Here is a 286,669-nt window from a genome sequence, read left to right on the forward strand (position 1 = left end):
TTTGACCTGCTCATATTTAATTCCAAACACAGTTACCTTATGAAATGGTTCTGACGGTCACAAGAATCTTAGTTACCACTAAGTGAGCTCTTCCTGTGCTTTTGGTGTATTACCATGTGTAATTGTTGCCACAACCCAGGGGATAGATGTTGCTACTGGGAGAGGGGAGTAATGTGCCCACATCACACCTGGTGAATGCTGGAATTCCAGTCTTAAAGCCTGCATGAGTGCGTAATGGTCAGTGTTTGCTGGCCAAGCACGACCTACTCTTCTCATTATGTTAGTGATTCAGATACTTCAGGAGCTGTATCAGAAGAATTCTAGTCACATGATCTAAGATCAGAAACACTGATGGGAATAGATAGCATTTATTGAGTATTTTCCATGAGTGGGCCATTTATTGTTCTGAGCACATTACCACAACCTGTTTTAGGTAGCTTCTGTGGCTTCTACTTGATAGACAATGGAACAGTCTCCATTTCTAGACCTGTTTCTCTCTGTGGGAGTAAAGATTCCAACCATTTGCCTTTCCAAAGCATTCTCCTCACCATCACCACCACCATCACCATCATCACCACCACCGTCATCACTACCACCGTGCTCACCACCACCCGTCACTGTAACTACCACCATCCTCATCATCACCATCACTATCATGATGGCTAACACTGTTGAATGCTCACCATGTGACAGGCATTCACCAGCACCTTAATGCATTGTAACATTTAATCTCCACGGCAACTTAAGTTATAGGTGACGTCACCTCCATTTTTCAGATGAGGGACCTGGAGCTCAGAGTAGTTCACTTACCGGTTACACAGCTAATAAATGACACAGCTGGGAATCTGGTATAGGTAGGAGCTCTGTTCTTACACACTCCCACACATTGCAGGACATTAATTCCCCTTCACCTGCAACCCCAATTCCTCCCCAGTGTGGGATCCCAGCTTGGGCCATCGCAGACATAGTTAACCCTGAACCAGGAGGGCTGAGGAGCCCGTGTGTGGGAGAAGCATGTTACCTGTATGTGCAGGCTAGAATTCTTTGGTGGCCTGAAGGTGATTCGTTCATAAGGACAGTACAACACTAACAGCCCTACATTTTTGTGATAACACCCAGTGGGGCCTCTTTTGGGTCAGTATCCTGACTTTTCAGAGGAGCTGCAAGGTTGCCCTGTCCCTGAGCAAGTTCCAGAGTCATCCAGGGTGGTGGTCAGGCCATGAAGCCGACAGCAGCTATCACGGCATTCCTCAAGTGTCCGGTGTCACGGGAGCCGTCGGAGCCTCTGCTCTGCGTGGTTCAGCTGGAGTGTGCGGTCGGCGTTTCCGGGCCCCAAGTGTGCCTGTTCTTCACCCGGCTTTCCTGAGCCAGGTTCACGTCTGCTTGTTGTCTGACTTAATTAGCTGAGCTGGGTCTGTGCAGTGTGACTCTGTGTTGGATCTAATATGTGAACAGAGATAAAAACCAGAAAAGACCCAGGGAAGCTCCTCCACCCCTGGGAAAATTCTTCAGGTTAAATATACTACAGTGAAAATTTCTGACCATTTGACTTTATGTAGATCAGGAGTTTTTAGTCAAGAATTTGCTACATGTACCCTCTCTTTACTCTCATCTTTCCTTAGATTCGTCTGGCTATGACCATCCTCAATAAGCATTTCGAAAAGTTCTGACCTTGTCATGTCCCATCTACTTGCCTTTCTTAACCTGCAGTGGGAGGCAGTGCATGGCAGTACATCATGGAGTTGATGGAGTTGAGTCAGTGGTGGTCATTGCTAAAAATGAAAAATGAGTTCTCTTCCACCTTCCCTTTATCCTTCCTGTCATACACATGGGCTGTGGCCTAGCCAGCAGTGTCAGTGTTTTATTAAGGCTGTAATCAGCTACATTGCTTAGTGGCCATGAGAAAGGACTGTGGCATCTGTCAGATTTGAGTCTGAATCCTGCCCTTGTCATTTATTAGGTGACCCTGAGAAAAGTATTTAACTCATAAAAATGATGGGATTAAGTGAGATAATGGGCCGTGTGTGGGCATCCTGTTAGTAAGAGTCACGGCTGTTAGCATGACCTCATTGGATATCCTGGCAAGACTGAAATCCGTCAGTAGGAGGCTCTGCTGCTGCAAATACTGGAAATCGTGGGTCCACCTCTCCTGCCCTCAGAGCAACTTGGGGGTAAATGGGCTCCTCCACCTCGCTTCAGATTCTCTCCTGCTGATTTGTGTTATTCTGTTCCCCACTTGCCACTGGCTTTGAGACACACTTTTTGCTGCCAGTTCCATCACTTGTAGTCCCATCCCTGCTCGCACAGAAAGGTCTCAACAGCCACTTTTCCTGACTTCGCAGACACTATTGATTACTCGGAATCTAGTTGAAAATCAAGGCCAGCAGTTTCCTGGGAGAACATGGGGTTGAGTCATCTTTGGAAAAGTGGACAAAGAACCTTTGTTTTCACAAAACTTAGGACCTTTGTTTGGGACCCCTTACCACATGGACTTCGTCCCGCTTGAAGGGCCCCAGTCAGTGTCACCTGTCAGAGTGACTCAGGAAAGGGTCGAGCACGCATTTAGATTGATGGCCTATTGGAGTGACCATTTGTGACTGACCTGTTCCGAGGCCAGTCATCTCCCCAGCTTACTGTTCTAGGAAGAAACGCATTTCTCTGCATACCTGCAAGGTAGGCAACCAGCCCTACAAGAGTTCATCTACAGATTCATTGCTTTTCATGTGTTGGATGAGAGACACACTTTTTTTTATTATTATTTACTGTTTAAAGTAATACATCACTATGGAGTTCAGATTCAGTGAGAATCTCCGAATTCACTATTATGGTAATATCGATAGTGGCTTCCATTTATGGGCCATCTAGTGTGTTCTGAGCAAGGTATAAAATGCTTTAATTTCAAAATACCAATTCTAAGAAAGCTCTAGCAAACATTTCAGCCAGCCTCAAAGCTTTAGGATAAAGTAGTTTATATCAAGCTACTAAGCTATCATAAATAAATGTCTATAGAATTGTTTGCTTTCCCTTTTTACCTTCAGCATTATAGTATATAATAAAGATAATAAAATTACCAAAGAATATAATAAGAATTATAGTTGGAGTATTACTTTATTATAACGTCCTGAAAAATTAATGTCAAAAGTAGAAGTTTTGTTTCTCAAAAACCCTCACTTGCTGAATTTGTTAACGTCAGTGTCACATAACAGTTCAGATAACAGGTTGAAAAGAAAGAGGACTACCATTCACAGATCACTTAGAGTGTGCCCCCAGTACTCTGTGTGCCAAGCTAGCCCTACAAGACAGGTGTCACTGTCCTTATTTTGCACCAGTCTGCAAGTTCTTAGGAGGTGGGAACTGCTTACCTTTGATCTCCCAGTACCCAGCACACTGCCTGACATAGTTAGTGTTCAATGAATACTTTTGAGTGAAACTGCTTTGTATAGAAGAGAAGGGGTCAGGGAGATTAAATCCCATCCCTAGGGTTATGCAGTTTGTAAACAGCTGGACCAGTTTTCAAACCCTGAAGCCTCTGCTCTTTCTAGTATATGAATAGGCCTTTCCTCAGATGCCAACTTGTTGTTAGATCTTTGAAATTTTCTTGAATAATAGTTCCTTTGGTAAAGAAACCCCTTATCTTGTCACTGAATCACCATAGGGTCTTCCAGTAACGAAGTCTGAAAGGGTTTCCTGGAAGGGGGAAACCGGGAGTCCTGATTGTAAAGATACTACATGTATCCATGAATTTGTCTTTGGATCTGAAGATTGATTTCTTTAAATCTTAAATTTTCAAATGCCTGCAGATGTACAAGGCAACCCGCACAGGGAAGTGCCCCCTTCCTTGCTGTGGGTTTAACAACAGGTTTCTGTGACTGGCCTTTATGGTGTTCTGAGGCTATGCGGGATTCCACCCAATTCCACGTCTTTGTGACCATTGTCATTGCAAGAGAGTATTTTCTTTCCTCCAAGAGATTAGAAGCAACACTGAATTGTCAGAGGACAAACTTGGGAGCCCATCAGTCCTGGGCTCAAATCCATGAACAAGCTGTAGAACTTTGGATGCAGTACACAAGCCTTTGGAGCCTCTATTTTCTCCAGTGCAAAATGGGTAGAATGTGCTCATTAAATATTTCATTAATTCCAAGCAGCCCCTGGGCCAGGTGCTAAAGAAACAAGGATGAATTAGCAGTCCCGCACTCTTGGAGCTTGGAGTGACCTGGGACTACGTGCTCGAAGAGAAGTGAGTGGGATGCTCGGGTAGAAAAGGAAGGCAGCTGCCTTCGTGTGGTCAGGGAAGGCTTTTATGAGCAGATAGTAGTAAAGCTAGGGAGGAGCAGTGCCAGTGGCGGGATGACAGGAGTCCCCACTCCTGAGCCCAGAAAGCACGTTCAGGGAACCCAGGAGAAGCCAGTGTGGGTGGAAATGGTATCAGTTTCCTTACCCTGCTTGAAGAGTCTTTTGCAGGCTTAAATAACACATTCTTTGAAAACTATTGCTATCTGTATTTTCTAGGTGCTAAAAAAAAAAAAAGCATTCAAGGAGGAACTTAAAAACCACTTTATGGTTGATATAACAGAAGTTCCAATTAAGCAAGAACCATTTAAAAAAAAAACATACCGACATCCTGAACCACTATTACTGTAATTCTCTCTTTGAGTTGCTCTCTCCCCCACTTGGCTGATAGTTCTGTTTTATGTCTCCTCCATCAGCTTCAGGTGGTGCCATTTTCGTCACCTGATCAGCCAGTTCCTCACCCCCCTGTCCTTGTGACAGGGCACCCTCACTCTTCCTTTTCTTTACAGACCAGAGCTGACTTATATAAATTAAGTTCAAAATGCAGCTGCAGGTCCCATCAGCACTGGTGTTGAGTCCTAACAATCATGGTCACCCGCAGAAGAATCCCAGTTGTTCCAGTGCAGACAGTGTTATATGGACATATAAAATAAGCACCACCATTTCCGAAACTTAGGGGGTCACCATGGAATATCTCTGTGGGCTCCTGCCACATTACAGATGCAGAACCAAAGACATCAAACACTGTATTAGAGGACTTCCCAAATCCAAGTTCCATGAAATGTATGTTTAGAAATGTATTTGGTTATGTCTTACAGGTTATTTATAATGCAATACATTGAACAGGAATTTTTACTGTATTTGAATCCCAAGAAGATATATTAGCTGCAACCATGTGGAGTTTATTTCAGATGTAAATTGCTATGACTTGTATCAGAATGAATTTGGAAGAGGCTGCAGTTGGCTAAAGGAACCCAGTGGTTCTCAGTCCCGACAGCACAGAAGAGCCATCAGGTTCCACCCCCAAAGGCTCTAGCTTCATTGGTCTAGAGATGAAGCCCAAGATTACTTCCCGGTTGAAGAACCACTGAGTCCATCCCTCATTAGCCAGTGTTACAAATCAGAGGGACCAGGGGGCAGGTTCTTACATAGAGGTCAGTAGACATCTGCAGCAAATTGCAAGGAATTTGCAAAGTGTGTGAGCTGGCTTGTGGACCTCATTTGTAACTCAGCCAGTGTGAAGTCTGATTGTCACCACATCCTTCTTTATCCTAGCCGAGGGTCCTGTTCATGAACTATGCAGTAAAATCAACAGAAAGGGCAGGTTTCCACGGCCTGAGTCCCAGGTGTTCTGGAAGCAGCTCTGACCCCCTGCTCGGGTTGATCTGTGTCTGCCTGGAGTCCCCTCAGGCCCGCTCTGTTTGCATGCTCTGTGTCTTCACAGTTCCCTGGGCTCTCTCTGTTCCCCGCCCATGGCCGACAGTCCCCAGTTCACCCAGTGAGACCTTCTTGTCAGATAGGATTTGCTGTTTGAACCTGAGTGATTTTAATGGGTAGCTCTCCCAGAAAGGCTCTCATTTTAACAGGAAATGCTGCTTTACCCTAGAGAGAAGTTGGTGACAGTAGGAGTTTATGTATCAGCCACGTGGACACCAGTAGAAGAAATATCTTGGAAATCATTAGTAAGCACAGATACAGTAGCTAACATTTATTGAGCATATACTACATGCTAGGTACATTAGGTAGGTTTTCCCACCATGCGCCGTAAACCAATGAGATTGTACCCCACTCACTTCTCTGCTGGAATTCCAGTCACACTGCAAGCACAGAGAATGACCCTAAGGGCTGCCTGTGTAGGCTCAGCCCTCACAAGCTGCCGACTGGCGCTGGGATCTGTAACCTCTTTTACATTTGAGTTCAGTGTCACCCCATCGTCTTCATCTATGAAGCCAGGTCCTCGGAGGAGCTCCCTCCCAACTCCTCACAACATGAAGCAGATTTACTTGGGAGGTCCTCAAACCCTAGATAGCATCAGCACCGTGAGGCCGTTGTACCTTCAACATTCACCAGAAGGAATCAAAGGCCTGGTGCTCGCGGTCTTGGAGGCCATGATGACAGGCGGCCCCCAATACCTCTGGCTCTCAAGGGGTGCCCAGGGGCTCAGTCGGTTAAGCGTCTGACGCTTCATTTTGGTTCAGGTTATGATCTCAGAATCCTGAGATCAAGCCCCATCTTGGGCTCCGCAGGGGCGTGGAGCCTGCTTGGGATTCTCTCCCTCTGCACTCTTCTAACCCCCATTCCCAGCTCCTATGCACACTCTCTGGAATAAAAAATAAGTACCTGGCTTTCATGAAGCCCCACTCTGGAGAAGTGAGGCTCCTGCCCACTTGTCTGGAGCAATGCAATATTTTGTTAATTTACAAAGGCAATTTATTCATATGATGAGGTAAATGGTGGAACGGAGGAACATTCTGTACTTCTGGAGACAATCTGATCTGGCTTTGGGTCTTGGCCCAGATGTCTGCTAACAGCCACAAGTGATAGCTTCAGCCTCCTGAGTTTGAGTCTTCTCATCACAAAGAAGGAAAATGATGCTGCTTTGCTGTGATAGTGAACAGTGTCTGCTGGCAGGGAGTACAGGCTCTGGAGTTCAACTTCTTGGGTTCAAATCTGGCTCCAGCACCTGGTGGTTAGGGGACTTCCAAGTTTTTGCCCCTTTAAATGGAGGTAACAGCAGCTACCTTGGAAGGGGGTCATTCTCTGTGCTTCCCGTGTGATTGGAATTCCAGCAGAGAAGTGAGTGGGGTACAGTCTCATCGATTCACGGTCCGCAGATTCAGACAGTGAGCCCCTTTGGTTGCAGTGTATGCGACTGGTTCTTAAAAGGTAAAAGGACTAAAGAAAGTTCTGGTCTTAACAAATTTGAAGGTATAAAAGGGCCTATGGTCCGAAATTAGTCAGTTACATGTTACTCCCCACCCCGCCCTCCCCAAGATAAGAAACAAGGAAGTCCTTACAAACGTTTTACCATCCCCTCACATTCTGTTAGCCATGACCTTAAGGCAAAGCTACTTCACCTTTCTGTGCCTTGGTTTAGCCATCTGTCTAGTGGGGGTGCTAGTAAGTGGTACTTACTTTAGGGTGGTTGTGCAGATTAAAGATGTAAATATATGTAAAAACACTTGAAACAGTACCTGGCATGAGTTCTGCGTAGTTGTCAAGACGCTGATACTGCCGTCATTTTAATTGCCAGCCGTTTGTATGCGGGGCAGTAGAGATCTGTTCTAAATGTTTGCCTCAGCTCCTCACTGCCTGTTGTGTTGTTTTTTTTTTTATAAAAAGTAGTGGGAATACTTTTTTAAAAATATAGCTTATATTTTAAAATATAAAAATATAGCTTAACAGATATTTTTTCACCAAGTCACTGTATTTTGTAGAATTATTTTTAAAGGTTTTTGGTTTACGAGCTCTGGTTGGTTAGCAAGGCATGGATTACAGTGGTTACTATGGCTGCATAGGAAATAAGAGCTGCAAAGTTCTTGTGCTTGCCCATGGGGCGCCTGGGTGGCTCAGTCGGTTGAACATCCAGCTTGATTTCAGCTCAGGTCGTGATCTCGGGGTTGTGAGGTGGAGCCTCAAGTCAGGTTCCATGCTTAGTGGGGAGTGTGTTTGAGATTCTCCCTCTCCCTCCGCCCTTCCCCCCCATAATTAATAAAATCTTTGAAAACTAATAAAAATATAAAAAAATTAAAGTTTTATGCTGGCCCAAACTCTGTATCTGGCAATTAGGAGACACTTGTAGAAATTAGTATATGGAGTAATGTCTAGAAGGTTCATCAGTTGTAGTAACAACATCAGCCCCACTTCCTACCAGAAACCCTGCTAAACTCTTTTTTTTTTTTTTTCCTATTTACATTGTAGCACATACTCTCTGAAGTGATGAGTTCCTTATGCTTTTCCTTACAGATTTTCAAGGATATCTGTATATCCCATGGGGGGGCCTGGGTGGTTCAGCTGGCTAAGCAGTTAAGCTTCTGCCTTTGGCTCAGGTCATGAATCTAGAGATCGAGCCCCACATTGGGCTCCCTGCTCAGTGGGGAGTCTGCTTCTTCCTCTCCTTCTCTCCCTCTCCCTGCCTGTTCTCTCTCTCAAATAAATAAATAAAATCTTTGGGGAGGAAAAAAAGAATACTTCATATTCAGATATATCTTTCTCACACATACGTTCCACCAACTGGAAATGAGTACTGTGGGGTAAATGGTTGGGAGGGTTAAGGGATTCCATAGTCATGCACACTCTAGAATGAATTACTTCAGTAATTACTAGTTAAATGATTACTTCCTCCCCTAAACTCTCTGAAGGACCGCTAAAGAAGAGGAGAGCTTTCATTATAGCCACAAGAGTAATTCTGGAATGTGGAGCACGTCCAGAATGGGTGGGATTTCTCAGTAGAAGTATTAAGTGATTTGGAGGGAAATAAGAGCTAACTGGCCATTCCAGGGTAGGAAGAACAAAAAAAAGGAAAAGCAGGAAAGATGTTTTTACTTGCTATGCAAATGTCCCAAGGGCTTGCCTTGGCAAAGGAACAGTTTGATAAATTGGAAAAGCTCTGGGAAGGAATTTGTTCACATCTCAGCTTTGCTTTTTACTTTGTGTAAAACACTGGTCAATTTACTCCCGCCCTCCTGACCCTCGGTTTCCTCATCCATGAAGTAGGTACACACCAGTACCCAGCTATTGGGGTTATTGCAAGATTACATAATAAAATTTACTAAAGTACCTAGCAATTTATGAGGTACCCAAATAAACCAAAATACTTTCCAAAAAGCGGTAGTTTTAATGTACTAAAATTGTAGAGATAAGATCTCTCTGCGGTAGTAGGTATTCAGTATGTACCTAACATCTAGCCAGAGGGTGATTGTGGTTATCAACTGCATGCCAATAGAGGTGTCCCTGTAGGGCAGAGTAGGTGTCCAAATAAATACTTACTGAACAAAAGTTTGAAATGACTGTAATGATCAGAACAGCCCTGCTACCAAGTATTAGCATAGAAAGTGAAGGGAATTTATTATTTTTACTTCTTTCCACACAGTGGCCTCAGCCAGGCGGGGTCAGGCTTATCCCCCAAGTAATTAATGATGTTCACTTCTTGTTTGTGAAGCAGAGCAATTCAATAGGAGGATAGAGGGAAATAATTTCATTCCTGGATACTAATTCCAGTAGCAGCTGTTTCCTGCTAACAGGGAAATATGCCTGCGCTAACGGCTTCACACTTCCAGCAAAAACATTTCACCGTGGTACACACTAAGCTGTTTGAGGACAAATGTGTGGTGTTTGTTTTCTTCCCGGAGACACAGAGACGTTAATGAGAGTTGACTCATTCCATTTCTACATGCATTTCTCCTTCCATGTCTGATGATTTTCCTGGCTGAACAGCATTTTCTATTTTGAGTGGCAGGCAGAGCATTATGTCAGAGGGATAATATCTTCATCACTTCTCCTCATGGAACGTGTCCAGAGCTTCCCTAGTAAGAACATTTTCCAAAAATGAAAAACTCGAGGGTGATCTTGCCGTGTGTGTGCGCGCGTGTGTAAAATGAACACATCTGTGTTTGTTGTTAATCGGGGGGAGCAGTCTGCAATACAACATACACAACTTGAACCAACCTATGATTTTTTAAAACAGACATCTCCCCACCCTTCTCTCTCTCTCTCTCTCTCTCTCTCTCTCTCTCTCTCTCTCACACACACACACACACATACACACCGATCTTTTTTAACAGTGGTGTCTGGGTATAAAAGTGAGATTAACAGGTAGTGTTCAGTTTCTTCTTTGGGGGACACAGCCAAAGAAGAAAGTTAGTATCGTTCTTGTAATGAAGAGTGAAATCTGTAAGAGGACAAGCCTCAGAGTTTCAGGGAACAGAGCCGTAAAATCTTCAGTTTTGAAGCCTGTCAGACCTGTGTTTGAATAGAAGCACCTGCCGCTGTTGGAAGACCCTCAGGTGCAGTGCAGCCTCCCTTCCGCTCACCATCCAGATGCCTGGACTGAGTGGTGCACACACTGTAGAGAGGTCACTTTGGGAATCATTGATTAAAAGTCTCACATTTTGGGCAGTTACTTGAGTCCCCAGCCCCCCGTACCATGGCTATAGCTTTGATTCAGGCCCCCATCATTGCCCACCAGTCTTGCAGTCTCAGTCGCCTCCCCCAGACACGCCCCTGAATGCACGTATAGGAGTTCGCTGCTCGGATGGACCCTTGACTAGACTGCCTGAGCCACTGGGGCGGGGATGTGAGCTCCTGAGCACGACAGGCAGTTCCCCCTCCACACACACAACTTCCCCATGGGCATCACTGCTGCCCTGCTCTCCTCTTACCCCCCTGGGGCCTGCACCTGCTCCTCCTTCCCACCCCTCTGCCTTGTTCAGACCCCGCATCCACGCATCCACGCCCTCGCCAGAGCTGAGGCTGCCTCTGTGGGGCACACCCCAGTCAGCAGCGCACATTCTAGGTCCCCGCCTCCGTCTGTTTCCCATAGCTGCTTGAGGGCACCGAGTGCTTTCCGTATGTGCTCGGAATGTCGCAGAGGCTTACTGTTGAGCCAAATAAATAAGCAAAAAAGTATTTCAAATGGGCTTCTAAAATTTCTCATCAGTTATAGAAGTAACTGGGGGGAGATCAAATGACCTGAGAAGACATGAAAGAATAAATGAATCTTGTGCACCCCGGCTCTCTGTTTCTAACCCTTACCCTTCTCAGAAGCAGATGTTCTGTCCTGTGCTAGGGCTTCCAGCGGCTTCCTGATCCGCGCCACATGGTGCAAGTAGGAGGAGGACTCGGGCTTTGGTCCCCTCAGACCTGGGTTCCGCTCCAGGCTCTGTCATCTTCTTACTGGGAGATTTTAGGAAAATTAGCAAATCTCTCTGTGCCTCTCCATCATCTCACTTAGGATAAGAAACGAAAGTGACTTCCCTCACAGGCGCTGGTACATCAGGTGGTGTATGTACGGCAACTGAAATGCTTTCATTCATTTCATAAAACACTTATATTGAGTGCCTGCTGTAAAGCAGGCCCATTTTAGTGTACAGAAAAGTGTGTCCCCTTAGCGTGAAGAAAGAGAAGGAGATAAGAGCCAGGAAGACAGTAGAGCGGGTGTAAAGGGGATGGGAAGTCGCTGGAGGGTGGTTAGGCCAGGAAGGTGGTCTCTGAGGAGGTGCTGATTTTGAGAGACCTGAAGGGAAGGAGGCGGAAGAGAACTGCATCTGTAGGGTTTAGGGATGGGAGGTGTGAACCATGGTAGGGAGGCCTGGGCTTGTCACCTCCCAGCAGAGGGAGCTGCAGGCCTGGTGGCAGGAGCTGGTCCGAAGGAGCCTGGAAGCAGTATTTGGGGTCGTGGTACAGACCCAGGTTTTTATCCTGAGCCTGGGAGGAATCATCAACAGTAAGGACTCAATAAATCCATGCTTTCTTTGTTTTTTTCTTTCCTGTCCTTAAATAATATGAAAGCATTTCCTCAGCTGTACACAGTGATGTAGCCCAGGGCAAGTCACTCAGTCTTTGATTTTAGTCTGCCCAAATGCCAGAAGATTATACCTTCTTTAATCAATATACCTATAAATTAGTACTAAATGTTGAGAAACTGGTTTGAAATTTTGGGGAGTTATACAAACCCGGGATTCTAGTAAATACTTTGGTGATTCCTGAGCCTTCTGGGGCCTTGGTCCGAGGACTTCGGTTGAGCGTACCACCCTTCCTGGCGTTTGTGGGCTCAGTACTGGCTACGTTGGTGGCTTCAACAGTCAAAAATTGTGTTTTCTGCTCCTTAAATTCACACGTGGGGTGATAGGTCATTTGTCAGGTGTCTCATTGGCATTTGGGGGAGGAACACTGTATGCAGGCAAGATGTCCTGTGTCACACACAGTGTGTGTTAATGGGGCAAATGTCAGGCCAGTAGTATTGGCAAAACTCCAAGGGAATAAATATTGTGTGTCATCATGATAGGAGGAGTTATGGGCCAGCTGTTTAGAATCCTTCCCATCAGAAGCTTTCTGGTAATGTATACTCTGAGGTAGTCCATGCTTAGGAAAGAGATGAATGATGGTCTTTAACTTTTCTGAATACGGTTAATATTAACTTTTTTCTTTCTGAAAATGTTGTGTTTGTTCCTTGATTGTATTTGTTGGTGAGGTTGTTCAGAAACACTGGAGTAACATGGATTTGGGGACAAAAAAATCATCCAGTTAATCCTCTGCTACATTAATCGTGAACGGTGCCTAAAAAATTCTTAAGTTTTTCCAAGAGATTCCTGGACTTAGGGTAAGAAACCTGAAACCTCTTATTATGCGGAATCATCTGAAGCAGGCAAGGGAAGTTCTTCCTTCTGTCTGGCTCAGATATTCTACGATTTGGGCGCATTTCTTCTTCATTTGTACAAATGAAAAACAGCTGTCCTGCCTTCCCCATAACCACCTTTCATGTTCTCGAGGATGGTTATTAAATCACTCCCTAGCTTTCTTTCCTCAGAACTAAATAGTGCCTTCAGCCGGTCTTCAAAGTGCCCATTTTCCACTCCTTTAATCATCTCCTGATCTTTCCTAAACTTTTCTCTGTCCTTTAAATGTGGATGCCAAATTGGAACACAGCATTCTGGGGAGAGTCTCATGGTGACCTGGGATCTCTAGCTGTGGTGATTGTCATTCTTATGGAAACGCAGCCATCTCACCAGCATCCAGAAGGATGAGGTGTAAGACAGTTCCCTTTCCAGAGGGGCAGGGGGGCACCTCCTTGTGGCTGCAGCTGCAGGTTTCGGAGCCTGACGCCCGTAGCAAACCAAACTCCAGGTCTACTCTGAGAAAAATCTTGCAAGGCCTGCAAACTCCCACCTCCTCCCCGCTTCTGGGCTTGCCAGCCAGTTGTGTAACACAGGACCCCGCTCCCAGGAGCTCGTTCCTCTTAGAACTGTCCCGCGAGGGACTTCATGGCCAGTGTCCATGCCCGAGTCAAACGTCCTTGCCGTAAACATGAAGTCCCTTGGCGTCTCTCACTTCCTACCCCCCTCCCCCACAGCTTGCTCTGGAACGGATTCAGGACAAGGAGCATTGTTTTCTGGATCTAATCTCATTGAAATCACAAAGGAGGGTAGGATCTCAAAAACAGTTTAGGGAGTGGAGGAAGGTAAACAATTTAATTGCCTGATGTCCAGTTGTGGAGAATGAGAGGTGCAGTGCGTCCTTGAAATTGTCTTGATCATGTGCCATCTCTGTTGACCTTTTACTCCCTCTTCTCCCTCTGTTTTCCCTCAGAGCACAAGTGCTTTGGGTATAAATGGTCATGGCATGGGGATTTTCAGAATCGCACCTGTCTGTTGAGGCAGGAGTACAGGATTGGGAAATTACATGGCTTCCTTCAGCAGGCTTTTGTTCAAGTGAAGCCCAGCCTGGGCACACAGAGATGTCACTCCTCGGTCAGCTCCTGCACGAAACAGGCATGCTGGCATCAGCCGTTGACCAGCCTGTGACCTTGGACGAATACAGGCAGGCCACAAGAAAGAGTCTGACCAGAGTGATTCTATGGCAAGACTCCACGTAGGAAAGCCTAAAATAGCATGACTGTCTAAATCCTGTAGGATCTGAATGAATTATATGTGTAACTGAGAGATTTGCTGATAAATGATATGAAATCCTTATTGTATTTTTCCTCTCTCCCGATTTTGGGGCTCATTAAGTAATGTCTCATTAAGCAGCGTCTCACTGATCAATTATCTTCGTACGTTTGAGCAAAGAACTAAATTTTGCATTACAACCAAAATCTGTGGAACCTGAGACATCACATTTGGGCGAGTGATTACTGGGGTCATTTTGAGTCGGCTGTATTTCACAGTACGGCGCAGAACCGAGAGCATCAGCTGTCCGTGCTTGGGGCTGTGAAGTGGAGAGCTGCGTTTCCATTGCACACGCCCACTCTGCAGGGCCGGTGAGGTGGACTATCTTGGTTCCATTCTGATTGATCACACAGGCTTATGCACAGTTAAAAAGCATGTGTAAGAACGAGCTGCAGATTCTCCTAGGGTAGATGAGACTCCCTCACAGGAACCGCGTGAGACTGACCCTGCAGGTGAGGGGACAGTGCGCTGGGTGTAACTCCCTCACTTTCTCTTCTAGTCTAACAGGCAGCCCGCCAAGTTGAACCTTCTCACCTGCCAGGTGAAACCCAATGCCGAGGACAAGAAGTCTTTTGACCTGATATCACGTGAGTCCTCTTTCTCTCTCGGTCGGTTGCTGTGGCTTCCGATCCTTCGCATCTCCCTCTCTGGGCGCGCAAACAGCAGCTGGCCCAGGCCGGGCCCCTGGCGCACATCTCTTCATTTACAGTGAGCCCACCTGCAGGAGAAAGGCAGGACAGGAGCCCACCTGCAGGGGGAAGTCAGATCCGACCCACAGTAGAATCGAATTGAGATGCATACATTAAACTAGACCAGTTCGTGACTAGGAGCCCACAGCTTTATCTTCTTGGAGAGATTTTTGTACATGTATCCCTATTTCTCTCTTAGATTTCTCTTAGATCTGCTGAATCACAGTCTTTGCTGTGAAGCCCAAACATTTTTAAGAAGCCCCAGGTGATTCTGCTGTGTACCTGAGGTTAAGAACCTCTGGCATAGACTTGAGAGTGCAGGTGTGTCAGTGTAACCATACAGGAGTGGTAACTGTGGCCGGAGTTGTGGCCTTACAAAACAGGGCTCTTAAAAATCATCTTACTTCCAGGTAGAACTGCCCTCCCACTTCACAAATGGAAGATACACATCCCATCACTCTCTTAATCCATGGGTCCTTGTGTGCTTTTCTCTTGTGAAGAAAGATTGCTTTCTTCTAGACTGACTGCTGTGCTTACACTGGGCACTTCAAGAAAGAGGATGGTAGTGCCCCTGAAGTGGCTCACCTGTATTCTGAAATCCTGCACATTAACCTGCAGTATCCCTCCTTTCTAGAGCTCCGTGGGGATGTCCGACAGCCTAAGTGCATGATCTCTGTGCAGAACACAGATGTACTCTCCTGCCCTGTGCAGTCCTTCTGATGTAGTTGGATGAATGGAAGTCCCAAAACAGTTTCACCCAAAGGACTGAATCTTAGTGAGACCTTTTGGATGGAGTCCAACCTGGATTAGGCAGCATCTATTAAAGTTCAGAGTCCCCATGATTTTTATGACCAAGAAATTTCCCAGGTTACTGATGAAATGTTGGAGTTGTGACTCCAAAAAGCTGAAACTCCTGGAAGAGAGAGCGCAGAGGTTATTGATAACAGTCACCAGTCATTGAGCATCTAATATGTCTTAGGTGCTTTATATACATTATGGCCATTCCTCACAAAAGCCCTATCAGTTTCCTATTTTGTGGAAGAGAAAACTGAGGCTCAGAGACATGTAGTGACTTACCCACGGTCACACAGCAGTAAACCAACGACTGGATCCAACCAAGTTTCTTGGGCTCTACTATGTATGGCCGGTTCTTGGACAGACACATTCATGAGGGTAAGAGCATCTGACCTGGAGTAGTTGTGTAGTGAGTGACTGATTAGTTTGACCAGAATATGTCGAAACATTCTAGCAAATCCTAAAGTTTAAGAAAGAGCCTCCCTTAGTTACAGCTGCCCCAACTCTCCACATCAGGCTGTTCCCTCCTGACCTGGGCAGCACCTTGAAGGTGAACCTTGAGCAGGGTGGAAGCCCTTCCTCCCTGAAGCCTGATTGAGCCACAGAGCAGCCTGGGGCAGCATATACCTGCTTGGCGGAGCTGCTCTGTGAGCTACGGATTATTTCAGAAAAGTAATTTTTTTAAAGGAAACCCAGTAAAAGGCACACTGAAAATGAAACAAATAATATACCAAACGCAGCTGGCAGTCTCCAGTTGGTAGAGACATCCACTTTGATCCCATAGGCTCTATCTCCCTTTCCGTCTTGTTTTCAGGAGAAGTGCCAAATGTTTGGTATTTGCCGTTATTTTACTGTACTTCTCTTGCACTTCAGAAAAGCAATATTGACAAAGTGAACTGTGTGACTGCTAAGTCAAACTGGTATAAAAACCAGATAATATTAAAATCTTCCTTTTACTGTGTTTTTTTTCCCAGAAACTTTCATAGCTTACATTATAGCTGAAGGTATTCTGCTTTCTAAAGTTCCCCTTATTTTCCTTTTTGTATTTTAGATAACAGGACGTACCACTTCCAGGCAGAAGACGAGCAGGATTATGTAGCGTAAGTAGTTTGTGATCTAATGGCACAGTGTCCGGCACTGAAAAGGCACTCTGTCGTATAGCATACCTTTGTTCCTGAGAACCTGTCCTGCGGGTTCTGGGTTCTGCGTGCTTCTGTCTCACTGCTGCACCTTCACATGTTGCTCCTCTCTCTGTCCGGCGCTTGGTAAACTCTGATACCTCCTTCAAAGTTCAGCTCAGGCCTCACCGTTCAGGGGCTCTAATGCTTCCTCTCACCCCCAGGCCTCCTCCCACTCCCTAATGATCCCCCAGTTCGGGCTGAGCCCTCTTAAGCCTGAGAGCTCTTGAGGGCAGGGACTGTGCCCACACTTTTAATCACGTCACCTGATCTTAGGAGGGGCTCGCCTGGTGCTGAACCCGTCTGCCTGGATGCTTGGCGGCTTTTAACTGCGAGGGGAGAGGAGAGGCTGGCCCTAAAGAACAGTAGATCAGGTGCCTCCGTGGGTGTGTGGGGCTCAGGAGCCCAGAGTAGGAGGGGAGAACTGGCTTTGGTGTCACACACTCCTGGGGGGGACGCCTACCTCCCCTGACCAGGCACGCGACCTCAGGCGGCTCCCCACCCCCTTTCTTCATATTACCCCAGTCCTGGGCTGTCTTCATCGCCTCTTCCTTCCTGTAGCCTGCCAGGCAGTGTCGACCATTACATCCTCAGCTGTCTGTGGAGGAGGATGTTTGTGTTAAAGCTGGCAGTTTAACCTTTTTGTAGCATTCACATTTGCAAATCCCTGTCCCGTTGGTGACACACAGCAAAAGTTATTTTCTTTCCTTACTGAATTCTGCCCCCCCTTTCACCTTACACGCACCTCTTTTCTCTCTCTCTCTCTCTCTCTCTCCTCCTCCTCTGGAGAATTCCACTCTTCCCCATTTCAGGAGAAATGATAAAGGGTCAAAAAGAGAATAAAGAAAGGGTCGAAAAGATGCACAGCTGGGAGACACAGCAAAAAGAGTGGAGGGGGTTGCTGAGAGAGAAGGTGAGAGAGGTGAAGGAAAAGGAGAAGAGTCTTTGACCCATTCATTCATCTGAAGGTTTAGTGAACACCAGTTCCAGGCTGAGAACTGTGCGAAGCATGGAGAATACAAGGCTAAGTTAGATGGAGCCCCTACCCTGAAGAAACTCTGTCTGTGCTAGAGGAGAAGACGGGGGTGGAGTGTAGGGGCAGAGGAGGCGGTGTGCTGTGGGAGCACATGTGGGAGCACCATGCATCCACATGCCTGGTTCTTGGGAGTGGTACTCAGGGATGACTTCCAAGGGAAAGGGAAGTGGCCCAAGGCGGCTCAGGAAGGTGCGGGAAGGTTATAAATACTCTGTACTCTGGTTGCAGGTCCCACTGGCCTAGAAGCAGCAGGGAGGACTAGAAGGGAAGCAGCTGATGGCTCGATGTCACTGATCTGGGGTTGGCCAACTGGGGAGTGGCTTGAAAAGAGAGAGCAGAAGAGAAGTCAGGAGGACTGGCCTTCCATCCTCAGACTCAGGGTAGTATTTAGTGAGCTCATATGATGCTTCATGCGCATCAGACCTTGTGAATCCTCACAACCCCAGAAAGCAGAGGCTCTTATCCCTAGTTCAGAAATGAGGGCACTGAGAGGCAGTGGGCCACGGTCACAGTCCCAGGAGCCTCAGGGTCTTGCAGTCGAGTTGGGGAAGGAGGTTCTCAGGGTACAGTGGGTGTCTTATTGCCCACAGTGTAGGTGCTGGCTGTGAGCCCGCAGGGGCCCATTATCATGTCAGTCACAGAGTTGGCTTACTTGTGCCAGTTCTGCTGATGATTAAACAGACTAAGTGAGGTTAAGGGGCTTCTTTTGACCTCAACACAAAATCGTAGATGTGTGGTTGGAATAGTGGCCCTAATGCTCACGTGGTTACGCCGCTTCCAATTCATCACACCGATGCCATAAAGTGTTCAGCTGCGTGATGAGAGTCCACCAGTTGCAGGACCGGAACTCGGAGGGGACGGTTGAAGGGTCCAGACCATTACGTTTGCCTTGACTTGTTTCACATCACTTGGTTTACTTTTAGGAACTTCAGGCCCTCCTTTGTAAGACATGGGAACAGCAGTGGGCCCTTGATTTAGGCCCCTTCTGGAAGGTAGCCTGGAAAGGTGATGCGAGCAGACAAGCATCCCTGGGGGCGATGGGGCTTACTGGGTGCTGCTAGAGAAGGCCCAGCAGGCAGTCACGTATGTGGGCATGTGTGGTCTCCGGACATGTGTCCCATCAAGAATCTCCTGGTCAGAATTCCAGAATCACCTTGGAATATTGCTTCCCCTTGTATTTCACTCTTTCCTCCCTTTTTTTTTTTTCTTTTCCCTTCCCTAAACCCCTACATGGGAGAACAGGTAAGAGATCTGTGTGAGGCAGGGAATGCGTCCACTTCTTTTTTGCTCATATCTCAAACCCAAGTTGTTAGTATTGTATTTACCCTGACTCACAGAACTCAGTCCCAGTTTGGTTGAAGAGGGATAGGCTTCTTGCCTGTGGACATAGCACCCTTTAGTAAAGGGCTTGCTTGGCCCAGCCAGCAACTGCAACACACCTGCACTTGGCCTTCTCTGGGGCTGGTGGTGGCAACAAGGGGCTTCATTTTGAGTGATATCGGAGGGAATGGCGTTCTGCAGAGAAAACACACACACACACACACACACACACATACACCACCCCTCACCCCAGACGAGGCTTTGGTTCCTCACTGATTTCTGGGCTACGCAGAGAACATAAAGTTTCTTTCTCCTATGAAGGTGTCCGGTAGAATTAAATGTAGAAGACACTCTATAGGAGGAGGCGGGTCCCAGACAATGGGCAGCTGCGTGTCTTGTTAGTAACAAGGAGACTATAGGGGCGCCTGGTGGCTCGATTAAGTGGCTACCTTCAGTTCAGGTCGTGCTTCCAGAATCCTGGGATCGATACCGCATCGGGCTCCCTGCTTAGCAAAGAGCCTGCTTCTCTCTCTCCCTCTGCCTGCTGCTCTGCTGACTTACGCACTCTCTCTGTCAAATAAATAAATAAGATCTTAAAAAAAAAAAAAAAAGAAAAAGAAGAAGGAGATTATAGGCCTTGCTTGCAGGGCTTTGGGACTGAAGATAAAGTGTATAAAGTTCCTAGTCCAGTGCCAATGTTACTAATCCTGTAAACTCACAGAAACTTTAGAGTCTTAAAATACAATGGTGATTTTTTTCTTTCTTATACTTTGTGGTATGCCTGTTACTTTAAAATAATTTAAAAGTATATTTTTTAATTGTCAGAAGTAGTTGCTTTGGTTCTTGATCTTTGAAATAGACAGTCCATTGCACCAAATTTGAATTATCCCTGCAGAAACTTAGTTGCCCTTAAAATATGTACTTTATAATTATCAGTACCAAGTCCTTATTTCTTTGTTTGTCCTGATCTCTTGAGTGAGGTGGTAGATTTGGCTAATAAAGGAACCCCAGAAAGGGATGTGGGGAGGGGGGTGTCAGCAGCATGTCTCCGTCCAGTGTGACACCCGTCCTGCTAGAGGACCTCAGGAGTCACAAACCTCTCTAGGCTTATGCTTTTTCATCTGTAAGGACTGTCAGCCCCAATTCAGAGGTTTGCTGGAGGATTATATCTCAAAAATTATAAGGGGGGGCCCACCTGGCTGGCACAGTTGGTTAAGTATCTAACTCTTGATTTTGACTCAGGCATAATCCCAGGGTCGTGAGATTGAGCCCCAAGTCAGGCCCTGTGCTGGGCCCGTAGCCTGCTTGGGAGTCTCTCTCTTTTTCTCCCTCTGAGACCCCCACCCTAACTCTACCACTCATGCTATTGCTCGTGAAAAAAAAAAATTAAGTCCTTGGCATGCAGTAGATGCTGGTATATTAGATAGCCAGAATATCATAATGCTTAAGAAAACAAAGCAGAGACTCTGCACACAGAGTGAAAACTCCAGTAACACAATGCCACTGATTAAATACACTGTTGAGCCCAGTGTTTTTAAATTATTTTTAAGAAACCAATTTCTGGTATTTAACTTGAGACTAAATGATAGAAAAAATATTCTCTAATTTAGAAGGTATTAAATCACACACACACACACACACACACACACACACACACACACGCCACGCCACCCCATTCCTCGGCTGTTGGTTTTACGGTGTTGCGTTCTAGGCAGCGCAGTGGAATGCTGAGCTGTGTTGAGTGCATTTACAACACGCACGAGCTTTGCGCCTCCTGCCTTCACAGGCGTGCCTTGCAGTTCATGTACCCCAGGTAATTTGGTTTGGTTGGTAATTCTCATTGCTGGGACTCTTATTCTAAACCTTTTGTGGAGAGCCCTTTGTGTCGTATCTGTGTCATCCTACAAGACACACAGAAAACCGAGACTCTGTTCTGAACCTCTGTGCTCTCGGTGGGGGCAGTTACTAGCTGTCTGCACGGTAGGCGAGAACAGACTGTGGTTTGGAAATGTTTTTCATTTTCTTCTTTAAAAAAGAAACTGGAGTGCTGGGGTGGCTCAGTCAGAGAAGTGTCTGCCTTCAGCTCAGGTCATGATTGCAGGGTCCTGGGATCGAGTCCCACATCGGGCTCCCTGCTCCATGGGGAGCCTGCTTCTCCCTCGCCCTCTGCCTGCCACTTCCCTGCTTGTGCTCTTGCTCACTCTTTCTCTCTGTCAAATAAATAAAGTTTTTTTTTTATTAACGTTTTTTTTTTTCTCATTCATGAAAGTAATACAGGCCCATTATAGGTTTGGAAAATTATAGAAAGGCAGAGTCAAGCAATCCATCTATCCATTATTCCTACAGAAAATTACTCAGAAAAAGCCAGTATTAACATTTTGGTGAATTTCCTTCTAGACTTTTTCTTCCCCAAACAGAAGTACCTAAAACCCTATATATCTCTAAATTTGGGATTATACCACATAAACAGTTTTTTCTTGTTTATATCACAAAACATTATATTGTGAGCATTTCCCCAGTGTCATCCAAAACTCAGCTGAAAACTTTGTCAACTATACTTCAATTCTAAAAGATCAATCTAGAAAAATTGGTTGAAAATTTAAATTTTAATACCTGATTAACTATTCCACTCTCTGGTTATTTCCTGCTTCATTAATGAATCCTTGTGTGTATTTAGGTGGTTTTATGCTGCAGTGGTGGCAGACGGTTGTTTTGTTCAGTTCATACTGTGATCATGCTGCGCATGTGATTTCATAGTCTGTACTTTTTTTTTTTAAGATTTTATTTATTTATTTGACAGACATGGAGAGAGAGGGAACAAAAGCGGGGGAGTGGGAGAGGGAGAAGCAGGCTTCCCACTGAGTTAGGGAGCCTGATACGGACTCAGTCCCAGGACTCCGAGATCATGACCTGAGCCGAAGGCAGACGCTTAGCAGCTGAGCCACCCAGGCGCCCCACAGTCTGTACTTTCTATTTCAGATTATTAACATCGGCATGTTTGTTACTGTACCTTTGCCACAAGCATAAATTCTCGAAGCTGCTCATGAAATAAATACTCCTTCATTTTCACTTCCAAGCCCACCTCCCCCACACAGTGGACTGCCAGAGAACAGATGCCTTCTGCTAAACTCTTACTTGCCTTCTGTCCATTTTTCACCAGTTCGTTCGCATCCTTTCATTGGGTTGGTCCCGCAGCAAGTCCTCTCCATTCTGACGTTTGCTCTCTTCCATCCAAATGGACGTTCACGCACCTTGTCACCCCTGCAGGCCCTCAGTGATGTGGACTTCATCTCTCCTCTGTCCCTCTCCCAGCTCTCATTTTCTCCAACATGTTACTTTGCATTCTTTTAACTTTCTCTTTGGATTTAATGTCTTTCATTTTTTTCCTCACTTTATTGCTAGGCAGGATGGGGGGGGTCTTTCTTGGAAGTTCTTAACAAAAACAGCATTTTTTTGCAGTGGAAGGAGAAAGCAGTGGCCTTGCTTTTACATCTTCCTCTTGTTTTTAACAACAGATGGATATCCGTATTGACAAATAGCAAAGAAGAGGCCCTCACCATGGCCTTCCGTGGAGAGCAGAGCACAGGGGAGAACAGTCTGGAAGACTTGACGAAAGCCATCATTGAGGATGTCCAGCGGCTCCCTGGGAACGATGTCTGCTGCGATTGTGGCTCATCAGGTATTTGCCCCCACACAGGAGCTGGCTTCTTCCACAGCCTTTCTCCTCCCACAGAGTAAACACGAGCTGTGCATTTAAATCCTTATCTCCGTATGGACATAGACACATACTCACCACTGCTTCCAACTTGAACGGTCCCACCCCTGAGCTGCTTTTACACGTGCTGTTCGCTCAGCCTGGAAAACTCCCACCTGCTCTCCTCAAGTGCCCCACATGGCCACCGGCCCAAATGCTGCTAGTTCAGTGAGCACCAGGGGCATACGGAGAGAGCCCTGGATGCAGAGTCCATCGTCCTGGTTTTGAATCACCAGCCTGCCGCTCACGGCCTGGACGACCTCATGCCAAGTCCCTTTACCAGTCTCATCTTCTGTTTCCGGGGCTAAAATGGGATAATAGACCTCTGCTATTAATGAGGACTCAGTGAAATGCTATATCTGAAATCGTCTCAACCCATTGTATTTTACTTTCCTTCCTTTCTGCTCAGTGAAAATTGCCCCCCAGCCTCTGTGTCACATAGGTGTCACCTTCCCCCAAACTTCTGTTTTCAGGTAGCGTCTGTATTACGTAGGTATGGACAGTAAGTAACGTGTGTTCAGTGCTTACATTGTAATATGGACTCTGCTAGTTGTTTTAGCTTTTCTTACTGAATCCTCGCAGATGCTCTGTGAGCAAGCTACTAATATCCTTAACATTTTACAGATGAGAAAACTAGGGGACTCTGAGAAGTTAAGTGAGTTCCCAGAGTCATACATCTAGGAGGGATCAGAGCATGGATGCAAACCTGTGGTTCTTAAGCATCATGATATCCTTCCTAATTGTTTTCCTTGTGGAAATGGACTTCTCCATACCCCATGCCTTGAGCAACTCAGAGACAGGCCTCCCAGTTTCTGCCGTGCTCGTGTCCCTGTGAGATAGTGACTCACACACCACATAGGATGTGGCAGAGGAGTCAGAACTCCTCGGGTACTGATCCCTCCAAAAGAAGCTTGCCACAGGGAGTGAACCCTGAAGGTTTTGGTGACAGGGGAATACTCATTCCCCCGTTGTGGAGTCCAAATAGTTTAGGTCTGTGAAAGAAGCCTTTGACGTTCAGTATTTACAGCTGTCTCATTACCAGAAGGTGCTTGTGGAGAAGCCGTGACCAGGATGGTGGGTCAGTGCGGGTTGTAACTGGGAGGTTAATGGCAGCTTATGAACCGTGTCCCCTGAGCCGCACATCAGTTTGTCACTGCTGAGGATGATAACGGGCTGAGGGAGTATTTCTCACAAGGATGTTTCATGGACCCTCACAGGAAAAGTCATCACATTTTCACAAAAATAAAGAACTTAATTTTGTTTTTATTCAGTACTGAAAGAAAATTTTTTTAAATTTCTTTTAGCACCCATATTGCCCTCTGAGAAGCTGGTAAGCTTCATATGCGCCCCTAGGCTGAGCTGCAAGCTTCCATGTCTAACATTTAAATCTTCCCCTTTTAATTCTTAACAAGTTTTGCTACTCTTGTTTTAGCTTCCTTTATAGTTAGCACACTAAAATTAGGGGGTGTTTGTTTCATTGTCTTCAAAATCTTCTTTCCACACAGAACCCACCTGGCTTTCAACCAACTTGGGTATTTTGACCTGTATAGAATGTTCTGGCATCCATAGGGAAATGGGGGTTCACATTTCTCGCATTCAGTCTTTGGAACTAGACAAATTAGGAACTTCTGAACTCTTGGTGAGTAGTGACCTGTACTCGGAAATGTATATTGTCATAGATATATGTAATACGTGGCTTTGGAGTGTCCTGTTTGTGCTGAGTACAAAGAATTACAGTTCCTGAATTTTGTGAATTTGCATGAATATTTAAAATGTAAATTTTGTGGTATGTAATGTTGACTATTTCTATTTCCTTTCTAAAGAACTGGTGAGTCATATATTTCTATAATTAGTTCACCTAAACTGGCTTTTCTTCTGGGATGGGATTTTCAGAGCCGCCTTCTTCTTTCAGAATTAGTTTTTGTGTGATTCACTGAAGAGCAGTGAAGGGAATTAGGTATTAAACTCATGTGATCACTTTACTTAGTGGCCTGTGTTACTAAAAATAGCTACTAAAGAGTCTGTCTCTGTTTTCACTGTTTGTAAGTTTGTAGAAGCCCCCATGATTCGAGAGTGGTCTGTTAGGTACCGCCTTAAAGCCCATCACTCTTTAACCCATAACTTCTTCTAAGCAATGATGGTCTATGTTTGCGTGAGCCCCTGATTTTAGGAAGTAGGAAATTCAGGAAGTATCATACTAATGCTTAACTCCCTGATTCATATCAGGATTAGAGGAAGAAAAGGCTCTGAGCTTACAGCGGACACATTCTTCTTGAGTGTGGAAGTGGAGCCACGCCCTCTCCTTGACTTAAGCTAATGACACCCAGTTGACAACTAGAAACGGGGAGAGCAAATCCTGAACACTTGCCGGGTGATAAACCCAAGATTTCCCTGCAGAGACCTGATAGCGTGAATATTTCCTAAGCCTTGCATTGCTCCCCAAATGATCTGAGTGACCAGAGGCCCTTCAGGACAAATTTTCCTGGAAGGGTCTTGAACCCAAAAGCAGAATGCTTCCTGTAGCATTTTTACGTGTATCCCAGATACAAAGGAATCCCACCTCCTTCTCTGCTCAGTCTAAAAATGAGATATGATAGAGATTGAAAAACAGTTGTTGCCTTTAAGCATTTAACCTGGATTCACGTGTGTAACCTGCTGTCTCATCTCAGGGTATGTGGGGGGAGGGCATATCCTATGCTATTCTAGCATTTATTACATGTTATTTGTTAAAATGATTGGTTTTTCTGATCAGAGCCCCCCCCCCCGAGTCTGTTGCTTCTGCAGGAAGGAATGTGGTTTACCCCTTTATTGCCAGCACCCTGAAGTTCGTGCCTGGCACATAGTAGGTGCTCGGTGAATATTTGCTGACCAGATGTATGGATGGTTTATATCCTGAGTCAAATGAGGGAGAGATACATATTCCGAAATCTCAAAAGCAGGTAATAGGAAACTTTTAAACTCATAGTAAAGAGTGGCTGTATTGTGTTTTGTTTATGTTACAGCTGGCCAAGAATGTAGGAAACAATAGTTTTAATGATATTATGGAAGCAAATTTACCCAGCCCCTCAACAAAACCCACCCCTTCAAGTGATATGTAAGTACTTCTCATATACTGAATTCTTGACCATTCTGTAATTGTTTTTTTGTCCGCACAGTGTCTTAATGGTTATGGTATTTTTTTCCCAGAGGAAACCCCAATAGGAGGAAAACACAGAGCAAAGAAAAGTATTTTGGAATGCACTTCTGGAGTGCACAAATTACGCTCACTGACATGGTTCCCTAGGTAGTTGCTGCTCTCTATGGATGTGGTTCTCTCTAAGTCATGCCGTATTGTGATAAACAGGACACAGACAGAAGCGATGGCCCGTTCCAGTTAGATGGGGAAAGTCCAGACTCTTACCAGTGAGGCTGTAGGGAGCAGTCTATCCCAGGTGTTGCTGGGGGGTGTGCTAGTGGCCCCTTGCCCAGGAGGAGCAAAATACCCATATTTATCACAGTCATTGATGTATTTACTTTCTGACTTTGCTGAGCCACTTCTGGGAATTGACTCCTGATCTGTAATAGGAAAGGATGAGGAACAAAACGAACATGTATCTGTAGGTCTCTGATAAATTAGTTTACGGTACAGCCACACAGCAGAACGCGGTACAGATGTAAAAAGAATAAGGAGGCTGCTTACATCCGGGTGGGACGATCTCCATTAGGAATTACCATTAGGTAGAAAAGCAAGGTGTGGAGCCCTGCACCTCATATCCTGCCTTCAGGTCAGAAGGGTGGGTCAGAACCACATCAAAGTGCATTATTTGTGGGTGCCTGGGTGGCTCAGTGGGTTGGGCCGCTGCCTTCGGCTCGGGTCATGATCTCAGGGTCCTGGGATCGAGTCCCGCATCGGGCTCTCTGCTCAGCCAGGAGCCTGCTTCCCTCTCTCTCTCTCTCTCTCTCTCTCTCTCTCTGTCTGCCTCTCTGCCTACTTGTGATCTCTGTCAAATAAATAAATAAAATATTTAAAAAAAAAAAAGAAAAAAAAAGTGCATTATTTGTGTTTGCATGAAGAAACACGGACACAGGAGACTAAGAAAAGTGCAAGAGACCTTCTCAGTAAACAGTTTTTGGTATCATTTTTATTTTGGAGTCCTGTGAATCTAAACCTATTTAAAAATTTTTCACATTGAATTTACACTTAAAATTTTTAAATACTGTGCATGAATAGGGAGACAGCTCCTATTAATTCCAGCTCGATGGAGCAGGGGCGCTTCTGGGACATAGACACCCACCTGAATGTCCACCAAGCCCCTCCTTGGTCGTTCCTCGGGCACCACATCTGCCGAGCACTGAAACTGTTACGAGCCACATTGAAGAAATGTGGTGTTTTCACTCTGAAATCATGAGATACTGTCTCCCAGCAGGCCTCTCCGCAGTGGTCTTCCCTTGAATTCCGCAAATGCGTGCTGTCTACTCACTGCTTGCTTCGTGGTCGGTCACGTGCTGGGGGAACTAGCTGTAGCTCTGTCCTTGTGGTGCCTGCTATCTGGAGAGGACGGTGGCTGCAAACCAAGAAGTTAGTCCATTCCTGATGCACAGCTGTGAAAGGGTCACCGAAGAAAAGTCAGGGAGGCTGGATGCATATTTAATATCCTAACCTAACCTCAGGGCGTCGGGCTTAACAACAGTATTTAAGCTCTGTTCTGGCGCAGAAACTCCTTGGATTCCTTTCACGCTCATGAGCACAAATTACACTGAGAAGTAAGGCTTTTTAGAAGTGAACGTGATAACAGAACAGCCACACAGAGACACGATCTGAAGGCACGCCGCAGACCCGGTGGCCGTAAGCGTGCAGATACCCAGCGCAGTCACGCCCCCGCCAGCAGTCTTACGTATTTGTGGGCCCACACCTCAGAGGCATCATTTTAGGACAAACGTCATCACAGCAAGGATTTGTATTTCCTCTTGCTCACAAGCGAGGTGGCCCGCTCTTGCCCGTCTGTTTTGCGACCTCACATGGTCGTCTGGCCTCTGTCAGGCCTTCCCTTCAAAATGCTTGTGATTCTGCAGAATCTCTAATGGAGTGATTAAGGTTCCAAACTACTGGAGCCCAGATCCTGGCTCTGTCAATTCTGAACCGTGATCTGGGGCAAGTGACCCCACCTATCTGTGGCAACTTCCTAGGGTGTGGTAAGAACGGAAGGGGTTAAGTTAAAAGTGTTTCGAGCAGGTCCCAGCCTAGAGTGAGAACCACGTAAGGATTCACCATGACTGTCTCCACCACCAAGACCACAGTCTTCATCACCGTCCTCTTATTTGGCCAGCAACCTTGAGGAACAAAGCAGGTCCCCTATGACACACAGTTCACTCACTCACTATTACTAAGCAACTTCTGTGTTCCTAGCACACATTAAGTGCCGATGATGCAGTAGTGAACATGACAGCTCCTGTCCTGCATTCTGACTGTGGAGAGGAGGACATGGAGAATGGTAATGGACACTCTGAAGAAAACCCAACAGGATAAGGGGGTGAAGCTTAGAAGGCATTGTCCTCGGGATGGTCAGGGAATATCTCTGAGGACTTGACATTGGATGAAGATCTAGAGATACGAAGGACACGCATGGGGTGTAGGGTGAAGGGAGCGGGCCTGGCAGGGGGAACAGTAGTTGTGAGCACATTCACACAGTAACAAGAAGGTAGGTGTGGCTGGAGGGGACTGAGGACAGTGGTAGCCAATGCCACGCAAAATGGAGGTGGGACCCGGTCTCAGAGGGCCTTGTAAGTCATGAATGTTTGGGGATTTTATTCTCTGTGTGATTAGAAGGCTTTAAACAGAGGGAGTGACCAGAATGCTGCTAAACACCTTACAATGCATAGGACAGCACCGTGACAGAGAATCATCCAGCCATAGTGTCATTAGGGCTGAGGATGAGAAAGCCAGCAGTGGCTGTACGTGAAGGGCAGGTGGACGAGGGGTGGAAACAGAAACCAAGGCGAAACTTGCACCAGGCCCACTGAGAGCCAGAGATGATGTGAACTAAGAGTAGCAGGGAAGGGGTGGAAAGTAGTTGAATTCTCCATATGTTTTGAAGAGAGAGCCAACAGGATTTGCTAATCACTTCAAACACAGAACATTTAATTAAATTGTCTAAATGACACCTAAGGTTTGGGCCTGAGCATCTAGGTAAATAGGTAGTACCAGTATCTGCACCAGGGTGAGTGGGAAGGACCAGGTGTAGTGGGGACACAGGGCGAGCCTTTGTCAGCCATCGGGTAGAGCTGTGGTGTCAAATTTCAGACAAGTCTGTTTCCCACCTCCCTGCCGCCCTGCCCTGTATCAGAAAGTCCTCTGTGCCTGGACTGCAGCGGAGTGCCCAGAAAGAGTTAAACATCACACGTATGAAGAGAGCAGGGACTTCCTGCAGCTGCAGAAGTAGAGACCCAGGGCTGGAGGTGCTCGTCGAAGTGTTCTGGGGCATCCCCCAGGTACTCCCATGATACCTGAATGTCCTTAGCATCATTTCTGCCAAATTATTTTGCAACATCTGCATGACACTTCAGTGCCAGGAAGCCTCCACAGACACCGTTGTCTCAGATTTACCTCCCATAGCTTCCTGCTGTTGATCCTCACTCTGCCATCTTGGATGATACTAGAAAGGAAGCTTATGTATGAACCCATAGCCATGTGTCATTCGTTCATACCTACTCTTGCTTCCCTGGAAGGCAGAGGACTGGTACAATTACTAATATTTCACAGATGAGGAAACAGGCATGGCTTTACCCAAAGTCATATGGATAGCATCTGAAATCGGAATTGAATCAAGCCATTTCATTCTTAAATCCAATACTCTGTCCATCACACAGTGGCTGCCTTTCAAACTTTTTAAAGTTGTGTGCAGTGGGAGACCAGAAGCCGGGCTTAGGCCAGTCTCTCAGGTGTTTGGAAGTCCTCCAACTCGTCATGCCATGGCCATCTTAAAAGGACTTTGACCTAAGTGTAAAGGACACCCATGAAAATAAGATCTCGGTCACTGAGCAGAATCTGCAAGTCACCAAAGGCGGTGTGCTGCCATCAACCAGCTCCCACCTTCACTGCAGACCCAGAATGAAAGGAGGAGGCATCAGCTTGATTTTTTTTTTTTACGATTTTATTTATTTATTTGACAGAGATCACAAGTAGGCAGAGAGGCAGGCAGAGAGAGAGAAGGGGGAAGCAGACTCCCTGCTGAGCAGAGAGCCCAATTCGGGTCTCGATCCCAGGACCCGGGATCATGACCTGAGCCTAAGGCAGAGGCTTTAACCCACTGAGCCGCCCAGGCGCCACATCAGCTCGATTTTAAACAGTGGTGTCAGGCTGTGGGATTGGGGCAGGAGAGGGGACAGCCTCAACCTCCGTAGGTGCAGTAGGTTTTTCTGAACAAGAAATCTTGTGTCCCATGAGTTAGAGCTTTCTCAGAAAGAAGAAGGCACCTTGTAAGTGCTGTATATTCTTTAATTCAAAATATGCCAATGAGTTATTCTCCACATTTTCAGATGAGAAAGCTGAAGCTTATGAAGATGAAGATGTTTGCCCAAGGTCACGCAGCCGGTGTGCTGTTAGAACTAGGATTTGAATCCACAGTCCATTTACTGCTTTTGAGCAGTGGCTAATATAACTGAGAAAATCGTGGGATAAGCTCAGGGATGGCTGGCTCCAGGATGTCAGACAGTATCATCTGGACCCTAGCTCGCTCGCCCAACTCTCCTTTCCTCTGAGTGGACTTCTGTCTCAGCCTTTTTGCCAAAAGTGTCAGAAGTAACCATCAGGCCACTTAGGTCAGACACTCACACCTGCAGCTGGGAGGTGGACCCAGTCCCAGAACTTGGGACAGAACTGCAAGTAGAGAAAGGACAAGTTCTTAAGAAGAGAAATGCACACACCCACTCAGACTTTGGGAGTGTTACCCATGACAGTCTCCTGCTCCCAGCTGAACCTGCAGGAAAGACAACTCCCCTTTATTCTGGAGTTCAGTTGTTGGCCCTTGGGAACGAATTTAAAGACAACCTTCATGAGCCTCGGAGTCCTTACTTGTTAAAATAGGGAGTTGTGCCAGATGACTAAAATTTTTTCAATGAAGCTCTGGAAACGTCATTGGTCTTTTAGAATTGTTGTTTTAAAATTTCTTAATTTCTTTGTATGCTTCTGGGCATCTGAATTTGAAGTAGTACACAGCTGATTTCTCAAGCTGTTGCTCAAGGTGGAAAAGAATGTCTTCTATGATCTGGGTGCCCATTAATTTTGTAACTATATATTGCTTGCACATATACTAGCAAATGTATGAATCAGTTTCTTCATCCTGTCTGTGAGGAGATAACTTGGTCTAAAACCTGGTTTGTTTAAATCCTGAAAGGAGCCTAGGAGAACGTATTTCACTTCAAAGAGAATTGTTTTTCAGGAAAATGTCAGTTTTTCTTAGCTTGTAGAAAAGAAATCTTTGTTCATATTGCTCTGCTCTGTTTCAGGACCGTGCGGAAAGAATATATCACTGCGAAGTATGTAGATCATAGGTTTTCCAGGAAGGCCTGTTCGTCTTCGTCAGCTAAGCTGAATGAATTGCTTGAGGCCATCAAATCCAGGGATTTACTTGCACTAATTCAAGTCTATGCAGAGGGAGTAGAGCTCATGGAACCACTGCTGGAACCCGGACAGGTAAGGCTCCACTGAAATCATACAATAAAAAAGGAATGTGGAGAATGAGTTTAAAAAATAATGAGATTCAGGGCACCTGGGTGGCTCAGTTGTTAAGACTCTGCCTTCCTGCCTTCTTTCAGCTCAGGTCATATCCCAGGGTGGTCCTGGGATCGAGCCCCGCATCGGCCTCCCTGCTCAGCAGGAAGCCTGCTTCTCCCTCTCCCACTCCCCCTGCTTGTCCCCCCTGCCATCAAATAAATAAATAAATAAATCTTTTTTTTTTTTTTTTTATGAAATTCTGATACATTGAGTGACCATGTCTAAATCAGGACAATTTGAGAGTAAAGGAGTACTATTAATAATTACTTCCAGGTAACTGATGTGAATAAAGCTGCTGTAGGTAAAGTAGGACATGCGATTACCCTACTTATCCTCATCCTGTCCTTTTCAGGAGCATGGGGAGACAGCCCTGCATCTTGCCGTCCGAACTGCAGACCAGACATCTCTTCACTTGGTTGACTTCCTTGTACAAAACTGGTATGGTTTTCATTTTTCTCTGAATACGCCTTGTAAGTTAACACAAACCAGTCTTCTCAGGGACCCAGATCAGGAATCGACAAGATTTTTATAAAGAGCTCGGTACTATTTAGGCTTTGCAGACCATGAGGTCTCTGTCACAGCTATTCAGCTGTACCGTTGTAGTGTGAAAGCAGCCATAGACCATATGAAGATGAGCGAGCATGGCCATATTCCAATAAAGCTTTATTTATAAAAACAAATGTAGGGCCAGACATGGCCTATGGGCTATAGTTTGGCAACCCTTGGCCTAGAAGGATGTAAAATCCTGTCTCTGTCAAAACTTGCTGGATTAGAAAAGATTGAAAGAGGGAAGACTTAACAGCACAGGTCAACAGGATCTGTGAGTTTTCATTGATCATAAGTTCATTATAAAACTACAGTGTCAGGGTGCTTGGGTGGCTCAGTTAGTTAAGTATCTGTCTTTAGCTCAGGTTATGATCCTGAGGTCCTGGGATCGAGCTCCATGTTGGACTCCCTGCTCAGCAGGTAGTCTGCTTCTCCACCTCCCTTTACCCTTCCCCATCCCCACTGATGCTCTCACTTTCTCTCAAATAAATAAAATCTTAAAAAAAAAAAAAAAGAAAGAAAAAACTGCTGTGTGTGTGGCTGACTCAATAGGTAATTCAGATTTGGGACATACTAATAAGACTACAATAGTGAACACAGGAAGTTTGGACTTGGCTCTGTTCTTCAGTGGGTAGTTCTGTAAGCCACAGATTATTAGGAGGAACTGTAGCTCATCCAAAGGCGAATGGTCAAAATAACAAGGGGATTTGAACCCACATATGAAGTATGGTGCCTGGACGCAAGCCATGTATAAATGTCCACACATCCTCCTTAGAGGTATTACAGTGTGGTAGTTAAGCGTTGGCTCCAGGACAGACTGCCTTTTTTCAAATCCCTGCTCTGTCTTCCATGCCCTGATGGTGTCGAAAGCAGGTACTTCATCCTTTTTGTGCCGTGGTATTTTCATCTGTAAAACAAAGGTGCTCATAAGCTACCCCACTGGGTGGTCATGAAGATTTAAAGAACCAAGGTACATAAAAGCTGAGAGTGTCCCATATGGAGGCACTCGAGCAACGCTGGCTCGTGCTGTCGTTCGTTGGCTTATGAACGTGGGTGCAATGTTAGCATCCTAGTTTGCCCTGCTTCTAAGTAGGTCTCAAGCTTGACTCCATTGTTTACACAGAAATAAGTGGTTAATCTGTAGCCTTAAGTTATTTATGTCCTATTTAAATCATATTTTAAGTTATACTTTTTTCTGATCATATTTTAATTTTTCAGTGGGAACCTGGATAAGCAGACAGCCCTGGGCAACACGGCTCTGCACTACTGCAGTATGTACAGTAAACCCGAGTGTTTAAAGCTGCTGCTCAGGAGCAAGCCCACCGTGGGTGTCGGTAAGAGTGTGACCCGGTATCTTAATAACAGGGGTCAGCATCCGGTTGGCTAACACCGAGACAATAATCATTTGATTATTGTCCATAGTCTTTTCAAGATATATCTTAGATAGGGGCGACTGTGTGGCTCAGTGGATTAAGCCTCTGCCTTCAGCTCAGGTCATGATCTCAGGGTCCTGGGATGGAGCCCTGAATCAGGCTCTCTGCTCAGCAGGGAGCCTGCTTCCTTCTCTCTCTGCCTGCCTCTCTGTTCTATCTCTGTCTGTCAAATAAATAAATAAAATCTTTAAAAAAAAAAAAAAAGATATATCTTAGATAATTATGCAGATTTCTTTTCTCTCTGTTTTAGTGAACCAGGCTGGGGAGACTGCCCTGGACATAGCAAAGAGATTAAAAGCTACCCAGTGTGAAGATCTGGTAAGCAAAACGGAGGTGGGGCATCCGTTAGACACCATCTGACTTAGAATGTCATACTCAGAAACTGGAATTGGGATAAAAGAAACAGATTCATCTTTCTGAACATCGACTAAAGGAATTCAGACAAGCACTAGGTCTCCATTTGAAAAAGTGGTAGAATGATGGATTTGTCATTCCTGTGTCTTTTCGGTACACTTATGACATAGGAGCTAAAAGGCATTTGAGAGATATGATTATCAGACAGGCTTGTGAATTAAGGTCATGCTTTTTATATGCCAGACCCTTAGGCTTTCTCTGCAGCTCAGTAGTAAAGAAGAATTATTTGGAAGCCAATTCCAAAAATTGGGCAAGTCAAGTTCAGAGTATAATGATTTTCAAAATGTTAAATGCATGGCTTCCCCCACCAGCCCCATACTTCTGGTCCCATTGGTTCTCTCCTATCCCTCTGGGCCTTGGCATAGCATGGTTCTCTTACTGGTGGGGAAGGATGAGGCAGGAAAGGTAAGTTCTATCCCCTTGAGTTTCTGCCCAGCACTGGCTGCAGGCCAGCAGTTGTAGGTTTCTGTTCTTACAAGAACCCTGTGAAAAAGCTACAGTGCTCCCTGCCCCCATCTCGTGGAGAAGAAAAGTGGGCCACGGATCGAACTGGGACTGTCTGACTTAAAGGGCTTACATCTCGTACTTCACTAACTCTGATTTTGCCTTCCAGCCAGGAATTTTCACACTGAGTGAGGCTCATTCTTAATATTTAAGAAAGCTTTTAATTTGCAAGAGAAGCCATGTTCTCAAAATAAGAAAGCCTCTGCCTGTAATTCTGGGCAACTCCTCCGAGCCAGTCCCACAGCAGCCCAGCCCTATATAATCAGAGTTTTACCCTACAAGCAGCTGCTGGTGATTCATTTGAAACCAAGACTGAGGGGGGATTTGCTCAGTGGTTATATAATAGTGGGATGTTTAACGCTTAAATGAACATGGTTATACCTGCTGTTCCTTTCAGCTTTCCCAGGCTAAATCTGGGAAGTTCAACCCCCACGTCCATGTGGAATATGAATGGAACCTGCGACAGGAGGAGATGGATGAGAGTGATGATGACCTGGACGATAAAGTGAGTTCCAACAGTGCCTCTGAGTCCCTGCTGCTGGTTCCAGGTCTCCTGGACTGTGTGGCCGAGATCATTCTTCATGAGACTGTGTCTGGTCTTGTGACCTGGGGCCAGTTTCTTTGCTCGGTCTTTGATTCTTGTTGGGTACCACCGCTATATTAGGGTTCTCTGGTAAACCAGCCCCCATAGGAGGTGGTTGAAGACAGAGGGATAGAGATGGGAATTTATTTTTAGGAAGCTGCTCACGTGATTGTGGGAGCCAGTGAGTCCCCAGGGTATCGGGCAAAGCTGGCAGGCTGGAGATTCCAGCGGGAATTAATGGTGTGGTCTTGAGTCTGGAGGTGCCGAGTCTCTTTGCAAAAGCCCTTCAACTGGGGCACCTGGGTGGCTCAGTGGGTTAAGCCTCTGCCTTTGGCTCAGGTCGTGATCTCAGGGTCCTGGGATTGAGCCTCACATCGGGCTCTCTGCTTGGCAGGGAGCCTGCTTCCCCCTCCCCTCTGCCTGCCGCTCTGCCCACTTGTGATCTCTGTCAAATAAATAAATACAATCTTGGGAAAAAAAAAAAAAAAAACAAAGCCCTTCAACTAACTGAATAAAGCCCACCCCCATGATGGAGGGTAATCCTTTTTACTCAAAATCTAATTTAAACGTTGCAGCATCTAGACTGGTATTTGACCAAATAAATATCTGGGCACCATAGCCCAGCCAAGTGAACACATAAAATCAGCCATCAGAACAGTCCTTAATAAATAAAAAGTTGTGAGGTATTGTATAAGTATGGACTAGGCAGTTGGAAGCAAGTTGCCTGTGCTACCTCAGATCTTCTTCACCAAAAGCAAACTATGGCATTGTTATTGCCCCATTTTACAGAAGAGAAAACTGACACACACAGATTTTGCAACCTGAAATCTCAGAGTTAGTAAAGACAGTTTTGGGATTAAACCTAGTTTTCTCTGACTCTCATAGGTAGTTCATGACTACCTCTGAAAGTTCGTTCTTGCAGTTTTCCTCAGATATGTGGGTTGTTTTTTTTTTTTTTTTTTTAAGATTTATTTCAGAGAGAGAGAGAATGGGGCTGGGGGAGCAGAAGGAGAGAAAGAGAGAATCTCAAGCAGACTCCGCATTGAGGACGGAGCCCTGAGATCGTGACCTGAGCCAAATCCAAGAGTAGTAGGACACCCAACCGACTGCTTCACCGAGGCACCCCGCAGCAAATATGTATGGAGCGTTTCTTCTTTCCTAGGTCGCATGTAAGGAGTAGTCCCACAAGGTGTCTTAAAGACATTCCCCACTTCGAGAAGAGATGAAGTACAACGGATAACTATTATATATAAGAGCCTGGGGGAATATTCAGAGAACAGAAAAATTGTCTCAGCCTTGGAAAATGGTCAAGACCTTACCAAGGAAGTACCACTGGAGATGGGTTTCTGAGGGTAGGGAGGAGCTTGCCAGGCAGAAAGTGGAGAGGAGAACACATCCTTCCAGGGAAGGAGAACAGCAGGTGTGAAGGCCAGGGGGTCGTGATAGAGCTGGAAGTCTGAGGACTGGTTAGAAGCACAGGGTGTGAGGTGCCTTCGGATGGTTGGGTGGGAGAGGCAGGAGGTTGCCCTGCAGAGTCAGGCAGCCCAGATCGGGAAGCACAGTCTGGGCCACATTTGGCCTCTGGGCTTTCTCCAAGCCGTCAGAAGCCAGTTAATCAACAGAGATTAATTGTCAGAGGAGCAGGTTTCCCCACCAGCTCTGGCCGCAGTGTGGGAAACATGCCGGGGCTGAAGGCAGCTGCAGCCGAGGGCCGCTCACGAGGTCTGTGCTTCCGTGGGGGCTGGTGGGCACCTACAGCAGGCAGAGGTCCCAGCTGTCCACGCAGGCCTCGTGGCTCTGGGTGAACTTGAGTCTTCGGGAGTTACACAGATGCCACTGCTGTCACCAGGAGTGCAAACACGAGGGACACCTTAGAGGCCATTGACGACAGTTTTGAATCTGAAAGGTCAGGATTGGACCCACAGGTGTGAATCATCAGGACCACAATGTGGAGGCGAGGACTCAACTCTGACTGGAAAGGGTTGAGCAGGAAAGGAGCACACTGTAGAGCTCACACATGGGAGGGAAAGCAGTTCAGTGCTGGTGACATGCCTTACAGACGGCAGGTGACTGTTCAGTTAAAGGATACCGTTGACTATGCCCTTCGGCTTCTGAATACTTCGATTGTGTGTGACTGTGTATCTGATAAAGGTGAACTGAGAATCAGGAGGGCAAGAACCACATCCCTCCTCTTGGAATGGGTCATGGCGGACCTCAGAGCATGCGAGAGCCACAGGAGCCCCTTGTCCCGATGGAGCCTGAAGCGTAGGCCTCAGTGAATACCTCACCCCCTGCACTGTTCTGTCTCCCGCAGCCGAGCCCCATCAAGAAAGAGCGCTCCCCGAGGCCTCAGAGCTTCTGCCACTCCTCCAGCATCTCTCCCCAAGACAAGCTGTCACTGCCGGGATTCAGCACTCCGAGGGACAAACAGCGGCTCTCCTATGGCGCCTTCACCAACCAGATCTTCGTCTCCACAAGCACAGACTCGCCCACGTCACCAACCACAGAGGCGCCTCCGCTGCCTCCTAGAAACGCCGGGAAAGGTATGGACTTTGAGAAGGGCTCTGCGGCTCCCTCCTCAAAGTGCGCGGTCTGCGCAACTTTGAGGTAAAAATCGCAAGATGCATCCCAGTGGCAGAGCATGGAATGTGATGTCAAGGACAGCTTGAAATAGGGGCCTTGCCATCTGCTACCGACAGTAGGATGGTGTTATGGGCACTCCTCATGTGTCATGCTGCGCTCTCCTCACAACAGTCCTGTGAGGTGTATACTTTAGTGCCCATTTTACAGATGAGGAAACTAAGGCTTATGGAGGTAGAGTGACTTGCCCAAGGTCACACAGCCTATAAGTGGGAGTGCTGCAATTCATTCCAAGGTCCACCGGGCGCCAAACCTCTGTTGTTTCTTGTGTGATGTAGTGTGCAATTGCAGTTCTTCAAAAAGTTAACTTTTCTCTACACTAAGCCGTCTGTCTGCTGGAGATGTTAGTAGTAATAGCAGTAGTTAGTGGTTGCGAAGCAGTTGCTTTATGACAGACCCTAAGGCCAGTACTTCTCATTCTGTACTCAGAAAATGAGGTGGGTCCTACGGTTGCCGGGATCGTGCAGACAAGGAGACTGTGGTTCAGAGATATTGAGTGATTGGCCTCATATTTCCAGATCTCTGGGATTCTAACCCAGGCCTGTATGACCTGAGTCTACTCTCCTGACCTTTCTGATGAGGATTGTTTTTCCATGAGATGCTACCTGGGAAGACTTCTGCCCACAAGAGGGGCATCGTGTAGTGCACTGTCCAAAGCCTTCGCCAGGCTTGCACTGAGGGCTGATGGTCCACCACCCTGGCCTGTAGCAACGACGTGCTTGTCCCGTATCCCACATCCACAGAGAGTGTCCCAACTCTGAACGTCCGTGTGTTCCCACCAGTACGGCGACAAGTCGAGATGCAGAAATGGCAACATTCAAGAGTCACCCCAGCCAGGGGGAAGCTTGGGGTTTGGTCTTGGCCAGCGAATGCAAGTGCAGGCTTCTCCCTGTGTGCTCAGCCCGTGCTCACACAGGTTCCGAGGGCCCCTCCGTGCACAATGCCATGCCTATTTGAATCACACTGGGCCTATATTCTGAGAAATGTGAGCTTTATTCAGAACAGTGTTTTTTCAGAGCTCATTCTCCATTGAAAAGTGTTATAAATGGGAGCTGTGTTCTTAGAGGGACCCCAAATGGCCTCATAGATCATAAAATAGTGGAGAAAATGCTAAAATAAGGTTTTGGCTTGAACAGTACTCATCAAAGATAACTAGCGACCATAGGGGAAGAGTAACAGACAGCACACATGAGCCAGTGGTTTGACCCGCCAGTGTTTCTCTTACCCTTCCAGTACATTACACACTAGAATGTACATAAATAGGGTTTCAGATTCCTTACTCAAACACGAGTCTCTTATGTTACAGATGTGGGCAGCACGGTGAGAGTGCTGTGTTGCTGCCCCCCTCTGCATAATCCTGTTCCCCTATTAGAATAGCAGTCGGATAAGACCAGAGATTTCCCTTTGTGGACCCCAGAGAGGACCACAGAGAACCTCCAGACCAGGTAAAATAATCGAAGAAAACTCTGGAAGGGTCCATATCCTCTGACCCTGGTTACCAACATAATAGTGATCACCTGTCTAGACAGGGTGGGCCTATACCTGTCAGAGAACCTCCAGGTGATTGAGAATCTTGGAGGAGGTTTTCAGGAGAGAAGGAACCAGTGTCCTGGTGACCAAGAGGCTGCCTCACCTTCCTACACCCCTTTCTGGAATTGTATCTCAAGGGGCCACAGAAACCCATAAAATATTCTGTCTGACTCGATGCCAAGCATCTGTCTCCTGCCTTGAATAAATTCTAACTAGCGCTTTACCAGAGGCCCAGAAAACAAAGACCAAATGTATTAAGTGATCCAGCTGCTGAAACAAGTGCTCAGAGACTTGGCCATGGCCACTGTGGTCAGCCCCAGACAAGCTACTTCCCCCAAGGCCCACCCCCCAAAATCCCTACACTGAGAATAGAAACTCCTCTCTGCTAGAAACCTAGCGCTCTTGCAGGCTGCTCGTAGTGGGACATCAGATGTGGGGACACAGAAGCAGCACAGGCTTCCCCTGGACTTTCTAAGGGGCCTGAGAGGGTCCTGTGCCCTGCAGCTAGCCTGGCTCGCGTGCCCTTCCATTTGGAAAAGTGGTAATGTTTAGAATGGAGATCTTAGAAGACATTGTTGTAAATCAGCTGACACTCTGTGCAGAGATAATCCTCCTCTGTCTTGTGGCCCTTATGTGTTTTCATTTCACTCTGTTGAGCTAGTAGAACCATTTGCATGAAAACAAGGACGTCTTGACTGTCATTTGGTTGCTCATTTTCCATGGAAGTGATGTCGCGGTCTCTGCTTGCAGCCGTGGTCATTTCCACACTCTGGATTTAGGGCTTGGATGGAGGGTGGCTTCTGGCAAGGCATAGCAGACACTCAGGATAAAGTCCCACTAATAAGAGGAGTATAGAGGGGAAAGGGGGAAGGGATTATTCTAGTCAGCACAGGAATATTTTCAAGAATCTCCAGCTGCCTCATCAGAACGCAGGGAAGTTTGACCTAAATTGCCATCAAGCAAAGCCCCCTTGTGCTTACGCAGGGCTCCGTCGGTGTGGGGAGACAGCAGCTCAGCACCCCAATCTCATCACCCTTGAGCCCTAGACACGTTTTCCTGCCTGACCTCTTAGGATGTGAAGTCCAGTGAGAGTTCGTGAAAGCTCTAAGATAAGCATGCAGACGTTTCTCCCTCGTGATCAGCACTTGTCCCCCATCCCCCCCCCACTGTACAGTATGTTTGTTTAGACTTGAAATTCTTCAAGCTTGCCAAGATTGGTTTGTTTTTCATCTTTGAACAAAAAATTAATGTCCTAGAACTTGGATTTTAGAGAGCTGGAAGGATGCTGAAAGGTGATCACAGTCTGCTGCCCATTGTACAGCTAAGGAAACTGAGCTGGGGAAAGGGTGAGGAACTGATTTCCGGCCACACAGTGGCTATTAGTGGATGGAAAGTAAAAATGGCCCTTAAGACTCGTCAGACCAGTTTGACCTTCTGGTTTCTTCTTCCCCATGTCTAGGAAGGTGCTTGATCTCTGTCTTGTCTTCCTCGTGATCTTGTCCTCAGAATCCAGTGAGCCAATATGGGGAGAAAGCATTCTATAACAGGCAAAGCCCTGAAGTCCTGCGCAAGGCCCCCCTGAGACTGTCGGGCTGTGGCCACAGACGTCTCTAGAACACGGAGGATCACGGGGAGCAGTATGGTTCCGCACAACCCATCCCCCAGGGCAGGGGCTGGAGACAGACACTGCATGCTTGTGGTTGGCTGGTTTGATTTAACTCTGTTTGTAAGTGACTCTAAGCTGGAGAGCTGCGATTTTCTCCTGTCGTCCGCTTGCACATCTGTACCCCACAGCAACGCAGACTTGGGGCGACATGAAAGGTTATATAGGTTAATGGGGTATATGGGCAGCATCTAGCCGAGCACCTAACAGAGTGGGCGCCCAGGGAGGGGCCCACTGCTGACACTGTAGCCAGCATTGCTCCTTGGCTCCAAAAGAAGCTGTTTGAGGAGAAAAGGCGCCAGGGTGATGTCCCCCCAGTCTCATGAGCAAGGGCTCTGGCGCCAGCTGTATAACACAGGCATCATGTACTCAAGGAAAGCAGTCGTTAGGTGAATGAATGATGAGTCTGGCCTCGGGAAGCTTACTTGACTTACTTACAAGAGCTGACTTTCCAAGCTTTAAGAAACACAAAGTGCTGATACGTTGCTGTTTCCTCCATTTGGTGGAGTCAGGACCGCGGAATCTGACATTAAGCAGCGCCTGTGAATATCAGGGAGCGCCTGTATGACCTCTGGGTGCTCTTCAGATGCGTTTTCAGTAACATGGATTCCTGCTTCGGACAGGCTGCAGCCTTGGTCTGAGCCCCCAACAGCCAGTCGATGGCTCCGGGCCGTGTTCAGGTCACAGAGTGGGAACCACGTGCCGCCCCCCATCCGCTGAGGTGAGGAGACGAAGTACCTCGTGATCCCAGAGCAAAGCTGGAGAGCACCACGCCATTTGAGCCACATCCGTCTGTGAGCCACGCTGCGGGGCCAACCTCCCTTCCCCCTCCTCCAGGAAGCCTCCTGCCCTGGCCCTCCCTGAGAGACGGGGCTCCTGCGAGCACGCTCGTCCTCTCCCTGCCCTGGGCTCTTCAGCGTGGAGCTGAGCTTGCCGAGCTTCAGGGTCTTGGTGTGGGAACCACACTTGGGCCTGTGCCGTGCTGGCGCGCTGCTCGGAGACCGTGAAGTCGCGTCTGTGGTGACCAGCACGTGCGAGCTGGGAACGTGTTCGATCCTCCTGGATGCATTCGGTTTAACAAATGGGCTGGGCCGGGGCATGCAGTGAAGGAGGGAGAGAAAGCAGCGAGATGTGCGGTGATCCGAGGCCCTGGGTGCCCCTGGGGGACCCTGAGGGGAGCAGGAGGGGCGAGGGAGTCTTCCTTTTGCTCTCCTGTGGCACAGGGGCTGCGAGTGAGCTGGCCTTTCACCCCTGGCATGGAGAGGGGGCGCCGTGTCTGTGCTTGCTGAGTGAATGCACAACAGCAGGTCCGTGAAAAGCATGACCCGGAAATGTGTGGCCAATCGGGGGGACTCTCCTAAAACGACTCCAGTATCTTGGGGGTGTGATGGTGGACTTGCCGAAAGTCTTTCTACAGAACGTGTGCAGCATTATGGCCAAACAGTCACGTGAGCATCTTAGACAACATTTCTGCGGCTATCATGCGAGGCCCATGGCGGTCAGCAGAGAGGGCGGGGAGGGGGCAGGAAGAAGGTGTCCTCCAGACACAAAGCTGCCGCCGTCAGGGTGTGTTGCGGGATGATGACAGCTGGCCTCAGAACGGTTTTCCTAGTAGCAGCGTTATTCCTACGCTCATGACTTTACACTTTGAAAGGATTTTTTTTTAACCTCATAGGAAGATAACCATTTGAGTGGCTCTATATCGAAGCATCCCATGGGCTGTTATCACTGATCCATGTCGATTTTTTGTGGGTTGTTTGGCCTACTTTTATCAGTTTCCCCGATCCCTTTTAAAGCATGGCACATCTGTCCTCTTGCACTGGCCACTTGCAGGCCAAGAGCATGTCTGGGATTCTGGCCCTCAGGGGTGGCCAGTTGGCACAGGCTAACTAAAAAGTCACCGACGGCCATGTGTGGACAGGGAAGCGGAAGGAGTGTGTTGTGCTGCTTGTATGCGAGACGTCTGAGAAGTTATGAAAGAACCACCCTTGGGCCCCTGAGTCCAGGCACTGTGCTTTTAGTTACTGGGGTCCTGGAAGGAGAGGGAAGGATGGGGAACAGCCCGTGCCGCACGTTACGCAGCGCAGTATCACTCCTGCATCACCCGCCGTGCCAGAGCCCTGCCCAGCCTGCTCCTGACTATGCGCGGCCTCCCTGCCTCTACTGCACCTTGCCGTGCCTCTGTTTCCCCACCCGAGTGCAGTGATCATGGTGCCTTCCTGCTACACACAGGGCCCTTCTCAACAGAAATACACTGTGTCTTTATCTACTTTTTTTTTAAGATCTTACTTATTTTTAAGTAATCTCTGTACCCAGTGTGGGATTCAGACTCAACCCCGAGATCAAGAGTCTCACGTTCCACTGACAGAGCCAGCTGGGTGCCCCATCCATAACTCTCTAAAGTAACAAACCTTTCAGGCCCACACTGTGAAAAGCATTTGTCTTGCCCCGAGTTGTTTGTAGATAGAATTTCTGCTGTTGTCACTTACTATCTGTGGCATGGTGTGTTTAGAACATGTACATTGTATTTCCGTGTTTTCAGAGATCGTCAAGATAGTTTTTAAAGCCGTCTTCTGGGTCTTGTTTTTTTTTTTTTTTTACTTAAAATTTTAAAGACGTACTTTAATTTGGCCTCCCAGCTTGGCAGACCCTCTGAGTGATTTGTTTCACTAAAAACCAAATGTACAAGGACAATGAGAAAGCATCCTCCTGAGTTACGCCATGAATGAGTTCCATAGACTTGTATTGTGTTCAGAATGTGCCAGGCACTGAGCGACATGAAGACTACATGAATCCTTCCCTGAGGGAGCTTTCAGCCTGGGAAGGAAGAGAAAATTGAGCTATAACGCAACACAGAGAATACTGAGAGCCATTTCGCTTTGTGGTGGATAGGTCACAGATAAGAGTCGTTGCCCCAGGGCAAAGGGGATGGGTTAGAGAAGGCTCTGGATGAGGTTCCAGCTGGGCTGACCCTTCACCGATGAGGCACAGAGGTGAGGAGGGAACACAGTCAGGCACGAGTGTTCTGGTCAGGGACATGTAGGGCCATTCGCAGGGGGACAGCAGGGTACCATCAAGGATCAGTGCCTGGCTTGGAGTCACAGAGAGCTGGACTCATGCATGTGAGTGGCTGATTTCCTAAACTCTGAGCCTTGCGTCTCACTGCCTGCTGGTGGGTCATCACAACAGCAGTGCTGCTTTACAAGAGCAGTTCTAGATCACATGCATAAACCTCAGTGTTAGGTCAGGCGCACAATACTCAGTAAATGACAGGTCTACAGAATTTAGGGGATGTAGGGGGAGATTTGAAAAGCATGCCGATGGTGATTTCAGTTAGGAATGGATTTTTTAAAAATACGTATTTTGGCATACATGCATGGCTTTTCAGAAGGACAGTTTTTCCGGGCTCGGTAGATACATTTCCTTGTTGTTGACGATCGAGTCCTATCTGATGAGGTTTTGTGTAAACCACCTCTATAGTCCATGAATATATTACTGTCCCGTGAGGTGGCTTTGGTGAAGAGAGGAAACAGCAGTTCCTGGGCTGGTCTGAGGAAATAGCCACAGACTTTTGTGAGTCCCAATGGTTGGACCCAGGGGTGTAGAGCAAGGGCTTTGCAAACTGTCCAGAGGGAGCATAGCGGGTTCGAGATGGACAGTGACCTCATGTGCGGGCTTCCTGAGCCCCAGCCACGCGCTGGGCACACGTCTGAGCTATAGACCTCAGTTAGGGCCTCCCCGAGCTGACGACATGGAGGTGCTCATGGCAGGGCAGCCCCCAGGAAGCCAGTGGACATCTCTGGAGCTAGAACATCCAAACAGAGTGACCGGGAGGGCTCATGGGATTGCAAACGAGACGCACCATCTGGGGAAGAGCAGAGGCTCACTGTCTCCTCTGAGAAGACCTTCTAATAATTTCATTCCCCTCAGAGTTATTTATAGAAGCTCTGGAACCTTTTTAGAGCCATATTTTTAAGAAAGAAGATAATTTGACATAATAGTATTAGTGGCAAATGAGGAGTGGGACACTTTCTCTTAATTCCATGGGCCCTGGCAGGCCCTCCAAGAGTCCCCTCCAATCCTCCGCACCCTGTTAATCTTGCCTCCCACCGTTTTTGTGTTTGATGTTGTATTCTATTTTGTTTTGTTTTAGCTTTCTTTAGCCTGTCAAAATTGCTTCCTTCCTAAGCCAGGACTTAGATTATTTTGCATAAAACATCCCCTTTAGTGGTTGAGACTAATTATTAATTTTAAAAGTTTTCTGAGATCTTTACATCTTTTTTGTTTTGTTAAGATTTTATTTATTTGACAGAGAGAGCACAAGCAGGGGAGCAGCAGAGGGAGAGGGAGAAGCGGGCTCCCCACTGAGCAGGGAGCCTGACATAGGGCTTGATCCCAGGACCCTAAGATCAAGACCTGAGCCAAAGGCAGAAGTCACTGACTTCTTCACTGACTGAGGCATCCAGCTGTCCCTGAGATCTTTAAATCTTAAGAAAGTTTAAGTCTGCTTTCTGGGACCTCATATAGTGTCTTTCAGCCTTTTTTTTTTTTAACTCGTTGCCTACCAGCCGGATTTTATAGCTCCCTTTCTGTAGCTGCAATTACAGAACAGTGGGTGGGTCTGGGGCGCCTGAGTGACTCAGTGGGTTAAAGCCTCTGCTTTCGGCTCAGGTCATGATCCCAGGGTCTTGGGATGGAGCCCCGCATCGGGCTCTCTGCTCGGCAAGGAACCTGCTTCCTCCTCTCTCTCTCTGCCTGCCTCTCTGCCTACCTGTGATCTCTGTCTGTCAAATGAAATGAATAAAATCTTAAAAAAAAAAAAAAAGAAAAGAAAAAAAAACAGTGGGTGGGTCTGAGGTGTGTGTGTTTTCTGGGTATGAAATTACAATATTAAATATTTCTTTTCAAACTTAACATGTCGGGGCGCCTGGGTGTCTCAGTGGGTTAAAGCCGCTGCCTTCGGCTCAGGTCATGATCCCAGGGTCCTGGGATCGAGCCCCACATCGGGCTCTCTGCTCAGCAGGGAGTCTGCTTCCCTTCCTTTCTCTCTGCCTGCCTCTCTGCCTACTTGTGATCTGTCTGTCAAATAAATAAATAAAATCTTAAAAACAAAAACAAAAACAAAAACAAACTTAACATGTCCCTGCTATTTCCCCCTATTTCTAGTCTTTGGTTGTGCACCCTAAGTGAAACCCTTGTCTTCCTTAAAAAGATAGAAATAACAGTTCATCTGTCCGTTTACCCAATACTAACATTCCTAAATGCAGCTTACTCTAGACTAGACCAGAAAAAACCCTGGCCCTGATAGAATTACAGTCTGGTTGGGGAGACAGTCAGTAAACAAGGAAACAATATCTGATTACAGATAAAGAAAAACAAAGGATAGGGGCGCCTGGGTGGCTCAGTGGGTTAAAGCCTCTGCCTTCGGCTCAGGTCATGATCTCAGGGTCCTGGGATTGAGCCCCACATCGGGCTCTCTGCTGAGCAGGGAGCCTGTTTCCTCCTCTCTCTCTCTCTGCCTGCCTCTCTGCCTGCTTGTGATTTCTCTCTCTGTGTGTCAAATAAATAAAATCTTTAAAAAAAGAAAAAAGAAAAACAAAGGATATAATCTTGCAAAGAACACTGATCCCTTCATTTCTGAAATGCTAGCTCAGGAGGCTGGATTTTGCTTGGTTCCTGGTTACAGGATGACTCTGTGGTCGAATCACTTTTGATCAAGTACACATTCAGCTTTGCTCAGAGACACAACCCCATTAGTGCCTTATCTTTGGCAATTTTTGTTTCCAGGTAGGATTTGGGCCGGATGCAGTGAGTTTTAGATGCACTGCATCAGAGGACCCCTAGGTGGCGATAAAGATGAAGATGCTGGGGAATTTCATCATCGCTAGTCTCTGTTCTCCATGAAAGTTAACACTTCGTAATACTGAGCATTGGCTGCTGTTGTCGGTGTTGGTTTCCTCCTGTGCCCAGCACACAGAGCCCAGTCCTGGCTTTCATGAACAGCAGCGTGAGATGGGCGAGCACTGCGCCAGTCCCAGAGACCTGCACTGGCAGCTCCGCACCCTATGGCAGTGAAACCTTACACACTCCAAATTCCTGCTTCCTGGACTGCAAAAGCGGGCAATAATGAGAAATCAAGGGAACTAGCCCAAATGAACACATTTTTTTTTTAACATCTTATTCACTTATTTTAGAGAGAGCACATGCGCGTGGGGAGCAGGGGGAGGAGTTAAAGGAGGGGGGATAATCTACAGCAGATCCCGCACTACAATCCCACAATCCTGAGATCACAACCTGAGCCGAAAGCAAGAGTCAGATGCTCAGTCGAATGAGCCACCCAGGCAACACATAGACACATTTTGAAAAGTGCAAATCGGGGGCGCCTGGGTGGCTCAGTGGGTTAAGCCGCTGCCTTCGGCTCAGGTCATGATCTCAGGGTCCTGGGATCGAGTCCCGCATCGGGCTCTCTGCTCGGCGGGGAGCCTGCTTCCCTTCCTCTCTCTCTGCCTGCCTCTCTGCCTACTTGTGATCTCTGTCTGTCAGGTAAATGAATAAAATCTTTAAAAAAATAAATAATAAATAAATAAAGTGCAAATCGTTAGAAGGCTGTAGTAGCGGTCACTTTATTGTTATGAAATGGCTTCTGAAACTGCAGGACTGGTACCCTAGCCTGGCGCTAATTTGGAGTTAACAGTAAGGTTCCATCAGGTATCACATTAGTAGGACAGAGTGGGTAACCAAAGAGCTCAGCCCGTCGTATCCGGAAACAGATGATGATCTTACTGAGATTGTTGGTTCTGACCTCCAAGGCGAGACTAACTCTGAGAATCACTGGTCTAAGTCAGTGCTGGTGCTAACTGGCAGTCAGTAAGGGGAATAAAAGGCTTATTTTACCAAGGAAGGAAGCCAGATTATTACTATTAATCTTTTCTTTTAATACACAGAATGTAAAAAGCTCTTTGGAGCCTTTCTGGATCACCAGGTTTCTACTCTCCTGTGTTAAACATTTGGTGTGGCAGTATTCTTAGCTTTTTTTGTTTTTTTTTTCCTTTTTTGATTTTTGGGTTTTGTTTTTGTTTTGTGGTTCTTATTGGTTTTTTGAATTTGTTTGTTTTTTGGTTTTTGTTTTTTTTTTTTTTTTTCATCTTAACTGCTTGCAGAAACAGTTGTCCATGAACACAGTTAAACTGTGCACCTGGGAATGCTCCAGAAGGAGATGCTTGCCACGGTGCCCAGCATACAGTGCTTGGTGCCCACCAGCCACCTAGTGTCACTTTGAATAAACAAAACTAATACCATAATACTAGTTCCAGAACCGCTCTTAAAAACAAACTCCCATTTTTTTTTCTTAAAACATTAGGTCAAAAAACTCAGGTTTTTGCAGTAGTGGTTTTGTGTGTGTATGTGTGGAATATTAGTCATTACTGCCATCCCGTCTTTACCTCTGGAGAAAGTTGAGTCTTTTTTTAAATTATAGAAATCATGGTCTGCTCTATGTAACTTATTCAGGCTTCCAATAGGTGGTTTGTGATTCCTAGAACAACTCAGAATTGAAGGATAAAAGAGTTTTTGAATTTCTCTTTTTCCCAGATAATCTTTACATTGGATCATTCTTCATTCTTTTTTTTTTTTAAGGTTTTTTATTTATTTATTAGAGAGAGAGAGGGAGAGAGAGCACAGGCAGACAGAGTGACAGGCAGAGGCAGAGAGACAAGCAGGCTCCCTGCTGAGTAAGGAGCCTGATGTGGGACTCAATCCCAGGACGCTGGGATCATGACCCCAGGTGAAGGCAGCCACTTAACCAACTGAGCCACCCAGGCGTCCCGGATCATTCTTCATTCTTGATAAAAGTTATTTAAAAAAAAAAAAAAAAACTTTAGGGCGCCTGGGTGGCTCAGTGGGTTAAGCCGCTGCCTTCGGCTCAGGTCATGATCTCAGGGTCCTGGGATCGAGTCCCGCATCGGGCTCTCTGCTCAGCAGGGAGCCTGCTTCCCTCTCTCTCTCTCTGCCTGCCTCTCCATCTACTTGTGATCTCTCTGTCAAATAAATAAATAAAATCTTTTAAAAAAAAAAAAAAAACTTTAGGCAAAGATTAGTGACTAAAAGAAAAAGTTGTAATGGAAAGAAAAATCCTCTTTTGTGAACATTTTTAGGTCCCACCCTGTGGCCCCCTGAAGGGTTAGCCTATACTCTGTTCTTTCTCCATTGATTTTGCTGATAGTGTTATGTGCCTTCTTCCTCAGTAGATGTTGTGATGGTCCCACTAAATTATTCATTTAAAATGTATGTTTTTTTTTTCCTGTGGTACCTAAATGAGGATCTTAACCCCATTAGTCTTCCATGAGATTGGCATTACCTTAAAAGCACACACTTCCCTTTCTTTTCTTGTGATTTTTTTTTTTAAATTTTACCAGCAATTTTGAAACCCCTGTTTGTGAGTTACCGAGTTGATGGAATTGGCCATATCTAGCTTTGCGCTTTGTCTGTGTACGGTACCACATTTGGTGTGTGGAAGTAACTGCATACAGGCTCTTCTGTCTGTGAGACTGGGATTAACCTTCCTGCCCCATTCGATTCCTTTCTAGGTCCAACTGGCCCACCTTCAACACTCCCTCTAAGCACCCAGACCTCTAGTGGCAGCTCCACCCTGTCCAAGAAGAGGCCTCCTCCCCCACCACCCGGACACAAGAGAACCCTATCCGACCCTCCCAGCCCACTACCTCACGGCCCCCCAAACAAAGGCGCAGTTCCTTGGGGTAAGTCATCCTAAAGTCAGGGCCAGCAGCGTGTGGGGCACAGCGGGCATTGGACACCTAGCACATTCGGCAAACGGGCCAGACTGCACACACGCCGGATGAGGGCTTGGATACACACGGGTGTGATTGTACTCGAGGCCAAGAAACATCCTGGAAGATCTCTAGGATCATTTAAAAACCAGGGCAATACTAATCTGAGCACTCCCTGAGCACCAGATATGGTGCTCGTAAACCTCTTCCAGTCGCAGCCGTGTGGCGGCTTATTGTCAGCCTCATTTACAGACGAGGAAACGGAGGCTCAGAAAAGCGAAGTCATCCATTCTCACAACAGCCAGAGTATCATTCAGAAGGTTTGCTCAACATATAAATCAGACACAGTCACTTCTCGCCTGTAAAGCTTTCCTGGTGTGCTTCAGGGTGAATGCCAGCCGCTTGACCCAGGACCTAGAGGGCCCTGCAGGGGCGGGGCGGGGGGGGCTGACCATCCAGCACTCGCCCTCTGCTCATGCCACACGGCCTCCTCACTGCTCAGGCACACCGGGCTCTCCCTCCTGGGCCGCTCCACTCCCTGCCGCTGCGTCCTGCGCTCTGAGAGGCTGGCTCCCTTCCATCCTTCTCCACTGCGGCCTTTGTCTCCTGACTCCCCCTCTTTAAAGGAGCTTCCTTCCCCCACATCTCCTTCAGAGCACCTAATCACCATGGATTAGTACTCTGTGTTTGCTTCTCAGTCTCTCTAGAATGTAAGCTCCCTGAGAGCAGGGACTCCATCCGTCTCTCGTGTCTGCAGGGCCTAGCGTCGAACCCGCATGTGGTAGGTCCTCCATAATCACTGACGGTGAATAAATGTGCACAACTGACCACAGACAAAATTACACCCACAAGGCACGTAGTTTCCATCTTTCCTAACTTTCTAGTTCCCCAGAACTCCTTACTAGCCCAACAGCAATTCAAGTCAAGAACCAAGAGTCTCCACAGAGCCCAATGGCGCCAGGTCCCAGAGAGGCCTGGAGAGAAAGAGCAGCTTTCCAGAGGACCGCGCTCCTTCACATGGGTCGCCTTCTGTTTGTTCTTTTTTTTTTTTTTTTTTTTTTTAAGATTTTATTTATTTATTTGACAGACAAAGATCACAAGTAGGCAGAGAGAGAAGGGGAAGCAGGCTCCCTGCTGAGCAGAGAGCCTGACGCAGGGCTCAGTCCCAGGACCCGGGGATCATGACCTGAGCCAAAGGCAGAGGCTTTAACCCACTGAGCCACCCAGGCGCCCCTGCCCCTGAGTTTCGTCGTGGCTTCTTTTTCCATGGGTTTCGGGTTTTAACTGACAGGTAATTCAGCTGAATGCATTAGAGGGCCTCTTCAAAAGCCTGCGTGAAGGTGTTGCAATTCTTTTGGGTTTTTGGAAAAAGCCGCACTGGGCCCAGGGAATGGATACCGGCACGAGGGGATGGTATAGGTACATCTGTTATCCGACCGTGGCACCACAGTGAGTGCGCGAACATGTCTGTGTGGCTGGCCATTCCCTCCGTATGCATGCGTGCCTGTCATGTGGGCCTTCTCGACCCATCTGCTCAGGAAGCCCATGGCCTCGTGAGGAAGACAGGCGAGCCAGTGAGTGAGTGTTCTTGACCATTAGGGCTGACATGTTAACGGAATGCTGCGGAAATGCTGAGAAATGGCGTCAAGCCGCAGGGGAAGGCTGCGCAGAGGAGGAGACATTTGTGGAGGGGCGGTGACAGCTCAGATCCCCAGTGAGACAAGCCAGGGAAGAGCAGTGCAGTCTCCCGAACACACACACACTGGCATGTCGTGTGGATCTTGACCTGTCCACAGTTGCTATCCCTGCTCTTCAGGCGTCCCCAGGTTTCATCCAAGAGGACTTTCCAAACCCAATAACATTCAGCTGAAGGTCAGACCCGTGCAGATTTTCATACCACAAATCATAAACTCACCTTCTTTTCCCAATTCCACTAAACGTCAGTCCTGTCGTTCATCAGTTTTTCTGTGTAAAGTCGCCCTATAGGCTCAGTCAGTCTACAATTAATTTTACAGAATTTCTGTTTTCTGGCTTAGAAATCATCTCTTTCTTAGATTTCTTACTCATCACTCAGTAGCAGACCTAGTAGCTGCTGGGCTTTTGTATTTGTGGGAAAGCAGCATTTTTCAGTAGGAAACACAGTCACCACTAGCCTTTCGAGGACGGGGCCCTGAGCCATCTGCTGGCAGCTCTCCGCAGCCGGAGTCTCCCACCTATGACCAGCCATGAGGGAGGAAAACCAGAATATGTCTGTGGCATAGTGACAGTGCTCCACACACAGACTTTGGTGGTCACTCACAAACAACTCTAAATAGTAATTCTGAGACTGTCAGGGTCATTCTTTCTAAGGTGATGCGTGTGCATGTATGTGAGATATACTTCAAGGCCTGGTCTGTCCCTACCTATGTCCCGCTGACATGATGTTCCAGAAACTGGAAGTGGGATCCAGACTGCTGATGAAATGGGGATCAGTCTCCTCGACAACATTGATGATGCCTACGGCTTCCCTCTGTGGACCTGCCGTTAGGATCTGGGCCCAGGGAATGGATACCGGCACGAGGGGATGGTATAGGTACAGCCTCTGCTGTCCCCAGGTCTCACCTCCCCACAACATTCCCATCATATAAATACACCAGGTTCCCAAACCACATGCTTTCCTCTAAGATCTGAGCCTTCGCTCATAAAGTGCCTCAGCCTGGAATATTCTGCTCATTTGTGTTAATACTTTGTCATCCTTCAAGATCTGCTCTCGAGGGACCTGTTCAAAGGGCCTCCCCAGTCTAGCCACCACCGCACTCCCAGCCTGGCCCCTCTGGCACAGGGTTGCCCCGGTGGTTCTGTGCGCAGCTCTTTCCCAGGCATTCTGAACTCCATTCAAGGGCATGTGCTCTTTCTGTCACAGGGCAGAGTGCTCCAGTGTGAACCCTGTGCCACACCCAGATTCTGAGCATCCTTACCACTTGGTAGCCCAGCCGCTTCCAGTGATTATTTTGAGTTGTTCCATACCTTAGTTTCTCCAACTATAAAATGGGGCTAGGCTAGTTAAATAGTACTTACCTATTTTTTTTTTTTAAGTTTTATTTAAGTAATCTCTACAACCAATGGGCTCAGACTCACAACCTCCAAGATCAAGAGCCACATGCATCCCCGACCGAGCCAGCCAGGTGCCCCAGTCCTTAATCTAATTCTTAACCACAGTTCCACAAAGTAGGAAGTGCTGGGACCTCAACGTTCAGGACACTGAGACATGGAAAGATTAGATCACCTGCCCAAGTTCCCACGGCTGGGACTCGGGAAGCCAGGATCTGTCCCCAGCCTGTGTGGCTGGAGAGCCTGTACTCCTCCTCTCTGTGCTCTGCTGTGTTCTGCACATGATCGCTTTGTGAGTCTTGACCGTTCCCCATGTCCACAGTTGTTTTTTCGCCCATGAAGCGAGGAGGGGAGAAGGTAGTCGGGCAGGAAGGTCCCCTCTGCCCGGCTCTGCCTCCTCATCCATCTGCAGCACGGAGCCCCTGGTGCATGGGGAAGGCCACTCTGGGCTTTCTCCCTGCCAGCACCATGTTCGCGGCACCCGAAATAGTCCTGGCCTTGCATTACTCCTGTCCCGCTATTGTGATGAAGTCAGCCATCTGTCTCAGGAGACTGCTAAGGTAGGCTTTGGATGAGAAGACAAATAGGCTTATGGGCAGATTTCAGTTCTATGGGGACTTTGATTTTTCAAGTGGCATGTCATTAAATCTCACTTCTGGAAATATAGAATTTGTTTATAACCTACTTTTATAATAGGCCAACACATATTTTAACACAATTTAAGTAAAATTAATTTAAAAATGAGGACAAAGAGAGAATAAAGGTAATGAAGTAGAAGTCCAGGAGTGTGATCTCTTCACAAAATGTGTAATATAAGATCACATACAGTGGCTGGAAATAGACCACAGATTTGACACTGAGGTTCTTATAGGCAAGAGCAAAGGAAAAAATACATCTAATTACCGAGTTTGTGGTGACCCTAAGATTTACCCTCTTCTCACACTTGAGAGTCTTATAATTAATATCTTAGAGTAGCTCAGTTTTCTGAGCTACTCTTGGATATTTCAGAGAACTGGCAACAGCACAGCACAGGCCACTATAACATGCACTAAAAGAACATTCTGGAAGCCCAGGTTCTGATCTGGGTTCTACCAATCCCAGGCTACATGACCTCTGGAAATCACTTTCCTTATCTTTGGTCACTGGGACTTAAAATTGTATAAGCTTTTTTTTTTTTTTTTTTAATTGTAGAGCAAATAATAGATGAAAAACTATATCACAGATTGGTTCACTTCTCTTTCAAGGCCAGAACTTAAGGTGAAGGACTCAGCATTTGAAATGTCTGATCCAAGGCACACACGTCCACTCATGGAACAGTATTGGTTTGTAAAAGAGCCTCTGGACAGAAGTGTCTTGCTCTTCCCTTTTCTTGGATTTCCCAATAAATTTTCATATCCGCTCTCTGCTTCCCACCCACCCCGCCCCACTGTGCATGCTTATCTAGAAAGTAGTGATGGTTACTACCATTTGCAGAGTATTTCCCATGTATCAGGCCCAGACACTCATTCATCCGTCATCGTATTCAGCCATCACAGCCGTCATGTACAATAGAGACTGTCACTGTCTGCAGTTTGTCAGTGAGGAAACTGAAGCACAGAGCAGTCAAATGCTTGTTCAGAATCCCATTCCGCTCACTTCAGAGCTGGTGTATGAACCCACTTCAGACTCCAACGCTCCTGTATCGATCCACTATTCCAGATCAGTCCTGAAGCCTGTGTGTCATTCGCTGCTGAGCGAGTGTCCTCCTGTCTGTCCACAAACTCTTGGCCCAATGTTTGACCCCAAGTCTTAGCCACGGCTTCCTCACCTGCTGGCCCAGCATCCTGCTAACACACACCTTTTGTACACAGGAGTTCTTTTCCAAGTTGCATGAAGAGAGAAAAGGGGATTGAACTGCTTCCATGTTTTTACTCCTCTCTTGAATACTGTCCTTTTTTCAGATATGTGTCCAAGTCACACTTTTCTTCCCAGGCATGGCAGGTGGGCTTTGCCTAGCCATGAGCTTGATGGCATTCCTGTCTGCCAACCACAGAGGCCTTCCCCCAGGTGTGGGGGAAAGGAATCTGTGGGCAGAGAAGCAGATGAGTGAGTGCTGTGGCCCTTGACTTCATTCCTCAGGAGCGCAGTGGCTGCTGTGTGCCAGAGACTGGGCTAGCAAGTGAGGTTATAAAGATGACCAGGGCACAGCACCTGCTTTTGAGATGCTCGCTCAGTGAGTAGATCATCATCATTTTGTTGCATTCCATCGGAGAGCTGTGAATAATAGTTTCCATTTGTGTCATGCTCCTTGCGGCCCAGCACCGTGGTCTGCACTCCATAGTTTATCTTTTGTATGCTTGTACCCATCTGGTGGAGTCGATCCTGTTTTGTTCCCATTTTCTAGGTGAGGGGACTGAGGCTTAGTAGAAAAAGCATTTTAGTCCAAACTCGTACCCACTGAGTGATGGCAGGGTTGGAGTTCAAACCCAGGCTTGTCTGGCTCCAGAATCTGGACTCTTGACCACTGCTCTGTGATGAGTGGTGGTAGGCTGACAGGGAGGAGGGGGTGCTCAAGTCTGGCTAGAACCTGGCTTTGGAGAGGCCCCTTGCAGGTTGCCTAGGAGTTCACCGCAAGTGGGAGGGGTTTGCTGTTGCAGAGAGAGTGGACAGAGGGCCAAAGTTATGGAGGCAGAGAAACACAGTGTCTTTGGAGAGAAATAGTCACCTCGAGTGGCCAGAGAGCAGGGTTAAAGGAGGACCCAGACATCTGGGCTGCGGGGTCAGACCACAGCCCCTGGGGTGATGGCTCATCTGTGTGACACTAGAGTGGGTGGCCAGAAACTGAGCAAGGGGCCTTCTGCAGCCCAAGTGGTGTCATAATCCGTCCTGCACGTAAGAGGGTTAAGAATCACTGGTTTGGAATGTTTTCTACCTGGAAAGGGAATTAACAGGTGCAGTGGTTTACCCTAACATAGAATTTTCTTTGACATGTTCATTGTCACGGCTCATTGAAGTTTCAAAGTATGAGATCTGAGAGCCAATCCCCAAGACTCACACTAAACACCATGCTGAAAAGAAACGCCCCCGTGAGTGGCATTCATAGCGGGGAGGATCCCTGAGAGGCTGCGGGAGGAGTCGTCAGTACCAGTGATGGCTCATGGAAATGTACCAGTGGTTGGAGGAGGGTCTTATTAAAATAAAGCTATATTTGAAAATCACCGGCCGGAATAACACCAGTGTAGCTGGTTTCTTCCTGCGGTGTGTCCTAGAGTTACAGAAAGCTCTGTCCAGGAGCCCCACCTTAGCCCTCCGCCAGCCTCTCCCTGTCCGGGAGGGTCAGTGGGGCGAGCAGTGAGAAGGCTGGTTAGTACAGATCCTGGAGGCCGGCTCCTCGGCTCCGTATCCCAGCTCTCACCCCTACCAGCTACGTGACCCTGGGCTTAGCTGTACCGCTTTGTGTGTTTCTTCAAAAACAGCAGGGAGGGGTCTTGGATTCAGTACCTCGTGGACCTGATCCCAGTGACATACTTACCCTGTACCTCACTCCGAGTAAACACTCAGGGAACGGTGGTTGCTGCTATTGACGTCACCATCGGGGCGACAGGACAGGTAGCGACAAGCCTGTAGACCCGCGGTCAGGACTTCCCGGTAGATCAGTAGCCATGTGACCTGCAGCCACCAGTGTCCTTCACCTCGTTTCTTCATCTTTAAAATGAGGATAATGACGCCAGTCCTTCCTGTTGTGAGGAGAGGCGCTTGGGCAGCCGTGGGTGCTGTGGGGCAGACATACCACGTAGGGTACAGAGCTCGGTGCTTCAGCCGCTCCTGTCCTCTGCACCTACCCTCCTGTTTCTGGTTCTCGTCAGCAAGCCCCTTCCCCATGGCACCCAGGGGATCCTGTGGGGGTCTAGGCCGGGGAGGAAGGGGCGCACCTGGACTTTGCACGGCAGTCTTTTGAAGGGCGGGGAAGGACATGAGCTGAGCCCCAGAGACAGCTGTGCCCCTGCAGGGCCCAGGGAGTCGTCCTGAGCGCCCAGCAGCTTGGGGCTCTGTGCTTCTCCCACCGTGGGATGGGTCACACAGGAGTTACCCTCACCAGTCTTCCTGCCTTCTCCTGGACAGAGAGCACGTTTGCGGTTTTGCTCCCCGCCCTCCCCGTTAGAAAGTGCTTTGCCGTTCAGGTGCTCTGTTGGGCAAAGAGGACGTTCCCTGCACCTCTTACCAGTGGGGTTTGACGCTGTTTCCTTTCCGTAGCACCCAGCCCTATTCACCGGTGACCTCATTCCGTACTATCAGTCTTGCTAGTGCACACACATTGCCTGGGCCAGGTCAGAAACTCGGCGAGAACAGTGACATTTGATTTGCTTTGGTGCCTCCTGCTCTCCATCCAAGCCTTCTACCTAGTTGGTGCTTAATAAATGCTAACATCTGAGTGAGTGATGACAAGAGTACCTAAGAGTCTTGCCCCGCAGACGGCCCGCTATTGCCACCCTGCTGAAGAGCGTCCGCGCACACAGTTTCCGGTTGTGTATTCTGAGTCTGGCTCCCAGGCTAGTCTCCCAGCATGTGGCCTCTGGGTGAATTTGAGGTTTTGCTCTTCCTTCCCTGCACCCAAGCTAAGGACAAGTTCCTGAGCCAATGGGACATCCCCAAAGTCATCTTTGTGATCTTATAGGCCTTGCCCGGGGGCGGGCTGCTCACCTTTTCGACATAGTCGTTGAATAGCTAAAAAAATAAAATTAAAAAAAAAAATAAGTAAACACTGTCAGAGCCCACACCGGTGCTTAGTTTTGTTTTAAAGTTACAAATGCATACTGTTGTAGCTCGAAACTTTCCAGTTCCTTTTTGGAACCAGCGGGTGCCTGTCTGCCTCGTCTTAAGTCCCGTTACTCCACTTCCCTGTCTGAAGATGCAACATGATGTGTGATTTTTCCCTGTAGGTAACGATGTGGGTCCGTCATCATCAAGTAAGACCGCAAACAAGTTTGAGGGACTGTCTCAGCAATCGAGGTAAGCCGCCTTCACCTTTCTCTCTCAGTAGGGATCACAGCTCACTGTTCGAAATTCTAGAAATGGGTGTTATAGCAGTATATTCCAATTGTGGCCTGCCAGCTGGTGCTGATGGGGAGAAGAAACGAAACGCATACTGTCTGTGCACCTGGCCCTCGGGGCCAGCCGGGACAAGCCACTGTGTCCAGGCACATCAGCAGGCTGGGGTGTCCAGTGCCAGGCTCTGCTCCCTCCAGGTTCCTGGTGGGGACAGGCCTCGCTTCCCTCATGTCAGAGTCTACCAGAATGAGGCTGTATTTTTAATTTTTAATTAAGTAGCTTTGTTTTGTTTCTCTTGACTCGTTTTTGCAGACTTGGGAGTTAAAACAGTCCTCAGGGAAATCTGACGGCCCAGAGATTTTCAGACATAAAAATAGGACTCTCCAAGTGCCCCATTTGTAAGATTTGCTTAAGCTAGGCTAAAAGCAGCATCCCTTCCTTCCCTCCTTTCATGGAAACCGGGTACTTTGGAAGAACTTCTGTGGGCAACATCTGTCCAATCCCAATGCAAAGAGTTTTCTCCAGGGGCCTGATCTGAGATAAAGACACAAAGAGCCACTTCCAGTCCGAAAACCTCGGGGAGAAGGAGTCAGCTGGTAGAGGGGGATTGCTTTCTGGAATTTATCAAAGAGCAAAACAAAGTCTCCATTTATGTTAATGCCACTGTCCTACTTAGTCTTTACGTCTTTGTCAGAAAGACCGATTACTATTCCTTCCGTTGTATAGTTGAGGGAAGGGCCTAAGAGCTTGAGAGGTTAAGTGGTGGCAGATGTCAGAGCTGGACTCAACCCAATGGTCCTCCAGATGCCACGTCCCATCATCCCTTCCCCTCACATCCCGCCTGTCGTTCCTGCTCCATCCCCCTTCCACCCAGCTCGGGGCGGGGGGCGGGGGGGGGGGACTCAGACTGCAGTTCTGGGGTCTTCTTCCAGAGGGAGAGAGTGTATGATACATGGAGAGTGCCTTCAGAACGCTTTTTAAAGAGAATCAAGCCACCCATGCACGCACACACATGTGCACACAGTGGCAGCCTCGTGTTCGTTTGTGCAGGAAGCGGCCCAGGCCCACAGGCGTTCGCTGTTGATCCAGGGCCTCGGTCCGGAATCACCGTCTCACTCACGTCAGTAGTCGACAGGTGTGCTTCCCTGAGAACCTGCGCCAAAGGGGTTCAGCTTTGGGTTTTCAGATTCACAGGGACGTTACGTCCATAGTCTGGGGGCAGTAGGATTTCACGAGAGCTGAGGAGAGAGCGGCTAGGAGGTGACAGCACGTGCATTTCATCTTCTTTGACTCTGTTTTGGTTGGTTGGTTTGGCTTTCCCTGTTCCTTTAAATGCAGTTAGGAGACAAAGAGGGGAAAGCCAAACCTTGGGACATCCTAGGGCAGAAGAGGACAAATAGGAGATTCAGAGGCGCTCTTGGCACAGAGGACTCTGGTGCTCGGCTTCTCTGCGCCCTTGGGGCTGCCGGGCCCTGGCATCCTCTGAGAATAGCTCCAGCCTCTTAATGAAGGAGCATCGTGGCAGCCGGCTCGCATGTGCCCTCCGCAGCCTTTGGCATATCGGTGGTGGCAGGGGCATGGGGAGGGGCATTGGATCATTCAGACCCCACGGGGTGGACTTTTGTTCCCGAGACTTGGGTGTTTTTCCCCACTCATTTTGTAAGTGCTCCAAGAGGAGGGAAAGCTCAGGGAGAGTCTGGAGGTCTGAGACCCACGCTGTCTGCTCTCGTACCCCCAAGGACACCTGCGCTCTGGTGATGAACAGAACGAGGTCTCCATTTATAAGCTCCTCCCCTGGCCAGCCTTGGGACCCTCTGCTGAAAGTCCCCAGACATCAATGTCCTCACCTGGGGCGGGGGGGGAGGGGGGGTGGCAAGAGTTAGGGTGGCAGATAGTGTCCTGTGTGGAGACAGACTTCAGTGTGGCCCCCTGCGGTCATGCTCCGCCGGACACTCAGTCATTACCTGAGGAGTGGAGATGGTGACTTTGTCATTCCTAGAGCTGCCTTGTTCACCCTTTCCTGGGTCCTCCCCAGCCAAATTTTGAATTATGGGAAACAGACCATAATCTTTTCTTGAAGAAATTTTGAAAGGGTTTTTAGAGAATTCAGCATAACTCTGTGATTTCCTTGAATATTGGATTACTAGCGATATTATAACATTTTGAGATGCTAAATGATTTTTATTTATTAATTAGCACCGGCTCTGCAAAGACTGCCCTTGGTCCAAGAGTTCTTCCTAAACTACCTCAGAAAGGTAAGATTTCTTTCTCGTGTTCACATAATTAGACTGTCACGGTGCCCTCCAAGGGGACAGCAGTCTCTGTCTCTTAAGCTCATGGCTTAATCCCAGATGCCTAAAGTAGCATCTGGCATGTGGTAGGTGCCCAATAAGTATCTATTCAACAAAGAAAGATATTTATAAACTCAGTTTTTATGACTAGCAAAACACTATACTTTTCCCAAAAAATTACAGTCCTTTTCTAGAAGATATGCTATCATCCCTGGGTCTGGAGATACCATCCCTTCTCTTGCAAAGCACAGTGTGAGTCCTGGGAACCAGGACCAGCTTTGCCACTCACCGTGTGGCCTGGGCCAGGGACTCAGAAGCTTCCTGAAGCCTGATTCCTCACCTGTAAACACGAGCAGGAATACCGGCTTCGTGAGGTTTTGTGAGGACGAAATGAGGTCGTGCTTCAGAAAGCCCCTCACTTTCCATGGCACAGAAATCCTTTGCTGGGATGACGTCCATCATGCAAAGTAGAGATACTCGCGCTCTGAGAAGCACAAGAAAGCAGTGTCTGTAAATGCTGCTTCCCTGCCGAGCAAAGACACTTGGTTCTTTGACCAGATCTTCCTCAATCCAGATCGAGCTTTTCATCCGTAAGACCAGCATGTCCGTTGTCTTATCTGCTCCTTCTTCTTTGTTGCCAGCTCCAGCTTGGGAGCTGAGAACACCCACAGACGCCTTTGGTTCATCTTGTCCATCCTCACTTAGGGCTGCAAGGCCACAGGGCAGATGGAGGCTCAAAGGACTCGTGGCCATCCCATGGGTTTCCATGTCTACATAAGACTTTTGTCCCCAGAAGTCAAAGTTAGGGATTCACGATGGGAAGCTGGGATCCACCCCTCCCCCGGGTCTTTGGGAAAGTGGCATATTTGGCAGTGCACTGACCGGGCTCCTGTGTAGTATAATGAGAGAGTCCCAGGTGGCTGTCAGTTCATTCTCCGTGGAACACAGAGGAAGCTTTCCCTGGATTTACTGAGTCTTTATCTCAAGTCATTGTTTTCCTCTTCTAACCTCTGCCCAAAGGGCTGTCCTGATCCCAAGAGAAGTTGGAGGTGTTTTCAGGGCACTGTGCCCCCGAAATCTGTCAGCAGTCTGCCCCCGAGTCAGCCCTGTGCTCTTCCCCCACTGATCACACGTTACGCCTGATTCCTTCCACCTTCCTGTCCAGCTCCCTTCATCTTGCTCCCAAACCACACCAGTTCTTAGCCCAACTGCTCAACCCCCATGGCTGCTGCCATTTTCTCACTGTCCCACATTGGTTCGTAAGTAGGCGTCTCTCCTAACACTCTCTGTCCTCTTCCTCATGCCTCCTGTGCCGGTTCTGCTCTCTTGATCAGCTCTGGGCTGGAGAACCAGAGTCCGGACAGCAGCTCCGCTCTGCTTCCTGACTCCTGAGCTCACGCAGCCTCTGAGGCTGCCTGGTGCCCTCCCTCTGCTGGGTCCTCTGACTCGCCCTTCCGCTACCCCTCGTCTCCTTCACACCTTCTCTGTTGTCCTCAAAATGACTTGGCTTCTGTGTTCTCAGTGAACAGGACATGAGCCTCCCACCACCCTACCCTCACGGCCACATGCCCCTGCCGGCCTGCACATGACACCCAGGAAATAGTCCCTGCCCCAGCATCTCTTTCTTATTCCTAATGAGTCTCACTCCAGCAGTGACACTGTGATCCAGTTTGGGGGGAAGTTTGCCTGTCATTCCTTCAGAGTTAAAAGGGTAGTTCAGAAAGGACTTTTTTTTTTTTTTTAGTTAATTATTTTTATTAACATATAATGTATTATTTGCCCCACGGGTACAGGTCTGTGGGTCATCAGGCTTACACACTTCACAGCACTTACCACAGCACATACCCTCCCCAATGTCCATCACCCAGCCACCCTATCCCACCCCAACCCCCAGCAACCCTCAGTTTATTTTATAAGATTAAGAGTATCTTATGGTTTATCTCCCTCCTGATCCCATCTTGTTTCACTTTTTCCTTCCCTATCCTCCAAGCCCCCCACTCTGCCTCTCAAATGCCTCATATCAGAGAGATCATATGGTAATTATCTTTCTCTGATTGACTTATTTCGCTCAGCATAATACCCTCTAGTTCCACCACGTTGTTGCAAATGGCAAGATTTCATTTCTTTTGATGGCTGCATAGTATTCCATTGTATCTGTACACCACATCTTCTTTATCCATTCATCTGTTAATGGACATCTAGGTTCTTCCCATTGTTTGGTTATTGTGGACATTGCTGCTATAAACATTCGGGTGCACATGCCCCTTCGGATCACTATGTTTGTATCTTTAGGGTAAATACCCAGTAGTGCAGTTGCTGGGTCATAGGGTAGCTCTAGTTTCAACTTTTTGAAGAACCTCCATGCTGTTTCCCAGAGCGGCTGCACCAGTTTACATTCCCACCAGCAGGAGTAGGAGGGTAGGAGGGTCAGAAAGGACTTTTAACTGGAAAGGGGAAAACATAAACCAGATTGGAAAAGGAACAGCCAAAGGCTGGGCAAGCTTCCCTAGAGGAGAAATTCTCTTATTTTGTTTCTCCCTATTATAAAAGCACATGTATTCATTGTAGAAGATTTTAAAAAATAACAGACAATCAAAGAGAAGAAAAATACAAACCACCTGTCATCTTATATCACCCAACATACACAATTAGTTTGTATCTTTTTTACTGTACTTTTTTTGTTTTAGGTTTCGATTTAAGTGGGGGGTGTTTTTTGTTCACATAATACATCAGAAACATTTTCCATCACAAACAACTTTTACTGGCTGCACGGTATTCTGCTGTCTGGTGCCGTGAAGTGTTAGGTGGACCCTGTCATCCCGCAGCCACACGGAGCACAGCTTGTCTGCTATGAACGACGCCATGCCACACGTTCGGCCACAAGCATCGCATTGCTTGGCTCCCATCCCTCCTAAAGAACCAGTTCCTCGAACCAGACTCAAATGTCTTGGGGTTGCATCCGCCTGGCGCTTAAAGTTTCTGTTCCTCCATGAGTGGTGCACAGCAAGGCTGGCCAGCCCTGCTGCCTCGGGAAGCTCCCCAGCCCCACTTACTGCTGCCTCAGACTTGCCTTTACACGGTGTGTGACTTGCAAGAGAGGACTCTGGCTTGTTTGAACTCCTTGAGCTGAGCCCTATCAGCTGAAGGTCAAGGGCCAGCCGGTGACCTGGGACGTGGCTGAGCAGGCCATGAGCAGAAGCAGCCACGGTGCAGCTTCTGATGGTTGGCAGCCCTGGGGTTCATCTTTTCTCTTTGTTTTGTTTTGTTTTGTTTTGTTGTTGTTCATAGTAAACTGTAAGAGTATCCTTCTGAATGTATTGTACTTCCAGAATACAATTCTTAGTGTGACTTACTCAGTGTGCCTCAGTCAGCTGTTTCCTTGCTGAATACAGACGATATGCTTGGCCTCTATACATACCAGGAGCCAGCGTTCCAAAGATAAGTAAAAATATGAATCCTGGCCTCAAAGAACCCTGCCTTACAGTAGTGATAATACCCTTAGAGGATACTTAGAGCCTCCTATTGACAAATTCTTTACCTGTATTAACTCCTGTTTTAGAAATAAGGAAGGTGAGGCACAGGGAGGTTGTGTCATTTACCCAAGATCACACAGCAAGTCAAGTACATGGTGGAGCTGGGCTTGGAGACATGTCTTCAGTGTCCTAGGTCCCACCAATAGAGCTGTGCCAAGAGCTGTGGGAATGGTTCCACAAACTAGAATCGTGACATGGTGGTATACAGGGAATAGGGAGGACCTGCCTAGCACATTCTCTGGAACATAGTAAGTGGGCAAGAAACAAAGTTACAAAGTCTGTGCTGTAATCTGGTGTAGGGTTTCCTAAGTAGGTGTGGCTGTATCACCAAAGTGGAGCAGAGATTCAGAGGGGTGGCGGAGGTGGCGAGAGGAGAGACCTTTGACCTCGTATGTAGTATGGGAATCCTAGAGACATGGGGAATTTAAATTCTGATACAGCTATGGAATGGGACAGAATGCAACATTAAAAATTATGTACTGCTGGCTGCCTGGGTGGCTCAGTCGGTCAAGCGTCTGCCTTTGGCTCAGGTCATGATCTCAGGGTCCTGGGATCGAGCCCCACATTGGGCTCCCTGCTCAGTGGGGAGCCTGCTTCTCCTTCTCCCTCTGCCCCTCCCCCTGCTCATGCTGTCTTATGAATAAATAAAATCTTTTAAAAAATTATCTATTGCCATTAGAGGAATTTTATTGACCTGGCAAATAACGCTTTCTAAAGCAGTATATAGATAAAAGCAGATCACAGTTCTATCTATGGAAAATGTGTGGAAGAGTCCAGAAGGAAGTACGGGACATTACTGTAAGTGGCTATGTTTAGGTGGTAGTTTTGTGGAAAACCTAACTCTATATGTCTAATTTTCTATAACCTGTTTGTATTCCAGTCTTTTTTTTTCTTTTTCTTTTTTAGTTCTGGATTAGTTTGGACATCCCGTTCTTAGGTAACTGAGGCATGAAATCACATATGGTCATGTGGACACCTTCCAGGCTTCCAGCTTTTTTCCTCTAAGAACGGGCACTGCACACCTGTGCACTTGGGTCTTGCCCTGGAGCAGGCACACACTACACACACACCCCCACCGCCACCAGTCCCCGTCCTCGCGGTGACCAAAGGAGAGGGCAGCACTTCCCTGCCTTGGGGCCCCTCTGGAGACCTCCCTCTCTGTGCTTGCTTCCCACAGTGGCACTAAGAAAAACAGAAACCAGCCATCACCTCTCCCTGGACAAAGGCAACATCCCAGCCGAGATCTTCCAGAAGTCATCGCAGTTGGCAGAGTTACCACAAAAGCCACCACCCGGAGACCTGCCACCGAAGCCCACAGAACTGGCTCCCAAACCCCAAATCGGAGATTTGCCACCGAAGCCAGGAGAACTGCCCCCCAAGCCCCAGCTGGGCGACCTGCCCCCCAAGCCCCAGCTGGCAGACTTACCTCCCAAGCCACAGATGAAGGACCTGCCTCCCAAACCGCAGCTGGGAGACCTGCTGGCGAAGTCCCAGACTGGAGAGGTGTCCCCCAAGGCCCAGCAGCCCCCCGACGCCACCCAGAAGTCACAGCCGGCAGATCTCTCCCCAAACGTGCAGTCCCGAGATGCCATCCAAAAGCAAGCGTCCGAAGATGCCAATGACCTCGCGCCCGCCCTGCCTGAGACGCCTGTACCACTGCCCAGGAAAATCAACACGGTGGGTAGAGGCCAGTTCTGAGGCTGTGGCAGACTCTGCCACACTCCGAGACCTGGGGGAGGGCCTGTGCCCCAGCTGGGGTTCCGTGGTGCGGCAGAGCCGAGCCCCGTGGCGAGGGACGTGGGTGCTGGACTCCAGCCGGCGGGCTTCACGACCTGCACTCGCTGCGGCACCTGGGCCCATTACTTACTTCTCTGAGCCAGAGGATTCAGTGGTCGTTGGTCCTGCCGTCTTCTGCACCCCAGCAGGGGCCCTGGTGTCCCAGGCTGAAGAGCACAGTCAGTGAGAACCAAAAGGCCCCCCACTCCACACAACGGTTCTGCCGTGGCTCATTATAAGAACAGCATTGTCGGGGCACCTGGGTGGCTCAGTGGGTTAAGCCGCTGCCTTCGGCTCAGGTCATGATCTCAGGGTCCTAGGATCGAGTCCCACATCGGGCTCTCTGCTCAGCAAGAAGCCTGCTTCCCTCTCTCTCTCTCTCTGCCTGCCTCTCCGTCTACTTGTGATCTCTCTCTGTCAAATAAATAAATAAAATCTTTAAAAAAAAAAAAAAAAAGAACAGCATTGCCATGAGAGAGTGGAGTCCTGGCGCCCCAGATGGGCTTGTGCAAGATGCCGCCTCAGGCTCTGCACTTGACGGTGGTTTTATGCCCTCATCAAATCCTCCCATGATCAAGGAGCCCCTGTGGGCCTTGGAGCTGAGACCACTAAGCCGTGCACAGCTGTGGTCCCTCCAGCCAGCACTGCCCAGGACAGGCTGCAGAAAGGAGAAGGGGACTGAGGGAGACACCGGGGCGCAGAGAACTCACTTGACCCAAGACACAGAGAGACACAGCTTGCTTTTTTTTAATACTGATTACTGAATGAGCTAAGCTCCAGAAACGTTTAGAAGAGGATTTCTCTATTTCCATCTTCCTATTTGCAAAGAACCAGCAGTCCCAACAGATAAAAGCATAAGTGAAAACTGATCACAAATTAGAACATTTCAGGGAACTGCCTGGGATCCTCCCGCCCAGGGCCACCGCCCTGTTTAACCAGCATGTGCTGACTTAGTACTTCCACGAGGGGATTGAGAAATTTGTTTATGCTGTGCATTCAGTATGCAGAAGCTGCACATTTCTCTTTACATCATGTTTCCCAAATCCATTTTTAGACTCTGCTGTCATCTCTGCAAGCTGCTCTTGGGGGTGGGGAGGGCAGGGAGCCTCGGGGGTTTTGGTGAGGCTGGATGTCAGTCACCACCCACAGTTTGCCTGTGAACATGATGGGCAGCGGGCCCTCCCGAACGCCAGGCTCCATCCTAGTGCTCGGGAAGAGAGAGGGAGCACACAGCTCCTGGGCTCCTGGCGGACAGGCCTCCCCCTTGACAGAGGAGAAATTGAGGCTCAGTGAGGTTAAATCACGCGCTCAAGGTCAGTGTGTCCTTTTCTCCCACTAAAGCCCCGTTTCTGTCTTGAAGGGGAAAAACAAGGTGAGACGAGTGAAGACCATCTACGACTGCCAGGCGGACAACGACGATGAGCTCACCTTCATGGAGGGGGAAGTGATTGTCGTCACAGGGGAGGAGGACCAGGAGTGGTGGGTACGTACCCGGCCGGGCGCCCGCTGCCCCTCCAGCGTCCTCGCCGGCTGTCTTCCCTTACCTCGGTCATGCTAGACACACAGCCGCGGGGCTTTGAAATGGGGTCGGGAGAATTAACGTGTGCATGTGATGGACCCTCGCGTTCACACAGCCTGTGAGCCACAGGCATTTCCGGCCATTTCAGATGTGAGACAGGAGCTCGGGAGGGCTAAGCACGTGACACAGCTGGGAGCAGGCAGTCAAGGCTCCGAATCCTCTCAGAGCCTGAGTGCTCTCCCCCTTCCATGCCGGCCTCAGGCTCCTTCATCCAGCCTGTGGTTCTGTCTTTGTCAAGTGGGGCGTGACCCCTTCCTCTTGATTTTAGAAGAGTAAGTGAAAAATACCTGTGACAATCCCTTTTACATTAAAACCTGCTGCCCAGGTGTCTGGAAGGAAAGACCTCATTGTCCTCACGCAGTGGCCATTTGCAAATTCTCAGTGATGTGAAGCACGGCCCCATGGGTCTGTCTGAGTGAGGCTCCTGGGACACCCGGCAGGCCAGAGGCATCGTGGGTGCTGGTCTGACTTCTCTCCCGGCGGAGTGCCTCCCAGCATCGGTGTGGAGACACGGCTTCCTTGGCAGCCTGTGTGCCGCCAGCCCAAAGGGGCCTGTGGTTCATAGCTCAGCCCACAGAGCCCGCGCTGGCCCAGAAACACACATGCGTGTACTTACACGTACACGTACACACACGTACACACATGTACAGGTGTGCATGCACCTTTGGGCCTGGAGAATGTCTCCAGACTCTTGGTCACAGCCATAGGGATTCTGCTTGGACCAGAGGCAGGGGCAGTTTTGCCCTCCAGGGACCTTTGGCTGTGTGGGAGGAATTTCACTTGTCAGGACCGGAGGGCGCTGCCCTGAGCCTCTGGTCGGTGGAAGCCAGGGATGCTTGGGAGAACAGAATTACTGGCCCTGAATTTGCAGGGTGCTGAAGCAGGGGTGCCCCAGAGGAAGCGATGAGGCCTCTTTCTCTCTCTGTCTCGGGGAGGGACGTGCTGGGGATGGCCCCGTGGCCTTTCCTGCCTCTTCCGTTAGGGTTGGGCCTGCTCCTGGCCTGGAGCCTGCTCAAGAGCCACCTTGGTTGGAGTCATGACAAGGAGATGGGCCCCGAAGACCCTGGCGCAAGTCCCTGAGTCGTTCTATGGCCTTGGCTAAGGCATGTTCCTTCCATGAGCCTGTTTCCTGCTCAGAAACGGGACAGGAGTAACCCTGCCTCACAAAGATGTCCCAAGAACTCATCTGGGGATACGTTGATATTATCATAAGCAGGTAGTGATCAGATCCTTTGCTAAGAAACCGGTGACGACAGCAGAGGACCCAGAGGGAGTAAGTGGAAAGTTCTCACCGGTGCCTCTAGCATCGTCCTCAGTGGGAGTTCTGTGTGCTGTCAGCACATCTGCCAAGCCAGACATAAAACAGTGCTGCCCCTGCCACCACTGACTGCCGAGTCACAAAACCCGCTCACGTGCAGGACACCAACTGAGTGAGGCCCCCTGAGCCGGGGAAGCCAGGTCTGCAGTCCGTTCCACCCTCAAGAAGAGCGAGCCCAGTAGCCCAGTGGTGGCCCAAGGTCCCAGACCTGGGAGACGGAGGAAGCAGCCCAGGCTAGCCCGCAGCTCCTGCTCCAGCCGCCGTGGGCGCCGCCGGTGCTTTGTGGATGGAGATGAGAGCTGGCCTGGCCCACCTCTTACAGCCGCCCTCCTCTCTCTGCGTTTGTCATTTGAAGCCAGCGTGCACGTCCTGCTCATTCTGTGGAAGGCTCGCAATGGGATTCTCTTTCCTGCAATGAGTGTTGGTCTAACTGAGATCACTGGCAAGTTCTCGCGGGTGACTGTGGCACAGGCTTGGGCAGCAGACGGTAGAGTTGCCTTCACCGTCTCCTTCCCGCACGGCAACCAGAAAACAAGCTCTGTCCAGAGCAGCCCTTCCCACCTGGGTGACTGGTGACTGTGTGATCTCACCACAGGCCTGAGAGGAAAGGGTATTTTAGCCCCGTCTTCCAGACAAGAGGCCCGCAAGGCCTGTCTGAGGTCGCTCAGCAGAGAGGCAGTTGTGCCCTGGGTGAAGAGCACGGACTCGAGTCTGCAGCCTGTGGGAGACCACGGGCAGGCTCTCTACCTGGTTTGGGGGGGTGGGCCATGGACACCCCGGGTATAAGACGAGGGTCCCAGGAAGGGCGCCCTCACGGGAAGGCCGCGTGTGCACGGTGTGGGCCGCACCTTCACCTTCTGTGGTTAGTTGTTCTGCTGCGATTGTGTGGTCCCCCAGAGGGCGGGGGAGGGTCCGCGCCTTCCACCCCGAGTCCACGGGGACTGTGACCCACGGGGCTTGTCACTGGGCCGCTGCCAGCTGCCTCCAGCCTGACAACTTTCTCTTCTCCCTACAGATTGGGCACATTGAAGGACAGCCTGAAAGGAAGGGGGTCTTTCCAGTGTCCTTTGTTCACATCCTATCCGACTAGCAAAAAGCAGAACCTTAATTAAGATTGTCCACATCGTCATGCGAGACCGCTGCCTCCACGTAACCCCGTGCACACGTGTGTATATAGCTGCTGTTACAGAATGAGAGACTCCCGGAAGGGCCACCTCAGGAGGGCTGTGGTGTGTGCTGTAAATACCCAGGGGGTGTCTGCCCTCGCCAGTGTTAGGGGGCCCTGGGACCCGGCGCGCCTTACTGGTCTGCCATCCTGGCCATCTAGCACTCCCACCTCTGTGCTGCTTTCCCAGCAGACAGACAAAACCAGGAATCTAGGAACTGCTGGCTTTGCAAATGAGAGTGTCTCCAGCAACCGTGGAGAGGCAGGGGATCGACTCTGTGTTCCTAACGCAACAGTGTTCTCAGCTGTGTTACTGCAAACGCAACATTAGCAAAGCGGTGGGTTCTGTTCTCCAGGCGAGACTTCTAGCTCCAGGACAGACCAGCCTGTAGTTTATCTGTGTACACAGTTTACAGCTACAAAAACCGGCGCTGGTGTTTATTGCAGAGAAGTGTTCGGTTCAATGTAAGTGTTATTCCCTCAGCAAAATATTCGCCGACCCGACACCTTTGGTGGCATTTTCCGGTCCCCGCTGCCTCATGCAGGTTAGGCCAGGTGGGTGTACATGGTCTTCTGGTGAGGAGTGCCCGCCCCTGAGATATTACCTCATTATGCAAAAATAACATATCCTTCACGACTATTTTGACAAAAGCTTAGAACACACCTGAAGAAGCTCAACTTTCAGGAACTGAGGACCGCCAGGAAGCACTAGCCTCTACATTATGCATGCATTTAGAAGCTTACCCGAAATCTGCCTTTTATAAAGGAATAGTATGGACAAGTGGAACTGTACGTTTTTTAACCTGATCGCCATTAAAGCAGAAATTATAAGATTGCAACAATATCTGTTTCTAACCAGTCATTCGGCTTTCTCAGAGCGTGAAGTTCCATCTCCTCTTCTGATTAGCGTCCTTCGCCTGTGTTAAAGCCCCGAACACATCAACTTAAATTATTTTCTTAGTTTTTTCCTTGATCAGTTCAAATGCGTGACAAGATGGTTCACGAAGATGACGGAATTTGAAAGTCGGCCCTTCACGCCGTTCCGCTGCCGCAGAATCCCGGTGCTGACGCCACCTCTCCTTGCTCCGCGCTCCCGGTTCTGCCCCCGTCGGCGGCGAGCCTGCCAGTCTCACACTCGGTGCCGTGGACACGTTATGGTCAGGCCAGTTCTCAGCCAGGCGCTGTGAGCGGGTGTCCCTCCGTGTCCGCCTGTCCGGGCCCCATCCGTCTGTCTGACCGCTAGAACGCCAGCCCCGGACTTTGCCAAGAACACGGTAGCTGCCCTCCCTGGTCAGCAGGGCTGCCCTCTTGATTCCAAGACCCCTGGGGCCTTCTGGCATCACATTTGCTTACACGGCTCTGTGGGCCGCCACACAGAAAGCTAATCCTACTAAGCCCATGACCTCGGCAGTAAGAGAGGAAGGTTCATTTCACAGAAGCACAACATCCCACCGAACCCCTAGGAAAAGCCGTCCTTAATAGAGTCTCCGTGCTCAGTGAGTATCCATTTAGTTCTGCTTAAGTGAGTACTACGAAAACTCGGAATAACCACCTAATAAGTAAACCTTGCATGACAGACCTGCAACACAACTTCTCAGCTGTTCCTGGAAAGTGAGTTTAAGCAGTTGCCGCCCAGGGTGGGGTGGTTGGGCAGGGGGGTACCCCATGAGCCCCACACAGAAGGCGAGAGTGGTGGTGGCAGGCGGCTGGGCGACTGCAGCCCCGCTTACTGGCCTCACTGGTGGCAGGACAGGAAGTCGCCATCCGAAGTGACCTAGAGTCCTGGTTCATTCAAGTACACATTTTTAGTTGCATTAAAGAACTATTTGTTTCTGTGGCCTACAGTATTTTCAGCTGATCTCAAAATAAACTGGTTTTCTAAAAAACTCAAAACCTCGATGTCTAAAATTACATGGAGTCATTGTCTGTCCTTTTTCTTCTTTTGAAACCACTTACACAAATGCATTTTTTAATACCTTCTCCCCCAGCTCTGGTTTTGTTTTTGTTTTCCGTGAGGAATTTGAGTTCCCTCTAATCCAGCTTCCTGTGGGACATAGGAAAGCCAGGTAGGAATGCCTTTGGGGATCTTGGTCAAGTGTGAGTCTGATACTGTTCTTCAACTCAGTGAGCCACTGCAAATCTGCAGTTTTGTACTTGATATAGTATTTTGAAGGTATGGAACCTTACCAAAAAAAAAAAGTTAATTAGTTCTTTTTTCCCCCAGAAGGGAAAGTTACATTCTGCAAATAGTCTGTGTCTTACTTTACTGTGGAACAGCAACTGCTATTTATTTTTTTATTGCCCAGAACCTCTGTGCGTCGTGTAGGAAGCCCGCAGTGCCACGAGGCAAATTCCAAACTCTCATCGGGATGTTACCAGCAGACATCAGTACGCTTGTCGTTTCACATGTATTTAATGTGACCATTTCTCAGTACTGTATGTGTTAATTTCTACTTTTTTTAATATTTAAATTGCTTTTAAATAAACATATTCTCAGTTGATCCCAAACATCTGAAATCAAGCCATTTTGTGAGTTGTCCACTCTATTCCCCTTGGAGAGAGTCAAGACTCCACTTGGCTGGGCTTTGTGGGGCGTGGGGGTAGATAACAGGTCAGTCCAGCTCCTCTGTCCCAGCTTGCTCTGGATACATAAATGTCCATCACTTCCCTCAGCTTACAAAACATAAGAGCTCAGCATTTGGGGGTCCCCCCATTCCCACTCCCACCTCCATGCACCCACTCCACATGAAGAGGGAGGACGATGCCCAGCCCTTGGGCTGCTGGGCGTTTCCTTCTTTTCCTGTAGCTGCTGCTCCCAGCACTGCCATGTGGGGAGGAGACCCAGGGCCAGGCACTGGGCCTACATGATCTCTTCTCGCCCTCAAGACAGCAAGAAATATGCATGCACCTCTCTGCTTTACAGAGCCCAAAAACGGGGCTCAGGGGTGTTCACTGTCATGTAGGAGGTGCCATGGGCTGGTATGACCAAGTCCGGAGCCCACACGAGTGGTTCTGGCCCCCAAGGCTGTGCTAGGATGGTTCCTTGTTGCACTGCAAAGTTCCACCCAGAGGAGTGGAGGTAGAAAGCCACCTGAAGCGACAGCATGGAAGACTCTGGAGTGTTCGGCTTTCCTTCTGTTTCCTTTCGAGAACTCTGGGAGATTTTAGTGCTTGTTCATACACCTAGACCAGATAAACTTACAGAGCACGCTGCCAGGGAAAACGGGCTTTGGCATGGAAACCAGTGACTCTCGGGATAGTTCTGGGACAGGCTAATGGAATCACCTGGATAATTCAGGCAAAGGGACAGCCAGCTTTCTCTAATCACAGTGTTACAATGGTTACATTGGTTCTCCGTTATTTTAAACCTGGACAGTGTCTGTCTGAAATGAACAGACTTGCCCCGCTTCAGAAGCAGCCCCTCCAGAATGTGGAGAGCCCCGGACGGCCCTCCCCCAGTGATGGTAGAAACCAGAGGAACGTCTGACCTCCCTGCCTTCAGTCCTTCGAATGCTAGACGGTTGATAAGCCCGTTTCCTGTATGTGCACTCAGTCCCCTCTTGAGGCCCATGCCCTCACAGAGCTGAGGTGCCTTACTCAAGGTCACTCATGGAGCACTATGAGCCCATGTCCCTGTGGCCTCAGCAAGAGCCTTCCCTCCCCTGTCCCACTCCCTTGCTTCTCCTCTAACCCAGCACCCTGTCCTCTCCCGGAATACGTGTGTGTGGGGGGGGGCAGGGGTGGGTGGTAGAGAAATTCTAATTCGACCTCTCCTACTCCCCTCCCCCCACCATGTGTTCTCATCCCTGCCAGAAGGAATCTTACTTCCCCGGGTCTGCAGGACTTCAGAATTCCCAGCTGGTGGGCTCACCTCTCTGCAGTGAGCCTCAGCTGACGCTGTGCCCCCTCCCACAGCGGGGCACATTCAGCCCGGCCTCCCCAGCCCCAGCCTGGGCTGCACAGGAGGTCCCCTTACCCTTAAACATCAGAGCGTGTAAGTTCCCCCAACATGCTCTTTGCATCAAGAGGATACCAGGCCCGTGGTTGCAGGGAGGAACCCCGTGCTCTGTCCCTGAGGAACCTGTGGGGAGGGGGGCTGAAGAAGCACCAATCACTTTGCCCCCCGGCCCCCACCGGTGGGAAGCGTCCCCAGGGACAGCTGCAGCAGGGCCCCCCAGAGTCCTGGGAGCCCCCACCTGCACAGGGACGGCTCACCCGCGCCGGGGCCCTGGCAGCAGGATAGTCCTCCGCTCCGCAGCACCTAGGAAGCTGCTCTAGTCTCTCCCCATTTTACCGTCCAGCAGGCTGTGGCTTGGGCAGATCCCATCGTAACTTGCCAAAAGTCAAGTTGCCGGTGAAGGCCAGGGTCAGACTCAAACCCAGAGGATAGGGCCCATGTGGCCGCCAGCCATGACCCGCGCTGCCTCTGTATTGCTCTTGTGTTCCCTGGCTGCCCTTTTTGAAGGGAAACTGGAGCCCTGCCAGCCTGCCCCAGCCTTCCGTGGAGAGGTTAGCCCATCAGGGAAGGTGTGAACCATGAAATGCAATGAAGTTTGCCATTCAGAGGGTCCCCCAGGGAGTGTTCCTTGAGCTGCTCTGCCACGAGAGCCAGAGGTCCGACGGCACGCAGAGGTCCCGATGCATGTACGGAGTGTCCAGTGCAACAGCCATGAGCGAGCCACTGTGTATCTGTGAGCACAGCAGCCCCGTGTGCTAACACTGAAACACCAGCTCCTGAAAACAGGAATTAAAGTTCAGATAAACACAGCTGTTTTGCAAAAATCTTACCCCACAGCAAACCCTAGTCTGAGGCTCAGAGGCCAAAACTTTGACCTTCTGCAAAACCGCCCGGGGAGCAGGCTAATGGGACTGCCATTACCGCCGGGGGAGAAGACTTGCTGGGCCTCACGCTTCTGTGGACAGAATCTTGGCTTTTTCTTTATAGGTCCAAGCAGATCGCAAATGTGCCATCTGCCCACTGGCCTGGAAACCCACGAGGGCCAGGTTTTCAGGTTTGTGCTGGCATCATCGGGGGCCTCAGCACGGAAGTCAGACTCCAGGGCCCTGACCTCGGAGGTTCAGAGTCTGTTGTTCTACATCTCCAGGGAGCCCAGGAGTCTACAACCAGCCAGCATCCCCCGAGGATTCCCATGCACCGCCGGGGGGGGGGGCGACACCAGGCCCTCTCAGCCCCTCAAAAACAACAACTTGAAACCTCACTTTTGGGGCTTCTGGGTGGCTCAGTGAATAAGCCTCTGCCTTCAGCTCAGGTCCTGATGTCGGGGTCCTGGAATCGAGCCCCACATCGGGCTCCCTGCTCAGCAGAGAGTCTGCTCCTCCCCCTGCTTATGCTCTCTCTCTGGGTCACTCTCTCTCAAATAAGTAAAATCTTTAAAAAGAGAGAGAAAGAAACCTCAGTTTCCCCAGTGACAGGTGAGAAATCAGAAACACGGATTTGTGCCGTGCTTGACATGCTGTTGGTGACTGCTGAGTATTCCTTGAATGAGTGAACACAGGAAACCCAGCAAAAGCACCTGCTGTGGAAGGAGGCGGGTCTTGTGAGCACGGGGAGCACCTTGCGTTTAAAGGCATGGGGAGCACCCGCCCCAGCCAGCCCAGGCCAGGGAGCCTCTGAGCCACATTCGCTCCGCCCACTTGCCCTGCATATTCCTGACTCCCACCCAGTAAACAGGCGGCTTGACAATGGCCCTCTTTCTACAGTGCACTAAGCTGTGGAACAAAGATTCACAAGAATGCATTGTCCGAATGTGCAAGCTTAGCTCCTGCTCAGCTGGGACCACTCAGCGAGCTCAGACACCAGGACTCCCCGGCGGCTCCACCTCCGGATACCAGCCGACGGCTGCCCAATCTGGACCTCGGTGTACAGGGCTACAAAGCAAGCCCTAGAGGTAATAGAGCAGCCAACACACCCAGGCTTTCCCACTTGCCCTTGCGGACTGGAGCCCGGGGCCTGGGGTTCGCTTTCCCACCAAAAGCCAAGGCCTTGTCTGGTCCGTGCCCAAGTGGAAGATGCCGGGGTGGGGAGCCAGCTTGCAAGGAGAGGGGAAGACAAGGGAAGTTGGCTGAGAATCTGTCTGCGGAAGCTGAACGTGCCACCACGGGGACCCGTAGATGCCCTGGGAGAAATGGGTGCACGTGCTGGCCTAAAGAACAGTCCATAGCAGGACTAGTTATCATAGTAGAAACCTAGAACCTGCCCATCAACAGTACAATGCATGTGTTAACTAAGGGTCCGCCGCAAGGCGGGATGAGGACGATCACAGGCCAAACAGCAGATGAGTGTCCCGTGCTGAGGGCAAGAAGCCAAACACTGAAAGGATCCAACTTCGGGTCTATCTAACATACAAAACGATACCAGCTGTGGGGGGTGCGAGTCCGAATCAGCGCGGCCCGAGGGGGAGCCTGAAGAACCCAGCGGACTTCGGGGTGCAGATCCCATTCTGTTCCTTCCTCGGGTGCTGTTCACACATGTTTTCTCAGTTGGTGAAATTCACTGAGCTGTTGGCTTCCCATACGTGCGCCTCCCTGCACGTGTTACGCTAAGTGGCGTGCTGACAAAGGTGTAGCCAGCCCTCAAAAAATATATCTTTAAAAGCCCTTATCTTACCATTTCCCCATCCCTGTGTTGTAAATATTATTTTTATTTTTTATTGCTTTTCAGCGTAACAGTATTCATTGTTTTTGCACCACACCCAGTGCTCCATGCAATCCGTGCCCTCTCCAATACCCACCACCTGGCTCCCCCAACCCCCCACCCCCCGCCCCTTCGGACCCCTCAGATTGTTTTTCAGAGTCCATAGTCTCTCATGGTTCACCTCCCCAAGATGCCCTTCAACGGACGAATGGATAAGGAAGATGTGGTCCATATACACTATGGAGTATGATGCCTCCATCAGAAAGGATGAATACGCGACTTTTGTAGCAACATGGACGGGACTGGAAGAGATGATGCTGAGTGAACTAAGTCAAGCAGAGAGAGTCAATTATCACATGGTGTAAGTATTTCTAACACGGCTGATCACTGACTACTAACATGTTGTCGCTAAGTGCCACATTGGGAAAAGAGGCCAACAGTCCATCCTTGCGAGCCGGATTGAGTCCGCGCCAGCAGCCCACGGCTCATACTTCAACAAAAGTTTAAAAAAAAAAAAAAAGGTCTGGGGCACTGGGGTGGCTCTGTCGGTTAAGCGTCAACTCTTAATGTCGCGTCAGGTCGTGGTCTCATGGTTGTGGGATCAAGCTCCGCATCGGGCTCTGCGCTCACTGGGGATCTGCTTGAGGTTCTCCCTCTCCTTCTGCCTCTGCCCCTCCTCCTGCACGCTCTCCCTCTTTCTTTCCCTCTCCAGTAAGTAAATCAATGAATCTTTAGAAAACAGTAGAGTAAAAAGTAAAGTCTCCTAGAAAGCAGAGGTGAGCCTAAGGACTGATCAGGGCAAGCCCCTTATGAGCCAGCTGCCTCCTTGGCACTCTGCCCGTGACACCTGTCTCCTACCTCCCCACTTCCCTACTCTTTTTTTTTTTTAAACATGTAATAGCTTTATTTCAGTATAATTCACAGACCATATAATTCACCCATTTAAAGTATACATTTCAGGGGGTTTTAGTGTATTCTCGGAGTTGTACAACCACCCCCACACTCGACTCTAGAACTTTTTCCTCACCCCAGAAAGAAACCCCGTACCCATTAGTCACCCCTCATTTCCCTCCAGCCCTTGACAATCACTAACGTACTTCCCCATCTTTGTAGATGTGTCTCTTGTAGACGTTTCCTATAAACGGAATCGCAGTGTGTGGTCCTCTCAGACTGGCATCTTTTTTTTTTAATTTTATTTTTTTTTTAATTTGACAGAGAGATCACAAGCAGGCAGAGAAGCAGGCAGAGAGAGAGGAGGAAGCAGGCTCCCCAAGAGAGCAGAGAACCCGATGCAGGGCTCGATCCCAGGACTCCGAGATCATGACCCGAGCCGAAGGCAGCGGCTTAACCCACTGAACCACCCAGGCACCCCTCGGACTGGCATCTTTTACTCAGCGTAGTGTCTTCTGGGTTCGCCCACGTCGTCACATACATCAGCATTTTCTTTGTCTTTAGCGCCAGGCCAGACTCCCCTGCGGATAGGCTTCGTTGTGTTCATCCAGTGAGGAGCACTTGGGCTGTTTCCCCTGGTGTGACTCCTACAAGTCAGGCCTCTGTGAACATCTGTGTCAGGGCTTGTGTACACGTGCGCCCTCCTGCCTCTCGTACGTCCACCGGGAGCTGAATCGCCGGGGCCTGGGTCACGCGGTGGGTGACCGACCGTCCGAGGAGGTGCCAGACCTTTCCACGGTGGCGGCGCCATTTCACGTCCCCGCCAGCAGGGCACGCCGGTTCCGGTTTCTCCACATCCTTGACAACACTGTTCATTATCTGCCTTTTGTATCACGGCCCGCCACGCAGCTGTGGAGCGGCATCTCGCTGTGGTGTTGACCTGCGTTTCTCTGATGCCCAACGCCATGGGACATCTCTTCACGGACTTACTGGCCACGGGTGACTCTTCTATAGAAATGGTTATGGAGAACCTTTGCCCGTTTTAGAATGTGGTTGTTACTGAGTTGTAGTGCTTCATATGTCCTAGAGACAAAGCCCTTCCAAATAGATCACTTGCAAAAATCTTCTCCCATTCTGTGGGTGGTCTTTTCCGTCCACTCTTAGAAACGAACAGGTCTTCAAGAAGATGGGACCTTCTGGAACCGTAAACTCTTAAAGCCTTCCAAGCCGGCCAAAGTAGTTGAACGTGTGAGGTGACCTTTGGTGTTTCTCTGGTAAGACTTGTTCAGGCTAAACAAAGCATTTCCATGGCCTCTGGAAGCAGAGATGTGGGCTATGGAACCTCTGGCCCTGGGTTTGAGGCCACGTGTCTCCCTCACAGCTGAGCGAATGTGGGCCCGTGAGCCCGCCCTCAGCCCTCCGTTTGTCCATGAAGCGTGGACACCACTGCTGTCCTCGAAATGGACAGAGAACAGACAACTTGGGACATCGCACAGTAGGCCCTCCTGAATAACTCCGGGATGTGTACCTTTCACTTTGATAAATACTTTTTTTTAATAAAACGTAAGACCGGCACCTGGTCTGGCACCAGTGAGGGGCTCCAGAAGCGAGAATCCCTCCCTCCCAGGCTGTTTATGCCGGAAAGCCCGGCTCAGCGGCCTCACCCTCTGCTTCCTGGTCATTCCTCATGGCTCCTACTGCTTTGCGGAGAGGAAGCTTGAACCTGCTATGTCGTGGGGTTGCGGGGGGCAAGGAAAGCTAAATGTCCCTGCCTTTGCTTTGTCTTCTTACTACATCAGGGCAAACAGGAGAGTTTCCCAGCTTTGTGGGCCCCTAAGAACTGACCAACAACGGAAAACAAAGAAAGTGTCTTCTGTTCTCCTTTCATGACGAAACCCTCTGGCCCCAGTAAGGGTTTCCCAGTCTCCCCCACAGCACCAGTTCCACCCCATATTAGGGGACCCCCGAGCCCCCACCCCACCCTGCACCCGGGAGCCTCGGTCCTGGCTTCTGCGCTCTGCCGCCCTGCCGGTGCCCTCAGCCAAGGCACCCAAGAAGCCAGGTGGCCTGGTGGCCTGGCGGAGCCAGGCAGGTGGTTCTGGAGCCAGACTTCCTTTCCCAAACAGCTCTCCTTCGGGGTGACTGACCCACCGCTGAAGGTCAGGCGGTGAGTTTAAAAATAAAAATGAAACTCGTAGCAGTTCCTCATCGGGGCCCCCTCGGGCCCTGCCCAGCACAGTCACTCCCTTCTGTGAGTCAGGCTGGGAAATGCTGAGCTCACGAGCACACATCACCTCTGCTGGAGAAGCTTTCACGCGGGGCAGACTTCCTGAGAGACTCAGACCTGCTCCCCGGCCCCCTGCGACGCCCCAGCAGACAAGAGGCCATCCAGGAACCAAGCAGAGAGCAGGTCCCGTGATGCTCCCCTTGCCTCTGCCGCTGCACCCCTGCCTCCTGCGTGCCTGCTTTCCCCGCACCCTCCCCTGCAGGTCTCAGGCTTGCACTGTAGAAAGGTGGGGCCTGCACCCCAGCCTCGGGCTGCTGTGTCCGTGGGGCCAGGGTGGAGCTGGCGGGTACCGGATTCTGCACTTGGAGTAGATCCACCCAGGTGATGTGACTATGGAAGCGTGGTGGAAGTGTCCTGGGGCCTGGCCTCTACCTCGGAATCCAGCCCGAGCAGGTCCCCCGCCCTGGTCTGCTCGCCAGGACCTGGGGTTGCCCAGTGGCTCCAGGGTGCAGGCCGCTGCCCGGGCAGGAAGGTCCTGCGAGGCTCGGGCTGTATCTACCCTCTTCATGCTCCCCGTTGCAGTGAGCACATCACGGGCCCCCTCTTTAAAACTAAAAACCTGACCCGGGAGACAAACCATAAGTGACTCTTAATCTCACAAAACAAACTGAGGGTTGATGGGGGGAGGGGGTGGGGAGGGGGGTGGGGTTATGGACATTGGGGAGCGTATGTGCTATGGTGAGTGCTGTGAAGTGTGTAAACCTGGCGATTCGCAGACCTGTACCCCTGGGGATAAAAATATATGTTCATAAAAAATAAAATTAAAAAAATAAATAAATAAAAATAAAAATAAAAACCTGACCCATCCCACCAAAACGATGCTGAGAAACGAATGACAAGAAGGGGTGGTCTTTCCCTCTGGCATGGTAGAAGATACTCAAACAGCCGAGCCCGACTCTAGAAATCCAATCCGCTAACCAAATGGCACTATGATGAAAGTAATTCTGCTCAAGCCTGTGTGGAATGAGGAGGGGCAGCAGGGGCCAGGGGAGAATAGGAAGCACTCCCATCACCACTGCCCCCCAGCACTAGGCTGGAGCACGGGTCCTGTCCTTGCTTGGCTCCACCCAGTGGGATGGACCATGAAGGAGCAAGCCTTTTCCCTTCTACATTTTAGCTTCTTTTTTTTTTTTTTAAGATTTTATTTATTTATTTGACAGACAGAGAGGCAGGCAGAGGTGGAGGGGGAAGCAGGCTCCCTGCTGAGCAGAGAACCCGATGTGGGGCTCGATCCCAGGGTGTGGGGCTTGATCCCAGGACCCTGGGATCATGATCCGAGCCAAAAGCAGAGGCTTTAACCCACTGAGCCACCAGGCGCCCCTACATTTTAGCTCCTTCATCTCAAAAGCAGGGAGTAGGAGGCGCCTGGGTGGCTCAGTGGGTTAAAGCTCAGGTCATGATCTCAGGGTCCTGGGATGGAGCCCCACATTGGGCTCTCTGCTCAGCGGGGAGCCTGCTTCCCCCTCTCTCTCTGCCTACTTGTGATCTCTCTCTCTCTCTCTGTCTCTGCCTGTCTGCCTACTTGTGATCTCTGTCTGTCAAATAAACAAATAAAATCTTAAAAAAAAAAAACAGGGAGTAACATAGCGTTGCCTCTCCTGGCACTACGGGGAGCAGGTTTGTGTGTGTGCTTGTCTGTGTGTGTGCGTATGTGGCCATCTGTGTTCTTGCTACGACGGTGTCCCTTCAAAATTCATATACTGAGGGGCACCTGGGTGGCTCAGTGGGTTAAGCCACTGCCTTTGGCTCAGGTCATGATATCAGGTCCCTGGGATCGAGTCCTGCATTGGGCTCTCTGCTCAGCAGGGAGCCTGCTTCCCTCCCTCTCTCTCTCTCTGCCTGCCTCTCCGTCTCTCTCTGTCAAATAAATAAATAAAATCTTTAAAAAAAAAATTCATATACTGAGATCCTACCCTCCAGTGTAACGGTATGTGGAGGGAGGGCCTTTGGGAGATGATGAGGTCATGAGGGTGAAGCCTTCCTGAATGAGGTCAGGGCCCCTCACTCCCTCACCCCTTCTGCTCCCTGAGGACACAGCAAGCAGAAAGCCCTCTCCTCAAGCAGACCCTCCACCAGACAGCAAATTTGCTGGTGTCTTGATCTTGGAATGCCCAGCCCCTAGGGGAATATAAGTAAAGAGAAATAAATTTCCAAGACAGTTCTTGTGTGTGTGCATGTGTGTGAGTGTGTGTGTGTACGTGTGTGCATGTGTATGGGCTTGTGCGATAAGCTTTGAGCCCAGTTGATCCCTGTTCTGGTAGATGAGATGATTTTCCCCCTTGCCTTCCAGCTGCTCTGCTGTGAGGATGTATGGCGGGGACCCCGAGGCTGGGCCTCAACTCCCACGAACCCCAGCTAGCTTCCCCTCTGGTGCCCTGGGCACGTGGGCCAGAGCTTCAGGATGCTGAGCTCCCCCAGCTGCAGAGAAGTACCTGTCCTGGCCCCTTCCAGGGACTGTCTGACCTCCGAGCCTTCAGGCACCTGCCAAGGAGGGGGAGGCAGTGGGATCCCACATGCGCCCTCAGGAGGAGCCCTCCCTGTGCCTGGGTATCTCTGGCCCCGGGAGGTCAGGCCACTTGCCCCTGGGTTCATTCAGAACGTCCTCTTTGCCACACAGCCTTCTAAACACTTAAAATATCGTAGTGTGTTTTAGCCTCAAAGAAAGTATATAACATAAGTTCTATTATTATTTCCACTTTACAGATGAGGCCACTGGGTCTTAGCGGGCCTAATTTCCTATTGCTGCCAAAACAAATGACCAGACTCATAGTTTTCAACAACGCAAACTTAATCCCCCACTGCTCTGGATGTCAGGAGTCTCAGGAGTCTGAACTCAAGGTGCTGGCGGGGCTGCGTCCCTTCTGGAGACCAAGTGAAGCTCCCCCTCCTTGGTTTTTCTGGTGAGTAGAGGCTGCCCGCCCTTCTCTGACTGGGGGCCCTCCTCCATCTTCCAAGTGTGCAGTTCAGATGGCACATCTCCATCTTCTCACTCAATTTTCTTGTGTAATTACATCGTGATGACATTGGGCCTGCGCCTATTATCCAGGACCATCTCCTGATCTCAAAAAACGTAATGACATCTGCAACGTCCCTTTGGCCACATGAGGTCACCTACTTACACATCCCAGGAATACGGGCACGGACACCTCTCAGGTGATGGTGTGGGGCGGGGGAGGTGCTGTATTCCATCACCAAGAGCTCAAACAATGTCTCCCAAGTCACACAGCTGGAGCATAGCCGGTCTAGGTGAGGTGGCACCCCGGGGCAGGTCAGGGGGAGGGTGAGGGGGCTTCCTCCAACCACTGTCATTGCGTGTTTGCGATCCGTTCCCATACCCAGCAGCTTTCTCACGTGAGGCCAGTGGGCCGGGCCCTCCATTGGCTCTGCGCTTGGCAGGTTCCCCACCCACACTCCCCAGCCAGGAATGGACGGGGACAGAGGCCACCAGGAATCCCAGCTTACTCCTTTCAGTAACAGGCAACCTCTCCTAGTGCCTGTGTGCCCATCTTCCCGGAATGGCATCGAGGTCTCTTCCTGATGGCCGTCCTTTCTCTCAACGAGCATTTACTGTGTAACCTACTGTGTGCCAGGGCCCTGGGACGCAGAACAAAATCACCACCAATCACGCCCACGTGGACACTCAGGATGGAGTCAACGAAACAAATGCCGACTGTACTTACATAAAGTCGTTTCGGGGAGGGCGGCGGCCTAAATTATAATTATCCCGTTGGCGATACAGAAAAGGCACCAAAAATACTAATGCGCTGGCCAAAATTCCAACTCTTGGGAATCTTCCCCAAGAAAAATACAAGAAGTATACCATTCTGTGATCACAAAAACACACGTGACTAGTTAATTCTGGTACATCCACCCAATAAAACACGGAGCCACAGGAAGAACTGCAGAACGTGCAAACATGGTTAATACATGACGTTTTCCGAGCGGAAGCTAACACCCACCAGCAGGAGACTAATTCACAAAGTTAAGGTGCGACCTAACAACAGAGCTCTAACAGCTGTCAAAAAGCGGGTGGAAATTGTCCCACATGTCAGAAGACAAAGATCTCCATACGTACACGGTTTACACGTGGAAAAATCCTGGAGAGATTTGAGTGCCGTCATTCTAACGTCAGAACTATAAGTCTGTAGCTTTTTATATGTATAATACAGGGGTGCCTGGCTGGCTCCGTCAGAAAAACGTGCAACTTTTGATCTCGGGATTGTGAGTTGGAGCCCCACACTGGGTATAGAGATTACTTAAATACAAAAAATAAATAAATAAACTTCAAAAATAAAAAATAAAATCTATATTCTATATATTACATATAAAATATATAATAAGCTTTTGGGGACGAGTCTTGGCATAACCCCCTTGCAAGGCCTGTCGTAGTTTTAATAGGTTTGAAGGTAGGCGTATCTACCTATGACCCAGCCGCTTCGCTCTCGGGAACAAATGAGATTCTCTCCTACGTGAGCACAAGGAGACAGGGCAGAGAAAATCCTGCAAAAGCCCTGTCTGAAAGAGCAAAATATTGGAATAATGCAGATGTCACCTGCAGAAGAATAGACAAAACGATTGTGGTCACTTTACACAGTGGAACAGTTAGGACGTCTTGATAAATGCTTGGAATGAATTACCCGGATTTTCTAGGTGCTCTTCTCATGCCTAGAAAACACCCATTCTCCTGAAGCTCGCAGGGCAACGGAGGAGGGAGGGGAAGAGAGGGAGAGACTCTCTGGTTTTCATGTGGTGGTAATGAACCTCTGTGAATCACCCCATGAACACACCAGGGCTACATGTAGCCACATGAATAGCGCTGAGCAAAAAAGAAAGGTGCGGAAGGAGTCATACAACATGAGTATGTCCTTTTAAAAATCTACAAAATTCTGGGGTGCCTGGGTGGCTCAGTGGGTCAAAGCCTCTGCCTTCAGCTCAGGTCATGATCCCAGGGTCCTGGGATCGAGCCCTGCATCAGACTCTCTGCTCGGCAGGGATCCTGCTTCCTCCTCTCTCTCTCTGCCTCTCTGCCTACTTGTGATCTCTCTGTCAAATAAATAAAATCTTTAAAAAATTAAAAATCCACAAAATTCTATATATTGTCCATAGATAGGCAAGGAGTAAGGGCAGACTCGGGGTAATGGTCATCTCACAGAAGGGAGGGGGCCATAGCTCAGTAGGTGGCACAGGGTTTCCCTGTCCAATCTCCTCCTCCCAAGAAAAGGAAAGAAGGAAGGAAGGAAGAAGAGAAAGAAGCAAGGAAGAGAGAGATCCAATGGAATCATGGCAAAATACGGAGATACGACAGAGCATGTGGGAAGGTTGGCCGTGGAAGGAAGGGCGTGACATGCCCCCCGACTGGTGGCAAGAAGAGGGAAGGGCATCTCTGGAGGGAGGAGCTGCCGGAACAGACCGGCGATCTCTGCCTCTTCAGGCTGAAGCTCGTTCACCCCTGTAAAGAAATGAACACCCAAATGTTTTCCTTCCTGGACAGAAGTGGTGGTCAGGAGGGCCTCCCCTCTGCCCTGCCCCACATCGTGCTCAACTTTATTTGGCCACTTTGCTTGGCTTTCTCCTTCATTTGCCCTTCTTCTTCTTCTTCTTCTTCTTCTTCTTCTTCTTCTTCTTCTTCTTCCTTCTTCCTTCTTTCTTCTTCTTCTTTCTTCTTCTTCTTCTTCTTCTTCTTCTTCTTTTCTTCTTCTTCTTTCTTCTTTCTTTCTTCTTCTTTCTTCTTCTTCTTCTTCTCTTCTTCTTCTTCTTCTTCTTCTTCTTCTTCTTCTTCTTCTCTTCTTTAATGAAATTCCATCAGAGGTTGCTCAAGAAAGTATATGGGATTCTCGTTGAAAAGCCCAGCTGCCCAGCCTCACAGCCCGGGGCTTGAGGCAGGTCTTCTGCTTTCTGAGTCCTTCAGAGGAATAGTAACGGTGCACCTGCTAGGGCCGGGCCCCGTTCTGATGCTCAGGAATACGATAAACAAGATCCCCAGCTCTGGAAGTTTTCGTTCAGTGGGAGGGAAACGGAAATTCATGAGTAAAGTAGCATCTGATAGGGGCCATGTAGAGCATCTAACAAAATCATCTGATCGTGACTAGTGTCACTTGGTAATCCCAGGGTCTGTTAGAGACTTGCTCTGTTTCCCTCAATGAGGTTTAAAGTGAACTTTTGTCTATCCGAAAAATAAAAATCTGTTTTAGGCTTATGATTCTCTTTCATGAAAAAAGAATGGATGCAGGGTAGAGCAGTGTCATTTTCCCAACCGGTAGTCATTGGGAAGAAGCGCTTTACTCTCCGTCCCTCCAAAATTCCTTCGGTTGACATCAAGCTCCATGGGCCTCCCTTACGAATTTGAGAGAGAAAAGAGAGCGATCGGGGAGAGAGAGCATGAGCAGGGGAGGGGAGGGGCGAGCGGGAAAGAGAGCATGAGCAGGGGGAGGGGCGATGGGAGAGCGTGTGAAGCAGGCTCCCTGCTGAGCTCAGAGCCTGATGATGAGGAGGACAAGGGGATCAATCCCAGAATCACAAGATCATGACCTGAGCTGAACCCAGAGGCAGAGCCTTGACCAAACTGAGCCACCCAGGCACCCCAAACAGTATTTTTTCCTGTATGCTTTTTCTTTACGCCCCCCCCCCCCCGCTAGGTATTTTAAAGCTGGAGAATAAATCCAGTCCTTACCCCCATTTGGTGAGCCGTTTCCCCCAAATCTGTTTTTATCTGTAAAGTCTCTTCCTCCTGGTGATACCTACTATCAAGTCCATGTGGTCACCCAGTGACTTGGTGACTAGGTATCCAAGGGTGAATTTTTGAGAGTGACTTTTGGTAACAGCAGTGGGGTTAACCATGGGCTTACAGCCTGGTCACCAGGTTCAAGTCCAGCTTCTGCTACTAAATCCACGACTTTGGGTGTGCCACTTTGACTCTGGCTTCCATTTTGTTTTCTGTCAGATGGCAGTCATGGCGCCTGCCTCACCTTGGTAGTCAGGGGCTTGAGGCACAACGGAGGACCATGGGGCCGTGACGTCAACAGTCTGAGAGAAACCATCTCATCCATGAGCTCTGTACTCAGCCAACTGTCCATCTAGAACTGTGTTCTGGACAATGCTCTTAGCTCTGCAGTCACCAACCCCAATTCTGTGGCTTTGGGGGAAATCCTGGGAGCCCCATAATATCCCTCAATAAATACCTTGTCTGATAAACTAAAAGAAAAAAAGGAAAATACGTGTAAAGTCCCTCCGTAAGCTCTGAAACTCTGGGGAATGGTAAGATCTTCTTAGCAGCCATTGGAACAGTGCTCTACCACCGCGGCCCTCACAGGTGACGTGCCCACCTCAGCGCCGCACCTGCGGTGGACCTCGCCAGCTGCTGGGAGCTGCCTGCCGCAGGGGGGGGGGGGGGGGGGGGGGCGGGGCTTGTGGTGGAGCCGTGTTTCTCAAACTGCGCATGCCTCAGATCCCACTCAGCAAAGGTCATCGACACGCAGGTTCCAGGGCCCAACCCGTCCTAGCAACTAGAATATGTGGGGGGTGAGGTCAAGAATCTATATTTTCAGCAAACTCCTCCAGAAGCTCCTGATTCGAGGAGCTCTAGGACCATGCTATAAGGAAATCTTAATTTGTCATCTCTAGAATAGGATTACTGGTTAAAACTCCAGTGTCATGAACTTATGTGAAATTAATTTTATAATAAAAAATTTTAAAGATTTTATTTGAAAGAGAGAGAGAGAGAGAGCAAGGGATGGATGGGGAAGGGCAGGAAGAAAGGGACGAAAGCAGGTTCTCCGCTGAGCAGAGAGCCGGATGCAGGACTCCATCCTAGTACTCGGAGATTATGACCCCAGCCAAAGGTAGATGCTTAACCAACTTAGCCACCGAGGCGCCCCTATAATAATAATAATAATAATAATATATTTACGATTTATTTATTCATTATTGAGGAGGTGGGGTAGAGCATAAGCAGAGGAGCGAAAGACAGCGAGGGAGAGGCCAGGCTCCAAACTGAGCAGAGGGCCCATGAGGGGGCTTGATCCCAGGACTCCAAGACCATGACCAGAGCCGAAGGCAGATGCCCAAACCGACCGACAACACCAGGGCACCCCTGTAATAAAAATTTTTAAGAAGAACATGAAATTGAGAGTCTGGAGAGCTGGGCTTTCATAGTGATTTCAATCTCTAATGCTGCTTGTGTGACCTTCTACAAGTCACTCAACCTCTCTGTGAGTACATTTTCCTCATGTGTGAAGGGCACATGTCTTACCTTCATCCCAGGATTGTTAAGTGACATTCACAGGAGACCATGGCTATGGAAATCCTTTCAAATGTAGGAAGTGCTGAGCCCTCTGAAATACAGTCCCATGGAAAACGGAAATAGAGCTGGCCAGCATGCCGGCAGACGTGAAAGGCATCCCAGACACAGCCAGGGCTTCAGGAGGAGCCAGAGGTGGGGTGGGGCTTGACCTGGTGCAGGCCAAAGGGGGGATCCTTGGGAGGAAGAGAATGTCTTAGACCCGGGTCCCAAGAGGCCTGGGCGAGGAAGGGAGCTTTCCAGGTGAGGCAGAAGCCTTCCACACCACATGGAAGGTAGAGAAACCAGAGGAGCCAGAGAATCCTAGCTTCCATACGGAGACATCTCGAAAATGCCATAGGAACTAAAACAAACAAACAAAAAATCCCACATTATAGGAGGCTTTGTACAAGGTTACCATTTACATAAAGTTTAAAAACATGGAAAACACTATTTCACATCTATTTTATAAGTGCATATGTATGTGGATGTGGTAAAAGTAAGATACATTTAGCCAGCACTTGGACAGCCTTTTAATGCATCAGACACTATCTAGGTGCTTCTTTGTTTTTTTTTTTTTTTTTTTAAGAAAGAATGACGAGCGAGCATGGGTGAGTAGTGGGGGAGGGGCAAAGGGAGACGAAGAGAATCTGAGTAGGCTCCACGCTCAGCACGCAGTCTGACAACGGGACTCAGTCCCAGGGACTCTGAGATCATGCATGACCTGAGCCAAAACCAGGGGTCAGATTGCATAACCGACTGAGCCACCAGGCACAATTCTAGGTGTTTAAAAACAGTTCATTTAACCCTAAAAACATGACAAGATGGAATGCTCTTCATGCTCCCAGTCTGCAGGTGAGGACCTGAGGCCCAAGAGGGTATGAGTTGGTGAAAGTCACAGAGCTGGTGGTGGCAGAAGCGGTTTCCATCCGGTTGCTGTGGCCTCCCGAATCCACGATAGGAACCGCCTTGCGGCTCTCTGTGACAGAGGCAGAGACTAACATTAGGACAGCAGCACCCCTGGAGGAGGAGGGACACAAGAGCTCTAACTCTGTGATGTTTGGGGCGTTTTTTGTGTGTGTGTGTTTTTTTTTTTTTTAAAGAATCTGAGTCTGACTATATCTGTTTGCTGGGGGCCACCGTAACAAAGGACCAAACGCGATGGCCTAAAGAACAGAAAGTTATTTTCTCACAATTGCAGAGGCTGGACGTCCAAGATCATGGTGTCGGTAGGGCTGGTTCTTCCTCTAGCTTCCCTCCCTGACGCAGAGACGAGGATGTCCACACACAGCTGCCCTGCGTCCATGTCTGCGTCCTCATCTCCTCTTGTTAGAACACCGTGCGCCGTGGATTGGAGCCCATTGCCTGTGACTTCATCTAATGTCATTCCCTCCTTAAGAGCCTGTCTCCAAATACGATCACATTCTCAGGTACGAGAGGTTAAGGCTTCAATATATGAATTTGGGTTGGGGGTGTAGACAAAATTCAGCTCATAAATAATGGTCAATAAGAAGATATGACCGAGCCGGAGGTGGGTACTTGGGTACAGCGGCTCTACACCGCTTTGTATGCATAAGCTATTCCGTAATAAAAAAATCAGCATGATCGATTGCGATGCCGTACTCAGTAACGATGAGGCACACTTGCTGGGAAGGTAGAAGGGCCCAGGAACAATCCAGTGGCCACGTGCACCCTCTCTGCAGTCAGAGCAGGCTTCTCGGGCTGTGCCCGTCAAAGCACTGGAGAACTCCGAGCATTACGAAGTCGAGCCCCACCCCACACTCAATTAAATCAAAATCTTGGGCTGAACTGAAGCTACAGGCATCAGAGGACAAACAGGTTCCCCGGGGCATCTAATATCCACCAGGGCTGAGAATCACCGATCCAAGCCCGTGGCTGTCGAGCCAGCTTCGGCGGAATCCCCTGGAGGGCTCGTTAAACCCAGGGTGCTGGGCCCCACCTACCAATCTGAGGTCAGTCGGTCTGGGGCAGGGCTGAGAACTGGACTCTTCCAGTCTGTTCGGGGTGCGCTGTTGCTGAGGCTCCAAGGAATCAGCCCTGGAGAGCGGCTCGGCAAGTCGGGCGCACCCACTGGCAGCACGCAGACTGGCACCTGTTGTTTGAGTGAGCATGCGGTTTGGGGAAAATGGGAACATGAATCCCGGGAGGTAGGGACCATGCTGTCCCCACCCTCAGTCTCCACTGCTCCCCATTGCTTGCTTGGGTGGATTTCTCTGCCTGGGGGTGAGGACTCTGCAGAGAAGCTCCACTCAGGCATGGACCTGTCGGTGCAAGGCCAGTGGCCCTTTACTCAATGACATCACTATCTTTTCCCACTTGTCCATCAGCACTCCTTTGTTCAGCACTACTAGGTTTTGGGCACTGTGCTAAGGGCTGGGGCCCCCAGTGCTGCACAAGACATGGTACCTGGCCTGGAGGAAACAGCACTGAAGGAGAAACCGTCGTTTCGGCCTCCTTCCCTTCACTCCTGTGTGGGTTTCAGGCTGTCAGCCTGTGCCAGGCAGATTGTTTAAACCTCTGTGGGATTGGCATCCTTGCACCCAAGTGAATTAAAAAGCAAGATTCAACAAGGTGGATAGAGTGTGATTGCAACCTTATTTAAAATGCATTTTAAAAAGAGGAAGGGGTGTCTGGGTAGCTCAGTTGGTGGAGCGTCTGCCTTTGGCTCAGCTCATGATCCCAGGGTCCTGGGATCAAGGCCAAAGTCAGGCTCTGCACTTAGCGGGAGTCTGCTCTCCCTCTCACTCTTGCCCCTCCCACCCCTGCTTGTGCCCTCTATCTCAAATAATAAATAAAATCTTAAAAAAATAAAATAAAAAGAGAGGTAATACACGAATTTGAGAAAGAGCAGTTGACCCTGGAAGGGACATTACGGATGGGTTTTGTTTGCTTTCTTATACTTTTCTCCTGCGATGTTTCTAGAATTAACATCATTACTTCATAATCAGACAGAATAACTCCTGTCAACACTGTCTGCTCCCTGTGTGTTTCTGCACGTGTGTGTGTGTGTGTGTGTGTGAGCATCAGCACATCTGCACTTGTGGTCCAGGTGGAGAGACGTCGTATGCTTAAGAGACATGGCTCGTATTAATTGAGTGAATGTTTTTTTTTTCAGTGTAATCAGATGGGGGACATTTGATTCCCCGATTCCCCACCAACCATCTCGCTCATACAAGATCACCCCTCCACATGGCTAACTTTTCTGGACAACGAAAGTTAACCCATTTCCATGGCAGTTCCTCTGAAGGTAACTGCTTCTCAGGATGCCTCCTCGCCAAATCACGCTCCCCAGCTTTTCGTGAGGACGTAGGCTCTGGGAGAGTGGAAAGGCCACCTGCCTCCTGAACTAAATGATCCAGGAAATTTGCTATGTTTTGACTCTGCTCTCTTGCTCTCGGTGGTAACTGTCCCTTTCTAAGGTACAGGGACAGGTGGCCATGCAACCTCTCCTCTCACCTCCTTATTGTCGTCAAGGGAGTGAGAGGGAGGGGGGCTGGCTCTGCCTGCTTTGGTCCTCTCCCTGCTGTCGGCCATACACTGTGGACCAGGCGTGTGTGAAATTCATGTGTGTAGTTCCAAGTCACTGGAGTAGTGTTTCCCAGAGCTCCACTGAGAATGTCTTTGGCTTGTTTCCCCTCCGCAGACCCATGTTTTGGGAGATTTTGTGTATCATATAGTGACACAGCAAACAGCCACCTGTCCTGCATTCCTGACCTTACCCCACTCGGTCCACACAGCGATACTATCTACGGTCTATGGTGGAGATGTCATCGTCACTATAATTCATGGAAGCAGGAAACAAACAGAAGGCAAGGGGAGGCTAACATTTCCCCCCAGGACCCTGCAGCGGCTCAGAGCAAGGATTTGAATTCAGGCCTCTCAGACTCAACCCAGAGCTTTTCCACTCTGCCATGCTCTTTTCTGCAGAAACAGAAATTGAGCTATAATGATAATAATAAAAAATAATATCAAAAACTGCATGATTCAATACTAATTCCTTTTACTTTCAACTGTGAAAGAAATCACTATGTAAAGTGGCTGTCTCAGAAGGACTTCCAGCCTCCAGTCACTATGACTCTGACACTCGGTTCATCGGTGCCAGCCTGATCACGGATGTCAAAATGCAGAACATATGTTAAAGGTCTTGCTCACCAGCCCCCCAGGACCCCCAGTTTTTCTTCCTTCCTTCCTTTTTTTATTTCAGGTGAAAATCTCGGAACCTGTAGATAACCATGTTAAAGTGAACCGTTAGGTGGCATTTACTACATTCACTGACATTGTGCAACCTGCACCTCGATCTAGTTCCAGAATTTTCATCACCCCAAAAGGAAAACCCTGGTGTCCATTAAGCAATTACCGCCCATTGTCCCAGTCCCTGGAAACCATCACTCTCCCTTCTGACGCCTGGGCTCTGGGTGTCCCGGTTAAGATCCCTGCTCCAGCCTGGGGACCAGCTCTCTGTCTACCTTTCTGAGTGGAATCCCCCAACCCGAAGGGGCTGCCCGAGCCACCCGCAAGCCCCCTTCCACAGGCGCTCACACTATTCCAAGACAGGAGCCCCTAGTGGCTTTGGGTGGTGAGGTCTCCTCCTGTAAGTCCATTGGGCCCTGAATGGCCCAGAGATGCAGGAACCCTGACAAACAGGGTCAGTAAAATGTCACTGAGTTTGCTCTACCCCATAGGATGTGGAACCTACTTAATTGCAAAATACTAACCAGGGGGACACAGAGTTCCCGTGTCTCCTAATTCTACCTTCTGTTACCTTCCACAAGTGAGAGCCTTCACTCACACGAAAAAGCACGTGCTCAGCGGGGGAAGGCATGCTGCTGAAGGGCTTTTTGCATATACGAGGGAAAGGGCCAGCTACTTGCTTTAAATGACATGTGGATGGCCTGTGCTATGGGAGAATAGAATTCTGAGCTTGTAAGGAAAATGTGTATGCTGCTTTACATCCTAGAAAGCATTAAACATACATCATCTCACATACTCTTCTCAACACTGAAGTAACAGTATTATTCCCATTTTACAGATGAAGAAATGAAAGGAGTCCGAAGTTAAATGACTTGCCCTAAAGCTGAACAGCTGGAAATTCCAGGCAAGACATCCTGACCCCCAAATTAATGCTCTTTCAGGACACCAAATATTACGGACTGAATGTTTGTGTTCCCTGTCCCCCCTGCCACCCCAGATTCATATGCTGAAACCCATCCCCAGTGGGGGTGGTGTTGGGAGTTGGGGCCTTTGGGAGCAAGCCTTATATATGGGATGAGTGCATTGTCACCAGAGACCCCAGAGAGCTCCCTTTCTTCTTCTTTCAGTGAGGACACATTGAATGAAGACTGTAAACCAGAGAGGGGGCCCACCCTGACCAGCCACCCACTCTGTAGGGGCCTTGATCTTGGACTTCCCAGCCTCCAGAACCATCAGAAATAAATGCTTGTCGCGTAAGGCCCCCAGGCTCTGTGTTTCTGCTGCAGCAGCCCAAACAGTCCCAGGCATTCGGCTTCTGTCACTGCCTGGGTTGATACCCCAGGGGAACAGAGCAGGTCATTGTAGGGGTGAATGGCCATAGGGTGTTCCAGGCACTATCCGCAGGTTCCATTTGCTTGACTGATGTCCCCATCTATCAGGACCTGACTGGGTGAGCAAGATCAGAGGCCAGAATCATCCGCTTAGCCTCACAGTATCCAGTGAGTGCAGATCATACACACGAGTCGGACTCTTCATCTCAGAACATCTCTGATTCAGTGGAGTGCAGGGTAAGTGTGATCCAGCCCCTGCACACACGTCCTCCTATTCTTCCCTGCTTCCCAACCCCCTACATTTACACTCTGTTACATTCACTCCAAACTGTTTGCAGTTCCAAGCGTGCCAGAAAGGTCTTTACCCCAATGCCTTTTACAATTATTGTGATGATAATTACAATCTGAGAGCGCTCTCCTGAGTCTTCCTAATGGGCTAGGTTCTACAACATGTGTTGTTTCATTTACCACCACCGCCCATCCCCCACCTAATGAAGCAGTTATTGTCAATCCCATTTAATAAATGAAAACTGAGGCACATAGTGAAGAGCCTGGCTTTGGAGCCAGACAATCTATCTAATTAGTCTGACCTTGGGCAAATTCCATCTCTGTCTCTGCTCCGGTATCTTGCACAACACTGAGTATGATGAACCTGCCTCATGGGGCTGTTCTGAGAATTAAATTAGATGGGCACAGTGTTTGGCAACCGGGTAGAACTTCAGAAATGTTCGGAATTATTAATGTCCACTCTGTAAGTGGCCAAGAAAGAGACGGACTCAGCTCAGCTCTGATTTCAACCCCCTTTGCTACTCAGTTCCTAGTTTAAGACCCAGCTGGGGTCACCTCCTCTCCACCTTGGCGAGGTGGGCCTCAGTTCCTCTCTTTAGAGATGAAGGCACTGACGCTCTGGCAAGCTTCCAGATGATGCTTTTTCACTTTGCCCAACTGTCTCTCGGAACTTCTAGGAAGAGTTTTATGATCTTCTGCCCTCTCCGGGGCTCCCTCCTTTCCAAGTTGAGTAGAAACCCTTCCCCCTCTCTCCTCTATGAGCTGGCATCTGGGCTGCTTTCCTGCAGATACAGGGCCGGGAGCCCCTTGCAAGTCCTGTTGGAATCGGATCTTCTCCGGGGTCCCAGCTCCTAGCACTGGGCCTGTAAAAGAAAGGCTTAGACATCTTTGTAAAAGAAATGGACGGGTTATAATCAGGTAACTCAGCACTTGATATGATTTGGGCACATCCCAGCCCCCAACTCATGTGGGAGAACTGGAGGAGGGGGTGGGGCTGGGGGGGGTGGAAAGACACTGAATGCATTTGATGTAATTCTTGACACCCTGCTAGAGGTCAGTGGAAAGATACTTCAAAGAACATTGTCTATATTCCTAAGAAATGTGGCTGAATTTCAAGACTATGATAGGATGGGCTTGAGGGCCCAGGGACCAAGGCAGAGGGAAGAGTATCCGATCAGTTCCCTAGCATTGTGTTTGTTACATGGAGGAAAATGCATTCTTTGCCATAACAGACAAGGGGAAAGATGGGGTCTCTGCAATGCCCGACGCTATTGCTATAGAGAGGAGCTGTCTGGGAATTTCTGTACTAAAAGTCCGTGGGGAGCCACCTCATGATGGCACCCGTACCCCATTCTCTCTCCCCCTGTCCTGCTTTATTTCCCTCATAGCATTTAGTCCCATCAGACACATCAAGACATTTGCTTAGTGATTGCCCCCTTTCCCACCTCCCAGGTCAGCGTTCTGTTTGGGTTCCCAGCTGTGTCCCCAGGGCCTAGAACACTGCCGGCACTTAGTAGGCTCTCCATAAATATTGTTGACGGCCGAAAGTTGTGAATGTCCATGCTGTCACACCGACCCCGCCGCGAAGTGGGCCAGCCGGGAGTTGGCATCATTCCGTAGCACGGGGGATGGGGGAAGCAGACCCAGGGCAGGACCCTACTGGCCTGGAGGGTGGGAGGCTGCGGCTGAAGCTGGGAGACCGGTTCTCCAGGCTGTGACCTTGGGCCAGCCCTGCGCCTCCTGGGGGCTGGGGTTTCCTGGTCTGGGTCAGGGTGGCGTCGAGCACCGCCCCCACCGGCCCCAGCCTCGGCAGCGCGCCCCACCACCGGCTCACCGGGCTGCGGTGACTCGCCCACGGTCACCCCCTCCGCGGCCCCCCCGACCCCCGGCCCCCGCAGCGGCGTTTTGGGGTGGGGGCCGGCGCGGGGCGGTCCCGGGCGCCCGCGCGCGCTGACGCTGGGCCCCGCGATGCGCGCGGGGACGGGGCGCGGGGGGAGGCGGCGTCGGCGAGCGTCCTCCTTTTGTGCGAGCGCCCGCTGCAGCTCGGCTTCTCGAAGGTAAACAGCGTTTCCTCTTCCTCCTCGAGGCGTCTCTTTCCTTTTATAGTTATTTCTCGCCTGGCACTGGCCGGGGCCGCTGCTGCCGCTGCTACTGCTGCCGGCCGCGGCGGGGGCCCGCTCGCCGAACCTGTGGCGGTGACGTGAGGACCGGCCAACCCGGAAACGGCGGCGGCGGCACCCGAGGCTCCGAGGCTCCTGCGCTCCAGCGCCCGCGGACGCGCTCCCCTCGCCGCTCGCCGGGCCGCCAGGTACGTGCCCGGGGCCCCGCCGCGCCGCCGCCCGGGCAATCCAGGCTCGCCCGCGCGCCACCGGAGCCGCCTGCGCCCGGCGCGGGTGCGGGTGCGGGCGCGGGGCGCGCGCGACGGGTGCGGGGATGGGGGTGCGGGCCGGGCGGGCGGCGGTGCGAGAGGGGGCGCCGCAGGGGCGGGGGCGGCGCGGGGTGCACCCGAGGACGCGGCGCGGGTTGGGGGGAGGGCGGCGGGGCGCGGGGGGGCGCACACGCCGCGGGGTCCGCCGCCCGGGTCCACGCAGCGGCGGGGAGCGCGCGGGGGGGCCCGCGCCAGGAGAGAGTGGGCGGCTCGTGGTGGCTCCCCACCCTCCCCGAGACCCCTCCTGCGGGCCAGGTGAGGGCGCTGGTCCAGCCCCGGCGCAGGTGCAGCCCCCAGCTCACTTGCATGGGGGCTGGGAAGGCCAGTAGCTTCGAATAGAGGGAACTACAGGGGGTGAGCAAAATCTCCATTGGCCTTAAGACTTCCTCCTGGGGGTAAACCACCCGCTGTGTGTTAAAGAGCACCTTCCTCCTTTGCCCTTATTTTTCACATCATCTTTTTTTTTTTTTTTTTTTTTTTTTTTATGGACAGTTCAGTGCAACCGGGGTGGACGGCTCCTTGCAGCCTGCAGGGCTTCCTGGGGCTACGGTCACACACGCGGGTCTCGAACCTGTGTGTCCGTGTTGAGGGTAGGAAGAAGAGGAACCCGGACTTCTCCTCGTGGGAGTCCGGGGCGGGGTGTGGGTGGGGGGGCGGCATTTGATCCCCGCCCTGCTGCAGAAATGGAGCCGATGGGGGAGGGGTTGAGCGGGCAGGAGGCCCCAGCTGGGGAGGATCACGTGGTCTTTGCCACCTAGTTTAATCCTGGCCCTGCCACCTTACTAGCTGTGTGACCTTGGACAATCGCTTACCCTCTCTGAGTCTTAGCTGGCTGGCTGGGAAATGGTGTGCTTTGAGTAGGGCCTAGAGAAAGTCAGCGTGGACGTCCTGGCCTGGAGGGGGCGCAGTCATGGGAAGGGTCATTGCCACTCTCCTCCCCTCCAATTCCTGCCCCCCCCCCCCCCCAAGGTGTCCCCTGGGCACATGGGAGCTACCGGTAGATATTTGTGAAATGAAGAGCTGGGTCGTGAATTTTAAGACGTGAGTGGGGGTGGGTCTGCATATTGGCATACTTGCCAGTAAACAGCCGTCACGCAATCCCCAGAGAGCCACATTTTGCCACCTGGGATCTGTGTAATCCATCCCTTCCCCCCGAGGAGGATTATCTTGTGAAAATATTGATTCCTTGTGAAAAGGAGCTTAAACTCTGACTTTGAGCCTCTCCTATTCTTGAAAGATTGCGTTCTGTGGAAATGAAAGGGAAGCATCATTTTGATTGTCACTGCCAGATGACTGTCCGAGGAGGGTTGCCAGAGCTAACAGCTGGGCTGTTTTCCCAGGCTTGGGGGTTCCTGGTAAACATGGAGGAAGCCGTTGAGAGGTGGTTTTCTTCCTTGGTGGGGTATGTGGCAGTGGTCGGCTGGCCTGAGTTTTCTTCCCGGGGAGGCACGTTGGAATTTGCATTTTGCAGATCTTGCTAGACTTTTGGCGTGGGGAGGAGCAGTGCGTGCGCTGAAGGAGACCAGGAAGGGTTAGGGTACAGGGGGACCTGGAAATGACCTGGAAATGACCAATAAAGGCTGGGTATGGGTTTCTGCACCCTCACTTTGGGAGATTGTTTTTCTCGGGTAATTTTGCATCTTCCTTTGACAGCCTGCCCTCTCCCTCAGCTTCCCAGAGCCTTCGCGCTCCTCTCCTTAGGATCTTAGCTATGCTTTTTTCGCATCCGGAGGACAGGAGGTGGAGCGGGGTGCGTACTATTGCATTGTAATAGGCAGGAGCAGGCCCCTTTTATGCCGCAGCCTGGTGCCGTTTGAACCACGGGCAGATTCATTTTAAGACGTGGGGTGCTCACGGTTACCTGTCACAGAGAGGTTTTATTCTTATTGCAAGACTTCACGAGTGTGGTGGGACTTGGGCCTAGACTTCTCATCCAGGAGGCAGCTGACTCAGGATCCTTGCACCGTCTTCCATCAACAAGCACACTCTCCTCTTTTTTCTGTGGGCCCTCTGCCCTCCCCTTTCTGAAATGGCCTTTGTGGTTCCACTGGCACCTGGCAGGCTGTCCTGGCATGTGCTTGGGTACACGGTACACGTTTTGTGACAGACGAACAAAAAGGGGTGGTTTCCTCCTTGCTCTTCTACGGAGGTACATTTGGTCTCCACCTCAAGGGTCAGGGCCTGGCCTGTCGGTGACCTTGAGTTGTTCTCTGGCAGTTCCTCCCAAGTGCATTTTGATTCCCTGTTCTGGAATCGCCAGCTCTGACAGCTCTTGCTTCAGGATACAGACTGTGGCAAGGGGGGACTCTAGAGGGACGCCGTGGCCTTGTGCTGAGCCACCTCCTTGTTTGAGGAGACCCCCGTCTCGTGGCTTCGGCAGCCTAGGACCTGGCCATCTTCAGGGAAAGCATGTCCCAGCGAGCGCTGTGGAGGCAGTGTTGTGTCAGTGACGAATCAGATTTAAAACGGGTCCGCTGTAGCTACACACTGGTCCGGCAGCCTTAGGGAGGTTGCTACACTCCTGGGACCCCCCTTCCTCATCCTGGAATGGGTAAAATCATCCCTGCTGCAGCCAGTCCACTTCCACAGGCTCCTGAGTAAGAGGGCAAGACCCAAAACCACACGTGCACTTTTGCCTCTTACTGCCCCGTCGGCCGGTCACCAAGGGTCAGAGCCTCAGTGTTCTCACCTGTTAAATGGGACCGTTCAGCTGGATGGCAATTCTCATCTGTTTCCTCAGCTGGAGCCTCTCAAAGGGCAGACCCATTTCTCTGTTTCAACTTGACTTGGAGCTTCTCCAGAGAAGTAAGTTGAGGCGAGGTAGGGGGGTGGGGGGCGGACTGGCTGATTTTATTCTTTTTCACCTTCTCTGTCTGGGACACTTGATACAGGCCCGATGATTGTTAAGATGGTGTTTCTCATCCATTTCCGAGGGCAAAGGTCTTTTTCTCCCCGACTCGCTCATAAAGTTAACTCTTGATGTGCTCCTGGCCCTCACTTCCTGTGTTCTCACCACCTTCGCACGGACGCCTTGCAGCTCTCACAGCAACACCCGAGTCCCTCTGATTCTCAGAGGGGCAAAGGTCCTGTTGCTTGGGAATGAAGTGTTTGATGGTCTGAAAAGGAGTAGCCAGCCTCACCAGGTTGAAAGAAAGAGTAACTTTGTAGCCAAGAGCGCATGAAGTTAAGGGCAATTCTACTTTTCCCGTCCTTTTCTGCTTGTGGCGGCTAGTGGGTATGGCCTTAGGGCCCAGGCTGCCTGGGTTCACATCCTGGTTCTGCTGCTTACTAGCTCTGCAATTTTGAGCGAGAATTGTCCTCTCTCTCTGGGCCTCCTTCAGCTTGGACATGAGGGTTGTCGTGAAGAACAACTGTGACATCTCGCGCACCTCCCAGCTCCGGGCATGGCACATAGGGGGTGCTCCGCCAGTGTGGGTTCCTCTCTCCCCCTCCCTAGGGGTCTTTCCATCCCCACCCCTGTCCCATTGTCCCGTCCCTCTACTGTTCCCCTGGGAGTTGAGCCCTGGGCTCGCAGCAACTTCCCAGATTCCAGTTCAAGGCTCCATGCTTTCCAGAACCCATGTTGACTGGCCGTCATATGGTGCTTCCACTGAATGGGAAGATAATTGTACCAGAGCTTGTCAAGAAGAGTAAATCGGGGAGTCACTGAGTTTACGTTCGTCCCATTGATTTTTTTTTTTCTCCTTTCCAAAGACTTACTAGCTGCCATCTGCTCCGAGGGAAGGAGACATCATGTTCATAAATATATAAATAATCGAAGTCAACGAGGAGATTTGTTTAAAGAAGTGTGGCTGAGAGTGATTTTAATAAATATTTAAGATGATCTGATACCATTAGAGGAACTGCAGGGTTTATTAAAAAACTGGAAACGTGTTTTGGAAAAGTTTCTTTTCTTTCCAAGTTGAATAAATGTCAAGAGTAGGGAATGAAGGAGAAGCACTTTCTGAGCATGGACTCAGGGCCTATGAGGGGCAGGTGGCCTGCCGATCTGCTTGTCTCTGTTGGGGACATTGGCAGCTGGGCAGTCATCCGTTCATAGGGGCTGATGGGTGAGGAGGATGGCGGTAGCCATCCACGGAGCCGAGGGTAAGGGACCTCAACATTTTGGAGAGCTGCTGGAGCTTCCTTGAGACTCGGGGTGGGGGTGGGGGTGGGGATCCATCAGGTAGCACATGCCTGGAATCACCCTAGGGCCTGTACATTTCAGATCCTGTTTTGAGAATCTGTGGCAGTCTTCTAGAAGGTTCCTAAGACAAATCTCTTTTGGTTAATGACAGGCTTCATTTTAGGGAGTCCTCCTAAGGCCCATAAGTTGGGAGGCTTCTAGGTGGTCAAAGCAAGGGATGTGGGGTGGGGAGCCAGGGAGCATCTTGGAACAGTGCTCCCCAAACTGGAGTGTGCCCCCAAATCACTTGGGGTTCCTTTGCAGATTCTGAGTCAGAAGTTGGGGTCCACTGAGATTCTGCATTCCTTGTGCTTTCCCATGGGAAGCTCTGGTCTGTGGACCGCATTTTGAGTCGGGAGGGCATGAAGGCCCCCACCCCCTCATTCCCTCAGGACCTGGACTGACCTGGGTGTGCATCTGAGTATGACACCCAAGGGCCCGAAGGCCACCGACGGTTCAGTTAGTGGAAGAGGCATCCATGCCCATAAGACATACAATTAGTAAGATGGAGGCCTAGAACAAAGGCCAGTGAGAACACAGAGGGGTGGCAAGACGAGAGCCCTCCTTTATCTACCGCAAGACCTGTGTCCTCAGAACAGTTGAGGCGGGGAGGGAAGCAGTGCGAGTGCAACAGGTCTTCACACGTGGTTTGGGCTGGGAGGATTGAGCAGGAAGCTCATGCTCAGAGCATTGGGGTTTAGGCCTCCAGTATTCTGAATTTAGCAGATGAGGGAACTGGGACCCAGAAGGGGAAGCATCTTGCCCAAGAGGCCAGATCAGGCCTGGAACCCAGGTCCTAGCTGGGCCTCTCCACATGGCTCCCCAATGGCTGCCCATGGGTGTCTTGGGGTGGTCCCCAGTGCAAAGCAGCCCCAACCCAGGGGCTGGTGCCCGCTGGGTGTCCTGTTCCACCCTGAGTGATCAGGGTATCAGTGCTGGTCACCTTTCTTCAGCAGAGGACTAAGCATGTAAACCCTCAGTGGAAAAGAAGGCCTGAGGCAGGAAAAGTGACAGTGTCAAGTTCACAAGTGCTCAGAGGTTGATGGCCCGCGTGCCCCCCTCCAGCATCTTCAGGTGTGGGGAGTACAGTGGGGTGCATTGACGTGGAGGAATCCAGGACGGGAGGGGGCTTGGGCAGCGGGTGCCTTTGCTCCTCGATTCAGAGAGTTCCTGGGACAGGCTCTGTCTGGCCACTTGGAGCTCTTTGGAATTTAAACCCAGTGCCCACTCAGCAGACCCCGTTGCCCCATGGAGCTCCAGGAGCCCCAGCCCTGCTGCTCAGCATTGGCGTGACCTTGGGCCAGACCCGCCCCTTGGTGGGCCAGGGCTGTTAGGGCTGAAGCTGGACTGACAACGGCCAGCTCTCTGGGTGGTTTGAATGACTCAGTAGGGCAGTGTGCAGGAGAGCTGCTAGCCAGCCCCTGGCAGAAACCCTCCCCGAAGATCCCCCTCCCCCAGGACCTCATCACAGGTGAGCGAGGACTGATCTGTCCAGTGCAAGTCGCGGGCCAGGGCCGTCCTCTTGGCAGAGGTGCGAGGTATGGATTTGATGGGAGGCGGGTGTTTCTTCAAGATAACATCGCATTGCTGCGGTGGCTTTACGGAAAACCAGAGGCTATGGTTGGCCCCTCTTGGAGTCTCCCTTGACAGGGGACACTGGCAGGGTGCAGAACAGGACAGCTGGGGCCAGCCATGTCTCGGGTCGCCCCCGGCACCTGTGCCGTGCAGTCTGGCAGGTTGCACAACCCCCTCGGGCATCCCCGTGCCTGCTTTGCCGCTTCGTTGTGGCTCTTGCATCAGAAGAGGTCTGAGTGTGGCTGGCTCAGGGCCTGACGGCTGAGAGGTGCTCTAGAGTTCAAGGCCGCGATCCACACAGCCTCGGGGACTGGGGCTCTGGGAGAGGAGCCGGCCCACCAGTGGAGGCTTTTCCTGCGAGTCCCTGCAGGGCCCCAGCTTTGCTCAAAACCAGAGTTGAAGTCGAATGCAGAAGACAATGTGGAAGTGAAACTCGTCAGTAACATCCTAAAATGTCTGCTCTGGTCCCCGGAACTCTGGCTTTGTGTACTGCTCTGAGCCCCGAGGCACCAGACGACAGGCCGTGTGCCAAGATCACAGGGGCCTGTGAGTGGAAGCTGAGTGATCTTTTCCGGTCCTTTCTGAGCGTGTCTTCACTATCGGTGTTCAGCTTGTCACGGAGAAGCTGGGTGTATCCTGTTCTTCAGTGACTCTCACTAAGTGAGCACCTACTATGTGCTGGGCCTGGTGAGGGGTCTGTGTGGGGATATACAGTGTGGGTCCCTCTGCCACCCACACAAGGCCCTAAGGGTCTGTGCAGTTTGAGAAGGAAGGTTTTATTCCCTCCGGCTACCCCAGGCCCAGCCTCCTGCCTCACCCCTCCCTAGGCCCATTCTTGTAACCCAGGAACTGGAGATGCTCTCTGGCTGGGTTTGGGGACAGGATAGCAGGGAGAGTCCTTTGCAACCCTTTGTGCAGGCTTTTATGGCCCAGGCCAAAGCCTCCCAGATCATAGGGCTCTCATGAGCACCATGTGGTAGGTTTTGTAATTTTGTTTTGTGTCCGTCTCCCCTGGAATGATAACAGCTTCCCCTGTTGAGCGTGGACAACGTGTATTTGCATATTTTATTTCTTACGGTCACAGGATCTGTGTGAGGCAGGTCGTGTTGTCCCCATCTCACAGGCGAGGACGGTGAGAAACTCAGAGCTAGAAGGAAAACGTAGCGCGCCAGCTGGAGTGCCCCCCTGCTATTCTGACTACCTCCTTCAAGTGAACCTTGGCCGTAACTCCAAAAATGTCCGAAGGGAGCTGTCTGCAAAGAGTAGCCATGCAGCTGCTCGGTGCTGCTTTGGAAGGGGGAAGTTTCCGTGGGAGGCATCTCGGCCACCACCGTGGCCAGAACCGCCAGCCGGTCAAGGAAGGTCAGAATTCATAGAGTACTCTTGCACATAGAGGGGTGACTTGGGCTAATTTGAGTGGTGAGGGGTTTTTTCTTTGGTAAATTCAGTGTGAAACTGACTCACACTATTAATACTCCTCCTGATGCATTTGGTGTCAGGATTTGCAGCACATCGCACGGTCTGCGGGCACCCCCACAAGAGAGAGATTTGGCGGGGAGATAGGTGCTGTGGGTTCATCCTTTGGCAGGGGGTTGAATTTGAAAGGAAAATCTCTGTTTTTGGACACTGGTCATTGTAGCCTTGAGAAAATAAGTGACATAGTTTTAAAACGTCTGCTGGCTCCTCCCATCCATTTTCAGTATGTGAACTTGCCAGAACATTCTGTGTGCGCGTTCCCGCTTCCCCAGTCCTCCTTTCATCTGACACAGTGTGGGGTGCTTAAGCTTCCTGGGTGGAAGGGCCAAGAAGCCGCGTTGTTAACGAGCCCTTTCAGGTGATTGTAGTACAGAGGATCCTGTTAGAGACTCAGCTGGAGAAGCCTCAGGCACTGTCATGTCTTACCCCCGTACCGTCTGTTTCTAACTTGGGGTGTGCTGCGGGAGGGGTGGCTGGTGTTCAGAAGGAAAGGACATTGAAGATCACCTAGTCCCATCCTTCCCAGGCCTTTTCAGGCATGGCTCACCTAGGAAAGAGACTCTGTAAGGCGTGGGTCAGGAGATGGGCGGTAAAAGAGGACACGTCTCCTAGCTAGAGGTGACTAGTTCCAGGGCCACCTGCCTGGAGTGCTGAGGAGGTCAGCATGTCAACACAGGGGGCTGTTGTCTGGAAATCCCAGTTGGGCAGCGCTGATTCTGTTCAGACAGCCAGCGGAGGCCCAGGGAGGTGATGGGAGTGGCAGGACTTTGAGGGTCATCCAGGCCAGTCTTGGAAAGGATGAGGGAGCAGGCCAGGGAGGGAAAAGGCCGGCTGAGGGCTGCACAGCTGGCTTGGGGCCCAGCGCGAGCCTGTCCTTGGTAGGCAGCGTATAAAGCTGGGGCCCTCCTCCCGGCCCTGGCTGGCCTGGGAGGCCTGGTTTCCTGTTGTGATCTGAGCCTGATTCTCTGTCACTACCTAACTGACGATACACCCTCACGACCTCAAAGCACCGAAGGAGAGGAGAGCTTACGTAGCAGAGTCACGTCTTAGTCAGGTCTTCCAGAAGTCAGTGCACCACGGTGAAATGATGTCGGATGGTCTCCCGGTTTGTCCCCGAGGGACAGTTTGCATCCGTGTGGTTTCCTGTGTGTGACGCTGTGCAGTAACAGGTAGGAGTAAATGGAAGGTACAAACGGTAGTGTGTGATGTACAACCCAGTACCGTATCCAAAAAATAAAGCGAATCCAAACTAAGCACAACCAGGCAGAACACATTTTTACATTATTTAAAGTTTTGTTATTATTTTATGAGATTTACTCATTTATTTGATAGAGAAAGAGAGAGAGGAGGCAAGTGTGCATGGGGGGAGGGGCAGGGGCAGAGGGAGAGATTGTCAGGCCGACTCCCCGCGGAGTATGGAGACCGATGTGGGGCGAGATCACGACCTGAGCCAGAACCAAGAGTCCGACGCTGAACTAACTGCAACACTAGGCACCCTTTATTTAAACTTAAAAAAGAAAGAAAGAAAGAAAGAAAAGCGTTTGGCTGTTTGAGTAGAGCTGGATATGGCTGAGTTTAAGCAGGACGCGACAGGATTCCACTCGTGTTGTGGCACATCGGGGACCTCCTCAGAACACGCAGCCGTCCTGACACGGTGGTGGGCTGCGTCTGTTACGTGGGTGTGCGGGAGTAGTCCAGGGCTCTCTTCGGCTTGAGTGTGATTAACTTGGGAGAGAATTTTGGGGGGGACCAGCCATCCTGTGTTGTGTGTCAGACCCAGAGGACAGACAGAGGCAGCCTCTCTCAGTCTAGTGAAGCCTCAGTCTTTCTTTCTTTTTTTTTTTTTTTTAATAAAAGCAAAGTCTCGGGTCCCAGCAACCCCTAGAGTAGGACCTTTATGACTGCCATTGATGCTGCAGTCTTGAGGAGGGGGTCCAATGCCCCAATCTGGAGTTGATCTGAAAGGGCTCCTGGGCCCCTGAGGGACCCCAGCCTTGGGAGATGACCCCGCTCCCCGAGGCACTGCCTCCCAGTGGGACCTTCTCTTTCCCAAGAAGTGTTTCTCAAAGTTTCAGTGGTGAAATGCAGGGGAAGTGTAGAAAAACACATTTGCATACTTGTGACTTTACCCTAGACCTCCCCTTGCGGAAATAGATGAGGATAAACGAGGTATGACTTTTGGAGCGGCTCCACCCCCCCTTCCGCCAGCCACTCCCTTCACGACCAGGAATGTGGTTGGAAAATGCCTCTCTCAGGTAAATTGATCTTTGGCTCAAGACCTTGGACACTTAAAACCGAAAGAAAGGGAACCTGATCTTCCCTGCCCCATCACATTAAGTAGCTGTTGGGGTAGGAGGGAGGGAGTATTTGATTCCACTTCGGAGCTCATTTGTATGTGTATTAGGGAGCTCCCGCTCAGCAGGGGAGAGCTGAAATGCCCCTGAGAGTGCATGTGCTGATACACAGAGATTGGAATGTTCTGGAAGAGCTCGCTGCAGAGAAAACTCAGCGGGCGTCCCTGTCCCCACCCCATGATGCCTGTGAACAGTGTCTCTGTCCCATGAAGGCACCTGTATCTTTTTGCTCGTGGCCAACTGGGTCTTCCAGAGACCTTCTGGAAACCAGGGCAATTCATGTCAGGAGCCATGAAGATATTTGTAACCTTTGACACAGTGAATCTATTTCTTGGAAGCTTTCCTAAAGGAGCAATTAAAGATATGGACAGAATGTTGCGGAAAAATCACCAGCTCAGGGGGCACCTGGGTGGCTCAGTCGGTTGAGCATCTGACTCTTGGTTTCAGCTCAGGTAGCGATCCCCAGGTCCTGGGATCGAACACCCCATCGGGCTCTGTGCTTAGCAGGAAGCCTGCTTGTGATTCTCTCTCTTCCTCTCCCTCTGCCCCTCCCCCTGCTCCTCCCCCTGCTCCTGCCCTCTCTCTCCCCCTCTCTCTAAAATAAATAAATAAAACTTAAAAAAAAAAAAAGATTGTCCATTCAGCCCCTTTTACAGTAATGCAATAAATTAGAAGTAACCTAAGTGTCTGAAATGTACCAAGTACTTGGATCAGTTTTCCTGCAGCCACTCAAATGAGGGCTCCAGAGTCTGGGAGGAAACTGAGAAAGCAGTTATTTGTAGGAAAAACGTTAGAAGGAAATATACACCAAGATGGCGTCCGAGGCTGTGCTACGGAGATATGAATATGGATAAATTTCCTTTCTCTCTTTTATGCATATTCTGCAACGTGGTTATGATATTACTTTGGAAGGAAACCTTCTCTCCCCTCTTCTGTGTTCCTGTCTTGTCTCTTCTAAGAAACCTAGAACTCTACTGTTTGCAGGGAAAGAAGGAAAACCCATGTCTAGATCATTTTATAAATAGTATACGACAGAACAGAGCATTCACTAGAACCGAGGCCCAGGCATCCCTGAGGTTAAAATATGAACAGGCCTGGTGGGAGACTGGAAGACAGTTGGAGAAAGACACAGCCACTGGTAGTTCTTGAAGGTGCAGACCACCCTGAGCAGAGCCTCCTCGACCCTGGGGAAGGAGCCACTGTCGCCCTTTGACAGAGATCCTGTGACTTTTCAACTCTCCCCCCCCCACACTCTCCCCAACACCTCCCTGCCCCCGTTGGCAACTGATGGCGTGAAGGGCATCTGGGGACACTACAATGCCAGCGACTCTTGTCAAGGCCCATGGAAGCTACTTTCAGGGAGAAGTGAGGTGATTGACAGCTTCCCGTGAAGAGTACCAAATGTTTTCTGTTTAAGTGGCGCAGGGTCTGTAAGGGCCACAGTGAGCTTCTGGTTCAGATGGAGGGAGCACTTGTCCAGCGCGTTCTTAGTGGCTTCTGTGCACAAGCACAAGGTCCCCTCCATCCACCCCTGCCCCCGCATGGGGGGGCGTGCCTTGACCTCTCAGGGAGTGGGATGGCTCTTCAGAAGCTACAGCCTGTGCTCTGTGGCAGGACGCATGGGGCACGGAAAGGATGCATCAGCCTTCTTCTGAGAAACCCAGAAGGAGCAGCCCCAGGCTCCTCAGCGGGGGGCTGAGCTATGCCCGTGGATGGGATTGCAAATTACCAGACAGTCTCTATGGTACTTAAAATGCCGTTTTCGCTCAAGTTTTGTGTCTGTCATGCAGCCCGCTTGTCATCTCTGCCTGCATTTTGGAGAGGTTCTAGTTAAAAACCCCTTAGCCTTTTTTTAAGGAAGGCACTGAGCATCCAAAGGCGCCTGGTGCACAGGTGCCCAGTGGATAGTGATGAATAAGGATATGAATTAATGTTCTGCTTTGGGTGGCAAATTGAAATTGGAGTGTTTTTTTAAACGCTCATTTAAAACCCCAAGGTGCATCATCTTTATGTGTGTGTGTGTGTGTTTCTGTGTTCAAATACGAAGGGGGACACGGTTTAGCATCTCACATAGACACTGATTGTCCCGAGCATCCCTCGTTTCCCCCAGTCCCGTTGCCCTCTGGCCTCCTGTGGGCACCTGGGCTGTGCCCCCAGCAGCTGGCGGAGGCAGGGGTGTGGAGATCAGGCAGATGTGCCGCTGTGGGTGAGTGAGTGAGCTGCAGCGCGCAGGGTCAGAGGAAGAAAGCGAAGGACCAGGGCACGGAGTGAGAAGCTGGCGACAGTAGGGTGCCTGGCAGCAACCCCCTTCCCTGTCGGCACCCGAGCTCCCCTTCAGCTCAGCAAATGGGAGGTTTAGTGTGAGATGGAGCCCTTGGGAAAGGGTGAAGCCTCTGGCCCTCCAAGGTTGCATTTCCCTGGGGTCTCGGTTTCGGGGGCTCCTGAGGGGTCCACTGCTGGGCACACAGGCCAGCTGTGCCACTCTCTCTGGCTGCCACTTCGCTTCTCTGAGCTTCCCCCTCTTCACCTGTGGAGCAGCCATCAGGAAGCACGCATTACTCAGGAGTGAGTTGGGTAATATGGCTGTCACCTCCCCACGTCCCCATCCTAATGACCGTACCCGGAGCACGTCGTCACCTTGCACCCTTCCAGAGGGCATGCTGCTTTCTGCAGGGCAGAGGAGTCTATTTTAGGTCTGCCCTGCTCTCCTCTCCCCTACCTTCCCTGTCCCCCCGGCCCCCTCCCTCCTGCCCTCCTGCGCGCCTTTCTCAGAGCATGGGACAACTCCTCTGTTAGACTGAATAATTGCGAGCTAACTCTAGGAACAGACGTCTATGAATAGATGTGCTGGGAGAAAGCATTTTTGCCAAGTTTGAGCTGAGCTGAGTATTGTCAGCACTGAATTAAAGATGAGCTTCCTGGCTCTCTCTGTTCTACTTAGCATTGACCAAACACTATGTCTTGAATCTTTAAAAAAAAAAAAAAAGGGGGGGGGGAAGAAGAAAAAGTCAGAAAGTGGCTTATGTGACAGCAAATAAAGTCTAATCATAACACTTTGCATCTGTACATGCTCTGTGTTTATGCTGTGGCCTTTTCCATTAAACATCGCCAGGTCCTGGGGCTAGGCCTTTTTCTGGTTCAGGTCCACGCAACAGGCTCACAGCAGGCCTTGCTCCAAGAGTGTTTGCAGAACTACTGTGTCCTATTTTCAGAAAATTGAAGCCCAGAGAGGTTGAGTGATCTGTCTAAGGCTACACAGCTGGTCAGGGCCAGAGTTGGGCCTTAAGTTCTTAGTCCTGGTTAAACTCCACTTGGTGGTCTCCTCACAGATGCCCCTCAGGCCGACAGGGAGCTCGGAGAGTCGGAGACACAGTGTAGCTGAGGGAAGGAGCACCCCTCCTTTATCCTGGAGGCTGGTACTCCTCGTTCTCTCACAATTAGCCTCTTCTCACGGTAGACACGTAACCGTCCTCCCCTCTCCATTGCCTCCCCCACTCCTTGCGTGTTTAAGTGTCTTCTCATTTGTATGACCCTCTCTGGGATTCCTGCAGAGTTCCCGAGGCCACCTGAGGTTGTGTTGTGCGGTGAACAGCAAGTTAGTGCGTAGCCCGGCGCTTCTGCTGTGGAACTGAGCGCAGGAAGACATTGGTCGTCCATGAGTGAGGACTGTCCTCTCTGTTGGATGATCCCAGAGCTGGCTGTCCTCCAGACCAGCCATGGTGTCTTGTTCCAGGCTTTCCGATGTCTTATCTGTAGCTGTGGGCTTTCATTCACCCGACGCATCCAGAGCCCCTACTGTATGCTGGGTACAGTACTGTGGGCTCTGTTCCTCCCAGCAAATGCTGCCCTGTCCCCTCAGCCAGCTCTGGGCCCCGTCGTACTCGGGTCCCTGTGCCTTTGGAGTCTACAGACCGCAGGAGGCTTTTGGAAGGCTGTGCCACAGGTAGCCACGGGGAAGCCTCCCGTTCCTCTTCCTGCTCCTGTTTTGGTTCCAGTGAGCAAATACCCTGTCCTCACTGTTTTCTTGCCTTCATCCTCTTCTTCCCTTCCCACTTTCACTAAGCAGGCATTTAGCATGCCTGTGTGCTGGGATTTGGGGCAGGTCCCCCAAGACAGAGATGAGCAGGGTGCGGGCTCTGCTCACAGAGTCCCAGACTGTGGGAGGAGATGGACATAAAAACAAGTCAGTGTATTAATATGCGAAGTATTAAGGACATAAAGATTTTAAGACTTGGAAAACAATGACACACGTTGTTTAGGGGATATAATCCTGTGGGGTAAGAGTAGAAAGAGGCACAGTGGTAATAAGTGTCCAGTTAGGATAGTGCTTACCTCCGGGGAGCTGGGGTGATGAATATGTTTGGGGTGGGGGTACCCAGGGGACTTTGTATTCATTGTATTTTATTCCTTAAGCTGGGTGGTGGGTACAAGGGATAGTTTGATTACTCTTTACATATTTTTTTTGTCCATTCTAAATATTGCACAATAAAATTTTTAAAATAGAATTTCAAGTAAGAAGTTGTTTGGAGACGCTAGCCTGGGAGGGTCTTAAGCGACATTTAAAAATTTCTCCTCTCCTGGGCGCCTGGGTGGCTCAGCTGGTTAAGTAACTGCCCTTTGTTCAGGTCTTGATTCTGGAGTCCCGAGATCAAGTCTTCATCGGGCTCCCCGCTCATCGGGGGCTCTGCTTCCCCCTCTGACCTCTCCCTTCTCATGCTGTCTCTCAAATAAATAAATAAATCTTAAAAAGAATAATTTCTCCTCTCCGTACATCTGGCTAAGCCCTGTGCCTGGCCACGCTCACATACTCAGGATGCATTAAAGTGAACTCTGCTGGAGGGGCTGGGGAAAGCTTTACAGAGAAGGTGATAGTTAGTGCTGAATTTTGAAGTCCTGTGCTGGGAATAGCATTTCAGACAAAGGGAACAGCATGTGAAAAAGCAGACAGGCCAGCATTCAGGGAGCTACAAGGTGTGAATGGGTGGATCAGCTCAGCTTTGGGGCCGTCCTGCAGTGCGCGTGCGGGGCTCGTGAGCAGTCCTGCGCAGAATGCTCAGAATCCAGGTATGCTTGGCGTCGACTCAGGACGGACTCCACTCTGCTGCTAGAACACGTCCGTTTTCTGAGCGTGCTTCAGTGTTATCTGGGCCTTGGCTCGGTCAGAGCTGGTATCAGTCCAGGGAGATGGACTTCAGTTTCAGGTGCTGGCAGCCGCCGGTACACTGAGGCTCCGGTGAAGGAATTGGACCTGCAGAGCGCAAAAGCTGGTGATAAATTTCATCTCCGACAGAGAAGAGCCCAGGCTGCCAATATGGGACACAAAGGACTCATCTGGGAAGCTGTTCCAAAGAGGGGGAGGAGGCAGGAGGGCCGCGTCTCGTGTGGGGGGTAGCTGGGGGAATAACGTGTATTCAAGATCGTTTTCTTTGGAAACATTGCGAAGCCAGCGGAACCTCTGGGGAGTCAGATTAAAGCAGTGATGGGGAATTTCATCAGTGCTTAATCAAAGACATCGACTGTTTTCCGGGCCTCACTCATCCCCTCCCCGCTGATATCTTTAATTGTGGAAACTTGTTCTTCACGGTTTCCTTAAGGCTGGCCCTGGGCCTCACCCCTCATTTGCCCCCTTTGATCTCCGGGAGGTCATCCACTTCCTGGGGACTCCTGGGGGCTCCCGGGCGGCTCTCCATTTTGGCCCCTTGTTTTCAAATTCGGGCCAGACTCTCATCCATACTTCCGAAGAGAGGTGCTTCTCCTCACCCCAGGTTCCTGCCTGGACGGAGGAAGAACATGGTGTGCGGGCAGGTGTCGCTTACGTGTCTGGTGCAGTGACCCCATGAGCTAGGTGCCTTGGGAGGTGAGGAGACAGGGAATGTTCTGGAAGAGGGCAGCCTCAGCTTCTGACATTTCATGAGGCACGTAGGTTCCTCTGCTGAAGGTTGTCCTCAGCTGACCTGCCGGTCCACAGATTTTTAAATGCTGTCTTGACAAGCTCTGTGACAGTCTGGTGGCAGGAGCCGGGCGGGAAAGCCACATTGGCTGCATGGTCCTGGGGAACCTAGCACGGATCTCCCACCGGGGACTAATTAATTCTGCAGGAAGTGACGGTTTACATGTTCCCTGGGAACACGGGCGCCGCGCACATCCCTGGGCCTCGGCCTCGGCCTCCAAGCTTCCTCCCTGCCGGACTTGGTTAATTACGGCCATGGTTGAAACCTCACAGCATCTTCCCCTGATTTTATTCGTCTTTCCCCGCGTTTCATCTGCTTTCTCTTAAACCCTTTATTTGGGTGTGTGTTTATAGACCCTGAGTGAACACAAATCCTTGACTTTGGTTAGGAAGCCAGCAGGGGCCGGGCTCATTCCATCCATGCACTGTGGATGTGGGCAGGAGGGTAGATGGAGGCTGGGGTACGCTGATGGTTACAGAGGGACCTGGGGGTGAAGACCACGTGGTCTTCCCCTGACCATAGACCGCGTGCCCAATTCAGCTCAGATTACCTCCTGACGTCATCTGCTGTGATCACTTGATGTCCCCTGCAGTCCGTTCACTCATTCATTCGCCAGAGGGACACCACTTGGCATCACACCACTTCGTGGTCAGACCTCTGCGGGCAGGTAGTGGTTCTGGTGCATTTGCTCTGCTTCTCTGCCCCCAGGATAGAGCCTAGCGTGGGTGCTCAGTAAATATTTGCTTAATGAATAAACGAGTGCCTGACATTCCATCATTAGGCATCCATGTTTTTTCCTTTAATCACAGGCTCTATCTCCTTGTATCTTAAAAAATGCCCAGAAGGAGGGTGTAGAATTCCCAACAGTAAACTGATCACAGGAGGGCAGATGGGGTTCTGTGGCTCGTGGGAAGAGGGAGAGCCAGAGCTGACTGGGGTATCAAGTCGGTGCAGAATTTGGTATGAAGAGTGCGATTAGAGGCCCCGCTTCTCAGACACAAACTTCCTGATCTAGATACGAGGTGGGTGGGGCTCATTCCACTCCCCAGGGGCTGTGTGTGGGGCTCATTCCCCTCTGCTCTGAGTAGCCCTCGGGATACAGTGGTGCCTGAGGTGGGAGAGTCCCTGCTTCCACTAAGCCAGGGAGTTTTGATTGAAAGACATTGATGATACAGGGAGCTGTGTATGGGGTGGGAGACATCAGAGTCAGCCCGAGAGACCAAGGAAGGCTTCCCAGGGGAAGAGGCTTCCAAGACGGTGGGGGCTGTGTTTTATCACTCTTCACATTCCGGCTCTAAGCAAAGTGCCTCACGTGTAAACAGGTGTTCAGTCAATGGTGAATGAGGGAGTGTGCAAAAGGGCTTAATAAACCAGAAGGTGATGCAAATGGCAGGTGTTGATATCCCGATTTGTGGAGGATAGAGCAGAGGCACCTCAGACTAATATTACCTGTTTCCTGAGGCCCGACTGTTGGCAAGAGCTAGGGTGTGTGCTGGGACACCTCAGGCATCCACGTCTGCCTTTTGTCTCCCCACTCAGGGAAGCAGACTGCCCAAGGCTTGACATTTTTAAACAACTCAGTAGGATCCAGATTGGACACGCAGCCCTGGTCCTCTGGACCGTGGTCCTGGGGCTGGTGGCTGACTAAGGAAGTAGCTCAGTGTGTGTGTGTGTGTGTGTGTTTGGACATGGAGTGAGGCCCCGCACATGCTGAAAGAGGTCTACAGCTTACATTCAGACCTCCTCTAACCCTCCGCCGCAGCTGCCATCCCCAGAGTAAAAGGCACTTTGTTTCTTTCTTCTCCGCTAGTTGACTGGACTTCTGGAAGTCAAGGACGGCAGCATATTCATCTTTGTAACCCAGATACCCAGCGCAGGACTTGACACATCTGGGTCTTAGGACAGTTTGCGGAGTGAATGAATGCATGAAGGAACAAATGAGTGAATGAATTCCGGATAATGGCCGCGAAGCTGTCCAGAATGTATCTGCAGCCTCGTGTCTTTATGTGGTAGAGGGAGAGGGATGTTTCTGGAAATGACCTTTTGCTACTGCTTTAGATGTTTTGCAATAGCAGATACTTGAAATTCTGCTTGACACTTGCTCTCTGTGGTGAGAGATGAAGAAACACTTCCTTTGTTCACACTTGGCTCTGGCGCTGTGTAGACACAGGCAGGGGCCTCACTTCTGCCACCCTGGGAGTTCCTGAGTCCACTCTAGGGACCAGTTATGGAGAGAAAGGGCTCAGGGATCTACCATTACTTAATTTCTGCAGTTCGCTGCATTGGTGTGTCCCATGAACACTTGCTGTATTTGGGGTACTTAGCATCCTTTCCGCCCTCCTGTTTGGGGGAACCTCCAGTGTGTAGGTCTTTGAAGGGGGCAGAGCTCAGCCTCTCAATACAGAGGCTGAGGTAGACCAGACATTCTTTGTCCCTGCCTTTGCTGGGCCACGTGGTGTGGGTCCTGGCCGAGGGCCATGACGGAGCGGCGGCAGTGAGCAGTCCTTCGGAATCGGGAGTCCGGTTGAGAACAGCGAGTGTCCTAAGCTGACATCCTGTGGCATGGCCTTGGTCACATGTCTCCTCTGCCCAGTCTCCCTCGCTGCTTTATCCCAGCCTAGCTCTCTAGCCTGCCTGCTACTTCTGGGGCTTTTCATTATTTTCTCATCAAATTCCCATTCTCCATAAAATAGTCATCACCGACTTCTCTTGTCTGTAATCAGTAACCCCAACTGAGCTGCATGGCCAAGGCCACAGCGAGGCCCTCCTCTGTCATGCAGACCTTGGAAACATGGTGAGATGGGCACCCTTGCCTTGGGTGCTCTCCTGTCTTCTGCTGCCTCCCTCTTTGCGGTGGAGACACTAGCCAGCCCACTCAGGCTTTGGAGACTCCATGCCTGACAGTTCAGGTCTCTAAACATCGGTCCACCTACTGTGTGACATGTGGCACTGTGCGCATAAGCACAGGGGTGCAGAGATAACGCATCTGTGATCCTGGGCAGTAAGGGGCTTGGGGTCCAGCTGTGGAGACATGTACATTGTTGGATGATTCTGCTCAGCAAGGTGGGAGGAAAGAGCCAGACAAAGGTGCTATGTTTGCACAAGGGGACCCCTTGTGCAAACAAGGGGGGACGTGCAAAGAAGAGGCACTGCCTGAGCTGAGGGTGGGAGGATGCAGGGCATTAACGAGACCACATGTGTGGATGGGAGGAATTTTACAAAAAGGCTCCATACAACCAAACCAGGGAGGTGACAGGTATTCCGGTGGGTGGGGGGTGGAGGGTGGTGGTGGCTGGTCGGTCTGGAAGGAAGGCAGAAGCCTGAATGCAGGTGACCTGTATTCCCTGGGGCCAGCAGAAATTTTCTGTAAGGAACCAGATGGTAAAATTTTAGCACCTGTGAGCTGTACGGTCACAGCTGATCTACTCTGCCACGGTTGCAGCTGAGCCATCACAGGCAATCCATAAATGATGCGTTATGGCTGTATTCCCATAAAACTTTATTTTTTTTATTTATTTATTTTTAAAGATTTTATTTATTTATTTGACAGAGAGAAATCACAAGTAAGCAGAGAGGCAGGCAGAGAGAGAGGAGGAAGCAGGCTCCCTGCTGAGCAGAAAGCCCGATGTGGGGCTCGAACCCAGGACCTGGGATCATGACCTGAGCCGAAGGCAGCGGCTTAACCCACTGAGCCACCCAGGCGCCCCTCCCATAAAACTTTATTGACAAAAACAGATGGTTGCCTGACTTGGCCCATGAGCTGTCGTTTGCTGACCTCTGTTCAATACCATACTAAGGAGTTTGTACTTTCTGAGATTATGGAGAATAAAGGTGCTTCTACTTGCTGATAACAGTAAACTCAAGTCAAGGTGGTTTGGCGAGGAAAGGAAATTAATGAGCACGTGATGTGTAACTGAAACATTAGGTAAGCAGGCATTGGACCTGGGCCCTGGCTTATTTCTCTGTTCCCTCAGCTCTGCCCTCCCTTGTAAACTTCATCCTCGGGCTGCTTTCCTCATGGTGCTAACATAGCTTCAGCAGTTCCAGCCTTCACACCTACTTCTCTTCCCTAATTCTTAGGTTATATGTGTAGCCTGAAGCCAATCTCCATGGCTACGAGAATGCTGTGTGCTGTGTGCTGATGGGCTAAGGGTCTGGCCAGGGCCGCCTGGACAGGAGACATGGTCAGCCCTGCCCAAGCCACATGGCTGCTGCCCAATGGGCAAGGGTGGATTGGGTCCACTCATGAGAGTACTGTAAGCAGAAGAGTGATGCAACCCAGACATGATTTCTAGAAAAGTCTCTGGTGAAATTGTAGAAAAGAGCCAGGCTAGAGGGAGGGACATTGTGAGGAGGTTGTTTCTGAGCCTGGGAGCCAGTAGCAGAGGAGTGATGCTGGACAGTGAAGGAAGAAAACTGGGGATGGATTGGAAAACTGGGGATGGGACTGACAGAACTTGTGTCTGACATGTGTGAAGTTGGCAATGGGAAGGAGGAAGTGAGAAGAGCAAAGTTATTAAGAAACACCAGTCTCTAGCTAAGTAACTAGGAGAGCTAGATGAGGAGCGCCGGTATAAGGGAAGTTCCGTGGGAGTTCTGCAGTGAACCAGATGAAACAGTAGGTGTAACTTTACCCAAGGTCACCTCGCCTGGTTCCACCTCCATGTCCACCCACAGTAGACACCATCTTTGATTTTTAGAATTTAGGGACAGCCAGGAAAAGCTGTGCTACCACAGAGGAAAGGTTGTTCTTCTCCCTTACCCTCTATCCCATTTTGCTTTGGGTGCCAGGGTGCTCAGAGCCAAATTTGTACTTAGTCATCAGCAGCTGTAAACGGCCCTTAGTTCAGTCTCTTTGCTTTGTTCCCACTGTCACTTTCTCTTTCTGTTTATTCTCTCCATCTGTCCTACTCGTGTTGCAAGTTATGCCAGATCTCTCCTGGAAGGAGGCAGGGTATAAACAAATAAATGATAAGTAAAGAAGGAAATCAGGACACTGTTGATCTGGAGGCTGAATTTCTACCCCCTTCATAAATATTGGTCTGAGTCAGATTCATCTCATCTGTGGCAAGTTGGCTGATCTTGGATAGTAGAGACTTCAGGTTCCTGGAGGAGGGAAGGGCCCCATGTTACCTTTACTTCCGTTTCTCTAGCATTTATCACAGTGCCTGGTGCATCCTAGGTGCTTATGAAATGTCTGGAAAAATGAAGTGAATTAATCATGGCAGAGTCACGTGTTAGCATTCCAAGTGTTGTTCAGGGGTGGCTAATAGTGTTGCTTCTCACTCTTTGACAAGTTGGCATGATGCTGGGGGGACATTCCCCACCCCACCCCCCATTCATTCTTCCTATTGCTCCTATTGAAAACGTAAATCCGGGGCGCCTGGGTGGCTCAGTGGGTTAAGCCGCTACCTTCGGCTCAGGTCATGATCTCAGGGTCCTGGGATCTAGCCCCGCATCGGGCTCTCTGCTCAGCAGGGAGCCTGCTTCCTCCTCTCTCTCTGCCTGCCTCTCTGCCTGCTTGTGCTCTCTCTCTCTGTCAAATAAATAAATAAATAAATCTTAAAAAAAAAAAAAAGTAAATCCGTGGCTTTCTGTTGTCACTGTCACAGTGACATTGACACTGTCACTGTCACTAAAGGGAGCCTGAGGTCCTGAGGCCCCATCCCCTGTCTTCCTGAGTTCTCCACTGGCTCTCTGCTCTTCCTCACCTGCTGTAACCCACCAGCCTCTTTACGTTCCCTGGAAAACTGGGCTCCTTCCACGCTTGGTTCGTGTTGTTCCCTGCCGGATAATGTATACCTGGGTCTTTGCAAGGCAGATGCTTCCTTCCTCGGTTTCAGACTTTCCCCTTCATGTCAAGACCCCATTCCTTCCCTTCAAAGCTCTCCTCTCGATCTGTATGTGGTGTGTGTGGCTTGTGTCCTGTAATTCCTATTAGTTAGGTCTCCCCCCCACTACCACCCCAAAAGGCAGAGACTACTTCTACCTGTTTGTTCACCTTGGCTCCCCCGAGTCCTGCCCCACCCCTGGCACTTGGTAAGTACTCACTCAGTGAATCCTCGTTGAATGAAACTGGGCTGGCCATTCATCCATTCAGCCAATATTTATTGAGCACATACTAAGTGCCCAGCAGGCCCTTGCTGTGTAAGACTTAGGGATTCAACAGGGAACAGAAGGGACATAATGTCTGTCCTCCTAGTGTTTTCTTTTTAGCTCCTCAGCCTGTTCTGCCTTCAAACCCTGTCCCTTCTTTACCTCTTCCTTCCTTCACATATATGTATACGCAAACGTACACATGCGTACATACGTAGGTGTACAGGTGTATGTGAAACCATCATTTTTTGAACACCTGTGTTCTGTATATAAAATGTGATTTTATACATATAAACGTGTCTGTTTATATAAAACATGCACGTATATGTCTGTACACATATATGAAAACAAGCATTTTTGAATAGCCACTGTATACTACAGATAACAATATGGTTACATATACGAAACATCCACACGCAGTCCATACATCTACACGGTCCCAGGTGTTCCCTGACACCTGTTTTGTGCCCACACGGCACGGGACACCAGGAGCATGCACTCCAGTAGAAGAGGTGGGGAGGAAGGCACCATTTCCATCTGCCGGGAATGCTCTAGACCTGATGGGGGCAAGGTGGAGAGGTGACCCTGGGCAGGGTTGCTGTAAGGTGTGAGTGGGGAGGGGCATGAGGCCAGGGGGTGCTGAGGTTCTGAATGTTGCCTGAGAGTCGGGTCCTGGTCCTGCTTGTGCTTTCCTGTTCCCGCAATGAGGACCGTTTGGCATGGCGCCTGCTGTGGGGGCCGTTCCGTGGTGGTGGCAGTGGGCGGGGGGGCTCCTTCCCTATTGACGCAGGTGGTTGCCAAAATCAGAGATCATCTGGGGACTGACTTAATTTGGGTTCTTTTAAAATAATCAATGAAATGGAAATTTCAGAACATGCAGAGACTTTGATTCCTGCAGACATCTCTTTTTTCTTAGACGTGACCTTGAGGCGGGGGACAGGGATAGAGAGTCACATCTGTGAAAACTAAAGACATTTCTCCCCTGTCCCCTCATACCCTCATCTAGAACTTGACCATTTGTCCAGGTCTTCTTGTCAGGATCTGTCCTTCTCTTGCCCTATTCCCTCCTGTGTTTTGAAGACAAAGTGAGTGCCCTTTCAGGTCCTTTATGCTGCACGTGGTGCCTGGGACAGGGCTCCCGAGGGCTTCTTCAGCAGTGGGAGTTCAAGACACGTCACCTGCATGAGCCCTACATGCTGGTCACTTCCTACACTAGCAATTTTTTTGTTTTCCTAACAGTTTTACTTATGGGGGCATTTGGTAGACAGGATAAAGGCCTCCCAGTGATATCCGTGCCATAATCCCTGGACCCTGTAAACACATCCCCTTACCTGGCAGCAGGGACCTGCAGACACGACAACGTTAAAAATCTTAAGATGGGAAAAACACCCTGGATCATCTGGGGGCCTCCTAAGAGGGAGGGTCAGAGTCAGAGGGAGGTCAGCGATGGAAACGGGGTCCAAAACCGAGACCTGAGGATGGCTCGCTGCTGGCGTTGGAGATGGGGGAGGGGCCCAGCCCCAGGGATACGGCAGCCACCAGGGACCAGAGGACGTGTTGTCCCCTCCAGAGAGCCTCTGGAGGCAGTGGGCGCCTGCTGACACCCCGGTGGAGCCCCGTCTGGATACATTTGGGGTGACGGTAGCAGCAGCAGCAGCAGCAGCAGCAGCAGAAAACTGATTCAAGGTGTAGTTCACGTGTCATAGAATCTACCCATTTCACGTATACGGTTCAGTAGTTTTTAGTCACTTTACCCGCTGGTGCAGCCATGACCGTAATACAGTTTTAGGATATTTTCATTACCCAGTAAGATGCTTCATGTCCCTTTACAGTTACTCCCCGACCTCAGCCCCAGGTAACCACGAATCTACTTTTCGTCTCCCTAATTTCATCTATAAACTTGCCATCTATAAACTTGACATAACGTACTATGTGGTTTCTGGGTCTGGCGTTTGTACGGAGTGTAATGTTCTCGAGTTTCCTCTGCGTTGTCGAACGCATGAGTGCTTCGTTCCTTTCTACGGTGGGAGGATGAGCCGTTGTGCAGATGCTCCTCATGGTCTCCTCCCTCCTTGTGGATTCATCTCTCCGCTCCACGGTGGGTAGACATCTGGGTGGTTTTCGGTTTGGGGCTCATGGATAACGCCGCTGTAAGTATTCACGTGTGAGTCTCTAGATTAACACAGGTTTTCATTTCTCCTGGGCGGATACATAGGAGTAGAATTTGCTGGATTGTATGGAGTTTTATGTTGAGCTTTTGGAGGACCTGCCACACCGTTTTCCAAAGCTGCTAAAACGTTTTTAATTCCCACCAGCCATCAAGGAGGACCCCCTCTACCTGACTTTCAATTCTCAAAAGATGGTGGGTTGCAAAAGGGGCTGAGCACAGGCGTGTGTACATGCCCATGCATGCATGGGCACACGTGTGTTCATAGGCACACACCACAAAGCATTTCCAAGGGACTGTTTCTGCTACACGTAATTGGCTGTAGCAGGAGGTAGACAAGAGAAGAAAAGCTGCTTTCTTTTCTGGGCTTTGAAGAAATAAGTTCCAGCAGCTTCTCTGTATCCTTTTTCCTCCCTGCCCTCAGTGTAAGCCCCACAGCTCGACAAATAAATAGTCTGTTGGGGTTCTTGATCTGTGATGTTTGATCCTTCCTACATTGTCTTATCGCTGGGTTTGTCTTGAGCATTTGCCAAAATCTAGGGTTTTGGCATTGGGTGAGACCTGATATGGTACTTTCACTATAAGTAGTGAGACAGAAAGTTCCCGCCATGAGAGGCCTTAAGTCACCATGTTTTTCTTCTTTACCCGAAGCTGGTCTGCTCCGGCATTAGCACACCACCCCCCAGTTCCAGCTTCTGCTTATAAGTTCTGCTTTCCCCTTCGTCTGAGCAAGTCTAGACTCCACTGGGTGGGGTTGGGGGTTGGGGAGCAGACCCAGAGGTTCAGCCTGTAGATAGAGGACTGCTTACCAGGGGTGCGGTGGTGAGGGGCCCTGGCCCTGCTGTGGGGGCCGTGATGTGGGGTGAGATCCAGACAAAACGCAAGATTATCCAGTCTGGGCTCGGTGGGTAGGGAGGTCCCTCTCTGTTCCTCAGTGGCAGCAGTAAACAGAGCACCAGCTTAATTGTGGATTGAGATCAGTAAAGGCATCTGGCAAGTATTCCTCTATTTTATTCTCTTTATTGCTACATGTGCAGAGGGTCATGTAGACTTTGGTGACTGGCTTTCAATGCCATTGGATCCCATGAGGGAGAAAGTGAGTAATTTTATGGAGCTCATTAGAGATACTCACCCTGAGGAGAAACTCTGCCCCAGGCATCGAGGCCCATACCTAGATGACCAGCTGTAGAGCTGGGCCCTGGAGCTGACCGGGCCAAGGGAAGTTTGGCCCCTAGGCAGGAAGCCAGTCACCTAGGCTCTGACCCTGTGTCCTAGGGATGGGGTGTGGGTGGGATGGTGTCAGCTGGCCTGAGCAGCTGAGGTGTTGATGGGTGGCAGGAGGGGAAAGACTCAGAAAATTTAGGATGATGTCCTAGGTCAGCAGATGGGCCGAGCCCTTGAGGAGCTCGAGGGGCTCAAACCCCATTCAGTGGGGGTATTCCTGACATTTTTGAAAATGAAGAAACGGAGGCTCAGAGATTTGTCCAAGGCCACACAGCGAGCAAAAGGATCAGCCAGAAATTCACCTTCTGGGCTGTTCCTGAAATCACTGTGACCTTGCAAGATGCTTTTTCTTTAGAGATTAATGAGGCATATCCGACACAACCCCGAGCCGTGAGGAATGTCCTCAGACAGCTTGCTGGGTCCAGGAGAGTGTAGGTATTTTCACAAACAGCCGCCGCCCCTGTTCCTGTCTGTGTTGCTAGTGTTAGGGGTAGTGGAGAGGGTGAGAACCCACTAAGTCTAAGACTAGAAGGCCCCAGTTGCCGAGACCCCATTTTCCAGATGAGGTACAATGCAAAGAGCAGAAGATACATGTGGCTTAGATGATTTTAAGTGAGCATATACTAATTAGTATCACAATAAAATAAAATGGAGGTGAAGTTATCTATAATGTTGGTTGATGGGCAGGGTGGGGAGGGGTGGAGTCTAGAGCCCAGTGTTTGCCCAGACTCCTCAGCCTCCTGACTGTGTGACCCTGGGGCGGTGGGGCGGGGGGACAGTCATCTCGCTTCTCAGATTACCAGGTTCCACTTCTGTAAAGTGGGAAGGCTGCTTCAGAAGATCTCTCCAATCTATTTGGACAGGAGCTCTGCACAATGGAGTCAGAAATGCTGTCAAATGATGTTTAGTGTCAACGGATGTTTTAGCCAGAGATTTTTCCTGTGGCTTTGGATGAAATGTACACAGCTGGTGGTGGTTCCAGTGGAAACAAACAGACTCCTTTAATTTACATGACAAAGGCTCATTGATCCCAGAGCATCTTCATCTTAGGTGGATGTTGGAAAGCTTTGGGGGGGAGGTCTTGGTAACCTGGGAGGGTAGAGGCTCTGTTTACAAGATGCTTCCAACATGTCCTCCCTCCCTGTGGAGAGTGGGGACTTTGACCTCCAGGGAGGGCCTGTAGGTCACAGAGCCTAAGGGGCCGACCTCGTCCTCCAAGAGCTTATGGTGTCAGCTGCTGTTTGGAAGACTTGCTATAGGGCGGAGTGTGGGAATGCCCCTGGATGAAGTCGGGGGAGTTCCGCGGAGGAGGTCGCAGATCTTCCCTCCAGGTGGTGTGTGGGGTGTGAAAGGAACCTGCATCATAGTCTGTAGCCTGTGAAGGATGTGCACATGAGGAAAGGCAGCCTGGGAGATGCAGGGAGGGGCGAGAGTCTGGGGTCTGGGGTCCACAGTGAGAGAGGGATGCTTTGTGCACCATGGCCGAGCGGATGGCCTAGGGCCTGGGGCCAGCCCCCCCTTCCTCCCCGCCCTCCCCATGCCATCAACAAGCCACTGTGTCAGGCCTGAAATGGCAACCAGGGCAGGAAGTGGGGCCTGGCAGCAACAGGCAGCTTCCTATAAACCCACCGAGGACTGTCTGTCATTGCTCTGGGTTGCAAGTGACAAAAACCAAACTCAGGCTACCTTAGATTTAAAAAAGATAATTTCTTGGGTCACGCAGCTGAACCGGCCTGGCTGATGCAGGGGCCGGATTTTGTCTCTGTCTCTCAGCCCTGCTTTCCTTCCTCCTCCTTTCTCAGGCAGTCTCTCCTCTCCGGACGGCGGGAGTCTGCCGGCAGCGTGGACTCGGGCTTATGTCTTCTCATGTTCACCACGCCATGGGGGAAACGAGGCCTCCTCTTGCAGTGTCTGGAGCCTGACCGCTAGAGGAGTCTCTTACTAGCCACTTAGGGTCCCGTGCCCGTTCTTGAACCTCAAGAGGACTCTTATGGCCATTTAGGGTCATAGGCCTGTTCTGCAGCCAGCCATGGGTTCTAGAAGATTCTGTGCTTGGACTGCACTCTCCTAGCTAACATCCTGGCCCCTGGAGTATGTGCAGGGGAGCATTGGGGAATGCCTCATTGGAAAACTGGGTGCCATCACCAGATGGAACATGGAGCCTGGGCAGGCAAAGACGGCCCCTGAGCACTGCAGGGAGCTCAGCATTGACTTTGCTTTTGCCTGCTTAGGGAGGCTTCTGTTGAAGCGATGTGAACCTGGATGGAGTGAGTGGCCTAGAGAGAGGGAGGTACGGTGAGTCTTGCCACTGCCGTATGAACCTGTCCCCTCCCCTCTGTCTGTCCATCTGTCTCTTTCCAGCAAACTTCTTACAGCCTTGTTCCTCTTCTGGTCACCCCCACATTTTGTGTGCGTGCTTCCTGCCCTTCCCCTGTGTCCGGGTTTGATGGTCAGACTGCCTAACCTACCAGAGTAATTTCTGGAAGCTTCCACAGTGCCTGATGGTCATCCTTTCCTTGCTGGGTCTTGGGGGAGGTCTGGGGGTTTTGGGGGCAGAGGGGCCCTGAGACTGAGGGCTCTGCGCAGCAACCACTTCCTACCCCCTTCCAAGTATTTCCTATTTTCATCACTGATCCCGCCACGCTGGTGTGAAGCAGTGGCCGGCTTCCTGCTCGTGGGAGAGCTTTCGGGGTGCTGCTGGAGTAGAAGGTTCCTCACCTCCGTCCCTCCCCCAGCCCCTGTGCACACTCCCACCCCCTGGTGATTTTCAGCGGGGCCTTTCCCAGAGGCAAAGCCATTGATTTTTGTGGCTGTCGATTGAGAAAAGCAGGGAAGGTGACTCTGGGGAGGGCGGCTGTCCCTGTCCGCCGGTGCTCTCGGCTGGCCTTGTGCGCTCCTTTAAGACCCACGGCCCCTTCCTCTGAGGTTCTGCTAGGCCACCTCTGCCCACGCTACTCTCTTTGCACCTTTTTTTCCCTGTGAGCAATTCAGGTTTATAGGCCTGGGAGACGGTGCAAACATTTGATTTTAATCAAGGAAGTCTGGAAGGAGGACCAGAGAAGGGCAACTTCTCGCTTTTTTCTGGGGGTTCTGGCGGGCCGGGTGGGGATGATTCTCGTGCCGTCGGCCACCTCAGCAGTCATCTGGTCCCCCAGGGTGGTCCAGGCACCCAAGAGGAGGGGTCGGGAGAGGGGCTGTGGGGTGGCTCCGCTGGCCCACGGTGGCCTGTGGGAAGAGAAAGGGTAAATAAGGCAGGAGGGTGCACCCTGGGGAAGCTCTTCTTGGCCAGAATGTGGAGCAGGGAGCCGGTGATGAGACGGGTATACACCTGCCATCTGATCAGTCCCTGCCACCTGTCGGTGCTTCCTGCTGGCCCCATCTGGTCCCTTTGATCTCAGCTAATCATCCTCACCACAGTCTGCGTGGTGAATACTATCATTTCCTTTAATAGCTGAGGAGGCTGGGCCCAGAGAGGTTAAGAAGCCGGAGACAGCCCAGCTACTAAGTGGGTCCCTAGGTGGGTCAGAGTCCAAAGCTTACCCAAACTGGCTGCGTGTATAGTGTGCACAGGGTGCTCTTAAAAGAACCCCCAGACTGTTTGGAGTCCTATGACTTAAAGCCCTAGAATACGAAATGAGAATTTATCTTAACTGGCAGAGCCTGCATGTTGGCCAAAAGAGGGAGAAAAACTGGTGTGTGTGTGTGCAGGGAGGGTGGGGGAGGGATGGGTGCAACCTGGGGTATCAGGAAGAGAAAGAAGCCAGGAGCCCAGAGTTCCTGTCCCGGCCCTGCCCCCAGCGTCATGGGGCCTGGGGTGAGTCATACCATCTCTAGGAGCTGGTTTCCTTTTCAATGAAATGAGGGTAAGAACCACAATAATAGCCTTTATTGCGGGCTTCCTTAGTGCTAACCCCAGCCATGGGACACCAGGACCAGAGAGGTACAGGACTTGGGCTTCTGCCTTGGGGGGCTCAGGGGCTAGTGGGCAAGGAGGACACCCCCCACCATGGCCCCACTAATGCTACACGTGAGACATTAGGCAGGTTTGTTCTTGGACGGGTTGGTTCTGGAGAACCAGAAGGTGGGAAGGAGGGGGGCAGCTTGGGCTTTAGAGCTCTGGCTTTAGAGCTCTCCAGCCTTCTCACTGCTGCAGCTACAGCCAAGGGAAGAAATCCTTAAGAAGGAGACTTCTTCCAGCAGCCAGTGGATAGCACTTCTCTCTGCTGGTCACCCTTCTCATCTTGGCTGCTTGGAGAATCCTCTTCCCAAGCATTCAGATGAAAACTACCCAGTCTCCTGCCGTGTGGAGGTCACCTGAGAACTTTTTGCAAACACCAGTTCCCAGTACTGGGGAACACTGTTTTTGAAAAGCTCCCAGGGTGATGGTGATTTGCAGCTTGCCCCACTGGGGACCCTCCTCCAGTTCCTGCCCTGGACGGGTTCCAGAGAGGATCTGCCACAGGGAGCTCCCTCAGGAGGCAGCAGGCGGGTTCCCGCGGGAGGGAGCAGGGCCAGGTGTGCAGGGGACTCTGTGCTGGGAAGGACCAGCTCTAGGGTGGTCCCCTGAACACTCTGCTCCAGGTCACCCCTCTCTGTCTTCTCCCGGGAACAGAGGCCTGGGAGAGCCTGTGTCTTCTGCGCTGCCTCCTCCCTGCTTTGCGACCTGGCTGGATCCCTATACCGGGCACCATGTAGGGCCATGCTCAGGTGACCTGACACAGTGTCTCCCAGTTACCTCGTGCCTGCTGCCCCATGGCACCTCCTGATGGGACCCAGTGACAGCCGTCCACAGGCCTGGGAGAGAAATCAAGTCATAGTGAGGCCAATGGGACTGCGGTGGCACTTTAGAATCCAAATTTAAACCTGACGTGTATTTTGAGGCTCTGGTTGAAGTGATCCCATTTCTTCAATCTTGGGGCTCAGAATCAAATTCTTTTTAGCATTTTTACCTAGATCTGGTTTATTTTTTAAAAAGATTTTATTTATTTATTTATTTGACACAGAGAGAGAAAGTGTGAGCACACACTGGGGTGGGTCGGGGGGTGGGAGGGGGAGAGGCAGAGGGCTAAGCAGACTCCCCACTGAGCAGGAAGCCTGGCCTGAGATCTCAACCTGAGCCACACAGGTGCCCCCCCAACGCCTCCCAAATTTGGTTTAGCTGCTTCTAAAGAAATTTGAAGTTCAATGGGCCAGCCACTTCTGAACACCTTTCCCTAGTAAATTTGTAAGGATTACAGATGAAGAAACATGTTTTCCCAAGAAGTTGTGGCACATTTGTAAGTGAGGGAGTCAGGATTGGGGCCAAGGCCTGTCTGACTCCAAAGCTCGTTCCTCTGCACAGCAGTGGACCCCAGGTCCACGTACATAAGACTGGAGCTGAGCTGGAAATAGTAGCCACTAGCCATAGGGGTTCTTTAAGTTTGAACTAATTAAAATTAATGAACGTGGAAAAACTCAGTTCCTCAGGTACATCGGCCGGAGTGCAGGTTCTCAGTAGCCGTGTGTGGCTGGTGCCGCCATACCTGGTAGTGCAGATAGAAAGCATCTGCTTCCCTGTAGAAAGTTCTGTTGGACTTTCTGCATGGGACAGAGAAGGCTCCGGGCCCAGCCTGTACAGCCGAGCATGGTTAGGGGGAAGAAAGCGTGAGCAGGCTCTCTGACCCCATGGGTATCTACTATGAGAGATATGTGGCTTTACTTGCCACGGAGGGGTTTCCTGGGACTTGGGACTTGCCTTGCTAAAGCTGGAAAATTCCCTGACAAACTGGGATGGGTCGGTCCCTTCATGACACTATTTCCATGTAGATGTCACTGCTGTGCCCAGGTCCAGGACACACAGAGTTTGGCGGAGGGTCACTGAAAGCTCAGGAGTGAGCTAGCCGACTAAGGGATGGCATCAGTCAGGGATTCAGGGGTGAGGCATACCCAGCAGGGGCCCCCATCTGGAGTGAAGGCCCTCTGAATGGTACACTGGGACCCAGAGCCGGCACCCGGGAAGCAGTTAAGCAGGGGAAGGAGTTGGAAATGGGAGGAGGCCAAGTGACCGTCCCTGGGTGGTGAGCTGTGGGGAAACCTGGTGGCTGGTGTGGCTCTGCTCGGATCCTGCTGTCTGAGCCCAGGCAGCTCCTGTCCTTCCAGTCTTCACGTCCCCGCACCTCTAGAACCAGGGATACGCAGAGAGGATATACTGTGCCTTTATCAGTGTCACTTTTTCAAGTAAACAGTGATGCGTCTTTAAAGGTGAACCGTCATGACACAGAGCATGTGGTGGATAACCTGCATTTCAGGCACGTGGGCTTTCTCTTGCTCTTCTGTGGGCCAGCGGCTCCTCCCTTCTCTCCTGTGTTCTCTCTCTGCGCTGTGGCTGATTGGTACATTCTTTTCCTTCCTCCTGCTCCTCCTCCCCTTCACCTCCATTTCTTTCTTTTTTTTTTTAAAGATTTTATTTATTTGCCAGAGAGAGAGAGAGAGAGAGAGAGAGAGAGCGCGCGAGCGAGTACACACAGGCAAAGAGGCAGCAGAGGCAGCGAGAGAATCAGGTTCCCTGCCGAGCAAGGAGCCCGATGCGGGACTCGATCCCAGGACCCTGGGATCATGACCTGAGCTGGAGGCAGCAGCTTAACCAACTGAGCCACCCAGGCGTCCCGCTTCACCTCCGTTTCTTAAATGAATGCCCTGCGGAACGACAAAGAACCACAACCGCTTATGATACTATATACAGTGATAATTAAGGTTATTGAAGAGATGATTGGTTAAGGTTCCAAAATATTTATTTTGAATCTTTACTAATGTGTTAAGCACCTTGTGTCGTCTCTTCCCTTCCCCTAAAATACTGGAGATTTCTTAAGGTTAAAGATTTGTCCAAATTCATCACTTGGATGCAGGGTTGCAAGTACTACAGCTTCATTAAAAACATTGTTAAATATGTGAGGGATACATCATGGGAAAATGGGGGACGTGGGTGCACTGTAAGCAGGGAGATTGTGATGAGGGAAAGTAAAGAAACCATGTTTGTCTTCTCTCCTGTTTGCAGAATGTAATCCTGAAAATGGGCCATAGCTCCAGGAGAAGGGATGCAAAGGGAAATGGTAATTAATAGGTCCCATCGCTGGCTATTGTCTTTGACAGAAAATGCCTGGTGTAACAGCCATGTGTCCCCAGACCCCAGGCCTGGGGCTGGGAGGATTGTATGCTTCCATGGCATTTCGTGGTCTTCCAAGAGAGGATGACAACTTCAGGGGGACAGTGTGTGAAGCCTTTATTCCTTCAGACGCTAGTATGACTAAATAGGTGAAATGAAGCTACTTTTTTGGGGGGGTGGCGGTAACCCAAACTAGAGAATTTTTATTTATTTATTTATTTGTAAGGTAGGCTCCACACTGGATGTGGCGCTCAGCACAGGGCTTGAACTCAACAATCCTGAGATCAAGACCTGAGCCAAGATCAAGAGTTGGACATTTAACCAATGGAGCCACCCAGGCAACCTCCCTTCCCCACCCCGCAAAGCCAGAGAGTTTTTGTAAACTTGTGGTGGACCCTAGAATCGGTTACGCTCTCTCAGAAGAATCGCAAATTATGCGTAGGGTTCACATCTGGGTAGGGAAGGTGCATTGGAAGTTAGGAGTCTTTTGTATGTTTCGTGGCATTAGGATTGTAGAAAGTCGATGTATATTTAACTTCATGCACGTGTATGTGTGTGTGCACGTGTTCAGAACCTTCTATAATCCTCCATATCTGAAGTACATTCTTGGGGTGAGGCATATGTCTGGTTTTGCAAATAAAAACAGTACTGCTGAAGATAGTGGGTCCTGTTGTCATGTAAGATTTCCATAGCCAATTAGCGCTAGTTATAATTAGGAAATTAAGCACCTGGGAATGTGTTTCAAGGGACATCTCTCCCCAGTACGTTAGCCGCCTTTCTGGACTGCCTACTTGGCAAGTGATCATAACGATACAGGTTGGCAGAGCTAGGGAGACCCTGGCTAATAGGAAAGGGGGTATTCTAATGGATCAAGGAATACTTTAGAAACTCCAGCATGGCGGATGGCTTCTCCAAATGCTTTTATTTCCAGGCTGCATCTTTGATGCTTTATGGTTCTGGAAAGGTCGGGCAGAAGATGGCGCCCACTGTTTTGAGTCCGGGAGTGTGTTCTCTGGGGATCCTCTGTGGCAGTGAGGGCTCCAGACATGGCAGTTTTTCCAACAACAGAAACAAATCAGCCAAGATAAATTGGGATCCCTTGCATGAGGCCTTCCTGCCACCAACTCACACAAGTAATTCAGTGCTTGACCAGCCGGAGTAGTAACAGAGAACGTGAGTTACGGATGTCTTAATGTTCAGGAAATAGGAATGGTTAACTCTCTGAGGTACTATATACATGGAAGATTAGAGAAATTGAATTAGTACTTCTGCTCCCAACCCAAGTGCCCACCACCTTCAAGGTGCTTATGATCTCACCAATTGGTTATGGTGGTTATAAACATGGCGTAGGATGGGGTCTCAGGTTCAGATGGTAGAGTTGAGGGAATGATCGATGTGAACGGCAGCACTGCCCTTAACACTGTTGTCTCCGAATGTTACCTCTGTCACCGAATGTTACCTCTGTGTTTCTGGTTCTTGTTCAGGCCAGGTGTCTGGTGCTGCCTCTGTGACCAGGTCCTTGTGTTCTTCATCACCCCATGGCTGCCTCTGTCAGAGCCCTCGTCACGTGGTGTTGCAGGCGCCAGGGTGCACAATTCCCCCAAGGGTGAGAGCTTGGAGGAAGGCATCTCTGTTTTCCTCTCCATCTCTCTTGCCCCTGTGAAGCTGCCTGACAGCTGCAGTCAGGTGAGGGCCCACTTCTGGGCCACAGAGTTCTCATGCCACTTGCCCCATCCTTGAGGGTTCGCCCTTTGTGACCTAACCATTCCCAAAGGCCTCACCTCCCCCTTTTTTTTTTTTTTAAAGAGATTTTATTTATTTATTTGAGAGAGAAAGAGCCAGAGCAAAAGAGCACCCACAAGCACGGGGAGGGGCAGAGGGAGAGGGAGAAGCAGACTCCCAGCTGAGCAGGGAGCCTGATGTGGGGTTCAGTCCTAGGACCCCGGGATCATGACATGAGCTGAAGGCAGATGCTTAATTGCCTGAGCCACTGAGGCATCCCAAGGCTCCATCTTCCTCTTTTTTTTTTTTTTTTTTTTTTAAAGATTTTATTTATTTATTTGACGGAGGAGAAGCAGGCTTCACGCCAGGCAGGGAGCCCGATGCGGGGCTTGATCCCAGGACTCTGGAATCATGACCTGAGCCAAAGGCAGACGCTTAGTGACTGAACCACCCAGGTGATCCAAGGCCCCACCTTCTAATGCTGTCACATGGGATGTTAGGATTCCAGTGTGTGAATCTGGGGGGAAAGCCCACATTCAGACCACAGTACTTGTTCCTGACATATAACATGCATATAAAGCAGTGCCCATCATGATTCTTTTGGGATGTATGTTTTAAGTCCAGCTGGTTTAAAACTTGACACAGCAGACGTCTGGAGGTGGAAGCTCAGGGAGGGCCAAATACAGTCAGCTCAGGTACAAGCAATAGGAGGGACTCCTGGATTGTGTGAATCCTGGCCTGGGTACAGCAAATCCCCAGGCACAGCTGTTGATGTCTCCCGTGCTTGGCACAACGTATGGAAGATGAGGACTGGCATCCCAGCCGAGCTGGGCAAGCCAGAGGTTTGGAAATTTTCATAATAAAAGCTCATTGTTTGCATTAAGCAATTATATTTCTTTTTTCTTTTCTTTTTTTTTTATTTTTTAAAGATTTTTTTTCTATTTACTTGACAGAACAAGAGAGCACAAGCAGATCAGGCCCCACATACGGCTCCGTGCTCAGCAGAGAGCCTGCTTCTCCCTCTCCTAGATCTCTTTTTTAGAAAAGACCTGTGGTTTCTCAGAACTGAGGGGTAATGTGAACCTGTGGGAGAATCTTACCTTCCTCTTTCAGGAGGCAGGCGGGATCGAGAGAGCGTTTGTAACTCACCGCAGTGTTAGCATTTCCGAGTAACTATGGAAACTGCTGAGCATTAGCGCGTAGCTTTCTCTGGGCTACTTTCTCTGGGTTGATCAGCCAGGTACCTGTGCAATGATCACAGTTTTTTTTCTTGACAAAATTACAAAAAGCACTGATTTGCTTTGAAGTCTGTTTTCCTAAGTTTGTAAAATATCGCCCTAATATATTTTTTTACGTTATCGTCAAGTCCCTCGAAGACTGTAAGAGGAGTTTCAATGTGCTTTGGAAGATTTATCAGGAATTCTGAATAATAATAATTCTTATAAATAGCTAACATTAGCAGAGTGTTTGGTATAGATTAGCCACTGTTCTGAGGGAAAGTTTTATTAAATAAGTGATTAAGGGTTGTTGGAAATATTACAGAGCTCTTATAATTGAACAGGATTATGGGTATAAGTTTATGATTTTATTACCAGGGATAGAATGAATCATGGCTAAGAAAAAAAAAACAGCAAGTGATAAACAAGCCAATCAAATTATAAGATGAATTCACTCAGGAGAAAGAGTGATTATTTCAGTTATTTTTGTGTGCTTAATTAACATTTATTAGGTATCCTCTGGGTCACAGGCACCGTTAGGTACTTTTACGTCTGTATTTTATTTAATTACAAGGAGTGCTTCACTTCCAGATAAGATTTCCCTTGGGTTTCCTTCGGCTAATGAGTTATTCTTTCTGGTCCTGCTCGTTTGGTGAGTTGCCTGGGGAGGCCGAGAGTCACCGTGGTGCTGAGGTGTCATCCCTAGAGAGAGTTGGAGTGGACAGGGTTGGGAGCCAGGGGCAGGATTTTTAAAAACAACTTTCTTCTCCCTCCCACGAGCTCTGGCTAAGCCAGGGATGAGGACGTCTGTGTTGGGCTCTTGGAGATGTTTTTTCACCGACAGGGAAATATTGACTTAAACTCTTCAGCAGCCAGCCGTCATTGCAAACTTTGCGAGTCGTTTGCTACACCAGGTGTTTTCCTTTGTTTCCTACGAACTGGGATGTGGGAAGTGTCACGATAACGGCTGAATGACGCAGGCCAGAAAATGTGGCCCGAAATGTCTCAGACCCAGAATGGCCCGCGGTGCTTAATCTGTCGCTGGGTTGTGCTCTGGGGCATGGATCTTGCCAGTGACTTGCCTAAGGTGGTGTTGTTTTTTGATTTTTGTTTTTACTTAAAAAACACAAACAAACAAACAACCTTAGGCAAGTTAATTTTTTGCTTAAAAAAAAACAAAGACTTTAGGGGACTTCTATGCTAGAGGTAATTCCTTTTAATGAAATACATACATAGGCACAGAGTACAGGTCTGTGAATAAAGAGTTTAAGAGGGCACAGAGAATTATGAGGAATTCTTCTGGTGGAGGGATTATAGGTCCAAATGGCTTCTTTAAATGTCATCTTTGATGTCATAGTCAAGTTGTTTAACATCAAAACATTAAAAAAAAAAAAACCACGAAGGAATTAAGTGGTGTGGGGAGTTCAACTTTTCTTTAAAAATGGTTAGAGCCTGAGATCACATCACAGAGAATTAACCTAAAAAATGATCCATAATCAGAAACATATCCAGTCCCTGAAAAGTCCCTAAAAAGATTCATGGTCATCTTCACAGATCGATTTGCTTCAGTGGGAACTTTTCGTCCTGCTCCGAAACCCCCGGGAGTCGTGTGGTGTAACGGTGGAGGGAAACAACAAAAGCTTCCATTAGTTCCATCCATGTTAAGCATGTTCCCTGAAAATAAACCAGTTTTCTGGTAGAGCCTTCCAGTTAAGAATGTTGTGTCCTTTTGAAAGCGTTGTGGTGAGTTTGCCAAGAGAACTCGGGCAACTCAATCACTCCTTTGGGCCTGGGGTTCTTTGCTGTGTCACCAGGGAATCGTCATTGTCCAGGTGGGGTGACCCTGGGACCCTGGCGTCGTCTGTAGAGTAATGGGGGAGAAGCATTGAGGGGGCCACTCTGGGTCTTTGGGTCTCCCGCCCTGGGCTCAGAGCTGCTGGTGGTGGGGGATGGAGAGTGGGGTACATCTGGATATGGGCTCGTTTGCAGAGAGAGGAAATCTGTTCAGTTCTGTAGGCATCTTCGGGGACCTGTTATGTGTCAGGCAGAATTCCCAGGTGCTGGGCACGATAGGATGACCAAACTCAGTGTCAGCCCTCAGATAGCTTCCAGTGTCCTGGAGGAGGCAGAGCGGGACACAGGGAGTCTCAGCATTTCTTCAGCTAGGCTAGAGGCTGGGTGGGAGAAGGGGGTTGGTGGGAATGCAGACTCTCTGTGTGAGCTCTGCGAGGTTTTTTTTAGAAACAAAAGACAAGGAGAAGAGACAGCTCCCTCTTTGAGTCACTCTGCCCAGCCACTCCTTAGGGGAAAAGAAAGAGGAAGGAGGAGGGCCCACATGGGATGGTTGGGACTTCCCTGATGCCCTAGAATGGACCCAGAGGCTTCTGCATGCTGATTAAAGGGCTGTCAGGGCAGGAGGAGGACCCGGGCTCTCAGAAGACCATAGAAACAGCCCTTAGGGCCAAAGGAATCTCGGGAGGTCACCTGGTCCAGGCAGGATACCCTGGCAAGCCCACCTGCTTACATATCCAGGTCTGATATCCTACATCTATCTCTCTTCCCAATGGCTGTGCTTGACCATGTGAACCAGCACATTAGCCTGCAGGCCTTTGCATGTGCTGTCGATTCTGCTTGGATCCCCTCCTGCCTGGGCTGGGCAAATTCTAACTTGTCTTTTTGTTTTCAGCTTAGATACCACCTCCTTGGAGAAGCTTTTCTCATATTCCCCACTTGCCATCCCTCGCTGAGTTAATTAAATACCCATTTCTGTGATTGCCTAACACCGTACTCATCACTTGTATACTTTTTCATACTCTGTTATAATTGATTGTCTGCCTATCATTGGTCCACTAATCCACGAGAGCTCCTGGCTGGCTGAGATGGTTTAACTCCTGGAACTATCTCCATGGCCACGTGCTTGGCACATCATAGGGGCTCCGTAGATAGTTCTTGAAAGAATGAGAGTTCTCACTTTACAGCAGATGCTATGGGAGCTCAGAGGGTTCACTGCCTTACCCAAAGTCACACAGCTCTGAGAGACTGAGAAGGGGCTGGAGCCCATGTGTGAGTCTGAAGAGGAGACAAGATCAGATCTGGTTTCTAGAGCCATAGTCCCTATCATGGAAGTGAAAACAAGTCACCCTTGACACTTTCCTTCTGAGGGAGCTACTTGCTGTCTCCTGGGTCTATCTCTAGGTGATGCAATGCCCAGCTTACTCTTTGTCTTCTTAAAACAAACAAACAAAAAGAAAGGGTTTTCTGAAAGTTAGTGCCCTTTTTCTGCTTTCGAGGTCCTTTTTCCCAAGGCCCTAACAATTTCCCCAAGAAAACAACTTGTTTCTATTCTGTACTATGTAAATCTGGTCAAAACATTTGAAACAAAGAAAAAAAAATTTTTATGTACTTGGAAGACATTGGGAGAGGGGTCCAGAGAACTGTAGTTGTGGTGTGTGCGTGTGCCTGTGTGTGGTATGCACACACTTCCCTACAGGGCATGGGGCATGTGTTGCACATACTCAAGGATAGAGCTTGTAAGTGTGCTTAGATGGTTCTTAAATCCCCTTTCTTTGGACACCAAGCAGTTCTGTGATCATGATTTAAAAGGGAATTTTAGGGGCATCTGGCTGGCTCAGTCGGTAGAGTGTGTTACTCTTGATCTCAGGGTTGTGAGTTTGAGCCACACATTGGGTGTAGAGACTACTTAAAAATATTAAAAAAAATTTTTTTAAATGGAATTTTAAACCATTCTCACAGAACTGGAACAACAATAAGAAAACCTGTGCAGGGAAACCAGAGGAGAGATGGGGGGCAGGGGGCACAAGGGGTTGACATGATCAGCTCGCAGGGTCCTCCTACCACAATCAGGCTCTGCCCCCAAACCTTTTGTGAATAAAGTGCGGCCAGTGGAGTGGTTTCCTGTGGTTCGGTACCCAGTGAAAAGCACAGAGAACACGTTAAGGCAGCTAAAGATGTAATCAAAATAAAGGCCAAAAAAAGGCATTCTGGTTCTCTTCCACACGATAATAAGAACATCTAGATGCTATGGACGTTGCTCCCATCTTCACACTAGTGCTGGTGACTGTGCTCCATGGGACGTTGGTTTACTATGTTTTTATGAAAACGCCCTTTGATTCATAAGTTTCTGCTGCTGTAAGAGATGTTGAGGGTGACAAGGATGGGGTGCTGTACATATTTATTTTCCTTTCTCAGCCAAGAAGAAACCTAAAACGGGAAGTGATTCAGGGATAGAATGATTCAGACCAGATCAGACTCAAGTTGGGCTGGGACCAAGGTATGCTGTTGTAACTCAGAGTTCTAGCGTCCTTTATCTTAGAAATTTGAATTTGGAAAGACAGCCTGGCCCCATTCTCAGTCCCCAGGACCCACAGTCCAGCCACACTGTCAGTCATAGGATTTCGGTTTGGGTCTTTGCTCTTTACTTGGCTATGCAACCATGAGCAAGTTACTTAACTTCTCTGAATCTCCATTTTTTTTTTTTTAATCTCCACTTCTTTATTTGTAATACATAAAACTACTTTGAATGTTAAATGAGAAGGATGTTTCAGAAACATGCTCTGTAAACTTTAATGGTCTGAAGAAATGGAATTTGGAGTTGTTATTCCCAGACCTTCTCTCTGGTATGGGAAGACTCATAGGGGCTAGCATTTCCTGGGGGCTTACCATGTGCTCAGGTCTGTTGTTATTTGCTTAACCCTTGCTATACCTCTGTTTTATAGGAGAAGAAACTGCGGCCTGGAGTTTGAGTTATTCGTTCAAGGTTACCAAGTTGGTAAGTAACGGTGGATTTGACCATGGCCGTCTGCTTCAGAGCCTGTATTCTTCACCACTACACTGTGAAGAAAAATGAAAGTGGATGGTAATATCAGGCCAGGACATGGATTTCAGTTCAGTAGAAATAACCTTCTGCTTCCGTTGAAATTAGAATCCATGTGCTTTCATTTTACCGTACGTATATTTAGAGAAACTACCAGGTTATCAGGTTAAATCATTGATTTCCACGAGAACCTTGGAGGGCAGGAGACATTCTCAGCCCCCTGTGACCAGTAACAGTAATCGTCGCTGACAGTTTTGAGCACTGTTGAAGAGCTGATCTTCTGCCAGGAGCTTTGTCTCAATTACCTTGTTTAAATTTCAAGAGAGAGTTGAGGTTCGAAGAAGAGAAGTATCTTGCCCAAGTTCACTCCAAATGCAAGGGGTTTCTCAGTCCATCTGGGCTGTTATAACAATAACAGACTGGGGGGGGCACTGAACAGTAGAAAATTGATTCTCACAGTTCTAGAGGCTGAAAAGGCCAGGATCAAGGTGCTGGCAGAGACGGTGTCTGGTGGGGCCCTCTTCCTCATTCCCAGGTGGCCGTTTTTTCACTATCACCTCATGCGGCAGAAAGGGTGAGGGAGCTGTCTGGGGGCTCTGTCATCAAGGGTGCAAATCCCATTCATGAGGCTCTGTCTTCAGGACCTAATCACTCCTGAAAGCTCTACCTCCTAACACCATCCCACGGGAGCTTGGGCTTCAGCATAGGAATCTGGCGAGGACCCAAACAGGGGTAGAGACAGTATTCACATCCGAGCAATCTGGGTGGAGAGCCAGGACTCTTAACTGCTGGGAGGCTCTCATGGAAAACCAGCTTGGGGAAGCTTGGTACCTTCTACCCCCGCCGGCACTTCCTTTTTCTGCCTCTTTGGCCCCTCGTCTTCCTGGTCTGCTCACCTCCCTGCGTTTGGCTGGCTTGCCTCCAGAGCATTAGCTGTAGATCAGAGATCAGGCAGCAGGGTGCTTTGCATCAGTCTCTCTTGTACACTTGTAACTTTTATGTTCATGGAGGTATAACTTACTGTAAGATGCACAAATCTTTTTTTTTTTTAAAGATTTTTATTTTTAAGTAATCTCTACATCCAGCATGGGGCTCGGACTTAACAAACCCAAGATCAAGAGTGGCGTGCTCAACAAACTGAGCCAGCCAGGGGCCCCTTGATGAATTCTCACTATACCACCCATCTTGTCCCCACCCAGATAGGGCATTCGGTATTTCCATCTTTCCAGAACATTCTCTCATGCCCCTTCACAGTTAGTGCTGCCCCAGGGATAACCACTGTTCTGACCTACGGAAGTCCTATATCCATCCTAGCACAGATTCCTGCTTCAGACTTATCTAGATCCAAATATACTTATTCCACAAAAACAAAGTACAGATAAAAATAACACTTTGAATAGCGTGGGTGATCCTGTCATTCCACCCAACAGGCGTCTCTCTTGGAGTGAGTGTGAATGAGAGACAGATCTGCTGTCCCTTCTGTCACTCTTTGTCCCGATGGCTTTTTAGAGTGTGAGCATCTTGTGCCACCAAGGGTATTTCTTTTATTTATAGATTTTAATTATCCTACAACCCAGCTCTGAAATCCAAGCCAGCTCTCTCTTTGGGTGTTCAACCTAGGAAACCAAATCCAGGGCTGAAGGAACACCGCCTGTGTTGGACCTGTGTTGGGAGAGGGCTTGTCAGTCTGCATTGTGAGATCTTATTGTGCGATTGTCCAGGAGAATTTTGACTCCTTTCAGTCTTCATATCTGTGCTGACTTTGGAAGCTAACCCTTGAGTAAGCTGCCGCTGTGATGTGGACAGAGCTCCAGCCCGGGTAGGTTGTTCTGTTAGACTTGGAGACCTGAACATTCTGCCAATGTGGCAGACTGTGCTGATTTGTGCGTCTTTTCTGATATGAACGCAGAGTGGGCTGAAATAGAAGATTTGCATCTAGGGGAGCTCATCAGAAAGGGAAGTCTGCAAGTGCAGGAAACGGTGAGAGAAAATTAAGCCAAATGGTTATGTAGGCTGAAGCCATGACTGCCTGTGGGGCTTTTGTACCCAGGAAAAGGCCATAGAGTCTGGGTGTTCCAAGTTTAATGCCACAGTGGGTCTAAAGTGAGACTCGGGCCCAGGGTGGAATTGAGCCCTGGGAGCCATAACCGTCACACTTCTTCATGGAGAGAAGCTAGAAAAACTCCACTGCTCGGCAAAATAGAGAGGAAGCTTGCCTTGAGTGGAAAAGTGTCAGCAAGAGATTAAAAGCCATAGTTGTGGAATCTGCATTGTTACTATGTATGAGATTATGAGACCTCCTCCAGCTGAAAAATGAACATAAAAGCTGAAGGGTACCTGGGTGGCTCAGTAGGTTGGGCCTCTGCCTTTGGCTCAGGTCATGATCTCAGGGTCCTGGGATCGAGTCCTGCGTCGGGCTCTCTGCTCGGCGGGGAGTCTGCTTCCCCCTCTCTCTCTGCCTGCCTCTCCGCCTACTTGTGATCTCTGTCTGTCAAATAAATAAATAAAATCTTAAAAAAAACAAAACAAAACTGGTTCAGTGCCCTGGAAATTCCCAGTGCAAACACAAAATCACCCCATAAGGATATTCAACAAAAGGGAGACCTAATAGGACTCCCACAGAAAGAAAGAGCTTCTGGGGATGAGGTCACAGGTAAATAATACAAGCTATCCAGGAAATGAACTGCTTAAAGCCAGAAGTAACAGAACGATCTAAAAGAGACTATAAAATGGCATACTTAAAATAATGAATGACTGAAGATGATATTAAGGAAAACATAAAGAAAGATGAAAAAGAATAGGTTGATTTGAAAGGTTGGCCAAATTCAAATGAAAAATGATCATCCAAATTAAAATCCAGTGAAGGATTAACTGACACATTAGATACAGCCAAAGAAATAATTAGTGAGCTGGGAGACAGTGGTATTAGTTGACATTTATTAAGTCCTTAGTATGTGCTGGGTGTTACTCTGTGTACGTACATGAACTCATTTAATCCTTAGAAGGAAGTGAGAAGGAAGGCACAAGCAGTATCATGTTTATTTTATGGATGAGGAAGCTAAGGCGTGGTAGTTTGTGCCCTTGCCCAAGGTTGGCCGGTAAGGGTGGAGCTGGGATTTGACCCCGGGCTGCCTCCTGTAGTCTAGAGTCTGTGTGTGCCATTACTATCCCAGAGAGTATCCTCCAAAATAAGCACTAACCAGAAGGAGATGGGAATGCACGAGAATGGTAAAGAAATAAAGAAGAGAGAATGAGACGAGATTGCTTATGTCCAAACAGACGGGCCAGGGGGAGGCAGTATTCCAAAACACAATGAAAAAAATGAAAGATGTCACAGTGATGTGATGTCCCTTCACATCTCCTCCAGTCCTTAGGTTCCAAGAATCTGTGACCAAGTCACAAGAATCTGTGGCCCTAGTAAGGGAAGAAATAGTCAAAGAGAGATGGCAGAGGCTCATTTCCACTGTCGTTTGCGCTGATGTGCTGCTTTGTTTGACCAAGGTCTCCCTGGGGTAGAGGGGAAGAACACTTGCTTTGTAGCATTTGCTGATTTCTGCGGTATAAACACTTCCTATGCAAGCTACCCATCTGCCGTCCCTGAACCCAGAATTGGGAGGAGATGTGCCCACTCAGCTCCCTTGAGTTGGTGTGAGCCGGCTTCAAGGACACCAGTGGTGTCCTGTGATTTCTGGCTTGTGCATGAACTTCCGGGAAGTCGTAATGTCATGTGTGATATCACAGGGGTGCGGAGAGACAGTGGGACAAGAGTAGAGCTCTGGCCCCCTTTCTTCCCTTGTGTTTAAAAAAAAAAATGAAACAGAGCACCTAGGTGGCTTGGTCAGTTAAGTGTCTTCCTTTGGCTCAGGTCATGATCCTGGGGTGCTGGGATCTAGCCCCACATCAGGCTCCCTGTTCATTGTGGAGTCTGCTTCTCCCTCTCCCTCTGTCCCTCTTCCTGCTCGTTCTGTCTCTCTCAAATAAATAAAATTTTTTAAAAAAATTAAAAAACAAAACAACATTTTGTGAATGTGGGTGGTGAAAGTGACATATATATCACATTATGGGTGACAGTGAAAATGAGTACAGCATCTTTGTGATTTTTTTTTAAGATTTATTTATTTTAGAGAGAGAAACAGCATGGGCAAGCAGCAGGGAGGGCGGGGGAGAGGGGGAGAATCCCCAAGCAGACTCCCTGGGGAGTGTGGATCCCCATGTGGGGCTCAATCCCACGACCCTGCGATCGTGACCGGAGCGGAAATCAAGAGTGGGACATGCAACCGACTGAGCCACCCAGACTCCCCTGAGCACAGGGTCTTTGAAGGGCAGTTTGGTCCTATGCTATTTCTAACTGCATGACCCTAAATTCTTCTTCAAAGATCTTTTCTTATAAAGCCTATCTTTCCTATAGTCACACATGGTCTATGTGAAGATGTACGTAATGTGTCTTCATTTCAGCATTGTTTGTAACAGCAAGACCCTGGAAGCAGCTGAAATGTATTGTTGGTAGGAGATCGATTGAATTAATTATGGTATATTCTTAGAGTGGAATACTGGGCCATTGTTTAAAATAGTAGGTCATTTTACTAAGAAGGGGTGATCTCCAGGGTATATGCTTAAATTAAAAAAAAAAAAAAGGACAACATGCAGAAAAGTATAGGTGGTATGTTCCCATGCGTGGGGAAAAGTGGGAGGTAAACGTAGGTCTGCACACCCACCCACACACATCATGTGCTCGATTATGCATACACTGTTGCTGGTAGACACCAAGAGAGAAGGTGGTTGTAGGGAATACTGCTTACCTCCTGGAGGGAATGCTTAAGGGATTGGGGTCTACAGTGGATAGAAGATGTCTCGTTGTATGTCTTCCATATTTTTTTGAATTTTAAAGCTTAAGCATATAGTATCCTTTCTGTTAAAAATAAACTGGTTAACAGAAAACTTCACTTCGGGAGTTTTCAACACGAAAGCCCCTCTCCTTTTCAGAGGAGACTGGCAGATCTCCGTGTGGTTGCTGATCCCCGGGGTTTGTTGAGCACATGCTGAGCACCAGGCACTTCCCTGGTTTCTGGCTCAGTCCTCTCACGCCCCTACACTGTGGGTCTCTCCATTGGTAGGCTCTGCTTGGACCCTAGCAGATGCCCGCTGAACGTGTCCACGGAAGTCACATTTGCAGGAGAGGGGAGGAGAAGTCTTTGTGCAAAGTCACGTGGCGTGAAGCAGAAGAGGAGTCCCAGCAGTCTTTCAGCTGTTTTAGAGCAGAGGTGACCCAGCTGCTTCTCAGAAATTCAGGTTATCTGGAAGGGCTCTCGAGCCTTTCTCTGTCCTGCCATTAGTCCCTGGCACCTGTCTTGAGACCACAAGCAAGTGTTCTGTCAGTATTAATTTTCCCATCTGTAAGGCTCTTTGCTCTGGAAAGGTGGAGCTGTGTTTGTGGACCAAATGAATCGCTGATGTGTTGAGAAACAGCAAAGGCTAAGAGATTTTGTCCTGCGGTGACCTTTTGTGACTCATTATTGTCTTCCCAACTCTTTTGTGTATGCATCATCAGAGGGCTGAAGAACTCTAGCTTTGCTCCCTGAAAAAGGCCACCTTCAGGGCCTTCCTTAGCGAAATGGATGTTCCCAGGGTGCTTTTCCTGTTCTTTCCTGCAGGCAGCCCCGTTTCCAACCCATCACCAAGCCTTTGATGGAACCAGACGCCTGCTCTCTTCTCTCTTCCTGATCATTTGGTAACAAATGCAGTGAACAGGTTATTCATCTCCAGAGGGCTGCTGTTCCGACGCTGCAATTCGATCAGCTGTAATCCAAATGGGCAAGAGGACTGGAGTGAAAAGTTAATAGCATCGAAATCACAAAAACTGCCCTGAGTATGGTTTCCGAGTGTGACATCGTCGGTACCGTTCAGATGAAACTCTCGCCAGCGAGGGCTGTTTGACACTGGCACTTTGCGGTCTCTCGAGAGGCTGTGTTGTGGGCTCATTCACAGAGTGCCCTTGAGTACTTTAAGTATCAGTGCCCCTGTGTGGTGTGGGAGGCAGTGGTTTTAGCTTTCTGGGAGCTAGATGTGTATCAGCAGTGTTCTCCCAACTCCCCAGAGAGTAATTCTGTCTCCTCTGCCTGAGTGCGGATGCGGAGTAAGTTTCACTGCTGTTTCTGTGTGAGGCCTTTCCTGGCTCCCCCCACGCGACGCTCCTCTTGTTCCGTGTAGTATTTAATTAAAGCAGTTTTCTTACTGGCTTTAAATAATTGTAGCTGTTTGTAGCTGTCTCCACAGCAGTCTGAGTGCCAGGAAAGACGGCGTGGGTCATCTCTTCCTCCGTGCCTAGCCAGCGTGCAGCATATGTCCTTCTGAGGTCATTGCCAGGTTTCTTTTGACCTCCATGGAGAAACCCAACTTGAACTGCCTTCCACAGAAGGGGGGTTTATGCCATTGAAAAGTCCAGGGATATAAATCCAAGCGTGGTTTAAACGGTGTTGCGAAGGCTTACACAGTGTTTCTCTGTCCCTTGGCGTCACCTACCATTTCTTTTTGGGCTGTAGTGGCAAGATGGCTATCAACACTTTTAGCAGGAGCAAAAAAAAAAAAAAAAAAAGACAACTTCTCCAACAGTTCAAGCAAAGTCTTAGAATTGAGTCTCCATGTTTCTGATTGGTCTTATCTGAGTCACATGCCTGTCCCCCGACCAATCCCTGTCCTAGGCAAAGGTGATGCTCTGATTGGCCATCCTGGGGTAGGGGTCTGCACCTCCCAGAGCACAAGGATGAAGGTGAGGGGAGGTGGATGTTCCCCAGGAAAGTCTGGGAACCCTTTGTGCATGGAGGGAGGTGTGGGTAAAGCAAAAGCAAGGGTGTCCAATAGGGTAGGTTTTTAACCAGTGTTTACTCAGTGAATGAATTAACATCTGAATGAGCAAACGGGAGCGTGCTTATACAATGCCCCGAGTGGGGTTTTAACAGATGGAGCCTTTGCACAGAGGAGGGATAAAAGAGAGCCTTGAAATCAAGTCCTGTGAGGATGACATTAGCTGAAATATTTAACAGGAAATAAGAGACCTATGAAAGCCGTTTCCAAATGTCTGGAGGGCATCGTAGAAAGGGAGTCTTTGCTGGGTCCCCACTTTATGTCCTAGAGGCTGGGCTAGACACTGACATCGGCATCTCCCCACTTTTATTTTCATTTTATTTTTACTAGACAGTCCATTTATGCTCATTTTAGAAATTCCAAAAATGCACACAAAAGGAAAAAATAAACGCCCTTCCATACTCTTACCATCGAAGGCTAATTGTTATTAATATCTGGGTATATATTTTGTCAACCTTTTCTCCCTGTTTGTAGCTGCATTAAAAAAAAAAAATCTTATTTAATCTTGATAATGGTGCTTGTCTGAATAGGAACCTGTGGCTCAGACCAAGGTACTGAAATCCTCGAGCCAGAGTTCAGTCCCCATGTGCCAGCCTCGGAAGTCCTCTCTCATTTCTGGGCTGGGGTTTGCCTGCTACATAACCAGCACTGTGTGCACTAACAAGGTTTCACTACCGTTCTATTCTGAGAATTCTGATTTCATCACTCCCTGTTCATTCATTCACTCTTTTCATTCAGGTGCTCAGGAAATCTTTTACTGGGTGCTGGGGGTGTCCCGGTGAATGAGGCAAGGTTCCCGCCTTCCTGAAGCTGACTCTCTCGCTGAGCTTCGCCTCACCTGTAAAGGGTTGGATCAGCAGCCCCTGGGGCTGTGGTTGTGGGGCTGCTGATTGCTCCAGTCCCCTGCCTCTGCCAGGAAGCAACCAGCAAACGAAGAGGAAGCATCGCAGCCAGAGGCCTCGTTGATCTATGCCCTCTGCCCAGGATCCCTCTCTGGAAGGGAATGGGTGCATGTTGAGGGATGGGAGGCTCAGGGTATGCATTACCTGTCTTCACCCTCCCAGGCGGCTCTGCTGGGTAATCTGGGGTTTGGCCCATATTGTATACATATGATGGTCCTATTTTTTGAACTCCAGAACAGGACTCACCATATGGTGAGGTTAGCCATATGGCAGGGTTATCTAAACGGAAGGAGGGAAATACATATTTCTTGAATGCAACGTTAGGTATTTTTGCATGTCTCTCCTTGCCCGGGGAGGTAGATATTAACAACCTCATTTTGCAGGGCAGGACACTGAGGCTCAGTTGGATCTATGATTTGAGCTCGGACCTGTCTGATGGCTCCCAGTCCTGTGAGCTCCCTCTTCATGTTCCCCTGAGCCAGGTACATCTGGGGAGTAGGCCTTTAAAAGGCTGTGATATTCTGGGTGATGTGGTCAGTTTCATTCCATTTACCTATTTAAAAAAGTATTTATTGAGGGCTTGAGTCCAGAAACTCTGTTAAGCCTGAGATACTGGCTGGCGAAGGCCAATGAGGGCGCCTACTCCCAGGGAACTTGAAGTCTGAGTTAAATCTGCACACTCCCTTGCTCGGTGATTCAGTGAGCCATGCAGGAGGGTGTGTCAGTTAGGATGCTTTGAGTCAAAAGGGACAGAGAGCCTAGTTCAAACTGGATAATTGATAGAGCAGTGTGGAGTGATTCACATAGGGGATTGGTTTCAGGCACACTTTGATCAGGGCTCCGACTTCATTTTTTGGTGATTCTCTGTGCTCTGCACTTGTGTCTGTTGGCTTTGTCCTCAGGTTGACTCCCTTCATAGTAGTAAGAGGGCTGTCAGCAGCTTTGTTAGATGCGGGTAAACATCAGGAGGAAGAGGTGAGCTCCAGGGAATGTAGAGGAGAGCTGTCCAATGTGGTGACCTGGCTGCTGGGACCTCTCAGACCACATGTTTGTTGGACACATCCAGGCAAGGAGGAGCTACCATCTCTCCCCAGGGCCACCAAACAAGATTCCTGAGTTTCCCTCTGATGGGATCCACCTCAGGACGCCTCCATCTCAGGCCATCATGGCGGCATAGGAAATGCGAGAACACTGATTGGCTTAGACTCATCATTCCCGGAAATGGCAATGAGGACGGGATGACTGAAGGATACTGCCTGGTGGGAAGGGTAGAATGGATGTTGAAGATGCAGCTACAGTCTGTAAGGGGGCAATGTGTAGGATATGCGTGCGGGAAAATGAGCAAGGTCCTGTCTCTGAAATTTAAAAAAAAAAAAAAAAATGCCCTTTCTCTTAAAAAGCTCACATTCTAATGAGCTTCCTGAGATGTGGGCAGTGATCAGAGGAAGGGCATTTACTACACTGATTAGTTAGTTCTCATAATGTCCCTGTCAAGTAGGTATTTCCATTTCACAGGTGAGGAAGCAAGTTCAGAGAGGTTAAGTCGCTTGTTAGCAGGCACACACCTAAGAGAGCATGGTGTTTGGAGGCTGTCCCATATTCCTTCCTCTCCTTTCTGTGATGGTTGCAGAGATCTACAAAGGTTCATCTGATGATGCCTTTACAACAAACAGGACCTTGGGGGTAGATACTGCTTTTCATTTCAGGCTTTTATTAGTGGAATTCTGCCAGCTTTTTTTCTTTAACTAACTCTAGAGGGGAGGAAAACTCCTCTCCCAGATCCAGATAAGCAAGCTGTAATTGAATGAGCTTCTGAGAAAAGCAGAACCATTGTCAACTCACAATGCATCAGAAGAGATGGTTGCATTCAGATAATTTTACAAAAATGACTTCCCTCTCCTTTTGACTTTGCTGCCTGAGGCTTCCATTTGGTTTTAAAGTAATAGAGTAACTATTATGTAATTGTATACAATGCTTCTTTCCCCTGGGCTCAAGTTAACTAACTCCTGTGCTCCAAATACAGAATATATTTTTTGGTGAAGAGTTTATGTAAAGCCAGTGTGATTCCTAAATTAAACTGCCAAAACAAGGACGTGCAAGCCGGGTTTTCTGGTTTTCTCCAGACTCTGTAAAGATAGAACATCCAACAGAGCAGGAGATGATTGACCAAAACTCATGTGTATGCTGGTGGCCAGATGTCTGTGTTCTTACTGCCCCCTGCACCTACGGTGCATGTCTTGAGCTTTGCCGCCCGTGGGAAAGAGCACTGGTTTATTCATAGATATCCTGACCTTCACTTACTTGCACCACGCTGGACATGTTTTCATCCTGGGAGAAATTATCAAAATGGGGAAATCAAAATGGTGGCTGGTGACAAGTTGACACAGTTGACTTTCAAGTTCGATGCTCTCTTTTGGAGTTCTTGTATCTGCCTTCCATTTTTTTCAGGTTACTACTGATGATACTGAATCTACCTATCTAAATTTCTATTAAGTTGTCTATCATGTTTTGGGTCCTGGGGATAGACAGCCAAGCAAAGCATGGTCTCCATTCCTGATAGTCTTCAGTGGTGATCCTCTGTACAGATCTCCTCCCTGTCTGTCCATACTAGTATATTTTTTTGGTTCTGATTTACTCAGGGCCTGGCAAACTCATTAAACTGGACCTTGGAAAAAGGGTGAAGTACAAAAGAGGAAACAGGAAAGACCTGAGGGTAGATGTGTAGGCTTAGTGTCAAGAGGGACTGCTGAGCTCATCTTGTTGACTCCAGAGGATGGCTACCGTGGTTGTCATTAGGACTAGTGTTTAGGGCTTTTTTGTTACCACAGTATAACCTAACTCATCGTGACCTATGTGACCACCACTATCATAGAGGGGGCAGGACTCCTGGAACCTGGCTAGCTTGTGTATGCCCATATGAATGGGTGCACAAGCAAATATCTGTAAGTATAGATGTGAATCTGGTGCCTGTGTATCATAGTGGTTCTCAAACTCATTACAATTAAAATTCCAAAGCCCAGAACATAGTACAGATGAATTAATTCACCAACTCTGGGTTGGTGTTCTCTGGTGAGTTCAGCTCTCTGGGTGAGTTCCAGTTTGCAGACAAGCTCAAGAACCACTTGTCTATGAGAATTTTAATAACATCCCTGTTATTACCTGAAGACCAGTAGGGATAGTGGTAATGACAATGCTACTAGCCGTCATTATCATTTACGGACTGCTGCGTATCTGCCAGGCAGTATCCTGGGTGTGTGACAAATGTTGTCACATGTAATCCATACTGCAGCCCTGCCAGACAGCTCTGTAGGTGGTTGGAGAGGGAAAAGGGGGGGCGGGTCATATCTTTTAAACTGATGTCAACCACAGAGTTGCTTAATCCAGATTATAAGGTATAGTCCAGAAAGATAGAATTGTTGGGCTGATCTTGTTGACCCCAGAATGACCACTGTGGTCATCACTGGGGCTCAAATTCAAGGGTTGTTTGTTACCACAGCATAATCTGGCCCATCCAGACCTGCAGCCATCCTTTTAATAACCACAGTGGATTCAGGAGTCGATATGCAAAAGCACATTTTGCAAAGTTATAAATTGAGAGTGAGTTGATTTTGGCTTGTGGCTTGGAAAGAGAAATGAGTGTAGAAAACCAAGCTATTAATCTTGGGTTAGGTTGATTCATCCATCAAAATCAGTGTTTCAAGGAATCAGGTTAAATAAATTAATAAAACATTACCTGGTGTGTTTGTAGTGCTTTTCTCAATGGGATATATGGGATATAGGAAGGTCATACCATGACACATCCTAGGAGGACTGTTGGGCATCAGTAGGGACATGTGTTACCATAGGTGATAACAGGAGCTAAGTGATAGTGAAACACTATGCCTGGCTGGAGTCTTGGTGGGTAGGTGAGAGTTTGGCCAGGAGGTGTGGTAGTGCTGGGAAGGGTGTTCATAGCATAGAGAGTAGCATGGGCAAAGGCAAGCCCAGCAGCAGGAAGTAGCACTTATAAGAACTCTATAAATCAGTTTGGTATTAGTACCAAGAAAGACATCATTCCCCACTCTGATGGGTGAGAGGTCCCATACAACCTGCGTTATCACTTGTTTGTTTATCATTTGGTACATGTCTCCTAACATTTTTTTCCCCTGCTTTGGAAGAGATTTATGTGTAATGAAGGGCCAAATAAGCATAATGCTTTAATAGACTTTGTTTACCCTCAAAGATCACACCAGATGTGTGATCTCAAAGTTCAAATGCATGGAAGAGCTCAGGAAAGCAGATGGGGAAGCTGGAGGCATGTATACACCCAATGTTGTATACATGCTTATTAGGAGAGATTTTTTTTATGGACTCTGTTGATGCCTCAATCTTTGGATCCAACCATTGGAAATGAACTCAGCAGGTGTCTCTCACTCCAAGTCCAGGCCTTGGAGATTGTGTTCCCTTGAGACCTCTCTGAGACCCTGTTGGGCCTTCGGTTCCCTTCAGTGTAAAATGTTAGATTGAAGGTGAATTCTAAGGTCCCTTACATGTCTAAAATTAGGTGACCCATCAGGTACTCATTAATGCAAATGTCCTGTTAAATAAAAATGGTAAGTAAATACTGAAGTGGATACCGCAGACACTTTCTTCAAGGCTGTGGGTTTAGATAGACCAGAGTTTGGGCAGGGTAGCATTTTCTTCTCTACCGTGGTCTGTGCATTAAAATGGAAGGAGGGATGCTTTCTCATTAAACCTGTGTTCGAACATGAAATCAGCACCAGGATTTTAGAGAGCAAGCTAGCTAAACCAGCTAACCTGCTTCTTAACTTGGATCCTATTGGTTCTCTCTTAGAAAGGTGGTGGGATTTTTTTGGGTTGGTTTCTTGGCTTTTTTAAAATCTTATGCAATGTCTTTTCTTCTGCAGCCGCAAAACTTATAACTTTCACACTGTCGGGTCGTGTTCATCAACCGCATTGTTCTGTATTTCAGCTGGTTGGTTAGACACTTGATCATTTTGGCGACTTTGGTGGTGAGGGTTTATATCTCGTCTTCTCACGTTGCTCATCTGATCCCCTGGTTTTAGGGCTGTGTCCATGTTGGGAGTCTGGAGTAGGGTTATGGCCCTAGCACTGGGATAACTCAGGCTGGACCAGGCTTGAGCAGCTGTACCTGGTTGAGTGCATGCCGTATGCCAGGCATGATGCCTGGCTCTGTGCTAGCACTGGGGATACAGTAGTATCCTTGTGGGGTTCCCAGTGTTTAAGGAAGTACAGAAATCACTGTGCAATTACAGTTATGTATGTGCTATAGACAAGAAGCACAAGGTCCCGAGCACTCTCACAGCGGGGCATCTATCTAACTTTGCTCAAAGTTCAAATGCATGGAAGAGCTCAGGAAAGCAGTTGGGGAAGCTGGAGGCATTAAGAGTCATATACGATCAAATGCAAGATGGAAACAGGTAAAGAGTTCACAGTTAAGCCTGCAAAGAGTGCTAGGGTCCCTGTGAGTTGATAAAGTTCGGGATACCAGGCCTTCCTTCGACGACAACTTGCCCCTTCCCCTCTCATTCCCCAAAGCCGAAGGAATTACTCTTTCTCCAGGCCATATGTCTGTATCATTTCTTTGGCAGATGTGTGTTGATCTGTACTGTAGGAAGGCAGCATGTCTTTCATCCCCTGGAAGGGAAGACTGTTTCCTATACTTGGTGTGTAGCCCCTCCTGCCGAAGTGTGTAACCCTGGATGGAATTGCTGATCAGCTGATTAATGAAATTCAAGGCCGGTAGCTCACCAGTTAACCTTCGTATGTGGAACTTGTCCTTCATACATCCACAGTAGCAGATCACGGGAAGGCTCAGGACCTGTGGGAAGAGTAACAGGTAACAGCCCCAAGTGCCCCTTTGTGCTCAAATTCACTAAAGCTTCCATCAACTGAGGCAATTAATGGGGGAAGCCTGTCAACTTGGGAATAGTTTAAGAGATACTAGCTTGTAATTAAAAGTCCAGGATAAATCAGCTTTTCTTTTCTGCATCTGATTACCTAGATTTCTTTCTGCTTCTGTGATTCTGTTTCCATTAAGAGAGTCTTCTGTTTGCTTCCGCACGACCCGCCACTCCTTCTGCCCTCCTTCAGAGTTGCTTCCCGCCCCCTTGGCCAAGTCTTCTAATTCTCTTTTATTTTTCTTCTGGCTACACCCTTCCCTTTTTGAAGGCCATTTTTTTAAACAAATTGTTCAAAACACTGAAGGAAAATTAAAAAAAAAAAAAAAAATCTCATCCCTATGCTCTCCTTTTAACCTCTCTGAGCCTATCTTCCACTTTCCCATGGGGCTACATCATGTATATTAATGACATTCTTGTATATATACAGTTTTGTAGTTTGCTCTTCTGGAATAGTCACAAATTTTCAACTAGCAGATGTTAATTGAGCTCCTACTATGTGCTGGGCATCATTATAATGGCTAGGGTAGATGGATCAGTGAACACACCAGACCTAAATCCTGGCTTTTCTTGAAGCTTATGCCTGGTTCCTGGAGAGAGACAACACGCTTAATACAAATTCTCTTAAGAGGTGACCACTGTTGTAGAAAGAAACAGGAGTGTTAAAGAAGGTCAGGAGTATGTAAAATATTTTCTCATGCTGCTACCAACTGCCTGTGTACTCAGGGGTTGTATATTATCCTTGATGTTGATGGATTATATTTTACTTAGAGCATTTAGAGCCTGAGGACTATAAACTTTAAATCTGGAGAGGACTTAACGAATCATCGAGAGCAAATCCTTCATTTTTGAGGTGAGGGAAAACAGGTCCAGAGAAAAGAAATAACTTGCTCAAAATTATACAGCCCTTAAGTGGCAAAGCAGGGGCTTTTAAATTTTAATTAAATTGATTTTCATTAATTCTAAAGACAATCCTTCCAGAACCCTGCTTTGCTGTTTCCGTATTGTGGGAAATTGAATTCGTTTCCGGTTTTTATTATAAGTAATGCTACAATGGGCAGTTTTACAACGATACCATCTTAATGAAAGCAAGTTAATAATAACAGTAATAATAATAAATAATAGAAGAAGCTAATATTTATTGAGCACTTATATTTGCCAGGCACTGTGCTAAGTGCTTTCCATGAAATAACTTTATTCTTTTCTTTTTTTAAAAGATTTTATTTATTTATTTGACAGAGAGAGAGAGATCACAAGTAGGCAGAGAGGCAGGCAGAGGAAGGGAAGCAGACTCCCCGCTGAGCAGAGAGGCCGATGCGGGGCTCGATCCCAGGACCCTGGGATCACGACCCGAGCTGAAGGCAGAGGCTTTAACCCACTGAACCACCCAGGCGCCCCGAAATAACTTTATTCTTACAGCAAAGACTGTTACTTTCCTATTTTTTACTGATGAGGAAATGAAGGGATTCAGACTCAGGTCCGAGCACTTAGTCACCATGATGTACCGCCTTCCAAGTTTGGATACAAAAGCTACAAATTTCAAAAAGGAAGATAATCAGGAATGCATATCTATTAAACACTTAAGAGTTCTCCAAGAATGCTGACATATTAGGTTTAACTGTATGTAATTGCTGTAATTCACGTTAGTGAATGTTAGTGGCTTCTTGTGTCCCATCTGTTACTTCAGTTAATCCTCACAATAATGGTGATTTAGGTGGTATTGTACCTATTTTATGCATGAGTAGCCTAGTAGTTCAGCTGGAGCTTGGACACGGGGTGGTGCCGTGAATGTTTGCAGAGAGATCGGAGGAAGGGGGATGGGAGGCAAGGAGAGCAGCATGACCGAGGCCAAGTAATCAGCTGCTAATACCTGGCTCGGATTCTGCTTCCGTGTCTCAGGGGCTTTGTGACCTCCTGCGAGATACTTAAAATTCTTATAGCTCATTTCTAATCTGAAAACTGTCATTATAAAGATTGAGTTTGTAAAATGGGTGGAAATCACTTTGTTCAAAACCGGCAGAAACGAAGCAATCAATGCGAGGGCTCGGTGGTGGTGGTGGTTCCTTCTGCCACGATGTTTCCCAAAGCAAACCATCTCTTCTGGTGTTTCTGTGAAACTCACAAAGCAGCTTTTGAAAATGACATGGGTAACTTAACGACCCTTGACACCGTTGGGGAGTCTCTTTCTTTACAGATCAAGTTGTCTTCTCACTTGATGGGGCGCCATATAAGATGGGTGGGGCAAGAGAGATGAACCTCGGTTTGGGCTTCTGGGTCACCGTGGGGTGAGGTCCAGGAACAGATGGCCCACCCAGTTGTTCCTCTCCCTCCCGTCGTCTGGTGCCATTTCTAATTGGACAACATGTTGTCCCCCTCCTTCAGGTGACACCCTCCTGGGCCCAGCCACAGTGGGGGCGGGCAGGTGGGCAATGTGGTGAGTGCCCTTGGGCACTGCGTCTTCCTGCTGGAGTGGGGTGTGCTCTTCTGGTCTGCTTCGCCAGGCAGGCCTGGGGAGGCCCTTCCTCCTCGAGGGGAGTGACTGTCAGTGCTGAAAATGCCACATGGCTCCTGAACCCCACCAGGGGCTAAAAGAGCCCTGAAGAGTACTTCCTGAAAGGAAGTACATCCTGAGCGTGCCCTCTTGGGTTTCTCTGCAGCCGGCTCTTTGTCTTCCATGGGGCAGTGGGCTTTGGGGTTCAGACTGCTTAGGACATCAGTAAACCCTGTGAACCACCAGCCTGTACCTCCAGGGAAAAACTGCCTTAGGGCAGGGCTGGGGAGGCCAAAATAAGGCTTGCATTGGAAATTTCTTCCTCTTTTTACATTAAAATCTTGGCAAGAAAACACAAATCTTGATTTCTGTCCCCTGTTTCTGCCACGGATTCTCCATCTGAACTCCAAGGCATTGTACGGGCTTCGTCAGATGTCAGCTTTTCCGGCTGCAGACCATTTTGCTTCTGCAGTTGACGGGGACTCTTAACATTAAACTCCAGGTGGTGAATGGGCGGTGGGGAGTATGGTTCTGGAGAAATACAAGGTCCAAAGCAATACAGACAGAGAGGAAAAAATGGGAAGCTTGTCAAGAGGGAAGTGCTGTGTTAAAACATGTTACCTTTATTGACATTGAAGGAACCTCCCCTTTAGCTCAACACCAGGAGATGTGTTACGTCCTTTACGGTATAGTGGACAGGGCTGAATGTTAGAGAGCTTTTCACAACAGGGCAGCTGAAGTACTTTTATTAAGGAAAGGTGATTAAGATACACTGTGAAATGAAACACAGCAGATTAGTTTAGAATAGGAACCATTTTTATAAAAATATATGCATTATCTTTATATAGATATAGAAAAAACATTTGGAAGGGTATCCACATGGTGGGAGGTTGGATCATAAGTGTTTATATTTTCTTCCTTTTGCTCATCTGTGTTTTCAAATTTTTCTGCAGTCAACATGTGTTATTCATAGAGTTGGGGTGAAAGGAAGAAATGGGGTGGCTAGGAACCTCCTTTTTTTACTCAGTCATTCTGCATGCTTATTGAGGCTCTCCTAGGAGCAGTGTGGGCAAAATGACAGGTGTTGGACTGGGCAAGATAGCCCTGGCCTCTGCCTTCACAGAGCTGGTGTTTTCGTGGGACGCTTTTTTTTTTTTTAAAGATTTTATTTATTTATTTGACAGACAGAGATCACAAGTAGGCAGAGAGGCAGGCAGAGAGAGAGAAGCTAGCAGGCTCCCTGCTGAGCAGAGAGCCCGATGCCGGGGCTCAATCCCAGGACCCTGGGATCATGACCTGAGCCGAAGGCAGGGGCTTTAACCCACTGAGCCACCCAGGTGCCCCTCGTGGGAGGCTTTTTATAAAAACATTTTTAAGGGGCACCTGGGTGGCTCAGTTGGTGAAGTGTCTGCCTTCAGCTCAGGTCCTGACCCGAGGTGTCCCGAGATCCGGCCCTGCTTTGGGCTCCCTGTTCAGTGGGGAATCTGCTTCTCCCTCTCCTTCTGCCCTTCTTTCCCGGTCTTGCTCTCTCTCTCACTCTCTCTCTCTCAAATGAGTAAAATCTCTTTTTTTAAATTTTATTTATTTATTTGAGAGAGAGAGAGCAGGAGTGCATAAGCAGGAGGAGCTGTAGAGGGAGAGGGAGAAGCAGGCTCCCTGCTTAACAGGGAGCCCGATGTGGGGCTGGATCCCAAGACCCTGGGATCATGACCTGAGCCGAAGGTAGATGCATAACCAACTGAGCCACCCAGGGGCCTCAAATAAATAAATTCTTTAAAGAAAGAATAAAAACATTTTTAAGCTAGAAAATAAAAATATTTACGGTTGTAACAAGTACTGCGAAGGAGAAAAGCCAGTGACCTGTAGGAATGACTGAACAGGAGCTAGGTGTGGGGCGATGGGGAGGACCACTTTGAGGAGGTGACCCTTGAACTGGAAGGCCAAGAAATAGCCACTTGAAGAGGCTGGAAGGCGTACTGGAGGCACAGGGAAGGACCAGCTGTGAGAGCTGCCACCTTCCTGCAGGTCACCCAGAAGGCTGGCCAAAGCGGATGTTGTGGAACTGCCCACTTGTGAGAATGTTACATTTGGGAACATGACAGAGGCTCATAGAGCCAGCCTCTGGGGAAATACGGCCCTAAGGACAACTTTGTGACTCCCGAGAGATTGGTTAATGTTTTGCTAGGTCACGGGAGTGTCAGGAGTAGGTCAGGGTTTGAGTTGTTGGCTTTGTACTTCATTGCTTTTGGGTAGGAGCTCTGATGCCATCTTTCATGCCAGACAGGCCTGGAGTATTGCCCTGGGGACGTCCAGGCCCCCTTCCCCAGTCTTCTTCTGGGTTTGTCAAACTCGCCCATTGGATGCTCAGGCATAAGGCAGGACACTGGAGTCTTCGTTCTTACCCATCCTGGACATGTTTGGGAGGGTGCCTCTTTCCTCAGTATTCCTTCTTTCCACCAAAAGGAGGAGGGAAGCAGTTGACAGAAGTCCCTGAGTGTTAGGCTGAGGAGTTATATGGTGATTCTGAGTTAACTATGGTAGCACCATCCAGAGTCCTCCCTAAGAGCGATCTGAGCAGCGCAGATCAAGAACTGTAACAGTGGTCAGTTCCTTTAACCCAGAAACTTTGGTCCAAGGAACTTATGTGGAGGGTGTGTGTGTGTGTGTGTGTGTGTGTGTGTGTGTGTGTGTGTGTGTGTCTGTGTTTGTCTGTGTGTATGTGTGTTTGTTTTTAATGGGGAGAAACCAAGAATACAGCAATATCTGTAACAGCAGTAATAGTTGTTAATAACATTGTGCTTTGGGGCTTTGAACACATTTTCCTGTGTAGTACTTAAGGAGAGCTTTGCAGCATTCCTGTGAACAAGGTTCTCAGGTGGGTTTCCCAGATGGGAAATGAAAGGTTCATGAGGTCAAGTGAGTGTCCCTGGTTCACTCTGGCAGATTCAGGCTCTTACCTCTAGTACATGCATTGCTGCCTGGTGGTTTTGCTCAGAAACTCAGGAAAACGATGGGAGTCAAGAAAGCATAGGGAAGGGACCAACACCAAAAATCATTATCGAACTTAACACATGTCTAGTTCCATTCTAGTTTTGTAAGTTTTCACCAGCTTCATCTTTACAACTCACTTGTGGGGAAACAGGCCCTGAGAGGTTGAGTAACTTGTACCAAGTGTAAGAACAGGACTCAGGCCCTGGCTGGGCTGAACCCAGAGCTTTGAGGGGGTTTGGGCTCTGCTGTGTTGTCCTCGGCTTCACGAGAATGCATTGCTGGATGAGGGAATAACTGGAACGCTGATGTATTCTCTTCCATGGCTCTGCAGTTGTCTGTGCCGCACCTTTGCCCACCTAAAGGCCCTCTTCCCTCCCTGAACCCACCCCTTGCAAAATGCTCAGAACCAGATGAGTCTAGGATAAACGAGGCATGCAGGGTGTGAACCTTTAGTAACTGAAGGAAATGGAGCTATTTCAATGTGATGCAATGTTCTGCAGCCATTAAAATGATAAATGTTGACTGTGGAAATCTGAAACGGCATTGGGAAACAGTTGCATGTATCTGACAACAGTTGAAGCAACGTGCATTCACATGGGTAAAGGTGGGAGGAGGGCGGGAATGAAAACTATGTGAAGGATTTGGGGTTGAGTGGTATCACCTTCCAGTTGGTCTGCTAAGCTAGGAATGTCAGAGTCCCACAGCTCCTGCTGCTTCTTCCCCAGGATTCAACTAGTTACAAACTCCTGTAGATACAACATTAGTATCTTTAAAAAAAAAAAAAAAAAGATTTTACGTACTTGTTTGACACAGAGAGAGAGTAAGAGAGAGCGATCATGCACAAGCAGGCAGAGTAGCAGGCAGAGGGAGAGGGAGAAGCAGGCTCCCCACCAAGCAAGGAGCCCAACATGGGACTTGATCCGAGGACCCTGACGTCCGACCTGAGGCAAAGGCAGTCGCTTAACCAACTGAGCCACCTGGACACCCGTCAACATCAGTATCTTAATTCTAGTGCCCATTCTTGCTCTCCACTGCCAGTTTCCTAAAGCAGGCTCTCATTATTTCTCTCCTGCACTACACAGCAACCTCAGTGGTCTGCGGGCCCCCATTCTCATTCCCACTGTAGTCCCTCTTGGAGTGATCTTGATATAAGACAACATCTAATTATGTCTCTCCCTTGCTGAGACGCTTCTGTTCACTTGCTACTACCTTCAGGAGGTAAGTTCAAACTCCATAGCATGGTGGTTGAGGTGATTCTCCACCATCCCACCCAGTCTTCCCTCCAGCATGTCATGCACTCCCCTTCCTCTGCCCACGTGCCTTTTCTTCTCATCCCTTCCCTGATCTCTTCAAGATCAAACCCACCCTCTCTGAAGCCTTCACAGGCGTCCCAGGGATGGCTGGTTCTTCCACTTTCCTAGGTACAATGAATCATGCTCTGCCGTCATTGTGAGGTCGCAGCTCTTTCACTAAATCCCGAGCCCCCTCCAGGACAGGCACCTACCCTGTCTACTGAACTCCACTTTAAACCCTTGGCAAGGTGCCTACGACATAATAGAGGGGCAGAATTTTGTGTTGATTGAATGCATCAATGATTAAGTGAAACAATTGATTCTTTGTAATGTTTTCAAGTTGATTCAGTAGTGCAATTTTCAAAGGAAACAGCATTTAAAGAAGGCATCAGGAACTTCTGAAATTCACAAAAACAGAATCTAGTTATGTAAATGGACAACTGTGGAGTTGACAGACTGGGTTTGAATCCTGGATCTGATACTGAGCTTTGGTTGCCTCATTTATAAGATGGACATAACAGTACCATATAGGGAGATTCTAAAAAGCAACAGAGGAAATGCAAGTAAAGTGCTTAGTACGGTGCCTGGCACATAGGAAGGACTCACAAAGAAAAATGCTACCAAGTCACAGTGATTAAATCATCAAGAGCCTAGTTCTCTTATGTAAACCTCTTTTTTGCATCCTCCTGCTTGTTTTTTCAACATAAAACTTTGAAAGCTTCGATCTCAGCTGAGATGGGATTACATTCAGGCAGGATGACAAAGAAAGGACTGGGGAAGAATAAATTCAGCACTTCTCTTAAGGTCTTGTTTTTTATTCCCATTTTCAGGATATCCTGCATGGGTTATAGTGGTCGAGCTTACATGTGAGTTGTGACACAGGCTAGCAATGGGTCTAGAACTGACAAGGAGAAAGGTATTTCTGAAAGGGGGCTGATCTTATTTTATGGTTATCACTCATCAGTGGACTTTTCTTGGCTGGACTGTAAGCTCCCTCAGGCTGGCATCATGTCTGTGTTGCTCTCCAGAGATAAAATTAGGACCAGTGGATGAAAATTGTTGGGTATCAGATTTTTGCTCAGTGTAAAAGAAGAGGTTCCTCACAATGAGAAGAGGCTGACAGTGCAGTAATGGGTTCCCCATAATGGGAGATATTTGAGCTAAACTGGTTGGGGTTGAGAATACTATGGAAAATATTTCTGCTTTTGTTGGGATATTGAGGTAGAGGTGTGTGGTTACTCAGAGCACATGTTAAACGGATGGAGCGGGTGTATGAACTCTCTTCCTCGGTACAAATCGAGGATGGTGGGTTTCTCTGGACCATGGTTATTTAAGGATGGGTAACAGTGTGTGTCATAAACATGGACCACAGTTCTTGGATTGTGAAGATCATCCTGTTAGCATCAGTGTTGGCAAAAAATTGGCTCCCTCAGTTTAATTGAAGTTGATGAAGATTATAATATAGTATCGAACCCCTAAATCATCCTAAATTATGATAATTAGGGCAAGAGGCTGAGGCCTAGGACTCTTGCCTTTAGTGTGTGCCTTGAAAAAGCCATCTAATCTCCCTCCCTAACACATTTCTATATAGTATAGCTCATACGATATAGTCTCCATGTAACTCAATGGGAAGACAGAAGGCTAAATAAGGTAAGGGTTGCTCTTCTATGTTTGGGGCAAGGAGTGATTTCTTGGCTGTATCTGGTAAGGACTGGATAGTTCCTGGGATGTTACCTATTTGAACAGAACAGAGTTCATAATCAGGGTTTCATAGGTAAGCTTCCTGGGATCATAAATCGCCAGACATTGTATGCAATTTTTCTGGAGGAGTCAAACCCCTACTTTTGTGTGATTTTCAGTAGGCCTTGACCCTAAATATTCAGAACCATTTACCTCCACGGTGATGATCTGCTCAAATCTAAAATATTCCAGAGAATGGTAACATTGTGATCATTTACACTTTAGTGTTAATGAAAAAATCTGAGAGTTTCATAGCGGGATTGGGATGAACCAGCTAGATGGGATGTTCAGGTTTTGTCTGTAAAGAGGGAGCATTTATGTTCTAGGGTGAAGGTGGATTAGGGAAATAAAATGCTGTGCCCTGGGCCACATCCAAGTTCTCTGCCTCCCCCACCCCCCCACCCCCACGCTCCGCCCCGGACATTTTTGCCCAGAGCGGAACCCTAGAACAAAAATCTCATTAATCTGAAAGAGCCATGCGTGGCAAGGTACAAGTCTCAAGCGGCGCCTGATTTCTGTCCTCAGACTGATCATTTAACACTTCCCCAGGGCGTGTCCACGATACCATCACAGGCGATAACGGTGCACCTCTGGGGAACCTGCCAGCGCTTCTGCCATGTCGGGGCGCGGGAGTGAAGTTCAGTACCTGGCGGAGAGGGAAAGGCGTGCCAACCAGCCTAGCCATTCCAGGCCTGGAGAGTGGTGGGAGGTGGCCGCTTCGCTGAGTTCATCACAAAGAGCCCTGAACTGCGAGTTCCGAGTTCCAGTTCCTGCTATTTCCGAGCTCGCTGACCTGAGGCAGCCACCGCCGACCTCTGAACCTCAGTTTTCCTTCTGTAAAATGAGAAGGTTGCAAGACTCGGACCCACCCAGATGCCATCTCCGCGCGGAGGTGCTGCCCCTTTAAGGAGGGCGGGGGCGCGGAGGCGGTGGCCGCGCCTCCTTGCTCTCCTCCCTCCCGCGCCAGACCACCTGTCCCGGGCCTCGCTCCGCCCCCTTCAGGAGGGGCGGGAGAAGAGGGGCGGGGAAGGAGGGCCGAGGATTTACCTTGCGGGGCGGGCGCGCGACGCATGCGCACGGCCGGACAGGTCCGCGGCGCCCTCACTTCCTGGCATTCCCCCCTCCCCCTCCTCGCCGTTACCCTGTACATCCGGGTCACTTGCCCTCCCCGTTCGGAGCCGCCGCCGCCGCTGCTGCCGCCGCCGCCTGGCTCGTCGCGGCTCCGCCAGAGGGGCAGGTGCGGAGGGGCTCCTGGTCCGGCCGCCGCCGCTGCCCCGCTCCGGGCCCGGGGCTCCCTCTAGCGCCGCTGAGGAGCCGCCGCCGCGGCTCGAGGAGGGCGGAGGAGCGGGGCTGAGAGAGCCCGGAGGCTCGAGCGGAGGGTGAGTGATTTATTTTTACCGTTTCCCCCCTTCCCTGACGCCCCTCGCTTTCCTGCCCCTCGACCCCATTTTGGCGGAGAGGCGGGCACGGTGGGGGCCGCGCCGGCGCGGGGCTTCCTCGGCCCCCGGCGCCGTGGGCCCGCCCTGGCGCCCACCCCCGGCGCTGCGGTTGCACCTCTGCGGGCGCCCCCCGCCCGCCGGCCCGCGGCGCCCCGACCCCTTCTTCCGCGGCCCCGGCCCCGCCGGCGCTCATTCATTCGGACCTCCTTTTCGTCCTCCCCTTCCTCCCACCCGCAACTCCACGCGCGTGCTCGCCAAGCCCTCCCACCCCCAGAGCCGGCAGCCGCGCGTGATCTCCGGCTCGCCGGCTCTTCCCCTCCCGCATCCCCCCACCCGCGGCGCCCACCTCCCTTTCCTCCTCGCGGCCGCCTTTCCTCCCTCCCTTTCTCCCCGGACTCACCCACAGATCCACACCCCCTTTTCCCTTTTCCCTTTTCCGCCACGCCTCGCCGCGGCAGCAGCCAGCCCTCCTGGTCACCCGCGTGAAAGTTGGTGTCTTTATTGCCCCTCTCCACCCTTCCACCTGCGCGGCCAGACCATGCAACTTATACACCGCGTTGACCTCTTAAATTCCCAGCCTTATAAAGTCCAGATTCTCGGCCCTAGGGTGTGGTCTTAGGGTGTTTCCAAAACACACAGTTTCTACTATAATTACCCAAATCTGTGACTGTCAAAATGTAGTGCAAGTGGCAATTGCTGTGTGTGTCTGTAACTCATGGCTATTCTGGTCTGTACCAAATATCATCATCTTTTTTTTTTTTTTTCTTTCCCCTGGAGTGTTATCTATGATGGGTTAATTTTCTTAGAATGTAAAATTTGGCAGAAGATTGTTACTCTTTCTACTCCTCCACCTTCCTGCTCTCTTGGTTTCCTGACTGATTTGCAACATTACCTGTTACTACCGTTGGTTGGTGAGACTTTCTCTCCTCTAATTTGTCGACAGCAGTCATGGCGCGTCCCCTGGCGTGTGGAATACCGATTAAATGCCTGGATTCTTCAGTACCACAAAATGCCATTCTGGATAAGACAAAGATTTTTGGAATTTGTTTACATTTTTTCCCCCTCCTGTGTATTTATTGCGTTTGCCATCATTTTACTCCGTAATCTTTATGTGGAAAATGTGTATCAGTCAATTTTGTGTTCTTACCGTCTTGCAGTTTGGCAGACTGACCTTCCAGAGGAGTGTTTTATATAGCTGAAGGAATTTCAGTCACTTGGGTCTTTGGGGACTTGTCCCTCTAGAAAAATACACTGATCCTTTTAGTTCTTTAGTTATATTTAATAACAGAAACAGAAGCTTTGTGTCTATAGCACTTGGTAATTGGGGCTTATTCGATAACCCCTTGGTGGAGTGTTGTAGTTGGCTAAAACTGCCTGATCAGCATCCATGAAATGAAATGATAGCCCCCCCCCCCTTTTTTCATAGGACAGTCACAGTCTGTAATAATGAAGTCAAAGAACGGTTTTTAGTCCTGTGGTGTACCTACCTGGATATCAGAATGATACAGTTGCTATCAGCGTTAATGTCAGCATTTTCTAATAGCCTTTCTGGGGAGCTAGGTATTAAAAAGGCACTTGGATGTTTGTTCTCCTATAGGTTTTGGATAACCACTCTAGCAGTAAGATTTATTAACTCATAGTTAGGATTGCCTTTCTTTGGCAGAGCAATTTTGTTAGATAACACATTTTTCAATTCTTTAGAACTTTTAACAGTTACGTAGCTGCTCCAGAAGAAGCTCATGGATTGTCTAAGGTGCTGGATCTGTAGTATAAACTCCAGATCATTTCATCATTGAATACAGGCTAGATTTTTCTCTCCTGGATGATGAAACTGGTTCATCAAAGGAAGACATGATTAGTAAATTGATTCTAGTTGCCCCAGCAAAAATAAAATTTCAGGTTCTAAGTTTACTTCTGATAGATTACAGGTGATATTTTACATAATCAGACTTAGAATTTTCCATTTCTCTGAACTTTCCCCAAAAATGGGTTTAAAAAATCGGTTACATAGTGTGACTCTTGAGATTATTATACTCATATTTGGAATGGTCATTTACCATTGTAAGTAATTGATTGAGGAGTATAGAGGGATGCCTGTTTCATTTTACTCCTGGTTTCCTTGGGGAAAATACTGGACTGTCGCTTACATGAGGTTACTTAAATCATTAAGTATTGATGCACTTCACCGTTAGGACCTATAATTTGCTCTTTCACTGTTTAAGGAAACAAAATTATAATATTTGGAAGTATTTAATTATATTGTTAGTGACATTGCCACGGTTATTGTTGGTCTCTCTTTTTCTTTTACTGCACCAGAGTTTAGCCTGGTGCTCAGTGGATACCCAAATGTTTGGAATAATTGAAAGAATGGCAAGGTCAGAGAGTTTTTGACTATAGCATCATTTTGTAATTGTGTGGCAAAAGTTTGGGGGAAAATGTTGATTGCTCTCAGCTGCAGTTTTCTTAAGCTTGTATATTTTGAGGATTGCTGTATTTGATTATTTCTACTGCTTTGAGATCTTTTGGGGAGAAAATACAAAGAAAGTACAGTAGACATGTCATTTTGTGGTATGCTTTAGTCCATTGAGTGGATTTGTTCACTTAGAATGGATATTTGTTGTCTTCTCAGTATTCATGAGCAACAACAGTCAATTCAGGTTATATCTTGTGCGCTTAAAGTCACCATAAAAATTCTCAGATGCGTAAGCTCATCCTGTATTATGATCAGTTCACTAAAATGAGGCTAATTTTTCGAGATATTTTTTCAGGTGGCAGAAATGGAAGGTATCATCAGTAATGTGACAGTGACTATGTAATTTTTTTTTTTTTTTTGAAAGATCTTATTCATTTGAGAGAGAGATTGAGAGAATGAGTGAGCAGGGGCAGAGGAAGAAGCAGACTCTGAGCCCAATGTGGAACTTTATCCCAGGACTCTGGGATCATGACCTGAGCCGAAGGCAGATGCTTAACTGACTGAGCCACCCAGGCACCCCAGTGGTTATGTAATATTTCAGTGGTGGTGGTAATGATAACGTTAATAGTAACTGACACATAGTGTTTACCACTTGCCTGGTTGAGTTCTAAGAAATTCAGTCTTTATAACACTTTGTTAGGTGAGTGTTAGTATTCCCATGTCACAGACTAGGAAACTGAAGTTAAGTAATAACTGAAGTGACATAGCTACTAAGTGATAGAACTTGGTCTTGGCTCTTTAATTATTATGCTGTGGTAGTGAGCATGTACTGTACGCCAAGTTCTTTACCAGTTCTTTATCAGTTCAATGACAATCCTGCATGATATAGGTTAATTCCTAGTTAACTCCAAATTAACATTAGCAATGTCAGGCTCAGAGAACTTAGGTAACTTCTCCAAGTATGCCTCCCAAATAGGGTGGGTGGCATAAACCCAGGCCTCTGTGCTTTGTAGTCTTTACTAAAATTCTATTTCACAGTACTAATTTGAGGTCCTATATTTTATATTATATATTTAGAAGGCATACTTAAGACAGCCAACCTAAAAACTTTGTCAGCTGACACACAGGATGGAAAATGTTCACTTCTTCTCTACTCTCTTTTGAGCCAGGATTATAATTTCCTGGTTACTAGCTGTAGCTTCACCCTTTCCCCATTCCTGTAAATATATTGGAATGCAGGTGAGTGACATTTGTAAAACTTTTTGAACGAGGAAAACATTCTTAAAACGTACACTCATTTCTGGTGACACATCCTATGTACTGATAGTGGTACCATTGGTGAGAATGGTTTTTTTTCCGAAGATATTGGGTGATTTTGTTTTAAGTAGAAGAACTAATGCAAAGATATATTTTTATAGCTATTTAATTTATTTTGTAAAGATGACATTCAGTGGTACTGTTGTATGCAACACTGTGAAGTTTTCAATTCTGTATAGTTATATGCTGTCATGGGAGTAATTTCTGCTTGATATATTCTCATTGGTGCAGTGTGTCTGGTATTGTATTATAAACCTAAACTAATACACTTCATTGTGCTTAGAATATTTCTTCTAATCATAAATTGGCATGTTCTCAGATAATTCATGTTAAGCTGAATACTAATTACTAAATTACTGAATACTAATACTAATACTAAACAATTTTAGGACATACTTTCTATGAAAAAAGTTATGACATATTCCCAAAAATTATTTGGGGGTTATTTATGCCATTTCTTTGTTCTTTTTGAGAGTAACAGAGAGTTGAAGGCACTAATTTAAATAATCCGTGATTTACTAGGTCTTGAAGTGGACTTTCACAGTTTGCTGATTTGTACTTTAACTGAGAGAGTCTGCTCACTGTAAAATTTTAGTATGTATGGACAAAACCATTGCACTTAAGCCCTGATTGGCTTTTGTTCAGAGAGTGAAGATTCTCAGATTACCTATGAAATGGAAATAATAATATCCTTGCTATGTGCTTCACAATTCTTACGAAGTTTTTATATTTCAGTGCAATGTGGTAGGGAGGACAAAATATAATTTTATTAAATTAACATGTTTCCTTTTTTGGGAAGGGGGACACGGAGAAGGGAGAGACTCTCAGGCAAACTCCCCACTGACTTGAGATTCTTTCTCTCCCTCCCCCCGCACTTGCTCTCTCAAATAAATAAATCTTAAAAAAAAAAAAAACCTTGCTTTTGATAATGTATTTTCTGACAACTAGCATAATACTTGGTATATGATGGTTATTAATTCTGCAAGTAGTTAATAAACGCAGGAGCAGGCTTATAATAACAGTGAATAAAATACTAGTGGTCCCTCCTTAGAGTAGGAGAGAGAAAAATAGACAATGTGAGTTCAGTCTATGTATTCCATAGGTACCTAATCTTACGAGTCAGGGTAAATGTCCATGTTGTAATGCCAATTAAACTAAAACCTAAGGAGCGGATCAGTAGTCAGTCAGACAAAAGGGAGAATGCATGGGCATAAATGAGGGAGAGGCAAAGGCTTTGAGATAAGAGAGATGAGGTACATTTTAGAAATGGATACTGGTTCTGTAAAAGAGGGGTGGGAAGGAGGTACACAATTGGTAAACTGTAAGCCTGGCTGCATGAGTGGTGTTAACAAGTTCAGATTAGTTTGGACTGAAGGCTATAGGGAAACCATTATAGGATTTTAAGGGAGGGGAGGTGAATTACCAGCTTGTTCTGACAGTTTTTGGAGAATGGATTGAAGGTGAAGTAAGATTCAGTACAGGTCGGCAAGCTAAGAGGCTATTGTTGCTAAAGTCCAGGGAAGAATTGATAGCGATCAGCATTGGAGTACTGACAATGGAGAAATGCTATTAAATCCATAAGATTTGATGATTTACTGGACTTAGGCTCTGTAGAGCCTGTAACTTTGCTTCCAGTAATAGAGTAGGGCATACATTTTCCCCAAGGTCCTGTTACTCCTTTTTCATGTAAAGCTGAGATACTGCTGGGGCTAAGACAAAGCCAGATGTATTCTCGAATACGAACATTCAGTTGACTCTCGACGTTGTTAGTTACGGAGTTGGCCCATCCTAGACTTAGGTTATGACCAACGTGGATACTCCCGGGAGGTCACTCTCCCTGGGCTCTGTCCAGGTGGGGTAGAAGAACATAGGGTTCTGCCCCATGATGTACAGTCCATTTCCACCACGCCTTGAGTCTGCACCTGCATTCCTACAGCTTCTCAGGGTTCTGTGGACAGTGACAGAGGAGACAAACCATGTGGAAACAGCTCTCTAAGCAGCCCCTGTCTGGATCTAGGTTGATTGGAAATGAAAGGTAAACCTGCTTTTATCAGCTGCTGTTCTATTGGCTTAAGCTCTTACCTATACCTCTTTTGCAGCAAGATTGCTCAGGATTCCAAATAATTTGATTTAGGGAGAGAAGAGCCTTGCCTGACATTAAGCAGTTGACACTTAACGCTGTTGGTTCCTTTATTTGGCAGAGGGAGCTGGTAAAGTGAATGACAAATGCTTTTTTCATAGGATAAGCCTGGAGATTTGGAAGCTGGGACACATTTGACCCCTTTAAAAACTGCCCTTTAGGGTAAATTGGGGGTGGGGAGGACAGTAGGTTAGAAAACCAAAGTAGGAATATCAGCCTGGGGACTCATGAGGCCTCCATGAGTCAGGCACTCAGTTTCCACGGGAGGCCAATAGCATGCTCACAATTACTTTAGAGAAGGAGCATGCAGAGACAAAGAATTGAGAACCCCCGGGGGCACCTGCAGGTGGAGAGTGCCTCCCTCCCTTTGTCAGAAGCTCTAATCAATAAAATCATAAGTCACACAGACCCAACTAAAAAACGGGTCATTAGGGTTGTGGGGCCCCAAAAGTACTAATATTTGTACATGTGACCCTTCCTGATTGGGAGAATCTCCTCTGGCACTTACACGGTGGGGAAGGATAACCATGTAACATACGGAAACTCCTAACTACACACTGGGATGTAGAGGCAGCAACAGAATATTGAACTGGCCCAAAGAGCCCTGTCCTTTGGTCACATTCATTTTTCTTTCCCTCTAAATCTTGCCCAAACCCTATTAATTGAATCTAGATTTTTTCCCCTCCCTTCTTGGGACTGGGTAGGGTGGTGATGACATGGGTGTCTATATCTAAACGAACCTTAAAGCTTTGAGTCCCTCTCTAAAGTTCTCTAGGCAGCTTATTGGCCTTGTGGCCTTCAGTCCTTCTTGGGAGTCAGGGAGACCCCAACCCCATACTTTATCTTTTTTTTTCTGTAAAGCAGAAGAGTTTTGGGGGTTGAAGTAGAGCAGGGTGGAGATGGCAGCATGGAGGGAGAGAGCACCTGTATCAGCAATCAAAGCTTTGTATTTCCTTTTGGTCATTCCCTCATAGTTCAGTCAAAGGAACTTCTAATACTTTTGTCCAACTAAAACTTCACTTTGGCAGCAAGACCATCATTATTTACATAATCGATTTTAGTTTTGGGGATTCCAAGGCTCAACAGTCACGGCCACATTGCCTTTCACCTGGAAACACAGGGCCGTTGCCCCGTTGTCTTGGCATATCCCTTCCCCTGCCAGTCCAGAGGAGAATGATCAACTACCGAGTCACCATTTGGATGGCTGATTTCAATTCTGTTCTCACTACTCAGTTTCTGAACATTAATCCAACTCCTGTTCATTAACAGGTAGGGCAGTAGGGATCCATATTTTCACCTTCTTCCCACCTACCATCAGGACCACTCTCAGATCTCAGGGTGTCTTCCCATTTCGTAGACCTCTGCCTTTGGGGGCATTTATCTTCTGCTTTCTAGAAAGTCATGGATGGCTCTGTCGGCATCCCATCCTTACTGCCAAAACTGTCCAGAACCATGATGATCTGAGATCATACCCTCCTTGCAAGCTAGTAAGTTACCATGCCACCTTTTCATGGATGCTGGTAGAAAACATGAAACTCCTCTGCAAGAGAGGAAGGGCAGTATTACTCTCACTAATAGCAGTAGTCAGAGCATCAGCATTTGAGATGTATTTTCTCCAAGGTAAGTTGGTATCTGCTAACATTTACTCCAAATGTAATGGCTAACCTGTCCAGACATCTTTTGAAAAAAATCATACGTGTTTCTTTTTTTTTTTTTTTTAAGATTTTATTTATTTATTTGACAGAGAGAGAGATCACAAGTAGGCAGAGAGGCAGGCAGAGAGAGGGGGAAGCAGGCTCACCGCTGAGCAGAGAGCCCGATGCAGGGCTTGATCCCAGGACCGTGAGACCATGACCTGAGCCGAAGGCAGAGGCTTAACCCACTGAACCACCCAGGCGCCCTAGTCATACATGTTTCTTAAGAATTTGGGGGGCATTATATTAAAGTGAACTATGGGAAAACCACCTTGGGTTGCAAAGTATGAGATTACTGTGTTTTTGTTTATGTCATACAACAGTTCTCTATTTAAAATTCTGGAAAATTCTAACAAAACAATATAAGCACATTTTTAATGAGGTTTCCTTTCCTTTAGATCTTGGGACAGTATAGATTCAGGGGCTACCATAGGGATGCCTGCGTGTCTCAGTCAATTAAGCATCTGCTTTCAGCTCAGGTTGTGATCCCAGGGTCCTGGGGTAAAGTCCTGCCTAGGGTTCCTTGCTCAGCAGGGAGCCTGCTTCTCCCTCTGCCTGCTGCTCGTCCTGCTTATGGGCACGTGCTCTTGCTCTCTGACAAATAAATAAATAATTTTTTTAAAAAAAGATTTTATTTATTTGAGAGAGAGAATGAGAGAGAGAGAGAGCATGAGAATTGGGAGGGTCAGAGGGAGAAGCAGACTCCCCGCCGAGCAGGGAGCCCAATGTGGGACTCGATCCCAGGACTCCAGGATCGTGACCTGAGCCGAAGGCAGTTGCTTAACCAACTGAGCCACCCAGGCATCCCATAAGTAAATGTTTTAAAAGGGGGGGGGGCGGCTAGTGTAGTTGGAGGAAGGTTTAAACTTAGTTTTTTAAAATTTTTTTAAAAGGGGGTTTGGCTTCATTTTACCAGTCAGCATTTTCTAACTCCTGTCCAGTTATTTTCTGTAAACAAATTTAAGAAATATTATTTCAAAATTTAACTTTACTTGCTGAAGATTGTTATGTTTAAACGTGTTTTTACTTAAATATTTAATATGTTCTGGTATTACATAAATATTACTTACCAAGTTTTCTGAAGTTCAGAAAAGTCCGCTTCATTTATTCTGTCCATTTGGGTTAAAGTGTACATGAGTGTACAGAGCTGGAAATGTAAAGAAATTTTCTAGCTATGGTGGCACCACTTCTAAGTAGCTAGTGGATAAAAGCTTACATTTTGCAAACTTTCTGATTAATTGGGGCTTCCTATATTAAAATGTGAATATAGTTAAACCAAAGCTTTTCCTTTTTATTTATAGAACAGTATGTTGAAGCTGTAGTCGAAATATGTAGCCTGGGTTGGCAACCCTTTGAAATGGGTGTGCCAAAGTTCCATTATAGTATGTATCATGGTGACAACTGGCCAGTGTTCTGTCTTTGGTATGTGTCACTGACCCCTTCTTAGTAGTCTAGTAGCATATTAAAAGTTCATTTAAGAACTTTTTTTAGCTGATTTTCAGTGTTCTTAGCAGCTTTTAAAAAAATCCACCTATATTTTATTAAAATCAAATTTAATTTTTAAACCATTCTCAGTTTGCCTAGTTTGGGTAAGTAGATAGCCTGTGATTTTATTTTATTTATTTATTTATTTATTTTGATAGCCTGTGATTTTAAATAATTAAAAAATATTTAAACATCTCAAGTTTTCCTAGTTGAGGTATATAGGCAAAGCTTTAGTGAAGTCCTTTCCCTGCCTCTGGTCTCTCAGATCCTTTCTAGGGTCTTATTTGGGTCTCATAAGAGAGATGAGTGAGCAATTTTTTTTTTTTTTAAGTATAACTGGTTTACAGTGTCACAGGAAACTGTCCTCAAGTCGTAAAGTAGGACTAAACAGGTGCTGTGAAACAGTTTATCCCAGGCAGTTATAAGTCACATGATTAGCAAATATTTTCTCCCAGTCTGTGCCTTGTCTTGTTATTTTCTTAATGGTATCATTTGAGGTGCAAGGGTTTTGAACTTTGATAGAGTCTAGTTTACCTTTTTCTTTGCTTTTAAGAATCCTGCTTTTGTTGCTGTGTCCGTGAAGTCTTAGTCCAACCCAGGACCATGAGATTTATGCCTGTGTATTCTAAAAGTTTCGTATTTTATCATTTTACTTTTTATGTTTGGGTTTGTGATCCATTTTTAACTAACTTTTTAAAAAGATTTTATTTACTTATTGAGAGAGACAGAGTGCATGTGAGCGGTGGGAGGAACAGAGGGAGGGTGAATCCTAAGCAGACTCTGTGCCAAGCACAGAGCCTGTCACAGGGCTTGATCCCATGACCCTGAGATCATGACCTTAGCCAAAATGAGGGGTCGGACACTCAACTGACTGAGCCACCTAGGTACCCCTAATTAATTTTTATATATAGTGTGAGGTAAATTTCTTAAGTTGACCTTTTTGTATGTAGATACCCAGTTGTCTCAGTGCCATCTGTTGAAAAGACTGTCCTTTTCCCTATTGCTTTGCCGTGGTGTCTTGGTTGAGAATCAGTTGACCCTAGATAGATGGGTTTATTTCTGGACTCTCTTTTCTGTTTCATTGGTCTACATGTCTGTTGTTCTGCTAGTACCACATGTCTTGATTACTGTAGCTCGTCATGCCATATTTTATTTATTTTATTTTTTATTTTTTGTTATTGTTACTATTATTTTATTCATGAGCTTTTTTTTTTAGCATATATATATATTTTTAATTTCTTTTCAGCGTAACAGTATTCATTGTTTTTGCACCACACCCAGTGCTCCATGCAATCCGTGCCCTCTCCAATACCCACCACCTGGTTCCCCCAACCTCCCACCCCCCGCCCCTTCAAAACTCTCAGGTTGTTTTTCAGAGTCCATAGTCTGTCATGGTTCACCTCCCCTTCCAATTTCCCTCAACTCCCTTCTCCTCTCCATCTCCCCATGTCCTCCATGCTATTTGTTATGCTCCACAAATCAGTGAACCCATATGATAATTGACTCTCTCTGCTTGACTTAGTTCACTCAGCATAGTCTCTTCCAGTCCCGTCCATGTTGCTACAAAAGTCGCATATTCATCCTTTCTGATGGAGGCATCATACTCCATAGTGTATATGGACCACGTCTTCCTTATCCATTCGTCCGTTGGAGGGCATCTTGGTTCTTTCCACAGTTTGGCGACCATGGCCATTGCTGCTATAAACATTGGGGTACAGATGGCCCTTCTTTTCACGACACCTGTATCTTTGGGGTAAATACCCTGTAGTGCAATGGCAGGGTCCTAGGGAAGCTCTATTTTTAATTTCTTGAGGACTCTCCACACTGTTCTCCAAAGTGGCTGCACCAACTTGCATTCCCACCAACAGTGTAAGAGGGTTCCCCTTTCTCCACATCCCCTCCAACACACGTTGTTTCCTGTCTTGCTAATTTTGGCCATTCTAAGTGGTGTAAGGTGGTATCTCAATGTGGTTTTAATTTGCATCTCCCTGATGGCTAGTGATGATGAACATTTTTTCATGTGTCTGATAGCCATTTGTATGTCTTCATTGGAGAAGTGTCTGTTCATATCTTCTGCCCATTTTTTTGATATGATTATCTGTTTTGTGTGCGTTGAGTTTGAGGAGTTCTTTACAGATCCTGGATATCAACCTTTTGTCTGTACTGTCATTTGCAAATATCTTCTCCCATTCCGTGGGTTGCCTCTTTGTTTTGTTGACTGTTTCCTTTGCTGTGCAGAAGCTTTTGATCTTGATGAAGTCCCAAAAGTTCATTTTCGCTTTTGTTTCCTTTGCCTTTGGAGACATATCTTGAAAGAAGTTGCTGTGGCTGATATCGAAGAAGCATGTTACTGCCTATATTCTCCTCTAGGATTCTGATGGATTCCTGTCTCACGTTGAGGTCTTTTATCCATTTCGAGTTTATCTTTGTGTACGGTGTAAGAGAATTGTCGAGTTTCATTCTTCTGCATATAGCTGTCCAGTTTTCCCAGCACCATTTATTGAAAAGACTGTCTTTTTTCCACGGTATATTTTTTCCTGTTTTGTCGAAGATTATTTGACCATAGAGTTGAGGGTCCATATATATCTGGGCTCTCTACTCTGTTCCACTGGTCTATGTGTCTGTTTTTATTTGTCATGCCATATTTTAATAGCACAAATAGCATTCTTTCATTGTATAAGTGTATGCTCATTTATTTTAAAAATGAAACAAAATGAAAAAAAGAAAGAAGGCAAAAATCACCATCTAAGTAGTCCGTGTTCCAGTGAACATCTCTCCAGATATCTCTGCACATACATGCATGTTGTATGAGTGTATGCACATCCTCCACAGTTATACATAAAGACGCATCAGTATTTGCCCCACGCTCATTGTTCTTGTGTACTTTTGAGTGAATACATTTATTGTTAACTTTAAGAGAGAACTGATTATTTTTCTTTCTTCAGGCACTTCTGTAATTCTGTGAGTTCTCACTGACATCCACTTCTGAGAAAAGCAAAGATTCTTTGGGCTAAGAACTGAGTGCTTTTTTTTTCTTGGTAGCATGTTAATTGGAATTTATTTCTCACTTCATCTGCTGAAATGTGACTTTAAAACAATTTTTTTTAAAGTGTGCTCCGTGAATGGGTGGCAGATTATTTGTGGAACATTAACAAAAATAATCCCCAAATCCAATTTTAAACACTTTAAAGTTTCCATAAATCTGTTCTTGAGCATTAGATTGATTCTTGGCAGTTGTGATTATGAGTGTGGAGCCAGTAAATATTGTATGTGTGGTGATAGTTTTATTTGCAGTCATGTGAGGACCGATCCACGCTGCAAGTTTGTTCTTGCCACGTTGATATGCTCTATTGCATTTTGTGGATTCAGCCTGCCCGTAATCATGATAAAGCTCTGTCTCATCATACTTCCAGTAATCACTGTGGAACTGTGACCAGTCCCTGGAACACTTTCGCATCTTGGGCATAGGTCAGATCCCATGATCAGAAACTTCCCTGACATTCACCTGCTTCTTGTAGTAGGAGTTTTATATTGTGACTGCAGGGCTTCAGGTTACATTTAGAGGCATAACATATATAGGAGACCATATAGATTCTTCTTAATTTTAAAAGATTGAAGTTTAATCTCTGGCAGTGGGGAGCCATAAAGGTTTTGATTTTGGGGAGTGACAGTGTGACCAGTTTCAGAAAGCCACCTTTACGTTGGCTTAATGGAAATTCGGTGTTTGTAAAAAACATGCTGAAATTCTGTGGGAAACTGGATTGCATGATAAAATTATATAAATGAGGTGTTTTTCTACAAGATTTTAAGAAGGAAACTTAAAATAAGAAATTTTCAGATGACAAATGGACTCTTTACAGAAAGGAAAGCAACATGCTAAAGCGTTAACTGGCTAACTATGTGGTGGGATTATTTTTCTTCCTACTTTTTGTGGAAAATTTAGTAAAGTGCTAAATATATCATGTAATAAGATGTGAAAATGGAACTCTTTTATTCTGAGTTTGGCCCTAAGTTGAGAGGTGCACGTTTTTAAAGAGTTATAAGCATCCCATGCAGGTCTTGCAAAGTAAAGAGCCAGAAAATGGATTTGTGACCTCTAAACACCTACCCCACCTGTTAATAGAAAAAAATCAGGGAGCTGTGTATTAGAATAGTTCTTGAACTGAGTTGTTGTAAATTGGAAAAGTGTTTTTAAACCAGGTTGTTAGTGTGCTAGGAGTTTCTTCTAACCTACCCCCTCCCTTCTTGGCGTGCTCCCTCAAGTACAGGAGCTTTCTGGTAATGATTTGAGGGCTGAATATGTAACTTGTGTAGTTTAGGGGACACAGTGGGTTGATGTCTCACTGTCCCTGCATGAAAGAGAAGCTGTCTGTTCTGCAGCACAGCAAAGCCAGCTTACTGCGTGGGTGGACTGCCCATCCTCCCTGAGTTCTGAAGGGTACATGTTTCCCATAGACAGGATGAGCAGCCTGAGTGAATCAGGGTGGTATGCGGCAGAGGAGGGAGGAAGAAATGGTCGGATTCCCGCTGGAGATGCATTATCTTGCATCAAGAAATTGTGGTGAGAGATCCCCAGTCCTGGAGTGGGTGAGAACTTGCAGGGAACTCCAGAAAGCATTCCCTGACAGATCAAATGTAAATACTTTTGAGCTGAGAGTGCCCGTGGCCTCTAATGACACTGAACTGCCACATGCAGGGTTAGTAAGGTGGAAGGGAGAGCCGGTAAAGCACTGTGCTTCTGTCATGCCTGAAAGCAAGCGGGCTGCAGACAGAACTGGGACATGGCGAGAAGCGGTAGTGCTGGATGACAAATTTTGACAGTTCTAAACTGGGTCTATCAATTTCTAAATTCTGACAGTTTTTATAACTTGAAAATGACCAAAGTCATAGGCTTGCTTAAATAAAAGTTCAGGGACATTAAACTGCCACCACAGAATAACTTTAAAGGACAGAGGTAGATAAAACATTGCTTTATGCTTATATCCCACAGGTTTTGCTTGTTCAGGGTAATGGTTACAATTGTCTTTCTAATAAGAAAACTATCAATGAAAACAAAGAAGAATGTGCCCATTGAGGCATTTTGTTATGGATTAAAATGTCATCATCTTTGGGACCAGTCAGATCTGTGCTTGAGTCAGATTAACCTTTAACACTGACATGAGTTAAGTAAACCAATTTACTTTCTATGGAATGAGTAACATTATAGGGTAACATCATCTGTTTTGCAGTGTTTTATGAAAAAATTGTGGTCTATAACAAAATGCATGGTATACAGTAGGTATTCATAAATATTAATAACCCTCTTCCCTTATAGCAAATGCTTCCTGAAGGCTTAAATATATTCTTACTCTCCTTAATATGTGCTTTGCTTCTTCTAAATGTATTCTCTGAAAATACCAGATGGGTTAGGGGATTGAGTATGACTACAGGATACTATCCAGGATGTAAGAAATGCTGGTTTTTAGGAGAGCTAAAAATTCCACTTTTGATATGAAATGTGATATATTTTCAGGAAGAGTGAAAAGTAATTTCACTTACATGTTGTTTTTTAGTGAGGAAACATGAATTAAGGGTCTTAAAGAAAAGGTAGGCCCCGGTGGAGAATCTTTTCATTACTGTTCTTGGAACAGTTTAGAATATATAAAACAGAAAGGAAGGCCTCTTATTACAGAGAGAGTAGTTCATATAAATCAGTATCATTTTAGTGTCCTTTTTTCCTCAAAATGTTTCATTGTTCTTTTTCTGGGAAGTTTTAAAATTATTTATTAGACTAATGCATTTTTTAAAAGATTTTTATTTTATTTATTTGAAAGAGAGAGATCACAAGTAGGCAGAGAGGTGGGGGGGGCAGCAGGCTCCCTGCTGAGCAGAAAGCCCGATGATGCGATGTGGGGCTCAGTCCCAGGACCCAGAGATCATGACCAAGCCAAAGGCAGAGGGTTAACCCACTGAGCCACCCAGGCGCCCCTAACCTAATATATTTTAAAGTGATCTTAGTATTTTGTCTTCTTTCCAAATGTTCTCTTATACTTTTTTTTAATGTTCATATTTTATACTTTGAAACTTAAAATTTTGATAATATAGGTACCTCTTAAAAGTCTCAAAAAATGATTTATATAATCTTTAATTTCAGAGTATCTTTATTACTTACACTCTGAGCCCCAAGTTACATTTGTAACATAGTTTTGCTTATTTGTAGGAATGGCTTTAAATTAGGAAGGGAGTTATAGTTCGCTTTCTATATGAGTCCAGAATAGGCTTTATAATTCATTCAGGGGTCTTTGGTTAAAAGTTGGAGAAACTTACTAGGTAATTTATTGGCATGATGGCAGGTAGCTCACAGAATTGGTGGTGGAGAGGTTAGGAATTCAGGCTCAAAAAGTGAGCAATAACCACAGCAGGGCAAGAAGCAGATTCTATTACAGTAACAGTCTGGTTAGGACACTGTGGCACTGGTCTTGTTTCTGTCCCTGTGAATGATTTCTCAAGTACCCAGGGTCTTCGGACCATTCTCTCAAGCTAGGAAGTCGTGGGAGTAAAAGGGCAGCATTGGTGGGCTGATCCTCCCTGACCTCTATACTTTTGCTCCATTGACCCTCCATATCTTTATTTGGAGGCCTTGCCCTGGTGAATTTAACACAGCCAAAGCAACTCTAGTTGAAGTTTTAATTTGTTGATTTGCTTTCTATTCTTGTGTTTATACTGTTTTGAGAATGAAGCCTTCAAATGCACTGTTTTGAGCATGTAGCACAAAATAGTAAGTATGCATGTTGACATTGATTTCAGGAAGTGACAGTCCCTTCTTATCACACAGTAGGCAACATGATGCCATATACATACACACATATGTCAAAATCTGCGAATACTGAATGTTTTCCACTTGATTATCTCTGCACAACCTCTAAAAGTTAGGATTCCACTAAAGGATTATCAGCTCTTGGGTGCCTAGGTGGCTCAGTCTGTGAAGCATCTGTCTTTGGCTCAGGTCATGATCCCGAGGTCCTGGGATCGAGCCCTGAGTTGTGTTGTTTCTCTCCCTTCCTCTCCTGTTCCCTCTGCTTGTACTCTGTGTATGTGTGTATGTGTGTGTCAAATAAAATCTTTAAAAAAGGGGGGGGGGGATTACCAGCTCGTTTGAGAAGTAAAGTTAATCTATATGATGTGATGCTTTTGTAGTTTTGTGTATTGATGTTTTAGGTAACCTGTGGCTACTAGTGGACATTTCATTTTTAGGAGAAAAGACTGTAAGACATGTAGGGTTGTTTTTAAAGAGAAAAGAGAGCCTCTACACCCACCCCACCCCCCATTCCAGGAACTGTTTTAAAGGTAAAGCTTTAACACATACATACATAGTCTTTGATCATTAAAGAGTTAGAATAGTACATGTCCTTTTTTGAAAATGTTTCCCTGTCATCTGGTTTGTAAATTCAGACTGAGTCGTTAAAATCTGGAATTATCTAAATTTCAGTAAGTAGAAATAAAAGAAGAGCAGACAGATTAAGGTTCAGACATGCATGGCAGATGGAATAGTAGTTATTAAAAAATTATCATGTGTGTGTGTGTTTTGTATTTAGTCACATTGAAAAATCTTACGCATTGTTTGTGAAGTTCTTAATGTTGTCTCAGTCTCAGTTTAGCAAGGCATTTTTCTTAAGGACTTTAGTATTAATCTATTATGAACTGTTAACAGTCGTCACTTAAAATGTCTCTTTTAGGAGAGAATATTCCCCTTTTCCAGGTGAGTGAATATGGTCATATTTATCCTAAAAAAACCTTACTTAATTTAAAACTTACTGAATTTTAAAAAAGCCTTTGAAAGTTGTTAATGGTGATGGTATTTATTTTATTTTATTATTATTATTTTTTAAAGATTTTATTTATTTATTTGCCAGAGTGAGAGAGAGCGAGCACAGGCAGGCAGAGTGGCAGGCAGAGGCAGAGGGAGAAGCAGGTTCCCCACCGAGCAAGGAGCCCGATGTGGGACTCGATCCCAGGACGCTGGGATCCTGACCTGAGCCGAAGGCAGCTGCTTAACCAACTGAGCCACCCAGGCGTCCCTGGTGATGGTATTTTTAAAAACATATTGGGCAGACTCAAATATCAGTGCTTTCTCTGAGACTATCCTCTAGGTATAGTTCAGTTATTCCCGTTTTCCCATTTTAGTTTATCCAAAGAACTCCAGTTCTATAGTATTTTACTTATTGCATTGTAGTATTATATATTTTTTTGTTTATTGAGAGAGAGCATGCACGCACATGGTGGGGAGGGGCAGGGAGAGAGAATATTAAGCGGGGCTTGATCTCATGAGATCATGACCTGAGCCAAAATCAAGAGGTGGAGGCTTTTTTTTTTTTTTTTTAAAAAGAGGTGGAGGCTTAACAGACTAAGCCACCCAGATGCACCATTGTAATAATTTTTTACATGTCTTCTTCATAGACTATGAGCTTCTGGAGGGCAGGTCTTATTTTACTTGGCATTTTATATTCTGCATTGCATAACATCTGGCCTGTTGGAGGTCTTCTAATCTTCATAGAATTGCCATTAGGAAGCAGTTCACATTTAAGATTGTGGCAGAGCATTTTTAATAGCCTTTTAAAAATCTGTTAGTTGACTGTTACCAAGGCAGGTAGCTGTGCAGTAATCTCATGTATCAGATGTACAATATCTCCCCAGAGATACTAGATCTCCAGAGATCAGTTATCTGCATTTCTTGTCGTTAAGTCATTTTGTCAGTCTGGAAAAATCATTATCTATGAAACCATTAGTGTATTATTTAAAGTTTCTATCACTTTAATTTTTAATGGGAGAAATTGCACATTTTTCTAAATTTTTGTCAGGTATTTGCTACCTGTATATCAATCTTATCACTTATTTTTCCCAAACAAATCCTTTTAGTAGGGTAGGCAGTCTTATGGGATCATAACTCTAAACTAGTTGTATTTATGACAGGCTGCTTACATCTTTTTTTTTTTTTTTTTTTTTTTTTTTTTTTTGGGACAGAAAGAGAGGGATCACAAGTAGGCAGAGAGGCAGGCAGAGAGAGGGGGAAGCAGGCTCCCTGCTGAGCAGAGAGCCCAATGTGGGGCTCTATTCCAGGACCCTGAGATCACGACCTGAGCTGAAGGCAGAGGCTTAACCCACTGAGCCACCCAGGTGCCCCTGTTTACATCTTTTATCCTGTTTGCTAAATCACTCATCCACTCATATGCACACTGGAGACTACAATGTTTCAAGCATTGTGCTTATTAGTTCAGGGGCTATAATAACAGTGAACAGGCTGTGATAACTGCTTTCAGTCCTGGGAAAGAACCAGACATTTTGATGAGTGAAATGATGTGTTATCCTGTCCATTTGAAGACACTTAACCCATACTTGGAATATACTCTTCTTTCACACTGTTCTGTTCTCTGAATTTCTATTATAATTGTAGTCTGTAATGATAATACAGTGTGGACAGAATTATTATGGACTTGTTACTTTTTATGTGTGCGAGTATTATTCCATAGGAAGTCATTAACCTCTTTCAAGATAAAGATGGTCGTGTTACTTTGTGTCATAAGCACTGCTGGAGACATATACATTTTTAATAATACTTGTGGAATTGACAGACAAACTCTGTAATATTCTGATGTTGGTCCCTTAGAACTACAAGAATGGTAGTAACAGCACCTGTGCGGAGGGTAAGATTGGCCTGATGTGATGGGTAAGACCTAGGAAAAGAGCCAGACAGTGTAATAGGTGCCTCTCATTCTCTGAGTCTCAGTCTTTGCGGGGTAGGTGTTCTCTCCCTTCCTGCAGATGAAGAAATTGAAGCTTTGAGAGACTTAAGATTCTTGCTCAGAGTTTAAACACTGATGGACTCTGTCAAAATACATTATACGTGGATGCATATTTTTGCTAGGAAGGTGATTAAATATTTGTTTTGGTCATAGAATTCTCTGGAATTAGGAAAGCAGTGTATGACAACCCAGGCACAGAGCTCCTTCTCTCTGAAGCTCACAGGCCGAATGGGGATCAGGTCTGTAATGCTGTTCCTGCTTGACATCATGCCGCAGCATCCTGAACTAAATGCTGCACTGGCTTATGTTATTTATGAACAACACAAACTGCCTTTAAACCAACCAGATTTTGCAAATTACTTCTCTAATTTTTAATGATACATTAAGAATTAAGAAATTTTAAGAGTGGGATGTATTTGATTTTATTAGTGGTTCCTAGTTTTCTTGTGCATATGTTGGATTTTCATTCTAGTATATGGAATAGGCTTTTAAAAACATTGCACAGGTGACTCAAGATACAACTATCTGTTTTTGAAATTTGTGGTATGCAATTCAGACACAGAATGAGAACATATTTGGGTACCTGGATGGCTCAGTTGGTTAAGCATCCGACTCCTGATTTCAGCTCAGGTCATGATCTCAGCTCAGATACGATCTCAGGGTCATGAGATCCATCCTAGTGGGGCTCCACACTCAGCAGGGAGTCTGCTTAAGATTTTTTCTCTCCCTCCCCCATGCTCCCTGCTTGCGCATGCACTCTCTCTCTTAAAAAAAAAAAAAAAAAAAGAGGAATGGAATATGTTGCACTTACAACATGTTGTATGAACATTATCTCTGTTTTAGTACTTTAGGTTATTAGTATTAAACACTTGTTTATATTATGTATTTCCCCAATAGAAAAAAATGTCTGTGGCAAATTAAGATATGAAAACTTAGCTTTGGGACTTTCTGTTTCCCAGCCTTGAACTTGTCTGTGTTTCTATTACTATTAGGTATAATTCAGAGGTATTCTGCAAAATTTCACAATTGTAGAAAAGGACTTGAGTGGATGGGCATTGTATTCTTTGATTCCAAAAGACACTGTTTTCCTTTGGTTTATATATTTTTACATAGGTTGCATCTAATTAAAAGTGAGTAATTGCCCACTTTCTTTTTCTTTTTCCTAGAGCTTATAATTTGGAGTGAACATTATTTTTTGCCTTGGCCACATTGTCATCCGTTGTATTCTCAGTGTCTTGAAATATATCCAAGAATTCCTGTTTTCCTGAAAGTGATCTCTGTGCCCAGTGTGAGGCTCTTAAAACCCTAAAATCAAGAGTCACATGTTCCATTGACTGAGTTCTTTAGGTGCCAGCCCCCAGAATTCCTTTAATCTGTTTTTTTGTTTTTTGTTTTTTTTTGGTGCTGGTATTACTTCTGGGACATCTTCATCCTTTCCTCCTTTTCATCATAACCACTTTCTTCATTTATGGTGATGAAGTTTACCCTCATAGAGTTCCTCTGATTGGCATGTTTAGTTTCTCTGAGGGCAGTAGTGGCACATGCTTGCAGTCAGCCCTTTCTTCTGTAACTTCATTTATGTTCTCTGAGATTTTTTACTAGCAGGGTTACCACTTCCTGGTTTTTTGCTGCACTTTATCTTTGTTGGAAAATTCCCTTGTTTGGTTATCCATTTTTCTAAAATGTCATGCAGGTTTGTCACCAGGAGACAGGGGGATAACACAGCGACATACTTTGCAGTCTGTGCATGACCTGAGTAACTGATGTTCAGGGAACAGTCACTGATAGACTTGAAAGAATTGATGTGGTTGGTCACTAAGAGTGATGTAAAAGGTGGAGAAAATAATAAAACTATAAAGCATTCTGTATTTACAGTATTTTCATCTTTAATTAACATTTTAAAGAGACTAGACATTTTAGAAAAAGTGTATAGGTATGATTTATATAGTAATGATAATGATGATCATTACATTTCCAGAATATTATCGTGTGTCAGGGACTGTTTTAAGTGCTACACATACAGTAGTAATCATGGTATGAGATATAAAAGCCTGAGATTTGTATTCACATGTTTGAGTTATCGTGTGTCTCAGACATGGATATTCTTATGTGCATTGTGCTTGCGATGGAGTGTCAAAATTGATAGCTATATATTCTTGTAATTTTAGTGTTAATAAGAGAAGTAGTGACCATGTTCAATAAAACTGGCATTTCTGTCAGTCTTCATACAATCTTTGAGATTATTTTTGCTCCTTTACAAATAGGTAAAACTGATGCTTAGATAAATAAATGGAAATCTGATTTTACAAATAAAATAACTGTTCAAAGAATCTAATAATTAAACAATTGCAAACTCAACCTAGGTCTAAGTTTCTTATCGTGCTTCAAATTACTGCTATAGAAATAAGGTATTATTTTTGAGGGTTTTTTTTTTTTTTTGAGACTTAGTTTTAAGGAAGTATACTCTAATCCACCTAGAATATATAGGCTGAGAAGGTTGTATCTCAGTTTTTCATGGGATTATTTCAGTACCATTTACTAAATAAAGTTTTCTTCATTGCTCTATATAGTGATTATTTTATACATTCCTCATTTGGAATATTCTCTTTGAGCCTTCTGTCTCCTTTTTTTGCTTGTCCAAATCCTGTTCATTCTTCAAATCTGTCTCAGCTCCCAGGGCTTCATAAAATCTTTTCCAGTACCCAATGTCCGTGCTCTGCCCCAGCTGAGATAGCTTCTTTTAATTGCCACAACTGTCTATGTAGTATTTCTCATGATACCTCATTTTTACCTTGAATGTTTTTGTTTTGTTTTTTTTTAAGATTCTATTTATCCATTTGACAGAGAGAGATCACAAGTAGACGGGGAAGCAGGCAGAGAGAGAGAGAGAGAGGGAGAGGGAAGCAGGCTCCCTGCCGAGCAGAGAGCCCGATGCGGGACTCGATCCCAGGACCCTGAGATCATGACCTGAGCCGAAGGCAGCGGCTTAACCCACTGAGCCACCCAGGCGCCCCACCTTGAATGTTTTAATTCCTACAGGAAGAGTAGATGCTTCTAGAGCGTGCAGTCAGTCTTTTTCATCCTAACATCTCCTTGGGTATTTATTTTGGTACTGTATACATAATAGACTTTCCAGTCAGTATTTGGTGTGAGTTTTCTTTTACATTTATTGGACCATTGTGATTTCTCTGGTCTCTTCCCCTGACTATATATCTGTATGAGTTCCACTCAGTTTTAGTTATTAATGTGTAGGACTGGTTCTTTTCTTCTGTTTTTAAAAAATTTTTTTATAGATTTGCCTGTTTCTTTTTTTCCTCAAATGGATATGGAATAACCTTTTCAAGTTCTTAAAACTGACTAAGGGAGCACCTGGGTGGCTGTGAAGTCAGTTAAACCACTGCCTTGGGTTCAGGTTGTGATCCCAGGGTCGTGGGATCGAGTCCCATATCTCATTCCGAGCTCCATATCTCATCCCAGCTCCCTGCTCAGAGGGAAGCCTGCTTCTCCACCTCCCTTTGCACACAAGCACGCTCTCTCTCTCAAATAAAATCTTTTTTAAAAAACAAAATTTAGATACTTGCTGGAGTTCTGTAGTAATGCACTTTCATAATATTGTCTGATCTGGGAACACGGTCAATAGGCCCTTTCATTCAAGTGTTCTTTTCTGTTTCTCCGATGGCTTTAAGATTGTTCTGTGTGTGTCAATTGAATTTGATTTTCTCATATACCCAAATGAAGGAGGAATGCAGTGTAGGTTCCGTAACCAGTTAGATTTATGTATCATCATTTGAAATGATGCAAAGCTGTAAATGTGGTTGACAGAATGCTCTGAAGTCATAGCTTTTCTGTTTTGCTGGAGGCAAAAGAATTTTAACATTTCCTTGAAGACCCTCTAGGTTTGTGGATTTTAGATGCCTGGATTATCTAATTTGCATACTATCTGATATTCACTACTAATGACCTGACATTTGATTTCTAAGGGTAAAACAATTACAAGTGTTTTCTTACTTCTTGATTTATTAAGAATTAGATAAAATGAATAGAATTTTTCCCCACGGTTTTATGCAAGTGGCACTGGTTTTGCTCCTCTGGTTAATGAGAGTGGCCAGCCAAGCCACTTGTTTTGTTTATTTCTGAATGGCTTTGGTCTGCCTTAGGGAAGGAAGTTTGTTTTTGGCAGAAAAAGCAAAAGTGTGATTATTCATTCCATTTGTAGTAACATTGATCCAAGAGGAGCTTTTGAGGAAAACCAGAATGGTTAGGCTTTGAACATAAATAGCTCCCATTCATCACCTAGCTGATAGAAAAAAAAGAAAGATTAGGATTATTGGTATATAAATTATAGACAAATCCTAGAGCAGGATTTGCAGACTCATGTTTCCTCAAACAAATTTAACCCTCAGACTGTTTTTTTGGCCTACTGATTATTTCTAAAGCATAATTAGTTGATAACTCTAAAAATTGTTTTACCTGAATATCCAGCCCCGGATCACCTGTGTTTTTAGCATGGCATGTTAGTAGCCACGGCACCTCTTAGACGAAGCGAAGACATTTGTTTCCCTAGTTAGCACTTCTGATGTGGCTCCACCCAATCCAGATGCATTTAACTTTGCAGCCCCTGGAGGCTGTTGGATTAAGAAGTAATTGTAGACCTGAGACTGCTAATGCAGCTGAACCCTCACTTCGAGTTAATAGAAGCTGGAATAGTAGGTGTGAAGATTTTAGGTAAAGAGAGCTGTAGTGGAATTTGGGATGTATGAGAGAAAGTAGTTGCAGAGGAATCCAAGGGTTTTACTTGAGCAATTGGGAGGATAGAGATGCCATCAACTGAGTTAAGGGAGATGAGGTAGATCAGGTTTGGGGAGGGAAGATGAATAGTTTAGTTTTGACATGTTAAGTTTGAGGTATCTATTTGAACATCCAAGAGGAGATATTGAATAGGCATTGGCTGTGAGAGTATGGAATTAGAGATAAATGTCTAGACTGAATAAGTAAATTTGAGATATGTAGTTGATACTAAAGCCATGAGATGGAATGAAATCACAGAAGAGAATGGACTGCATTCTGGGCACATCAGCGTCTGGGGATTTGAGAGAAGTTCAGCAACAGAGATAAAGAGCATCCAGTGAGTTAGAATGATAAGGAAGGGAGTATGGTGTCCCAAAGGACAAGTGTCCTGACGTGGTTTCATCCCAAAAGCAGAGCTTGAGACAGACCCTTATTAGGCAGATAATTTAGGGACCTGTTAACAAGAAACAAGTTGGTGGGACGCCTGGGTGGCTCAGCCCGTTATGTGTCTGCCTTTGGCTCAGGTCATGATCCTGGGGTCCTGGGATCAAGCCCTGCATGGGGCTCCCTGCTCAGTGGGAAACCTGTTTCTCCCTCTCCCTCTCTGAGTCTCTCTCTCTCTCTCTCAGTCTTTCTCTCTCTCTCTCAATAAATAAATCTTAAGGGGGAAAAAAAAAGAAACAAGTTGGAGAACTGGGGCCCATGAAACAGGGAAAGTCAAAACAAGGGTCTGTATTGACCTGGTCACATCTGTGAGTACCTGGGCCTTAATCCTCTGAGAAGGTCCTCTGAGAAGACATAAGAAATAAGAATATGCCTTTGGGTGGGAAGGAGGGGGTATTTATATACCAGATCCCATTCTCCAGTGGTCAGGGGTTGCTCAAAGATTGTTGATGTTAAATTCTTCATACTTCCAGGTCAGGGTTCATATATCCCAGGATGGCTGAAGAGTTCTTCTAAGCATCTCTTAGAACAAAGCTTGTGAGCAGAAAGTGAGCCCCATTAGTGCAGCTAAGGGGAGGTGCCTCAGCTGGAGTGAACTTGTGAGGCAGTATGTGAGAGGTATCCCATACAGCCTTCCATTAAGCACTTGCCATTTAGTCCGTTCTGCTGCAGAGTTTTCAAGATCGTGGCCGGCCACACTGTCTATGTTAGACTTATAATAGGAGGGTTAGTGAAATAATGTTCATTTTTGCAGTCCTCTACAACTTGTTCTAGATTTGCCTTACCTTCAGCCCACACTTGAACAGGTCAGGGCGTTGTCCTGGTTCAGTGACACAGACCTTCTCCAAGGGATCAATGCCTGTAATTGATTTATCATTGTTGGGCCCTAACTGTTTCAGCTGCTCACTTACAGTTATTACTGAGCGTCGCGTCCCCAGTCGAATCCCCTAGGTTCTGGATGGAGTTCCTCCTGTCCCCATTGTGTAGCAGCAGCCATAAGTTGTTACAGGACTCCCTGATACGGTAGCTCTCCTTAGCATGCTGGTCCGGTAAGGAGTCCAGGATAACCAGCTGGTAGTTGCTTTAGAATAGTTCCTGTGTCTTCTGGCAGAAACCACTGTTCTCCTCCTCCACTAGCAGAATTTCTAATCCAGTGAACCTGAAGGTTGTCAATCCTATTTCCATCTGTTGGTTCCAGGACCTTTTTGTCCCTCCCTCCCTCCCTCCCTTTCTTATCTGTCAGAGACACAGCACCACATTTTAGCCTTTAGAAGACAATGTACGTGTTTGATCACTTACCATCTTGGAAGGCAGTGCCCTATCCCCTCTAAATGTTACTAAGCATATAGAAATTGTGTTCACAAAGTCCAGGACTCTGGCCATAGAATAAACAATTAGGAAAAGAGACTTTTATGTAAAGGTGAGTAGTTACCTTAGTCAAATATGTCCCCCACTGCAGGTGAACTCAGCTAGTTTGTTCTAGTGGCTGTAGTTGCTCTTGGTTATAAAGTTAGAATAAAATCATTTTGAAGATTTAATTTTACCTCAGATGTTTTAGGATTTGCAGATACCTTAATAGTATTAGTAAACCAGTCCTACAGAGGACTTCGTGGTTCACTTGGGTTTTGCCAGATGTACCTCTGGCAAGTAATGGGTTATTGTCACGGAATATAAGGATCTTAGTACCTCTAGCAAAACTGGTATTTTTAATACATTGAAAGGAAATGAATGTAAACTATGATAATAGTATAGAAATATATCTCTTTTGGTAATTTTAGGCCCCTGTTATAAGAAAAAAGACGAATTAGAAATATTCTTCCCTTTCTGTCTCTTGCTTCATGATATGATGAGGACTATATACTTCCCTTGGTAAAGATTGTAGTCTTTGAGTGTTTTGAGGGTGGCAATTAGGGTGTCTTATCTAAGCCTGTTGGTATTTTCCAGGGCTTAACATAATGGCTTACTCTTAGTAGGTTCTCTGTAAATAGTTGTTGATTTAATTCAAGGAGGTGTATGTTCGTTCATATACATACACACACATAAGTGTATATAGCATATGTGTGTGATATGTGATGGCATTCATAAACTTTGTTAAAGTTAACTTTAATAAAATTAAACATGTTTTAAAGTATATTAATGTTTTAGACTTTCTTCGTTTTTTCTTTCTTTAAACAGATAGAAGGACAAGAACAGAATCACCAGCACTGGCTGAAGGTAAATACGTCTTTTGGGGGAAATGATAATTCAGATATAAATGAAAAGTTCTGATTTAAGTAAAAAAAACTACATTGGCTCAATATAATTTAAGGAAGGTGTTCTATATATAATATTGAATTGCTAAAAATAGCTTTAGGAAATACCCTATACTGTTTAGTTTCTTAGAATAGGAAATAGTGGGGAAAATGTAAATTAATTAGAACTTTTTTTTTTTAACAATTTTCTTTCAGTAGGAGAGATACATATTTTTCTTTGAATTCCTTTTTAAGTCATTTTAGTTATCACCAGTATAGTTAATTAGGAAAGGTCTAACCCATAATTCTAGTGGTTTTATTTTTATTTATTTATTTATTTATTTTTTGATCTATAAACATATATTTTTATCCCCAGGGGTCCAGGTCTGCAAATCGCCAGGTTTACACACTTCACAGCACTCACCATAGCACATACCCTTCTAGTGGTTTTAATATGTATGTGCTATAAAGGAAGACACTTTTCCATGCTTTCTTCAATAAGAATTCTAGCTGTTAGCGATTTTGGTCTTCTTGAAAAAGTCTTGCCAAGAACACAATAGCCACCACAAAAGTTACTGATACAGGTGTCCTCAGTACTTAAACATTTATCATTCTGTAATTGTTTTAATTATAACAAGTTAATAGGTATTTACAAATGTAATTTTTCTGTAGATATATTTTATGTCCTTCAAGTGAAAATGAGCAGCTTAAAATTTCTTTCTGTGCTCTTCCTAGTCTTAAACAGAGATATTTACATTTCAAAACTTGCCTGTCATTTTATTAGAGCTGATAATAAGACAGTTATAATGATCATCTTTTGGAATTGTAATTACCTCACCTACTCTGTGTATGTTACAGTGCGGGAGTTGTCAACCTTTTTTTGTGCAGTGGACCTCTGGTGAAGCCTGTGAATCCCTTCCCAGAATAATGATTCTGAAAATGATTTGTGATGTTATGAAATAAAACACATAAGATTAAAAAGGAAATTAGTTATATTGAAATATAGCTAACAAATATTAAAAATAAAAATTTTTGATAGAGTAATATGTATGCTTCTCACAGTAGAGAATAAACTTCAGCAACAAATCTGCTAACTATTGTAATTTTAAATAGTGATGAATTTGCAGTAACTGTAGTATAATATGAAAATACCTCTGATTTCTATTGGTGATAAGTTCATAGGTATTTCTGATAGTACTCTCCTTTGTTGCCTATAATTTTGATTGAAGGAATTGTAAAACTTCACCTAGAGGTTAGTGAAAAGGTTCCCATCCAAGTCCACAGGTCACTGAATTGTTCCTCTGGGCCCTAGATTAAGAACTCATGATAATGAAAAGTCAGCTAGACCTTTCTTGCTCCATCATATTTGAATAAGTGTGGTTTTTTTTTTATGTTGTGTATAACTGATCTTTAAAGAGTGGAGTTACATAGTCATTTCTTAAGAAATATCCCAATGGTGTAGGCTAGAAGTTCTTGAAATAAATAGCTTTGAAGAAACTTCAGTTTGCTGGTCAATAATCACAGAAACAGTGGCGTATTCTGTGGAAAAGGGAGTTGAAGATAAGGGGTAAGCCTTGGAGAGTGCCCATCTCCAGAGAATTCATATTCTGTTTCAAGGAACATGAAATTAACATGGAAAAAATAAAATACCAGCTTGAGATGTTGAAAGTTTAATGAGGAAAAAATGTCATGATTTCCACAGGAAGGATACAAATAGTTAGGTCTGATGCTTGTATTATGGAATCACAAAGAAAGGTCAAGACTTATAAAAAGTCATCAAATGTTTTACAGTTAAATCAGTAACATGAACTGTACAATGATCATGCCAGCCTAAGCTAGGAAGAGCCCAGAACGGTGTTAATAAATTTGACAGATGGTCTTTCAGAACCTTGTAGCTGACTACCAATAAAGGGACTGTCAGACCTGTTGAAACTTGACTGATAGCAAAAACACTATTGTTTTGAAGGGGACACGGTGGGGCATCTGACTTTGCAGTATTTTTTGGTTGTGGTGCACTTGATTTGTTCTGTTAGTGTGATCTGCCCTTATGCCGTATTTTAAAAATGTTCTCAAAGGCTTCACCGTCAGGATCATTAGGGTAAGCCCCACTTCTAAAAACTAATTTGCTTCTTTTGCCGAGTCCCCAATTTTCTCTAGTCCTCAGCTTCTTCCTATAAAGTTAGAGAACTGAGCTACATGATTTCAGGTCCTCTCATGAACCCTGTATTCTGGGCTGATTTTCTGCCTTTTCTGGGACCCTTCACTTCCTTTCTCTTTCTCCCTACCAGCAAGCAACATTTGAAAGATGGTAAAAATACTCAAAGTTGTTAAGTAGTTTGCACTTTTTGTTTGTATAAATATTGCCCCGGTAAAAGCTATACAAAACTTTAAAAGCTATAATTATTAGATAGTATACTTTGTTCAGAATGTTTTTATGATGTATATACTCTGCATTTTGGTCTGCTGGAGTATTTTCAGCCTTACAAGCGGTACTGATTTTTAAATGTAGGAAGATTATTCAAGTACACATTTTTAAGATTATGTGATTACCGAGAAGAGGAAATTTATATTGTGTTTTTGTATTCTGTTTGATTATGATGAGTCTGGAGGAGTTATATTTAAGAGAATGGTTTTAATTAAAGTTCAGGAACTGTAATGTCACTGTACTGAATTCCTTTAATATGCTGGGTCCAAACGGAGAGACCTGACAAATGGTAGAGAAATATTTAAGGACATTTCGTAGTTACCATCTGTCATCTTTTCTAGTCAGTGTTTTGTTTTGTTCCTTAAAAATTTTTTTCTCTGAGAATTTTATTCCTAATTTAGAAATTTTCATGCTGGTATTAATTTCTTTCAAGAAGACTTCAAAGTTTTTATTTTCTTTACTCTTTTTGGCTGAATTATGTGTATTTTCATTTATGACTAAGAAGAAGATGGCAGAATGGTTAAGAGAACTGTTAGGAGCCAGGTTTGTGTGAGTGAGAATTCTGGCCTCATTGTTTACTAATTTGTTGACTTTGAGAAAGTTATTTAATCCTTCTGACCCTCAGGTTGCTCAGAAGTAAAATGGGGATTGTAGTGTTAGACAACCTCCAAAACGGTGGAGAGCTTTATAAGATAATACTGTGTATATATTACTTGGCATCGTGTGTGGCACACAGAAAGATCTCAGTCATTTGTTTTTACTTTCATTTAGTCCTCACAGCGTTCAAGGGCCTCTGCAAGGTGCTTGGGACATGAAAATGAAGTTATAGTCACACTCAGGGCAAGATGGTTTTGATGGTTTTGATGCCCTTAGTTCCTTCAGTCTGTAATGTTAAAGAAGGTCCTTATGATAAATATTCCCAAATAACCCTTTCTAAACTTCGTTCTCTTTGGGAACTAAATCATCATAATTACTAGAAAGGAGATAGCTTGTTTGGAATTTTTTGCATATGTGAGTATATGTTTATAGTCTAATGGGTAACTTTCTTTTGACCTCAGTTTAATATATATATATATTTTTTTAAGATTTTATTTATTTGACAGAGAGAAATCACAAGTAGGCAGAGAGGCAGGCAGAGAGAGAGGAGGAAGCAGGCTCCCTGCTGAGCAGAAAGCCCGATGTGGGGCTCGAACCCAGGACCTGGGATCATGACCTGAGCCGAAGGCAGCGGCTTAACCCACTGAGCCACCCAGGCGCCCCAGTTTAATATATTTTAAGATATATCTGGTACTTAATGGATTGTCAAGTGCCATAGGGACTATTTAATTCTCAGAACCCAGTGAGAACTGAGGCCAGTGAGGAGAAATTAGCAAATGGGCAAATATTAGCTTAATATAAACTTTGTGTGATTCTTCGCAGGATTCATGTTGGATTAATTGTGCATCATTTAATCATCCACTAAAGTTCCTAAAAAAGTTTCTAAAAATTGACTGAAGTCTAATTTTTTTTTAAGATTTTATTTATTTCTTGGAGAGAGAGGGCATGAGCAGGGGGTGGGGACAGAGGGAGAAGGAGAAGCAGACTCCCCAGTGATCAGGGAGCCTGACATGCTTGATCCCAGGACCCCAAGATCATGACCCAGGCCAAGGGCAGACACTCAACCAACGAGCCACCCAGGCACCTCTGAAGTCATTTGAGAATAGAATGAGTTACCCCTGGATATAGTCATGCAGAATGAAATACTTAAGCAGGGGCTAGTTGGCTGCTTGGCATGGATGTTGTAGAACAGGTACATACTTGGCTAGACAGTCAAGTTTGAGTCTTCCATTTTAGCACATGTTGTGTTTAGTCTGGGCTGCTGTAACAAAATGTAGTAAACTAGGTGGCTTATAAATAGCAGAAATTTATTTCTCATACTTCTGGAGGCTGGAAGTCCCAAGATCAAGGTGCCAGAACAGTTGGGTTCAGGTGAGGCCCACTTCCCAGTTCATTTTTTTTTTTTTTTTTAAGATTTTATTTATTTATTTGACAGACAGAGATTACAAGCAGGCAGAAAGACAGTCAGAGAGAGGAGGAAGCAGGCTCCCCACTGAGCAGAGAGCCCAATGTGGGGCTCGATCCCAGGACCCTGGGAGCATGACCTGAGCTGAAGGCAGAGGCTTTAACCCACTGAGCCACCCAGGCGCCCCTACACTTCCCAGTTCATAACACAGCTGTCCTCTTGTTGTGTCCTCATATGGTCGAAAGAGCAATGGAGTTTTCAGGGGTCATTTCTGTCAGGGCATTAATTCCATTCATGAGGTCTCCACACTGATGACCCAATCACCTTTCAAAGGGTTTAATCATGTTGGGTTTTAGGATTTCATAGGTGAATTATGAGGGACACAGACATTCATGTTCTATCTCTTATACTTTTATGTAGAATAGAAAGAGCTGATATATAAAATAGGCTTGGTAGCAAAACCAGACAAGAACAGAGAAAAAAATTAGTAGGTTGTCTTACTTACACAATAATCTAAAGTGGAATCTTTGGCCAAATCTAGAAATACAAATTTTTAAGTGATTGTATAGAGTTAATACCAGGAATGCAAGGATGGTTTAGCAGTAATAAATGTAGTCATGTAATCTTATATTCTTATAATCTCATATTCATAGATTAAATGAAAAAATGGTTGATATGATAAAGATGAGAGTTCTGCCTCAGAGTGGGGTGTGTGTGTGTGTGTGTGTGTGTGTGTGTGGTGTGTGTGTATTTAATGTAAAATCAAGTCAAAATCCCAATAAGATATTTGTAGAACTTGACAGTTTTGTAGGTGAACAAAAGACCAGATTGGTTAAGGCACTTTTGCAGATCAATCATTACTTAAATGGTAAGCATAGACCACAAAGAAAAGTGGATTTTACATGTGACAGATGGCACCATAGACAAAGTTAAGACTAGGATACTACAGTATTACAAACTAGGAGAAAATATTCGCCATGTGTATAAGCATCAAAACATTGGTACCCAAAAGTCCTATCTAGAATTCCTAAAGTCCAACTGTGGGGACGGGAGAGTGGCATATCAGCTGGAATTGAATTACGAAAACATACCACCCTGGGTATTTCAAACAGGGAATTTAATATAGAGGATTGGTTATGAAGGTATTAGACTAGAAGAGCAAAGGAGAAGAAGAGACATAGAGTGGCAAAAAAAAAAAAAAAAAAAAAAGATGGGATGATGGCTCTGCTACCAGAGATAAGCTGCTCCCACCATTAGACTGAAACCCACGGGCTGCACTTGGTTCTGCCTCTAACTGGGGCAGCACATACTGGCCTCCCCTTTTCTGATTGCTCTTAGAGCAGTTGCTGGTGTGTCCTGGCTAGAGACAGAAAGCTTCTCTCTCTCTCCTGCCTTCTCATTTTCCCAGTGCCTCTTATTGGCATAACCTAACAGCTGGAAAGAATGTCATGTACAGATTCTGGGCCCCCACAGTGTGGACTACAGTGTATAGAAATGTAGGTGTTGGAAAGATTGTAGAAAAATAAATAACACAAGTTACAAAGGACATGAATATACATTTTACAGATGACCTATAAACATGGAGAGGCACATTTTTACTGGTAATCAAGAAAATGTAAGTTAAAGCATCATTGAGATATTTCACAATCTAAACATTGAAGCTTGAGGTTTTGGAGGATGGGGGAGAGATAATCTTTTGCTAGTGGAACAGTGAATTGATAGAAGTACTGTGGAGATGGGGTGCCTGGGTGGCTCAGTGAGTTAAAGCCTCTGCCTTAAGCTCAGGTCATTATCCCAGGTTCCTGGGATGGAGCCCCGCATCGGGCTCTCTGCTCAGCAGGGAGCCTGCTTCCTCCTCTCTCTGTCTCTCTGCCTACTTGTGATCTCTCTCTCTCTGTCAAATAAATAAATAAAATCTTAAAAAAAAAAAAAGTACTGTGGAGAGCAGTTTGGCACAATGTAGTAAAATTATAGTTGCCCTTTAATTTCTATATGGCCATCCAGTGGAAACTCTTGTACATGGGCACAAGTATATGTAATATGAAAGGATATGTGTAAGGCATACTTTGTTAATAGAGAAAAATTGAAAAGGCATTGTCCCTCAATAGGTGAATAAGTAAATAAACTGGTTTCTTTGAACCACGAAATACTGTATACTAAGTGAACATGGATAATTCTCAAAACACCAATGACTGAGAAAAGTGAATTCTAAAAGAATATGGACAATAAATCATGCATATTTGAAAAGCTGTGTTATGAATACAGACCTCCATAGTAAAAATTGTAAAATATGTTTGGAAAGGAAGCATACTTTTAGGATTAGTTTTAGGGGATGGAGGAGGGGAAAGTTGGTTGGGGAAGATTGGAAGGTTAACTGCTCAGAAACATAGGGAGGCCTCTGAAGCACATACGGCAAAATGTCATTGCTTTAATCTGGTGGTAGAGTATGTGAGTGTGTGTGTGTGTGTGTGTATATATACACACACATATATGTATATATTTATGTTTAAGTTATTTTCTAATTTTAAGAAATAGAAGGCAAGAAGGACTTAAGAATCAGCTCCTCTAGGAAGCCTTTGGTTAGGTGTTCCTTTTTCTGTATGTTCATTGCGTTGTTTGCGTGCTTCTGCGTGGAGCATGCTGCGCCATCTTGGCTGGTCTCTTCCACTCGTCTGTGAATTCCTCTGTGCCAGATACTCAGTCTGTCGTAGTATTCGGCAGACAGAAGCTAAGGAAAGGTGGTTTGATTTAAAACAGCAGCTATCACCAGGCACTGTACCTGGTGTACCTACAGCTACACCAGTTAGCTGTAGAAGTACTCAAGGTTTTACATAACTCAAGGGGTTTTATTTAATGGCTCATCCATGCATTGTTGCATGGGTATCACAAAGTGTTCAGACACCTGAATTCCAATCCAGTCATTTTTGTTGGGCATCTTTGAATGAGTTGTATGTGTTCTTTGAGTATCAGTGACTTTACATTTAAATTTTAAGATTGGAAGTGGAGGACAGGACAGAGGGAGAGAGAAAGATAATCTCAGGCAGACTCCCTGCTGAGTGCAGAGCCAGAATCAGGGCTCCATATTACGGGGCTCCATCTCAGGAAGCCCTGAGATCATGATCTGAGCAGAAATCACGAGTCACACACTTAACTGACTGAGCCACCCAGGTGTGCCCCTCTACATTTAATTTTTTTAAAAATTATTGATACAAAAGAATACCTTTATTTGTAAGCATGAAAGCCTAAAAGACTCCCTGGATCCAGCGGTAACTGAGGAACTGGAACGTTACCCAGACCTTTGAAGTTGCCTGGTCCTATGGCCCTGTCTCTCTCCAGAGATAAAAAGTATCTCAAACTTTGTGTTTATTATTCTCTTGCATTTTTATATATTTTACCATACATGTATGGATATAATTTTTTATGGGTTTCAAAATAGTAGCCCTTTTTTTTTTTTTAAAGATTTTATTTATTTATTAGAGAGAGATGGAGAGAACATAAGCAGGGGAAATAGGAGAGGGAGAAACAGGCTTCCTGCTGAGCAGGGAGCCCGACGTGGGGCTTGATCCCAGGTCCCTGGGATCATGACCTGAGCCAAAGGCAGCTGCTTAAGGACTGAGCCACCCAGGTGCCCAGTCTTTTTTTAAAAAAGATTTTATTTATTTATTTGCGAGAAAGCGAGGGAGCGAGCAAGAGGGGCTGGGGGAGGGGCACAGTGGGAAAGAGACTCTCCACTGAGCAGGGAGCCCGATGCTGGCCCAATTCCAGAACTCCCCAAGCCAAAGGCAGCCACCCAACCAACTCAGCCACTCAGGTGCCCGTAAAATAGGGGTACATTTTAAAAAGTGAGTTCACAGTACTATTTCTATTTCTTGTTTAATGATCATATATTTTCAAGAGAAATCTTTTTAATCCTTGTAAAATAGGTAATTTGGGGGTTTGGCATTTTTGGCTTTTTTCATATTCCCATCACCTTTCTGTACATTCTTAAATTACTTACTTGCCTTGGAACTTTATATTAGCCCTTCTAATAACCTGTGTTTGTACCTGATATAAGGCATTGTAGCAGGAAGCACGTCTTTGCTTTCTTATTTTAAATTTGCAACTCAGGCATTAATTTGCAGTGGTGGTTTCATTTTTAACAGCTAGAGGCGTGGAAGGGTACTGTTACTAGTAATCTCTGAATCAAACTCAAAGATGCCATGACAGTCTGAAGTGATACTAATTTATTATGGTTCACTTCCATTTAAGGAATAGTATTGATCTCCTAATTTATTGTATTTATCGCACATGGCCAAGCATCCTAGTGAGTCTTTTACTTAAAATTGTATAGGGGTGCCTGGGTGGCTCAGTGGATTAAAGCCTCTGCCTTCAGCTCAGGTCATGATCCTAGAGTCCTGGGATCAAGCCCTGCATCGGGCTCTCTGCTCAGCAGGGAGCCTGCTTCCCCCATCTCTCTCTGCCTGCCTCTCTGCCTGCTTGTGATCTCTGTCTCTCAAATAAATAAATAAAATCTTTAAAAAAATAGTGTAAGTAATGTTATTTATTTATTCATTTGACAGAGAGAGAGAGAGAGCGAGCACAAGCAGAGGGAGCAGTAGGCAGAGGGAGAAGCAGGATTCCCATTGAGCAGGGAGCCCGATGTGGGACTCTATCCCAGGACTCTGGGATCATGACCTGAGCTGAAGGTACCAGCTTGATCGACTGAGCCACTCAGCCGTCCCAAGGTTTTTCATTTTAACATACTAAATCTAAGTGTATCCACTAGATGTCAGCATTAGGAGAGATGCAGTGTAATGTGTAGAGTCATAGCCAGAAGCAATGTGAGAGATTCAGTCTAACCAAGTACTTGACTTGGGTCAAATCACATATTTTGTGGGAGAGTAAAGACTAGAAATTAGGTCTCCTAGTTGCCATTCTGTTGTTCGTTTTTGTCACTTTCTTCAAGACTGATAACTCATCTCCGTGTTATTACTAGGCTAATTATATTGCTCTTGACACCTGCTAGGGATTTATGGTGAAATTTTAGTAGTTCTGTGGTGGTAGTATGGCTGGGCACCCAGTAATACCTGAATTCTGCATCTTCTCCTCTACATTTTACAAAGGAAGGAGAATCAAAGGATCTCTTTATTCATAGCTACACTAGTATCTGATGATGATAGATTAGATATTGTGGGTACGGTTAAGGAGTAAGCTACTCTCTAAAACTTTCTATCAGTCAGATTTCAACCAAGATAGCAGAAACCTTGCTAGGTATATTTCAAAAGGGATTTAACATGTGGATTTATTTATACAAATGTTGGAAGCTTGAGCAAAAAGAGGTTTGCAAGTTTTTACTCACAGCACTGCTGATATTAATTCTGAAGTGTTTTGCAACACCTCTGCTGATACCAAATGTGTGGGGCTTTTTTTCCCACACCAGTCAATTCTCCCAACTCTCCAGACACCAGTCCTACAATTCATTTTAGTACTGATGCTGACTCCTAACTATGCAGAGTTCGTGCGCAGACCTCACAGGTTAAGGGCTTAGTCCCACAATGCTCCAGTCCATTCCAGATGCCATTCACAAGTCCAGGCCTCCTGTACTTCTGACCGTCCAGGTGTGAAAAGGGGCCGGGGGGGGGGGTGTGCTTCCCGTGACTCCTTCCTCAGGTTTGAAAATCTGCTATAATGGGTCACAGAACTCAGAGAAACACTTTACACTAGTACCAGTTTATTATAAAGGAATTTTATAAAGGGTACAAATGAGCAGCCATATGAAGAGGTACGTAAGGTGAGGTCCAGAAATGTCCTGAGTGTGGACGCTTCTGTCTCCGTGGGGTTGGGGTGTGTTCCCTTCCTAGCATGTGGATGTATTTACCAATCTGGAATTTCCTCAGGCTCCATCATTTAGGGTTTTTTGGTTTTTTTTTAAAGATTTTATTTATCTGACAGAGATCACAAGTGGGCAGACAGGCAAGCAGAGAGAGAGAGAGAGGAGGAAGCAGGCTCCCTGCAGAGCAGAGAGCCCGATGTGGGACTCGATCCCAGGACCCTGAGATCATGACCTGAGCTGAAGGCAGAGGTTTAACCACTGAGCCACCCAGGTGCCCCCATTTAGGGGTTTTTATGGAGGTCCCATTATATAGGCATGACTGATTATAAATCATTGGCCATTGGTGATCAATCTCTAGTCCCTCTCCCCTTGCCAGAGGTCATGTGGTAGGGCTGCAGTCTGTGTGCCTTGGTCTTTGTGGCGACCAGCCCTCATCTTGAAGCTACAGGGGACTCCTTAAAAGATACCCCTGTCACCCAGGAAATTCTAAGGGGTTTAGGATCCCGAGTTAGGCACGGGGAGGGCAGGTGGGATAAAGACCATATACATGTGCTATTCTGTCTCATGAGGTAACTAAGATATTAGTGATAACTACAGAAAGCAACTTTCACTTCTTGAGCTGGGGGGAAAGAAGGGAAAAGGTAGGTTTGACGGAATTTAGGAGCTTGAAGGAGGACCTCTGTACGACTGGAAGCTCAGACCTCTGGAGGGGCCAGGGACTGCAGAGCTGGTAGGCATTCCCTGGGAGCTGGAGCCTAGAGCCGTAGTGAACTTTTGTTTGTTTGTTTATTTTTTAAGATTTTAGGGGCACCTGAGTGGCTCAGTTGTTTAAGCATCTGCCTTCAGCTCAGGTCATGATCCCAGGATCCATGCTCAGCGGGGAGCCTGCTTCTTCCTCTCCCTCTGCCCCTCCCCCTGCTTGTGCTCTTTCTCTCTCTCTCTAAAATAAATAAAATCTTTTTTCCCCTAGACATAGAGCATGTGTGAATGGGGGGAGGAGCAGAGGGAGGGAGGGAAACAAGCAAACTTCCTTGCTGAACGCAGAACCTGATGCAGGGCCCAGTCCCACGACCCCGAGATCATGACCTGAGCCGAAATTAAGAGTCTGACGCCCAATCAACTGAGCGACCCCAGGTGCCCCCAAATAGCTAGCTTTTGATGACAGGAAATGCTGACAGGACTTGAAAGGATCTTTTTTTTTCCCCCCAAGTTTTATTTATTTAAGTAATCTCTACACTAAACATGGAGCTTGAACTCATGACCCTGAGATCAAGAGTCTCATGCTCTTCCAACTCAGTCAGCTAGACGCCCCCACAGAGGGACCTTCTTTCTTCCCACCTTCCAGTTTCCTTGTAGTTGGTGGGGCCCAGTGAGAAGCCATCTGACAAAGTAGTCTAGGAGATACCCTTTTCAGCTTCTTTGTCCCAACATTAAAGGAGATTATAGAACAGTGGGCTTGGTGGTGAGCTTTAGTAGGCAAATAACTGTCACAGTCTACCTTTTTGACCACACAGTAACCATTTATCTTTTTTGTTTTGAGTACAGCGCCACCGTTTTCATGCTTCCTTTTAGAATTCTATCTAACACTTGGATAGTGCATACTCAGATGGTCTTAGAATCCCAGGGGCGATGCTCAGTCTGCTTATTTTACCAAATGTTGTGGAACCAGGAGTGGAGAGAGAGTTGAAGTCCTGGGAGCTTAGATTCTGCTTAAACATGTTCACCTTGTAAAGATCAGAAAACAGGAGGGGCAAGAGGAAAAGGGATATCTTGTTATTGCATTTATTGAAAAAATGTTTGTTGCCCAGTCATTGTCATTGTGTTAGAAGAAAGATTCTGTTTAGCAGCTCCCTTTCTTGGGAAGAAAGAATTGAAGATGAAGGTACTGGCAGGTTAGGGTGTGATGTGCATTTGTAGTGCAATCAGTGGAGCAGATAGTGTAATGTCAGGATAATTATTATAGATACTTTATTGGGAGACTGGCCCGAGCCAGTTATTTCTCTCCGTTGCAGTGGCACTCAACTAACTATTGAAGGTTTCCCACTTTGTGCACAAAGTTAATATGTTCCGTACAATCAACCACTATGTTCCTAAAGTAAGTGTAGCCCTGTTAGAAGCTAAGAAGGAATTGTGATCATACCTCTCCTTTAAATTACTGTGTACCTGAATGATTCTTCAAATAAGAGAAATGCCACTGGATCGCACCTGTTTACAGTTTGTAAATGAATTCAGTAGGTATTTATTGGCTATTTACTCTGTAGCTCTTTGAAGATTTACTTTGTGTGCTTGTATCAGAGATGCATCAAATACATAGTTGGCCAATAAAGTCAGTATTCAGCTAAGAACAAAGCCAAAAATCATCCTAGAATGTGCTTCTGGAATATATTTATCAGAAAATAAATTGAAATGTAATTATTACGATGTTACTAATTTGAACAGATTTGAAAAATTTGACCTATTGAAAATATTTGTTCTTATACTATTGTCAGCTGCTCAGTGACTACTCTGATGGGCTACTCTGATGTTCATTTGCAATATTAAATCAACATTGGCTTTCAAATAGTGATGATGTACTTTTATAAAAGTAGTTCTGTAAACAAGACTTTGTGCCATGTTTGAAGGGGATGGTGCCTGAATGTTTTTAGAAGCAGATGTGCTAAGTGATATTGTTGATACCATTTGAAATTTTTTTGAAGTTCCTTCTATTTTAGCTTGTATTTGCTGCTTCATGGAATCACTTGAGAAATGTTTATCTTTAATGAAGCTTTTACCTAGAAATATGGCATTAAGAGTTTTATAACTGGCTTACAGGATAGCAAAACTGAATTTCTACCTCCCTTTCGACTTTGCATTCACCTAATTACAACATATTGTGGATTGATTAGAAGGATCATTCTAGCATATGTCCTATAGTATTTTTGTAATTATTCTCTAAGAGCCTGCTAATTTAATTTTTCAACAGGTTCCCATAGGTGAAGTACTTTCTCTGAAAGAACCATTGCTTATTAGTAATTTTGTTTTTGTTGGCATTATTATTCAGAGTGCAATATTAATTTTTTTTAATATTAAAGTAGATTTTTTAACAAGTACTTAGCTGCTTGATTGAGCAACTCCAGAATCTCTTGTATATCTGGTGGTTTGTTTTTGGAGAGTTATGAAATTGATTCACTATATCTTTGCTAATGCAAAATATATTTTGCTATATTACATTGTGTCATAATTAGTTTCTGAACACACAGCTGAAGAATGTGAACAAAGCTTAAGCTTGTGATTCCTCAGCTACCCTTGGCCTTCATCATGTGTGTTTCATTGTCAGTGAAAATTGAATCATATTTTTCATTAGTGATTTTCCATTCTGTTAATATTTCTTCAGATTCATGATACATGTTATATGAGAATCAGAAATCTCTTGGTAAGTAAAGCAGAAGTGTGGTTGAATTCTCCTTTAACCCACCATCTTGTCCATTTTAAAGGCTTCCTGTTGCTTTTACAGGTCTAAATGTCCGACAGTACAGAGAAATACCATATTTAATATTAAGTGATGTTTTTATGCACAACAAAATATGATTCAGCAACAATTTATGGCAATATGTTCTCTGGAAGACCTTTTTGCCTAGAATTCCGAGCTGGATAGATACAAGAAGTTCTTTGTCTTCAATGCTAAAAATGGTTGGCGGATTTTAGTGGTCACTTCGATAAGTATTTTTGCACTCAAACTTTTTTAGTCACTATAAATTAGAAGGTATGGTTTTGTATTAAAGCATTCCTATAAAATCTGTTGTTGTGAGGTTTTTTTAAAAGAGAACAAAGTATGTTTTTCAGTATCTCCTTTTCTCTAACACTTCATCATATTTCCTTGAGTTCTTTATTCATTTATCCACATTGAAGATGATAATGGATGTTGGCTTGGTACTGGAGTTTGTTCTCCTTATGAAATTTTGATAGCACAGAATCAACACTCTGTTTTTAGTTCTTTCTCAGATTTGAAGAATTCCCAAATAGGGCTTTTGGGGGAAGACTTACAGTCTAAAGGAAACTAAATAAAACTTAAACCCACATTTCCAAGCTTTCTTTTTTAATGTTATGAATGCTGTTCAGTTTTATGAAGATCAGAATTATGATGTAGGCTCCATTCTTACTTGGAGCCATACTGGTGGCTGTAGAAGGATATTATGTTCTTGCTTAGTTAGGTGGGCATACTGTAAACTTTCTTGATATTCATATTATCTGTCACTGTTTCTCTAATTTTTTTAGTATTTCAGAAATTCTTACCTGTTGCTCATAAGACTGTGGCTTTTACTGAGAGAGAGAGAGAGAGAATCTTCATTAATCTGACTGGGAAAACATGCATGCTTTCTAAATTCTCAGGCCCCTTTTTTTTTTTAAATTCAGTTTTCACTTGTCAGTATTTATCTTGGTTTTTCCTCCTCCTTTCTTGGAACACTTCTAAAACTTTACAAATTTTTGTTTTCTGTATTTTCAGTCATTTGATTATTGAGAAAATATTTATGACTACCTAGTACATCCCCAAGCATTGTTTCAGGTGCTTGGGATAGAGTGCTGTACAAAATAGAGCCCTTACCTTCTTAAAAGTTGTGTCTGCCAGCAGACACAAATAGATAAAGGTATATGTCTGTGTTAGATGGTGATAACCATCAGTTTGGGAATAGGAAAGAGAGATTTTACAGGTGAATTAGTCAAGGAAGCCCTCTGTGAGGTGGTCTGATTGAAGCTGTGACCTGTGAAGCATGGTAGCTTGTCATTTGAAGGTCTGTGACACAGCATTCCAGGCTAGGGAAAAAGCAGGTCCAGAGGCTCCAAGGAGAGAGAAACCTTGCTTTGTTAGAGAAACTGCAACAGGCTGCTGTGGAGAGTGGTGGGAGATGAGGCCAAAGTGAGTCAGGGACAGAACATGTAGGCTTTTGTAGGACCTGGTAAGAAGTTTGATTTTATTCTGAGTGCATGTGTAAGCCATTGCATGTTTTTCAGCAGAGAAAGGATGTGGTTGATTTATATTTTTAAGAGATTGCTTTGATTCTTAAATAAAAAGACATTAACAGGAAGCAGAAGTAGAAGCAGTTAGGAGGCTTTCGAAGTAATCCCAGCAAGAAATGATGGTGGCAAGAACAAGGCTGATACAGCAGTGAAGGAGGTGAGATGGGCTCTCCTTTAAGCTGATGAGAAAAGTGTATTGAGGAGGAGAAAATGTCAGTTATGTCAGATGCTCCTGGAAGGGGAAGTAAGGTGAGGACTTGAGAATTAACCGTTGGAGTTAGCAACATGGAGGTTATTTGATGATCCTGCCAGAACAATTTTGGTGGTGTAGGGTTGGACAAAAGCCTGGTTGGAGAGGACTAAAAGACAATGTGTAAGCAACTCTTTGTAAGGAATTTTGGTGCCAAGAGAAGCAGGGAATAGGGTGGGAACTGGAAGGGGAAATGCAATCAAGGAAAGTTTTTGTTTTGTTTAGGATGGAAGAAGTAACTATGGATGCCAAAGGGAAAGGTATGGAAAAAGAAAAGCCATAAAGTAACACAGAAACTCAGAAGAATGGATTGTCCTAAATGTCACATGAAGAACATATTTCAGGAAGGAGTGAGTGATAAATTAGATCGAAGGCTGTTAGGAGATCTAAGTTGAAGTATGAAAATTGCCCTTTGGAGTTAGCCAGATGCAAGCTTTGGGGATCTTGACAGGGACTAGCTTCATCATATTGGTGGGACTAAAAGCCAGATTGGAACATATTGGAACATTGAAAGAATGGGAGGTAAAAAGTGAAATAACTATAGGCAACTTGTATGAACAGATCTTGCTGTAAAGAGGATAGGCAAGGGGTGCCTGGGTGGCTCAGTCACTAAGTGTCTGCCTTTGGCTCGGGTCATGATCCCAGGGTCCTGGGATCAAGCCCCACGTCGGGCTCCCTGCTCAGTGGGAAGCCTGCTTCTCCCTTTCCCACTTTCCCTTGCTTGTGTTCCCTCTCTCACTGTGTCTCTCTGTCAAATAGATAAATAAAATCTTTAAAAAAAAAAAAAAAGGATAGGCAAGATGGTGTACAGGAGACCTGAAGCCTTGGGTAGGAGAACCAGGTCTCTCGGGAATAGGTGCAGAGAGGCACACTGAATGGTTACTGGTGAAGAAGGGGTGGAAAGAACAGTACATGATTCATTCTTTCTTTCTCTCTTTTGACAACGTAGTGAAGTCATTTCGTGCACTTGAGGATGGAAGATAGGTTGTTAGAGGTGTGAGGAGATTTAAAATAAATAAGCCTTGTGGAATGGTCACCTGGTGAAGTGGGAGAGTAGATTGATTGATAGGATTGTGGGGCAGAGCTGAGGATGCATTTCATGTTAGTGGCTATACATTTAAAGTAGTGGTTCTTAACTGGGGCAGTTTTGCCCCCCAGGAGGTAGTTGACAACATCTGGGGGTGTTGTTGGTTGTCACAGCTGGGTGCTGGGGTGATACCAGGTATCTAGTGGGTAGAGGCCTGGAATGAATACTGCTCAACATCCTACAGTGCCCAGGACAGCTCCCACAACAAATGATTATATGGTTCAAATGTTAATAATGCCAAGTTTAAGAAACCCTCATTTATAAGGAAGCTAATCGGTGTGTTTGAGTTTTTCTTTTTTCTCATCCCCCACCCAGAAATAGTAAGTTTATAAACTGAATGTGAAACAAACTGAACAAATAAAGTAATTCAGATTATGTTAAATATGCTGAAGGAGGAAGTTGGGTGATGTGATCGAAGGTACTAAGGTGGAGGCATCTGCTGTGGATAAGGTTGGCAGACAGATTGCGTCTGAACAGGAGGCATTGGTGGGGCCTGAAGGATGAAAAAAAGGCCAGCCATGGGAGAATTTTGGGGACTAGCATTCTAGGCAGAGGAGACAGCTTTATAAAGCCCCTGAGCTCAAAAGGGTAAATGAAATAACAGCATCTCCTAGGAATTTTCTAAAAAGGGAGGAAATAGTATACTAACTGTAACGTATAGTTCTGTTTCTGTTGGCTTCTATTATTCTAATTAAAGAAGCTTCTTTTCAAATGTTTTGTGGGAAAATGGTCCAGTGTATTTATTAAGTGCCTTTTGTGTGCTCAAAAATACATTCCACTTGGGGTGCCTGGGTGGCTCAGTGAGTTAAAGCCTCTGCCTTTGGCTCAGGTCGTGATCCAAGGGTCCTGGGATTGAGCCCCGCGTAGGGCTCTCTGCTCAGCGGGGAGCCTGCTTCCCTTCCTCTCTCTCTGCCTGCCTCCCTGCCTACTTGTGATCTCTGTCTGTCAAATAAATAAATAAAATCTTTAAAAAAAAAAAAAAATTTTACAGACTCCAGGCCAGGAAGAGCAAGTTCCTTTGCAGATAACTCACCAACTTGGAAACAAACATATAACATAAGTGCTCACAATCACAAAATTTTACCAGAAATACTGTGAACACTTGAAGTGACCTATATCTGGTTTCTGTGTGTAACATTTCTTCTTAGCTTATTTAGTAGATATTTATAATATTTAGTTTAATCCATTTATAATATTTAGTTTTTCAGATTGTAAAACAGTTTATTATTCTAAATTATACTATTTATTACTTACTAGTGCCTCTCAAATAATAAAAAGCATTTGGCTCTAGTTTTATATAATCTTAACACTCTTTTTTTTAATCTCTTAGTGTCTTTTGTATCACATTTATTAATCTAAAACTTAGAAATCTTACTAGTCAGAATGTTTTTGATGTCAATGACAGAAACCCACCTCAGCTAAACAGATAAAAAGGAAATTGGTTGAAATAAACTAGGATATCTTAAAGCCAGAGGAAAATCCAGCAACTGAACCAAGGGAAATGGCAGCCTAGAACTGAGGAACAAATGGAATTAGAAATTAGTGACTTCAGGACACTTTCTCTAGTACATTCTGGCTTTATCCTTTGTGATAGACTGGCTTTCTCTGTGGCAGGAAATATGGCTGCCACACACTCTGAAGCCTCACGTTCCTTGGGGCGCGCTACTGGAACAGATCCTCCAACATGGCCGTAGCAATCGCAGTGAATAGGTGCCAAGCATGGTTACGAAGTGTTTTGCTTCTGTTAACCCTTCTAATGATTTTATGAGCCCTATGCAGTGGATACTAACATTATTAATGATTTACAGATGAGGCATGGGAAAATTAAGAAACCTGACTATAGTTGCAGGGCTTAGAAGTAAGTAGCAGAGCTGGGGTTTGGGGTACCAGGCAGTCTGGTACCTGCCAGACCTGACAGCTACTATATTGTATTTGTTGAAATCAGGGGATGGAGAGGTTTTGTTTATTGTGGTTTTGGCTAAAGAGTTAAACCGTGCAAGACAGGGATATGGTTTTGATATATTCCTTTATTCTTATTAAAAAGATACAATAACTGATGATATTATAATGAACGGTTTTCAGGTCTTTGAAAAATTCCCTGAGTTATTTATTTAAGTAATCTCTACACCCATCGTGGGGCTTGAACTCAAAACCCTCAGGTCAAGAGTCTCCTGCTCCTCCAACTGAGCTACCCTAACACCCTGAATTCCATGAGTTTTTGTTCAAAGAGGCACATGTGGTTTGGTTTGCCTACATAGATCTTTCTTTCTTTCTTTCTTTTTTTTTAAGATTTTATTTATTTATTTGACAGAGATCACAAGCAGGCAGAGAGGCAGGTTAGAGAGAGAGGAGGAAGCAGGCTCTCTGCCGAGCAGGGAGCGGATAAAGGGCTCGATCCCAGGACCCTGAGATCATGACCTGAGCCAAAGGCAGAGGCTTAACCTGCTGAGCCACCCAGGCATCCCTATGTAGATCTTTCTTGAGTGCTCTTTGGTAAAGAAACTTTCTGCGTTGTATGCATGCATACTACATTCAGTGTTTCTCAACCAGGGATGATTCTTCCTGGGAACATGCGATAGTATCTTGAGTCATTTTTGGTTGTCACAACTAGTGTGCTGTATTACACATGTAGCCTCCATACATATAGGCCCAGGATGTTGCTAAAGGTCCTACTCTGTGAGACAGTCCTCTCTCCACAAAAGAATTGTCCAGCCCCAGGTGTTAATAGTACTGCGGTTGAGAAACCTGTACTAGATAAGCTGGGCCATTTTCTAACTAAGTGTCTGGGTTTGCGATGAAGAGGTAAGAAATTCTAAATTTTTGAGTACTTGTTGAGGGGATTAAGGTCACATCGGGCTAGGGTGCCTTGAAAGAAGGACCACATAGTAGAAGACGTTCACAGAGGTGTGTATAGGGAAATGGAGCAGACAGACTTGGCCAATTTTGAGTATTTTCCTTGAGGATCAACTGTGTGCATACAAGTAAAAAGGTAAGGAAACCTACTCTCCCTTGCTCCTATACCTGATGATGATCTTGTAAGAATAATTTTAGGATAGCATTTCAGCAATATTCTTGAAAATAAATGGGCTTTGTCATTTACTGTGATTTATGACATTGAAATTCATTAATAAGTCGACGACTGGCTTGTATTAAAGAAGTAGAGCTATTATTGTTTTATAAAAATAATTTTGTAATTCTAGGGTTATAGTTAACAATATCCAACATTTATCACATGCTTTCTGTGTGCCAGACCCTGTGCTAAGTTAGTGCTTAATCTCACTGAACTCGCCTAATAACCCTTTAAAATAGTTTCTGTGGTATGTATATTTTGCTAATGAAGAAAATGAGTCCTAGAAATGTTAACTGGCATCCTCAAGGTCCAACAGCCTGTCAGCTAGAGGTGGAATTCTGGTTTGATTCCATAGAAGTATTCTGTTAACACCAAATGGTGTGCTGCCTTTTTCCTCTTAAAGATTATTTCAGTCGTCTCTTGTGCTTATTTTCCATCTGTAGTTGAAATTTTGATACCACTAGGTAATTCTTTGTATATTTAGTCTCAGTTCTTGTTAGTGAAGGAATTTTATATATGTTTAGAAACAGATATTCCATATATATGTGAAAACTTATAAATTAAAGCTGTGAAGTACTCTATTTCCAAATAGTTCCAAAGGGAAAAAAACAATTGAGTAAATTTGGTAACCAATTTGAGTTCTTATTTGGATGTGATGATTTTGGAAAAACACTTATATTTTCTGTGTATAAAAAAACCTAGAATTTCAGTGGATAAAATAATTAAGATGAAATATTTCCCTTTCTTTTACTCTCAGTTTATCTGTCTGTGTAAAACAGTGTATGAAATCTTTCCAGTGAAATTCTGTGTAAGAAGGATTTTAATATCAAAAATAAGATAGATTCTGACCTCTCCCACTGGAAGAGAGGACTTTTCAGTGTTTATCATTTGTGAATAAATATTAACATTTTCTAATAAGTGTGTGTGTCAGTCCACCACACTTTGACCTATTATAAAGCAAATAACTTACGCATATAATATTACCTCCTCTTTGGGAAGCTCAGAGTCAGATATATATGCCACTGTCCAGGGAGTAAGTAGAGGAAGGGAGGGGAATGGACAGTATAGATGCCCAGAAGTCCTAACTCTTTTCAGATGGTCTATAATGGGGATGAGTAATAAGATGTCTCCTTTCACTGATAAAAAATACTGTTACTTTTATGTTTTGTTTCATTTATATTTGCTAGCAGTTCCGTATTTGGAGAAAAAAACAATTGAAACTGTGAGAAGGGAGGGTGTGGGGTGCCTGTGCTATCATAGTTTGCCTTCCCTATAGTTACTGCAACTTCACAGTTTGAGCCTGGTTTCCTGGATGTTCCTGACACCTCCTTCCACCTTCATTCTCACTGACTCATGGCAAATTTGGGGGCAAGATTTATGCTAATGCCTTAATTTTTACTGTTTTTCCTCTGCAAACTTACTAAGTTGTGGTGATTGCTGGCTCCCTTTGGCTTGTTTGCTGTGTTAACTTCCAAGTCATATACTTTGTGTGTTTGTATATAGTTGATACTGTTGAATTATCAGTCTTTGAGTTAAATAATGAAAAATCTGATTAATTTTAGGAGTATAGAAGATGTAAGAAATACTGGTTTATGTGTGGTAAAACTTTCTAAATGGTTCATCAATTGATAACTCCTTCGGTCTTTAATGGTTAAATGTGGTTTAAATACTGTCTTCCTAGTATTCCCAATAGGGTGGAAACTATCCCTACTAATTTTGATGTTAAATTGAGAATATATGCCTCAAACATTTTAAAGGAGTAACACTAGCATAGTTATTAATCAAATGTAAATATTGCAACTTATATGTAAAAATATCTTTTTTCCAGTCTTGCTTTATGTAACTTTTTTGATGTGTGGAAAAGAGGGAAAGGGCTCTAAACTTAGAGCCAATGTGCTTTTGTTGTTCCAAATTTTCAATGCCAGAAGTATATAAACCTGCACCTGTTGGTAATTATGAGCAAGCCAGCCTTTGCCAAATCCCAGGCCTCTGCTTAAAATTTTTTTACTGGAACTAAATGATGTTGCCATTTTTATTTTTAGGTTTGCTGGCATGGGTAATCTCATTAAGGTGCTAACCAGGGACATAGACCACAATGCAGCACATTTTTTCTTGGACTTTGAAAGTAAGTCTCTTTAGCCCTTCACAGCTGGTGCATAATGGTAAAGGTGAAAGATGGTCACACCGCAGTGAAGGCTGGCCCGAATATTTGTTAATAAAATATGGGGATCAAACAAAGTTTGCATGATTTTTTTCTTAATCGTAGGCAAACATCACCATCATATGTATAATTCTTTAGTTTTTCATTTGCTAAAATCATGTTGAGTCTGTAGCCAGTGCTGTCCTTTCATTAGTCCATGAAGCAACCAGCCTTATGATGAACATTCTAATAGTATGCCTTGGTGACTACGCCCAGCAATGTGTTTGCTCAGAATCCTGTGATAATCTTACCTAAAATCAGTATGGTGCTGCACATCCAGAATCAGTACTTTAATCACCTTCCACAAATTTACTAATAATCCAAATTTGGTTAGAAATATATGCTTTAATGAATGGCATACAGGAAGTAAGCTGAATATTCTGCTATGTTAAGATGAAATGCAAAGGTGAGCTGTGGCCAAAACTCTCCATATTTGGCTTTAGAGTAAATCTTTGTTTCAGTGCAATATTAAACAAGATTACATGTGAATAATTCTTGATAAGAAATTTCTTTTTCAGAATACTAGCACTATTGGAATACTTAAAGAATTTTTCATTATAAGGCCATTAATGAAACTTGTCTTGGGAGAATTTTGAGAAGAATTAGACCAACAGTTGTGCCATTGTGTGCAGGAAAACCACATTTCACCTCTAGGTCCTACATATCAACACCCTGAGAACCCGGTTTGCTGTCTGCCAGAGCACAGTCTGGGTAACCTGAAGGATGAATTCATGGCCTAATGAACATTTTCCCTGTTACTTTTTTTTTTTTTTAAATTTCAGATGTTCTTTTTTATAAAGGGATATTTTCTCTTTTCTCATTCTTGTCTTGACAGGTACCTTAACATGGGGAATCTTCTTAAAGTTTTGACATGCACAGACCTTGAGCAGGGGCCAAATTTTTTCCTTGATTTTGAAAGTGAGAAGATGATTTTATATCTATTTCTCTTTGCCTGCAGTAGACTGCGTCTGTCTTGCACTAAATGAATGTTTCTACTTTGCCATCTTTTTAACTGCTTTGCATGACTGAGCTATGAATTGTTTGAGTAAAATTTCTGGTGCCTTCTAGAACTAGAAGTCATATTTTATAGATTAAATTATGATAAAATGTTTTTACTTGAATTTTTATAGGAGGGTCTTAACTCCTAGTTGGACATTATTTTGTAATTGGAGATACTCTAATGAAAATTTTTATGAGAAAATTTTGGTGGGAAGGACAAATGCTACTTTGAGATTTGTTAATAGAAGCAATATTTGGGGGAAAATTTATTGCAGTTGAGAAAAATTGACTAGGCTTTAATTACTCTATGTATCTATTGAAGTATTTTAAATTATAAATCTGTTCATGAAGGCCATTCAAAGCTCAGTAATTTGGGCATAATATTAAAAGGTAAGTGTGAACCTTAATTATTTAATCTTTACAGATAATTAATTTGAAAAGTTAAACTCATTATATGTATGTATTTCAGGAATCCTTTCTTTTTTTTTTTTCTAACTCTAAATAAAAAGAAAAATAATGGGTTCACAGACCTTTAAGTAATTTGCCTTCTGTTTGTTTTATGTTGCATGACCTATTGTAATATGGTCTAAGAGTGGCAGGTAAGTGTCATTGACCCCTGTGCATGTTGGAAAGCTTTTGCTTTTTGGCTGTCTGTATCGCTTTAGCTTATGTGGTTGTCAGATTGAGAACAATGAAATTAAATGGTTGTTTCACTGTGAATGTTGCTATTTTAATTGATCATTATTAGAAAATTGTTAGGAAGGGGTAAAGAGATAAAAATTTTTAAGTTGTGTGATCCTATGCATTTTTATCTGAGATTAAAACATTTGAACAGATTTTTAAATTCTTAAAATTTAAGACCTTTTTGGGTTTTAAAAACAAAATGAGCAAATCCCTTAAAATCTATTTCCAGAGAGTCTTTGTATTTTCTATCAACTTCAGTTTATGTGATATTATATAATTCATTCTATTTTTATGGATAATTTATATATTTTTTCTTTAAACTAGGCCAATTCATATGAATCAGTTTGTAGCTTATCTCTGTTTTATGGAATTATTTGTGGTCTCTGATTTTTTTTTTTTTTTTTAATTTTACTACATTCCTAGAAATGTTCTGTTACAGTTTGGGTCCTGTGTACAGGCTAGCAAAGAAAAGTAATGTGAATATCAGGACCATATTAAATTGTTGGGTTCTTAGGGGAAGATGTTATTAAGTGAATATTAGTTTTCTTGACCCTTCTCAACAATTTAACAGTGCCATTTTAAGTGCATGTTTGGCATGAATTTTAATCAGCTTGGGGATGTTAAGCAAATTGCTGACTTGAAGATTATTCTTTCAGATGAGGCAACTTACGTTAGAGCTGTATTTTAGTTTATTTGCATCTTTTTCAAACTGGTCTTGTATATTTTTCTGCTATTCTGTCTCCTTTCTATTCTGTCTCAAATTTCTTACATTTGCAGAATCTTGGCTTTGATACAGTCAAGATCTTGTTCAAGACTTGGCACTTGATCTTTTTATAAACCTAGCATCATGTTGTGGTCAAGTGAGAAGCACGAATTCACTATAGTATTTTAAGTATTATTTGGTCTTGATTTTACAGTCTTTGGGGGTTTGAACCATTATCCTTAAAATTTAAATAGCTAATTTAGTGACAGGAATAGGTTAAAATTGCTACCAACACCAATAACCAGTAATGAAGAATTATATATGAAGGGTTAACTAAAGACAGATGTAAAGTAAAACGTATTTGTTGCCCTTATCAGCCAATGTAGAACTTTCAGTTTGACACTTGATACAGTGTATACTCGGCCAGAGTTTGCCGGTTGTTACTTCTTATCTAGGTTTTTAAATGTTTTCTTTTGATTCTAACATTGAGTTCTCTTAATCAGTTTTATCTTTGATCTGTTGCATATTCCCGTTTGTAAAAGTTTATCTTATCATTAGACTATTTCAGTGACTTTAGCCCAACGCATGGGTCTTGTCTTCAGCAGCTTCATAGCAGACTAGGAATTGTCAATATAGTTGATTTGCCAGTTCCTTGTGATTACTGAGAATAAAGCCACATTCTTTTTTTAAGTAGCATATTTCATACTACATTGTTTGTTTCTAGTTGAACAATAATAAATCAGGTTACCAGAGTAATTTGGCTTTACTATTCAATCATTTATAGTTGGTTAAATCGAGATCACTGTGTCTCCATGATTGGGCAGCTAGAGCAGTAATTCCAGACAGATAGACATACTGGCATTTTGTATCAAGTTGTATACAAATTAAGTATTTTTATGCATATAAAACATGACCTGATGGAATCCTGTAGTTTACAGAATGAAGAGGTCTTTAAATCATGATTTGCTTGTCCACATGCATGCACATACATGGTTTTTCAGTTCAGTTAACAAACGTCTGTAGCTTGCCTCCTGTATGCCAACCAGTAGATGGATGCTGGGGATTCAGAGATAACAAAGATACAACCCCTGCCTTTTGGGAGTTCTCAATATAATAAGATAGAAACACAAACTACTAATTTCCTTTACATCCTTTACCATTCAAGGTGTAGATCACAGGGGATTAACTCGACCTAGCAGTGAGTAGATGGGATATCTTGGAAGACTTTCTGATGGTAACCTTTGAACCGTGTTGTAGAGGGTGAGTTAGAATGTTTCAGGGTAAGTTAGTGAAGGACATTGTTAGGAAGCAGGAACAGCATCTACAAAGGCCTTAAGGCATGAAATGACATTCTGTGTTACATGAAATATACTGCTACCTACTCTTGAGGTGAACTAGAAAGAGGGCCTTTTTAAAATTATAACTATATAATAAGATTTTATTTAAGAATAATGGTTCAACTAAGATACAAGCCCAGAATTGCCCCCATAAGATTTGGCAGCATTTATGCTAATGGCAGCGTATAAAAAGCACTGAATTGGGGGTAGTGTAGCCTCTTCTAGTTTTTTTTGGAATTTCTTATTTGATAATGACATAGCTCATTCTAATGACACATCTTTAGCCTGAGTAACTGTTGTATCTGTTAGTCCATTAAATTGTGGTTCTTAGGAGAATAGGGGCTTCTGTTTATTTTTATGTCCCTTTCCATCCTTCACATAGTGCTCTCTGAATATTAGAAGTTCAGTATCTGTTAACTTGACTTATCTCAAGGTAGACCAGAATAGGAGAGTAAATAAAGGTGGTTGTTTGTAAAGGAGGAATGGAATCTTACTTTCTCTGATTCTTTGTTAAAGTGCCTTTCCATTTAATCATACATTTCCTCTAATTCTTGTGTCGTTTGTGTCACTTGTTCCCTGCAGTCTTGTAAAACTATTGAAATCCACTCTTTTAGTCTAATTTTATTTTCCTATTTTACTTCTTGCATATTTTCAGTTGCTTTTGCCCTCCCTATACTTTGAAATATCTTTATTCTGGTGGCATTTTCTTATATTTATTTTTCTGAAATGATGAAAGATGATATTCATACAGAGTTGAAAATGCGTAATAGTTTCCTTTAACTCATGGTGGAGGTGCATTTGTGTCTCTACCTTCTCATTCATTCACCAGATAATTTATTACAGAAAATCTGCTTGGGACTGAGTTTACATCCTGTACGGTGTATGTGCTGTACACTGAGGTCCCTGCTTCAATGTAACTTAGGGAGATAGATCATAAATATTTACTGAATGAGTGAATGCAGGACTAAAGCACAATGACCCCGTATCACAATTAGTTTTTAATGCGACTGGCTTTCTGACTTTTTTTTTTTTTTTTTAGCTGATCTTTGCCCCCTTTTGTATTTTGTATAAAATTCAGATTGAATTTTAGCAATTATTTTCAGTGACTCTTTAATAGGAAACCAGTATGAAATTACAGTATTTAATTTTACCTTCAAATAATAAGAGCAACTGAAACATGCCTTAATTTCCCTTGAACAGCTATTAAAACTAAGCTTGAAGAGTAATCACTACTACTCTTTAAGTAGTAGATACTTTATTTTGCATTCAAGTGAATGTCCTTTTGTCAGCTGGTTAAGTGATAGTTTTTTCTTTAAGTAATAAAATTTTTCATTCTTTGCCATGAAAAATCAAAGTGACAAGTCTTGGTTGCATTATATGATACCATTTTTTGAAAAAATGCTTTATTTTATAGTCTTCCTCCCTCCCTAGTATTTCACCCTTTTGCATGACTTGCTCTCAGTAAAGTAGTGCTTATTACCTGTCTGCTACTTTCTGTTTGTCTTCCATTTCTACAGCAGTCTTCAGCAGCTTTCAAAATTATAAATGTGACTTTCCTGTGACAGTCTAAAAAATGTTTAATCAGTGTGGTGCTGGGTATTTTTTCTACCCTTAGGGGGATCTGGAATCTTCTCCTTTATTTTTAAATTTCTTGGTACTTACTAAACTTCTGATCATTATTAACCACTTCCAAGGTCTACTTAAATCTACTTAATGATGTTTCTTTTGTATGTAAGTCTCAGTGTCACATTTTTCTGTTAACAGCTAGTCGCCACACCAAAAACACAGTTTAGTATTTCCAAACTTCACAAGTATTTTTTGATATATAACAGTCAAAATATTGTCCTTTGTCATGAATTCCCACTTCACGAATTAAAACTATGATACGTGTCTACTATTGATGTTATGTCTGTAGTTTCACAATTCCATATGAAAAAGTATAAAACTGCTGTTTGCATGTTTAAAAAAAGTATTTTTCTCTGTTGCATCTGGTGTAAGTATAAAAATTATGAGGTGTACTTTTTTTTAGTGTGTGTCTTACTGTTAATTTGGAGAATATGGTCTGGCTAAATATGAGAAATTATTACTGCTAAATGACAAACCCTGATTTTTAAGAAATCATTTAGCTCCAATATAAATATTTACTTCTAGTAATATACGTTACGGCTTTGGATACAGAGTATTTTTAATTTGGCTCCTCTTGTGTAATTATTTTATCACAGTATTTTTATTAAAAAAGATGATTTCTGAAAGATTCAGAAAATAATGGAACAGATACAAGAACACAAATTCTTAAGTGGGCTTTGCACATGGGTGTTATTGTTGCCATAGTACTGTTTAAGTATGTTGAAGTTAAAATTTGGTACCCTGTTGATTTTTTTAAAAACTGGAATATTTTTGACTAGTTTGCAGCTTTAATAGATGGAATTGAATTATGACTTGCCCCATGTGCAAAATAAAGTTACAGTTCTTGGGCATCTGGACTCCTAGTTTCATGTGTGAACTAAGTTTCTTTAAATTTTCTAAGAAAAGAAATAAATATATTTTGTATTTGTGGGAAGGTAAAGTGGGTGCAGAAAAGTCCTAAGTACTAGTTTTATATGACTGGTAGACAAAGTGATTTATCAGAAATGTTCTCAATTCATATTATCAATTTGGTCTTCCTCCCCTGACTCTGTAAGAAAAATCTTTGTGTGGAGGAATTCATCCAACACAGTTCTTCTCTAAAACATGAGGATGATCATAACGTTTATAATTTTTAGTGCTTTATGCCTTATCTGTAGCATCAAATGTGGTCTATATGGAAGGATTTATGAAAAACTCCCATTTCACACAGATTGCCCATTTTTCTAAAAAAAAAAAAAAAAGAATTATATTAAATAAAAAAGATTTAGCCTTAGAGAAACAAATGACCAAGTTATTAAAAACAGGGTTTCTGCTACCTCAAATTTAGGAGAGAGAAATCCAGATTTAGTCATCTGTTAGCATATGCTCTGTGACTAACACCACAGGTGGTAGAAATGCCCATATGTTTGTGTTCCTGATTGTGCTTTTTATGACTCTAATTCTCCCTTCATTTTTCTCTCTGTCCCAAAGTGTGCGGGGAACTCGTTTTTGCTTTAGTATTTCAGAATTTCAGAGACAGTATTATAGCTGCAAGTATCTGGTTTTCAGCAGCCTAGCTAGCCATTCTGAAACAGTGTCATAATTTGAACTCCTCTGCACAGGAGTTTTGACCTTGTGCTTATCAGCAGAGAAGTTCATTGGCACAGAATTCAAAGTGGTCCCTAGGAAAGGGGAACGTTTAACAACTATTATTTTAAGGTAGTTTTTAATTTATTTTATATTGACACTCAAATCACTAAAATGAACTTTCTAGGAAAATAAAGTAGTTTCAATTTTAAACCATAGGTGAACAAGATATATTAGTAGGCTTTCCATTTCTGTTGCATTAAAATAAACCATTATTCATGCATTTACAGTCATTATTGGTAATGATTACTATATTACTATAGTAGTAAAAGTGATTATTACCACTATCACAATTTGAACTTTGAATTAAAATTCTCAAGTTCATTTAATATACCAAGTCATGGTTTGTAACTTAAGATAAATAGTAATGTTTGATGGTCCCTTGCTCCTTGTGTATTTACAAACTTGAGGCTAGCTATTCAAATGTTGTAGAAGTATGGAAAAATTACCAATCTTTTCTGAGAAGTTCGGAGTTAACATTGAATAAGATTTGAGCCATCTTTAGAAATTGAGACTGTTCATTGCTTAGAGTTACCATTTATTTAAAAAAATCATGTGACTGTAAATTTTTTTGTGCTTTCCTGCTATTTAGATGCCCAGCCTACAGAGTCTGAGAAGGAAATTTATAATCAGGTGAATGTAGTATTAAAAGATGCAGAAGGTATCTTGGAGGATTTGCAATCATATAGAGGAGCTGGCCATGAAATACGAGAGGTAAAGATGTTTAAACATTTTCCAATAAACTAAAATTCTCTGTGTCCCTCTTCTTAAGCTCTTTTGTACTTACTTGTGAATTTTCTGTTGCATATTAAGTATTACACTTAAAGAATGATCACTTGGACTATTTCAGATGTGGTTTTAGTGATACAAGGGTAAAAGGAAAACGGTGTTCTGAATATGTAATTTATGTATGTTGGAGAAAATTTTATTTATTTTTTGGTTGCTCTCACATCTGAAATTTACACTATCCATGAGGGACGATTTTTTATTATTTATTTATTTATTTATACATACATACATACATACATACATACTTTTTGGGCGGAGAAGAGAACATAACTTTCTGTGGCCTTTTGTCCTGCTAGTCTTATTTTTTTCCCACTCCTCCTATGCTTCCCGGGAGAAGGCTGCTGTCATCCTTGTGGTCTGGACTCCCCCAGCTGATTGATGACTTTACACCATGAAGCAAATATCTGGTGTGGTTTCCTCAATTATCTTTTCCTGAGCCTCTGAACTCATCTCATCATTCTAACTACCTCTTATTCCACTTCTTCTGTTTTTCAGAAAAAGCTGTATTTCTTCTTGTTACCAAGACTAATGTCTCTACCTTTGTTCTGGATCCTCCTCTGGAACTTTGCTCTTTTAATTATTCCTTCTCTTAATTACATCTTCTATGTTTTTTCTTCTGTTGGCTTCTTCCCCTCAGAATATACACATACTCGGGTGTCCTCTACCACCCAAAGAAACACCCTAGCCTCTGGACCTATCTCTTTCTCATAATGCCTTTCTTAAGGGCATTGTCCTGTTTCTTCATTTTTTCCCCCACCCTTCTGCTTCTTCTATTCTTCTGTATAACTAACAGTGCAGAGGTTGTCAAGGAGCAGTCTGTTGGTTTTACGGTCCACATCCAGCTCCATTCCTCTAATGACATTTGTAGTGTTAATGAAGGCAGAATTAAGTGTAGGTGCCAGAAGATGATTCAAGATGATTTAGTTTTGGACCAAGGGGCCACAGATTTTGGTGATTGACTGGATGTTTAATATAAGGGAGAAGGGGAGTTAATGATTCCAGGGTTTCTGGTTTAGATTAGCCATTGGTGATATCATGAGCTGAGGGAAATGATAGATATTGTGAATTCATTTTTTTTTTTTAACTTCTCCTGCTGGGGCTGTTTGTTTCTTGAATGTCTTACACACGTACACTTTCCTTCCTTCACATCCCAGTAATTACTTCCCCCTTACTCTCTTGCCCCAGTGCTTTGCACACATTTCTTTTATGGTAACTATCACTTTTTAAAAAAATTACTGAAATTTAATGTTGATAACTCCACCACCACCTCCAGCTTGAGAAGGAGGGTAAACCTGGTTTCTTACTAATATGTGTGTCATCAGCACCTAAAACAGTGTTTAGGAAGCACTTAGTAACTGTCGAAGAAATAAATACAAGAGCTTAGACGAATCTCGCCAATATAATTAGCTTAAGTGAAACCTTTAGATTTCAGTAAATAAAGGCATGTAACCATTTCTGTGAAATTCAAATCCTAAACATTTAAACATAATTTGAAAAATCCAAACATTTGTGGAAATGGAAGATTTAAATGATTAGACAGGATTTAATTAACTAATTGACAGATTCTTTTCCTGTAGGTCACAACAATTCAGTTCTAAAAGTGTTTTAGTGTCTTCATATTGATTATCAGTGCTACAAATTATTTTTAATTGTTCAGTATTATATCATTAAATTTTTTAAAGTTTTATGGTTGAATTCTGATCAGCTGGTTACAGTTATTTCCCATAAGTAATAAAGAAAAAAACTATAGAGATACAGACTTTTATCTGTTTTTAAGGTTAGAGCCCTTAGGATTTTTTTTTTTTTTTTTTTAAACTTAACCAAGTGAAGGGTTACTCTCCTTCTTCGTGGGAAAGCTCACTACAGTCTTTATATTGACTTAATGAAATGCATATATTGACTTAATTAAATGTAGTTGTCATCTTCTAAAAGACAGTAAAATGATGGAAACCTTTAGGAGTTCTTTCAAAGAGGACTTAGGGAGCTGTGAAACTAGGAATTTTAGAGGCAATGACCAAAGGTTGGAGTACCGTAGGACCCTGTGGTCACCCAGTTTAGTACCATATTCAGTGCACTCGTGGCATTCCGTGGTTGGTCGTGCGGGCAAATAAATACATGTCACAGAGTTAAAGTTTACATAGAAAAATAACACTAAAAGGAATGGGGAGAATCACAAGAGATAGTAAGAGATTCACCTTACCAGGCTACCTATTAAGGTACCTTCATTAATTCTTTGGTAAAGGAATTCAGGACCGAGAAATAGGTAAATAAAATAGATAAAAAATATGTAAGCTAGAAAATAAAACAGTATTTAAATCTGTAGATTAAGGTAAGTGTGTAACTATTCAAGCATTTGAAGAAACTTTCACTGAGGAATGCATATTGATGTCTGGGTTGAACTCCATAAGCAGAAACATCATATTTCAGAATAATAGGAAAACAATTTAAGAAAGGAAGGTACAAATAAAACCTGATTACATACAAATATACAGAGAACAAATACCACTACAGTAACTGTCAATAGAAAGATTTAAATAAACTTGGTAGAACTACTATTCTACCTATGAAAAAGCACAGACGATAGAAATAAAGTGTTCAGATTTACTAATAAATGCGTATCATTGTCAAGCAGTTTTACTATATACGATAATTGTTACAAGTTCAATATTGGTTGGTTTATGAAGGTAGTAATTTTAATGCAAGTGCTATTATAAAATTGTTTCCTTTTTTGGAGGTCCGTTTGGCCAGGTGTAAAATGAGATCTATAAAATTTTTTGTACTTCTGTACCAGATTACATTTTAGAAAATATTCTTTGAAACAGTATCATTCAAGAGCAAGGTAAATGTACAAACCTGTGCTGTGGATGTGGAATTACTCATATTTTTGTTTAAGCAACATTTTAGTAAACATGACTGAAATAGAATAAAATTTGATTTAATACAGAATCTGTTAAATAAACAAAGCTTATTCTCTAGGATAGGCCACTGGTGAGGGAAATAAGAACACTCAGCTACTGTTTTGATGAATCTATACCAGTTGTAACATTTTTGGAGCTGGGAGTTAACATATCTGCTCCATGACAGTCTCACCGCTGACCTGTACTAAGTGTCCTTTGCATGTTGGGCTGTCTGTCTGGGTGCTGTACCAAAAATGTCGTCTAACTCAGTGAAACTGATGTGAAAGGAAAAGGAATCACAATTACAGTGAGAACCATAACATGTTATCATAAAAGAGCAGCTAGTGTCCCAGTCTAAATGCAGGCAGGGCAGGGTCAGGGAAGCAGTTAACTCACTCAGTTGTGAAAGTAGGTATGTTTGCTAGACCATTTTGATATTATGAGAATGAGTTCTTATTTTGAAAATAATTCTTAGATCTTGCAAGAGAAGTTGGATATGCTTCTCAAGAAAAGAAAATTTTAATTTTTATCTGTTTGGTTATTTCCTGAATAATAAACAGATTTTTACCACTTGATATAAAACATTGCTGAGACTGGGGCTTGAGGCTAAAAGAACTTTTCGTATTTGTCAGGATAGTATCACAGTCCCTTTGAAATATTCATATTAATGTGAAAGAAGGATTGTTACATGTAATGTCAGATTTTCTTTAATATTAAAATTCTAGGTAGTGACAAAAATGGGATTCACTTCAGAATCCTACTGTGTTTGAATATAATTCAAAAACATTTTATATAGGGGCACCTGGGTGGCCTAGTTGGTTGAGCATCTGATTTAGGCTTAGGTCGTCTCGGAATCTTAGGGTCCTGGACTTCTGGAATCCTGGGATCCAGCCCCGCCAGGGCTCCCTGTTGATGGGGAAACTGCTTGTCCCTCTCCCTCTGCCTCCCCCTCCCCTTCTCATGCTCTTACCTGTCTCTCAAATAAATGAATACGATCTTTAAAAAAAAAAAGTTTTATGTAAGAAAATAAAAATTAGTGGAAAGCTTATAAGGCGCATTGTGTAAATAATACGTAGCCCATTTGTTTAGTTTGTAGCTTATTTATTCAGAGCATTCCCTAAATCTGTCTGCTTTCAATTTTATTTTGCTTTCTTGTTTTTCAGTTTAGTGTGGATGGAGTCAGAGTACTAGTTGCCTTTGGAAAATCTAAACATGGCGATACCTCCTGATAATGTTTATAAGAAGGACCCCAGACACGCCCCCATTTTGGTTATGAGTTTCAACTTTCAGATAGCATGTTTAGCTTGTTTGAAAATGTTAGAGAAAACAAGCCAGATGTTTGAAGAAAAGGCCTTAAGTTCCATAAAAGAGTAAGAAAAACAAAAGAAAGATAAAAGCAAGAAAATACCTTTCTTTGGGAGTGACCCCTCCATGTTCACAAAAGATTGCTTAGTGGTCTGAAAGGCAGGTCATATTTTATCAAGTATACCGGGGTTTCCTGTTTTTGCCGAAACCTATATTTTAATGTAAAAATAATACTGTTTTGATTTTTAAAACTCTAACTATTTTTATTCTTTGGATTTTGAAGGCAATCCAGCATCCAGCAGATGAGAAGTTGCAAGAGAAGGCTTGGGGTGCAGTTGTCCCACTAGTAGGCAAATTAAAGACATTTTATGAATTTTCTCAGAGGTTAGGTAAGTTGAAAGTTTCATAATTATGACTTCCCTAGTGAAAAAGACATTTATTGATAAGGAAATAATGTAGAGTATTTTATATTCACCTTGCTAAATTTATATGCTACATAGGTACAGCAATCTTGTTAGACTGTAATATTACAGCATAACTGTATCATCCCTATCAACCTAGGTCTTTAAATTATTTAGACCATTTCCCCCAACAAATTATAACTTCCACAAGGAAATGCCTGATTTTTGTTATTTATTTATTTATTTACTTACTTACTTTCTTATTTGTTAATTTTAGCCTAAAGGGTCCTGGAAACACGTGCTAGAATTTCTCTCCAGCTCTACAGCACATCCTGTCCCATGTGTGGGAACTAATCATCAGGCCCTTGGGTTATTTAGATTTTTGTGTCCTTAAAAATAATTGCTGATTGTGGTCAGTTCATGTATCTAAAATGGTACAAGATGAGAAATGGCAAGTTGATGATGTGCCCAAAATTATCTGGGGAGTTATTAAAACAAAAAGCATTCAAAACCATTTGCTTTTTCCCTGGTATGGGAAAAATTACTCAAAGATCAGAATTGTACCTTCCCTACAGTGAGTAAGCAGAATTGGAATTCCCTTTCTGTTAAAGGAGGAGGAAGAGCAGGTAAGATTTAGGTAGTTAGCTGTTGGAGTAATTTGAAAGACAAGTTGCCAGGTTTTAGAAATTGGTAATTACTTGAGTTCTGTGTTTTGTTGTTTATTGGTTTAAGTCTGTAGATGCCTTTGAAAAATCATTAGCTTGGGCAGTTGATTGGTATTGGCTGGAGCGATCTCTGTGGTAAAGCATCTCTGTGTCCATTGGTGTAGGGCTTGAGTTTTCTAGTTTGCAGTAGGTCACTGTCACTTCCTAGTTTTTTCTATCTGGCTCTCCATACCTTCATATTAGCTACTAGGCCACTTGGGTCTGCAACCTACTTGAAAGCTGAAGTTCAATTTTTTAAAAATGCCTACGTTTTTTTAAAAACTAAGAGAACTGCTCTTTTTCTTAGATGAAGGACAGACTGTTAAAGGTACAGATCATTGAAATAGAAGTATTGTTACAAATTATCCTTTTCTTACTAGAAGTAAGGATTGTAGCTCATTACCTCAACAGGACAGTCCGTTCTTTCACACTGCCAACCTTTTGATCAAGTGTCTCTGTAATCCTGTAATTTTGTAGCCTCATTGGACTGAAGTGTTTTAATTACGGTTATCATCTTGACTCCGTTATATTTAGAGTGTTTGTTGTGCTGCTCGTTCCTGGCTGCATTTGAAGTTACATTGCTTTAGATGGTGTTCAGGCCTACTCGACTCATCTTGGTCTCTTAGCATTTGCCAGTTAGAAAAGAATAATTGTGAAATAGGCCAAACCAGTCAGGCTTACATGTTTTCTCATGTTTTAGCTATCGGAATTAAATCAGGCTAGTGGTGTGTGTTCCATTTCACCAGAGTATATTATAACATAGGTAATAGCAAGAAGCTATCGTTTTTCATACCGTCATGTGGGAGCCTGGAACTTTGATTACTCTAGAGACTTCTGTAAAGTTATAAGGAAAGTACAAATTTAATATAGGACAGTTTACTCCTCATCTGTTCCCCAGTAACCTGGTTAATAATGTTTCCAGGTTTTTTGTTGACAGTAACATATCCTTGTTTACATATGATAGGAGCTCACTGTTTCTTGAGTGAGTGAGGGTGAACTAATGAGTACACACATCTGGGGGTTCTTGGGTGGTTCAGTCGTTAAGCATCTGCCTTGGGTTCAGGTCATAATCCCAGGGTCCTTGGGATCGAGCCCCACATCAGGCTCCCTGCTCAGTGGGAAGTCTGCTTCTCTCTCTGCTTGTGGTCTCTCTCTCTCTCTCTCTGTCAGATAAATAAATAAAATCTTTTTTTAAAAAAATGGATACACACATTTGATGTATCAGATAGTATTGGGTATTTAGGAGGAGCAATAACACGATTTTAGGCTTTGGAGGCATAGCTTCCTATTTGAAGTCTGGTGTTTGCCATGTATTAGTTGTGTGGTCTTGACCACATGACTTAAATTCTCTGATTTTCGGTACCCTATCTGGACTTCAAGTCTGGTGAGCCATCTGGTTTATATCCACTAAACCTTTTGTCTCTTCTGTTCTACTTGAGCCACCAGTGAGGATAAACATTACAAATAGCCCACAAAGCACCACCTGTTAAGATCCAGGTGATCCTTCAGAAGCGTGCTATCCCAAGGAGAGGGTGCTTGGCCTCAGCACTGCAGATACACTGTGGTGTGTATTCCAGAAGAGGGACCCTGATCCCTTGCCAGTTTGTATACTTATAGGGAAAGGGGGAAGGGATCACTCGAGGGATCACTCGACTAACTGACCTTAGTCTACAAGGTTAATGTTGCTGGTCTAGGAAATATTCTGTACTTGCTTATTTTAGTCTGAGGCCTTCCTAGTTGAGGCAACTCAGTGAAGGTTGTATGACCAGACAATAAACAGACTCCTTTGTCTTTCCTCAGTCATCTTCCTGTTCCAGGGGCTTATTAATAGGGACCATCCCCAGGGATCATAATGGGTAGGTCTCTCCAACATGTTGGCTCACTTTCTCTGGGCTAGATTGCCCACAATGAGCGTGGTCATGTTTCTTGGCTATGTTAAGTCACCCACCATCCACATCTTTTGTGTTCTCTTCTGAGGATTTAAGTTCCAATATAAGTCTTTGATTTAGGTGTGGATGGCAGTGGTGAGAATAAATGCTTGTCTCTAAAGGGGAACTTTCCACAGAGGCCACAGGGGCCTCCTCTTCCTAGGCATCCAGTCATTTCCCATTATTGTTCTACTTTATGGACTTATCTATCTTTATTATTTTTCCCAGTTAGTCTCTTCCTTATAACCTTGTGCACTGATCTACCAGCTAATTTCTTCTAGAACTTAGTAACTTGTTAATTTCTTCTTGTCACCTTTCCTAAGAATCCTGTTCACATGATTTTGTTTTAGGAGCTCCATCAGGAAGACCAATCCCTACATCATCTTCTCCTTGACATCCCTTTCTTTACAACTCAGCCAGAGACCTGAGCCATCTCTTCTGGGATCTTCTGTCTCTGATTCCTTTCTTGACACAGGGCATTGAAGACTAGTAGGATTGTTTTGTATCCACAGAGGCTCTCAAAATGAGAGGCTGGTCTAGGTGTACCAGAGGCAGATATGCAGTGCTATTGTCTTGAGATGCCCCTTTTATGCAGATTTGCCCTTGAATGCTTCAGCCATTCAGGGACAGAAGTTCTCCAACATGGTTATTGTCCAGCCCAGCTCAGCGTAGTGACTGGACTGCACTCCTTGGGGATGGGGGGGGCCGGGCCGGGAGGCGGCTCTGCCATCTCCCACAGTGGCAGAGCACCTTGAATGTTAAATTTACCCTGAGACTTGATAAAATCTAGGAAATGCAAATTTCTTTTTTCTTTAACAGCCTGTAACAGTATTGGTGTGTGTGTGCATGTGTTTCACAGTTTTTTACTATTCTCATCTCTCTCAAACTTTGCTTTCCACTTATATTGATACTGACAGAGGGAATGAATCTCAAGAGATGAGTAAGCCATTTTTAAAAATACCTAAAATGTGTTTTTCCTTTTAGTTGACCTTCACATCCACTCTTGCACTTCTGTAAACCATCCGTACTTCTGCAATCCATTCTACACATAGCAGATGACATGGAGTTTTTATAAATGTTAATCTGATGATAGCACTACCCTGCTCAAGTAGTTTCTCCAGGGACATTAGGATGACAAGACCAGAATACTTGCTATGGCACATAAATTACACACGTATTGTTCTAGTTTTAGGTTACTCTCCTCCTTGTGCTCTCTTTTCTACATGTATTGGTCTTCTTGCCATTCCTCTGCTGTGTCATGCTCTTCTCAGATCAGGATCTGGCTCACTGCCCTGCTGCAAACTCTTTTTCATCTTTAATGCACACTTCAGTCTCAGCCCAAATGTCACTTACTCAGAGAGGTCTTTTCCTGAGCCTTAAACTAGGTGAGGTTCTATTTTTTATTTTTTCATTGTATCATGTACTTCTTAACACGCATACAACCATAATAATTTGTCTCTCTTCTCTGTGTAGTCACGCTCCGTGTGGGCATAAGGAGCATGTCTGCTTTCATCTCTGTTCCCCCAGTGCCTGGCACACGGTAGACAGGACTTTTTCTGACTTGCTATAAAAAAAAAAAGATAAGAACTATCGTTTGGAATAGGTGACAAATAATGTCTCTGTAGTATCTAGCTTAGTACCAGCACATATTAGACATATAAGAAGGACCTACTGTGTAGTAACCCATAGATGCATGTTTTAGAAGGTTACAGAAGGCTAGGTAGAATGTTGCTTTATTTGAGAGACAGTTATGTACTGTGGTGGAAAGAATAAGGCTGTAGAGTCAGAAACATCTGGCTTGGGAGTACCCTTGGGAGTCTAAAATCTTTGAAACTCAGTATGTACCCATCTGTAATGCTCATGTCCTAGTTGATGGTGAAAGTTTAATAGGAGACCAAGCCATATGCGTAGTAGGGATGTTAGTTCTTCATAAATAGTAGAGCTGGTATTTTTTTAAGTTAAGGGTTGATGATCTGATAAATTTATTATTAAGAAATATTTAGTTAGTAATCTGACACTTTTTCATTAATGTTGGATCACCATCTACTACCATAAGTTCCTGTTTTCTCTGAATAGAATCTGGCATTTGTTTCTGATTCTGGAATCTATGAATGAATTAGTTTGATTTCTTTGATTTTTTTTTTTTTGAAGTGAAATATATCTATTTTTAAACACAGTATGTATTAGTTCCAAAAACCATTTATTTCGAAGGGACCGTATTACTTACATAATGAATCAGGATATTTATATTGTGATTCTAAGATGGCAAGCTCTAAGATAGGAAGCTAATTATTAAATCAAAAACTTCATTTCCCTTAGTATCTGAAAGAAAGCAATTTGTGTTTATAAATAAGCAACATTTTCAAAGTACGAACAGTTGCTGACTTATTCCTAGCCATGTGGAGATTTGACTGTGTGGACATGATGCCACTGAAAGTTACTCAGCTATAGGGTAACCCTTTACCAGTTCATAAAAACCAACACTACATAGAATGATGAAAACAGAAAATTTGCTGTTTGATCCTGGTGTTTAATTCATTAGATTTGCATTCTGTGTTATTTTGAATTTGGGTTTATGGAATTTTAAAACTGAATTGGTTCCTTCAAGGTTTTTATTCCGTTTAACACTGTTCCATTTCAGTAATTATATTTAGATGATCTGGCTTTTGAAGAGACCTTATTTTTATTGGAATTAAAATCATAACATTTATAAATTGCTCATTTTTAAATAAAAATCAGGGAGCTACAGCCTAAGATTTTAATCTTCCTTTCTGTAGAAGCAGCACTAAGAGGTCTTCTGGGAGCCTTGACAAGTACCCCGTACTCTCCCACGCAGCATCTAGAGCGAGAGCAGGCTCTTGCCAAACAGTTCGCAGAGATTCTTCATTTCACACTCCGGTTCGACGAGCTCAAGGTAGGCCTCCCTGCTGGCCCTGAGGTTCATGGATGTCGTGAGCCTCTCAGTGAGCACAGGAGGAAATGCCTGGAGACCTTCACAGTGTGTTTAAGTGGTGTCTGTTGGTTCGTAGCAAAACATGGAAAACTACATTTAAAGGGGCAAATCTTTTGATGTATTACATGTGTAGCAAATAGCAAATTACCCAATACTTGTCTTCATTTAGCTTCATTTTAAAAATATCTCTGGAACAATATTCACCTTTTCTAATACTATTTTTTCTTTTCTACTCATCCCTAGTTTTCAGCATCCCTTTATATAAAGATGTTAAGAGATTTCCTTCCTTCCTTGTGCCTGCCTGCCTGCCTTCTTCCTCATCTCTCTCTCTATGTTGTCTTCCTATTTCCCTGCACACCCTCCCTGCCCCCACATTGTTGGAAGGACTGAGTGTAAAGAAATAGGTAGTGACTCTTATGTGAGGAGACCTGATCCACTTGAGACTCTGTCACAGTAACCAGGTGTGAGGTGGGTCCTTCGACTTTCCAAGACCTTGAGGACCTTATCTGATAGGTGGTAGAGGTGGATTCCTAATTACAGCCTTCTATTTATTTTACATAATAGGAAGTGATTCTCTTTTATTAATACTTTGAGCACAAAGAATTTGTATATAAAATTTTAGTCTGAGGATTGTGCTGTTGACCATATAGACATACCAAGACATACATACTTTTTATTGTAATAATTCAGAATTAAGTGCTTACATATTTCTTCTTTTTTCTTTTGTTTATTTGATAATACTGGTTGTTGGGAAACAACCTTTATTTCGTATGTTACCTAAAATTACTGAAATGAAGGGAAGTATATGGATCATGACTGTAAAACAGTTTACGTGGTTTATATTCAGAAGGAGTAAATACAATGTTACGTGATTTAGGTTCAAAAAGCTATCTTGGGTTATGCCAGTTTTAGTTCTTAAAATGGTATTACAAATTAGGGAGTTGTCACTTAACTCGTTAAAACTGTATTTAGGAGATTTTTCACTTAATTTTTACATATCATTTAGCGTGCATAATACATTTTTCTTTCATGAATGTCTTCTTTAGATGACAAATCCCGCCATACAGAACGATTTCAGCTATTATAGAAGAACATTGAGTCGTATGAGGATTAATAACGTCCCAGTAAGTCAATGCTTTGAATTGGGTATAGTAATGATAGCCGTTAGTTTGCTTGTTCATGTGCTCGTCCATTCAAATGAAGTTCAGGCTGATGATAAAGTTGGTAACTCACTACGGGCTGTACCTATGGGAGGAAAGGGCAGGATGCCCCTGGCCACCCACAGTGCTGGCCTGCCCTTCCATTGAGTCCTTTCAGTCACCATGACTCCTTCCTTCAGTAAAATTGCTATCTGTTCATACAGCATTGATACTTACAGATTTCTCTGTGTAGTCTCATTTATTTTTTAATTTTTTAGAAAAGATTTTATTTTTAAGTAATCTTTATACTTTACATGGGGCTCGAACTCACAACCCCAAGATCAAGAGCCCCTGACCAAGCCCGTCAGGTGCCTCATGTGGATTCTCATTTAAATTGCACAAAAATTTTGTGAATTCGTGGTTGTGAGTTTTTTGACTCCACAGTCTTAGAATGGAAGAATCCTGGAGAGAAGTTGACCTGGAATGGGAGGATACTAATGTTGGCAAGAGGGGAGAGCAAGGTCATGGGCCATGAGCACTCCTGTGCCTGTTCCTTGGCTACATAAATGCTCTTCTGCTTTACTTGGGCTTGATTTGCCTTGATTTCTCCTTGTCTTTACCCTTTTCTACCTCCAGGGAGTCAAATACCGTAAGTAAAACCTTAAATAGAAAGAAAATATTCTCTATTTCTTTAGGGATTTTGAGGACTTACATTGTGCTAATTGGTGTGAAAAATGGGGAAATTTCTAGGATCAGCCTTGTAGCCTCAACTGGATAGTTTAATAATAAAGACTACATAAGTGTGTAAGGAGTGGTAAGTGGCATAAGAGGTTAAAGAAAGTGCCAAAGGAAAAATGAAAAGAAGAAAGTGCCAAAGGAGCGACCATTCTTTTTTTTTTTCTTTTTTCATTGAGTCAGTATTTCCTGAAGTGTCTGTTGTAAGATGGGCCTTGGTAGGAAAAGGATTTCTCTTCCATGAAGCATCTGTTATTTTTACATCAGTTTGGTTTTGCGTAGACCAGTTTCTGCTGTGACGCTGACCATGTCATTTGTCTTTTTCATACCCACCATGTAAAATCAGATCAAATCAAATCAAATCAAAACACGTAACACCCAGTCAGTCCTCCAGTTAGAGCCATCCTGCTACCACTCAAGGCCAGACGCCATAAAATCATCTTTGCCCTGTCTTTCATCCTCAGTAATTACAGGTACATCCAACTGTTGCCAAGGGAAATATCTTTCATATCTCTTCCTCACCCCCGTTTTCATCTTTGTTTTTCTGTTCCACTTGAGGGCCTCATTCTCATTCTTGTTGGGAGGCATTCTGTAAAACTCATTTTTTGACCTGTGGTCCCTTTGGCACACTCTGCCCGCCACCATTAGTCAGTTTGCTTTAGGGGTGCCTGGGTGGTTGGCACCTGCCTTCAGCCCAGGTCAGGATCTCAGGGTCCTGGGATTGAGCCCCGCATTGGGCTCCCTGCTCAGCGGGAAACCTGCTTCCACCACCCCCCCGCCACCCCTCCCCGTAGTGCTTGCCTCTGCCTACTTGTGATCTCTCTCTCTCTGTCAAATAAATGAATAAAATCTTAAAAAAAAAAAAAAAAAAGAAAAGTGACCTAGTTGTTGTTCCTTTCTAATAACATCTCCATGCTCTTCTCCCCTGACTTTTGGAATGCTGTGCCTACCTGCCCATCTGCAAAGGCTGTCTTCAGAGTCTGTCCATCTTAGTTTCTTCCAGTCTAATGTAGTCTTCCTCTCACCTCTTTTTTTTGGTCATTACTTAGTGTGTTGTTGTGGGTACCTGTGTGATCCTAAAACAGAGGCTGGGGCAGCGTCTTCATCATCTTCCTGTCTTCCATAGCTTTAAGAACAATGCCTTGTTATAGTAGGCAGCCCATCCAGGTTTTACTCAACTGCTTAATATTATTTACAATTATTTAAAAGATGTTAATCTTTCTGAAAAATTGCTTAATATCATTTTTAACCTGTTTTAAAGAATATTTAAATATTATTTGCACACGAGGATCTGAAATTTAATTTAAGGGTACTTAATGGAGTAATAAGCATTAGCGAAACAGGCACTCTGCCTAGACTCTTCTTTTATAGATGTTACCATATTTAATAATTTATGAACTGATATCACACGCTCTTATTTTCTACATAGGCAGAAGGAGAAAATGAAGTAAATAATGAATTGGCAAATCGAATGTCTTTGTTTTATGCTGAGGCAACCCCAATGCTGAAAACCTTAAGTGACGCCACGACAAAGTTTGTATCAGAGGTAAGCGTTGCCTGGATGGTCAGTCACTCTTCGTGTCGTTCTTCCTGTCTGCAGCCACGGTGACCTCCGCAGGCCCTGTGACACTGCCATCTCTGAGCGCATGCGCACTGAGTCCTGTCCCTTCCCCGGGCCCGCATGCACACATCTACCTGCCTAGGAGCAGCTTCCCTTTGGATGTATAGTCAACACCTCAATGGTATCATGGCCAAACCAAAGCCTTGGGTGTTTTCTCCCGACCCTGCCCTTTCTCCAGTCTTTTCTGTCTTAATTAATAGTACCACTATAAAGGGAAGTAACTTAGGGTTGTCATCCTGAATTCCTTTCTTTATCGCACCTCTTTTGTCTCTTCTGTGAGACAGTGTTACTGACTCTCCCTCTAAAATAGACCCTGAATCTGAAAACTTAGCCCCTCTTTTGCTCTCCCTCTCCGGATCGGCCCTCTCACCTCAGACCTGGATTACAGCATTCGTGTTCCCCCTGGTCTTTCTTCTTCTGCTCTTGCCCCACTGTAGTCCTTTCTCCAAAGAGCAGCCCCCAAAAATCTTCTTTTTAAAAACCACTTCTTCCTCTGTTTAAAATGTTTCAAACATTTAAAAAGCCCTTTAAGAAGCCCTTCTTCCTCTGTATAAAATGTTTCCAGTGACTTCCCAGTATCCTTGGGATTAAAATCCCTATACCTCATGACCTGTGAGGGCCTGTCTGCATGTAATGGTTGTTTCCACTCAGCTGCAATGTAAGTGACTCTCAGGAGAGCAGGGTCTTGGTTCTCTGGCTCATAGCCATTTCCCTAGAGCTTGGAATAGAATCTAGAATCTAGTTCCTTTTTTTTTTTTTTTTTTTTTTAACAAAATTAGGAGTAGGAACAAACATTTAAAGTTGTCAGTTTTTCACATTATGCTAAGTTTTAAATTATGCTTAAGTAATAACTATCACTTTCACTTTTTTCTCCATACACTTTTACAGAATAAAAATTTACCAATAGAAAATACGACAGATTGTCTAAGCACCATGGCTAGTGTATGCAGAGTCATGCTCGAAACACCGTGAGTATTAGCTGATTCTTTTTCACTTTAACAATCCTCTTGAAACGGTTGTCTAGATATGAACAGGTCTTATTTAGAAGGCGGAAAATACGTATATCTGAAGTATCCAAAGTTAATATGTGAACAATACTAAAATAATTTGGAGCTTAATGTAACTTCTGGTTAATTAGAAAGTACAGTGGATTTTCAGGTGCCTAAGGCCAGTCAGACTCGCTTACTTGACTCTTCGGAATGGGGAGTTTTGTGGTGCTCTTACTGGAGATAGGGGAAGAGCTTTGGTGTTTTGGTTATGCTTCTCATCAGCGTTCTCTCCTTTCCATTAAGAACCTTGTCTTTTTGCTGGAGGTCTAGAGTTACTCTTCCACTTACCCCCTCTCTCAGTATTAGTTCAGTCTTTATTTATTTATTTTTCCAACACTAATCTGAATTCTCTGCTGGGTTTCCCTTCACTTTCAAGCCATTTATCATGTATACCATAGTGTTGTCTGGCTGGACTTTCTTAGCAGCCGGAAGAAAGAATCCCTCCTGGATTCCTAAATAAAAAATGGTCTTATTAGATAACTTTTTGTTTCCGTGGAGCTTTTCATTTTCCAAAGCAGTAGTATACACATCATCTTACTGGAAAACCTTATGAAGTAGGAGGGCAACAATTCATCGTTATCATTGTTCTTTAGGGGAGCGAGGCCCTGGGTAGTGAAGGGACTTGAATGCGCAGTGGCTGGTCTGCTACGCATGTGCCTGGATGGCCCCATCCTGGTTCTGGACGCCTTCTGCTATGTCATGCTGCTTTATAGATAGATGAAAGTTCTGTTTCCCTTTTCCCAAATGAGAGAAGAATAAGAGTGAATTTTAGTAAAATTAGAATCCAGTGATATAATAATGTAAATGCTTAGATTAAGTTAGCTTCTAAATAGCAAGCATATTGCTCTATTAAGCTAGTGGCTTTTTTCGTTATATTGACAGGAACAACCGTTACAAAGCACGTATCCTGAAAACATTACTGTGGGGCTACTTTTGACTTCTCTAAATTTGCCTCATCTCTGCCAAGCAGAAGGGGCGATACACCAAGGAGGGTTCATACAGAGATGAGAATACGTGATACCTGCTGCACCCACCTCAGTTCTCTGGGAATCTCACCCTGGAGAAAGGGGGGCATACGTTAGCGTTCCTTTTAGAGAGCAACAGGATACATCCTTCAGGGTCAACTGAATGTTGAATCAGCTCCTTAAGTAGTGATGTGCCTCATCCCTCCATATCTTTTCTACCCTCCAGGGAATACAGAAGCAGATTTACAAATGAAGAAACGGTGTCATTCTGCTTGAGGGTAATGGTGGGTGTCATAATACTCTATGACCATGTACATCCAGTGGGAGCATTTGCCAAAACTTCAAAGATTGATGTAAGTTATATTGTTTTATTTAATTTCGAACCATTTCTGTAAGTGGAACTCATAGGCATTTATTTAAAAGAGGTGCAGGTTGCACCCTGTCACAGCCCTCAGTTTTACAGTTTCTGATAACGGTGGGTTTCTCTTCCCTCTTGTTTTGTGCTGGGTTTTTAATAGCCGCATACAACAGCCGCAGTCTTTTAGCATGCCTCCTTGTCCCTCTTACTCCTCAGCCGTCCTGCATATTTGGCAATATAAATAAATACTTAGACATGAGAAGCTTCCTTTTGTTCTTGGACCAAAAGCCATTTCAAACAAAAGACTTATTCGCAAATGTGTATAGAAATTCAGTAGATGTTCTCCCAATGAAAAAAGACCATATAATACAGAATTTCTCCTCCCTCCTAATCATAATAATTTGTGGCTCTAGTCTGGGTTCCTACTTGGCTTGTCTCTACAGAGGTTCATATTAGGAATAAAGCAGGTTTCTGGTTTCTCTGTTCCGTAATTTCTCGCGCTAACCCTGTCACATCTAGTTCATCAGAATTATAACCAGTATTTGGTGAGAATTGTCTTCCAGTTTTCCTTTCTTAGCTAGCTCAGGCTCTCGGCATTTCGTGTCTAGATTACTGATTGCTCACCAGCCTCTCTACCTTTCTTTATTCATGTCCATCCTCTGTGAAGAGAAATGAGTTAACATTTATTGAGTGATTACTGTGTCTCAGAATTTTATGCTAGTTTCCCTCTTACCTCTGAAAATACCCCTAGGGTGTAGATGTTATTTCCTCTGTACTAATAGAGAATCTAAAATTCAGGGAAATTACATAGTATAATCTCTAGTGAATTGTGGAGTGGGATTTTGAACCTACATCTCCATGGCTTGCAAAGCCTGTGCTCGCCTTTTGTTCTCTTCTCTTTTCTCCTTTTTTTTCTTTTTTTTCCTTTCCTTACCTTTTCCCTTTCCTTTCCTTTCCTTTCCTTTCCTTTCCTTTCCATCCATTCTATTTTATTTATTTAGACAGAGCATGGCACTTTAGTTGGGGGAGGAGTAGAGGGAGAGAGAGAATCTCAAGGGGACTCCACACTGAGCGCAGAGCCCAGTGCAGGGCTTGATCCCAGGATCATGGGACCATGACCTGAGCCAAAATCAAGACGAGGACACTCAACTGACTGAACCACCCAGGCACTCCAAGCCTGTGCTGTTTCTACTACGTTCCGTGTTTTCAAAATCATCAGGCTCATGTGTCTTACATACCATCTTTACTGAGTTGTTCCCTTTTTAGAGCCGATCACAAGTCCCTACCCCATTAGTTACAGTTAAGTCTTCCTTGGCTTGTGAGGCCCTCTGTAACCCCCCCCATGCTAGTCATTTCAGCCTTGCAAAATGCTGTTCTCAGCGTGTGATAAGATGTATTATTTTTGTCAAGGTGTTTGTCTACCTGGAAAGGCTCCTCTCTTCCTTGGCAACGTGTTCAGTCTATTCTCTCAAAAGCTTCTCCACACCTTTTCTGGGAAGTTGTCCCTTAGCCAACCCTTTGTTCTCTCATTCGTGTGTGTAGTGCTTTCATTTGACCGGATTCAGTTCTTACAAAGTTTTGTTTGACAGAGAAACAAAATAACAGTTGGGTTGATTTTTCCCCCCTCTTTTAAGAATAATGATTTTGACATTTCTAGAATGTAATTTCTCATGAGTTCCATAGTTGTGGTACTGATTTAAGTACTACTGTTTTGAGATAAAGACTGTTTATGAGAAAAACATTTTTACCTTTTTTGTTTCCTTTTCTTCTTAGATGAAAGGTTGTATCAAAGTTCTTAAGGACCAACCTCCCAATAGTGTAGAAGGTCTTCTAAATGCTCTCAGGTGTGTATATATATATACATGTGAATATGTATAGAAAAACGGTCTGTAAGGAAATACTTCAAAATGTCAATAGTACAAAGAATATGAATTTATATGTTCATGTTAGAAATGGGAAGATCTCAATTTGCTTATTGTCAGTCTTGGTCTCAACTATTGGTTACAATATTTTTATAATAAAGAAAGAGTGTGTGTGTGGGGGGCGTTCACCTGAAAATAGCAGTTTTATTTCTTTGCCAAAGATTTTGGCTTTCATTTTTTGATGTCTTGGGATGTTTATTTTTTTAAATGAATGTGCAACATGCTAATTGTAAAATAAAATTCAGCAAACAGGAAGATTTAAAGCAAAATAAGGAAATCACATAATCTCACTATTTGAAATAAACCGCTGTTAATTTTGGTATATAGTCTTGCAAAACTTTTTCTTTACACTTGTAGATAGTCATATAGTCATAGGTCTGTGATACTTACTTTTTACAAATATAAAGCCATAAAAACTCTTCTGCAAAAACTAGCTCTTTTCCCTTAATATCATTACATTTCTAATTTCACAGATATCTTTATTTCTTTTGTATATTTCTTACAATATTTCTTATAATGAAAGAACAGGGGACGCCTGGGTGGCTCAGTTGGTTGGACGACTGCCTTCGGCTCAGGTCATGATCCTGGAGTCCTGGGACCGAGTCCCGCATCGGGCTCCCGGCTACGCGGGGAGTCTGCTTCTCTCTCTGACCTCCTCGCTCATGCTCTCTCTCACTGTCTCTCTCTCAAATAAATAAATAAAATCTTAAAAAAAAAATGAAAAAACAGTTATTTGCTGTCTTTTCTCAGCTTAAACCTACTTGATGTTGTTACTGTAACTCCTAAGAATGCTGTAATTTTTTTTTTTTTTTAAGACAGGATTTTTTTCTTTCCATTTTTTTTAAAGTAAGTTCTAGGCCCAGCATGGGGCTTGAATTCATGACCCTGAGATCGAGAGTCACAAGTTCTGTGGACTGAGCCAGCCAGGCATCTCTTGAATGCTGCTGTATTTTTAAATGCAAATCTCAGCATACTATAACATCTTAACTACAGAGATTTAATTTGCAACGTAATTTCCCTAACATAAAAAATAATTTGCTCATTGCTCAATTATTTTGTGTTTAAACACAAAATTACATGAGCACAGAACTGTTTTTATAAAGAGACTTTTTGAGATCATGGGCCGTCTTTGCTTTTTACTGTAGTGCACTGTAGTTCACGTGATACACAAAAATGATGTCCGGCTCAGTATTAAATTTCTTTTTATTTATTTATTTATTTATTTGACAGAGAGAGATCACAAGTAGATGGAGAGGCAGGCAGAGAGAGAGAGAGAGGGAAGCAGGCTCCCTGCTGAGCAGAGAACCCGATGCGGGCCTCGATCCCAGGACCCTGAGATCATGACCTGAGCTGAAGGCAGCGGCTTAACCCACTGAGCCACCCAGGCGCCCCCAGTATTAAATTTCTCATGTTTAATGAGCAAAACAGGTTGTTACTCTTCTTGAATGCTTAGTCACACTTGGTGCATCATAAAGCAGAATTCTGTGCTATATCATTTCAGCTGAATGGAACCATTAAATGATTTTATTAGGATTATGAAAAGAATTCTGTAAGCAGTGACTACCTGAGCAAAGAAGGTCAGTTCTAAACAAAGATCAGAAAGATTCAGGATCATAATATAATAATAAAAAGCCTCATAATGTCAAATTATTTCAACCATAAGCCTACAGAAACCACAGCTTCTGGGAATTTTTAGTATATGTGCTGCCGAAGCGAGCACTTCTGGGAATTTTTTACTCTGGAGGTTTTTACAACATAAACCTCATTGGTTTTATCCATATTTGTGGTATTGTGAATCTTTACTACTTGATCCTTTTCTGAAGACACCCTGGGTCCCAGTCAGCCCAGTTTGTCTACCAAGACCCTTTTTTTCTTACTGGTGAGACTCTGCAAAGCTGATCAGTGACAGGAAACCTGCTTTGAAAAGGAAGAGGGAATCAAAGTCTAGGAGGACCTGGTATTATTTCTTTCCTGTTTTCCTTCCTTCCTTCCTTCCTTCCTTCCTTCCTTCCTTCCTTCCTTCCTTCCTTCCTTCCTTCTCTCCCTCCCTCCTTCCTTCCTTCCCTCCCTCCTTCCTTCCTTCCTTAAGATTTTTATACTTAATAGAGAGAGCAGAAGTAGAGGGAGCGGCAGAGGAGAGGGAGAAATGGACTCCACACTGAGCAGGGAGCCCTATGTGGGTCTTGATCCTAGGACCCTGAGATCATGACCTGAGCCAAAGGCAGTCGTTTAATTGACTGAGCCACCCAGGAGCCCCAGGCCTGGTGTTACATTTCTTTGCCTTGAAGGGACAGTGCTCCACACATTAAAAACTCAGAGTTTGGGCATCTGGGTGGCTCAGTGGGTTAAAGCTTCTGCCTTTGGCTCTCAGGTCATGATCCCAGGGTCCTGGGATGGAGCCTTGCATCGGCTCTCTGCTCAGCAGGGAGCCTGCTTCCTCTTCTCTCTCTCTCTCTCGCTCTCTCTGCCTGCCTCTCTGCCTATTTGTGATCTCTGTCTGTCAAATGGATAAATAAAATCTTTAAAAAAAAAAGCTCAGAGTTTGTTTTTGTTTTTCAGAATTTAAAAGGTAGTTGGGTCTTTTCTATTCTAGCATTAGGGCAGCACCAGGCAGCAAGGCTAAGTGAGAGGTAGGAGTCTGTGTTTGAGGAAAAGGGAAGAAAAGCCCCATTGAGGCAAGAGCCACTTAACAGTTTTCAGTTTTTGTTTCACATATCTAATGGAAAGTAGAAGATGAAGGTTTTGTCACAGAGATAACTCTTGAACTGTTTTTCTACGTAGTGAACGTGTTATGTGTCTGGTTCTTTTTCACCTGGGAAGTTGTGTAAGGTTCATTGGTGCACTTGATGCTTTATAGTAGTGGTTACAATTAGTAACATTTTTATATCACTGTACATTCATATACCGTTTCATACACATGACTTTATTTAATCCACACCACAGGTAGATGATGGATATGAGGTGCTTGGGGATGTCTCCATCATACAAATAGTTACCTTGAGTTCTTGAGAGACTCACAGATCATATAGCTAATAAGTATTGGAATCTTCACATTCAGGTTTTCATTCTTAAAATCCTGTATGCTTGATGCTGTAGCATTGAGCCTCAGGTTTCCTGTGTGACCGAACCCTGGAGTGCTTTGGAATAACTAGGAAGGAGGTGAAAATGCAAATCCCTGGGTCACCATCCCCCAGAGGGTCTCTCTCAGGTCTGGGGTGGGGCTCAGGAACCTCATTTTATAAGGAAACACCCTCGCTGATGTCATGGTGGCACTTTGAGAAATACTGCTCGCACTAAATCACCACAGCCCCTAATGTGCTTCACTTTACGAGCAAAGGAGATACTATTTAAAAAGCACTTTGTAATCCCAAAAGTGCTGTGCTGTTGTTAATTGTTACTTATGCCTCTACAGAATGGGAGATAGTTTTGTGGAATTACTTTCTGAGTAGCTGCTTTACTAGAGATGCTCACTCCATCAACTTCCTCAGAGCCAGCAGTTAATAACTAAAAATTTTATTTTTATTTTTTAAGATTTTACTGATCTCTCTGACAGAGAGGGAGAGAGAGCACCAGCAGGCGGAGCAGCAGGCTTCCAGCTGAGTAGAGCACCTGATATGGGGCTCCAGCCCGGGACCCTGGGAATATGACCTGAGCTGAAGGCAGAGGCGCACCCAGGCACCCCAATAGCTAAAAATTTTAAAATTTTAATTGCATACACACATATATGCTGTTTATTTTAAATATTTCTCTATCATTATATATAGTGCTTCCAACTTACAGTGTGTAATTACAGAAAAGCAGCAAGTCATGCCTGCATTTTATAGGTGGAAAAATGGAACCAAGTGCTTTCATCATGAGAGAGCAAGCTAGAGCTGGGAGTTAAGATTCAGTGCTAGATAACTCCGTTCTTTACTAAATTTCAGAGTAAAGTTAAATAATAGTTGAGTTTCTTTGGTAGAAAAGTCATACACACTCAAAAAGGAACTTTGTTGTTACGCTTAAAGTGCGGCAATGCCATATGGGTCCATACATGATTTTCATATGTTTTAGGCGTTCCTGCCCTTTTCTTTCTTTCCTTCCCTTCTTTCTTTCTTTCCTTCTTTTTCTTCCTTCCTCCCTCCCTCCCTCCCTCTCCTCCTTTCCCTTCCTTCCTCCATCCCTCCTTGCTTCTTTGTTTGTTTTGAAGATTTTATTTATTTATTTGACCAAGATCACAAGCAGGCAGAGAGGCAGGCAGAGACAGAGGAGGAAGCAGGCCCCCCGCGGAGCAGCGAGCCTGATGCTGCGGGGCTCTGTCCCAGGACTCTGGGATCATGACCTGAGTCGAAGACAGAGGCTTTAACCCACTGAGCCACCCAGGCGCCCCCTGCTTGTTTTTTTAATTTATTTATTTAAAGAGGGAGAGGCAAAGAGAGAGGGAGAATTCCAAGCAGGCTCCACACCCAGCGCAGACTCAGATGTGGGGCTCCATCTTACAACCCCAAGTCATGACCTGAGCTGAAATCAAGAGTTGGATGCTTAACTGACTGAGCCACCCAGGTGCCTCAATTCCTGGCCATTTCTTGAGAAGAATGTGATGATGTGACAGTCCTGCCTCCCAGGCAGCCCCGTTGAGGGGAAGGATCTCAGAACTGCCGGAAGTGCATGATCACATCCTGCAAAAGCAGCAAGAACTTATGTCTGGTGAAGAGGACAGCACTCAGAACTCCTGGGATGTCTGAGAACATTGCTGAGTAGTGGTACTTAAACCACTCTATGTGAAATGTCATTGTGCCACTTGCATGGCCCTCTCCCCTATTCAGGTGCATAAAGAAAAAGGGGGGGTGAAGAAATGAAGGGGAGGATGTTAAGCATTTTTTATTTCCTGGCATCATTGGGATTATGCGCAGCTAAATATACTTTATCTGCACTTGGAAAAGAAAACAGAAGGCTTTAGTCTTGGCTACATCACTTGCCACTTAATGTAAATATTCTTTATGGGTGGTTTTTCCAGCCTGGCTGCTTGCTTGCTTGTCTTCCTTCCACAAGTACTAATTGAGCATCTATCACATGCCAGGTGCTCTGATGTCTCTTCAGTAATACATGAACAATTTGGAAGTGACCTTCTAAGTAAAACTGTTGGGAATATATCAAGTACTTAATAAGTACATGTGTGTCTTTACCTCTCCAGGATTTGAGTTCAGGTCCTCTCTTCAATTTTTTTTTTTCTCTCTTCAATTTTTAATTGATTTGAAATGAAACAAGAATTTCTTGAAGACACAAAGACCATCTGTGTGTGCTTGCTTTAAAATGATCTATTCCTTAAAGATTAAATTTGAAATTCTTATAAGCCAAATTAACTGATCCAGCATTAAGTTCTGTCTGAATTGTCCCACATTCAGGCATTGAGCACCTGTTTCCATTGCTGCTCATCTGGTCCAGGCCTTGGTCGCCTCACTGAGGCCCCTGGAACAGCCCCCTGGTTGGTCCCTGTGCTGCTCCTGTGTTCCCTACAGTTCTTCAACTGCCAGAGCAGTACTTCCAGAACCTAAATGAAATCCCACATCACTGTCCTACCTGGTTTTCATCTGCATTTAGAATAATAGCTCCTCACTGTGACCTACGGTATCCTCGTGAGCTGGGCTTTTCCGGTCCGTAAGGCCCCATCTAGTAATTTTCTCCTTTGCCCCGGGTATGAGTGTATTACCGTCCGTCTGCCCTGCCACATTGTAAGCTCCTGGAACAGTGCCGGACACAGCAGGTTTACTCACTGACTTTGGGCTCTTACAGGGCTCCTGTGGTGAATCTTCTCATAAACCAGTGGTCCCTCTTCCTGATTTTTGTGTTTACTTGCCTATAGCAAAACACGTCTAGCTGGAAACAAGGCACTCAGAATATTGAGACATTTGGGGATGTGATGGTTTGGGACTCGAGTGGGGCTCGGCATATTTTTCTGTAAAGGGCTACATACCTTTTAGGGTTTGGGGCCACGTGGTTTCTGTCACAGCTACTCTGCCACTGTAGCAAGAAGGTAACCATAGGTAATACTGAGGTAAATCAGTCTGGCTGTCTTCCAATAAAACTTTTTATAAAGGGGCGCCTGGGTGGCTCAGTGGGTTAAAGCCTTTGCCTTTGGCTCAGGTCATTGTCTCAGGGTCCTGGGATCGGGCCCCACATCGGGCTCTCTGCTTAGTGGGGAACCTGCTTCCCCTTCTCTCTCTGCCTGCCTCTCTGCCTACTTGTGATCTCTCTCTGTCAAAATAAAATAAAAAAAAAACACCTTTTTACAAAAACACTGAAATTTGCATTTCATATAATTTCCATGTTAATATGAAATATTCTTTTGATTCGTTCCCTATTCATTTAAAATTATAAAAGTGCACTTCACTCACAGCCCATACAAAAATAGGTGGGGGCTTGGATTGGGCCACCAGCTGTGATTTGTCAGTCCCTGTGATGGAGCGGAGACTGTTTTCTCCCGAGTGGGAGGTGCAGCTGAGTGTTCCCTAGGCTTTAACCAGCTCACTTCAACAAGGTAGTTGTGACTCCGTACACAGCTCTTGGATCTTCTAAAAGCTGGTCGGGAGGCTAAGCGAGGCAGAACCTGAACCCAGTTGCAGCTGAAAATTAAAGGCACAATTATGAGAGAAGATTTATCTATTTGCTCATCTTGTGATGATTCTAGAACCCAGTGCAGATAACGTTTTTTTTTTTTTAAGAATTCCCTGAAATAGCTGTTTTTGTCTTTGTCTTTGTTTTTGTTTTTGTTTGTAGGTACACAACAAAACATTTGAATGATGAGACTACCTCCAAGCAAATCAAGACCATGCTGCAGTAGCAGCTGTGGCGTGCGCACCTGCTGTGGGCGGAAGACAGTATTCTGCAGTGACTGGGAATGCACAGTTTTTAGTGATTGCAATTACTATCTCATGTACTCTTGCTTTTTATTTCTTGCCTCTGTTCCTCTTCCCTCTTTTTTAATCATGTTCTTGTTCCTAAGACTTCTTTTCTGTGCCAAAATCAGTAAAGTTATACTCTGAAGGGATACTGTCCTTTCAAACGGGCCATCTAAGGCAGCTAATTATGCATTGCATTGGGGTCTCTACTGAGAAAAATTCTGTGACTTGAACTAAATATTTTTAAATGTGGATTTTTTTTGAAAACTAATATTTAATACTGCTTCTCCTGCATGGCAAAACTGCCTACTCTGCTATTTAAAAACCCTCAATGACTTTATTTTCTACTGCCGCTTTTTCCGTGTGCAGCCAAACGAAAAGGTTTAAATTAACTGTGTTGTACAAATGGTACCCAACACAAACTTTTTTTTAAATTAGTAAGACTTTTGTTTAAAGGTTTAAGTTTGCATTTGACTTTTTTTGTAAGGATGTATGTTGTGTGTTTAACCTTTATTAACTAACGTTAAAAACTGTGATGTGTGCGTAGAGTATTACGTATGCATGTTCATGTTTCAAGAATGGCTGTTGATGATAAAATAAAAATCGGCTTTCATTTTTCTAAGTGTGGCTTGGCTTACTGGTGTTTTGTTTTTAAACTTGTAAAGCCTCCCCTGTGTTGTTTTAGCAGAATGCATACAAACATCAAATATTTCCACTTCTTGTAGAGGAGAACTGGTTCTTTGTTATTAGGTTTTTTCTTCATTATTGTCTATGTAGGTAGTTTTCATTGCTTTTAAAATCCTGCCAATGCAGTAAGACCAGTGATCTTGTTGTTAATCTGCTTTTTACTCTGGATTTACTTTTGTATGGTTGTAGTAATGGGGGAAAACTGCACTTGCCTGACTCACAGTTCCCAGGAGGCGAAGAGGGAGGGTGGCAGGAAGAGCAGCCCTCACCATGGGGAGGAGCGTGTGTGTAAGGGGGGCTTGAAGCCACAAGCCTTGACGCCACTGGTAGAAAACCAGTGTGTATGTTATTTGAAGATCATAAAACCTTAATCATGAGATCAAAATGTCCTGATTGTGAGATGCAGCTTAAAGGTTGTCTAGTCCCGTTGTGCTGGTGGTGTGATGAGTGTCTTGAGTGTCTCTGCTCTAGTGCATTTGAAGTGGAAGGAGTCCCAGAGGCTTCCATCAAATCCTTTTGGCTTAGTAGTGCTGGATCATGATGCCCACAGCGCCACCATGGACTCCCAGCTGACCTCCTTGGCCTTCATCGCATGCTCTCCCAGTGCATACCCAGCTCGTCTTCAGCTCAGCTGCCTGCAGCTTACAAGTTGCATGTGATGTCACACCTCCCTAACTCTGGCTGGTCCCCAAACCTGCCTTGCCCTTCCCCACTCACGTCCATCTGATGAGCAGCAGCTTGCATTTTTTGAGACCTTCTTCATGAAGCCTTCAGGATAACATTAACCCCAGTCTTCTACGACTATTGTAATGGATTAAATCGTGGCTCCCTAAAGGATATGTATATCTGGAACCTGAAAATACAACCTTATTTGGAACAAGGGTATTTGCAGATATAATCAAGGATCTGCAGATGAGACCATCCCGAATTAGAGTAGGCCCTAAATCCAATGACAAACCCTTGTAAGAGAAAAGAAGGGGAAACAGACTCCGCGAAAGGCCATGTGAAGATGGAGGCAGATAAGAGCAGCACATCGATGAGCCACAGAGCCAAGACTGGCTGGCAATCACCCAAAGCTGGAAGAGAGTCATGGGATACCTTCTCCCTCCAGAAGAAGGAAGTCTCCAGAAGGAGCCAACCCTGCTGCCACCTCTGGTCTCCAGGACTGTGAGAGGACACACTTCTACCCTACACGCTACACACATCTGTGGTAGTTTGCTACGGCAGCCCTGGGAATCTTTTTAACACAAGTGTCTCATCCAGCACCTCTGATACCTGACTACGTTTGTGGGTACCTTTTCTGACCCCGTGAGAACTCAGAAAAGAGCCATGTCTGACTTTCCCTCTGCCCCAAGGATCTTGTACAGTGCCCACACTGGAATAGGGGACAAGCGAATGCTCGAACAGAATACAAGTAAAAGATAAAGAATACAAGTAAAAAATAATGAGGCGGCTGGAAGAGAAGAGGCAATACTGCTGTGGCCTGTGTGGTCGGCACAGCTCACGCTCCGCATATTGGAGAAATAGAAGACTGTAACTCTGGACTGAGGGCTGGCAAGCTGGTCTGTGGGCCAGTCCACCCCGCTCCTATTTTTGTACAGCCTGTGAACGAAGAATACCTTTTACATTCGTAAAAGGTTGAGAAAAATCAAACGACTATTTCATAGCATGTGTGAAGTATACAAAATTCAAATTCCAGTGTCCACAAATAAAATTTTATTGGAACACAGCCTCACTCACTTGTTCACATATTATTTTTGGCCATTTTTGCACTACAACAGCAGAATGGAATTCTTGTGACAGAAGCCATATGGCCCTCAGCGGCAAAAATATTTACTATCTGGCCCTTTACAGAAAGAGTTTGCTGACCCCTTTGCTAGTTATAAGAGCAGGTTTATTCGAGAACCGGGTATGATGGAAGTACGGGGCTGCAGGGAGATAAAAGCTGCCCCCGCTGCCACGGATTTAATTTCAGGTCTAATAGTTGCCATTCAGATGGCCAAAGAGAACAAATCGGCAACTTCCCACCAAGTCTGATCTCATTTACTATTCGTCCTAGAGTGAAGGATGATGATACTGGCCAGGGGCTCACCAAAAATGAGGACCAGGGTGAGTGGGCAGGATCTGCCCTGTGTATTGGAGGGAGGTGGGACCCTGCTCCACTTTGGTAAGTCTTCATCATTCAGAGCTGGGCCTCCTTTCATCCCCTCTCTCTAAAACACAGCTCTGCTCAGTATCTCTACCCCTCTCCGGCCAGTGCTTGCGCACTCTTCCGTCTTCTCTCACCATACTAAGTACCCATTGCATCGTGATGGGCACGCTTCACCAGTGCCCCTTTTGTACAGCCCTCAGTGTGGGCAAGTAAAACATTTCAATCAGCTATTTCCCCCTTACAGATTGGGATTAAAAAGCACTGGACTATTTTGAGAGTGCTCCAAACATTTTAGACTTGTCATAAAGATAGTATTGGTGCTCGAATCTAGGTCTTTTGAGTTAAAAATGCTGTTCTGGTTCCATTTGAGATTGCAATAAACTCCAGCTCATAAATTTTTATAATCCCTTACAGAGTCTATTTCAAACTCTGTACAGGGTGATCACAGAAGATGGCATGGAAGGATCTCTGCCATAAGAGTCAGGAAACCCAAGCCACATCATTTCTTTGGAACTCTGTCTCATTGGTAAAATGAGAGAATTGAAACAAAATCTCTAATGTTTGATTCCATGTTGTTTACTGCATGTCTTGTATATACTATCTGCAAAAGGCAGCAGGAATGTGAACAGTTAAAACAGACTGGAGCTGGTGGACTGCAGTTTAAGTCAGTGTGACTTTGGGTGATGGGTAATACTTGAATACCTACTCCTCTACAGCAGCCCTGAGGATTATGCCCAGATAATGCCAGTAATGCCTAGTACATATCAAAGTGCTCACTGTCAAAGGGGAACCCTCCTACACTGTTGGTGGGAATGCAAGCTGGTGCAGAAACTCTGGAAAACAGTATGGAGTTTCCTCAAAAAGTTGAAAATAGAACTACCCTATGACCCAGCAATTGCACTGCTGGGTATTTACCCTAAAGATACAAATGTAGTGACCTGAAATGGCACGTGCACCCCAATGTTTATAGCAGCAATGTCCACAATAGCCAATCTATGGAAAGAGCCTATATGTCCGTCAACAGATGAATGGACAAAGAAGGTGTGTGTGTGTGTGTGTGTGTGTGTACGTGCACGTACGTACACACACACACACATACACACACACACAGTGGAAATATTATGCATCCATCAAAAAGATGAAATCTTGCCATTTGCAACGACGTGGATGGACCTAGAGGGTATTATGTTAAGCGAAATAAGTTAATCAGAGAAATAAGTTAATCACATGATCTCACTGATACAAAGAATTTGAGAAACAAGACAGAGGATCATAGGGGAAGGGAGGAAAAAATGAAGACGAAACCAGAGAGGGAGACAAACCATAAAAAACTCTTAATCTGGGGCGCCTGGGTGGCTCAGTGGGTTAAGCCGCTGCCTTCGGCTCAGGTCATGATCTCAGAGTCCTGGGATCGAGCCCCGCATCGGGCTCTCTGCTCAGCAGGGAGCCTGCTTCCTCCTCTCTCTGCCTGCCTCTCTGCCTGCTTGTAATCTCTCTGTCAAATAAATAAATAAAATCTTTAAAAAAAAAAAGGAATAAAAAAAAACCTCTTAATCTCAGGATTGCTGGAGGGGAGGGGTGTGGGAGGGATGGGGTGGCTGGATGATGGACATTGGGGAGGGTATGTGCTAATGGTGAGCGCTGTGAATTGAGTAAGGCTGATGAATCACAGACCTGTACCCCTGAAACAAATAATACATTATATGTTAATTTTTTTAAAAAGTGCTCACTGTCAGTTTTATTATGTCTACCATAACATTTAATTGTATTAAAAACAACAACACAGTCTATTCCAAGTGTCCTGTCCATTAACATGTATTGTTTTCCATTTATTCTGGAGTAGTCAGCAGTACCAGTTCTACTTCCCTCAGTCAGGGTGCTAGGCAAAGCTGCACAATTTTGAAGAACCCTTTAAAGATCCTATAACTAATAGACACTGTGTGGTTGTTCCAGTTTTCTAAATGGACAGGTGGTTCACAATGATTTTAAGCATCAAGCTCTAGTGTACTGATACATTGCTTCGGTCAGTGTGTTCACAAGCATATCTTTATGTCAGTCAACACTTAATAAGTACCTTTCCAGAGCCCACTTAGACTTTGTCCCAGGACTAGTGCTCAGGAGGGCCTGAATGGAGGAGGGCAGCATGTTCTGGGTGTTCAGAGAGGGCATTCGGATAGAAGAAGCCACAGTAAAAGGAAATGTTGAGTGTATATTCTTCATGGTGTGGCCTGAATATTGTGTTGACACAAAACACCAGGATCATTCAAGACTTTTTTGGGGAAATTCCTCAATAATGTGTGGTTGTAGGAGAAATAGTATGGCTTTTCTAAATGCAATAGACTTGGGTTCAAATTTATGCCATTCATATTTATTCTTCCATCCTTTTACTCAAATTTAACTTCTTATATGCACCATTCCACACTTTGCTTTATTCACTTAATATGAATTGGAAGTTCCATATATTTTTTTTAAATTTTATTTTTTATAAACATATATTTTTATCCACAGGGGTACAGGTCTGCAAATCGCCAGGTTTACACACTTCACAGCACTCACCATAGCACATACCCTCCCCAATATCCATAACCCCACCCCCCCTCTCCCAAACCCCCTCCCCCCATCAACCCTCAGTTTGTTTTGTGAGATTAAGAGTCACTTATGGTATGTCTCCCTCCCAATCCCATCTTGTTACATTTATTCTTCTCCTACCCCCTTAACCCCCCCATGTTGCATCTCCTCTCCCTCATATCAGGGAGATCATATGATAGTTGTCTTTCTCCGATTGACTTATTTCGCTAAGCATGATACCCTCTAGTTCCATCCACGTCGTCGCAAATGGCAAGATTTCATTTCTTTTGATGGCTGCATAGTATTCCATTGTGTATATATACCACATCTTCTTTATCCATTCGTCTGTTGATGGACATCTAGGTTCTTTCCATAGTTTGGCTATTGTAGACATTGCTGCTATAAACATTCGGGTGCACGTGCCCCTTCGGATCACTACGTTTGTATCTTTAGGGTAAATACCCAGCAGTGCAATTGCTGGGTCATAGGGTAGTTCTATTTTCAACATTTTGAGGAACCTCCATGCTGTTTTCCAGAGTGGTTGCACCAGCTTGCATTCCCACCAACAGTGTAGGAGGGTTCCCCTTTCTCCACATCCTCGCCAGCATCTGTCATTTCCTGACTTGTTCATTTTAGCCATTCTGACTGGTGTGAGGTGATATCTCATGGTGGTTTTGATTTGTATTTCCCTGATGCCGAGTGAAATGGAGCACTTTTTCATGTGTCTGTTGGCCATCTGGATGTCTTCTTGGCAGAAATGTCTGTTCATGTCCTCTGCCCATTTCTTGATTGGATTCTTTGTTCTTTGGGTGTTGAGTTTGCTAAGTTCTTTATAGATTTTGGACACTAGCCCTTTATCTGATATGTCATTTGCAAATATCTTCTCCCATTCTGTCAGGTGTCTTTTGGTTTTGTTCACTGTTTCCTTTGCTGTGCAAAAGCTTTTGATCTTGATAAAATCCCAAAAGTTCATTTTTGCCCTTGCTTCCCTTGCCTTTGGTGATGTTCCTAGGAAGATGTTGCTGCGGCTGACGTCGAAGAGGTTGCTGCCTGTGTTCTCCTCGAGGATTTTGATGGATTCCTTTCTCACATTGAGATCCTTCATCCATTTTGAGTCTATTTTTGTGTGTGGTGTAAGGAAATGATCCAATTTCATTTTTCTGCATGTGGCTGTCCAATTTTCCCAACACCATTTATTGAAGAGGCTGTCTTTGTTCCATTGGACATTCTTTCCTGCTTTGTCGAAGATGAGTTGACCATAGAGTTGAGGGTCCATTTCTGGGCTCTCTATTCTGTTCCATTGATCTATGTGTCTGTTTTTGTGCCAGTACCATGCTGTCTTGATGATGACAGCTTTGTAGTAGAGCTTGAAGTCTGGAATTGTGATGCCACCAACTTTGGCTTTCTTTTTCAATATTCCTTTGGCTATTCGAGGTCTTTTCTGGTTCCATATAAATTTTAGGATTATTTGTTCCATTTCTTTGAAAAAAATGGATGGTACTTTGATAGGAATTGCATTAAATGTGTAGATTGCTTTAGGTAGCATAGACATTTTCACAATATTTATTCTTCCAATCCAGGAGCATGGAACATTTTTCCATTTCTTTGTGTCTTCCTCAATTTCTTTCATGAGTACTTTATAGTTTTCTGAGTATAGATTCTTAGTCTCTTTGGTTAAGTTTATTCCTAGGTATCTTATAGTTTTGGGTGCAATTGTAAATGGGATTGACTCCTTAATTTCTCTTTCTTCTGTCTTGTTGTTGGTGTAGAGAAATGCAACTGATTTCTGTGCATTGATTTTATATCCTGACACTTTACTGAATTCCTGTACAAGTTCTAGCAGTTTTGGAGTGGAGTCTTTTGGGTTTTCCACATATAGTATCATGTCATCTGCAAAGAGTGATAGTTTGACTTCTTCTTTGCCGATTTGGATGCCTTGAATTTCCTTTTGTTGTCTGATTGCTGAGGCTAGGACTTCTAGTACTATGTTGAATAGCAGTGGTGATAACGGACATCCCTGCCGTGTTCCTGACCTTAGCGGAAAAGCTTTCAGTTTTTCTCCATTGAGAATGATATTTGCGGTGGGTTTTTCATAGATGGCTTTGATAATATTGAGGTATGTGCCGTCTATCCCTACACTTTGAAGAGTTTTGATCAGGAAGGGATGCTGTACTTTGTCAAATGCTTTTTCAGCATCTATGGAGAGTATCATATGATTCTTGTTCTTTCTTTTATTAATGTGTTGTATCACATTGATCGATTGATTTGCGGATGTTGAACCAACCTTGCAGCCCTGGAATAAATCCTACTTGGTCGTGGTGAATAATCCTTTTAATGTACTGTTGAATCCTATTGGCTAGTATTTTGGTGAGAATTTTTGCATCTGTGTTCATCAAGGATATTGGTCTGTAGTTCTCTTTTTTGATGGGATCCTTGTCTGGTTTTGGGATCAAGGTGATGCTGGCCTCAAAATGAGTTTGGAAGTTTTCCTTCTATTTCTATTTTTTGGAACAGTTTCAGGAGAATAGGAATTAGTTCTTCTTTCAATGTTTGGTAGAATTCCCCCGGGAAGCCATCTGGCCCTGGGCTTTTGTTTGTTTGGAGATTTTTGATGACTGTTTCAATCTCCTTACTGGTTATGGGTCTGTTCAGGCTTTCTATTCCTGGTTCAGTTGTGGTAGTTTATATGTCTCTAGGAATGCATCCATTTCTTCCAGATTGTCAAATTTGTTGGCGTAGAGTTGCTCATAGTATGTTCTTATAATTGTCTGTATTTCTTTGGTGTTCGTTGTGATCTCTCCTCTTTCATTCATGATTTTATTTATTTGGGTCCTTTCTCTTTTCTTTTTGATAAGTCTGGCCAGGGGTTTATCAATCTTATTAATTCTTTCAAAGAACCAGCTCCTAGTTTCGTTGATTTGTTCTATTGTTTTTTTTTTTTGTTTCGATTTCATTGATTTCTGCTCTGATCTTTATGATTTCTCTTCTCCTGCTGGGTTTAGGGTTTCTTTCTTGTTCTTTCTCCAGCTCCTTTAGGGGTAGGGTTAGGTTGTGTACCTGAGACCTTTCTTGTTTCTTGAGAAAGGCTTGTACCGCTATATATTTTCCTCTCAGGACTGCCTTTGTTGTGTCCCACAGATTCTGAACCGTTGTGTTTTCATTATCATTTGTTTCCATGAATTTTTTCAATTCTTCTTTAATTTCCTGGTTGACCCATTCATTCTTTAGAAGGATGCTGTTTAGCCTGCATGTATTTGGGTTCTTTCCAAATTTCCTCTTGTGATTGAGTTCTAGCTTTAGAGCATTGTGGTCTGAAAATATGCAGGGAATGATCCCAATCTTTTGATACCGGTTGAGACTTGATTTAGGACCAAGAATGTGATCTATTCTGGAGAATGTTCCATGTGCACTAGAGAAGAATGTGTATTCTATTGCTTTGGGATGAAATGTTCTGAATATATCTGTGATGTCCATCTGGTCCAGTGTGTCATTGAAGGCCTTGATTTCCTTGTTGATCTTTTGCTTGGATGATCTGTCCATTTCAGTGAGGGGAGTGTTAAAATCCCCTACTATTATTGTATTCTTGTCGATGTGTTTCTTTGATTTTGTTATTAATTGGTTTATATAGTTGGCTGCTCCCACGTTAGGGGTATAGATATTTAAAATTGTTAGATCTTCTTGTTGGACAGTACCTTTGAGTATGATATAGTGTCCTTCCTCATCTCTTATTATAGTCTTTGGCTTAAAATCTAATTGATCTGCTATAAGGATTGCCACTCCTGCTTTCTTCTGATGTCCATTAGCATGGTAAATTCTTTTCCACCCCCTCACTTTAAACCTGGAGGTGTCTTCGGGTTTAAGATGAGTTTCTTGTAGGCAACATATAGATGGGTTTTGTTTTTTTATCCATTCTGATACCCTGTGTCTTTTGATTGGGGCATTTAGCCCATTAACATTCAGGGTAAGTATTGAGAGATATGAATTTAGTGCCATTGTATTGCCTGTAAGGTGACTGTTATTGTATATTGTCTCTGTTTCTTTCTGATCTACTTTTAGGGTCTCTCTTTGCTTAGAGGACCCCTTTCAATATTTCCTGTAGAGCTGGTTTGGTGTTTGCAAATTCTTTCAGTTTTTGTTTGTCCTGGAAGCTTTTAATCTCTCCTTCTATTTCCAATGATAGCCTAGCTGGATATAGTATTCTTGGCTGCATGTTTTTCTCATTTAGTACTCTGAATATATCATGCCAGCTCTTTCTGGCCTGCCAGGTCTCTGTGGATAAGTCTGCTGCCAATCTGATATTTTTACCATTGTACATTACAGACTTCTTTTCCCGGGCTGCTTTCAGGATCTTTTCTTTGTCACTAAGACTTGTAAATTTTACTATTAAGTGACGGGGTGTGGACCTATTCTTATTGATTTTGAGGGGGGGTTCTCTGAACCTCCTGGATTTTGATGCTTGTTCCCTTTGCCATATTGGGGAAATTCTCTCCAATAATTCTCTCCAATATACCTTCTGCTCCCCTCTCCGTTTCCTCTTCTTCTGGAATCCCAATTATTCTAATGTTGTTTCGTCTTATGGTGTCACTTATCTCTCGAATTCTCCCCTCGTGGTCCAGTAGCTGTTTGTCCCTCTTTTGCTCAGCTTCTTTATTCTCTGTCATTTGGTCTTCTATATCGCTAATTCTTTCTTCTGCCTCATTTATCCTAGCAGTGAGAGCCTCCATTTTTGATTGCACCTCATTAATAGCTTTTTTGATTTCAACTTGGTTAGATTTTAGTTCTCTTATTTCTCCAGAAAGGGCTTTTATATCTCCCGAGAGGGTTGCTTTAATATCTTCCATGCCTTTTTCAAGCCCGGCTAGAACCTTGAGAATCGTCATTCTGAACTCTGGATCTGACATATTACCAATGTCTGTATTGATTAGGTCCCTAGCCTTTGGTACTGCCTCTTGTTCTTTTTTTTGTTGTGAATTTTTCCGCCTTGTCATTTTGTCCAGATAAGAGTATATGAAGGAGGAAGTAAAATACTAAAAGGGTGGCAACAACCCCAGGAAAATATGCTTTAGCCAAATCAGAAGAGATCCCTAATCGTGAGGGGGGAGAAAGGGGATAAAAAGGGGTTCAGAAGAGAAAAAAAAAAGAAACTATTAAAAAAAGAAAGCCGATAAAAAATATAAAAAGGAAAAAAAATATATATATATTAGATAAACTATTTAAAAAACGTTAAAAAAAGAAAACGGTAAAAGTTAAAAAAATTTAGCAGAAGAAGAGAAAAAAAAATTGAAAAAGAGAAAAAAAATTTAAATTAACTGCAAGGCTAAAGAATCATGGGGAGAAAGCCATGAGTTCCATGCTTTGCTTTCTTCTCCTCTGGAATTCCACCGCTCTCCTTGATATAGAAACTGCACTCCTTGGTAGGTGGACTTCGTCCTGGCTGGGTTTCCCGTTGATCTTCTGGGGGAGGGGCCTGTTGTAGTGATTCTCAAGCGTCTTTGCCCCAGGCGGAGTTGTAGTGCCCTTACCCGGGGCCGCGCTGAGTAATCCGCTCGGGTTTGCTCTCGGGAGCTTTTGTTCCCTGAGCACTTTCCGTAGAGTTCCAGAGGGCGGGAATGAAGATGGTGGCCTCCCAGTGTCCGTCCGGAGGAGCCGAGAGCCCGGGGCCCCTCTCCTCAGTGCGCCCTCAGAGAACAGCGCCCAATGACTCCCGCCACCCTGGCCTCCGGCTGCGCTCCGAGCTGACCGAGCCTGCGACCGGTTCAAGGCAACCCCGAGCTGAGAGTCACTCCTCGGCTCTGTCTCTGTAGCTGGCTTCCCCGTTCCAGTACCGGTAAGCTCTGCGACACTCAGACACCCCCGATCCTTCTGTGACCCTGTGTGACCTGAGGCCGTGCTGACCCCGCCTGGGCTTCACCCCAGTTAAGCCTCTGGAGCGATGTCCCTCAGCAGAACAGACTTTTAAAAGTCCTGATTTTGCTCCGTTGCTCCGCCGCTCGCCGGGAGCCGGCCCCTCCCCCCGCGGTCTATCTTCCCGTCGCTTTGGATTCACTTCTCCGCCAGTCCTACCTTGCAGAAAGTGGTTGATTTTCTGTTTCTGGAATTGCTGTTCTTCACTTCAATCTCCCGTTGGATTTATAGGTGTTTGCGATCTTTAGATAAGCTATTTAGCTGATCTCCCACTACCTGAAGTAGTCTCAGCCTGCTACTTCTCCGCCATTTGACTCCTCTGGAAGTTCCATATTTTTATATAAAAAGTGTTTTCTTTCTTCTTGAATGCTGTCTAGTATTCCATTGTATGGATATACCACAACTTACTTAAGCATCCCTCTGCTTGATGGACTCCGGTTTTTTCCAGACTACTGTGAACAACAGCGTGAGGACGAGCCTTCATGTATGTGTGGAAATATCGTGTGTCTCCTTCACCTCACATCCATCACCCCTGGCCATGCTAAGCGTGCTGTTCCTTGAGCACAGGGTGGTCATTCTGTCCCAAGTCCTTTGCAGTGGCAGGTTCCCCCTACTGGATTGTGGATGGGTCATGCCCTTCGTCTTTGTGCAGATGTTACTTTCCAGGCAGGCCTACCTTGACCCTGATGTTGAAAATGACAACCTCACAGACACTCCACAACACGTGTACTCTGTTTTTGTCTCCACTGCACTTATCTAGAACCTGCTGTTTTAGCCTGGAGTGTCCATGAGAAGCAGAGCATGAGCAAGGGCTGTGCACTGTGGGCAATTTTGGGAGGAGGTCCCAGGGAGCAGAACCAGGGGCTGGGTAGAGTGAAATAGGCCAGGAGGGAAAGCCAATACAAGGCTGGGTTCTTAAGTTGGGACTCTGTGCCTCTGGCCCTTCTGGGAAATTTTGTAGAAAGCCCCTTGAATCTGTCCGTCTGGAGGCGGACAAGGGGAGTATTCATCCACCAGTGCCCATCTGTGGTTGGTCAAAGTTTACAATAGGAGGCCTGGCCCAACCCTTCTTTATCCTTCTCTCTCTGCCCTCAGACGTATCTCCCAAAGTAGCACATTTGTCAGTGACACCTGGGAAAGTCATGCTGTTGATCAATGTGCTTGACCAAAGTGGAATCTTAGGTCATGTTCAGCTCTGAGGAGGCCCTGGGTTCCCATAACCAGTGTCAGCAGTCTCCTGTGTATCACTCATCATGGCAGGAATTAACAAAGCAATTGTGGACTTTTTGTTTCGTGCCTGTGTCATACCCCAGATGGTTGGTTCCATTAGAGTAGGTCCAGGTCTGTTCCCTGCACTGCTATATTCCCAGTGTCCAGATGTAACCAATTACTAGATTGACTTTAATCACTATACAGTATAGTTGAGGATACTAAGGGCTATGGGAAAATTAAGGTAGATTGGGAGGGCTGGGCAGAGGATCCGTTGGCAATTTAGTGGGGTGGACAAGTCTTGCCTCATGAGAGCCAAGACTGAAAGAGGGAAGGCAGTTAGCAGTGAGGGTATCTGGGGAGAGGTGTCCCAGATAGAGCCGAGAACAAGGGCAGACACCTCAAAGCAAGAGAGTGCCTGAGGACCAGAGGATGTCAGGGAGAGAGGTGGGTCTGAGGGGTAATGAGATCAGATCATGTAAAGCCATAGCAGCCACCAGAGGACTTTAGATTTTGCTCTGAGGCATCAGAGGGCTCTGGGCAAGGAGTGATATAAACTGATATATTTGATAAGTTTTAACTCTAACTTTCTAACTGCCTTGCCAAGAACAGATTGAGATGAGGCAAGACAGAGGCAAGACCAGTTAAGGAATTCTAAGAGGCAATTAATCAGTCGAGGCAAGGAATAAAGGCAGATCATTGCAGTGGGTGTGGGGAAGAGGCATCAGATTCGGTATATATTTTGAGGGAGAGCCACAGGTGTCCCCCACAGATTGGAGTTAAGAATGATCCAAGTTTGGGGCTTGAACACCTGGAAGGAGGGACAGGATGGGAAAGAAGTGGGAAGGAGGTGAGTGGAGCATATTTGGCAGGAGCAGCGAGATTGTCTCTGGCTCACTAAGCACTAGCATCTTTCACTACTTAAGCGCTTTTGCCCTAAGATTCTGGCCCCCGTTGGTCCAAAGGGGGAGTGTTTTTCCAGGAGCATTAGGCAGCAAGAGGGTGGGAGATGGGAGGGGCATTGAAGGTGGACACCTTCAATGGGTTTGGATAGGGAAAAGACTCCACTGTATGGGTTCTGGTCCCCTTTCTACCTGTCACTGGCTTTATGACCCATTTTCCCTATTTCTAAGGTCCCACCTCAGATCTGGAAAAGCTGCTCAGGCAACACTGGCCTCTGGGCAGTGCCCTATGTGCTTTGGGAGGTCCAAAGAAAGGGAAGAGCTGCACAGGGATGGTCAAAGGCAGAGAGATGCTTCTTCTTTCAGACCCCTATAGCTACAAGGCAGCTCATGTACACCACCTCCTCTGCTGGCCACCAGCTCACAGCTCCTGGAGACTCTGACTTAGCTGCTGAAAGGGGATTTTAGACAAGGACCGTCCTGTGAGTACTGTTAGGGTGGGCTCTCTAGAGGGTCCTACGAAGGGAGGAAAACAATTTTGAGGGGCCACCGTATGTGAGCATGTTATTGAGGGGTACAAACACATAGAGTGCTGGTTCACAGTCTTCTTGGGAGCTTCAGGTTCCTGGGTGTGATCTGAGACTGGCCCCTGTAATCAGAGGGCAGGGAGAGAGACCTAAGAAAGCAGGAGGCCACTTCAGGTCGGTAGTTTTAATGTCAGTGAAGGGAACTTACACACAGGTCTTGTCTTGGGTGGCGACAAGATGAGTGGGCACGTGCCCTCCAAATCTTAAAAGTTTATAAAGAGGCCCTAATTGTGTTCATTTATACACCATGCGGGTGTTTTCAACATTACATCACCATCTCAAGGCTGTGTCCTTGCAGCAGGCTCTGAGAGCAGAAAAGGCAAGTGGAACCCTCTTTCCAAGGTCAGGGGAGGATGTGAGGAGGCTGGGAGCGCCTGGGCCAGCTCACAGGTCAGTCGCGTCTTTTTGACAATGTTCTCTAACATGGATACTTTAACCTCTGGTTTACAGGAGAGGAAACAGAAGTTCAGAGAGGTTGTGTAACTTGCCTAAGTTCACACCACTACCTGCAAGATGATGATGATGTGTATGAATGCGTGGGAATAATACTGCAGGGCAGATGTTACCAAAATGTCAAAATTGCTTGTATCTGGGAAGCAGTTACAGAGACTCCAATGTTCTTCTTACATTTCTGAGACCTTTTTTTTTTTAAACAAGGGTTATTGTTTTGACTGTTAGGTAAGTTTTATCAGGGGAAACAAACATATACTGTGATTGCCGGGCCTAGGCAAAACCAGGGGATCCGTGCTGGGTTTTGTTTCGGCGGCCGAAGGCTCTGCGGAGGAAAGAGAACTGAGATAGGACTCCAAGACCGGAAGCCGACACGCACCCTCGGGCTCAGCCTTTCCCACGCTCTGCGCGCACGCGACTCGCACACGAATGAGCCCGCACGCACGCACGCGCATGCGCACGCGCACGCGCACTCCTTCACAGCGCCTGTACGTCACGGCCATGTTGGGTCGTGTGAGTTTTACCAGCGACTCTTCTTACTGTGAAGGAGTCCGCTTGCCGCTGTGCGGCGTTACTGGATATGACCCCGCAAGTTCCCACCACCGGACAAGGCCGGTCGGGGAGGGCCCAGCCCGGGAGTCCCAGCCCGCAGGCCCCTGCAGGCGGAGTGAAACTTTCCACCCGTGTCCCTCCTCCTGCGCGGGGAAAGCACGCATTAAGGGGACACTGTCAGGTCCTCTGGGCACCTGCGGAAAGGTCCTGCAGCTTCCTCCAGAGTAGCCAGACGATCAGTAATAGCCGCGTCACGCAATAATCGCTGACAGTCAAGCGTTGTTCTGGGCACTTGATGGACAACTTTTAAGTCTCCACTATGGTCAAGTGAGCTAGGGATTCTTGGTCCATTTCATCGGGGGTTATGACGTTGCGGGAGGAGAAGGCACAGAGAGGGAGTAACTTGCCCAGGGCTACACAGCTGTCGGTGGTGGGGCGGTGGATGGAGCCCAGGCTGTTCCGGAACCAGCTTCTGCTGCCTCTCAAGGAAGAATTCTGATCCAAGGTGAGACCCTACACTAATGGGTGTCCCTGCCCCCTCGCATCTGGATGGGTGACTAATGTCAGGAGACCAGTTCTGAAAGAGATGGAGGAGAGCATGTGAGCCAGTCCTGGTGGAGCCCATAATCACCTATGGCTGCCTGGGGCAGCAGCTCCTTGGAGGCAGGAGGAGTGGAACCCTAGGGGAGGATGTGGCATCCTTCTCAGGCATTATTGGCCTAGAGGGCTACAGGGCTGGGTGCAGCCAGCATCTGCAGCCCTGCGAGGGACCCATAGAGTGCAGACAGCTGTGGCACCAGGTCAGGGTGCCACATGAGTTGCGGGCTGGGCCCTGCAGCTCCAGTCCACAGCTCTCCACCAGGCTCAGGGAGAGGGATACATCCTCACTTTGCAGGGATGAGAGGACTACCAGTGGGAGACAGAAGGTGGTTTCCTCCATCTGATTAAAGTTTGGCTCTAAGATGCTCTCCACCTGCAGGGAACCACCCAGAATAAACAGACAGGTCTCCAGGTCCTGCATCAGTGGAATCTACCCTCCTGGGGCCAGTGCTCCCCCATCTCCTACTACAGCTGAGGCTTGGCAAAGTAGTGTAACCCCCCCCCCCCATGCCTGAGTGGCTCAGTCGGTTAAGTGGCTGCCTTTGGCTCAGGTCATGATTCCAGGGTCCTGGGTTCCAGTCCAGCATCCGGCTCCCTGCTCAGTGGGGAGCCTGCTTCTCCCTCTCCCTCTCCCTCTGCCCCTCCCGCTCATGCTCTCTCAATAAAAGCTTTAAAAAAAAAAAATAGTGAACCGCCAAAACCGCTCTTCCCACCCTGGGTGGAGTCATTGGTTTCCAACACTCCCTAGTAACTCCCAGCCTCTGCTGGCACTCTTCTGCCAGGATTTTGCCCGCCTTCTCCAACCCCCAGCTTTTCATCCTTGAATTCATGAACTGCATGGAGGATCACTCCCTGGAAAATGCCCCGAGCCCTGTAGTTGGTGTCCTCATAGCTGCCTGTTTGAGCTAAAGTAGGCGCTGTCTGTTGTCACTGGTTTGCGTAGTCCCTTAACCAGACTGTGAGGGGTGGAACCTCTTTCACCTTGTATTCTCAGCCCCAGCAGAGGGCCTGGTGACACAAGGTATGGACTCAGCGTAATCAATAAGTCATTCATGAGTGAATGTGGCCCACACAGCAGAGGCTGCACAGGCCCAGGAGCTCAGAAGTCAGAGACAGGGTGTGCCCCCTCTGTGAGTGAGGGCTGATAAAGGGCTCTCCTGGGACTGGGGACTGGACGCCAGCAAACCACTTGGGATATTTCCCGGATGTCCTCCCTCCACACCCCATCTTGGTGGCTCTCACCAGCTCCAGTTGCTGGGGTGGGATCCGTCTCTCTGGACTGGCTCAGCAGGCAATGTTGGGTGTCACTGAGCACTGTTGAGAGATAGGGGTTGGGGACCACCAGGCATATGAGGCATCCTGTGTGTCCCAGGAATGGCTGGGATACTGGAGCCCTAAGGTGGAGACATGTTCCACTAGGTACCTCTCAGGCCATCCTCCCCAAGTAGGAACTGTGCCTGCTTGGATGTGCTAAGTTCCCACCCCTTCCAACCCCCCAGTTTCCCTAAAACACGATCCACGAAGGGTGGATGGTTGGTTTCATTTTATGAAGGAAGGGCTTTCTGCTCCCCAGCGGCTTTGCAAGATGGTTATTAGCTAGGATAATGGTGATTCCTCATCCTGTCAGGGGCAAAACTATGATGAGAAACCAGGTTGGCCCGATTCCAAACATGAAGCACCCGTCTTGGGGAACAGCATGCCTCTAGCCCCGTGGGGGCATCTCTGCCCCGAAATCTTCTTTTCATGCCTGGGGAGGGACCTAACGGATGTTAGGCACCTATGATGTACAGACAAATGATACAGACCGTAACGCTTGCTTTTATGGCACTTAGATTTCTGGCAGGGGGAGCCTGAAGATAAACAGTGAACACAGTCAGCCTTGTGAATATCTGGGGGGAAGAGTATGCCACCGGGCAGAGGGACTACCCAGTGCAAAGATCCTGAGGCCGAAGCAGGCGGACTTATTCAAGCAATGACAGCACGGGGAGTGCCGTGGCTGGAGTACAGGAAGCAAGACGGAAAGTCGTGAAGGCTAGTGGGAAGAGGACTGTCAAGGTGCAGCTGACAGAGGCTGATGGGGAGCTGTGGCCTCTGTGTATGGTGACAGGGCCAAGGCCTTACAGGTCAGCAGCACTCGCAGCTAGGAGGAAGCACTGGGACTCTGGGCAGCATCTGTCCAGCGGGGAGCCTGCAGAGATGAACGGCTGCTGCTTCACTACCGGTCCCCCAGTCTCACGCTGGTTCCTCTTCTGGGGGATTCTCACCCAGAACCCAGGGAAGGGGGTTCTGGGAAATGAAGATCCTAAGATAACAACAGAACAGCCCGGCCCGGGCTTCAAAGCCTCTGTCCCCCTGACTGCCCCAGGGCTTCTGTCCACACCGCGGGCCATCAGTGTGGGGATCCTGTGCCTTGCTCCCTCTGTGAGCCTCGCCTCCATTCCGCGTTGGAGCAGGGCCTCTGTTAGACACTGTCATGCCGTCGATAATTCTCTGTCTGTGTTGGTGTGCCGTCTGCTCCTCTACAGACTGGAAGAAGACAGTGGGTGCCTCAGTTTTTCCTGGTACCTGTTGACACACAGCGGATGCCGAGAAAACCATCACTGAAGGAAGGGCTGGAGCGTCCTGCAAGGTCAGTGTCACTCAACGCACAAGCAAAATGAGAAAAAGGGGGCTGGGCTTTTCCATGCCTACTTTGGGCAGAGCTTGGACAGAGACTCAGATGTGAGTGGAAATGGCCTGGGACCATCTAGAGCACAGAACAAACAGGAGAAGGCTCACTCGGAGAGGGTGAGCAGGGAACACAGGGGCTGGGTAGGGGCCTTGTGAGGACTTCCTTCTGGACTCTTCCTTCCTACCCCAGCCCCTTGTCATCCCTCTTACCCACAAGAGCTCCAAGAATGCAGAGGATGGCTCTGCCTTTCGAGGTCAGCAGGCTGCCTGCAGGGTTCCTGCCAGTGCTTAGGATGAAGCCCCCAGGGCCAACCAGCTGTCCCAGCACCCCAGTGTCCAGATCCTGCTCCATCTGCAGGACAGGGGCAAAGGGGAGTAAGAACAGGCTGTGGGTCTCTTCCTCTGTTCCCTGGCCCCACATCCAACCACACAACCACCCAAGCTCCTGTTCTCCATCCTCTGGCACCGTGTCCCCTCTGATGCCTGTGAGGATGGAATGAGTCTGGGTTCTGATGCCAGCAGTGCTGAGCCAGGGCCCCCACTTTGGGATTTAGTGAGCAAATGTTCAGAAGCTGGCACAGGTCTGTGCCTGGTCACCACAGGGCCGGCCTCACCATGCCATCCAAGGCTGGGCACTACTGAGACTCAGAGCACATCCCGTTCCTGCTCCTCATTTCCCTGTTCCTCCCCCATTTCCTGGATCCCGTCCTCAGTCCCTGGTCCGGCCTGTGGGCCCCTTACTGTGTCCTGGAGTCCCTGCAGGGCCCGAGGGTCTTGGAGCAGCTCTTGGAGGGCACTTAGCAGCGGATGCTGCAGCTCCGCGGGCATGTGGCCAGGTCCTGCAAATGGGTACCTTTCTGCTTCTGCAGGCCCAGGAAGTTGGGCTCCTCACCGAGGGCCCAGCTGTAGGCTGCAGTTGTGGAGAGAGTGGATGGGCACCCCCAGGTCCTGGGCCCAGATTCCCTGCCCAGGCTCAGCCTGCTTGGATCCTCCGCCTAACCAGGAGGTCCTGGTGTCAGAGTCCTGGCCTGGTGAAGCTCCCACCTCATGCAGAGCCCTCTTGTGTGTGCCTGCTTTTCACTTCTACCTTCCTGCCTTCCTCCCTTCCTTCCATAAGCATTTATTGAGTACCCATCATGTACCAGGTGGCAGTCATGCTCTGATCCTTGCCTTTCCCTGTTTCCCGAACCTCACTCTCCTTCCTCCCTCTCCCCCTCCTGCTCAGGGCCCATGCTTCAGCTGGAAGATGGCTGTCCCTGTCCCTGGACATGGGGTGACTTCATGGTGGAGGGAAGGGACCCCAAGAACAGTGTCAGGGCATTCTCTGTGGGAAGGGATGGTTTCTGGTTGGGTTCCAGGCCCTGGGCAGGACTCCTTACCTCCACTGAAGTCTTGACCAATCTTTCCTTCAGGCAGGTACAGAACAGCTGTGTGGAAGCACAGGTAGGGCAACAGAGAAAAGTGCCTGAGAAGAAGGCAGTCAGCAATTATGGGGCTCCCACAGTCTGCTGGCCAGAGAGCCAGGGGCCTCACAGCTTTATCTTGTGTGGCCTCCCAGCACTCTGTGGGCAGGCGGCATGAGCCCGTTTACAGACGAGGATGCTGAAGCTTGAGACATTTGGTGACATCTCCAGGGCCACACAGAGGGCAAGTGGCAAAGCCACCATTCAGACCTCAGTGCCCTGGATCAAGCTCGTGCTCTTCTCATGAGGGCAAGGGTGGCTGGATCCTCCTCCCCCTGCGCCTCCACCCAGGGCCAAGCTTGCAGATTCAGTGGGCCAGATCGGAGCATCAGAGTGGTCCCACCCTGGCTCAGTCCCCAGCCCATGTCTGGGCTGCAGCATTGTTGGGAGAACAAACCCTCCGGCCGCCCCGCACTGGTCAGCTCTGGGCTAAGGATGGGCAGGACCACCCAGTCCGCATTATTCCCTTTGCTAATTAGATGACACAGCCCTTCCTCCCATCAAATGCAGCTCCCTGACACCCCTGCCCTTGGGCCACATGGGGCCGAAGACCGGGTTGTAAGCCCTCCTGGACAGCTGACCTTGGGGCCCTCTAGGCACCTCAGATCTCTGTAGAAGCTGCCAGAAGGTGGAGCTGTCTGGCTGAGTGCTCAGGCCACTGGGAGATAGCCTCCCTCTTCCCTCTTCCCAGTCCACATTTGCAAGTAGCCCGGGCCCCTCTGCCTGTGCTCCCAGAGGGTATCCTGTCTCTGCTTCTCCTGTGCCTCCAGCCTCTACTTACCCCAGCAGTCCTCTCTGATCACCAGCTGCAGCACCCTATAGGCCAGGACAGTGCCCTGCGGGATGGTCACCATCTTCTCTTTGGCCATGTGGCTCTGACCCTGCCGCTAGGAAGGAGGCAGGGAGAACAGGACCTCAAGTCCGCACGGGATTCGAGGACCTGCAGGAAGGTGTCCTCAGGGCAGACAGGAGCAGGGGACAGGGAGACACAGGAGGAGGGACTGCATGGATCTCTCGTGATGATCAGTGTAGCGGCCTGAAAGTTTGGAGGGGAGAGGAAGATCCAAAAGCAGGGGTTGGGCGGACACTCAGGCAGTAAGAACAACAAAATATGTTGCACACAAGATACTTCCAGAAGAAAAACCTGAGGCATTCTGGGGTCAAAGCAATACACACTGGCATGGTAAAAGCTCTAAAAAGTCCCACAATAAAGAAACGGTTTTCACTTAGTGTGGTTAAGCACTGTCCAGAGTTTGGGGTACCAACTTTGGGAAACGCTGAGCTGGGGTCATGAGGCCCTGCCGCTAGATCCCCTCTAAGTGCTCTCTGAGTCACCCCCTCTCACTCGGAGGTGGGGACCGCAGTGCAGCTGGAACAAGCCCTGGGGCTCGTGAACGGGAGCTGGCACTCGTGACATGGTGCCAGTGGTGTCACTGCTGCCCCCCGACTCCCACGGGGAAAGTGCAGTTTAAGAGCACCAGGAAGATGGGGCGCCTGCGTGGCTCAGTTGGTTAAGTGGCCCGACTCTTGATTTCGGCTCAGGTCATGATCTCGGGGTCCTGGGATCAAGTCCTCTGCTGGGCTCTGAGCTCAGCATGGAGTTTCCTTGTCCCTCTGCCCCCCCCCCGCCCCCCACGCATGTGCATGCAAGCACCTGCTTGCTCTCTCAATAAATAAGATCTGAAAGAAATAAAAGGCACGAGTAAGAGAACACCTCCTTTTCCCTGGCACTTGGCTGGTCTGAATAAAGACTGAATCCAGCTTCCCTGCAGTCACATGTGGCCACATGGCCACATTCAGGCCCGTGGGATGTAAGTGAATGGAGGTGGTGTGTGCAAGTCCTTTTCTCCCTTCTGCCGGCTGCAGTGTGGACATGGTAGATGACGTTAGAGCAGCCATCTCGGACCAGAAAGTGGCAGAGTGACAGAATAGAAAGAGCTAGGTCTCTCAGCACTATCTACTGCTGCAGAGCCACTGCCTTAGGCTCCTAGTCGGACTTTTACCTAAGACAGAAATCCTTGTCTTGTTTAGAGCTGCTGTCATTTCAGGTTTTCTGTTACTGACTACTAGGGTAACTATCTGTCCTTGTTTTCCCATGGAAAGTCCCCTGTCCCAGGAAAGTCCTTGCTGAGGTAAGCTGGGAAGGTTGGTGAGCCTACACTGACCCCAGTCCCATGACACACCTGGAGTCCCACACAGTAAGAAATCAACAGCAAATATGGAATCCTAAGGTGGTTCCCTGCTCCCCAGCTACTCCCACCCTCCCCTTGTATTGTCTCCTGTCTTTCCCACAACTGGCAAGTGGAAGGAGGATGTGTATTTTAACATCTCATTAACATCTCAAATAACCCTCCATTAGAAGGCCTGCCATCTGCTGTGTTCAGAGGTGGCCTTGTAGTGTAACTGGTTTGATTACACACATGGGTGTTGGAACCAGGTAGGCCCCCATCTGGATTTTGGCCCCAGAACTTGCCTGCTGTGTGCTCCTGAGCAAGAAGCTTAGCCTGTTTCTTCCCTCCCTCCCTTCTTTTCTTCCTTCCCTCCTTCCTTCTTTTTTTCCTTTTGGGAGAGAGAGACAATCTTGAGCAGGCTCCTCCCTCAGCACAGAGCCCTATGCGGGGCTCCATCTCACAACCCTGAGATCGTGACCTGAGCCAAAATCAAGAGTCGGATGCTTAACCAACAGAGCCACCCCGGTGCCCCTTAACCTCTTTGAGCTCCAGGTTCGGCACCCGGAAAACCCGACGAATAGTACCCACCTTATAGAATCATCAGGAGGTATGGATGAGAAAAATTGATAAAGAATGTTTTGTGGTGTGTTCTAGCTTCTAAGCAGTATTCAGCAGTGGGAGCTGGAGATTGATAGGTGACCCATACTCACCTGCATTCCTGTGGGGCTGAGTCACACTTAATTTCTGGGAGACAAGAGTCCTAGAGCCCCAGGATACTAGTGTGGGACACACTTCCTGCATCACCATGGGGACCTGGGACCCACAGGCACTAAATGACCTAAGGACTGAGCTGGTGAGCAGATGTGGGACGTGGGAGGCACGTGGAAGGAAACGGAGTGTCCCTGCCCCCGTGTCTTCAGCACCTTCCCCACGCTGCTGCCTGATCTCCCTTGGTTCTGCAGCCCAACCTCCGGGCTGAGAACTGGCAAACTCAGAGGGTCAAGTGACTTGCCCGAGGCTGCACAGCTACCCAGGGGCAGGGCTGGGATTCATACCCAGGTGTGCCTGGTTCCAAAGCTGAAGCAAATCCCCTGTGCAGTGATACCAGTGCTGGCAGCACATGGAATCACCTGAGGGAGTTAGGGAAATACCAGCCAATGGGGCCCATTCTACACCCCTGAAAACAGAGGGCGAGTATTTTCAAATAAAAACCAAAACAGCTTTCCAGGTGACTCTAACGTGTCCTCAGAGTCGAGAACCATGACACAAGCACCCAGGAATCCCATTCTTGTTTAGATGGGGCAGTTTTTAGTGGGGCAGGCAGCCCTTTTGGCAAGAGTGAGGGTGGGTGCCAGCATCCCCAGCACACCTGAATTTGCAGCCCTAGGGCACACCCTGCACCTTTAAATGGCCCGGCCTAAGGAAAACCAGCTGTCCTGCTCCCTCTACGTCGCTGAGGCTCTGAAGCATGGTGTCCTGCGGGGTCTCCACATCCTCTGTCACCACATACAGGCTCTGCTTCTCCTTCCGGCGTTGCAGCTCCTTGAGGAATGAGGGCTTTGGGATCCTCAGTTTCCTATAAGGGTGTGTAGGGGTGAGGCAGGAGAAGAGGCAGAGCTGGTGGGGTGGCCTCTGCCTGGTCTCCCGGGACCAGGCCTCCCCTGGTGTGACTGGCCTGGACTTAGAGACTGCTTGTTTAAGGTTCTTGGGGTAGCTGGAAAAGGAGAGAACCTGAGGGGAGCATGACATCTGTCTTCTGGAAGTATAAAATGTCCAGAGCAGAAGCCACCATGTGGCCTTCTAAAAGCTGAATTGGATGAAAGGTTTACGTTAACAGGCCCATGAGGTGTTCAGATTTTTTGAGATAATATTAAAATTGGTAGGTTTCATATAAAAATCCCAGTTTCTAGCTTCTCTGAAGAAATGGTGCCCCCGAGCTGACAGTCCTGCCTAGCAATAGCCCTCACAGCTGCTGCTCAGCTCGAGGGAGGCATGTGTCCACAGTTTGCCATAGTCTTCAACACTCTCTATTGCCTCGCACTCAGCAGCTACCATGTTTCCATTTTTCCCCCCCTATCTCAGTTGAAGTCTCTGACTTAAAATAAGCCCTTCTCACCACCCACTCCCTTGTCCCTGGGTCCCTGGGCTCTCTGCTAATGGTGGACCTTCCCATCCCAACCTACTCTTCAGAGGGGCTTCATTGGAGGCCTCAAGCTGGCTGGAGCCTTGGGCTTTTCTCTCCTCCCACCGATCCCTACTCCAGCCTGGAGGACCTGAGCCCACAGACAGACCTCAACCAGGAGAGCCCAGCCAGCCTGGTTGGCCCACCTGACTCTCACCTCCTCATCAGAGTTTCCCAGGTGTGAGGGAAAACCATGAGTGTGTGTACAGTCAATATGGAGCTGTGGATCACTCCACTGTTCCCTGTCACCTGCAGTGGCAGCCTGGTGCTCACACTTATGGCCCCTGTCATGGCTCCTGCCACCATCTTCGGGTCTGGATGGACTGGCCACGGTTCAGCTCTGTGGGAAGAGAGGTCTAGGCTGGAGCAGGGGGCAGGTTGGAGTGTGGCTAAGGCCTCAGCACTGGGATCCAGTTTGGCCTCCACTGCTTACTGGCTGGGTGAGACCCCGAGCAAGCCACTTAACTCCTAGAGCCTCAGTTGCCCCATCTAACAAAGGGGAGGGGAGGGTGACAGGGTCTTCCCCCAAGGGTAGTTGTGAAGATTAACTGAGGAACTGCCAACATGGGTCTCTGGCACACAGCAAGCCCTTGACCTGTGTTAAACCATTATTGTTGTTTAAAGTTATATTACTTAGCATGCATCTGGGGACAGCAGGAAGAAAAAGATGTTTATCCTTCCCCTACATGGAAGATGGGGGTCTATGGGGGTCCATTGCATGCTCCAGGCCAGGCAGACCAGGTGTCTGTGTGTCTGGGCAGAGGCTGTCCACTTTCTCAGCCACATGAATCTGTCTTTTTTTGCAACACTCTGCTACCCATAGGCCCCACCTGAAAGTACCTGGGATGGGGGAGCTGGGCTCCAGCATATCCATGAGGGAGAAGTCTGTAGGGATGAAGGGTGGTGTCCTAAGGCCAGGGGTGACGTCTGTGCTTCTTCCTCACCAGGCAGAAGGGGCGCAGGTATGGGCCGCTGTTCAGGCTGTCAGCAAGTACCAGCTTCTTTCTCCTGCCCAGTTCTCTGACCACAGTCCTAGCATCCCTTGCAAACAGGGAGGACATGTTCCTGGAGGGGCGAAGAGGGCAGGTGTCCTACAAAGCCGTGGGGACCTTGGTGAAGTCTCTCAGCTGAACTGAATTTCTAGCAGAAATTCAGTGGGGAGCCCTGAGCAGGCTTCTCCCAGGTGCTTCTGATGCAGGGCTGGGTCCCAAAGTCAGCAGGTAGGTGGAAATCACAGGTGGCCAAAACTACCCTGGAAATACCGCCCTGTAAATCACTCCCCTCCTGACAGCATGGGGCCTGGAGAAACTCCAAGGCCAAGAACTTCCTTCTCTTAGTTTTAGAACAGGTGTTCCCTTGGGAACATTACTAAATCCCTCTGGTCCTTGGTTTCCTCAGCTGTAAAGCAGAAATTTATTCATATTTATGTAAAATATAGACAATTCCTATCTATAACAGTATATCCCCTATTGGACTGTTATGAGGACTAACAAATTGATGTTGGCATATGTTGATAAGCTGTTACCCTTTGTATCCTGGCCTTGCTTGCTTTTCTGAGGTGGTGGGTGCCCAGGTGGGTGGGAAGAGGGAGAGGAGATGGGGTGGCATGAGAAGGGACACTGCAAGCCAGTGCATGTGTTTTAGGATGAGCACTCACAGCCAAGTGGGAAGGGGAGACCACGGGAGCTTATGACTACAGTCCAGGGAAGTATGCCCTGGGCTCCAGCGGGATGTGGGATGCCAGGGGCTGGCCTTGGCTGCAGCCCCAGGGAAAAGAGGCAGGTGAGGGGCCAGCTTCTCCACTAGGCACGGTGCCCAGGACTCACACTACTTTTAGGGCCCACGAAAATGTTTTAATTTATTTAAAATCAGAAGAAAGAAATAAGTTTTTAGGTCTAAGAGAGTGTCTTTTTTTTTTTTAAAGATTTTATTTATTTGATGTAGAGAGAGAGAGAGATCACGACTAGGCAGAGCAGCAGGCAGAGAGAAAGGGGGAAGCAGGCTCCCTGCTGAGTGGAGGGCCCGATGTGGGGCTCGATCCCAGGACTCTGAGATCATGACCTGAGCTGAAGGCAGAGGCTTAATCCACTGAGCCACCCAGGCACCCCCTAAGAGAGTGTCTTAATTAAAGTGTTAATATATTCGTCTTTTTGCCAATAGTCTTTTTTTCCTTTTCCTCTCCAACTTAAAGTGAAAGAGAAACTTCCCTGTTGTTGGGAATGGGCCAACACAGCCTTAACTGACAATAGTTGCTATTTTTATGGAGGAAGCCGCCCCCCTCCCCGCAAAAGGGGCTGCGGCCTGGGGAAGCGTGGGCCTGCTCAGGCCTGCAGGGGGCGCCAGAGACGCGTCTGCGCGAGCTTGGAGAGGGGCGGCTTCGGGGCTGTGGCAGATGGGGCTGGCTAAAGTGATGACCAGGAGGACTTTACGGGGACCGCCTGGGGGCAGCGCCAGCTCGGAGTCGGGGCGGGAAGTAGATTTTCTCCAGAGGAGGTGGGGGCCCGAGAAGGACGAGCGGGAGCATCCGGGAGCAGGAGGAAGGGGTGGGGGTGAGGAGTGGCGGGCCTGGAGCGGGTCTGCACTCCTGCCTGCTGCCCCCTGCCTGCCTCCCAGTCCTGCAGGACCTGGTGTCCCGGGCCTGCCCACACCCATCTGAGGCCCAGGGCGGCTGCCTGTAGGATGGTGGCTGGATGGTGCTGGACTGTAGGCTGTGCCCAGCGCAGGAAGCCTTTGGAACCCGCGTCCCGCACTACAGGGTTTCCAGCCCTGCCCAGGGGTCCTGGTCCCCGCCCTCTCCAGTCCTGACCCTAACACATGGGGGTTGATCCTCCCGCTTTCAATGAGTGCGTGTGGACTTAAATTAATACTTATGCTTTGTGTTCTTTTGTTTTTTATTATTAATTATTTTTATTAACATATAATGCATTATTTGCCCCAGCGGTACAGGTCTGTGGGTCATCAGGCTTACACACTTCACAGCACTCACCATAGCCCATATCCTCCCCAGTGTCCATCACCCAGCCACCTCATCCCCCCCACCACAGCAGCCCTCAGTTTGTTTTGTCAGATTGAGAGTCTCTTACGGTTTGTCTTCCTCCTGATCTCATCTTGTTTCATTTTTTCCTTCCCTACCCCTCAAACCCCTCTGCCTGTCCTCAAATTCCTCATATCAGGGAGATCATATGATAGTTGTCTTTCTCTGATTGACTTATTGAAGCTGATCTGATCCTGCCCCCTCTTTCATGCCCCCCCCTACTTCTGTTGCTTCTTCCCAGAAACGATCACTTGTTTTGGTAATTACCTCCCTTATTTCTTGTTTAAAGGGCATTCTTGAGATATAATTCACAAGCCATACAGTTCACCCCTTGAAAGTGTACAAGTCATTGGCTTTAATATGTTTACAGAATTGTGCAGCCATGACCACAGCCCGTTTTAGAAACTTTTCATTACTCCTCATGCTAACCACTGATATACTTTCTGTATATTTGCCTGTTCCAGATATTTCATATGAACAGGATAATATAATATGTGGCCTTTTGTGTCTCACATCTCTTAATAATAAGCTTGCTCAGTTGTGGCATTGTCCATGGACTTACACCAAGGGAGATGAGGATTTCGGGTCCCCTTGGCTCTACACAACAGCACAGGTCCCATCAAATTGTGACTATGTAAATACTACTCAGCTTTAATAAACCATATTTTTCCTTTCCTATAGGATTTTTGTTTTGTTTCTCAGTGTCAATTTTTATTTTTCCTTCTATTTTCTATGTATCTAGTTAAATCCAAAATTCCTTAAATCTTGTATTTAATATCCCAGATTCAAGGTATTTTATCAATTTCCTCTTCCTGGAGAAATCTCCCCCAAAGCCTTCCTATCTGCTCAGATGGGGACTACTTGTCCTTTGTGTCCCCTCCAGCCCCACTGTCACCCTGGGAATCCCCTTGTCTCTATTCTACACTTAATCTTTTCCCCGTAGCCAGTATCTTCCTCCTGGGTCTCTCTCATTTTGTTGTATCACATCCTCTCAGCTGAGCCACTAACTAACCAACTGAGCCACTCAGGTACCCCTTACAGTTACGCTTATGTTTGATCTTTTGTAGATAACATTTATTCTTCTCCCTGGATTTTTACTCTGTCCTGCATGTTCTGAAACATCACACAAATGTGTTTTGATATGGTCTCATTTTCATCCATTTGTGTCAGGTATGTGATGGGTTCTTTAAATCTAGAAACTCATATTCTGGTTATGGGATATTTTATTGAATTATTTTGTTGATAATTTCCTCTCCACTTGTGTGTGTGTGTGTTCTCTTTTTGAGAACTTGTTTTCAAACAGCTGTTAGGCTTCCTAAACTGCTCTTCTAAATTCCTTTCTTTCCTCTTTCTTATTTTTCATCTTATGACTTTTTACTTTACCTGTTGGGAAAGCTCCTCAACTTTACCTTCTGATCCTTCTATTGAGTTTTTATTATAATAGTTTAATTTCTTTTTTTTAATAAAAAAACTAAAGTTTAATAGACATTTAACAGACATTGAAGGGGTAATGATCACTTGTAGTCTACATTGAAAAGTAATTTTATTTTATTTTTTTAAAGAAGTCATTTATTTATCTGAGGTTGTGGGGACAGCATGAGAGCACAAGCAGAGGTAGTGGCAGAGGGAGAGGAAGAAGCAGGCCCCCGCTGGGCAGGGAGCCCATCAGTGGGACCCTGGGATCTTGACTTGAGCTGAAAGCAGAGCCTCAATGGACTGAGCCACCCAGGCGCCCCAAAAGTAATTTTAATCATATCTAAAACAAAAGAAATATAACAAATTCTATTAAGAAATAATAAAAATGATAAACATTTAATAACACCTAAAATGTAGATAAGACCCCAAACAAAAGTATTAAAATGGCCTTGAAATTTTTTCCCAACAATTCATCTCATAAAATCGATTTCTAAATAGCTCTTATCCTTTGGTTTGGTGTTTTGTCTGCTATCAACTAGGCATTAGTACAGTAGAAAATCACTTATGTTCTTTGCAAATGGTTGGCATCACCATGTAATCGCCTCTTTCCTCAGATTAAATTTCACTCTGTATGTTCCACACGTATGCAGATGAGCATCCGGGTCCTGTTTGGGCAGATCGGAAAGCAGACCTGACATGTAGCCCCAACAGCAGTTAAATGAGAAATCATGTGCAGCAAGGGGTCATGTTTTCTGAGGTTTCCTTGATCACAGGTGGACCAGACATGCCTTATGGTCTTATGTGCTTTCCACGTGTCCAACAAACAGACTGTTTTAACTTCATATGGACAGTATAGTGTTCTTTTGAGTGACACCGCTGATAAAATCCTTTTCCACGTGGATTACAAAAATGCTTTCATCTGTGGTCTCTCATTTTCTTCCATGATGGCATCTTAAAACACATCCTGGTCTAGGGAGCGAGGCATATGTTCAAGTACTAGATTTTCAGTTTCAGAACACTGGCCACAATTAGGATGTTGACAAGGACAGGCAGAATGTTTAAATAACTGTTTTTTTTGGGATACTGTTTATCTGGAAATGATTGTCCCTAAAATCATCCAACATTTCCACAAACACATCTCTTCTGACTGCTCATGAGGACTCTCTCCCATGTGCATCTTCTCCTCTGCATTTCCTAACCCTGTTCCTTGTCAGATTGTGGGGTTCTCCACATCTTTGCATGGGATCCTGAAGCTGCCTGCCCTTAACGAGGATCTGTCCACATTTCCCCCGCACACAGATATGTTCAGTGTGTTTGGCTGAGGAACGAGATGACAGATACGTAGTTACTGGAGTGCGCACAGCTCACAGGATGTTTGGGCTGTTAGAGGACCACCTCTTCCATCAGCATTTATCGACATCCACCCTTTCAGACTTTTCCTACCACTTTTCTTAATAGTGGTACCTTCTTCAGCGTAGTGTCTGTGAAATGGCTCTGCAGGTTCATATAACTCATCGTTGTCAGTGGATTCATTACAGTCTTTATCAGTAACTTTAATAGCGTTAAAGTCTTTCGGTTCAGCTGTAGGAGCATCTTCTGGGCCATCTAGGTAAGGATTCTTTCCCTCTCTGCAGCTCTGCTTTTTCTCCGCTGGCTAGTTTAGACTCCACCGTGCGTGCCCTCTTTCTGCTCCTGGCGGTTGCAGTGGAATCAGCAGCAGCCTGGCTGGTGTCTCTTCCGTATTCATCTGTCTGTGTACAAAATGTTTTAGAAGATGCCTTTTCACCACATTTGGCTTGGGTACTACCATTTTTCCATCTCTAATATCTGCTATTTTGTGGTAGGATCTTGTGTTTTGGTGTGAATATCTGTTAATGCAGGTTAGCCCATGCTCATCTCTAAATTTTTTTTAGAGCTAAAGCCAAATCCCCGACTATCACACCTAAAACTCTGTCCAAAGTGCTGTGACATGGAATCTTTTGGACTAGATAATTTGGACGCTGAACGTTTTCTTACATACATCAGATACTGGTTTGGGAAAATTGCCTAACTGTAAAGACTTCATCAGGCTCTCGATCGCATGGTACCGTTGAACTTGGCTCTGCACACCACCTGTTGGCTTCACTGCCATTTCTAGCCACCGTGCCTTACCCCAAAATAACCATTTTGCTCCTCTGTTTGCTAGAAGCAGAAGGCGAACATTCTGAACTAGAACAGTCTGCATCCTGTATGTCTTCTAAGCAGTCGGGGACGATGTACAGCTGTAGGCAGCTCATCCCCGCTTTAACCTGCTCACAACTGGAGGGAGCGGTCATAGTTTTCCCTAAATACACGAATTGCAAAATGAGATCAGAACACTCAGCACTAATTTTTATGTTGCTGAGATTCAGTTGTGCAGTCCTGTGCTGATGGTTCAAGAAAAACATTCTGAAAGGGGAGCTACAGGCAGCCAGAACGGCTTTATGTGCTTGAAAGCGAACGTCATGGATTGCAGCCCAGCAATCATGGAGAAAACCCCACTCCGTTTGGTGGTTTCGCTGCTGGAGGATGGAGCTGTGGGTGGGCTTTGCCATCATCTGTTAATTAGAGACCTGCTGCTGCAGGAATGGAGCTGAGGAGGCTTTAAGGAGTTGAAGGCAAATCAACCACAGGAAAGGCAAGTGAGGGGCCCCCTGAGGGCCACAGCATATGACGTTTGATAATAGTTTTCATTTCTAAGACCTCTTTTTTTTGTTCTCTCAGTGTTCCTTTTAATTTTTTTTAAAAGGTTTTATTTATTTATTTGACAGAAGAGAGACAGCAAGAGAGGGAACACAAGCAGGAGGAGTAGGAGAGGGAGAAGCAGGCCCCCCGTCTGTTGAGTAGGGAGCCTGATGCGGGGCTTGATCCCAGGATAGTGAGATCATGACCTGAGCTGATGGCAGACGCATAACCACTGAGCCACCCAGACGTCCCTCAGTGTTCCCTTTAAAATAGCTCAAAAAGCACAATTTTGGAAAAGTACATGTGCATACATATGTGCAATATGTGCAATACATAGTGATCAATACGCAGGTATAATTTGGGGGAATATTATTTTTTGAAGCAATTCTGGATGTTTCAAGAAATGTTTGAAGGAAAAAAAAACCCTCTTGTTTTTGACATTTTACTACCTCTTCCTGGTCACATATCTATCTATCCCTTCATTAATCACCTTATTTTTTGATGCATTTCACAGTAAGTTACAGATACCAGTACATTTCATCCCAAACAATTCGTACTGTTACTAGAGTTCAGTATTTGTTTACATTGTTTTGGAGTAGCTTTAATATACAGCAAAATGCTCATATCTTTAGATACTGTTTGATGAGCTTTGACAATTCCATGAACCTTTATCCAGATACAGATCTGTCACTTCAGAATGTTCCCTCAGGTGTGCTGATTCCTGGCTCCATGCTACCTGGAACGCCAGAAGTGGTGGCCCTTGGGCCCCTGAGCTCATTAGGGAAGCTCCCAGCATAGACTGTGTGGGGGGTACAGGCCTCTCTGGACTGAATGCCAGCCGCTGCAGCAGGGAGAGGGTCCCATACAGGGCAGACAGGGGCTGCTTGGCTTCCAGATCCCAGGTTGAGCTGGGGCTGGTCAGCTCCATATTCAGGCCACACTCCTGCAGAAGGCCATAGGTGATGGCCAAATCCTCATCCTGGAGTGTGGCAAGGAGCTCAGGTTTGAGGGTGAAGGGGATATCCTCGAAGTATTTGAAGTTGGGCTCCAGGATGCTCCTTACCTAGAATAAGCAGTATCTGATGTTACAGGTCAGCATTTAAGGTTGGAAAGAGAAAATTTGTCCCCAAGAGGGTCATGCAGGATAACTGAAAATGGTAAGACTTTTGGAGTCAAGGGGACCAGGAGTCATGTCCTGGTCATGTCCTGTGATCAGTGTGATTGTGGACACATTACTGGAAAACGCTGAGCATTGGTTCCTCATCTGCTAAATGGTTACACTAACGTTTCCCGTGTGGAATAGTGGCAGCTGGAGTTAGATGTGTGTGCGTGTGCATACACGCATGCAGTGTGTATATGGATATGCATATGTCTGCACCACATACGTACTTACATAAAGGTATGAGGAGAGAGAAGGAGAGAGCAATCCTCAAGTGGTAACTGTGTTAATAAAGCAGGGATATGATTCCAAGCCCTTGAGTTCCCAAGCCTGGGTTCCTATATGGCTATTTTAGAATTGGCGGGCCCCTCTGCTGGGGTTGCCAGTGAAATGGAGACCCTCCTAAAGTAGCTCATAGCCACTGGGGCCTGTTCCCTAGAGGCAGTTGCAGCCAGGGATTTCCCAGTTGCCAGAGCAGGATCCTGTCTCCCTTCCTGGCAGAAACCTCCATCATCTCTTTTTCCTTGGAGTCATTCTTAACTCCAGTTTTTTCACCCTATTCCCTGGGCGTTGCCCCTGGGGATTTCTCACCAGCTCCTGCTGCTGGAGCAGGATCTTCTTCTTCATGGACTGGGCTAGCAGATCACGTTGGGTGTCACTCAGCCCTGGGATTGGGAACATTTGGGGAAAGAGTGATGAAAAGTCATATTTTCCTCTCCCCGCTGTGAACTAGGAGACCCAATGAGAGGGGAACTCTGAGGCAGAGGAATAATCCACTGGACTTGAAGGTCAAGTTCCCTATACTAGAAAGTTCCCGCTCTGCTCTTGGGATGGTCTTCGGGATGCTATATGACATGGTCCAGAGAATGGGATCCTGAGACCAGAGCCTGGAATCATCCACCCACAGTGATGTGTTGGATGAACTTGGGCTCGTCACTTTCTGGACCTGAGGCCTGTTCTCTGTTCACATGGCAAATTGATCTCACTAAGCCTGCCAGACTTTGGAGAGAGGTGATATGTGAGGATGAAGATCATGATATTTGAAGGGTTTTGGAGAAGTGGCATCTAACCCATGGCTTTTATGAGGTCTGCAGGCCAAACTTGTGACTTTTGTACTTGTCCCCCAGATCACTCTTACCCATTATGGCTTCAAGGAGGTAAATGATGTGAAATCTTTCCTGGATCCATAGGTCTCTTATGTCCTCTTGCATCTCATTTAGGATTTTGCCACCAAAGCTATCCAAAGGATCCCAGGGGTTCCTATCCAGCTGTAGGAGATTGGTGTTATTGGCAATATGATACTACTACTAGTACAACTAGTATTGTTAAATAATTTTGCCTGTGTCTTTTCAGGCTGTATGTAATTAACAAAATTGGGGAGGTCAGGGCACTTTACCTGTGCCAGGGGATTTCTAGCAGCTTCAGTATTTGTGACTGTACTCCTTGGCCCTATTGTGCTTGGGGCCAGTGTCCTGTATCTCTCACATTCTACTCTTTCCCCTGGAATTGCTCCGTCCCTCCTCCTCCATGTGCCTTGGTAGCAGCATCTCCTAAACCTGCCCCCATTACCACTTTTTTTTTTTAAACTTAATTTTATTTTTTCTTTAGACTTTATTTATTTATTTGACAGAGAGAGAGAGAAAAAAATCACAGGTTGGCAGAGAGGCAGGCAGAGACAGAGTGGGGAAGCAGGCTCCCTGCTGAGCAGAGACCCCCCCCCCCCGATGTGGGGCTCGATCCCAGGACCCTGGTATCATGACCCGATCCAAAAGCAGAGGCCTTAACCTACTGAGCCACCCAGGCGCCCCCCCCCATTACCACTTTTGATCAGCTCTAGGTAGCTGTAAGAACCCCTCACCTCATCTGTGAGGTCCTGCAAAGCCTCTTGGTTCCCAAGCATGTTCAGGATAGTATGGAATATAGCATCCTGAGCGTCCTGTGAGAGCAGGGACAGGGCCTCCATTTCCTGGAAAGTCTCCTCCTGAAGGTGCTCAAATTCTGCCAACAGGAATCAACAACAACGAGAATGGGTACAATTCTTTGATTAGAACATTCCTGGGATGATCAGCCCTTCCCTATCAGTAGGAGCCCTTTTATCAACAAAGAGCATCTCTGTGGATGGCATGTTTGAGCTCTGAATAGGTTAGAAGTAGCAGACTAGCAAACGGACTGTCTGAGCACTATGAAATGAGAGGGGTAGAAAGCAGGGAGAAGAGATGGAGATTCTGGAAAGGGGTAATGGGAAGTGGAAGAAAATCACCAGGTGCTCATTTCTGGGACATATGTGATATAACGTGGATTCTAATGTTGGGCCCTTAGAGATGAGGATCTTACGTGCCCTGGGCTCAGTTTCTACATCTGTTAAATGGGGATGTTAAAAGGATTAAATTGAGTTTACATATGGAAAATGCTTGGGGTAATACTGGGTGCACATGAGTTATCCTTCTTATTGTGTAATTCTACTTGTATCGTCTATATCCACAGACAGTTTTAACCAAAGAACTGGGGTGCCTGAGTGGCTCAGTCAGTTGGGCGTCTGCCTTTGGCTCAGGTCATGATCTCAGCATCCTGGGGTTGAGCCCCATGTCGGGCTTCCTGCTCTGTGGTGAGTCTGTTTCTTCCTGTCCCTCTGCTCATGCTCTTTGTCTCTGTCTCTCTTTCTCTCCCTGTGTCTCTCAAATAAATAATTTTTTTTTTAAAGAATTAACCAAGGAAAGAATTTGGGGGCTCTCTGCTTCTGCTAGCAGACTTCAGGTGGCCTCAAGATGATCTGCTGACTGAGGGGCCAGTGGGATGGAAGCTGCAGTGACACAGGTGTTTCTCTTTGGGTCACTGCTGTATTCCTAGGATTCAGAATAATGCCTGTTGCCCACTGAGTTCTTCATGGATGTTTGTCGCAGGCATGCAGAAGTGAATAAAAGAATGAATAAGCAGATTGGACAAGAGCATCTGTTTGGAAGAAGAGCTCAGTTTTCTGAGTTGAATGGAAATTCCAATTTGGGTTCTCAGCTTTGCAGCTTCCTACCGTGGAAGCCCCTTAATTCCCTCTTAGTAGACACTCACCTTGCAGGAGGAATCTGCATTTTCTTCCTCGAAAGAGAAGCACAAGTGATCATCTCTTTTCTCACGCTTAGATCGGCTTTTGAGACACTTTGGAGGGTTCTGTCCTCTCACCACTTCCTCTTGCCTGTCCTCTTCCTGCCCCAATCTGGGTCCATCCCTCCAACCCCATGGCCTTCCTGCACCTTTCCTGTTCCACAAAAGCTAGGGCCAGGCACTAGGGCCTTGGTGGCAAAGGCCAGGGCAGTCTGCCCTGCTGACTGGATGTGGGCAGAATGAGATCCCCCTGCTCTTCTCCAGCAGACACACACCTATTAGGGGGAGGGGACTGCTTGTGAGGGTATCTAAAAGAGAAAGTACGTCCCCTGCCCAAGACTTAGCTTCTGAAGACATTCAGTTTCTCTGACCTTCTGCCCCTGACTTCCCTGACCCCCTCCTGTCCATCTACTCCTGCCCTTTGCCCAGGGGCCATATCTCCCACCTCAGGTAGGGACAGCAGAGGCAATCATGGGGGATTTTGTGCAAAGTGGCCTCATGGAGGGCTACATTCCCACCTTCCTGCCTTGAAAACCACCACTCACCTGGTAACGGTATAAAACCTGTGAACCATTTTGCTGGAAAGAGAAACAGAAATACTCATTCACAAAGCCTTATTCTCCTCTTCCCTTGCCTCCTCCCCACCACTCTCCTTCCTCTTCCCAGCTTTCTCCTCCTCCTCTTCCTACCCCCGCCCCTGGGTTTCTTACCTCTTCCCACTACTTCAGTTGACTTGGTGCCTAGGCACATGGAGACCCAGGCAGTCCCCCCCCCCCCCCCCCCCCCCCGCCCCACAACCCTATCTTAGTGTTCAAAGGAAAAAGGTGGCTTTCTGGTGGCTGAGGCCTGTGCAGGTCAAAGGCAGAGGACAGTAGGAGGCGGTGGAGGAATCTGGCTGGAAAGATTTTCCTGTGGGTCTGTGGGGGCTGAGCCCTGTGCATGGCTCTTACTTGTATCCAGAGGGGGTCAGGGCTCAGCAGGGTCTGAGTCGAGGCAGAGAACTACCCAGCGCTGGAGCTCACCTTTTGGAAAGGTTTTTGTTTGTTTGTTTGTTTGTTTTTAAGCTTTTATTTATTTGAGAGAGCTGAGCAAGAGCCAGAGAGCACAAATGGGTGAGGGACAGAGGGAAAGGGAGGAGGAGACTCCCCACTGAGCAGGGAGCCTGAAGTGGGACTGGACCCCAGGACCCTGAGATCGTGACCCGAGCCAAAGGCAGATGCTTACTGTTTCCCCGACTTGAACACCCAGGCGCGCCCTGGAAAGGTTTTCGGCTTGTCGTCATCTGGGGTGAGAATATCTGGGTGGGAGGAAGTCAGGCCAGGATAGCTGAGGTTATTCCTGCTGGACTGGGTTCACAGCCGGGCACCTACAGCCCCAGACCGCCCCCTCCAGGCCGGCTGTGGCAGCTCTTCTCAGTGGGGCCGGGGACCCCTCCATCATAGTCCCCTGTGATACTGGCTAAAACTCAGAACCCCCGAACTGACTCTGAAGAAGAGCCTGGAACCCGCCTTTTCTACAAGTACCTTGGTTGGTCACTGTGCTCTCTGGCACTGGAGAACTGTCTCTGTAAGGTAAAGGTAATTGGCTTTGTCCCTCCTTCTTTGGGTAGGATTGTCTGTCTGGTGCTCTTTGTCTTACTCTCCTGAGGTCTCCTCCCTTACCTGTTTCTGCTCCCAATCCTGTCCAGGAAGACATGGGTGATTTCACGCTCTATGTGAGAAATGTGCTGAGACTAGATGTTGCAGTGAGGATACTACAGAGAATAGTGTGTGAATGTGTGTGTGTATGGGTGGGTGAATACCTCTGTGTGTGTGTGTGTGTGTGTGTGTGTGTGTGTGTGCATGCATGCGTGTGTGAGTACGTGTGTGTGGTGAGGGCATCCCCGCATCCCTGAGGAGCTGGACCCCAGCTGTACCAGGCTCACCTCTACCTGGGAGTTCAGTTTGGGAAGGCACAGGCCAAGCACTCTGAGCTGGTTGTGCCCCAGCACTCCCCAGTCCACCCAGCCCTGCAGCTGCTGTTTACTGCAGATGGTTGCCACCCTGTGGAATCAGAGCCCAGAGGGGAGAGTGCTGGGGCCCTACGGCTAGCGAGGGAGGGAGAGGTGTAGATAAAGCCCTGCCTTATGCTCTGAGGACATTATGTCCCCAGTTTGGTTTGGGACCCTGCTGATATCTCAGGGGCTTTGACCTGAGGTGATGGGGAGCCTAGGGGAGCTTCCTGTGGCTTCCCAGGTGAACTGCTGAGAGTGGCTTGAGTGAGTCCTTGACTGAATAGAGACGGTGGGATTGGGGCTGCACTTCGCCCAGTGCTAAGGACACCTTGGCACTGGGTCCCTCTTTGTCCCTCTCCATGTGGGACACTGTCTCTGTATCTCCCCCAGCAGTGTTTCAGGCCGTGCCGGGGCCGGAGGGGGCCATGGGTGATGGGACGTGAGTGCGCCCCCACGGCTGGGAAATGTCCTCAGCCTTCTCCGTGAGTGGGCGGAGCCGAGAGTGGAAGCGTGAGCGTGCTGGTGCTCCCTCCCCTCTCGCTTCTCCCCTTCCTTCCCCAGCTGCCTCTTGCATCCTCCGCTTACCCCAGCCGTCCTCCTCAAAAAGCAGCTGCTTCCTCTTGTAGGCCAACACCGTGCCCTGTGACAGAGTCAGCATCTTCTCTGTCACTTTGTGAACCTCTCCCTGGCATTGACCCTGGGGAGAGAAAGGCAGTACGGTCCCGTATGCATGTGATCTTAAAACTCAGGTACAGCTAGGAAGCTCACGCTCGGAGAACCCAGCATCTTCTCCTCTCACTCTCCCTTGATCCTGATTTTCAGGTCCTGCTCTTTAGTCCTTCTTGGTCCAGTATTTACTTTCATTTTTCTCAGGTTCATGTTTGCATTGCAGTGATTTATTATTTTTTTTCAGATTTAAGTGTATCCAGTTATTTTCTCCTTTGAATGATGAAGATTTTATCTTCTTACTCTTCCCCCTTCCCCAGCCCTACCCTTCCTTCCCCATCCTCCTAAAATGTTCACATCCCAATATCTATGTTAAAATCCATTGTTTACTCTTGGGGAAACTGCTTCTCCTCACTCCAGATCTTTGCTTTATCAGTTAATTACATGTGTCAGTCCTGTGCCCTCTCTGCCTCTTACTCATCTTCCCAGGGAATGTAGGGTTGAATTTTGTGAGATCATGCATTTCTGAAGACTTCCTTCTTTTACTCTCACACTTGAGCATTATTTTGACTGGACATAGAATTCTAAGCTGTACTTTTTTGGAAAATGACTTTTGTTTTCCTTTTTTTGGAGATATTCTTGATTTTCTTTTGGAAGCAAATTTCCTGATAGTTCACACTTAGGTTTTGTGGTGTATGTGGACCCATGAAACTGGCCTCCTGTTGGTCCTTTCATCTGGAAGCACATTTTTCCAGTCCTACCTTTCTTGTATTATTTCCTGGGTGACTGTCTGACTGTGTCTCCGTTCTCTCTTTCTGGAGCTCCTGTTATTCACATTTTGAATCTCTAGGACTAACCCTCTTAATTTTAAATTTAACATTTTCCTTACTTTTTTTGGGGGGGATATTTCTTTGATTATCATATTTTGGTTTTTCTATTAAAAAAATATAGACTTCCGGTTTCTGGTCTGGCACGTAAAGAGCTTAGAAATTGTTACTCTGTCCTCAAATCAAGCGAAAAGCTGACAAACTTTACTGAGATTATCAGTCTGGGTTTTCCAGAAAAACAGCACCACTAGGCTCTCTGTCTCTGTCTATATATTTATCTGTCTAAAGGGCTTTATTGTGAGGGATCTGCTCATGCAGTTACAATGGTTGAGAAGTCCCAAGATGTGCAGGCCCAGGAGAACTTATGGTATGGTTCTCATTCGAATCTAAAGGCCCGAGAACCAGGCGAGCCCATGGTGTAGCTCACAGTGTCAGTCAGTCTGACAGCAGAAGAACAGCGTCCCAGCTGAAAGACACTCAGGCAGAGCTTAGTCTTTCTCCACGTTTGTTTTGTGCATACCTTCAGTGGACTGGATGAAGCTCACTTACCCTGCTTTACCAGTCTGCCCATTCAAAGCTCATCCGGAAGCCCCTCTCGCAGACACACCCAGAGTAGCGCTGAACCAAGTATCATGGACCAGTCACAGCGGCAACGTAAAATGAACCATCCCGTGGAGTAGTAATTACTGTATTCTAGAGAGCTGATTGTTAATACATATTGTAGTGGACTTCTACGGAGGTGTTATATTTTAATTTTATGGATGAGGGAACCCTATCTCAGAAACAAGAATACTGTCCTCAGGCAGCCAAGTGAGTAAATGGCTTCTCCAGAATTCAGCCCTACTCTTTGAATGTCCTGGCGAATCAAATATTACCTAAAAGAGTCAAGTGCAAATCAACGGCATGGGAAACTGAGGCAGCCATGAACCAGGGGTGACATACAAACTGTTCGATGTCACAGCCCCAGAGCCCACACTTAGATGGCACTGGTTGTGAACAGCTGGGACGGCGGCCGGACACACCACTGAGCAGTCACCCTGTGCGAGGTGCCACAGGGTGCTCTGCCCTAACGAAACCCAGTCCACCTGTCCGAACAGGTGGGAAAACAGCTGAACAGGGCACTATCCTCCCAGCTGGATGGAGTTTTGTTTCAAACTTCTTTAACACTGGGTGGTGCCTTGCTCTCCTTTCGGGTTCATTCACAGATCTTGGAAAGTTAGCGCACATCTCAGTTTTTGTTTTGTTTTAGTTCCTAAATCTCTTAAGTGAGGACAAGTTACATATGAAATATATTGCGTGTAAATGTCCATTATAACACACATACACGAACTTTATATGTTCCTGAATCATGGTTCATGTTGACTTAATATTTGATAAACTGAGGTGTTTAAGCCATTTTTTAAACACGGTTACTGTAAGTTATGTACATCAGACATGCTTGGAGATATTTAATCTCAGTCCAGAACACTTTCTACTCAGGGGTTGCCGTTATTTAGGATATTTTAACTGCTGAAGTTTTGTACTGTGGTCTCTAGTTTCCGCAGCCACGGAGCCCCACTTGTATGAAGTAGAACAGCCATACTTTAGAGGATCCAGAATCTGTCATTTACCCAAAGCAACGTGTAATCACCAATAATTAAGTTTATCTTCTATTTTATCAATATTGAATAATCTCATATATTAAGATACTAAAATGAGGATGTTAGAATATATTCTCAGGTCAGGAGTCAGGCACGTGAGAAGTGGGAAATAATAGCCCCATTCATTCCACCCCCAAAGATGGGTCCTGATCGACTGCAGAGCCCCTGAACAGTGAGGCTGGCTGGCTGTGCTCTTAGTGTCCCCAGCCCACAACAGGGACAACCGTGTACCTTGACCAAAAGAGTCCAAGGGATTGAGCAACTTCCTGTAGCAGTCATACTTCTGCTGTCATGCAGCTTAGTGCTCTGGGTCAGCTCCACGGTCTCTGTCACCACATAGAGATTGTTCCCTCTGTCCTGGGACTTCACCAGCAGTAACAACTTTGGATCCAGCACTTTCCTGGGGCAGATGGGAAGAGAAAGGTCATAGTGGGAAAGGGATGCCTTCTTGGGTTATTCTAGGTTACTCTTCTAAGAACCTGGATGGGGTAGAAAGTGTTTGGAACTTGACAGGTGAGCTCTCAATGGGTAGGAAGATACTGCTTATAGGTTAGGTGGTTTAGGGCAACAGAACGTCTTCTCTGTTATGTATGGTGGCGGGGCCCCCGTTCTCTGACAGGGGTATGGGTTCGAGGGTGTGCATCCCATATGATGAAAGACATCTGCATTTTCCAAAATTACTTTTGTCCTATTAGGGTAGTTGATAGATTTTCAGTACTAGGGCCTCTCAGCAGAAGGAGGCTGGAAGTCAGCGAGGCCAGGTGATTGAGAACAGTGCTGGGGAAGCCCCATAGTCAAGGCCGGTTACGTACACTGCACATGGAGTGGGTGGATAAAGTGTGATAAAGCAGGCAGATGCTAGGTGATTCTTCATGACTAGCTCAGCTGGGCTTGGTGGGCTGACTGTCCCTAGCAGGTGGTTGTGCAGCTTGACTTGAAAAATCCAGGATGGGGGAGATGGGGAAGGTCTGTAGTACTGAAGACAAAGTCCATCCCCATTTCAATTCTGAGACCCAACTCTGGTTCTACTCCAGGCCCCACTTGCCTGGTGCCCTGGTAACAGCCGTGGGGAATACTGTGAGATCCTTAAATTTGCCTTTCAGTGCAGGTGGTCACTGAGCATCCAATGTGGGCTTTCCTATTGCCCTTGGAGACAAATGCAAGCTCCTTACCATGCATCCAAGGGGCATGTCATCTGACTTCTACCTGCTTCCTCTGCTTCATTTTATACCACGTTCATCCCCGCTGACTAAGCTTCGGCCTCCCCGGCCTCTTCTTGGTCTTGGAAACATCCAGCTCTCCCATACTCCAGGACCTCTAAACCCCAATTCGAACCCCTTTCCTCCTGCTCTTGCTTGCTTCTGTCATTCTTTACGCCCGAGTTCAGCTGTTAGTGGCCAGAGAAACTTAAGACCAACCACCTGCAGTGTCTCTTCCCCCTTGTCCTGTTTCTTATCTCCAGAGTTCCCATCACGATCTGCAAGTGCCTTCCTGGCTGAATACATTAAATGCCCACTTCCCATTTACTAGAAATAGCCAACTGCCTTCCACAGCCCCCACCCCCACCCCTGGCCCCTGTATTTAAAGTTTTGACCTCAGGCTTACTTACTTCACTTGGAGCTAGCTAAGTAAAAGGTACCTTAGAAATTGGGACGCCTGGATGGCTCAGTTGGTTAAGCAACTGCCTTCGGCTCAGGTCATGATCCCAGCGTCCTGGGATCGAGTCCCACATCGGGCTCCTTGCTCAGTGGGGAGCCTGCTTCTTCCTCTGCCTCTGCCTACCACTCTGTCTGCCTGTGCTCATGCTCTCTCTCTCTCTCTCTAACAAATAAATAAATAAAATCTAAAAAAAAAAAAAGAAATTGGGTCTTTCACTACTGAAATACTGAGAATATTTTTGTTATTTCTTTTCACGCAGCTAAGGAATCTGAAATACTCTTTTGTACCATAAACAGTCTTTGCAAATTTTTTTTTTTTTTGCAAATGTTATTTTAAATAAGGGCCTTGTAAGGACCCAGGAATACAGAAATTTCCCAAGGCCCAGTGAAAGTAACTTTCAGTTTCTAAAAGGTTTGCTGTTTTTTAACTTGTTGCCTACTAGTGTGTCGCCTTTATGAACACACTATTTAAGCTGACGTAGGAAGCTGTCCATAGCTCCTAGAGGATCATTTGATATCTGCCTTTGCCCATATACATGCAGGTACATGGAATCGCAGGACACAGCTGCATACTTGACTTATTAAGCAGAGAGTTTCGGATTCTTTGTCACAGGTTTAATAAATAGATACCAGATAACTGATAATGGCCAGTTGGCTGAATGAATGAATAAATACCCGAGAAGAACCAGCATGGTCTGGGATGTCATGCTCTGCACTCTGAACCTAGCAGCAAAGCCTGCTAGGGGCTTTTTTTGTGCACGAGGAGAGCCCTACGGGCCCTGTTGACCCGTTCCTTCCTTCCTGTGGCCTCACCTCTTTTGAAGGTCTTTCCATTTATGGGTCAGGATACTAACAACTTGAAACTGGAGGGAGGATCCACGGCATTCAGTAGCTTCCCTTGACACATTCACTTCTAGCCCAGCGGTCACGTTGGTAGAAGCCTTCTGCTTCTGGCCCACAGTGTCACTGAGGTGAAATGGTCCTGAGACATCAATTTCTGGGGACAGAAAAAGTGGCCTTAGATTGAGCCAAGAATTTACTCTGGAATGGAGGGAAAGTGAGTGGCAGAGTCCTGTGTTGTTCCAACCCTCCTATTCATTTACATCTGTCAGTTGAGAATCTGTCACACGAATGGTTATTATTATTATTTTTTTTTATTATTTATTTATTAGAGAGAGAGAAACTGGGGGCAGGGCAGAGAGAGAATCCTCAAGCGGACTCCTTGCTGATGTGGAGCCTGATATGGGGGCTCCATCTCTTGACCCTGAGATCATGACCTGAGCCAAAAATAAAGATTCAGGCACTCAAAAAACTGAGCCACCCAGGTGACCCTCAATTAATGTTTAAATGTAAATTCCTGCTGAGGACAAATGTCTGAATCAGCCCAGGTGTTGGATAACAGCGATAGCACTCCAAACCCCAAGATGCGGTAACATCGTGTGTGCACCAATCGAGGGGACCCACGACATCATCTTTCCTCTGGAGCAGGCACAACGTCCAGCCCAGGCAGAAGCACCCTGGAGCAGAAAGGGTGAAACATATGGAGACAGGCGGATCTGAGTTTGGATTCTAGTCTTACTAACTCCTAGGTGCATAACCTGGCGCAGATTACTTTATGTTTCAATTCACAGTTGTGTGAGTGGGGATAATGTCCCTGACGTAAGAGGCTGCGGTGAAAATTAGATGAACGAATACATGCTTGTGTCCAGGTGTTGCAGATTCTCAAGTAACCATAGCTTCTTGCCCAGGGTCTTTTGGCAAAACCAACGCTAACGCTGACCTGTGTGGGGGCCTCAGGGACCCTTGCGTACCGCACTGCCTGTGAGCACCCGTGTTTTCCACTCCTCGCCCCCTTGCCCTTGTTGACAGTACCTGGGACTGAAGAGCCTGGCTCCAGGAAGTCCGTGAGAGTGTACTCTGTCGGCACGTCAGGTGATTCCCAGAACCCCGAGCGGGTCCTCCTCTTCCGTAGTATCGAGGGCGAGCGGTATTTCTTGGCGCTCTCCAGGGGTCTCATGGGCCTCAGGTCTTCGGCTCCAATCTCTTTGACCAAGATCTTGCTGATACGCTCAAACAGGGAGGGCATATTGCTAGGAGCCGATGGAACAGCTGTCTGAAATTCAGTTGAGAGGGGGAAGCTCTCACGGAGCTTGATATTGCTCCTTAAACAGAGAACAAATACATGAGACTAACTTAGCTCTTAGAATAGTGACTAGATCATAACTTCCTCAACTTTGGTATTCTAAGCACAGTCTAGGCTTTGGAGAAAAGTGCTACTGTGAAATTCATTGCCCTCTATGGCTAGAATAGAAAAGCCTGTGTGTCTCCCCAGCCCCAAACCAAGGGCACTCTAAGGCCCAGGAAGTTCTCTGTAGGATCATCAGGTCCTTTCAGAGGGACCTGAAAGAAAGTTCGGTGCATGTTACAGATTCATGTGGTGGCAGAAGTGGTGGTAGTGTTTGCAAGTGGGAAGGGAAGGCCTCACTGAGACGTGACATTTGACAGGTGGGGAGCAGTGAACTATGCATGTGGCTCTCTGGGGAAGGGATTTCAGGCAGAGGAATGAGCAAGCACAGGGATCCTCCAGGAAGAAAGACCCGATATGAGCCCAGGTGCAGGGCCTGAGAGAATTCATCAGAAAGGGGTGGGGGGCTTGCTGGTCATTGTGAGGACTTACTTTTTACCTGACGTGGGACTGGTGGCTCTTGGAGGGGGCTGAGCTCAAGAGGGACAAGTGGGACACGGCTTTTGAAAAGATGCCTGTGTTTGCCGTGTTGACCACAGACACAGTGGGGCAGGAAGAGCAGAAGTAGGGAGTCTAGTTAGGAAGGACTGCAGTGACCCATCCCTGAGCTGATGGGGGATGGGGCCAGGATGCTGGCCCAGGAAGCCACGAGAAGCGGTCAGGTCCTGGTCTGTGTGGAAGGTAGAGCCAACATCTACCAAGAGAGTGGGGTGGCGAGGTGGCCCCCAGGGCTACTCAGAGCTCTGACACTCAGAGTGAGTCAGGAAAGTGGCATGTATACATCAGCAGACTCATTCTGAAATGGGCTGTGTGGTACAGAGGGAGATGGTCAAGGGGAGCAAGGCAAGATGGAGGAAACAGGAGTCCTGGCAAATAAAGGGAAGCTGGCGTGGGGATCCAGACAACCGATTCTGTCTGCATGTGTCACTCACTGTGATCTCAGTGAGCTTGTAGGGACAAACTGGGTGCTTTTTATGGGCTACTTCTGCTCATTTATTTATTCAAAGATTCTATTTACTTATTTAAGAGAGAGTGAGAGATCATGAGCCGGTGGGTGGGGCGGGTAGAGGGAGAAGCAGACTCCCCACTGAGCTGACACGGGATCGTGACCTGAGCAGAAGGCAGACGCTTAACCAACTGAGCCACCCAGTTGTCCTGGGCCCCTTCTGCTCTTACAGAAGAGATTCAGCGGGTCTTAGTATGTCATTCAGAGAGAGCTGACCATGATTTGAATACCTCAGAGACTTAGGCCTTTGTTATGTATGCACAGTGAAGTAATACACATACATCAATATGCCCTTATTTATAGCTGGAATGGGCCTTAACTCTAGCTTGGTAGATATATAGCAGGTGATTATTATTTTTTTTTTTCAGAAGATTTTACTTATTTATTTGGGAGAGAGAGAATGGGAGAAAGAGAGAGCATGAGAGTGGGGAGGGTCAGAGGGAGAAGTAGACTCCGCGCTGAGCAGGGAGCCGGCTGTGGGACTTGATTCTGGGACTCCAGGACCATGACCTGAGGGGAAGACAGTCGCTTAACCAATTAGCCACCCAGGTGCCGTAGCAGGTGATCTTTAGAGGACAGAGATAAGATCTAGGCCACAAGACATTGACAGAATCAGGGGGCTTAATGAGCACCTGGTTCAGGTGTTCGAAGTGGCAGAGAGAGGAATTTCCCCTCCAAAGGACAAATATGCATTTCTTGTGCCTCCGTAGACAAGATGAAGCCAGGCAAGTTGTACAGCTTGTGTATAGCAGCTAGAGAAGTACTTTATATATGTTTGTGAATTGGCTAAGTATAGTGCCACAATACTCATGCCTTTGAAGATTTTATTCAATCTTGCTGTGACTGAAATAGGATAAGAGAATCACTTGCATGAAGACGGGCTGAAATGGTAAAATAATAAACCCAGAAGCCTGCATTGTGCTGGGTGGGCCATGAATCACTAGAAACATGATAAAGTCAGTCCTTCTGCTAGGTGTCAGGACCCTGGATAGGTAGTCGTCATCCTGGATGACGCCGTCATGCTTCCTAAACATTTTCAGCATCAGCAAATTCAGGATTTCCACCAGTCCTAGTAC

The 286,669-nt window shown here is 46.1% G+C and overlaps 3 protein-coding genes, 1 non-coding gene and 1 pseudogene across 18 annotated transcripts in view; 3 read left to right on the forward strand and 2 right to left on the reverse strand.

Annotated features, from left to right (window-relative positions):
- Positions 1–71,251, forward strand: part of ASAP1 (ArfGAP with SH3 domain, ankyrin repeat and PH domain 1) — a 354,464-nt gene extending 283,213 nt beyond the window's left edge. For 3 of the 5 annotated variants that reach the window (XM_047728532.1, XM_047728533.1, XM_047728534.1), the window contains 17 exons: positions 14,455–14,542; positions 16,491–16,539; positions 22,489–22,652; positions 24,233–24,366; positions 25,730–25,821; positions 31,212–31,398; positions 31,832–31,917; positions 33,244–33,359; positions 33,709–33,776; positions 34,774–34,881; positions 37,274–37,502; positions 49,378–49,548; positions 57,588–57,657; positions 59,893–59,951; positions 64,698–65,197; positions 66,657–66,779; positions 69,209–71,251. In XM_047728532.1, the coding sequence (XP_047584488.1) occupies positions 14,455–14,542; positions 16,491–16,539; positions 22,489–22,652; positions 24,233–24,366; positions 25,730–25,821; positions 31,212–31,398; positions 31,832–31,917; positions 33,244–33,359; positions 33,709–33,776; positions 34,774–34,881; positions 37,274–37,502; positions 49,378–49,548; positions 57,588–57,657; positions 59,893–59,951; positions 64,698–65,197; positions 66,657–66,779; positions 69,209–69,283 (2,319 nt within the window). In that variant the 3' untranslated portion in view covers positions 69,284–71,251. The remainder of the gene's footprint in view (positions 1–14,454; positions 14,543–16,490; positions 16,540–22,488; positions 22,653–24,232; positions 24,367–25,729; positions 25,822–31,211; positions 31,399–31,831; positions 31,918–33,243; positions 33,360–33,708; positions 33,777–34,773; positions 34,882–37,273; positions 37,503–49,377; positions 49,549–57,587; positions 57,658–59,892; positions 59,952–64,697; positions 65,198–66,656; positions 66,780–69,208) is intronic. The other 2 variants (XM_047728535.1, XM_047728536.1) reach the window with 1 other exon arrangement.
- A 23,999-nt stretch (positions 71,252–95,250) lies between these two features.
- CYRIB (CYFIP related Rac1 interactor B) lies at positions 95,251–240,675 on the forward strand. 11 transcript variants are annotated; one of them, XM_047723732.1, is made up of 13 exons: positions 95,400–95,605; positions 135,571–135,623; positions 185,541–185,579; positions 207,280–207,362; positions 215,005–215,126; positions 219,687–219,792; positions 225,214–225,350; positions 226,436–226,513; positions 228,693–228,809; positions 229,773–229,852; positions 231,125–231,251; positions 233,030–233,100; positions 239,932–240,675. In XM_047723732.1, exons 4-13 carry the CDS (start codon positions 207,290–207,292, stop codon positions 239,993–239,995), a joined length of 975 nt encoding a protein of 324 aa, XP_047579688.1. In that variant the 5' UTR covers positions 95,400–95,605; positions 135,571–135,623; positions 185,541–185,579; positions 207,280–207,289; the 3' UTR covers positions 239,996–240,675. The 11 variants fall into 11 exon arrangements, with proteins under 11 accessions (XP_047579687.1, XP_047579688.1, XP_047579689.1 ...); XM_047723733.1 differs by lacking the exon at positions 207,280–207,362 and adding an exon at positions 208,273–208,355 and having other exon boundaries at positions 95,403–95,605; XM_047723735.1 differs by lacking the exons at positions 95,400–95,605; positions 207,280–207,362 and adding exons at positions 132,558–132,577; positions 208,273–208,355.
- On the forward strand, positions 164,841–165,025 carry LOC125099530 (small nucleolar RNA SNORA73 family). The gene has a single exon (XR_007127244.1). It is a non-coding gene; the product is annotated as a small nucleolar RNA SNORA73 family (small nucleolar RNA).
- Positions 240,676–269,162: 28,487 nt separating the features above from the next.
- Positions 269,163–271,173, reverse strand: LOC125098511 (zinc finger and BTB domain-containing protein 1-like; annotated as a pseudogene).
- An 862-nt stretch (positions 271,174–272,035) lies between these two features.
- GSDMC (gasdermin C) lies at positions 272,036–284,428 on the reverse strand. The gene is made up of 10 exons (XM_047723816.1): positions 284,215–284,428; positions 283,156–283,339; positions 280,916–281,084; positions 278,137–278,248; positions 276,104–276,136; positions 274,321–274,460; positions 273,601–273,730; positions 273,054–273,127; positions 272,122–272,366; positions 272,036–272,039 (listed from the first exon to the last, which is right to left on the reverse strand). The coding sequence occupies exons 1-10, from the start codon at positions 284,426–284,428 to the stop codon at positions 272,036–272,038; spliced, it is 1,305 nt and encodes a 434-aa protein (XP_047579772.1).
- Positions 284,429–286,669: the final 2,241 nt, after the last annotated feature.

Source organism: Lutra lutra, chromosome 4, assembly GCF_902655055.1.
Source record: "Lutra lutra chromosome 4, mLutLut1.2, whole genome shotgun sequence".
In the NCBI taxonomy this organism is placed as follows: Eukaryota; Metazoa; Chordata; class Mammalia; order Carnivora; family Mustelidae; genus Lutra; species Lutra lutra.

Bases quoted from the DNA above. Each gene is read 5' to 3' on its own strand.
- CYRIB (XM_047723731.1), top strand. From the start codon at position 95,266: ATGCGCGCGGGGACGGGGCGCGGGGGGAGGCGGCGTCGGCGAGCGTCC. The intron at 95,355-135,570 runs GTAAACAGCGTT...TCTGTTTTATAG, and splicing joins TGCAGCTCGGCTTCTCGAAG to GAGAAGAAACTGCGGCCTGG. The intron at 135,624-185,540 runs GTAAGTAACGGT...TTCTTTAAACAG, and splicing joins CGTTCAAGGTTACCAAGTTG to ATAGAAGGACAAGAACAGAA.
- GSDMC (XM_047723816.1), bottom strand. From the start codon at position 284,428: ATGCCCTCCCTGTTTGAGCGTATCAGCAAGATCTTGGTCAAAGAGATT. The intron at 276,137-278,136 runs GTAAGCGGAGGA...TTCTCTTTCCAG, and splicing joins TTTTGAGGAGGACGGCTGGG to CAAAATGGTTCACAGGTTTT. The intron at 273,128-273,600 runs GTAAGAGTGATC...TCCCAATCCCAG, and splicing joins CCTCCTTGAAGCCATAATGG to GGCTGAGTGACACCCAACGT.